Source organism: Aricia agestis, chromosome 9, assembly GCF_905147365.1.
Source record: "Aricia agestis chromosome 9, ilAriAges1.1, whole genome shotgun sequence".
Classification (NCBI taxonomy): domain Eukaryota; kingdom Metazoa; phylum Arthropoda; class Insecta; order Lepidoptera; family Lycaenidae; genus Aricia; species Aricia agestis.
The window spans coordinates 16,619,167-16,907,524 of record NC_056414.1 but is presented as its reverse complement, the minus strand read 5'-3'; the positions used below and the strand labels follow the sequence as shown (position 1 = coordinate 16,907,524).

The 288,358-nt window shown below is 37.4% G+C and overlaps 3 protein-coding genes and 2 long non-coding RNA genes across 5 annotated transcripts; 1 reads left to right on the top strand and 4 right to left on the bottom strand.

Moving 5' to 3' along the window:
- Positions 1-4,955: 4,955 nt before the first annotated feature.
- On the bottom strand, positions 4,956-7,241 carry LOC121730719. The gene is made up of 4 exons (XM_042119859.1): positions 7,158-7,241; positions 6,478-6,636; positions 5,268-5,838; positions 4,956-4,964 (listed from the first exon to the last, which is right to left on the bottom strand). Exons 1-4 carry the CDS (start codon positions 7,217-7,219, stop codon positions 4,956-4,958), a joined length of 801 nt encoding a protein of 266 aa, XP_041975793.1. The 5' UTR covers positions 7,220-7,241.
- Positions 7,242-30,286: 23,045 nt separating this feature from the next.
- On the bottom strand, positions 30,287-40,032 carry LOC121730168. Its single transcript, XR_006036074.1, has 3 exons — positions 39,962-40,032; positions 38,320-38,324; positions 30,287-30,297 (listed from the first exon to the last, which is right to left on the bottom strand). It is a non-coding gene; the product is annotated as an uncharacterized LOC121730168 (long non-coding RNA).
- A 15,665-nt stretch (positions 40,033-55,697) lies between these two features.
- On the bottom strand, positions 55,698-63,911 carry LOC121730165. Its single transcript, XM_042119081.1, has 5 exons — positions 63,810-63,911; positions 63,128-63,243; positions 58,291-58,386; positions 56,344-56,454; positions 55,698-55,885 (listed from the first exon to the last, which is right to left on the bottom strand). Exons 1-5 carry the CDS (start codon positions 63,835-63,837, stop codon positions 55,784-55,786), a joined length of 453 nt encoding a protein of 150 aa, XP_041975015.1. The 5' UTR covers positions 63,838-63,911; the 3' UTR covers positions 55,698-55,783.
- A 23,734-nt stretch (positions 63,912-87,645) lies between these two features.
- On the bottom strand, positions 87,646-281,444 carry LOC121730164 (probable G-protein coupled receptor 158). The gene is made up of 12 exons (XM_042119080.1): positions 281,273-281,444; positions 178,273-179,031; positions 168,834-169,017; positions 140,755-140,878; positions 120,740-120,883; positions 112,720-112,920; positions 109,159-109,337; positions 100,882-101,096; positions 98,829-98,967; positions 94,507-94,612; positions 90,807-90,950; positions 87,646-88,333 (listed from the first exon to the last, which is right to left on the bottom strand). The coding sequence occupies exons 1-12, from the start codon at positions 281,442-281,444 to the stop codon at positions 87,731-87,733; spliced, it is 2,970 nt and encodes a 989-aa protein (XP_041975014.1). The 3' UTR covers positions 87,646-87,730.
- Positions 221,758-233,210, top strand: LOC121730166. The gene is made up of 3 exons (XR_006036073.1): positions 221,758-221,770; positions 227,044-227,053; positions 233,065-233,210. It is a non-coding gene; the product is annotated as an uncharacterized LOC121730166 (long non-coding RNA).
- Positions 281,445-288,358: the final 6,914 nt, after the last annotated feature.

Below are 288,358 nucleotides of genomic sequence, written 5' to 3'. Positions count from 1 at the left end.
GGACACACTCACAGACAAACAGACATACAGACACGTCAAACTTATAATACCCCTCTTTTTTGTCGGGGTTTAAAAACAATGGAATGGAGGTATCAACCCATCATTCCATATCAATTGATACAATTTGGATACAATATATTATTTATTATTTACAAGAATTACAAGATCTCCGACTATTGTGGCTTATTTAAAGGGTTAAAGGACGGCCTAAAATATTCACAAACAATTTTGTGTCTAGGCTACCGTGACTAATAAATAAAGTGGATGCCTATGAACAATAAAATATCTGGATCGTTTCGGTTTCTAAAACTATGCCTCTTCTGTTTGTACAAGTTAAAAGTTTCTGGATGCCTTTAAGCAAAGGTTGAAACACTTTCAACCCTAAGATTTTCCACTATAAGGTACTAGCCGTTTGACCGAGCCTAGCTCGGTATTCGATAAAACACGAATAAAATGACATTTTCTAAAAATGATACCTAGCTAGATCGATTTATCGTCCCCGAAATCCCATATATACTAAGTTTCATGCAAATCGTTGGAGCCAATTCCGAGATTCCAATTATATATATACAAGAATTGCTCGTTTAAAGATATAAGATATATACCATTTTGAATGCGGTGTTTGTCTTTAAGAAATTGATATGCGTTTTTGCTGTAACCTAAAATTGTATTTCTTAAATGTATTACGAGTAATCAATTGTTGACAAACCAAATAAAAAAAAATACCATGTCCTCTCTGTCTAGTATCTCTTCATCCAAATCATTCTAGTAGTTTTAGTAATAGAGTTTCAATAAGACACTTTTGCCCGCTATAATTGTTGCTGTAAAAAATAGTTTATCACAAAGCAATTAAAACAATCCTTTGTTTTACAAGACACTAGATATCTTTTCAAATCCAAATACAACAAGCGGTCTAACTCATTTTTTTTCTTATAATTTGAACAATCCTTGTAACTTCATCCACAGTTTTTTTATTCACAATTTATCCGGCCCTAAAGCCTCCATTTTTCAAAAAAAGGCATTTTTTTTTACTTATTTGGTTGTTCCACTCACGTCTTTAATTATGAAAACAATTTTACTCTGCAAACAATAATAATATATAAATAGTATAAAGGCTAGGTAGCGTACATCACGTCGTCTAATCCCATGCTACGTAAAAACTCTTTATGGCCATTTGAACCACTTCAACACGTAATAAACAGACGATGATGATGCAATGGATGCCACACGATGTAGCTATAAATTCTGGCGTGGCGATGCGAGGCGGTGATTATACTACAGACTATCATAATCGTATGAGCGACTTGGGAGTTGGAACCGGCACTGTATCTAATTCCTAAGGGAATTATCAGAATAGTGGTGTACCCAAGGAAATGTATGGTTATTTTGCAGAGAATAGGCGCGTTGAAAGTGTTTTTGAGAATGAGGTGGCATAATATATTTTGCCGTTATGGGACGTTAATACTACATTTACACTCAGCCCTGTTGGACAGGGAAGTGGGGAGGGAAGTGGGCAGCGTGAATATGTAAATAGGTGACTCACGCTGCCACTGCTCATGCCGCTGCCATTGCCCGGCGCTCCCTCGAGTGTCGGTTTTTCGGGCGGAAGTGAATTCTAGCGGTCCCCACTTCCCTTCCCTTGCCCTACAGGGCTGAATCTAAACGGCCTATTCGAAAGAGAGGGGATAATAATCACTTCCCCTCCTACATCGCACTGATGGTCTACTTACTCTTCCCCCTTCACCCGAAAAAGTGTCACTAAGCGCCCAAATAAGTGCTGTCTAAAATAATGATTGTTACATTTGCTGCAAGAAAGGATTTTTCAGCCAGCATAGCTAGCATAAGCACGTAGACAAACGAAAGAAACTAAATTTTGACAGTTTTACCGGAAAAACATTGGAGTAAAAGTTTCTTTCGTATCTCGATATCTTTCGCTTTTGAAAATCTATATGTCAAGCATGACGATCCGCTTTTGACATTTAGTTTCTTGATTCTGTTTTTATTTTTATTATGGCACTTGGCTATAAAACCATGGCCAGTGTCGAGTAAATGGCGGCAAATTCAAAAAATCGATGTATAGCAACCCTGTCTATAGCCGGAATTATAGTTTTGATCTACAAACTACGAATAATAAAGTTCCTTAGTTTTTTTTATTCGTATTTCGTAGATCAAAACTATAATTCCGGCTATAGACAAGGTTGCTACACGTCGATTTTTTTAATTTGCCGCCATTTATTCGACACTGACCATGGTTTTATAGCCGAGGTGCTATAATAAAAAAAAAGAACCAAGAAACTAAATGTTAAAAAAAATAATTGCCGTTGCTTTAATGGTTGCTATGGAATGAGTTTCTTGTCTTTGTCCACTGAAACTCAAGTCGATGGGTGGTGCCATGCTCGGGAAAAAGATATGTAGACATGGGAAAGAAACTGCCATTACTTTCTTCCGAAGAATCGACTGGGAAACCCCGTGCTAGCTATGCAGGGGTTATGACTTATAGTATAAATTATTGCTCGTGTAGAAAGCCAAAGCCTTTCTGAAATATTGCTACAAATAAGCAAGACACCTTCTTTTCCCAGTCGGGTAATGAGGCGAAATTGCGATCCGGCGATTAAGTCAATCCTATTATCGGGTCAAGAAATCCCTGAATCATCCCGACCCGAGGGTCATCGACGAGGCGGTGCAAGGTATAGGCTTACAGCGATTTTGGTTAGAAAACTTTTGTTGAATTCACTTTAATTAAAATACGTGTGGCACCCGCAGTAAAACTATTGCAAATAAATTTTTTTCAACTTATGCACCTATATAATGATTTCTTAGGTTTACGCGAGTATCACTCATTATATTACAAGGTTTAAACACTTACGGATTTTGTCGCGGAGCACTTTTATTATGTCAAACACCGTAGGAACGCCGAGTCCGCAATTTGTGAACACACACTGGATCAACCTCGCCATTACATAAGATTTGATAAGCCACAAGTACTGGCAAAAGAAGTAAGATACCGCCCAAGAATGATACGCGAGGCCATTGAAATTAAAAAAAACCCTAATTTTAACCGCGAAGATGGTTGGGTGCTGCCATCTAGTTGGGATCCAGTGATAAATAAACTAAAGCACAAATCTAGGAAACCTCGGCTTCATGACACTGTAAGTTCGTTCTGCGTAGATCGGAACGCAAACAAAAATTGATGAATCTTCGGGTAGTTGAAGGACTTCAATAAATTGGACGCCTGTCACCTCAGTCCACCCATGACCACGGCCGCTGTAAAGTAGCCGAAACGTCGGGATTAATAAAAGTGCTCCGCGACAAAATCCGTAAGTGTTTGAACCTTGTAATATTATGCAACTATAATTCGAATACGTCTAGTCGCACCACCTTGCCGAAGTCTGGCAACGCTACACCGACCGACATGCTGTGCAGTACGGAGTGTGCACACACCCCGTGTTAGGTTTTTTTTCGTTACGAAATTTCTTGATTCGGTCACCACGTTTAAAGCTCGCGATAAAAGCTATACAAAAGCTTAAAAATAGATAGGTTAGGCTAAGTAACCCAAACGGCTTATCTAGATTCCGTCCTTTGTAAAAATTTAAATAGGTATCTGAATACGATTGCGAAGAAAATGTACTTCTCGGAATAAAAATGTGTGGCATTGGGTTCTCATTTTAGTGTTTTTATCACAAATTTATGATAGTCTAAGCTTTTAACTTGCGCCGTATATTTCTCAGCTCTCGCTTTGGGGCGATGAAACTTTCTTTCATTATTTTGCATTTCCGAACTCACGCTTATAACCGCAAAACGATAAAAAAATGAGAATCATCGTTCCTTGCATTTTATTTACATAAAAAATCTTTTATGTAAAATAAATGAAACGGTTAAAATAACTTTAACAAATTGAGGTGGAACTTTAACAAATGCAAAGCGGTAAAGTTAAGTCGTTATAACTCGTAAATTATTGTGAATACTTAAACTTTTTAATTATTACGCATTCTGTTTAATGGCGAGTATTTTGCCATGCAAATGCTTGCTATGAAAAGTGTTAACTATGCGCTAAATGATTTCGAAAAGGTCCAGGTACGCATATTATATTATGTGTATACTAAAATAGGAAAATAATTCACTAGTTGATCTGCCGGATCAACTAGTGAAGACTGCCACTCATCAAGGTGATGAGGATGGTATGTTTTTCGCGTTTGACGATGGCGAAAAGTTGCAGGTGGTATGATTCCGAACAATTCCTCGGAGCACTCCCCGTGATACAACCGATAGAGGATGCAGAGTGAAGCTACATCTCGGCGTAATTCCAAGGGGTCCAAGCTGTTTGAAACACTTTTACTTGTTATTGGTATTATATTGTTTTTGAAATTTTTTTTCCTTAGTTGGTATTGTATGAATAGAAATAAGGGTCACCGTACATTTGACCGGGTATCGGTGTCGGTATTATCTTGTTTGAAACACTTTTTAACCTCAGTAGGTATGAATGAGGAAAAATGAGAATAAGGTTTACCATACACTTGATGTACACACTTATCGGTTGATTGTACAAGAGAATACCGATACTTACCTCATTAGTTACCGATTCCAAATTGTCTCGAATGCTTCCGTACGCTCACAGATGCTCTTTAGTGCTGGGTCCAGACCCGTAGCCGTAGCCCATACCTATCCCTAATTCCCGACTCAAAGTCTATGCTAGTATGTATAGGCCACGCATTGAACGCGAGTAAACTAATCCCTGGCTAACTTCAGGCAGATTCTTTTTACAAACAAACAAACGTAAATAAATGAATGAATGATATTCAAAGTACAAGCCTACTTGACATACGTTATGAGATATGTCATATTTATTAGGTTATTGTGTCAGAGTATACAATAGTCAATTTATTTATAAAAATATATTTATTAATTTTTTACATTTTCGGCACCTCTGAGCGACATTCCACGTATTTGTCGCGAGTCTACCAATTCTGGAAGGATGTGGTTGTGATAAAAATCTACAATTTTTTGCTCCATTTTATCCTTCCAAAATTGGTCGTCTCTGTTTATGTATACAGTATATCACCTCCATGGGCTCTTTCCGCTCCCCATATCCCAAATAAGCATCTATTTTTATTGGTTACATGTAACTGTCCCTGGGCCTGGTAATACCAGTTACTATTCTTGTCAATTGATGTGTTCCCGTATTTTTTATTATGTTTTAATATTTGAACTTTGTTTTGTTTTATGGCAGTAGCCATGCCAAATTTAAAGGCAGCAACCGGGCATTTCACCTCTACAATCATATCATCTCCAACTCTGCCATCTGGCGCGGCGCCGATGTAGGGACAGTCAGGGTCGACATATAGTCCACATTCCTCTATCACCACATTTTCTTGAGAGGCCAGTTGTTGTAGAGCAAATGGTTCATTTTTGATTCCGTGAGCTACCGATGCTATTGAGGATAAGTTGGATTTGTAAAGAATGTCCTTCACCAGGGAATGGAAGTTTTTCTTTCTTTTAACTACTGCACCGAAGTTTGACGCTGTGAGTAATAGTTTTCTAATCTCCAGCCACTCCGAGCTTTCTTTCTGTCTTGTTGTTCTTTCTTGGATACCTTTTCTGTCTCTCACCAAAGAATTGCAAATCTCGCACTCGAATAGGAATGTAGACGCTAGACCCTTACGCATTTCCTGTTGTAAACGTAAATGACTGTTGTTGCATTTAAATAATGATTCATGATCCATTTCTTTCAATTGCTTGAAAAAATAACCGATGTCCACGATTCTCCTGCCACTGCATTCCTCAAATTTTTGTCCCTCCTCAGGAAGTATGACAAAATCATCGTCAAAATTATCCGTGGACCTGAAAGGTAAATTCACCATATTTATTTTAAATAAGTCAACAATAAAAGATTATTGACTTGTGCATTTATATCTAGCTATTTTAATAATTATTAGTAGGACTAAATTGAACATACAACACATACAATAAACTCCCACCTTCATCCCGTCGGGTTAGGCAAAGGATTCAAGGAATAACTACCGATATTTATAATATAAACAGGCTTTGACACTCACTCCAGAGGAGTTGCTGGACGTAAGGCATTTGAAATGGATGATAGTAGGTACTCAGGATCAGGATGAAGTTCCATTGGTGTTGTTTGGTCAGGTAATGTTTCATTTCTGCAATGTAAGTACATAATGTCATCATTAATGTCAGCATCATAATATAATACATAATACCATCATTTATTTTAGCCATTGAAGCCTAGATTCATGAATTTATTGTAGTTTGTTGTGTACAATTTTCCGACGTTTCGGGTTCTTTGCAGACCCCATGGTCGCGGTAGTTCTGCAAAGAACCCGAAACGTCGGAAAATTGTAAAATGTTAAAATAAACGAGTAAATATCCGTGTAAAATATAGTAATAAAACATAATATTATCTCACCATCGACACCTATACTCATGCATTCTATGTTTTGATAAATGAGTTATTCTTACCCTGTTGAATGTATGCTAGACGTGGATGGAACTTGAACATGGTCCTCTGAACTCATTTTTGTAATTTCTCTGTTCCGCTCGCAAGACGTGGATGGCATTAGGTTAGCATACTCGGGAGTAAGTTCCATTGGTGTTGGTTGGTCATGTACTATTCGAGTTCTGCAATGTATGTACATAATATAACTCATTTATACGTGGGAGAGCCATGCTTCGGCACGAATGGGCTGGCTCGACCGGATAAATACCACGTTCTCACAGAAAACCGGCGTGAAACAGCGCTTGCGCTGTGTTTCGCCGAGTGAGTGAGTTTACCGGAGGCCCAATCCCCTTACCCCTACCCTATTCCCTTCCCTACCCTCAACTATTCCCTTCCCTTCCCTTCCCTACCCTCCCCTATTACCCTATTCCCTCTTAAAAGGCCGGCAACGCACTTGCAGCTCTTCTGATGCTGCGAGTGTCCATGGGTGACGGAAGTTGCTTTCCATCAGGTGACCCGTTTGCTCGTTTGTCCCCTTATTTCATTTAAAAAAAAAATTATAAACGTTGTAATCAATGTTTTCTTTCTTTGTATATAATTATTATTATTTATTTATACACTATTTTTATTTGAATACTACGAATATATTTTATTCGCCGTCGACACCTATATTAATGCATAATAAATTATGTGTAAGTCTCACCCTTCTAAAACTTGAACAGAATTATCTGAACAATTTTTTTTTATATTTTGTTGCACAACCATAGCTCGATATCTGTAAGAAACATAATAACTTTCTTCTTCATTCTATCTCTTCGGTCTTCAACAGAAAAAGACAAAGCAAAATACACATTACCATCCTATTTGTTAGGAGTCCCTAAATACTCATTCATACCTACTAAGGAAACAACTGTGTCAAAAAAATATTATAAGTACCGATACCCAGTCACGTGTACGGTGACCTTTATTTCTACTCATTCATACCTACTGAGGAAAAAAATAGTCTAAAACAAGATAATACCGATACCGATACCAGATCAAGTGTGCGGACGCTTATTCTTATTTCTACTAATTCATGCCTACAGAGGAAAAGAATAGTCAAAACAAGATAATAACTTAAAATATAATACCGATTATACCTATAAGTACTCTGTTATTTTGAATTATTCTTCTTTTCCGCAAAAGGGATATTTTTTTTCCTCTGCAGTTTTTATTTCCCATTTTCACATCAAATTCTCGTAAAGAGCGGGCTGACGAGTAGTACGTGTCTGCACTCTGCTTGCGACGAGGCTCCGCGGCCGACTGAGCCGCCACCCCGCATCCCCGCCGCCCTCATACAGTGCGAGCGTTATAGGTATTATTTTATTTTGAATGACTAACTATCATTTTAGTGAAAACCATAAATACTAGCTTATGGGATTTGATGAAAGGTTTATGAAAACATAAACTTTTTACTAGAATTGTATCTAAATTCGCCGTAAAATCGAAAAATTGCAATAAAATGGCAATTTATGATGATTTTCACGATTTTTTTCTATCGAGGCAAATTACTATAATCGTATTGCGAAGAATATAACGTTATTAGGCATAATATCTTCACCCTTACGCCGGTATGAATAACATTGTATGAATTTTAGCGGTTGATATCTAAAAACAGGTTCAAAGATACCCTAGATCGCGATATTATACGCTTCTGGCCCTACCACTTTATCTTAATAGTAAAAACGGCCTTAGTGCTTAGGAACATTTCCTAAATTCCCTAGGTGCTAGAAATAATCCAAAGCAGTGTCATGACGCCAAATATGCCTAATGACACTGTCGAAAAATATCACAATTCTGTATTTCCGTCTGTCTGGATGACGCATGGTTATTATTCCTGCTACACGATAGAATAACAGAGTTGTACCCTATACTAACCTAACGGTAGACCTTCAGAAATAGATGCCTCCTAAAGTAACTTAGCTTTGCAAAGCCAAATAATATTATGCTCATTCATCACACTAGGTATACAGTTTGAAAAAATTACACAAAAATGTATTTCCGTCCGCCTGTCTGGATAATGCATGGTTATCATTCCCGCAACACGAGGTCGTGAGGCGATTTATATTTGAGTATTAATCCAATATCTGAGTCTCGAGAAGGCCATTTGCATCGCCCTCGGGCCTCGACTAATGTGCGGTGTGCATGCTGCCTTATAATATAAATGCCGGGCTAGGGTCGTTTCACACTAGCACAGGGAAATTATGAAGCAATAAAGCAAATACATACTTAAAAATATTACATAATATGTGCAGACGTGCAAATTTTAGTGAACGCGTATTTCGGATACGGTACCTATAAAAATTAATATATAAGGCGCAGCGCAGACGACAGACTATCCGTGACGCACTTTTTAGTCTGTGGAAATAGAACGTATGCAATTACGCACACGTCTGCGTTGCGCGTAGGGAATGCAAATCTCGCGAGATTGGGGCTCAAGCGAGATCCCGCGAGTTTATGAATACAATACCGCGAGATCTCGCCAATTTCGAGATCTCGCGAGATTAGCAGTTTGGTGGGTTTTTTTGCAAATAATCATAATATTTTAATAAATTACGAAAAAATAGTAATAAATATTATAAGATTAAATTCATTTTCACCAATTTTTTTCAATATAATTTTTAAGTAGTAAACTTTGACATAAGTACGTATCTACTATCTATCAAATAACAAATGAACGAAACAACCAGTCTTCTCTTCTAATGTGCGCTATGATATGAAGACGTTTTAAATTTCCGTCGACGATAACTTTTTAACGTGCACGTTAGAGGACATCACGACGTCTACACTTCGGAACCGCACAAAATGTCCGCGGTGCCTAAAATCAAAAGGGCATTGAACGTTCCCAACGTTTTATCGTGGAAACACAAATCTTTTAGTAATAAAACAGTTCTTTTGTAACTAACAAAACAACGAGAAGTCAAATTTCAGGACCTAGTTGAAAATCACAGTGCACAGTTGCTTAGGCCAGCTCCTCTTTGTTTTTACTCCGTGATCGCAACTCCGTCCGTGTCAGTCCACGCTTCGAATAAGACGTTTTTATGCTCAAGTGCAATCTCGTCAAACTCGCGAGATGTCGCCTTTTTTTCGTCCGAGATCAATCTCGCTAAAAAAGGCCGAGATCTCGCGAGAACGAGATTGCATTCCCTAGTTGCGCGTCGTTTGCGTTACTGCATATAATTGCAAAGGTTCTATTTCCACAGTCTACAAAAGTGCGTCACGGATAGTCTGTCGTCTGCGCTGCGCCTTACGTAGATTTTTTTGTGTGACATCAAAAATAATAATAATTACTTGTAGTAAAGAAAATGCATTTTTATTCTTTTACTGCCGCTAGACTTCTAGCAGCGGATTGAGTAATTAAACTTCCATTTTTCTTGCATTGGCGAAAGGTTTAGTACGGGAGCCCTAGAACATTTTTTTATTACCATCAAGCTATTTTTTTGTGAATGATTTTGATAAGACGAACAAAATTTTTATTTGCGAAAAATCTCGAAAGTGGGTAGCTAACAGAGATAGAAAGGATTTCATACTTTGAATTGTTTGTCCTAAAATATGGACTGTTTTATTTCTAGGACAATATTACTCTTAAATTATATGACTATTAATCTATTAACATACAAAAATCAGCTCGTTAGGGTTTCATTATAGGATTCTGTAATCAACAAAACTTGCTAGACTACTGAACCCTAAAACGGAACCCTAATAAGCAGATTTTTTGTATATTGATAGGTTAATAGTTATGTAATTTAAGAGTAACATTGTCAAATAGAACAATCAGATTGACAGCTGTCAATAACACTGTAAACATCGGCTCTAAGTTAAATTAAAATTAAAATAATTGCATAATTGGGATATAAAGTGCAACAAGAAGTACAATATAACCTTAAAATACCATAGAAGTGTTTGGAACAAAAAACTCCCATCTGGAACAAAACTGTGAGTACATATTGAATACCACTGCAACTGCTGCCTTTATTAACATCTTCAACACTCAAATCTCACTAGAAAACTGTAATAATAGAAGATCAAACCTGAATAAATAAAACATACAAAGAAACCTAAAAAGATTCACATATCACAGTAGTTTTGAATGCTGGATAAACATAAATAATACGTTTCTTTTGTTCGGACCTCTTCAATGAACCGTTTTTTCTTCCAAAATTCAAAATTCAAATCGGTCATTGGATTATATTTGGATAATAACAGCATATCTTTACGGTAATCTCAAAAACAAATGATATCAACTGACAAGTGACATCTTCTTTGACAAGTGACAACTTCAAAACTGACAAGTAATAATCATAGACACACATTGTACCATAGACAACAACCAAGTTGACAACTGGTTAAAACAAGGCTACCACACTATAGAATAAGATAAAAAAGAAGAAGAAGAAAAATTGTAATCAAAAGTAAACATATTGAGCAGAAAGTCCCAGTTGCAGTAATATTACCATTAGACCCAAAAAATTATTTAAATCTAAGTCATGCGAGTCACTCCAAAATGATTGCCTAAATATATCTAACTTGTCAAGTGATTCTGAGTACGGACATAGAAGTTTTGATTTATCTACACATGAACCTAATGAAAATATTTTAAAAATGAAAGAAAAACTTGAAAACATGTCAATACAGTTACAAAGCACACAAAATGAGCTAGAAAATGTAATATTGGAAAATAATACACTGAAAAAAGAAATTATTCACCTAAAACAGCAACTAAATACTTTAAAATTAGTATACACAAGTCCAAAACCTAAAACACCCAGAAACAATAGTACTAAAAAATCAGAGAAACAATCCAAACTTCAAAATGAATACAAAATCACACATTCGAACAATATGACTAGTAAATTTTGTGTAAAAGAGGTGCAAACTGATAGCACACAATCACAGTCTCAGCAAATTATTTTAAAAAAAAACAGTAAATTAAAATAGCACGAAAAAAAAAATTATATGTATTTGGAGGAACTCAATGTACTGGCCTAGCCAGTATACTTAGAAAAACCAGGAGTAAGAACAATATTTATGAAAAATTTGAAGTAGTGTCATTCATCAAATCAGGAGCATCTACTGAAGAAATCTTGAAGACCCCATATTTATATAGCATTGATACGGAAGATAAGATAATTTTAAGTTTAGGACAAAATGATAAAAACCCCATGAAAATTATAGCTGACTTGTGTGGCTTCCTCAAAGCTTCTAAAATAACTTGTCCCATATTACTTCTCAGTGTTTTAGAAAATAAGTATCTTAATGAAAGGAAACTAAATAATTTAATTAAGATGACCTGTAAAAATTATTCAAACTGCTACTTTGTTAATCTTAATGATATTCATGTTTTAAATAAGAATAATATTTGTAATAGAATTAACTTTCACGTTGATCAGGTGTATTATGAAAATATTTTTTTAAAACTTTACTCTAAAAATAAATACACACAAAAAGTAACAAAAACTTTTAAAAAACAACTAGGAATTAATAACACAAGAAATACTTTGACCCAAAAAAAATACTTACAATATAATATTAAGAATAAAAAAAATATTACAGAACTACGACAAAAAATCAAATACGAATACTGAAAATAATAACAACACATAATGGCAACAACAAAATACAAAAATACATAACTGACTATTTTAAACCACAACATCCATTTCGTAACAAAACACAAACAAATTAAAGTTTTACATCAGAACATTGCTAGCTTCCATACAAAAAGATGTCAACTTGAAATTGCTCTAGCAGAACTAAAATCCTATAATAAGGAACCAGATATCATTTGCCTAACCGAAACCTTTGTCGAAAAAGGGTCGGAACAAAATATAGCTCTGAATAACTATAATCTAGCGTCATTTTACAGCAGGTCTAAGAAACAAAAACGAGGTGGAGTATGCATTTTTATAAAAAATAATACCTATTCTTATAATAATATTCACTATTGTTCCTCAACTGAGAATAATTTTGAATGCTGTGACATAGAAATTCGTGATATAAATATGGTTATTATTTGCTTATATAGAACACCAAATTCTGCAATTAGTACATTTATCCAAAAGCTGGACTCACTTTTGTATAATATAATAAAAAATAAAATAAAAATATTAATATAGTTATTGCAGGAGACTTTAATATTAATTTACTTAAAATAAACAATGACTCAAATGCACTGCGTGATATCTCAAGTAACTATAATTTAACCTTTCATTTTGATAAGCCTACTAGACAATCCACATGCATAGACAATATTTTAAGTAATTTAACACAAGTCTATAGCGAACTACTTCACATGTGTCTCTCGGATCATAACACATCACAATTTATTTCAGCAACAATAGAAACACCTAATAACCTTACATTATTACTATGTCTAAAAGAGAGACTATAAAAAGGACAACATAAAGAAATTCAAAAACTATTTATCAAACATTTGCTTTGATACATAAATAAACAATTCAAAAACTTATAACGAAGCGTTTAATAACTTCTATGACCTATTTACTATGCTATATAAACTTTGCTTTCCCATAATACGCTTTAAAGTTACAAATAAACACAAATTACCTCACTGGATAACTAAGGGCTTAAGAATTAGCTGTAAAACAAAACGAAAATTACAATATAATTATTATAAAAAAAAAGATATTTCGATAAAAAATAAGTACAAGCAATATAGTAAATTACTTAGGAAGTGTTTTAGACTTGCAGAAATAAATGCACATAGTAAATATGTCGCAAGTACAAAAAATAAATGTAAAGCGTCATGGGATATTGTTAAACAATGCTCAAGCAAAGTTAACAACAACAAATTCATCACAGACATTAAAATCAGTAATAAAAAATTAAGACACCTACAGATATAGCAAACACATTTAATGAATATTTTATAAAAACAACAAACATAAATATAGCTCCAAATTCTAATTTTACAAGTAATATTCCTGACAATCCTATGAGCATCTTTTTAAAACCTTGCACCTGTGACGAAACAATACACATTATTAATTCCCTAAAAAACACGAATACAGTTGGTTACGATGAAATATCTACAAAGGTAATTAAAGAGTGTAAATATATAATAGCCCCCATCTTAACTGAGCTGATAAACAAGTCTTTCGTAGAAGGTTATTTTCCAGACAAATTAAAGGTATCAATAATAAAATAAATATTTAAAAAAGGTGACAGAAAGCAATTAAGTAATTATAGGCCAATTGCGCTAGTGCCAATACTATCAAAAATATTTGAAAAAGCAATGCATAAAAGATTAACATCATTCATAAATAAATTCAATATTTTGAAACATGAACAATTTGGCTTTCAAAAGAACAAATCTACTCAACAAGCATGTTTCAGCGTTACTAACCAAATCGTAAACTGCATTGATGAAAAGAACCACTGTATAACTGTTTTCATCGACATGACTAAAGCTTTTGATTTTGTTTCACATAAATTATTACTAAACAAATTAAGTAAAATGGGAATAAGAGGACCAGCGTTAAACTGGATTAAGACCTTTCTTGAAAATAGAACGCAATACACAATAATAGAAAACATTAACAGAGATAATGAACTAGTCAATACTAAATCTGAAGTCTTACTCAATGAATACGGAGTTCCACAAGGCTCTGTATTAGGTCCTCAGCTATTCTTGTTTTACATAAATGACATTCCCAATGAAATTAATAATCCAATAATTATGAATAATTATAAATTTACATTATTTGCAGATGACATATCTATAATATTTACATATAATAAATCAGACGTGAATAAAATCGAAAATGACATTAACTCTACACTTAGATATATAATTGAATAGCTGACATCTAATAACCTTAAAATTAATGTTAATAAAACTAGGTATATACAATTTACAACTTATAATAAAAAACCAATTGAATTAAAATTAACACATAATAATGAAATAATAGAGGAAGTTGAGGAAATCTTGTTTTTAGGCGTACAAATTGACAAACACTGTAACTGGCATGCACATATAGACAAAGTTTGTTCAAAATTAAACAAATTTGTGTTTGTCTTGAGCAGGTTAGCGTGGACAGTTAATATCCAAACCTCAATGACAGCCTATCACGGTTACGTGTCCTCAGTCCTTCGATATGGTCTGGTTGTCTGGGGAAACTCTACACACATAGACAAAGCAGTCATTGTGCAAAAGAAATGTATTCGTGCTATAGCTAAGATTCCACCGTATGAGTCATGTAAGCCTTTCTTTAAAAAATTCAAAATATTGACTTTACCTAGCATGTATATTTTAGAAATATTCAAATTCGTTATACACAATAAGGACATTTTTACACAATTGATTGACACACACCCAACTAAATATTTTAGAAATTCAAATAGATTGATCATAAATAAGAAACCAAAAACAACTCTTTTTTTAAATAATGCATATACAATGTGTGTAAAGATTTACAACAAAATACCAGATCACATAAAACAATTGTCTAAAAAACACTCTATTAGAGAACTAAAACAAATTCTAATAAATAAATCATATTATGATGTGAAGGAATTCCTAAACAGTTGACATAAGTACAATTATTTTATTGATAATAGACTAAAATTAATTGTCATTTTGTATTTTGTTAACTTCTTGACATCTTTCTCACTATTTTCTTGACAATGAAATTATTTTATTGATAATACTTTACTTAAAATTAATTGACATTTTGTTTTTTATTTAATTTCTTGACATTTAGAATATATATATATATATATATATATATATATATATATATATATATATATATATATATATATATATATATATATATATATATATATATATATATATATATATATATTCTAAATGTCAAGAAATATATATTTCTCACTATTTTCTTGACATGTTTAATTATTATTATTAGGAATGACTTTAATGTATAAATTTGATTTATTGCTAACGTGAAAGATATTTTGTATGAGGTATTTATAATTATATTATATATTTGCATGCTATTTTATATATAGCTAAAAGTGCTAATTCTTAAGAAAATGATCATTACCACCTATTGTATTCACCACTTTTATAGCAAATAAATGATTTGATTTTTTTTTATTTAAATCCATATTTTAGGACCGTCAAGTCAAAGTATGAAATCATTTCTATTTCTGTTAGCTACCACTTTCAAGATTTTTCGCAGATAAAAATGTTTCAACGATCATTTAAAAAAAATAATGTGAAATTGGTCCAGACGTTATTGAGTTATGCTCTCACCAAGAAATTTAGTGATTAATTTTAATACATAAGAATAGACTACAAAATATGTGTAAATAGTATAAGTCATATTCGTAGTATAAGTATTAACAATAGGTTGCTCGTCTGCACAGCACCTAACCTAACCTAACCTAAGCCGAAGTATTGTGGTTACCCGTTAGTCGTTACCGCCGATACGTCAGGAACAACGGAACATGATTAAGTTTACAACTTGTCGGGTTTAGACCGTGTCATTACAGGAATGTATCGCTCAAAACGCACAGATTTTAATGTTGTTAAATGTTATTGGAACGAAGTTCCTCATCGCGCGTTGCGAAAGGAGGCTAGACGGAAAAACGTCGTAAACTACATCCGCGAGAAGACCACCTACACCTTGAGGATGGAGCGTTTTCACTCTCGCCACAAAGTGAATTTCAGTTCCTTTGTGGTGAGAGTGCCGACTCAAGTTTAATCCATCTTCGAGGTGGAGGAGTTCTGGCCCGCCGGTGTAGTTTACCGGAGGTTCCAGGGGAGGCTCCCGAACGAAGCGCGCATCACGTCGCCGAAAGAGACTTTACGTGATAAAGTGTAGTATGATTGTGTGTGTGAATGTGTAAATAATATATATTAGGATACAATTGTTCGGCGTGCATCTGTTGTCTGATTGCCATAACACAAGTTTTTACTTAGCATGGGATTAGACGACGTGATGTACGCTACCTAGCTTTTGAAATATTGAATATTATTGTATGCTTAAAAAAGAATTTGTTTTCCATCATAGATTGACGTGGAACACATTCACATTGACCAATTCTGATTTTTGAACGCATAATTCACTACGTCCTTGATACAGCTACACATACAATATCAAATCTATTATACCAAGGACGTGGGAAACAGAATAATATATCAATTGTTAGGGTTATATCGGCCTCATGGCCTAATCTGTTAATCCATCAAAGTCAGCAGCACTAGTTCTTATATTGCTTACTGTATACGATTAGTATTGTGATGTCAAATTGAAGGAGATGTGATAATGACGACCTCTATGGCTCAGTAGTCGAACGCGTAGCTCGAGCGGGGGGTCGCGGGTTCGAATCCCGCCAACGTATAAAAATAATAAATATATTTCCGTCGTCTGGTACCTACGGGTACCAGACACAACGTGTGTGTAACGACACAAGTCCTTGAGGTGCTCAATACGGGGCCAGATTGACGTGGTGTGAAGCGTCCATAGATATTACTAATTATTATTAAAAATTAAAATTAAAGATTGCCGTTTCAACATGCCAATACTGACTAATCTTACTTTTGATTCTCTATCTATCCAAATAAAAATTAAATAGTTTGTAGCAAAATAGTTTTGTTATTTCATACTTTGCTTGGAAACTACGAATAATAAAAAAATATGTAATATTCGATGAATATTCGTAGCTTAAAGAAAGAACTGACAGATCACGACTTATTTAACAATATTGATTAATCTCTACTTTATATTATAAAGCTGCAGAGTTTGTTTCTTTGAACGCGATAATCTCAGGAACTACTGGACCGATTTCAAAAATTATCCCAACAATGTATAGCTAAGATGTAACTGAGTGCTATAGGCTATGTACGTACCACGGGCGGGGCCGGGGTGGACCACTAGTAATAATATTATAGATTATTTTGTCAAATTATATATAGTACTATCTGTCCTGGTGAACTTCGTGTCACTTTAAAACCTTCCCTGAACTTCTACGAATATTTTAAGACTAAAATTAGCCGAATCCGTTTAGCCGTTACCGAGTTTTAGCGTTACTAACACAATTGAAAATCCATTTATATATATAGACTAGCTGTCCCGGTGAACTTCGCGTCACTTTAAAACCTTCCCTGGACTTCTACGAATATTTTAAGGCTAAAATCAGCCCAATCCGTTCAGCCGTTTTCGAGTTTTAGCGTTACTAACACAATTGAAAATCCATTTATATATATATATATATATATATATATATATATATATATATATATATATATATATATATATATATATATATATATATATATATATATATACTAGCTGTCCCGGTGAACTTCGTGTCACTTTAAAACCTTCCTTAAAGGACTATAGACACGGGACTCAAACACACCCTAAAGTATTATCACTTATTTTTGTTACACCCTGTGTATGGTAAGAAATACCCGTAATTGATTTTGCCATGCCACGTATACAGCGTGTTTTATTTTGAGCCCATTTATAATATTGCGTGCCTAGGCTCGACGGAAATGTATTAAAAGTGTGCCGAAAAAGTGCGGATAAACAAAACGAACATGACACGACCATAACACAATTTGTAAGATGAGAGGGTTCCGCGCGGTTCCGCCCATTGTTTCCTGTTTACCGCAATATTTGTTACAGATTCGAGTAACTGAATATGTTAATATGTTAACGCAACTAAGATAAATTAACGAATGTTTTGTAGTCTACAAGCCCATGAAGAACTTTTAACGGGTGAAATGAACCAACGTGATTCATATCGCTTAGAAGGCTATTATTTCTGAAACTGACAGAGATTTTTTTTCTAGAATAAAAAGTAGTACTTATATTATGTCCTTTCTCGGGACCCAAAGTATCATTATGCCAAATATGAGCAAAATCGGTCACACAGACAGACAGTAAAATGTTGGACTCTTGATGACTTGTATAGAGCTTTCATGCTTGGCAAAACTTAAGTAAATTGAAATTCTATATAATTAAAAAATATTTGACTATTCAGTAAATTTCATTTCGAAAACGAACCCGAATATCGCGAGAGTTCCAAACTAATTTGAGTGAAATATAGCGAACTTGATATTTCGATTTGTATGGAACTGGTATAATAGTTGAATTTATCAATGTCTTGTATTGTCGGCCATCTTTTGACTGCAGTAGGATTGAGGTTAGGCTGGGACTATACGAACGAGAATTCCGTAGTAACGGAAAAATGTACAATATAGGGCGTGCGGGAGCGCGTTTAGGGCACTACACGGAATTTTACCGTCCGGCACGGCGCGGCGTCCCGATTTCTTACGTTCGCGTTTTGATATGGCTAACGTAAAAGTTATGAACGGACGGTAAAATTCCGTGTAGTGCAAACGCTCTAAGGGCGTTTGTGCAATACACGGAATTTTACCGTCCGGTGTTCATAACTTTCACGTTTGCCATATTATAAATAAGGTAGGAAATCGAGATGCCGCGCCGCGCCGGATGATAAAATTCCGTGTAATGCACAAACGCCCTAACGGGTTGCACCGGAAGTGCAGGGAGAAGTCAAAATGTAATAGCAGGACAGGCATACATTTTCGCCGTGTGAAAGAGAGGGGATACACTTGCTTTCCCACTTCGTGCTGGCGCGGGCGGCTTTCCATACGTCTTACGAATTTTCTATCAGCTGACTTGACTGCAACTACTGACACGAATTTTAAATTTTGTACACATACCAAACATATGCACAATGCCGCATAAGATGCTTTTACGAGTACTTTAAATAAACTATACCCCGATCCTACTACATAAGGGAGATTTTCCTGTTATGCGTGTCATCGCCGCATCACCGCATTATTTCATTTCATGGGTTACCTGTCATGCGGGCAACACGCGTGTGGCCAGGAGCATGTTGTCACCCGCATGCGGACCAGATCCGCGCGGTTGTCAATGTGCATCAAAATCGTCACACAGCATGCATTGGGTTCCAAAATCTCACAACCCGGAATTCCGACGCGTGTAATCCAGCCTTACACCATTCAGATTAATTTTGCCGCTGTCACGACCTCTATGCCATCGACATACGGATCACTTCAGAAGCTCGGAGGTAAATTAAACCTGAACGGACGGATGGAGCTGTCGCAGTCCTGACTCCTGAGGGAACGCTGATGTCGTTTTATTTTATTGTACTTCTTGTGGGTTTTGGGAATTGGATCGAGCGATCAATGGTAAGTGTTAACGATAGTGGTGGAAATAAAGTCCTGAGAGGAGTGGTTGATCGTATAGGTATTAAGCCTGTTGTACACATTGGGCCAACGTTTTTAAACCAGCGCATTGGGCCAACGCGTAGATTGTAAAGTACGTATTTTGCTCACCAATTATATTATATATTTATTCACGATTTTTTTTCAACTCGGATTCGAAAGCTGATTACACGTACCGAGTAGACAAGCGAAACAGTGCTCTCGTTCAAAACATTGGCCAGCACTGTCTCGCTACGGTACTCGATGGGTGAAATTAGGCCCTTACCGTGTGGTTAGTTACGATACGAATTCAGAGAAATCAATCAAGTGTCTTATGAAAGGAAATGAAATCGAGCAACTATAGTGACTAGAACTTTTTATATATACGTGGGAGAGCCATGCTTCGGCACGAGTGGGCCGGCTTGACCGGAGAAATACCACGTTCTCACAGAAAACCAGCGTGAAACAGCGCTTGCGCTGTGTTTCGCCGAGTGAGTGAGTTTACCGGAGGCCCAATCCCCTACCTTATTCCCTTCCCTACCCTCCCCTATTTCCTTCCCTTCCCTACCCTCCTCATTACCCTATTCCCTTTTAAAAGGCTGGCAACGCACTTGCAGCCCTTCTGATGCTGCGAGTGTCCATGGGCGACGGAAGTTGCTTTCCATCAGGTGACCCGTTTGCTCGTTTGCCCCCTTATTTCATTAAAAAAAATACTTTAACCGTCTCCGTTAATAATTTAGTCGGTTTCTAATTAGTATTCTCGATTAAATGTGGAATTAGAACTACATACATTGTTTACATAGTTTTACAAAATATGAAGATAATTCCCGCACGAATTAGTCATAAATATAAAACAGATAGCACGTTCTAATTGAAAACCACCTGTAATATACGTTAGTCGTTTCAGGAGTGAAAGATAAAAGCCAGCACAAAGACAGTAAAACGACAAAAACACTCCCAACGATATTTTACAGCGCTGCGCTCGGTTATAATTTTTAAAGCAACATTTTATTACTAGAATTTAAACACGTACGAGTTCTGACTCTAGCTTTATTGAAACGGATCTCGCTTTGTTAGTAAGCTTTAGGTTAGCTTTAGCGTTTGCAGTGAATTTACAGGATTAATGACGTAACACTATAATAATTGTTACCTATATATATAAAATAATTGTTATCTATATATATAAAAATGGATTTTCAAATGTGTTAGTCGCGCTAAAACTCGAAAAGGGCTGGACAGATTGGGCTGATTTGAGCCTTAAAATATTCGTAGAAGTCCAGGGAAGGTTTTAAAGTGACACGAAGTTCACCGGGACAGCTAGTATATATATATATATATATATATATATATATATATATACTATATATATATATATATATATATATATATACTATATATATATATATATATATATATATATATATATATATATATATATATATATATATATATATATATATATATATATATATATATACTATATATATATATATATATATATATATATATATATAACGCTAAAGCTAACCTAAAGCTTACTAACAAAGCGAGATCCGTTTCAATAAAGCTAGAGTCAGAACTCGTACGTGTTTAAATTCTAGTAATAAAATGTTGCTTTAAAAATTATAACCGAGCGCAGCGCTGTAAAATATCGTTGGGAGTGTTTTTGTCGTTTTACTGTCTTTGTGCTGGCTTTTATCTTTCACTCCTGAAACGACTAACGTATATTACAGGTGGTTTTCAATTAGAACGTGCTATCTGTTTTATATTTATGACTAATTCGTGCGGGAATTATCTTCATATTTTGTAAAACTATGTAAACAATGTATGTAGTTCTAATTCCACATTTAATCGAGAATACTAATTAGAAACCGACTAAATTATTAACGGAGACGGTTAAAGTATTTTTTTTAATGAAATAAGGGGGCAAACGAGCAAACGGGTCACCTGATGGAAAGCAACTTCCGTCGCCCATGGACACTCGCAGCATCAGAAGGGCTGCAAGTGCGTTGCCAGCCTTTTAAAAGGGAATAGGGTAATGAGGAGGGTAGGGAAGGGAAGGAAATAGGGGAGGGTAGGGAAGGGAATAAGGTAGGGGATTGGGCCTCCGGTAAACTCACTCACTCGGCGAAACACAGCGCAAGCGCTGTTTCACGCTGGTTTTCTGTGAGAACGTGGTATTTCTCCGGTCAAGCCGGCCCACTCGTGCCGAAGCATGGCTCTCCCACGTATATATAAAAAGTTCTAGTCACTATAGTTGCTCGATTTCATTTCCTTTCATAAGACACTTGATTGATTTCTCTGAATTCGTATCGTAACTAACCACACGGTAAGGGCCTAATTTCACCCATCGAGTACCGTAGCGAGACAGTGCTGGCCAATGTTTTGAACGAGAGCACTGTTTCGCTTGTCTACTCGGTACGTGTAATCAGCTTTCGAATCCGAGTTGAAAAAAAATCGTGAATAAATATATAATATAATTGGTGAGCAAAATACGTACTTTACAATCTACGCGTTGGCCCAATGCGCTGGTTTAAAAACGTTGGCCCAATGTGTACAACAGGCTTAATACCTATACGATCAACCACTCCTCTCAGGACTTTATTTCCACCACTATCGTTAACACTTACCATTGATCGCTCGATCCAATTCCCAAAACCCACAAGAAGTACAATAAAATAAAACGACATCAGCGTTCCCTCAGGAGTCAGGACTGCGACAGCTCCATCCGTCCGTTCAGGTTTAATTTACCTCCGAGCTTCTGAAGTGATCCGTATGTCGATGGCATAGAGGTCGTGACAGCGGCAAAATTAATCTGAATGGTGTAAGGCTGGATTACACGCGTCGGAATTCCGGGTTGTGAGATTTTGGAACCCAATGCATGCTGTGTGACGATTTTGATGCACATTGACAACCGCGCGGATCTGGTCCGCATGCGGGTGACAACATGCTCCTGGCCACACGCGTGTTGCCCGCATGACAGGTAACCCATGAAATGAAATAATGCGGTGATGCGGCGATGACACGCATAACAGGAAAATCTCCCTTATGTAGTAGGATCGGGGTATAGTTTATTTAAAGTACTCGTAAAAGCATCTTATGCGGCATTGTGCATATGTTTGGTATGTGTACAAAATTTAAAATTCGTGTCAGTAGTTGCAGTCAAGTCAGCTGATAGAAAATTCGTAAGACGTATGGAAAGCCGCCCGCGCCAGCACGAAGTGGGAAAGCAAGTGTATCCCCTCTCTTTCACACGGCGAAAATGTATGCCTGTCCTGCTATTACATTTTGACTTCTCCCTGCACTTCCGGTGCAACCCGTTAGGGCGTTTGTGCATTACACGGAATTTTATCATCCGGCGCGGCGCGGCATCTCGATTTCCTACCTTATTTATAATATGGCAAACGTGAAAGTTATGAACACCGGACGGTAAAATTCCGTGTATTGCACAAACGCCCTTAGAGCGTTTGCACTACACGGAATTTTACCGTCCGTTCATAACTTTTACGTTAGCCATATCAAAACGCGAACGTAAGAAATCGGGACGCCGCGCCGTGCCGGACGGTAAAATTCCGTGTAGTGCCCTAAACGCGCTCCCGCACGCCCTATATTGTACATTTTTCCGTTACTACGGAATTCTCGTTCGTATAGTCCCAGCCTAACCTCAATCCTACTGCAGTCAAAAGATGGCCGACAATACAAGACATTGATAAATTCAACTATTATACCAGTTCCATACAAATCGAAATATCAAGTTCGCTATATTTCACTCAAATTAGTTTGGAACTCTCGCGATATTCGGGTTCGTTTTCGAAATGAAATTTACTGAATAGTCAAATATTTTTTAATTATATAGAATTTCAATTTACTTAAGTTTTGCCAAGCATGAAAGCTCTATACAAGTCATCAAGAGTCCAACATTTTACTGTCTGTCTGTGTGACCGATTTTGCTCATATTTGGCATAATGATACTTTGGGTCCCGAGAAAGGACATAATATAAGTACTACTTTTTATTCTAGAAAAAAAATCTCTGTCAGTTTCAGAAATAATAGCCTTCTAAGCGATATGAATCACGTTGGTTCATTTCACCCGTTAAAAGTTCTTCATGGGCTTGTAGACTACAAAACATTCGTTAATTTATCTTAGTTGCGTTAACATATTAACATATTCAGTTACTCGAATCTGTAACAAATATTGCGGTAAACAGGAAACAATGGGCGGAACCGCGCGGAACCCTCTCATCTTACAAATTGTGTTATGGTCGTGTCATGTTCGTTTTGTTTATCCGCACTTTTTCGGCACACTTTTAATACATTTCCGTCGAGCCTAGGCACGCAATATTATAAATGGGCTCAAAATAAAACACGCTGTATACGTGGCATGGCAAAATCAATTACGGGTATTTCTTACCATACACAGGGTGTAACAAAAATAAGTGATAATACTTTAGGGTGTGTTTGAGTCCCGTGTCTATAGTCCACTGTAAAAGTAGCAAGGCTGAAAGAGCAATTTTTTTCTCACTATTGCCCAAATCACAAAAAAATATCTTTCAGGGCTGCTACTTTCACAGTGAACTCCCTACAAGGATCACATACACACCCTAAAATATTATCACTAAGTTTTGTTACATTCTGTATACAATATACATAATATAATATACAAGGTTTGCGAAAAAACAACGTGAAATACTTTTTGCTGTAACGTTCCACGAGAAAAATATACCATCCTCATCACCTTGATGAGTGGCAGTCTTCCACTGTGCGTTTAATTTCGCTTTCTGCTACGCGCAATAAAGATGGAACGAACTGTCGCCAGCAGTATTTCCGGACCAATACGACCTGTAAACCTTCAAGAAAAGAGCGTATTTCCTCTTTAAAGTATTAGAGAAAACTTAGCGGTGAAAAGTTTTGGGAAAATTGCAGGGAAAGTATTTAAGTTTTTTTAGTTATAACGAGATTACATAATTCACTATTCAAGTGATTGAATCCGACGCTACCGTAGATATAATTGCATTCCAGTGCATTCCAGTGGCCGTTTACATATTCCAGTAGCAATCCATCACTGGATTTGAATATTCAATTGGAACCGTAAACCGGCCATTTAGTCATTAAGTAATTGTTAGGTGCGATAAAATAACGCCGATTGGAAATATAAATAGGTGCATGAGAAATACTCAGGTTCAAAAAAACGAAACACTTCGAGAAAAATATGTAGGTAGTGCCCTTGCCCTTTGCGCTTCGCTTGGCTCGTCTCGGCGGGTGCACCATAGTGCAGATTAAATATCGTAAGGTACCGTATATTTCCTTATTAAAAAGTATAAAGTGCGACAAAGAAAACAAAAGCGAATTATAGTTTCCAATAGCTGTCGCCGGAGCATGCTGCTTACTATTATTTATGTTTATACACCTTACTTTGAAGTTTGAACCGGTCATTTTCACCCTCTTAAGGAGTGAGCACACTGAGACGGGCCGTGCCGGGGCTCATCGCAAAAATCCGTCTCCATACAATTTGTATGGAAGCGGATGCGCGTATCGGGGCGCAGCGGATTTCCGCTTCCATACAAATTGTATGGAGGCGGATTTTTGCGATGAGCTCCGGCACGCTGAGCCCCGGCACGGCCCGTCTCAGTATGCTCACTCCTTTAGGCTGCGTTTCCACAAGAGATGTGTTGCGAGAAATGTGTTTCTAAGATCCAATAGCAATTAGCATCGCCGCGCTGAGCGATGTCATGGCAAGCTCACGTCAATGAAGCGATTCTATTGGTTCTCAAAAACACATTCCTCGCAACACATCTCTGGCAGAAACGCAGGTTTAGGTCTCTTCACATTGCAACGCCTCCGTGTTCCAGTAACTTAGAGCGTGGCTATTGACACGGAGGTCGTGGGCCCTGATAAAACCGGCGTGAAACAGCTCTTGCCACAGCGCAAGAGTTTCGCCGAGAGTGAGTGAATTTACCGGAGGCCCAATCCCCTACCCTATTCCCTTCGCTACCCTCCCCTATTACCCTTTTCCCTCTAAAAGGCTGGCAACGCACCTGCAGCTCTTCTGAAATGCGAGTGTCAATGGGCGACGGAAGTTGCTTTCCATCAGGTGACCCGTTTGCTCGTTTGCCCCCTTGCAAAAAAAATAATAAAAAAAAGCAAAATAAAAGTCGATTTTGCTAAAATTTGATATGGAGATAGCTGTTTGAGTCCCGGGAAAGGACATAGGATACTTTTCATTCATCAAAATGTACAGTTCCTCTGCAACAAACGAATTTTGGCGCACCTGCACCAGGGTAATTGCGGGTGTCATTACTTTTTACATATTATAAAACAAAGTCGTTTTTTTCCCTCATGTCCCTTTGTTTCTTTTAATCTTTAAAACTACGCAACAGATTTTGATGACTCTTTTAGTGTTAGATAGCCCATTTATCGAGGAAGGCTATAGGCTATATTTTATCACGCTAAAACTAATAGGAGCGAAGAAGTAGAGGAAAATGTGGAAGAAACGAGGAAAATTATTTAAAAGGGCTAACTTGAACGCGCTAATCTCAGGAACTACTGGTCTGATTTGAAAAATTCTTTCAGTATTAGAGAGCCCATTTATTGAGGAAGGCTAAAGGCTATATTTTATCACACTACGACTAATAAGAGAATGTGGAAAAAACGGGGGAAATTATTTGAAGGGGCTTATCTCGTGAACTACTGGAGCAATTTTTATGTTATTTGGCACAGATAAGAAGTAGACCACGTGAAGGATCATAGGCTATCGATTTTAATCATTTTTTCAGTGGCTATATATTTTATACCCGTGCGACGCCGGGGCGGGTCGCTAGCATACAATAATTTAAGCTAGCTCCATGTTACCGTTTTCAATCCTTTGATGCGTACCTATTAATTAAATCCGTACCTAACTAGACTGATACAAACGATGTTGAAAGCTCTGCAATCTAGTTAATGACAACACCGAAACCGATTTATAAAATAGTAAAGTAATATTTTATGGAGCCTTTTAAATCTGTATACACTTCAAGTACCATCAGAGAAATTAATTCCTAAATATTTTGAAAATCGGTTCACAAACGGCGGAGTAATCGTTTAACATACCAAAAAACATCCACAGACGAACATAATTCCTCCTTTTTAAAAGTCGGTGAAAAAGATAGTAGGCGAACCCGTAATTTTACTAGGTTATGTCAAGCTCAGCCGACAGTTGATCACGACTCATTGACTTAAGGTAACCCAACCAAATAACATTGGTCTGCCATCTATATCTGAATCAATCACTTAATGGTACAAGACGTTGCAGCGCCCAGTCGTCCAAATATCGTCATGCAGCTCTAGTTTCTATTTTCACGTTAAATATTAAAGTTATTTCTCAATCTTAATCTGTCGTTTAAATTTAACGGCGCTGTTATAGTAAAGTTCAGCTAATGGTGTGTACAGGCGCAACCTGGTGTATTTTGTGCGACCCACTAAGGCTACGCCACGGCCCACGAACCACGCGACAGCGATAGCGCCAAGACGCGCGAATGGATGTTCAATTTAGGCTCAACCATTATTAAATAAATAAATAAATGAATAAATAAATAATAGAGCAATATAAATGAACAATATGCTTTGGCGAAAAACGTGACGCGTCGCTTCGACTCTGTTCCAGTGTGAGTTAAAAGCATAATAATAATAAAAATAATATCTATCGACGCTTCACACCACGTCAGTCTGGCCCCGTGGTAAGTACCTGAAGGACTTGTGTTACAGGTACCAGACAACGGATATATATTTAATACTTTTTATACTATACATATATTTAAGATTTTTTATTATATGATACACATATTTAATACACATCCATGACCCAGGAACTTTTGAAAAACTTTTTATTCCGTCGGCGGGATTCGAACCCGCGACCCCCGGCTTGAGCTACCAACGCGCTCACCACTAAGCCACAGAGGTCGTCGAAGCATGATTTCCGTGATAGTCCCGAGACGGTACAAAGTTACGACTGAGTTCAAATATTTGTTTAAAACTTTTTAAAGTAAAAAATCACTTCAAGTTCTTTTATCAGAAGTACAAATTATTATGCTTATATACTTTTAAGATGCGATGCGTATGTGCAGGTCCTATTCGCGCGACTATTCGCTGCTATAGTCGCTCATTCCGTAGCCACATCTTGTGTGATACAATAGTGAATAGAGGATAATATTACGCAAAAGTCAGACCAGAGGGCGCTTTTTGCACATGCATTAAATAATTCAATCAAAATCCGATATGTTGCAAAGTGCACACGTCTTATCAGAATATTGACAGAAACGTTGTCAAACGTCGACCAAAACTTTTTGTTTACTTTCTGCGCTGGTGCTGCCATCTAGCTTGATAAAATTGGGGTAATGGGTATATCACAATATTAAGATGCGACGACGTGGCATATTGCAGTGTTATGCTATTAATATAAGACTTAGTCATAAATAAATTACTTTTTATTTATTATCCTTATTAAGTCGCCATTCGCGGGACTATTCGCCGCTTCAGTCGCTCGTCCCGTGGCTGCGCGTTATAACTTTATAGAAATAGGTTTTGTTGAGGAATAACTCATACTAACGAGCTTCTCGACTTCAGCCGAGCCGGCACCTTGCACTGAAAAGATTTACTCTTTCATACATCCATCAACTATGGAAAAGATTATATAACGATTATCTAAAGCGAATTTAATTTTACTTCAAAATATTGTCTGGACTTAATAAATAATATCCATACTAATATTATAGACGACCTCTGTGGCTTAGTGGTGAGCGCGTTGGTAGCTCAAGCCGGGGGTCGCGGGTTCGAATTCCGCCGACGGAACAAAAAGTTTTTCAAAGTTCCTGGGTCATGGATGTGTATTAAATATGTGTATCATATAATAAAAAATCTTAAATATATGTATAGTATAAAAAGTATTAAATATATATCCGTTGTCTGGTACCTGTAACACAAGTCCTTCAGGTACTTACCACGGGGCCAGACTGACGTGGTGTGAAGCGTCGATAGATATTATTATTATTATTATTATTATTATAAATGCGAAACCGTGTCTGTCTGTTTATCTGTCTGCTTGTCTATTACCTCTTCTCGTTCAAGCCGCTGGACCGATTTTGGTGAAATTTGGTATGAGGATACTTTGACTTCCGAGAAAGGACACAAGATGCTATTTATCCCGGAAGAATGTACGGTTCCCGCGCGATAACGAATATTGGCACAACAAAGTTGCGGGCGTCATCTTAGTAACTGAATATTTGTGTGGCAAATGGCAATAGTAGATCTTAACGCGAGCGAGGCCGCGGGGAAAAGCTAGTTTCTAAAGTAGCGCGGATGGACCATTAAAGAGTCGTAATCCTGTAACTGTTCCAGATGTTACCAGAACAAATTCCAATACGAATGAAATTAAGACACAAACTGAGTGAGATTATTAAATAGTATAACAATAACATTAAAACGGGATTAAAGGGGAACACGTCACCCGGCTGTCTCCCAGACGCCGACGCAAGTCACACGCTGACGTGGTTTACACGAGCAGACAAATCACCTGATTGATGTTTGATGGGATCCATCACAATAGGTAACTGCATCCATCGTATGTCTTATTAGCTATGTCCACACTGTGCCTTTTTTGTTCATCAAGAGCATGTGTTATAGCGCAGTCAACAGCGCACGTGAGGCATGCTCGCGAGTCGCGACGGATACGTTCTGACCGTATCCAAAACTTTCGCTTGGTTCCTTTTTTTCTGGATTTTCTTTTGACCAAATGTTTTCGTCGCACATGTTACAATAATCTGACAGACACTGCAACTGAACAAAAATGACAATGTTGGCGTTGCGTTCGTTGACGCATACAATTATTGAATGCGCCAAAACGAAGGTTGAATGAAAGATGGTGACGAAAATTGAAGACGAAAGTGCATATAGTGTGGACAATGGACATAGCTTCAGGTTGGTTCACATTGCAATTTGACACATCGATGCATTTTTTAAATGAGTCGTTCAAAATTGGAATAGCCTGCCACTACGGGTTGAAAGTCTGTCAATGTGTATCTTCTTGTGTAGTTTATAAAGTTCAGTTTAAGCATTTAAAAATGTACACGTTACGTCACTAACGTCACAATATTTTGATCTGACCCTAACACAAACTTTACCCAAATCTCTTTTGGGTGAAGATCAAAATCATACTAAAACATCTACTATATGAATTACATTTTATTTAAAATCGGCTTTCATAATAAAAGTCTATAACAATTCTCCAATACCATAAAGTTCAATCTAACAAAAATAATATATTTTAACAATATAATACGACATTTTACGAGTATTTCTCTGTGTGTGACATTTAAACAGCACCGCGCCGGTTTCTTTGTAGCGACTTACGGCAACGGTAAAATTATATTTGAACTGAAAACAGGCACCGCGTCTCACGAAAGTTAATTAAACGGTTGTCTTGTCGTTATAGTGACAATATCTGCGGAGATATTGCAGATATTGTCATTTTACAAGAAATAAGGCTTGGTGTAGCACCTGACTTTCGCCGTTTCCGCTTGGCGGAGATAAGAACACTAGTAAATTTTGCAGATATTGTTCGTTGTAGCACGTTCTTATACTGTGTATTAACCTAATTTTTTAGCATGATTACAAATGACTCACAAATTACGCTCGTTTGGCTTAACCCTAAGTCTTAGGGTTTTACCTTGGGGCCCAAGGTGCTCCACTCCCCGCTTAGGTCGTCTGTCCACCGCCGCCAGGAACGAGATTTTTTTGGTCCCATTAAAAATGTCACTATGGCAAATTCTTCATTTTGCTACATTTCGCAGCGGCGGCATGGGTCGCTCACTAATGTCGGTAGAAAGTGAAACCTATACCTAGCCTGGGGGCGACTAACCCAAAATTTACGATTTTATAATTCATTTTTATACTTGAAATCCGCCTCGAATTGTTTCATTTTCTAAAATTATATTTCCAAGAATTCGATCTGAGTAAAAACACGATATCTTAAAATCTTCTCGATAGAAAAAATCACAAAGATGCATCTAATTTTCATGAATTTTTCATTTATTGCGATCACCGTGCATTGAACTAAGTTATTATTTTAACAAATGTATAAAATTCTATCATTGAGAAACCGACCTAGCGGATTTTTAAAATATTGTATATTTATCGAGTTATTGAGAAAAAACTAATTTGGCGATGAATCCGCGTCGTCCTTTTTCACCTGGCATATGAAAGACGGGCGTGAGTGTGAAGAGAGAAGGACGATATTTCATTTTTTGGGTTAGTCGCCCTCTTAAGTGACATTTTGTCGGCCCAAAATAATTTCGTTTTTGGTGGACGGCGGCGGTGAAAGACGGTCTAACCTATTTTCTAACCTAACCTTGACTTTTTAATCGCAAAATTTTCATTGCGTAAAGTTATTCGATACATTATATTCTATTAGTATGGATTAGTACAGCATAAAAATCTCAAGGAAACCGATAAGTGCGTTCTAAGTCCGAGATGATGTAAGCTCGCGGGACGGGGCGATATATCACTCGGGACGCACCCCATACATCACTGTATCAATATTGCTTTATTATTCTCCATAGCCGCAGAAACGCGGAAGAAAAACGACTGCGAAGTGCGTATACAAAGCTAGTTTTGATTTATAAAAAAATTTTTGTTGCGTAGGTTGTTAAAGTTCAATTTCTTTAAGCGCGATGACTGGTGATTGGTGAGTCAGTTATTTTAGAAATGATGGGAACGTGTGAACTATGAGTGTAGCGATTCTGGATTTGAAGGACGACCGAAGTGTCACTTCTGCCACAATGAATACTAATAATATTATTATAAATGCGAAAGTTTGTCTGTCTGTTACATCTTCACGCTCAAAACCGCTGAACACATTTCGCTGAAATTTTGTATAGAGATAAAGTGAGTCCCAGGAAAGTACATAAGATAATTTTTAGTTCTAAAAATGTACGGTTCCTCCGCGATTAATGAATTTTGGCGTAACGGAGTTGTGGGCGTCATCAAATTACCAAAGACATAATATTATTTTGTATACAAAATAATATAATATTGTTACGTGCTAGGGTTCGAAGATTTGGAGAGAAAGACCTGGTGACTCTCTTGAAGACTTTATTAACACTGCACTAAACACTAGGTCACAACACTTAGCACTAAGTCCAAACACAAATCACTAGGTCCAATCACTAAGCACTATCACTGTCCTAGGTCGTAGCCAAGTCGCAGGTTTCACTGGTTCACTCACTATTGATCACTTGATGTCGCCTCGAAGATCGCTTAGATTAAACTGACTTGCCGGGCCTGCCTGCGGCTCTTTTTATATGGCGAGACGAATTCCAGAAATTTCCCGATTCACGTAAACAAGTAAACAACCGTGGGAAATTTCTAGGAGGCTCGGGAATGTGCCACAATAAAACTGCCGTCCTGGCGATAAGTGCAGTAAGTTGAATTTAATTTAGACCTTATGGACTCAGTTATAAGGTCTAAATTCAAACACGCTAACAAATAAAGGGTAAGCACGTAAACAAACATTGGACCTTTTTAGAAGGTTCGAGTATGTACTTGCGCACCACGTGTCCGTATACCATGTACCGTAACAATATTAATTATAGGTCTACCTGAATTGGAAAAAAGTGAGAAAATAAATTGACTCTAGTAATACCGGGAGATCGTTCATCTTGGCGTTCATTGAGAGAGGCCTATGTCCAGGAGTGGACGACTATAGCACAATAGACATAACGACCAGTAGTTCGACTGCAAAGAGACGGACAGGTTTCAATATCTGTCAAATTCGTCGGGTTTCACTAGGATTATGAACGGAATGTGCCTCGCGCTGGCTAATATAATTTATTTTTAAATATTAAAAATAAAGTTTTCAAAATTGGATTCTGACAATTTTAATCGCATGTGCCAAAACACAAACAACAATACGACCAAAGAGGAACACGTCTATCGAATATGTCATAGTTTTAAATTGGTATGTAACAAGTTATCAACCCTAGCGACGATTTTCGTCACAATACGTCAAATTTAAAAATTTCAACATCAGTTCTAAGTCGGCATACTCTATCATTCTGTCTACTCTGACTATAGGCTGATATGATGATGATGATGAAGATGAATACCGGGGTAATAAAAATAAAACATTTTGATCCTTTCTTTCCTTATAGCGTTTTATTCTGTATGTGGAACATGCAAATATAAAATGCAAATATATTAATTAGTGTGGCACGAGAATTTCATATAATATTAGACTAGTTTGAACAGTGTAAGAGCAAGACAAGTATTGCTAATAATTATACTTAATTTAGCTAACCGCGATCGCTGCTAGTCAAAGTTTGCGTTTCCACTCTCATATTTCACCGATAGAATAAATAGAAATAGAATCTCTCAGGGCTATCTAAATATTTAAAGTATTTAGATAGCCCTGAGAGATTCTATTTAAGGTTAGCTTTGATAGTAAAATATGCAGAGAATTTTATTACTGACTGTAAATTAGTTAAATAGCACAATTTAATAGGGGATAGCTTAGATATTATGATTCGATATTGTTACGAGAACGTACTTACATAGTGAATCTGAGTGTGAAGGCGCCGTTTGTTATATTTCTATGAATTGTTGCCGCATATAATTTATAACGCCATCTGTTGTTGTGTTTGTGCACTGTTATGACATTGGACGAGGTCTTATCGATCCTGTCCTATGTATAATCCTCTCTTTCCCTCGATATCCGCTACGCGAGTTTGGCGCCACTTGCGCCAATAGTGAAGTTCGTCGCAAATCGTGGCCGCAGGACTGAAAGAGTGAAGTTTTTTCTGTTCCGCTTGAGCCGCGCTCCGCGCACCGCACCGCGCTACGCTAAAAGCAGCGAATTTTCTATAACCGCTAAAAAGGGGGCCCCCCTATACATGTGACGCTGAAAATCCGCTGTTCCCATCCAAGGTAAGATCTCTAATTTGTTATATTGGTGTATTCATGCAGCAGCAGATATTAACTTGTGGTGTGGTAACGATTCATAGTTTATAAATTTTAAACCTAATACAGTCCACTAAATTCGCATACAAACCAGAGTGTGTATATTGTGTTTCGTCATGACGCCTATACCGCTGAACCGATTTAGATGAAGGTGTGAAGGTACTTTGATGCCCGGGAAAATTATATGGGATTGTTTTTACCCTGGTAAAATTAACCATTATCATGCAATAAATATAAAAGACTTGAGAAGTGTCAAGGGACACCCGAATGTAACGAAGTTATTTCTTTTGTTCAAAAAACCTGTAATACTATACTATGATTCCCAAAAAAAATATGACGGAGTCAGAGATGGCGGATCCGTATTCTCGTCGTGGTCGACAGCAGGAAAATCAGGATTCATTTTGAAAATAACAAACTCCAACACTTGTTTTAACACTGATTTATTATTTAGTGCACAAATCACTATAATTTAATTAAACTATGCGAACCGACAGTTTCGGAGCAAAGTAGTGTTCACTTCTCGACGGTTACTATAATTCTGCTCAACCAAATGAGAAGTCTCACCACTCCCACTCCGACTCTGTCCACATGCCGCCACCACCACAAGATGTGACGTCACGGTGCTCGCTTAAACTTCCTTCCGGTGAATATTAAAATTAATTTAATTAACACCCGGAAGTCAAATCAAATAAGAATTAACATCCGCTAAAATTAATTAAAAATTCCTTCTGGTTCTTAAATTAAATCTAAAGACTAAATAAAACAAATTATCTACGACAAATATAAAAAAACGTCATATTCTATTGACGCCCAGGAATACTAACCACGCCCTAACGTAACCTAACCTAACCGTACTAATAAAAAAGTGTCGAGGTTAAATGAAGGTCAAATATTATATCGTTCTGTCTAGCCCCCTTTCCTTTACGCCAAACGCGCGATAAGGAACTCCGTTCCAAAATTTTCGATGAATGAAAGTTGCGTCTTACATCGAGTTAACCGATTCAGTGCGGTGTCATTTTTGGCAATTTATCCTCTGAGGCACCTACCACCAGGAACTTTGATATCTCCTCTCAGGCGCCACCCGCCAGGGATTTTAATTTATCGCTGTTTCGTCTGTTTCCAATAGTTTTTCTTTTAGTAGCGACCCAAAAGCGAACGTGAACGGAATTATAGTTCATTTCAAGTATTTAAAAGTGATTATTTACGTGTACAAAAAGAAGGTAAGTAATTTATTTTTATCAGGTGTTGTAAACCTTTGGCTATATTGATCAATTTATTTTCGTTTTATTGTAGAACGGGATATTACATGCTAGTCATGTATAACGCCAAAAAATGTATCTACTTTTTATAGCATTTTATAAACAAATAAACGTTGTTTAAGTGGTAGTTTTTGAATGAAATATCTGAATTCAACAAATCAAATCAAAAAAGGAAATGATGTATTCTACGAATAATAAAAACTAAGAAAGAGTAATTGCGTCAAAAAATTGTTCCGCTACAGCTACAAAAAAAAAACCAGAATACAAGCATACTTTATGCAAAAAGAGACCCGAATACATGCATAATTTTGTGTAATTATACAAGTGACAATAATTATTGTAAACGGCTTTTTTTCGTAAATTTAAGCGTTAGTGTTTCATAGCTATTGTCATATTTTAGTGTGCGAAAAGGAACCAAATTCAAAACGGTTGAAGTATAGGATTACGTTTCCTTAGTTTTTATTATTCGTGGATTATCCAAATACATCCATTTGAATAAAGGTTCATTTTGGCAGGGTATTTCGCATTGAAAACTCTTTTACTCGACAGTGGAGTGAAAGCGGAGCACCCACAATTTTTGATGTTGATGTGAGATTTTGCTGGTGTTGGCGTTATATATTTATAAAATGTTTAGGACTCCTGAAGTGTAAGTTTTTATGCAATATCCTAAAACTAACACTGTACACGTAAAATACGTGACAAATAAAGCCACTTTCATTGAGGGGAAACCTCTGAAAAATGAAATTTCATCATAGTTTTACAGGTAAACATTTTTCTCCTCTCGGGAGTCACCCGACATACAGAAAAGCTACCCATGATGCCTATCGGTGACATCCGCACGGAAACGGTTAATATATTACTTACCCCTTTCAATTCTTAAAAATGTGATTTCTACTTGCATCTGTCATGATGAAGATACTTTTTTTTTGTTTGGTGGCAAACAGACGGACACACGGACAAAAAGGTCTTACTAATAATGTAAGGGACATTATTAGTAAGACCTTTAGTGCGGAACGTTTAAAATAATTAAGTTTAGAATTTACAGTCATTGATTATGTAAATAACATTGTTATCTGTACATCTATTACCTAAAATGACCAATCTTAAGTTGAACTAGATATCTTGTAAAGCGAATTTTGAACCCTAATACCAAGTAATAAAGTAAAAATTGCTACAGCTTAACAGACTAAACATTTTAGATCTCCGATAAGTGTAATATCTTCCTAAGCTATATTTCAGCTGTAACACAATACGAGTATAATAATATAGTGGACAATCTTTATTATGCACAACGGATGGACGGACGGGCGGATGCACGAACATACTTATACGTGGTTTCAGAGACGTGCCCCGGAAGCACGAAGAATCGGAGCGAAGCAGGAAGACATGTGTAGTCCAATTTAGGAGTTTCCTGAAATCGAAATATTATGTAGGGAGGCCGTCTGACTCCATCGGGCCCATCGAATTGATCATAGTCCGGTCATTCATCAAAAGTCCGGTGAAGTCGACCTTAGTCCGGCAGTCCTCAGTCTGATCTCGTGTATGATTATAAAGCAATGCAGCATCTCGTCGCACGCGCGTCGTCCTAATTTTGGGCGAATTTCACTTGTTTAAGCCCGGGCGCGCACTAGCGGCCAGGCCGCGGCGGCCATCGAAAGTATGGTGTGGCCGCTGGTCGCGTTGCGGCCAGGTGCGCGTCGTCTATGGCGGTTTCATACGAAGGTATCTATCTCGATGGCCGCCACGGCCTGGCCGCTAGTGCGCGCCCGGGCTAATACTTACTATATGATATTGTGCTGGTGCTATACTTATAAAATTTTCCAGTGCGTAGGCGAATAGCAACTAAATACTAAATCATTCGCTCTGGGATTACGCGGCCGTCCGGTGCGATCGGTCGGAAACCACTTGATCTCAACTTAATCGGTCACCGGGGCCAACTTACCTCGCTCTACCCTATTCCTTTTAACATGGCGAGAATTTATTCTCAGAAAATTGCAAAATTTACGGTATTTCTAGAAGTTGAACAAAAGAGTCTAATTTCTATGACGTTATTAATTATTTATTTATTTATTTTTATTGAAAAAGCACAATACACAGTACAATCATAACAATACAAAGCTGTTGTTTACATTGTTATCTAAGCTGGATTGTAACGTAAAACTATTAGAGGGATGGGTTTTAGATTTATTAACTGTTAGTAATTATTAGAGGGAAGTTGCATATAACTCATAGGCATTCAGGCATTTTTGAAATTCCGATTGACGCCTGATTCCGATAGCATACTAAGGAACAGACTTTCGAAAGACGAGCATTGCTCGTCATTTGGGAACGCGATATGGCACGCGAAGTACATACACATGCGGTATCTATCTTGATCTATGTGTGTGATTCCACCCCTAAGGGAGTTCAACTGGGGTCGAAAATTTGCCAGAGATACTATTCGAAGCGAAGCCACGAGCAAGAGTTAGTTTATAATTACTATTTGGTTAAGCAATCCAGGACCAGTTTCTCCCGAGTCTTAGATACCTGAACGGCTTTTCAAATACGACACAAACAAAGCCCGTTGACGAAGGACAATGAAAGATTAATTACGTCGTACTAAGTAGCGGATTTGGGGCCGAATAAATGGTCCCACGATGAAAACCTTTACCTAAAATACATTAGTTACGAAACTTATTCTAGAATTAGTTTAGAGCTAATGAATTTTAGGCATCAAAAGCGTAGGTTTAAATGTTCGCATAATATTATGTTACGTAGCCCGTTAAGACATGTATAAAGCCTGATTACACCTACAGGGAAAAGTGCGAGATAATGCCCTCGGCTAAGTATTTGTCCTTATACATACCGAGTGCTGTCTCGTCACTCTACTCGGTAGGTGCAATCAGGCTTTTAGGCCGTGCAATGGTGTTGGACGGTAAGTCCATCCCATAAAGTTAATATACCTGGCGGAATAGAGCAACAATTTCGAGCTGTCAAACGTAACCGAAATTGGTTTCATCTGTGTGTAAAAATATGTGTACGTATATACACTGACACAAGCATGATTGAACATGATTTCTATGAGATTAAATTGTCAACGTGCGGCACGTGCCGACTGGACGTCAAAAATAGAGTGCTGCTGTCATGTATCACACGTCTCTTTTTACCACGCAGTATTACTAATACTGACATCTCTCTTGCTCAGGCCTTTGTTTCTCTATTTCGCTAGGTATATTAACTTTATGGTCCATCCATGCATTGACATTTCGACTATCATCTTTATAATTTTTAGATCTTTATAATTAAAAACGGGACCCTATTACTAAGACTTCGTTGTCTGTTCATCAACCGCTACAGCTGGATTTCTGAAATTTTCACAGATTGCGTATTTCTGTTGCCGCTGTAACAACAAATACTAAAAACAAAATAAAATTAATATTTTATTTTAAAATATAATCCAACAACAACAACAGACATTTTTTTTTTGGCCTTTTTCGATAATAGTAGCAACAGGTTGGCACTTTAAATTATCGTAAAATCCTCTTTATATTATGTGTATGTTATTAATAAAAAAATAGAATAAAATATATTTATGGATTCCATACAAATACCATAATTTTTTGCCTATTTTTGCTCTGTTATGCGGTACGGAACCCTTCGTGCGCGAGTCCAAATCGCACGTCAAGTCACGTCTCATTTTGTTTCGTTTCTGTAGGTAATTAGAATTTTAACTAGCGCCCGTGGCAAATTTTCTAAAACAGAACAAAACATAAGCTTTACCCTACACAACACAACTTTCTTAATTCGGTTCTTAGTAATATAAAATTGGAATTAAACTCAATAAAGCAAATTGAATTAATTGAAACTTTTGAGACTTTAAAACGAACGAAAGATTTTGTTAATTAATTGCAAGTTACATCGTTATTAAAACTTAATAAGAAGTTAAATAATAACGACTGACGACCTCTGTGGCGCAGTTGGTGGGCTGTTGGTAGCTCAAGCCGGGGGTCACGGGTTCGAAAAAGTTTTCAAAGTTCCTGGGTCATGGATGTGTATTAAATATGTGTATTATAATATAGTAAAAATCTTAAATATATGTATAGTATAAAAGTATTAAATATATTTCCGTTGTCTGGCACCCGTAACACAAGTCCTTCAGGTACTTAGCACGGGGCCAGACTGACGTGCGCGTGGTGTGAAGCGTCCATAGATATTATTATTGTTATTAATGTTAGAGTTGGATACAATTGCAGATATAACTCTAAGATTTAACTTTTGTGAGACTACACTAAGATTAACGGTCAGTTCACATTTGAAAAATGCACGGCATCGTGTCATCACGTTGCAAAGTGACCCATACTCCTAAGTATTAGTGATCTCGCTTGTTCCAATAGTTTAGACTCGAAGGTCGTGGCCTCGATTCCCGCATTGTAAACATGTTATACTTGTACTTTGTTTAGGACAATGCAGGTTGATCACCTGATCGTCTGATGAGTAACATCCATGCGTCAGATGAGCATGTAAAATGTTGGTCCGGTGCCTGAATTCTCGCCAGTCGTGTAGCTGGGAAGTTTTCTAAGAAACAGGCTACCGTCACCGAAAACGGTGTAGTAGTAGTAAGATTATAGATTGCTAAACAATGAATATAATTACTTAATCAAGGTAAGTTTGGACGCAGGGTAAGTTCAGATTATATATATTTTTTTTATGAAATAAGGGGCAAACGAGCAAACGGGTCACCTGATGGAAAGCAACTTCCGTCGCCCATGGACACTCGCAGCATCAGAAGAGCTGCAGGTGCGTGGCCGGCCTTTTAAGAGGGAATAGGGTAATAGGGGAGGGTAGGGAAGGAAAGGGAATAGGGGAGGGTAGGGAAGGAAAGGGAATAGGGGAGGGTAGGGAAGGGAATAGGGTAGGGGATTGGGCCTCCGGTAAACTCACTCACTCGGCGAAACACAGCGCAAGCGCTGTTTCACGCCGTTTTTCTGTCAGAACGTGGTATTTCTCCGGTCGAGCCGGCCCATTCGTGCCGAAGCATGTTAAACTTATCACTAAATTAGTCAGTGTTTTTTTTTGCCTGGCGCTACGGGCATATACGCCATACTGCACTGCAACCGCAAACTGTAGTATCAGGCGAAGAAAATATTTAATTTTGCGTTAACTTGAATTATCCGGTATTACACTGTGTCCGAATTTACCCTTAACGTGGGAGAGCTATGCTTAAAAGGCAACGCACCTGCAGCTCTTCTGATGCTGCGAGTGTCCATGGGCGACGGAAGTTGCTTTCCATCAGGTGACCCGTTTGCTCGTTTGCCCCTTATTTCATTAAAAAGAACACTGATTGAATAATTAAATAATTCGTTAATTTTCTTACAAATTTTAAAAGCTAGATAACATAATAGTGGAGAAGATATCCCACCTCTGCTCTGTATGTAAGAATTTCGTGTATTAAGCGTTAGGAAACTCTACATACTAAGAGCAGGAGTGGCTATGCACAAGCATATCCTTAGCTCCTCCCATTACATAACACTACTGAAACAACAGTCTTTTAGAGTTCCCGCAGTCGCCGTCAAAACTTCGTTCGCTCAAAAATTTGGCTTGTTTCTGCTGCCTTACATATACAATAACCTTATTAAATTATGCCAAATTGATCAGTTATCTTTTATGAAAACTAAGACTGTTCTTTCTGAAACTCTTCTTGGAATTTCTTACGAGGAAGCTGAAAATATGATCAAAATTACCGAATAAAGTCATACACACATAAACACACACACACACGCGCGCGCGCGCACACATACCAACGCACACACATACACACACACAACACGCACACACATACACACACACAACACACACGCACACGCACTCGCACATACACACACTCACACTAATAACATCAATAAAATAACTTTTAATTTTGTGTAATTATATTAGTAATTATTATAAAAAAAAAAAAAATTATGTACCTAATTCTTGTAACTTCGTTTCGTCCCCACAGGACAGGCATCGCCTAGTGTGGGGATCCATTATCGCATTATATTATGTTAAAAATTTTTGGCCAGTAAATATTTGTATTTGTATAATAATTTATGACATAATTCTGTAAATCGCCAGAAATCAGTCCCAAGAACTGTGATGTGTACATTACCAAGTGTGTGCTTAGAGTGAGCAGTTGGATTGCCAGGGATTAGGCGCGGTTATATTATGTTCAAATATCCTTATCGGTCCTTCACACTACAACTATGTCGAGCCCATAATTCTTCATTAAGTATATAACAGTTGCGTTTAATATTACAACTTTATGCAGAACGCCTCCGTGTGGTTCATGGATTAGAGCAGGGGTCAATAAATGGCAGACCGCGGTCCGCATCCGGACCGTCGACCTATCGTGAGCGGACCAAGCATGTTCGAAGATGAACTTCGTAAAAAAATAATTTTGGTCCCGACATACTTATGAATATATAGCAACAAAAATTGTAACTTTTTTCATTGACACAAATAAATACCTTATTAATTTCCGTAATAACATTTCTTTAAAAAAATGTTTTTTTAATGTGTGGACCGCGAAGGTCACTTTATTTCTTAAAACGGACCCCGAGCGAAGGTAATTGGTGACCCCTGGCTTAGAGCGTGACTCTTGACTCGGAGGTCCTGTGTTCGATTCCGTGTCAGGCTAGGACAATGCAGGCTGATCGCCTGATTATCTTCCAAGTAAGATAATTAATCCATGCGTCAGATGGGCATGTAAAAAGTCGGTCCTGCGCCTGATCTTTCGCCAGCCGCGTCGATCGTCCCTCCCACTGGGTTATGAGAGCATTAAAGGAAGAGAGAGTGCTCTAGTGTACTGCACACACACTTGGGCACTAAAATTACTCCTGCGTCTCTGGCTTGGTTTTTTTTTTAATGAAATAAGGGGGCAAACGAGCAAACGGGTCACCTGATGGAAAGCAACTTCCGTCGCCCATGGACACTCGCAGCATCAGAAGAGCTGCAGGTGCGTTGCCGGCCTTCTAAGGGGTAATAGGGGAGGGTAGGGAAGGGAATAGGGGAGGGTACGGAAGGAAATAGAGGAGGGTAGGGAAAGGAAAAGGGTACGGGATTGGGCCTCCGGTAAACTCACTTACTCGGCGAAACACAGCGGAAGCGCTGTTTCACGCCGGTTTTCTGTGAGGACGTGGTATCTCTCCGGTCGAGCCGGCCCATTCGTGCCGAAGCATGGCTCTCCCACGTCATAATTTCACGTTTCAATGAAACTGGCCACCGTCACGGAAACTGGTGCGGGAGTTATTATAATTATTAATTTTACAGAGTGATTGTAACCCCCCGGGGCCCAGTGGTTAATAGTTTAACTAGGAGATAGTTTCCCCGCATTGGAAGTGCAGTTGAAAACATTATTGACATTACTAGATCACACCCGCAACTCCGTTGCGCCAAAATGAACTTATCGCGCGGGAACCGTACATTTTTCCGGGATAAAAAGTATCCTATGCACTTTACCGGGACTCAAAGTATCTCCATGCCAAATTTCAGCAAAATCGGTTCAGCGGTTTGAGCGTGAAGAGGTAACAGACAGACAGACTTTCGCATTTATAATATTAGTATGGATATGGATTTTCAACTTGATGACGTTCGCGATTCCGTCGCGCCAAAGTTCTTCACGCTGAAACTGTATAATATTTTTTTTGCAATAAAAGTATCCTGTATCCTTTACCGGTTCTCAAAGTATCCGTTTATCAATATTTAATCAAAACAGACGAACAGACGCACTTTCCTTTTATAATATCAGTATGGATATTATTCTGTCGCATTCATTCTGCCACAATAATATGATGATGCGGTAACGCAACCTCATCGCATCCTCGCGTCGGCGATAATCATATCCCAAAAAACTGTTGGCCAGTTGGTGCGGGTTGGACTCGCCCATGAAGGGTTCCACATCAGCAATAAGGTTTATTTCTATGAAATCAAAAGGTTTTTGATTTATGTTTATATAGTTAATGGAATCAGGCGTTACTTTGCGGAAATCCATAGTTTAAATTTAGTTTGTTATTATTTTTAGCAATATTCCGCGAAAACAACTTCCACCTTTAAGTAAATGAGTGAGTGTACGCATAGGCATGCGTACAGCACCTCCCTCCTCCCACACTGCCTATGCGTACACTCGCATGCAAGAACTTGCAAACACCACCACCACACAAGCAATAATGTTGGCAAATCCATGCAAGGCCCCTCACCACCATGCAGGTTGAAAACCTCGACGCGCGTTTCGCCCCAACACCGGAGCATCCTCAGGATGTGGACTCTACGAACAACGTCCTTTCGTTGTTCGTAAATGCGCCTTGTTTATTTAGCATTATTGTCTTTTTGTTTTTTCTTTCTTTTTTGTTTTTTATTTTATTTTATTTTGTGAATTTGTTGTTCTTTTGTGCTTTTTGTCTTACCCAGTTACCTTCATAGTATTTGTCTGTATTCTGTATTATTGTTCTAAAAAAAATCTTGATTGTTTTTATTGAGTCGTAGTTTTCCTTTTATTTTAAATGTGGGTAGTTTGTGTAATGTTTAAATTGCCGTCGAATAAACGTTTATTTATTTATGACGTATAAAAAAAACTACTCGCTAGATCTCGTTGAAACCAATTTTCGTTGGTATTTTTTAAAGTAATGTACATCATATATTTTTTTAGAATCATCATGCCTCTACTTTAGAAGTTAGAGGGGGGGGGGGGGGGGGGCACACACATTTCACCACTTTGGAAGAGTCTCTCTAGCAAACTATTCAGTTCAGAAAAAAATGATATTAGGAACCTCGATATTATTTTTAAAGACCTATCCATAGATACTCGATACGCATAGGTTAGATGATTTTATTTTTGTTTCAGTTGTACCTATGGGGACCCCTAAAATTTTTAATATTTTTTCCATTTTTGTATCAAAATCTTAATGCGGTTCACAGACTACATCTACTAGCCAAGTTTCAATAGTATAGCTCTTATAGTTTCGGAGAAAAGTGGCTGTGAGCCTGTGACATACGGACAGACAGACAGACATGACGAATCTATAAGGATTCCGTTTTTTGCCATTTGCCTACAGAACCCTTAAAAGTGCACCATCAAAGAAATTTTTACTTTAAAAATATTGGTATACAAAATGAAATATTATGTAGTGTGCGTGCGAACTGGCGGGCCGGAGAGATTAGCTACAAGCCACCGCCACCGCGTCAACAACCATTCATTTTGTTCAATTCACACCTCGATAGCAAAGCTTTCATGCATTCCATTTTGATGGATATGTGAATGAAAAATATAAAAAATTGCGAATAGGATAAAAATAAATATAACTGCAATGTTTTCACGCTAGACAGTAAAAATAACCTAAAAACTTTAGATTTACAAAAATCGGCCTAGTGCAAGTCGGATTCGCGCACGGACGGTTCCGTACCATTATAGAAAAACTATACCAAAAGTTGTGTTTTTGTATGGGAGCCTCCCTTAAATTTTAATTTTATTTTAATTTTATTATTAATTATTAAAGTAAAGATAAAACTGAAGATTCCGTGAAAGTTTCAACTGCCTGCCTCTTGTCATTTTTGATATCGAGCAAAAAAGGCCAAAAATTCACGTTTGTTGTATGGGAGATAAATATTAATTTTATTTTGTTTCCGGTATTTGTTGTCATAGCGGCAACATATAATGTACACAATCTGTGAAATTTTCAGAACTCTAGCTATAGTGGTTCTTGAGATATAGCCTGGAGACAGACATATGGACAGACAGACGGACAGACAACGAAGTCTTAGTAATAGGGTCCCGTTTTTACCCCTTGGGTACGGAACCCTTAAAAGTATATGTAGCTATTCAGCTTCGCCTAGATAATAGCTATAGTCTGAACCAAGTTAAAAATTTCATACTAAATGGCTTTGAATTTTATTACTTCATTTACAGTTTGCATCACAGCATCATCTCAATTTCAGTACAAATCACAATCTAGCAGTAAAGTGCTCGTTCAGGGAAGTGGTTTCAGCGCGGCGCGCCGTCAAACTGAATTAACACTTTCTGATTTCAACTCGCCTTGGCCGTAAAGTGACGATACTAAGCGAATCGAAACCATAAAGTTAATATACCTAGCAGAATAGAGCAACAATCTCGAGCTGTCAAACGAAACCAAAATTGGATTTCATTTGTGTGAAAAATATGTGTACGTATACACTTACACAAGCATGATTATTCTATGAGATTAAATTGTCAACGTGTGGCACGTGCCGACTGGACTTCAAAAAAAAGAGTGCTGCTGTCATGTATCACACGTCCCTTTTTACCACGCAGTGTTATAACTGATAGTGCCATCTCTCTTGCTCAGACCTTTGTTTCTCTATTCCGCTAGGTACGAGTATATTAACTTTATGATCCAAAAAAACATTATTCTTTATGCAGTTTTCTAGTCTCGGAGCTATTTAAGGTTATCTTAACTTTTTTCGGTAGAAAATGTCAGAAATTAAAAATAAGTGTGTCAATATTATAAATTAAAGGTAAATAATCATACAATGATGCGGTCGTAAGTCAAAGAGTTACATTGCCGAATAAGGCCGGCCGCAAATTGTCCGAAATTTCAGATTAGAAACATATGAACTGCCATCCGATCGAGTACTCTGGTGTTTCGTCCCAACCAATGTTTTTGGGCCCAGAGGGCCCAATCACCAGATATGAATTTTTAACATTTTTTCATCTGGCGATTGGTCCCAAGTAATTATTTTTTATGACTTTTGGGCTTATGTCCGTAGGGCTAGCAAAAAAGTTGTAGATTTGAATAAAAAACAAAATAATTGCTTTGTATGAAAGCATTTATTATACACTGAATGAATATAATAATATGATATTTAAAGAAAAATAATACAATGGACATGTATATATTAAAATCTCTTATGACATAAATAATAACAAAAGTACTTATTTTCTAAATAATCTAATTATATTATTATTGTACTTATAGTTATTTCAGTTTAAAATATATTTATAATTATTATTTTTATATAAAGCTTATATATTTCTTTAATTGGCAAATTATAGGTATATATTTTTTTGTAAGTGAACGACTAATTAATTAATTAATTTTATATAAGTAAGTTTAATTCAATTACGCGCCATTGTTGTAGCAGAATGTTAAAACTATAAGTATTTAATAAAACCTTTATATCAACAACATTCTGGCAATAAAGACATTTGAATTTGAAAATGAAAAATATTTTGTATCACGTAGGTGCTATGGCAACTTTATGCCGATAGGCGCGAGCGGCTATAGCCCGGCTGAATTTTATTTCTGATTTGAATACAAAAAAAAACTTCCCAAGTCTATCGTACAACTAAGATCATTTTATTGGGAAAACAACCATTAAAATATCACGCAGTACCTATTAGAGCAGGTATTTTTTTTAAACTTGATTCGACGCAGTATGTTTAGGTATTAATAATAATAATATAAGTTTTAAGGTGTTAGATATTTTTTAGTGTTAGATAAGTTTCGGCGGTCCAGCCGACGTTCAAATGTTTCGTATCAGAAATTTCGGACAATGTGCGGCCGGGCTAAGAATAATATAAGGCTCACTGACTTAGGGTGCCGGTGGGTTGCACCAGAGGCAGAAATGCTATAGTTAAGGTTAAGGTTATCGTCAAATATGGCGTCTATTATGGACTTTTCCGAGGGATTTGACAGTTCATTTGACTTTTTGTTAGGGTTAAAGTAATAGTAAGTTGGTGCAACACACCCTTACTACCGCACACGGAGTGGAACATTAATTACTTAAAATATGTAATTAATTCAAAATTTTGACATAAACCCCATACATTATCTGTCAAACTCTTCATTTAATTGAAGGTTAACCATAACTTAATGTCTCTGAGTACGGTGGTTAGCTTCATAAGTCATAACAGTTAGATAAAAAGTATTTAAAATTAAATAAAAAGCAGCGGGGTCATCTTAAACACTGTTTTATCGATAAATTTAAAAAGATACGTCCAAATACTTATTTAAAATTTATCACCGTACAAATTGTTTCAAATAGGGGTCGTCGGTCACTCAATTTTTTCATCGGTTCGGGTGTTTATGAGAGTCCTTTCACCGAAGTTAATGGTCCGTAGTCCTTATCACGATTAATCTTACATAATGAAGTCGAGATAGATGCACGCGGCGGCCGGAAAAAAGATAAAACCTTTCAATCTTATTTTTAAGGTACGGCCGACGTTGTGGAAAAAAGGGTAGATGGATCGGTTGGATACAATAAGATTGTTGTATGGGGTTAGGGAAATCTGCTGGAATGTGGTTTATAATGTCCCCATATAATCTATCTTAATATTATACATATAATATGACTGGTGAGACGTCATATTCAATACTTAAGGAGAGTACTCTGTACTCGATTCTCATTATAATTATGTAATCAAATTAGGTTCTTAATTTTTGTTCGAATTTCCCGTTAAATAAATGAATCGTGGACACTAAGTAAATTACGCGCGCGCGGCTAGGCAAACAGGCATACTATGCGGCCGGCGCGGCGGCTATCAAAGAAACACCGCGCCGCTACCCTTCCCGCGCGCGGTGTCCATGCGTTGGGTAAATAATTATTGATCTTTAAGCTGCATTTACTCAGTGTCAATTGATAATATTATTTTATTATTTTTTTTCATCTAATTTAATTGCCAAATTCATTTAGGACGTGATCCTCGAGTATTGAACATGTCTCACCAGTCATGCAGTTTATTACTTATATGAAAATCTGTTTGTCTTTCTATTTATTTTTCTGACAGACAGACATATAATGTATCCGTTACCACACGCAATTGCTGAAACGATTTTGATGGATATAAAGATATTGTGAGTCTTATGAAAAGATACTGATTGGTTTTCATAGAAATAATGGCAGTGAAGTTGCGGGTAACTGGAATAACTTGATGGTTTCTTTGCTTAAAAAAACGAATTTGGAGTTCCAATTTTTATGAAATAACAATATAGAAGAAAACGAATAAGACTGTTTGTTATTCCAGCAAAAATTATGTTTCCCATCAGAATTTGCGTAAGGCAATGGCAACATCTAGTTTAAAATAAACTGAACCGAAACAATACATCCATCTCATTAAAATTGTATTTTTTACCACCGACTCGCATTCACTTCGCAATATACACTCGCTTTAAAATAATGTCTATTCTTTCATTTTCCACAATTTAATATTATTTTCTCCGTCATTCAACTCCATCGTAAAAGTAAGTGATGAAATTTTTATATCTTCATTTTTCACATGTTATGTGTCATATAACATCGCTGAGTTTATGAAAATAATATTAAAATAATCAAGCCGAGATTCAAGTTTTACTGTCGCTAAGGAGGCCGGAGGGAATAAATATTTTATACTATACATACTATAAAATTATACTAAACAGCCAACATTTATAGCACTTTATTTGTACTGGTAGGTAACCTTCAAATTAATAAGTTTATTTATTCTTCTTTATAAATGTAATTTTAAGAATTAACTATTTTATTAAATAATGTATTAAACAACTACGATGGTGCAGTATGATACTATTAAAAAAAATCGGCCAATTGCTTGTCGGGCCAGGCGCAATATTGGTTTCCGTAGTACCGCTAGTTTTGTAAAATGTTTGTATGGTCAATGTACATTTATAACGTGTTTTACACTACTAACAACATCATCTCAGACTTTCAAAGGAATTTGAACGAAAAGTTCCTTTATACTTCGCCGAATACATTTTTTTAGTTGATCGACTATTACTCAATAACTTATAAAGTCTTCTTAGCCATGATAGTTTCCCTTTTAAATTCAGCATATTTCCTGCTCCCGTGAATTTTTCACATTTCCAGAAGCAACCGTTTAGCTGGCAGAAGGGGCAGTCGTGGGGCAGACACTGGACTCTAACGATTTTTTCCACTTTAAAACTTAATATTTCACAAACGGATCCCTAAATCGGAAAATGATCTTTGAATACTCATAATATTTTTAGAAAACCTATCCAACGACAATCCACACCATGGGATGGACGCAAAAAAAATTCATCCCCGCTTGATGTTTAGGGAACGTACCATAAAAAATATACTTTTTAAGATTTCATGTACCTACCATTTTGTCGGCATCATTAATATGTACATTCATGCCAAATTACAGCTTTGTGGGTCCTATAGTCTCTGAGTAAACCCGCGGACAGATAAACGGACAGAAAAACGGACTGACAGACGGACAGACAGACGGACGGACAGACCGAAACTATAAGGGTTCCTTGTTGACTACGGAACCCTAAAACGGAACCCTAACCAGCAGATTTTTTGTATATTGATAGGTTAAGGGCCTGTTTCACCACTAGGGAACCTGTATTATAAGATACTTTAATAACAAGTACAATACAGTACAACCGTACAGTTTAACCGTACCATAATATTTAACAGGAAAAATGCTAGTCTTAAAATTCAATATTAACTTCACTTCAACCGAAGCGTTTTAATAGTGCCATAATAAAACCCGCCACAATCTGCCATGTTACATAAGTTGGCGGAACCTTTATCGCTCCCTGTGTCCTGTTTACCTCGGCGCTAATCTCGGCGAAGGGCGGGAGTACTTAGGGAATAAGGGCGCCGATCTTACACTTGTTTACGCGCGATGTATCACCAATAACAGGTCTATTTATTATTGACCTGTTATTGGCCTGTTATTGGCCCATTCATAAATTACGCAAGGGATTAAGTGGTGGGGGGCACCTAAATATAATCAAATATCACAACGGTCGAAAAGTCCTTAAAACTTATCTCTTGTGAACGCCCCCTGAGGATTTCATACTTTGAAAAGCGTTTTAAAGCAAACCGCTGTTCGTGTCCAGTCTGCACTGGTCCACGACGGTCGAGCAGGACGTGGACTACATCAGGAGCAAGACCCACTTCGTATGTATGTATGTTAGTCTTTAAGATATTTATAATAATATTATGGGCTAAGATGCCCGAAATAAAGAAATAAATAAAATATAAAAGCTCTTCTTTATTTTTATTCAAAAGCAAACAAGCTCATATTAATTCATTTTAAATAAAAGTTTTAATTTAAATACCACATATTAATCCTCGTCACAATTAATGAGGCATTAATTATAATTATTAAATGTTACCACAGAAATTAATTAAATTGAACACTACGGATTGCAGCGGGGCTAAAATGGTCACATTTAGCAATTCCTCTCAATCAATTCAGCAAATGAATTGTCAAAACTGTTAAACTGACGAATGTCAAATTAGTACGAATTACTAGACATGAATTGCAAGCAGAGTGACCATTTTGCGATTAAAAAAAAATCATATCATGATTTATAATACGATTCTCCAAAGCAACCATTTTAGTACCGCAGTTCGTTAAGTTTAGTATGAACCACAATAATCTAAAGTAAACAATGAATTGAAATAAAAACAACGTTAACAACGCGACGCCTCAATTTACCGTAGCGTATCCGTAGCTCTACGTCGCGTCGCTACGGCGTAGCTACGGTGCTACGTGCTCGTAGCTCGTAGCACATCACGTAGCACATGACGTCACATTCAGAGCTTTCGATGCCGGAGAAACGGGTAATCTAATACACTTCAAAACCCCTAACCGGATAACCTCTGTTTTTATATTTTTAGGGTTCCGTACCCAAGGGTAAAAACGGGACCCTATTACTTCGTTGTCTGTCCGTCTGTCCGTTTGTCTGTCTCCAGGCTGTAATTCGAGAACGGTAATAGCTAGATATTTAAAATTTTGACAGATTACAAATACTAAAATCAAAGTAAAGTTAATATGTATGGGGGCCTCCCATACAACAAACGTACTTTTTGGCCTTTTTTCCTCTATATCAATAATGGCAACAGGTAGGTACTTGAATTTTTCACATAATTCTTAGTTATACGTGTGTACTTTAATATTTAATAATACGATTAAAATAAATAAAATTAATAAGTGGGGCTTACATGACACACAAAAACCACAATTTATGGTTTAATTTTGCTCTATATCGGTGCGGAACCCTTCGTGCGCGAGTCCGACTGGCACTTGGCTGATTTTTATGTTTGTTTTGACCAGACACGTGTGGGATAATATTATTATAATTCTTTTGTTGTTTATTGTGTGCGACTTCTGTTTTTTCCTTAAATTTTGTGTACATTATTTATACATCATTTTGTATAAAATGGTGTAGGTATAGGCGATTCAGGCCTGTGATCTATTTGGTATGCTACAACATGTCAAGGAACGCAACGCCAATATTGTCATTTTGAAGTTTTGGATACGGTCATGCGTCACGGGCATGCCTCACGTTCGCTGTTGACAGCACTATAACGCATGCCCTTGACGAACAGAAAAAGGCACAGTGGACAAAGCTAATTCGTTCATATATTACTATGCGGGTGCTGACAAATGTGCGATCAGCTTTATAGAAAAGTAGAAATATAAATATTATTCACTTCTATCTTCACAAATGCGTTTCGTTCCCACAGAATTTACCCGCGTGGGGATGTAAGCAGTTTTTGGCTACAAAACTGAGGCACGTGCGGATATCGTGTCAAAAGTGGCTTTTTGTCCCGGCATTCAGGTCACGTCCGCTGGTACCCCCGGGCCACCGGGGCAAACTGCAACCACCATTTATGTGACATGTTTACTTCGCACTACGAAGTGATATTTTCAGATAGAAAATATTTGTTAAGGAGTACGGGGGACAGAGGAGATAAATCAGATAAAAAATCAGAAACTAACAAATATTTTCTTATCGTCATAGGCCATTAAGCAAAAGGTATCCTTGGACATACTAAAACCACCCACCGTAGTCTACGGTCAGATTTTTTTATAAACCGGAACCGTTCATTATTTTTGGATAAAACCCACCTTACGTCTTTTACAGTTTACCGGGAATCTAGGTATCTGAATACAGAACAACAAAATCAGTTTCCCGGCTTAATCGTGCGAAGGCAACAAACAAAATAAACTTTTGCATTTATTATATTAGTATGTTTATTGTTTATAATATTGGATACGGTCTTATTTTTTTATATTCAATTGTAATTTTAACGGATATACTATTACGTGGCGATTAAACTTCCAATTTAATCAACACCTGAATTATTACAAAATGGAGCTCAAAAACAGCTGTTTAAATATCTAGAATACCTGGTTTTAAAAGCCAAAACACCTGGTTTAAAAAGTGCAGCGAAACGCGCAATAAATTCAGTATAATGAGCGCGTTATAGTAGACCCGGGTTTAACGCTAGTTAACTGCACGATAAATAAACATTTATACTCGTACCAAGTTATAGCTGTGACAACGCTCATAATATTACCTGCACCCGATTCCGGTAACTCTGATATAATACAACACAATAGGACACGCAGACTATTGTGTTAGACTGTCTAAAGGCTTCTTTAGTGACATGAAATAATAATAATCCACACTAATATCACAATATTCTGTCTACTCTGCTAATATTGTAAATGCGACAATGTGTCTATCTGGCTTTCTGTCACCTCTTCACGCCAAACCGTTAAAGATATTTTACTGGGTATGAAGATATTTTGAGTTCCTGGAAATGACATAAGATATTTTATCCCCAAAAATGTACGGTTCCCATTATACGAATTTTTGCGCAACGGGGTAATCAGACAACCGATACACACCTTACAATTTGAATGTAAATATTTCATGATCCTTTTAAACTAAAATGTTTTGTAGAAAAAACGTTTCAGCAAACAAGGTAGTTTTAATAGATTAAAGCATGTTCAAACCATAGTTTACTTTTATATTTGGAAAAACATGTAAATTTTTAAACAAAGCGGAAAATAACCTCAAAATAAAAGCTTTGGTTTCTATACGACTAAAAATATTACAGGAAAGTATACTATTACATAAAGTGTTATTTCAACTTCCGTTGCCCATGAACACTCGCAACATCAAAGAGCTGCAGGTGCGTTGCCGGCCTTTTAAGAGCGGATAGGGCAATAGGATAGGGGAGGGTAGGGAAGAGAATAGGGTAGGGGATTGGGCCCCCGGTAAACTCACTCACTCGGCGAAACACAGTGCAAGCGCTGTTTCACGCCGGTTTTCTGTGAGCCCGTGGTATTTCTCCGATCAAGCCGGCCCATTCATGCCGAAGCATGCTATTTTATGACGTAGCCTATAGGCGTCATTTTGCTCTACGCTACGCCACTACAAAGCAGCAGCAGCATGGGTCGTTAGACCAATGTCGATAGAAAATGAAACCTATAGCCCAGATCATAAAGTGGCATTTTATCGAGGCGCCGAAGTTCTGGCCGATGGATGTGGTCTACCAGAGGTTCCGGAGGAGACTCCGGAACGAAGCGCGTCACGTAACCGTCAACACGTGACAAAGTGTAGTTTTTAAGTGTATAATTCACTAGAATAATAATTTAATATGGTTTTTCTCAAATATGCGGTAAACCGATAATATTTGATTTATAATAAATATATGAGCTAAAAATAATTTTTTTTAACCTTTAATTTGATTACATATTTGTCTATTTATTATGTAGTCAAAGTTATGTGGTTCTAAACGTTTTTTCGTCTTCCTGAAAAGTTGTCTTTTTTCGATTGCACGTTTATTCGTTAAGGCCATCGATATGAATATGTATGTTAGTCTGTAAGGTATATTATGGGCCTAGATGCCTGAAATAAATGGTAAAAAGAAAAATATTTAAATTATTGTCGGTGTCGTCCCGATGACGGCGGTGGACAAACGGCCTTACGCTGTAACGCTATTTCTTCCGTTACACCCTACATGCTAACGCTTGACGCCTTACGAGTTAACGATATAACGCCTTTAACGCCTTATAACACTAAAGCCTTCAGTCGATTTCCCCTGACACTCACACTTCCGCCCCATATATCGTCGGTTTTTGTGCATACGGCTCGAAGGACCAAAACATGGCCGCCTAATGTGTTAACTGTTTGATTAAGCGCACTTCCGAATTGTTGTAATTAACGACTTTGATTCTATTGGCTTCGGCAATAACATGACCTATTAGAATACATTTCCGGCACGTTTCCGGGATGAAACTATCCTACGTTATTTTTCGGACTCAAAGTATCGCGAGACCCAGAATAAAATTTGGTTTAAGGTTTTAAGCATGAATAATATAATAATAACTAATAAGGTAATGGAAAAATCGGATGCTTTTTTTATTTTACAACGAACTGTGAATAATTATTACTAGACTTAATAGTCATCTGCCAAAGCCCTGTAGCTGGTTACCTAATGGTTATATAAGCTTTGTCCACACTGTGCACTTTCATCTTCAATTTTCGTCATCAACTTTCATATTATTGGCGCATTCAATAATTGAATGCGCATGCATGAAAAGGAACGCAACGCCATTATTGTCATTTTTGAAGTTTTGGATACGGTCAGAGGGTATGCGTCACGTTCGCTGTTGACTGCGCTATAACGCATGCCCTTGACGAACAGACAAAGGCACAGTGTAGACAAAGCTATACGAGTATACGATGTTGAAATATTTTGTACAGACTATATTATAATTGTATGGTATATTTTATTTTAGTGGTAACGTTAATAATTATAAAAAGAAGTATTTTTAAGCCATATAAGCTGTAAAAAATGCGGCTTAAACTCGAGAGGGCTAGGCAGAATGAGGTGCATCATCAAAATCTCATCTGCGGCTCGGCGCGACTGTCACGGACGTGACTGAACTACGGCGGCTGATGGAAACAATATCTTCTTCTTATTATATTTTACGCCAGTGTCTCCCAACTTGTGGTCCGCGAACCCTGGGGCTCCACGAGTATATTATGGGTGTCCGCGGTGTCATCTCTGGACCTTATATACTATTATAGGTCTACCAGAATCTGATGGCAAAAAGTGAGACAATAAATTGACTCTAGCAATACAGGGGTAATTGGAATAAAACATTTTGATCCTATTTTTTCGTATAAGCGGCTGATTCTGTGTAATAAACATGCAAATATAAAAATTTATCCAATGATCAAGGATATTTTTTGGAAATCTGCTGTCAAAAATTGCCATCAGATTCTGTTAGACCTATACATGATCCGATTTTTTTGCTGTTTATTTTATGGGGTCCGTGAAAACTGTGCTTGATTTCCTAGGGGCCGTGGCGGGAAAAGGTTGGGAAACACTACGCCGTATAGTGTGCCGAGATAAAAAGATTTTAACAGAGATTTATGGGCCAAATAACTCGGGCGACGCAACTCTTACCATAACTCAAAACATTATGGAATTACACCGTACAATGTATCGAAGGGGAATTGATTAATGGGCAGGTGAAGGACCAATTTGGTTGGCTGACCTCAAGTTTAATGTTATACAATACTTTTCCCGTTTCTGATATTACGTTATAAAAGTGGCTTAGCAATAAATGAAAATAAAAGTTGTAACTCACTTTTCTGACGTGGGAGAGCCATGCTTCGGCACGAATGTGCCGGCTCGACCGGAGAAATACTACGTTCTCACAAAAAACCGGCGTGAAACAGCGCTTGCGCTGTGTTTCGCCGAGTGAGTGAGTTTACTGGAGGCCCAATCCCCTACCCTATTCCCTTCCTTACCCCCCCCCCCCCCCCCTATTCCCTTCCCTTCCTATCCCTACCGTCTACTATTAGTTGCTTTCCATCAGGTGACCCGTTTGCTCGTTTGCCCCCTTATTTTCATTTAAAAAAAAACTAATTTGTCAATTTTTACGTACAAAATATACAAAGTTTTTATTATTATGGGGGTAAATCTACATCTAGAGAGGTGCAGCAAATTAGAGGTAATGCAAAGAAATCAATTTTTCTCTTTATAGGTTTATTGTCTAAGTATCAAAAATCTATTTCAGTGTTATATACTGTCAGCTATCTTCATAAGGATGCCTCGTACGAAGTTGGCCACGGCGGGGTAGTTGTCGCCCAGTATCGGTTGGCGTAGAGGAGGTATACACAACTGAAAGCAAATTATCATCGTTATCGGTACAGCAGATTTTTTACATTTCAATTAGATGGATGATGGATGTAAAATAAAGAAAAGAAAGAAGAATCCACACTAAGTTTTATTTTGTTTTAAATATTTTTTATTTTATGGTTTAAACACCTTAAGTAAATTGCAAAATCTAAAATTAAAAAACAAATGTTAAAATAAAAGTTAATAATTTAAATTTAGTAATACATTAGATATTGTGTAAAAGATTCAATTAAAATAATTTTATGCTTGTCAAGTATTAATGATGTAATAATATAATTAAGTTTTACTCTAGTTTTACTAGTACAAAATAAGGAGTGAATATTGAAGATTGTTAAATGAACCTATTAATTTTTCAGACATCTTTTATGAAAAAAAAAATCTTCTTCTATTAAAGTGACATTATAATGGGTCTTATTTTGAGACATTTCTATTGCACTCACCACTCCTATAAGAAGTATCAGTAGAGGGCACACCAGGTTAAAAACGAGTGACAACATCGTCTTCACAGTCCAGAAGATAAAAAGAAGAACCATGATGCTGAAGATTGCTACCTAAAAATATATTATAAGAATAGATTACGCACCAAAAGTGCTTTTTAAACTAACAGTTTTTAAATAAAGATAAAAATAAAATAAAAACATCTTTATTAAACATACAAGGACAAAGCACAGCCAGGGCTTATAACACAGAAGGCGGGGTAGATCGAAGGAAATGACACATTTGACATATTTAATTCCATCGAGCCGGCTCGAAGCGAGCCTTCGAGCTGTCAGTTTTGCGGTCCACGCGGTGGTTATTGCTCGATTTGGAGTAAAACTATCGAGCAAAACCGTATGTGAGTGTGAGCTTTATCACGATTCCGTGATAATACTGATGGTGTAATAGGCCGAATCGGAGTATCACAGTACACTTTTGAATCGCGTGATACTAGAATCATGATAATATTGATACGTGTAATAACTGCCATTGAATTGATCTGAATTGATTCTTATGTTATTGTATTGGATGGTTTCTGCAATTTATTTAGCGCAGATGTTAGTTTATCACACTGTAAACTGTGCATTTTATTGAAGTACACAAACTTTTTTATCATGTACTTTCAGAAAACTCAAAGCGTCTTTGCGCCCCCCCAAAATCGGTTCAGCGGCTTATAAGCTTGAACAAGTAACCAAACTTTCTTATGAGAAAATAAAAATACAAGTAAAATCTATTATTATTATACTGAGAATAAAACAAAATCAGTTTATTACTTTGTCATTATCTAGCTTTTAAATTAATTAGGTATAAAAAATGTACTGGCTGTATTCGGGTAGGCAATCTGGTAATTACAAAAAACTTTCCCAGTATTTAAGTTTAAACCCAGATTTTAAGCAGTCTGAGGTGGTCTGAAAGGCAGCGAAATTTTTAATAACGGCATTCCTATTTTCGCGAAAATAGTTTATTACGAAATACCTCAATAAAGAAAGACATTGTAAATGTTTGTCATGCTTCCAACGACTTATGACTAAGAGATGAATCACAAAATAATAAGTTATTTAATTACTGAATTATTTTAAATCTAATCCAATCGTTAGCACCACAGCTGTTGATGTCTACTCTAGAATTTGTATCTTAACTAATGCTAAGCTGAGGCGATGGACTTGTTGTACCAGCAATTATTCGCAATAATAGACCAATCATAGCGCTGAGCATAAATATAGACTTTCTAGCTAGACTTTCCGCGCAGCTTCGCCCGCGTAAATTAGATATTTCACAGACAAATTAGTCCACAAAAAATATCCTATGATCTTTCACGTGGTCTACTTCTTATTTGTGCCAAATAACATAAAAATTGCTCCAGTAGTTCGTGAAAGCCCTTTCAAATAATTTCCCCTGTTTTTTTCCACATTTTCCTATATTTCTTCGCTGTTATTAGTCTCATCGTGATAAAATATATCCTATAACCTTCCTCGATAAATAGGCTATCTAACACATTTTTTTAAATCGGACCAGTAGTTCCTGAGATTAGCGTGTTCAAACAAACAAACTCTTCCACTTTATAATATTAACTAGCTGTCCCGGTGAACTTCGTGTCACTTTAAAACCTTCCCTGGACTTCTACGAATATTTGAAGACTAAAATCAGCCCAATCCGTTCAGCCGTTTTTGAGTTTTAGCGCGACTAACACATTTGAAAATCCATTTTTATATATTATAAGACTAGCTGTCTCGGTGAACTTCGTGTCACTTTAAAACCTTCCCTGGATTTCTACAAATATTTTAAGACTAAAATGAGCCCAATCTGTCCAGGCGTTTTCGAGTTATACGCGACTAACACATTTGAAAATCCATTTTTATATATAAGAAGATAATTATATATTAGTATTAGTAGTAAAAAATAAATAAAACCTTTGCATCTTCGTTGGTTTCCAAAAAGTTCTTGATGGAGTACAGAAGTGATGTGGCTGTTGTCTTCACTGGGGCACTGTCACGGGGCGTTGGGAACTAAAATTACATTTAATATATTACTTAAAAGATTGTCTAAATTGAAGCTTATCTCGATAATAATTTAACACTAAATATGAATCATAATATTATCAAAATTTCACAACATTTTATTTTGTTATAGCAAAATAATATGCGACCGCCTTTTGTGACATGAACTATGGAATGACTGTATAAATAATGAAGATAATAATGTATTGGTAATAAGGGCATACGTAAAATAAGATAATTGATAAGATACCTTATCTTATATTTAGAACTAAGGGTCAGTTTATACTGCAACATGACGAGTCGAACGAGTTGGTTATTATAATCTTATATCTTTAAACATATATATAATATACAATTGCTCGTTTAAAGATATAAGATTATAATAACCAACTCGTTCGACTCGTCATGTTGCAGTATAAACTGACCCTTAGTTCTAAATATAAGATAAGGTATCTTATCAATTATCTTATTTTACGTATGCCCTTATTACCAATACATTATTATCTTCATTGCATATGCATTTTTAAATAGTACTAGCTGTCCCGGCAACGTTGTTTTGCCATAAAATGATTTTCCCTGTTTCCCTGCATTTGTAGTTTTTTTCTGATATTTTTTTCTATAGACCTCACGGAGCCCGAGACCTTTCCAACGAATGCAAAACCGTGGAAATCGGTTCGTACTTATTTTTATATATTAGATATTAAAATTAAGCTTTCTTTACTACACAAGACGGTAAACGTTAAAAACATTTACCACCCGCAGTGTTGGGCTGCCTATTTCTTTGCATTCAAATAAATAGGCAGCCCATCATTAATAACATGATCCATTGCTCATGTTATTAATGCATGTCATCGCCTCTCGACGATGCAATGTGAATTTTCCCCAAAATGTTGCCAGCGATTTCGTGAATGAAAGAAAATATCCCGAGTCATCGTATAGTGCATTTTATTCTCATAAAACATTTATCATTCAATCCGGTATCATATTTTAGGGCGTTTATTAGTAACTTACATAGAATTTACTTTAAAAGCTGAAACAACAACATTTTTTTGTGTTTTGTATGGGCAAACGCACCAGCGTCAGAAATTTTCTCATACAAAAGTTGAAAAAAAAGTTTATCTTTCAGCGCTGCTACTGTTTTGACATTGCACTCAATATAGAACACTCATACACACCCATAACTATTATTATCGCTTAGTTTTGTTACACCTGTATACTTTTATTATATCATAACTCCCACACGTGGGAGAGTCGTGCTTCGGCACGAATGGGCCGGCTCGACCGGAGAAATACCACGTTCTCACAGAAAACCAGCGTGAAACAGCGCTTGCGCTGTGTTTCGCCGAGTGAGTGAGTTTACCGGAGGCCCAATCCCCTACCCTATTCCCTTCCCTACCCTCCCCTATTCCCTTCCCTTCCCGTCCCTACCCTCCCCTATTACCCTAAAAGAAAAAAAGCTATTCCCTCTTAAAAGGACGGCAACGTACCTGCAGCTCTTCTGATGCTGCGAGTGTCCATGGGCGACGGAAGTTGCTTTCCATCAGGTGACCCGTTTGCTCGTTTGCCCCTTTTTTCATTAAAAAAAAAACACCGATTTCGGAGACGGAAACCAGGCCAGTTACGCAGGAGTAATTATATAGTACCCAAGTGTGTGCGCTGTATACAAGAGCACTCTCTATTCCTTTACTCTCATAACCCAGTGGGACGTAAGACCGAGACGACTGGCAAGAGATCAGGCTCAGGACCGACTCAATACATGCCCATCCGACGCATCATCATCATCATCTTACTTGTCAGACAATTAGGTGATCAGCCTGCATTGTCCTAACCAAACTTGGAAATAACATGCTTGCAACGCGGGAATCGAACCCACGACCTCCGAGTCAAAAGCCACGTTCTAAACCACTGGACCAGTGAGGCGTTAGCCTGTATGATAAACATTAGGATATAATATTCTGTCCAGTGCATATTTTAAAAACATAATATTCAATATAAACAATTAATATGTAACTTCAACTTTTCTTGACAATTCTATTACAATGTTGGCAAGCGCACTTGAAAATAGCCCTATCCAAGAATATTGTTGAAGAATGAAGATCTATTATTGATATTCTATTATTAGTCACATCTCGAATCTATATTGGGGTTGGGAAGCCTATCAAGCACTCTCTTTAAGTTAAGGTTAAGTTGGCTTAAGCTGGAATTTAATCCCTTCTGACCAAATATATAGATACAATATAAATGCGTATAGTGTTGGTTGGAATGTGAAAATAGGGAACATTAAGGCGCTGTGGTTGTTGCAACTACGTAAAATGGGTTTTTCAAAACACGTTTTTAGTAAAGGAAATGTGGTTTTTGAACAACTGTCCCTTTACAGGGACAGCGGATCCAAATGGGTTAAGTATAAAATAAGTACCGTTTTAAAATTGAGAAAATTTCCTATACGCAAAGGTATATCAGTACACAATTTGAAAAATTCTGCTCGATAGAAAAAAATCTCAAAGATGACTCTTATAACGCTGTTTTTCATAATTAAATCATTTTATGGCTAAATTACACACTTCCTAGAAAAAAATGTAGTATATGTGTCGTAACCTAACGTAAACGATTTGATATATTATTTGATTTGTGTAATACTAAAAACAAAAGGATTTTACTCCTATTTTCTATTAGCAAAGGCAGCCACTGTATAAGGCGCGCTGATAATTGATATGAATGTTATTTTAATGTCCATAACGTCGATATTTGTACTGACAGACATCGACCTGCTCATTTTAGGGACTACTGGGCCTTAATAATAATAACACCGTTTTCGGTGACGGTGGCCAGTTTCGTTGAAACCAGGCCAGGTACGCAGGAGTAGTTTTATAGTGCCCAAGTGTGTGCACAACAGTACACAAGAACACTCTCTATTCCTCTAGAGCGCTTACAGACGAACGGCACGCGTCGGCGGCAGTCAACGGCAGTCGGCGGCACGTGTCGGCGGCAGTCGACGGCAGTCGGCGGCACGTGGCGGTGGCAGTCAGCGGCAGTCGACGGCAGCCGTCGACAGTTTATCACGCTTGCAGTTGTGACGTTACGCGTAAAGGTTAGCGTCCACAGGTCGGTATTGTACGCAACGGACATTTCGCATCAAACGAATATTTTTTTTATAGTACGTCCACTGTATCGGCAGCGTACGGATTACTAACTAGCCGGTATGTTTATCTTCAAATTAGTCCAAGCAAATTTACTAAGTCAAAATTTCTGCTTTCGACTTTTCCATCCACACCCCCCTTTAGAGCATTTATTTACTAGGCTAGTCGGTAATCCGTACGCTGCCAATCCAGAAGACGTACCGTACTGTGAAAAAATTTAACTAGACCACGGAGGCGCTGATTATTATTATTATTATGAGGGAATATTACGCATAGATCGAAACAGGGGGCGCTACTAGCACGTACACAGTAAATAATAATATTGACAGAAACATTGTCAAACGTCAAACAAAACTTTTGCTGTTTACAGTCTGTGTTGATGCTGCCGTCTAGCGTGGAAAAATAGCAAAACAAACACCGTTCAATGGCCATATTTCCTAAATGGGTAAAAATATTAAATTGATTACAAGGCGCAAAGTGTACTTATCGTAAAAATTAACAACTTTCAGAATGTTATATTTTTACAGTGTAATAGGCCACTTACAACTTCAAGACAGCCGGCGAAAAAGTTATTTTTAATGGGGATTTGTTGTGTGCGCTGAAACATTAGCTACATTATACATGTGAGTGTGTTGACTTTATTTATATGCGTCCGCGCGGACGAGCGGTTTGGCCAGTACACCAAGAGATCACTAGCATTTTTTTTATAAGCGGGCTTTGGCCCACCACACATTCCCACCACTGTATCTCCTGTGTCGCCAGGATCGACAGCGGTATCCAACCACGAAAACCCTTTGATATGATCTCAGGGAGCCCGAGGGACATGCTAAAGCTGTCTTGGGACCCGCAACGAAATTAATCAGAAGAAGATAGGAGGAGTAGAAAGTATACAGTTTTCCCTCCCCATAAAAAGCGGGAGACAGCACAAAGTTGCAATGACCGAAAGTCAAAGAACTAAAGGGGAAGCACCACGGGAAAGAAGAAGATCACTAGCATTTGTATATAAATAGCGGTGCGATCATATACATCTCTACTTTTATATCAGTCGTTACATGCAATTGCATGTGATCTCTTGGTGTACCGACCAAACCACTCGTACGCCCGGACGCATGTATAATTTTTTATTTTTTTTTTATTTTTTATGAAATAAGGGGGCAAACGAGCAAACGGGTCACCTGATGGAAAGCAACTTCCGTCGCCCATGGACACTCGCAACATCAGAAGAGCTGCAGGTGCGTTGCCGGCCTTTTACAAGGGAATAGGGGAGGGTAGGGAAGGAAATAGGGGAGGGTAGGGAAGGAAATAGGGAAGGGTAGGGAAGGGAAAAGGGTAGGGTAGGGGATTGGGCCTCCGGTAAACTCACTCACTCGGCGAAACACAGCGCAAGCGCTGTTTCACGCCGGTTTTCTGTGAGAACGTGGTATTTCTCCAGTTGAGCCGGCCCATTCGTGCCGAAGCATGGCTCTCCCACGTAAACGATATTTTATTATATAACTCGAGCCTTATCGATAAATCAGCGAGCAGACTGTGACATGTAGTTATGTTACCTCTACATCGGCTTCCCAGCGATCATAAAATTGCGCGCCGCCAAAACAAAATTTTAAAATACTCACAAGAGGTCCAAACAGGTTTTTCTGCCAATTGTATACAGTGGGGTCGTACATAGCAATGCTGTTCTCGGTATCCGTTGACGAGGTCACTGGAATATCTCGTTTGCCTTCTGTTTTACCTTGAAACCGATATACTTTTTATCAATCCAGATGGGCGATTCACGATATCCGTTCGATTTGGATTCGGAAACTTTGCCGTGCGGTACAAATTGTTCGAATTGTGAATCGGAGACCTGAAGGGTATTCACGAATTTGGATTCGGAATTATACCACACGGTTCTTAATCAACGCATAGTCAACCCCACCTGAAAACGGGATGGTATGATCGTGAGCAATTGCTGCCCATGGACATTAAAGGTGATTGTACATTTATCAGCAAGCACGCGCCTAACGCGCCGCGTTTTTAACCGACTTCTAGAATTTGTTGTATGAAATGATGTGACACCTCGCACATTAGTCCGCACCGTTCGCGCTGCATTTCGTGTACTATGCGGTGCGTTCGACGCGTACGGCGGTGCTGAGTTGCTGACAAAATATGTGCGATCAGCTAAAACTAAAGTAAAATTTATAAATTCTCTTTCACAGACAAAGTTGTTTCAAGTTATTTGTCTGACTATCATACTGCTATGGACAAAGTCTCGAAAGTTATTATTAGCTCATACTGCAATTGTACAAAAATACATACGTTTAGTTTTAGCGAATTTCTTGACCATGTTCTGTTAGTTACCATATTATGCAGGTCTCCATTATTCTGTATTTACTATGATTTTTTGTTTACTTTTTTACATTTATTTTATTTCAGTTTTGACAGTTCTAACAGTAATAATTGTCAGAATTTTTTTTGAGACCCAATTGGCAATAGAAAAATATTTTGTAATAAAATCAACTTTGAAAATCAAAGGAAAAGTATGTTATACGTTTGCTGTTATAGCTTTTCATTGAAATATATTATATTCTTTATTACAGAAAAATCTGCCAAGTGCGAGTTGGACTCGCGCACGTAGGGTTCCTTACTATTATAAAGCAAATGTCTTTTTTTTGTATGGGATCCCCCCTTAATTATTTATTTTATTTAAATTTTATTATTAATTTTTAAATTATAAATAAAACTGAGTATTTTGTGAACATTTCAAGTACCTTCCTATTTCCATTATTGATATCGAGCAAAAAATAGCAAAAAAATACGTTTCTTGTATGTAATGAATAAAATATTTAAGCCCCATTAAATATTTTATTTATTTTGTTTTTAGTATTACTAGAGATCGCCCAATGGCCGAAATTCAACGACATTAGGACTACTACCTATATTTTGTAGTAAAAAAGTTGTTAATTTTGACGGGTTCATTAATTGATGGTTTCAAGGCTAACGGTGTTTACACTAACACACTGTATAGATTTGTCCATAAACTTATAATATACTGATTTATCACAGCGGCAACAGATAATATACACAATCTGTGAAAATTTAAAAAATCTAGCTATAGTCGTTCTTGAGATACAGCCTGGAGACGGACAGACAGACATCAAAGTCTTAGAAATAGTTTTTACCCTTTGGGTACGGAACCAATGATATTCTATGTTATTGTACGGAACCCTAAAAAAGTAAACCGCGTTAAGCCCGCTTTAGTTTCGCAAGAAATATCACAGGTATGGCTTATTTAAAACATAAAACAAAAATATTCTTGTATTTTATAGAAGCTTACATCACAGCATGTGTGATGTGAGTAGGTAGTAAAATATTTGTAGTGATAATCGTAAGCTCCAACCAAGCTCCAACGGAGTTCAAAGTTATTATTCCTCTTTGTAGTCAAACAAGTGTCGCCGAGCACTTTAAGATTGTAAAAGCTTTGATGTTTACTTAGTTGAACGTTTTTCGGCGACTTCAACACTCAACAGTCTCGTTTTAAGCCATTCGTAACACGATACTCCATTATTACTATCCGTACTTAAGGATTAAAATGCATTTTATAAACACTTTTATAATTACTTTAATATAACATTATTATAATTGTTTTTTCTTGAATATTGAAGAAGATTTTGAAGTGAAAGCTTCTTATGCGGCGTGGTGTAGGTAAAAAATGTCACACCTCAAAAATTCGTAAGACAGAGGGAGAAAAGCCCACAGGCGCGGCGTAAGGTAAGTAATTACCCCGTCTCTTGCTACGCGGAGAAAACTCTTGCGCCTAAAGACATGGACACACACTACACAGCCCTGGCAGGCGGCCAGTGACTTACGCCTCATGGCGATTAATTGTGACCTTATAGCATCGATTCCATCTATTCCTGATTTATTATTTTATTATTCCATCTATTCCTATACTTTACCAATATTACTAATATTATAAATGCGAAAGTAAGTCTGTTTGTCTGTATGTCTGTTACCTCTTCACGCTTAAACCGCTGAACTGATTTTGCTAAAATTTAGCATGGAGATACTTTAAGTCCCGGGAAAGGACATAATATTCAATACTTTTGATCCCGGATAAATGCACGGTTTCCGCGCGATAACGAATTTTGGGGCACCGGAGTCAAGGGCGCCATCTAGTTGTCTATATTTTTCTTAAAACTACTCAACCGTTAACCGATTTTGACTTGTATATTTACTTAAAACTACTCTATGGTTCATTACCGTACTAAATGCCAAACTAACCATACATTCAGTGAGCTAGTCGAGGGCTACCCCGATTAATTCCCTTTATTAACGTGATGCTGTGAATCAGGGCATTAGAGTTAGTCATTAGCTGATCGCCGGTAAATCCGACAGAGGTGATTAAAGTCTCGTTCACATCTGATCAACGACTTATTACATATTAGAAGGCTTATGCCCAGGTAGCACAAATGCTATGTAAGATTTGGCTTATATTGTTTTTGGTCATATTGCAGTGATGTAGCGGTGATTTACATTAGAAAGAGCCAAATAGCACCATATTACATAGCCAACTATATTTTTTCATTAAAAGCTGTGTAAAATTACGCTGTAGACGTCTATATAGCGTTTTTACACAGCTGTCATATGGAAGCTCCCAATACAGTAATTTTTAGACAAGTAAGTTCCATCTATACAGCTTTTCGCCAATTAGAAGTTATTAATATAGCCTAGTAGCTATTAATATTTGCTGACCGCCATATAATTCACCTTTCATGGCTGTTTTTCCTATGAATGCTGAGTAATTTGCTTCAAAGCAAATTACTCAGCATTCATAAGAAAAACAGTCATGAAAGGTGAATTATATAGCATTCATAAGAAATATTTCTTATGAATGCTGAGTAATTTGCTTCAAAGCAAATTACTCAGCATTCATAAGAAAAACAGTCATGAAAGGTGAATTATATAGCATTCATAAGAAATATTAATATATTAATAACTTCTTTTCATATGAAAAGAAGTTTATTAATATAGCCTAGAAGCTATTAATATTTGCTGACCGCCATATTATAATTCACCTTTCATGACTGTTTTTCTTATGAATGCTGAGTAATTTGCTTTGAAGCAAATTACTCAGCATTCATAAGAAAAACAGTCATGAAAGGTGAATTATATAGCATTCATAAGAAATATTTCTTATGAATGCTGAGTAATTTGCTTCAAAGCAAATTACTCAGCATTCATAAGAAAAACAGTCATGAAAGGTGAATTATATAGCATTCATAAGAAATATTAATATATTAATAACTTCTTTTCATATGAAAAGAAGTTTATTAATATAGCCTAGAAGCTATTAATATTTGCTGACCGCCATATTATAATTCACCTTTCATGACTGTTTTTCTTATGAATGCTGAGTAATTTGCTTTGAAGCAAATTACTCAGCATTCATAAGAAAAACAGTCATGAAAGGTGAATTATATAGCATTCATAAGAAATATTTTTATGAATGCTGAGTAATTTGCTTCAAAGCAAATTACTCAGCATTCATAAGAAAAACAGTCATGAAAGGTGAATTATACGCTAGTGTAGAGATCTTTAATTGGTTTTGATGGAGTGCAATCTGTCAAAATTTTTGCAAATTTTATGAATTATCGATTTTAACGTTTAATTTCGGTTACGCCTAATAATAAGTTGTTTTTAACAGTGGTTTTTGTTAACCGAATAGGTATTTAGACTTTTAGGAAACTTAATTTCAGCTTTTAGTGACAAATAAAAAATAAAATATTTAAAAAATATGTTTTAATTATTAATACAATTTATGAAACCATCGAAAATTAGAAGCGCATTAAAAATTTACTTATAATTCATAGATACATTAACAGTAAAACTTAATTTGCATACAAAATTAGGCTCATATTATGGCGAGTAACAATAATTTTCATAAAATATATGTAATACGTCAATGTTTTAAAAATCATTTAATTCTGTAGTCGCCATATTATATTTATAGACTTGTGATATTTCAGATTTTTATTATCTATGTTTTTTGGTAACGTGAAAGCGACCTAAATGACAAAAACTTCTTAGCAAAGCTACTTACATCGTTTCTATATAGTAATAATTTGCTATATATAGTGTGCCCAATTTGGTCATATAGAGCTTGAGTAGAAGCTTATATATCAATTTTTCAGAGCAAATGGCGATGTAAAAAACGTGCCCACAGACGCTACTCAGCAATTTTGTGCTACCTGGGTGATCATACAAGTTTTATTTTAGAGAGATATGGCCCAAGAACAGTGCGACAGTGACAATCAGATCTTCATCAAAAATGAAGCTTTTACAAAAGTAAAAGCTTAAAAGTTTTTCTGTAGATTTTTATAAGATTAGGCCATTAAGTTAATATACGGTTACCTAGCGGAATAGAGCAACAATCTCGAGCTGTGAAACGAGACTAAAATTGGTTTACATCTGTGTGTAAAAATATGTGTAGGTACGTATTCACTTACACAACCATGATTGAACATGAATTCTATGAGATTAAACTGTCAACGTGCCGATAAATGCCGACCGGACGTCAAAAAAAGTGTTCTGCTGTCATGTCACACGTCTCTTTTTTGATAGTGACATCTCGCTTGCTCAGGCCTTTGTTTCTCTATTCCGCTATGTATATTAATAACTTTATGGGTTAGGTAGACATACACCACGTAACATCTCATTAATTTGTGTCACTTACACTTGATGAGATGTTACTCACTAACCTGCACTAACTAAGGGCCGGGACTAAGCCGGGACACAAAAACACGTAGTAGTCGTTAGTCGTACCACGACTAACGATGCGTCTTCTTTCTTCTTTGAATTTTGAATAACAACTGTCGTGAGTTTCTACGACGCGACGTCGTGCCGTGTACCGTGGCACGTTACGATGTCGTGTCGTAGTTTTTTGCGACGCGCGTCGTAGATTCCCGCGACACAATGTCGCATCGTGAAACGACGCCGCGTTATGGTACGACACGACGTCGTATCGTGTTTTTGTGTCCCGGCCCTAAGAAACGAGAGTGAAACTTGAGGATGGCATAAATAATCCGAAACGATTTACTGCAGCTTAAACTTGAGGGCCTCTTAAATTAAAAAGTGTTGAATATTAGCGGTTATTTATTTTTTATCAAATAAGTTGGCACGAGGCAAAAATAATTGAAAACGGCGCGGTGAGCTGGCGAGCTAATTTTAATAAGATGGCGGAAGACCCCCGAGAAATATAAAGCTGTAGTGGAGTTGTACCCAATTTGCGGATGGACTTAGGACATGTCATACTGAGATGCGTTTAATGATTGCGATTTAAAGTCGAACTTTATATCTATTTTAGAAAAGGGGTTTAATTTCAAGAGCTTTTAGGATTTCGCTGACTCTTGCAATCGTGTATTTTTCTTGTGTTTAATTGTTTATCTTAGTCAATTTGATCAGGCGTTACTAGGTGGACATTCGTAGCATTCCTGGCAACCCAAAGCCATACATTTGCGGCGTACAAACTTATTAGTTGTCGACACTGATCGTTTATTTTTGAACGCGGCACAAACCAAAACGACGAACGAACGAGGCAATCGACTGAGGCACCTTTGAGCAAATCAAAAAACCGACACCAGCCGGCTGGCCGCGCGCGCGCTCGCCCGAGCCTGAGCATGCGCCCGCCGCGGGCGAACAACGTCCACACTAAGCGAGCGGTACGGCACATGCTGCGCGCGACGGGCCTCGCCTTGTGTGTGTGTGTGGCCTTTTTACTATGCGGGTGAGTTCAACGCGTACTGCGAGTACGGTGCTGACAAATGTGCAATCAGCTTTAATACAGAATTCCGTGGCATTGCAGAAGTAACATAGTCACCACTCACCACTCACCGGTCGCTGTCAGTCGTCCGTCTGTACAGAACCTTATTTTTCCAGCAATACTGTGGCTAATTACCATGAACTTTGCTTTAGCTCGGATCTGCTTCCTGTGGACAACTCCAAAGATGACAAAGAGAACTGGACTTTTCAAACATTCCTTTTGATTATGCTTATAATATAAATATTCTTCTTTATAATAACAGAAAAACTCAGGGCTATGGTTGCTTAGGTTTAAATCTACGAGAATTTTTATAGCAAAATTCAAGGTTACAAAATAGTTAGCCTGTTTGTTATTATAAGGGTGGGTTGCACCAACTTACCTTAGAACTTTAACTCTAACCATAACAAAATGTCAAATGAACTGTCAAATTCCTAGTAAAAGCCACCCTAAGCCTTTTCCTTAACAGAAATTAATATTCTATTATATAATTCGAACCACAGGGCTAGTCAGAAATTCTGCACACAGGACGATAGTCTTTGCTTCATGTCTTGACTCAGAAATTGTACTCCTGATGATGCCTCTGTATATTACTTTGACTTACAAATCGTTTGTCTAACAACGCTGTTGCACAAAGATTAAGGCTTCATTTTTCGACTTTTATGTGTTAAGATTTAAAGTGATTCTACAAAGGACATAATTTTATTCGGCACCATTGTCAAAGTTTATTATTGTCTGAATTTCTTCGGCGAAACTTAAGTCATTTTGTAAAGCCGGCTCCACACTCGCGGCGCAAAAGCCCGCGAAGGCCGCGAACCGCGACTGTGGAGGGTTTCGTGGTTTCGTATTTGTTCTGGGGGCTCTACACTCGCGGCGCGAATAACGGCCGCGATTCACAGATGTTACGCGCCGTGAACACGACACGAACAATACGGCCCTCTACACTCGCAATCTTCGCATTTACGTTCGCGCATTTGATTAAAATGGACGTTGAAGTCACTGTTGCTGCTGCTCTGACATTGTGTGCGACAGCAAATAAAAGCGAGTGTGGATGATGTTCGCGTTCGCGCTTCGCGAGCCCTTTGTCGCGGGCCAAAAAACGCGAAGCCGCGAACCCCTCCATACTCTTGGTTCGCGACCTTCGCAGGCTTTCGCGCCGCGAGTGTAGAGCCCGCTTTAGGAATTTGGGACTAGATTAAATTTTTTGGATTCTTCGAAGTCGCTTTGTCTTCGTTAGTACTATTGTCAGTGTTTTTATTCGTTTTATCGAAAATGTCTTCATGTTTTTTAGCCCGAATAAGCTTACTTGTAAGGTTAGGTTCGCACGGCACAATCCTGCATGTTTCCTGCACGTTTTTTTTGCCGTATACGTCTTAACGAATAAACAGCAGCGCATACAATCTATATAGAACCATTCAGACGTCGATTGTACTGCACGATTTGCTGCAGTACAATCAATGTATACTTAAAATATGTTTGACTTTTGACGTGGGAGAGCCATACTTCGGCACGAATGGGCCGGCTCGACCGGAGAAATACCACGGGCTCACAGAAAACCGGCGTGAAACAGCGCTTGCGCTGTGTTTCGCCGAGTGAGTGAGTTTACCGGAGGCCCAATCCCCTACCCTTTTCCCTTCCCTACCCTCTCCTATTTCCTTCCTTACCCTCCCCTATTCCCTTGCCTACCATCCTCTATTACCCTATTCCCTCTTAAAAAGCCAGCAACGCACCTGCAGCTTTTCTGATGCTGCTAGTGTCCATGGGCGACGGAAGTTGCTTTCCATCAGGTGACCCGTTTACTACAAAAAACGTGCAGGATTTTGCCGTGTGAACCTAGTCTATGAACCTAGTCTAAGCGGTGTTCATGGTTCGTTGGGACCACAATATAAAACCGGTAGTGTTTTTGAAATAAAAGTCAACTCGGTGTTACACGTGGGCGACGTGATGCTATATTGCTTTGCTGCCTCTTATCCGTGCCTTGATTTTCTGTTCAATCGATTTTTAAATCCATCAAACAACAAAATTGTATTCTTATACTAGGTGACGCCCGCAGCAAATAATTCTATTTAACTTCAGTTTAAATAGAAGTCTTTGGCCCGCAGCCGTTCGGTCGTGAAGTAGTGACAGACAGAGACACACTTTCGCATTTATAATAATAGTAGAAGAAATAAAAATGTAATTTGTAACGCGTATTTGACATATTTCAGTAAAACGAAAATAATTATTACGGTGACAATATTCACACAGCAATGTAATGGTATGATGTGTACGTACCAATATATTCGCTATAAACCATCTTTGTAAAACCACATCAAGTGAATTTAAATAATAATAATTATTATTATAGTATATAGTATGGACACTTAATTAAACGTTTACCAATCGATTGGATCTGAAACGGTCAACGGTCAACGGTTAGCCAATCTGACATCTGATATTATCTAATTACATAGTCTGAAAATAACGTATCCCAGCGACTATGGGCCTGCCTTTAATATAATTATAGGTCTACCAGGATCTGATGGCAAAAAGTGAGAAAAGAAATTGACTCTAGCAATTCTGGGGTAATTGGAATAAAAAAATTCGATCCCTTTTTTGTCCTACTCATTTTGTGTATGATGCATACAAATATTAAAAATTTATCCAATGATCAAGGATATTTTTGAAAACCTGCCATCCACCATCAGATTCTGGTAGACCTATATTATCAATACCAAGTTGATACTTTAAAAAGGCGAATGGGAGAAAAAAAATCACACTTATGTAATTAATATGTATGCGCCTGATTCAGGCGGACCTGTATGATTATTACGATAATGGTCTACTGTTATAAAATATACTGTGGTGGCATCTTCCATACTGGCTTTTACACGTGTTTCCGATGTTTTACACCTTGATGACCTATCCCGATGCCTGTAAACATTTCCGAACAAAAGCTTTTCCATTTTGCATTTAAAGACGTTATATCGTATAAATTCCCCGCTCAATATTCCCGTAGAAAAAGGTGTTTGAATTTTAATTTCATGAAATTCATTAGAGTCGAGAATTCTCCTTTGTAATGTTATACTTTTTTATATAGTTACGCAAAATACAGTTCTCTACAATATTAGCTTAGGCCAGTGATGGTGAACCAATAGCACCCGTGGCACGTGACATAAAATTTGGAGCACGCTAATTCTGGTCACAAAACTCGATTAGATTAATTCGATTATCGAAATTATTTTACCGTCAATGAGAGCACCAAGTTAGCCTTCGAATTACGCACCGAATCATAAAAAAAAATTGAATGACACACTTATGACTTCTTCAGAAGTCTTCTTCTATTAAGATTCTTTCAGAAAAATGGCACGGTGGTACGAAAAAGTTCGCCATCCCTGGCATATTATTTTTTTTAAGGCTAAGGATGAATTTATGACATTATTATTAAGTATATATTTTTATCTTTATTTATGACATTAATATTATATATTTTTATCTTTTATTTTACCGATAATAGGACATTATAATTAGCATAGAATTAATCTATTGATATAGTATGAAATAATACCGACATATATGTGAATATGACTCTTGTGGGCCTGACATTAGTTTAATAATAATTATACCTCTGTACTATTTAATTGTTTTTGACATATTATACTGTAATTATATATATATATATATATATATATATATATATATATATATATATATATATATATATATATATATATATATATATATATATATATATAATTCACTCAGTTTGAGTCTCTCACTTGAAGTCAGTTGATTTCCTTCATCGGCCAGTAGAGAAGCTTCGGTGCAATGATTCACCTCTGCGATCGGCTCAGGACTGGTGAGGAAATAAGACTTAACGAAATCAAAAGTCTCCTCCGGTTTATCACTAAAATACCATACGTCGTGAGGGATATCGAGGATAATATTAGCCTTTTTAATAAATTTACGCCCTAACAGCGTCTTGGTTGAGGCTCCTGGTAAAACAAGCAAATCTTCAATAACTGCGTCGCGATTTCCAATAGAGACTTTTACATCAGCGGTAAGTACTCTTCTTATACTATGCGTTCCATCAGCCAATCCTATTGTACGCTCTGTCTCCTTAAATTGAACACCCTGCTCAACTAATACGGAGTACAGCTTAGTACTAGCTACAGAATGAGTCGCGCCGGTATCAATAATAGCCACTCCTTCGCAGTTTGCAACATTAATACATACGGTGGGAAGTGAAGTCGCATCAATATTTGTGAAGATACCACAAGCCACGGATTCTTTTACGTTGCCACCCTGTATACTCATCAAGTCTTGCTTGTATTGCAAATTGTCAAAATAATTTTCATTAGAATATTCAATACGATGTTCTTTTACACTTATGACATCATCAGTAATGCTATCACAACAATTTGAAATTTCATTAAAAACACCCTGTATGTCGCGTGCATACAGAAAGTTTTTATTTTTAGATTGTTCCGAGTATTGAATACTATCGACCTGAGAACTTGTGGCATCTTGATTTATGACACCCTGTATATGCGAAATTTCTCCGACGGCACCCTGTGTATCAAAATGTTCATAATATAAATCCTGTACATCGGAATTATTTATTATAGAAGCGGCTTTGTCGTTACAAACATTATAAGACAAGAAAATATCACGCTTAACTTGGCTAGGACACTGCCGTGCCCTCAGATTTCGTAAGTTTGAACTCACACTATTCTCGCTCGAGACCGTACTTAAAGAAGTATTTGACAAATCGATATCGCACGAAAATACATTGAAATCAGCTGATCTCGAACCAGTTCTGTGTGCGTTCGAACAGATTGTGCATCTCGACTTTACTACTCCTTGCTGGCCACATCCATAACACCTTAAAGTACCAGAGTTATTACCAGAATCTGACTTACCGATGTTCTCGCTTTTACCTTGCAGGTTACGGCAATTGTCAATAATATGGCCATACAATTTACAATATGCGCAACGTATCCGATTACGTTTCGATAATGGATTCGAGTTTGGCGTGAGAACCGAATTCGTAGTAGGGGCCGAACGTGTAGTAGGGCCTCTTTCGTGCGCGGGTAAATCTACGATTTTAGCCGGGGTCGTGGGCGCGGGCGAGAGGGAAGGGATTACAATAGATAACCTATTGGTTTCCGCGATCGCGTCCTCTACGGCTCGCAATTTCTCTATGAAGTTGTCCATAGAAGTTACATCGTCTCGCGACAGTCTTTTACGAATACGCCTATGCAATAACCCGTAAACCATATCGATCTGCATCGCATCCGGAACCTTATAGGGTAGCTTCACTACTAGGGCACGCAGTCTCGACACGAATACGTCGGCACGTTCAGTCTCACACTGTTCAGTTCGGAAAACCTCTCTGAAGATCTTGTACGGTGGCAGCTGGGTGCCGTACATGCCTCGCAGCCGCGCGACGGCGTCCGCCCATGTTGAGACGTTGTCCTTGATGCCGCGCCAGAAGAGAGCCGCGTCGTCCTCCAGCAGCATGCTCAGGCCACGTAGCGCGTGCTGTTCACTGACGTCTGCGCATTCCTTATATACCTCCACGGCGTCCAAGAAGGCCTCCAGTTTCTCGGCGTCGCGTGATTTCCCGTTGAACCGCGCGGTGCATCTAGTGAAATTGCCCGGCGGGGCGGCGACTGCAGCAGGGGCAGTCGAGCTTCTCTGCATTGAGGTCGCCGTGTTAGGGGTGAAAGCTCCGAAATTGCCGGATGGGTCATACCGTGGGAGGGCTCGGAGTGTTTCCAGGAGGGCTCTGTTGGTCTCCTCCTGCGTACGCTGCGATTGCATCATCATTTCTAACATCGCTGTCATCACTCGTTCTGTCGAGGTGGTGGTAGGTGCTCCAGCAGCCGCGGTGAATGTAGACGGGGTGGGCCGCGGGTCGGCGAAAATCATCGTCTCGTTCCCGGGCTCTCCGTCGTCGCTTGCTTGCTGTGTCTCCTCTTCGTCTTCACTCTCGTAACGGGGATGTTGTCTTGTGTTTCGTGGCATTTTCGATACCAGTCCGGCTAGCGGCTAGCTAAACAGTTCACGGAGCACTGGGATTGGGTCTGTTATTTCTTTGAAAAAAAAATATATAGCCACGGGTTGGGCGCCAGTGTGATGCAGTGCAATCGTTTATTGCCACAGAATCCACAAAGTGTAAATTAGAAATGGTTACAAAACATACAATATCGCCAAGAACCAAGTTCCGATCCCTCACAGTCCGTCGCCTAGCAACCGTCACCCGACTGTGTTGCCTACTCGCTACATCTACTCGCTACATATATATATATATATATATATATATATATATATATATATATATATATATATATATATATATATATATATATATATATATATATATATATATAATTACAGTATAATATGTCAAAAACAATTAAATAGTACAGAGGTATAATTATTATTAAACTAATGTCAGGCCCACAAGAGTCATATTCACATATATGTCGGTATTATTTCATACTATATCAATAGATTAATTCTATGCTAATTATAATGTCCTATTATCGGTAAAATAAAAGATAAAAATATATAATATTAATGTCATAAATAAAGATAAAAATATATACTTAATAATAATGTCATAAATTCATCCTTAGCCTTAAAAAAAATAATATGCCAGGGATGGCGAACTTTTTCGTACCACCGTGCCATTTTTCTGAAAGAATCTTAATAGAAGAAGACTTCTGAAGAAGTCATAAGTGTGTCATTCAATTTTTTTTTATGATTCGGTGCGTAATTCGAAGGCTAACTTGGTGCTCTCATTGACGGTAAAATAATTTCGATAATCGAATTAATCTAATCGAGTTTTGTGACCAGAATTAGCGTGCTCCAAATTTTATGTCACGTGCCACGGGTGCTATTGGTTCACCATCACTGGCCTAAGCTAATATTGTAGAGAACTGTATTTTGCGTAACTATATAAAAAAGTATAACATTACAAAGGAGAATTCTCGACTCTAATGAATTTCATGAAATTAAAATTCAAACACCTTTTTCTACGGGAATATTGAGCGGGGAATTTATACGATATAACGTCTTTAAATGCAAAATGGAAAAGCTTTTGTTCGGAAATGTTTACAGGCATCGGGATAGGTCATCAAGGTGTAAAACATCGGAAACACGTGTAAAAGCCAGTATGGAAGATGCCACCACAGTATATTTTATAACAGTAGACCATTATCGTAATAATCATACAGGTCCGCCTGAATCAGGCGCATACATATTAATTACATAAGTGTGATTTTTTTTCTCCCATTCGCCTTTTTAAAGTATCAACTTGGTATTGATAATATAGGTCTACCAGAATCTGATGGTGGATGGCAGGTTTTCAAAAATATCCTTGATCATTGGATAAATTTTTAATATTTGTATGCATCATACACAAAATGAGTAGGACAAAAAAGGGATCGAATTTTTTTATTCCAATTACCCCAGAATTGCTAGAGTCAATTTCTTTTCTCACTTTTTGCCATCAGATCCTGGTAGACCTATAATTATATTAAAGGCAGGCCCATAGTCGCTGGGATACGTTATTTTCAGACTATGTAATTAGATAATATCAGATGTCAGATTGGCTAACCGTTGACCGTTGACCGTTTCAGATCCAATCGATTGGTAAACGTTTAATTAAGTGTCCATACTATATACTATAATAATAATTATTATTATTTAAATTCACTTGATGTGGTTTTACAAAGATGGTTTATAGCGAATATATTGGTACGTACACATCATACCATTACATTGCTGTGTGAATATTGTCACCGTAATAATTATTTTCGTTTTACTGAAATATGTCAAATACGCGTTACAAATTACATTTTTATTTCTTCTACTATTATTATAAATGCGAAAGTGTGTCTCTGTCTGTCACTACTTCACGACCGAACGGCTGCGGGCCAAAGACTTCTATTTAAACTGAAGTTAAATAGAATTATTTGCTGCGGGCGTCACCTAGTATAAGAATACAATTTTGTTGTTTGATGGATTTAAAAATCGATTGAACAGAAAATCAAGGCACGGATAAGAGGCAGCAAAGCAATATAGCATCACGTCGCCCACGTGTAACACCGAGTTGACTTTTATTTCAAAAACACTACCGGTTTTATATTGTGGTCCCAACGAACCATGAACACCGCTTAGACTAGGTTCATAGACTAGGTTCACACGGCAAAATCCTGCACGTTTTTTGTAGTAAACGGGTCACCTGATGGAAAGCAACTTCCGTCGCCCATGGACACTAGCAGCATCAGAAAAGCTGCAGGTGCGTTGCTGGCTTTTTAAGAGGGAATAGGGTAATAGAGGATGGTAGGCAAGGGAATAGGGGAGCCCACAAGAGTCATATTCACATATATGTGAATATGACTCTTGTGGGCCTGACATTAGTTTAATAATAATTATACCTCTGTACTATTTAATTGTTTTTGACATATTATACTGTAATTATATATATATATATATATATATATATATATATATTTTTTTTTTTTATATAAATGGAATTTGAAAACTTGACCTTATCATCTGACATTATAATTTTATTTTATTACATTTTTAATCAATTAATAACAATTTTACACCTTTATCTCCCTATACTGTGTAGTTATGACATTATTATTTTAATCTGTAAAAGTGTGACTGTAATTTGAATTGAAGTGGACCTGTATACTGGATAGCTTTCCTTCTTTAACTTTCATTTTTAATAGGTATCTGGAGTGCTGAAAAGTAAAAAACTAAAATGAGATAAAACATTCAAAACAAAAAACACTAAATGAGGAATTATAATTATGGTAATTTAGGTTAAGTAGGTAGGTACCTGTGTTGTTTGCACCTCGTGTAAGAACCAAAATGTATTTTGATGAAGCTACAAGTATGTACTAAGCTTTATGATTTGAGAGCTGAAAATAGAACAAAACACTGATAAGTGAAAAACCTAGGACATATGTATAACCATGTATAACCCAGAACAATAAGTATAAATAATATGTTAAATACCTTAATTGTGTACACCTGATATAAGCAAAAAGATTATTTGCATTTGGAGAGAATAATATTGTTTCTGTTTCCAAATTCAATATACATATTGGGATATTATTAGGTTTTACGAATCACGTGTTTGTGATACAACACAATGCCACGTAATATGCCATCCGCCATATTATTTTATAACCACATAACCTCCATCATCCATGATTGTAAAGTTGACACGGAATTTTAGCTTCTCCTCCTTCGTCTTGTTATATTGTGTTTTTTATTTTACTTTTTTTTTATTTATTTTTAAATACTATGACGTAACTATCAAATGACTTTAATGTATGTTTTTGACTTTACTGTTATAATATTATGTTAAAATATGTAATAAGATCTTTTAAAATAAGACGTAGTTACTTAAGGCACGTTGCATGTTAATTAGAATAAGATCTAAAAAAAATGTTTTGAAATAATAATTAGACAATATTTCCACGCCAATGAGGCAGAAATTTTGATACCATACATAAATATTAAGAACCATTGTTAAACAAATTTCCTGGAAATAAATACTATTCTATTCTATTCTATTCTAGGCACTTTAGGCAGTAGGTAAGCGTCTGGCTGCAGTAAAATGCATAGTTACAGTGGTTGTGCCTAGGCCGTGACGTGGACGTGCTGGTGAAATTGTCGTTAGACGACACTTGACCATACGACATTTGACGACCTCCGTGGCTCAGTGATTGGGCGTGTTGGCAACGCTCATGCCGGGGGTCGCGGGTAAGAATCCCGCTGACAGAACTAAAAGTTTTCAATATTCCTGGGTCATGACTCATGGATGTGTATTAACCCATATAGACACGCCGTGCCCAAACGAGGACACTTTTAAAATTACTTAATTTTTTTCTCTTTCAAGTTTATACTTATTTTTATTGTAAGTGACAATTTGCTAAAAGTGTATTTTTTTATTCCTAGAAGGTACAAATAATACCTTCTAGGTAGTTAGTTAGTTAATAGTTCACAGTGTTTTATAATGATTTTTCTAAAGCTGTTTCTAACATCCGAAATGACGCCAAGTTAGTATTTTTTATTTTTAAGTTTTTCTTTTAGGCATTCATATTTTTTTTACTTGAAAGAGCTCATTACACTATAACCTATAAAAAATATACATATAAGTGTGAAAAACTTTAGTCTTTATAAGATTAGGTTTTATTTGGGGCCAACGGGCACATTAGATGTAAATTATTCCAATTTTGGTCCACCGATCAATTTCGTATAATCAATGAACTGAAGGGTATTCAATAGCTATGATTAATACTATGGACTTCAGGAAGTTGCTATGATTGAAGATGACAGTGAAAAGATATATTTAGTCGTATTTCCTTCGCAACCATGTGTCTCTTTACCAGTTTTTCACTACTCCAAGGGGTAGCTGGCTATTGTGTAACTGATACTGTTGGCCAAGGCAGTACATAAAAGTGTCCTCTCGTATCCGTCAAGGATATGAAAAAAAAAGAAAACGACGAGTTTGACTACCGTTTCGACCAACTGAATTAGAATTTGTTTTACATCGGCTGGATTATAATATCTATGTGATCGGGGGAAGCCATTACAGCGTTTTTCTTCTGGGAAAAATAAACAGATATATTAAAAGTTGTTGAAAGAATGTGGACTTTAGCTTTCTACATTTTTATCAAAGCTATAACAAGGATATGCGTGAGTTTAAGTCAACTGTTCAATCGATTTTCTCGCACTGTCATACGAAACAAAAATTGGCGGTAACTGGTAGATACTGTTTACGCACATGCTGGATGTAGAAGTGGCAAACGCATAGCGGCTGCATCGTCAAAGTAATAAAAACAAGAATTAAATCAGCTCTAATTTTGGCGGCATTTGGTCGTCATTACTTGAGACATACAAGCGGTAGAATCCTGCAACCAGCAATACATATCTGTACTGCCAAACCTGCTGCATGAAGGGTCATTTTCCCGAAAAACTGTTCCAACAATCGCGTTGTTCTGGTGAGCTAGCATAACGTCATGAAAAAGGTCAAAGACAATTTGACAAATGTGTGAAAACACGCTACATTCATAAAATATGTATCGAAAATTTTCACACCGTATGGTCCCATTGGCCCCATTTGAGGACGGCAATTTTTTTAATATAAGCATTTAAAAAAATATAAGTTTTTTTGTGTTTTCCTAATAATATTATTGGCTTCTATACATTAATAAAGAAATTTCATATTTTCCATGGCTCAGTTTCATTTGGGTCTAAATGGGCTAAATATGTGTATCATATACTTAATAAAAATCTTAAATATAATGTGTAAGTATACTTAGTATAAAGTATTAAATATATTTTCGTTGTCTGGTACCCGTAACACAAGTCCTTCAGGTACTTAGCACGGAGCCAGACTGACGTGGTGTGAAGCGTCCATAGATTTTATTATTATACATTTAGTGATCGTGAAAAAATCCAAACAGTAATAAATATACACGTGAATATTATACAATAAATTCAGTCCTTGTCTGTCAAGGTACTGTTCTAGCTTATCAGATAAGTACACAACATGTCTAACTATAACGTCTATATAATAATAATACTTTACCTAGTATTTATAGATCTTTGTGTGTCTTAGATAGATATTTTTAGTTTTTATTATAAAACATGATATATTTATGATAGAGGCATGAAGAAAAAACAAAACGCTTGGTAAAACTTTTTATTTCAGAGAACATTATTTTACTTAACAACCAAGTGTAGTTGCAGTCTATAAGTTTATTTACACAATTCCAAACAAACATAGCTGAGCGCAGCGTAACAGATCATAAAAATATGAAAATTGTTTGCGCTTTCAACGCAGAGAAACGTAACAATATATGCGATCTTGTAAATAATATTGTAAAGTTATATACATTGTATATTATACAAATACAAACTCATGTTAAAAAGGAATGTATTTTTAAGAAACACTAGATATCAACAGGCTTAGTAGGGCCACAATAAAACGCTAAAGAATATAAAAGGGACAAGCTGAGATTTCTGTTGTTAATCTGCTACTTTGTCCAATAAACAGTAAAAAAATAATTTCGCTGGCCATGCTAAGAGTAGAGAAAAACCTAAACATAATTTTATAGTAGGTACCTATTATGGCCGGCAATTATACTAGGTAGGTACCTTAAAATTTATGACTATAAGGGCCAGTTTCACCACTTCCTGATAAGTGCCGGATAGGCTATCCACCACTTAACTTGACAGATAGAGTATGAAGGTTGAAGAATCTGTCAAAAAAATTGTGGATAGTCTATCCGGCACTTTATCAGAAAGTGGTGAAACAGGCCCTATGGCTGAAATTATATTATGCATCCGCCCGAACGCGCGGTTTGGCAGCTACACCGCGAGATCATGAGCAATTGTATGGAAATAGGCGCATCCACGCGAGGCATTCGCCGCGAGAAGCAGCTGGTGTCGTTGCCGGCTGGCCATGCAGGCCTGCGACACCAATTCACTATCCTGCATAAGCCGGCGGACGGCAAGGCGGCCTGCCGTGAATGTGCCTCTTTAGACGGGCGCGCGGCAGGGCGCCGAGCCACCGAATGTCAGTGATTTTGATTTGTTCAGTCGTTTGCAGGCAGCATCGCAATGATTCCGAGGCTGTCGCGCTCGTTCGTGAGGCGCATCCACATAGCGAGAGTAGCCTCCCTCGAGGCTGCTCGCTCTGTGTGGACCTGCCTATAGACAACGCGACCGCGCCGCTATTTATATAAATTACTAGCTGTCCCGTTGTTTTTCCATATAAAGTATTTCGCCCATATTATTTTATTGAAGTCACTAAATAAGTATGTCACCATGGCAACGTCCATCGCTATCCCGTCGCACAAACAATGATCGCCGTCTGTCTCGAGTTGTAATAATTTACTATTATTTATTCAACAAATGCACTTATCAATATAATAAGTACCCAGTAGCCGATTCTCAGACCCACTGAATATGCATATAAAATTTGGTTAAAATCAGTAAAGCCGTTTCAGAGGAGTACGGTAACTAACCTTGTGACACGAGCATTTCATATATTATTATAAGAAGATTACAAAGAGGTACATTTGCTTCTGGTCTCGCGGTGCAGCGACCAAGCCAAGCGTTTGTGCGGGTTCATATAAATCTAGTCTTAAATATTATTGTGATTGGATACCACAGTAATGCTTTGAACTAGAAAGGAAATAGAAAATAAATAGCCCTGATAGTGTTAGGGGGACGAAATTATGTATAAAAAAAAAGAAATGCTTTGAAAATACAAAAGCTACATAAGAACCTACTTAGCTATTAGCAAAAGTAACCACATCGTATATTCTGTGTGCGCGTCACGGTGAAACAGAATCGAGAAATTCTAGCGTCATTCTTAATCTTATAGTGCTACGGCAAAAAGATCCCAGTTAATACAAAGATAATGGACAGAACGGTAGGGTGATTAACTATAATAATAATAATAATAATAAATATTTATTTTTCTCACCACAAAATTACACCAATATTAAAGATTCTACATAGATCACAGGTTTTGTGGGAGACTGGTGCCTAAACTAGGCGTTGCCTGTATTTCAGGACACCAGAGACTCCGGACCATCTTGCATATTACAATACAGTAGAACACTAGTTATTATTGCGACATTAATTATATTTTATAGTGAAGGTCATGTTAGTATTTTGAGTGTTTGTGAGGGTGTTAGTTGGTGTGTGTGTGTGTGTGTGTGTGTGTGTGTGTGTGTGTGTTTGTGTTTGTGTTTTTAATAATTATTTACCCAGGAACAAATAAGAGTTCTTCTGTCTCTGCAAGTTTGCAGCCATTCATTCCGTTTAAATATTTAATATTTTATTGACCTTTTTGTAGATGTAGCCTCCAATAAAACTAAAGAATCAAAACTTTTAAATTAGCAAAACAGGTGTGAAAAATATGACTAGATGTGTTGGGATTGATGCGTTTTTTGCACAGGATGGATGGTGGAGTGTAAGTAAGAGTTGCATGGTGTTTTAGGACTGCTTGGGATATAAATAATTGACGTACGGTCAGGAGTTTATGTTTTCTAAAGAGGTCTTGGGTTGGGAATCGAAATGGAAGGTTATTAGATATTTTTAATATAGCTCGTTGTGCACGCTCTAGTTGCAGCATAATGTTTTTGTAAGCGCCTCCCCACGTTGTAATACAGTAGCTGAGCACTGATTGACACAACGATAAATATACAGTTCTCCATAAAGCTTCACTGGCCACTTTTCTTAGATTCTTGAAGATGGGTATTAATTTCCTTATTCGTGCAGTAAGTGTTTCAATATGTGGGCGGAAACTGAGGGAAGAGTCTAAAATGACGTCTAAGTGTTTACTTTTCGTGATACGTTCCAGTGATTCACACGTACATGGGACATCGTAGGGGTTAGGACAAGTATGGGCGTAGATGTTGTACGTGGATATTGTATGGGGGGAATTTCGTATTGCGAAAGCAATATACTTAGTTTTCTGAGCATTTAGGGTCAGGATATTGGAGCGCAGCCATCCAGAAACCAAGTCAAGGCCATTTTGTGCAGATTTGTAAACCTTCGGCCATGAGTCCGATTGAAATACGAGAGCAGTATCGTCCGCAAAGGTAAATATTTTTCCATCTTGAAGATTGAGCGCACACAGATCGTTAATGTAGATGAGGAAGAGGGTTGGAGAGACTGAGCTTCCTTGAGGAATACCATGTATGGTGGGCAGTTCGGCACTTAGATACTCATCTACTTTAACGCTCTGAGTACGCCCACTGAGGAAATCCTTAAACAGATTAAGCTGGGTTCCCCTTATGCCCATTTGCTCCATCTTGTCTACAAGAATAGCAACAGAGACCGTATCAAAAGCTTTTGCCAAATCGAGGAATACATCTAGGACTTTTTTGCCTTTATCTAAATTTTTTATAATGTGGTCCGTGAGTTCATGCACTGCATCACCAGTAGATCTACCTGTACGGAATCCAAACTGATTCGTATTAGTATTTAGTAAATTATTTTTTTAATGGAAGACCTATTTTACCAAGTTTTGATGATCTAGAAACTAGATGCTAGAATAGGCACTAAATTAACAAGTAATACATACAAAATTAACAAGATAAGAATTTCAACCTTAAATTATTTTAAAGCTTTTATAATAACTCATAATTTAAAAGTTATAACAGAACGAAACAAGAAATAAAATTGCACGCTGTAAGCCTAGAGCGTTCGTGAAATAAAAAATCCTATAACTCGGTAAGAAATTGTACTGCAATTCTCGTAATTTTTGTTTTTGCAGTATTACAGTCGTAATTTGCAGTATGGCATCAGTGTTAACCGTTATCGCATTCAAACCCTACTATACACGATCATTATTTAAAAATGGTAAAATGTATGCTGGAATATAACCAATAACTGAATAAAAACAGAATGTTATATTAGGAATCATAATGATCAAATAATTGTAACAATCTTAGCCCTTAAAACAACTTTATAAATTTATACGAAGCGGTAAAAGACTATGCTCAATTTGGCTTACTTCCGTTGCCCATAGATTGCATACCGAATATTTAAATACAAATATAATCTACCTCCATCTCTTTATTTTTTAATGAATTTGTATTAAAATTAATTTTATATTTTAAAATCAAACAAAAGGCTTAAACCGATTGGTTTTTCTTGCGATTACAAGTAAGGCTGGACTCATACGCGCCCGCCCGAACGCGCGGCTTGCCGGCTATACCGCGAGATCACAAGCAATTAAGAGGAAACGCTAACACTGTTTTTCCATACAAACGCATTCCCCAATTTACTCCCTGGATAATGCGTCTAGACAAATGATCTTTTTATACAATAATGGGATCTGTTATAGTTCGCATAACGCAAATTTGAAAAATCTTTAAGATAAAATAAAAACGTAGAGGCATAGACTCACTCTTCCTGAAGATATTTTTAAAAATAATAATTAGATAGGCTCTATTTTGAAGAAGGAATCAGAAGACTACGTTACCTCGATTTACTGTATTTGTCTCTATCAATACACGTGCCGGCGCACGGTAAAGCGTGATGGCAATAGTTTCTGCATTTAAATTCTACTGCACCCCCGTTCCCTCTTAAATAAATCGTTACATATACACAGACATAGATCAAGATAGATACCGCATGTGTTTGTACTCCGCGTGCCATATCGCGTTCCCAAACGACGAGCGATGCTCGTCTTTCGAAAATCTGTTCTTTAGTCTGCTATCAGAATCGGACGTCAATCGGCATTTTAAAAATGCCTAAATGCCTAAAAGTGCCGTATTGAGCTGTAAAAATTGAAATATAAACGTTGGCCAAGACAATGGCCACGTTTCTTATCATCTGTACGTCACAGTAGGTAGGAAAAAAGTGACATGCTCGTTTTCCATACAAATGGAGCGACATGCTGTATCTATCTTGATCTAAGTCTGTGACCTACACTTACTTGTGATGTCATGACTCGCGGTGTAGCCGTCCGCCGCGCGTTCGAGCGGACGCATAATATCAATCCATCCAGCTTCAGAGTTAGTAGACTACAACTCGTTTAAATAAATAAGCTTATGGAAGGCTGTTTTAACAGTAGAGGAAATAATCTATATTTAGCAGTTCATGGAACAACGAACTGTCCCCTACGTGGCAGCCGGAGTAACAATATTTTAATATTAAAGCTAGAAGTATACACGTGAATATTATATACAAGAGTCTTGTGCGTAAGGGTTAATTCATGCTAGAGAAGTTGAAAAGCAAAATCACCTTTATATCCACAACGTAAAATACAAATTCCTTTTGAAACGCAAGTCGTACATGTGTTCTTTTGATTATTTTTGTAATTATGCTATCCAAGCTGTGGATATAAGAGTAAAGCTATTTTAAATCGCTCTGCTAGTATGAATTGAGCCTAACGTAATTCTTCAGCATAAACTATGTTATGAACAACGTTTTACTTATACAATATGCACAATGTCGTCACTAATTTGTCTTTCATTATGGCTCCCTTGGGGCGCTGTAGTCGACTATTTGAGATCCCAGAATAGGCATGCTACTGTAGAAAAGTTATTCTGTTTACTTTGCTTAGATCTATTTTTTTATAACACGGGTAAAATGAAATGGCTGTATCTTCTATCTTCTATCTATATATATTAAACTCAAAGGTGACTGACTGATTGACATAGTGATCTATCAACGCACAGCCCAAACCACTTGACGGATCGGGCTGAAATTTGGCATGCAGGTAGATGTTATGACGTAGGCATCCGCTAAGAAAGGATTTTGATAAATTCCAACCCCAAGAGGTTCAAATAGGGGATGAAAGTTTGTATATAATAATACTTCATAACGCAAGCGAAGCCGCGGGCAAAAGCTCGTCTTTAATAAAATAAATGTTAATGAATGTAATCTTACATTAAAGGCCAAAAATTGTTACAGCAATAATATTTGATTGCCATCATTATCATGGAACTGAAAATATCAATTAACTCTTGCTCATACTGAATCAAATATTAAAATTGCAAAAATGATTGAATTCACGAAATGTAAATACTCGTAACAACAGAAACAAGCTGGGAAATCAAATATTAATTTGAAATTATTTGTAGAGGTAATGTCATAGTTTTTTAATTCAAAGTTACATGTTCAAACGTGGCAACTGCATTTGATTTAAAAAGATTTATATCAAATGCAGTTGCCACAGAAATATGAGCCTGTCAGTAGCGTGATTGTCACTCCCAGTCGTGATCACGAAACTCTTTAATAGGCAATAACTTAATGAGGTAATCTGTGTCACTGAGTAATGACTACAGCGCCCGGCGTGTTGAACACGCGGCCAGCCAAATATTTACAATACGAAATAACATCATCAAGAACATGAATTTTTGATATAAACGAATTCAACTGCTTATATACAATTAACACATTCAGTTAACTTAGTTTCTTCTTCTTCTTCTTGCTAGTGAACAATGAAAGATTTGATATGCATTTTTACATCTACCTAACGTACTAGTTATAAATACGAATCACAGAGTAGACTAGGACTAAAACATGGAATGTAGCTTAAAAAATCACAATATTTAAAGGACTACTTAATATCTTTGGTATGCTATAGACGACTCAAGAACAAAAACAATCGTAACATTACGAGAATTGGCATTTAGAATGTGTAGTAACTTTAGTAAGTCTTTTGAAATATGATTAAATTTAACTGTGGTGATTATATTTAAAATGGCAGCACTTGAAAACACGTGTAGGCAATTCGGAGTTGTTTTACCTCGGAGCTCGTACGAGATCGATCTTAAAGTCATCGACATAAAAGTCAGGGGCAAAATTACTCCAAAGAGCACGTACTTTGAACGTGTTAAACGATTATGTTCACTAACGTTAAGTACTAGAGTATTTACACGGTGACCTCCTCTGTAAAGCGGCTCTTATCATCCAGGTTGATGACGATGGCGTGCGTGCGCGCATGCCCGGACCTCACACCCCGCACTGTCTCTACACTAGTCGGACTTGACTTAACATCTCTTTCGCTTCTGTACCCATTGTTGGCGACCTCCGGCGGCCTGATATCACCACAGTTAGCCTCACCTGATATTTTGAAAACACTTTTTTGTTTCTCCTCCTTTTCTACCTCGTCCTTCTCTGGTTTCCGCTTGGGCGAATCTGTAGTCACGTCTGTGCAGCTCTGCTCCGCGTTGCTGTTTTCAGCGCTTTTGGTGGCGGTGAATATTTTGTGTCTGTAGGCTGGAGGGGCTTCGAAGGGTAGTTCGCGACCGCTGCTGCTGGATTCTTCAGTAGGAGTCATGGTGCAGATGAGTCTATCGGCCACCGCGCTGAAGACGGTGTTGAGTTTGAGCGGCGCGGAATGTTCGGTCATCGGCGGTTTCTCGTGCGCTGACGCAGCGTCCTGCATTGCGATGATTCTCCGCGCTAAATGAGGGCAGGCCGTGGAACGTTCCCGAAGCTTCTTCAGCTGATTGCAGACTTTCTTGAACTCCTCCTAAACAGGAAAAAGTTATTACTGTAAGAGATCGAGTAGACACAAGTTGAACCAGTTGTTGTGAATTGTATTGTTGAGTTAAGTTTCCGAATGTTTTTGACAGATGACAGCTAATGTTTTCCCCGCTTTGAGCTGTCTAGAATTTTTCTCTCAAGAAGCATGTAACGCTAACGAATTAATAAACGTATAAAATGATTAACTGTTTAATTTGGACTTCTAAATAAGAAGAAATAACAACAGTTTCGTCACGTGTTTTGACGTATAACATTATTTCAACGATACGTACTTTCAAAATTGTCACGTAACGTTCATAATCGAAAACGAGTGGTAAGTTAGAATTAGTTTCATGCTTCAATAGGAATTGACGAATAGCTTCCGTTATTAATTATTGAAGATACAGAACCCTAAAAACCTCCCGCTTGCCGCTCGCCTCGTTAATAAAAATAAGCTCAGGATTACTAAGTAGTTAGTGGAAGTGATTAAATGTGGGTGCCCACTTAAAAACCACTCAAATTGTTCGCGAAAACGAGTATTTAAAAGATGATTATTTTTGTTGAACATTCGGTACTTAGTAAATTAAATTAATGCCGAACGTAATTATCTTCTTTTTATATTGTAAAGAAGAAAATCTTGATTAATTGTTATTTACGTTTAAATAATATGGACTTTGAGTTATAGTACATAAGATAGTTCTTAAATTAAAAATGTACGGTTTTATCAGCGCCGTAAATAGGGTGGTGCCACCGGTGCCCAGGCACAGGGCGTAGACTCTGGGGGGCGCAAGAATGGCCAGACCAGGCAGACTCTTATTCTTTCGAATTGCTCCCGATAAGTATTTCCCGCTGCGCCCCAGAGATGTTTTCCAATGTAGTAAAAAAATCTACAGCTGAACATATTACCTTCTCCTTTTTGGAAGCCAGTTAAAAAACAAGGGTGCAGTTATAAGCTCGCACAGGGCGCAAAAAATGCTATTTACGGCGCTGGATTTTATCACAGTAATTCAATGAAGTTGCGGTTAACAAGCATTCTCGTCTATAAAACATCAGACTAAGGAGGCAGTAAAAGCCGATCGGAGTATTATATGCCAAGAACATCGCTAATGAAGCCAATTATTTGAGCGTCATTTATTATGTGACTTCATCCTGTTTCAATTTCCGTTTATTCTCAATTTATTTTCGCTCAGATATAGTCCTCGTCTTTAAAATTATTTTTTATTTCGCTGGTATACATTCGTAATTGGGAGTATTTTATCATATGTTTTAAAAAGAGGTCTCATTAAAATTACTTGAACAATATATTGTTTTCTATTGCTACCTTGGGGCGATGGGACTCAGGCGAGTTTGTACTTACTGTTTGTACTTAGTTCTCTTTCTATATTTTCAGGAATCACTAAAACATTCACGTTATAAATTATTTCTCTTAATAATATGTTTTTCTCACGTATGTATAGTGTGAAATAAACTTTATTTTACGACCGAGTAGTTCTTTTAGCTCGTGCATTATGTTACAGTCTGGTGAATTTCTTTTGATATTACTTATTCATAATTCACTTCGCTGCGTTTCGACTCGCTATCATGATAAGCCTCAAATAATATGATTAAACCATTTTTCTCAAGCTGAAAAGTGACAAGCCGTTTAGTTTATAGGTTATTAGCCCTACTGTAATCGAAATTTTCAAGCTCAAAAGTTTATTAACCTCTAGCCTCTGAAAATGTCAAGAAGTACTATCAGAGAAATCATTTTATAGGCTGATGGCAGATCTTTTTTATGAAATACGGGGGCAAGCGAGCAAACAGGTCACCTGATGGAAAGCAACTTCCGTCGCCCATGGACACTCGCAGCATCAGAAGAGCGTACGTTGCCGGCCTTTTAAGAGCTAATAGGGGAGGGTAGGGATGGGAAGGGAACGGAATAGGGGAGGGTAGGGAAGGGAATAGGGTAGGGGATTGGGCCTCCGGTAAACTCACTCACTCGGCGAAACACAGCGCAAGCGCTGTTTCACGCCGGTTTTCCGTGAGAGCGTGGTATTTCTCCGGTCGAGCCGGCCCATTCGTGCCGAAGCATGGCTCTCCCACGTCTAAACCTACGGAATACGTAATTTGGTCAAGTTGTGTCAAACCCAGCCTGGTCACGACTAACATTGAATTGCTTATAAAAAGCGACCTAATGTCGTAGATCTGTCATCTGCGTATAAGCCCGGCCGCACATTGTCCGAAATTTCTGATCAGAAACAGTTGAACGTCCACGCTGTCTCTTACATTTTGTACTGAGCCGAGTGAGCTCGAACTCGCCGGAAGGATATTTCGGATAGTGTGCGGGGTGGCGGTCCGGCGAAATTCAACTGTTTCTGATCAGAATTCGGACAATGTGCGGCCGGGCTAAATCAATTTCTTCGGTGATACATTAACTTTTTTATCGTGTTTTTCATTTTAGGCTCAAAAACCTAACTTCTCTAGCAGAGTCCGGTACTAACCTCGAGGTCTCTCTCGGTCATGTTGTCACAGTACTTCCCGCTCCTGTTGGTGGTCATGGTGTAGGTGGACTCCGCCGGCCGCGACCTGAACTTGCCCGTCTTCTCTCTATCGTCCTTGCCGTGACCTTTGTATACCATGTACGCCTGCGAGACAGATGATACCTTTATTAAAATCTTTATTTCTTATAAAATAAGGGGGGCAAACGAGCAAACGGGTCTCCTAAAGGAAAGCAACAACCGTCGTCCATTGACAGTCGCAATATTAGAAGAACTGCAGGAGCGTTGCCGGCCTTATAAGAGGGAATACGCTCTCTTCTTGAAGGTTTGCAGGTCCGGAAATACTGCTGGCGACAGTTCGTTCCAGGGTTGTACAATGCGCGGCAGAAAGTTACGCGAAAAACGCACGGTGGAAGACTACCACTCATCAAGGTTTGACTTCATCATGATGTTATATCTTTATAGACTAGTGATGCGGCACTATTCACTTTTCACACAATTGTTGTTTGATTTAGATTTAGAAATTTTCTGTCGTTGTTACATCAGGTGACCCGTTTGCGCGTTTTGAACCTTATTTCATAAAAGAAATGTATGAACACGAGCGTATGGCGCTTCTATCTTGATCTATCTCTGTGATTTGTACGATAGTCGGCCAACTTTAAATTGTAAGTCTGCGGGGACACTTAATGTTTTGATTTGACGTTGACCGGTAAATCGAAGTGTTTAGTTGCAAAAGGCAGTTTTGTTTTCACACCATCCTGTAGTGTGAGAACAAAACTGCCTTTTGCCTTGGTGACTTACGACTATTTTGTAAGTAATAGTGATCTCTCTATCTTGCAAACACGTCTAGATTGTTATCAGATTTGACATAATAGTAGATGCTCTAGATTAACATTGGAAGTTTTCACAATTTTTTTAGTGAAAAGCTGCTCGACGCTCGTGTTTTACTAAAGCAGTATTTGTGATAATATAAAAAAACACATTTATAGATGAAAGCTAAAGTTTAAGAACAAAATAAGATGTATATTTGATACTACTGTAATAATAATAATAATACTCCCCACACCGGTTTCAGTGACGGTGGCCGGTTTCATTGAAACCAGGCCAGCTAAGCAGGAGTAATTTTATAGTGCCTAAGTGTGTGCGCAGTACACAAGAGCACTCTCTATTCCTTTTACTCTCATAACCCAGTGGGATGGAAGACCGACACGACTGGCGAGAGATCACGCGCAGGACCGACTTTTTTACATGCCCATCCGACGCATGGATCATCTTACTTGTCAGACAATCAGGTGATCAGCCTGCATTGTCCTAACCAAACTTGGAAATAACATGTTTCCAACGCGGGATTCGAACCCACGACCTCCGGAGTCGAGAGCGACGCTCTAACCACTAGACCACGGAGGCACCACCAGGTTACACCATCGGTTTCACTACTGTAATAAGCTATAATTAGCAAATGCACAAACATTATCAATTCCAAACTTTAGTGCGCAAACTACAAATGCACTGGATCTTTCAGAACTTTGCCATTATCTGGCGAATAAAACGAAATCTCTGTTGTTTTGCACCGAAGTTCCGCCATTATCGAGTTTCGTTATTGTGTCGTTATATTTAAATATTTCTGCAGCGATTAAAAAAAATACGCGCTATTCGAATCACAAGGCGTGAAATCTATTTGGCGTATTGTTTTTATTCCAAACACAACATTTTTGTAATTTTAATTACTTTTAATATCACTATGTATTCAAACCATACTTTTTAAATTTTTCATTGAGTTTTAAAGCATAGCTTTTTGCTTGATTATGATTAAGATATTGTATAGCCAAATTTTTTGCCCCTACTTTGTATTGAAATGTCATTGCAAATGTTATCAAAATAATTGCTAAATAATTAATATTACTTAATTAATAAACTATTTCAGCATTAGCACCAGTCATACACAGCAAATAGACTAAGGAGTAGTCTAGCTTATATGCATAATATAGTGTCTAATCTATTTCAATTAGAGCATTGTCGTTATGTGATCTCAAGAGAGCGGAGTTCGGAGAACTGACAAAGCAATCGCGATGCTGTTCACAATGCAGCATACCCAGAGACATTCAGGTGCTAATCTAATCCTACCAGGAATTAGGAATATGGTCTCAAAATCACACATTGCTGTCTCTACATTCACTTGATAATGTTTGAGTATTCGACAATGTGTCTAGAATTATACCGTAGCTTCTATTTAATGAAACTTATGTGCCTTGTTCGATTCAGTCGGTTTCTAGTCAAAATAAAAATGATATTCTCATAAAAAGCCAAATAAATAAATGCGTAATAGGAATATATTACAGAAAATCAGTCGTTTGACGTATACGAGAATACGATTTTAATGTAGGATAATATATATACTGTATGGAGCAAGAAACGACGAACTGCGCCTATCTTGTGTTCAAATAATACTGAATTTTACGAGAAGCCTTACACTTACTCTCAATATCGAAAATGTAAATTGAATTTACGCGAGTAAATATTAGACGCGGGCCTTCTGTTATTGTTTTGTTTCCAACCAAAATAAAACCCTAACCCTACTCGGCAAATTGTTACATAGTTTTATCCTGATACCAATATAAGTGGTCCTTTTCCCGAATAGTTATCTCGATGGTATTAAAATAATAATGTGCACAAATTAAATTAAATACTCCACAGAGATTCGATATCAAAGTTAGTAAAGTACCTTTAATATAAATTATATTAGGTTTAGTGGAAATTTTACTGACGTCGGTCTGGATTAAAGTTGAATGTGGAATTAATTGTCTCTTCAAATTTCAAGTATTTGCTTTGAGACCTAATCTTATAATTATTATTATTTATAGCGCGCTTTACTTACGCCTAACGTCTACGCAAGTGTTGAAGTCAGGACCCCATATTTGTGTTGAGCTACGCGCCTGTTTCTTCGCTCAATTTGTACCGGCTCGGAATGGAATGGAAGCGATTTTTTTGGTTCGAAACTGTACATAGCACAATAAATTTTATGTCAACAGTCACACAAATTATATTTAATTGGAGCCAAAAAATTGGACGCACGTCGCATTTAATTTATGTGTTATAATAAGTTATATTTGACATAAAATTCATTAGCTTTGTCCACACTGTGCCTTTTTCTGTTCGTCAAGGGCATGCGTTATAGCGCAGTCAACAGCGATCGTGAGGCATGCCCGCGACGCATGCCCTCTGACCGTATTCAAAACTTCAAAAATGACAATATTGGCGTTGCGTTCCTTGACGCATTCAATTATTGAATGCGCCAATATGAAAGTTGATGACGAAAATTGAAGATGAAAGTGCACAGTGTGGACATAGCTTTGTGCTATGTGGTTTCGTTGCAAAAAGTAGCATCTAACATACCACGCATGAATTTTAATATTGTTCTCATAGGAAAAGTTGTTCATTTGGACGGGCTCATTTGATGGTTTTAAGGATATACGGTGTTTTAACCTTAACACCCAGTATATTCCTAGGACAACGTGAATTTCCTGCTTTAGGATTAGCTGTTTGCTGTAGTCTAGTTTCTGTAAATGAATGCAGTTTATTTCAATTCAATTAAATAGAAATAGGGAATAATCCTGCGAGAAGAAAAGGTAGATATGTAAAGGACTTATATACAAAAATTGCCTCGTCTAATAATCCACGGTAAACTTTTCACTAAAATACTTACTTTGCTACCGAATATGAAGCACAGCAACAGTGTGACAGTGAGCTGGGTGTGACAGAAGAATATTATGTACAGGAGGTCGGGGTTGGCCGGCGACTGGAGAAATAACCTGCAACAAAGTATTCTTACTATAATCTTTATAACTTACTAAATTATTATAATCTTTTCAAACAAAATGTAAACAATTTAGAACAATACCATACTGTACTCGGCGAAACATGGCGGTAGCGGCCATTGACTCCCTGTCAAAAACTTGTCATTTTCTATACAAAGCCGCGATTGAAAACATCTGACACGTCATTGTCAATCGCGGTTTATATAGAAAGTGACAAGATTTTGACATGGAGTCAATCACCGCTGCCGCCATGTTTCGCCGAGTACAGTATAACAGCTATTATTTATGAAATAACTAGATGACGCATAATTCGTTTATCGCGCGGGAACCGTAAATTTTCCGGGTAAAAACGTATCCTGTCCTTTCCCAAGACTCAAAGTATCTTCGTGCCGAATTTCACCAAAATCGGTAGAGCTTGTCTAACTTTAAATGACGCGCCCCACCACTTAGTTGATATAAATTAGACTGTAAATACGAGAGAGTGGCGCGTCATTTATGTGTATGTCATGGTTGTTTTGGAGCAATAAAAAATTTTCATTCACTAATTCATTTTAATTTGGACGAGCAACAGTGGTTTGGACGTAAAGAGGTTTTTGGAGTGGAGGACAGACAGACAAATAGATAGACAGACAGACACACTTTCGCATTTATAATATTAGTATGGATTGTCAAATAACATGCTGATGATGTGACCTTAGAGTAAGAACTTATAGCATAAAGAGCGCAGAAAAGCTGCAGTGACAAGTCCTATTACAACGTGTCCAATAAGACGTTAGAGACTTTATAGCATTATCGGTAAGCTCCAAATTAGTAGCAATTGTAATTTTAGTCCCAAAAACTGAAACAAACTTATAAAAAAGTAGCCAAGATCTCTGTTTTAAAAGATTTGAAGTTATACACATATTTGATATTTTGTTTCACAAAGAATTAAATCCATCAAGAGATGGATATTTTAATTCTTTGTGAAACAAAATATAGCTTGTAACATTGCTTCGCCAAAGAAGTGTTTCACTTCAATTTGAAACACTTTGTTACGGATCGAGTTTCCGAAGCAGAATTGAACGATATTTGTGTATTTATCGGATTTCCAATCAACGTATAGCTGCGTATTTGCAAATATCTATACGAAATGGATTATTAATAGCATATTAGGCCCTCATATTTAGTACATATTTATGGCTAGATTCTAGATTATCATAAAAGGATACTTTCCAAAGGCTTCGGATATATTCATTGAATATGAAATGGACTTTATTTATTGCGACTAATACCACTAAAATATCAAAATATTAGTTGTGTGTTTGTTAAAAGGAAACGTAAATGCCACCATAAAGTAGCTTCAGAATGGTCTCTATTTTCGTGCCAAATAATATCAAAATTGGTTATGTAATCACAAGGAATATTAAATAAAACAATCAGCCTTTTTTTTAATTTTATTAACAAATCTTGCCTAGTATGAAAAAAATGCGCTTCTGTAATTAATATTTTCTTCCTTACTTCTTAGATTCTGAATTAAATATTAAAACCACGAACGAAATGGAATTGAAACTTATAAATCTGAAAATGCACATCAGATAAGTGTAAACTCATTGATATACAGCTGCATCCCTCCCGTGTAACTTTGCTGAAATTATGAGAGGACTTTCCAAGATGAATATCTATGCTAATCCACTTTGATACTTTAAGAATATTAAAACGTACATGATGTTTTGATCGTGGTTAAATTGATGATATGGATCTTGGATATGTAGTGGATGATTTTGATGATAATAATAAGAATAAGAATAAGAACGTTTATTTGCAAAAAACATGGTATTGACAATAAGATGGTACAATGTAAGATAGCGCTCATGTTTTGTTGGACACATCTCGACGTGCAAATATTTTAATAAACTAAAGATCGCCCAATGGTCGAAATTCGACCTTTGTTTCAACGACATTAGGCCTACTATAATTTGTAAAAAAATATTGACTATCATTTTTTTTTTTCTACTCTTGTCTCTCGGACTCAGGTGATCTCGGACTGGCCGTGTAAGCATTGTCTTATAGTCTTATAGATTCAATAAAAAAAACTATAATACATTTTCAATTTGTCACCTTGTTGTCAACAAACTTAAACCATAAACAAAAGAGTATAATTCGTATGTATAGGTTTGTCACTCAAAAATCTGTCATTTTTCCTAGTGTGTGTGTTGTAGTGTGTGTAATGTTTTATTTGTTAAAAAATTGTATGATAAAAGCATAATTTCAAAATAATATTAGCTCGATGCACACCGTTACCATAAAAACTATAACTGTGCAAAATTTCATTCACCTACGTATTCCCCATTTTTCGTCAAAAGGGGTGCAAAGTTTTTGGCTCACGTATTAATATATAGATTTGCACATCGAGGGAACTATTATGATTACTTGGCAGGGATCAGACATAGTCACTGAAAATGGCAGCATTGACCACAACAAAATAACAGCTGTTGGATTGCGTCAACAAAAGTTAATTGTGAAACAGCTGTCTCTCAAATAAGATTTTACAATATGGCGGCTTCCTGATAAAAGCGCACGGAAGTGCGCAGGCCGCGTTCCAGCAACAGGCCGCGTGCTTGCCGTGCACTTAAATACATTTTATTTACACGCCAAAACAACATTATCGAAAATGCCATTAGGTACTTATTTTCGTTTAAGTTCAATAAATTTAGGGACTATGGTAGCGTCGCGTTGGATCAAACTCACATGACTACTAAAATCATTAAGTTTACGTATTGTAAGTTGAAACTGGCAGTGGATTAAGCAGGAATATTTGACAGCTACGTAATCGTAACAGCTAAATATAAAGACAGTACAATAATTTTGTTAAGTATGTCTTTCTTTATCGCTAACATAATGGATGCTCAGCTGTAAAATATTGTTCCTGGTAATACCACTTTGCTCTGGTTTATATTGAGGTAGAGTGTACCTTGCATAGATAATGGTTATATTATTAAGGAAGAATAGTCGATTACTCACATGTATATAGGTACGTATGAATTTTGAGGAAGAATTATACTGACACGAATATATTGAAGTAGAATATACTCACATGAATAAGTATATTGAGGAAGAGTATACTCACATAAATATATTGGGGAAGAGTATACTCACATAAATATATTGGGGAAGAGTATACTCACATGAATATATTGGGGAAGAGTATACTCACATGGATATATTGGGGAAGAGTATACTCACATGAATATATTGGGGAAGAGTATACTCACATGGATATATTGGGGAAGAGTATACTCACATAAATATATTGGGGAAGAGTATACTCACATGAATATATTGGGGAAGAGTATACTCACATAAATATATTGGGGAAGAGTATACTCACATGGATATATTGGGGAAGAGTATACTCACATAAATATATTGGGGTAGAGTATACTCACATGAATATATTGGGGAAGAGTATACTCACATAAATATATTGGGGAAGAGTATACTCACATAAATATATTGAGGAAGAGTATACTCACATGAATATATTGGGGAAGAGTATACTCACATGGATATATTGGGGAAGAGTATACTCACATAAATATATTGGGGAAGAGTATACTCACATGAATATATTGGGGAAGAGTATACTCACATAAATATATTGGGGAAGAGTATACTCACATGAATATATTGGGGAAGAGTATACTCACATAAATATATTGGGGAAGAGTATACTCACATAAATATATTGGGGAAGAGTATACTCACATGAATATATTGGGGAAGAGTATACTCACATGAATATATTGGGGAAGAGTATACTCACATAAATATATTGGGGAAGAGTATACTCACATTAATATATTGGGGAAGAGTATACTCACATAAATATATTGGGGAAGAGTATACTCACATAAATATATTGGGGAAGAGTATACTCACATGGATATATTGGGGAAGAGTATACTCACATAAATATATTGGGGAAGAGTATACTCACATGAATATATTGGGGAAGAGTATACTCACATGAATATATTGGGGAAGAGTATACTCACATAAATATATTGGGGAAGAGTATACTCACATGAATATATTGGGGAAGAGTATACTCACATGAATATATTGGGGAAGAGTATACTCACATATGAATTTATTGGAGAAGAGTATACTCACATGGATATATCGAGAAGGAGTATACTCACATGGATATTTTGAGAAGAAGTATACTCACATGGATATATTGAGGAAGACGGAGAGCAGGAACTCGTTGTAGATGGCCATGGAGATGAAGCGGCTCTCGTTGAACTCGGAGGGCGCCTTCCGCACCATGATGCACAGACGGATGCCCCACATCAGGAATATCACCTCCACTGACAATAGAAACCATAATAAGTAGATTTTCGACACAATAAAAAAGTGAAATCAAGATTTTTCAAATCAATCAAGATAAAAAATAAGATAATGAAGGCCGCTTTCCGAACTTGGAATATTGCAAATGGTAAAATATCAAACACTTACGGCCATTCCCAATATTTGATCTATCTCTGGTTTTGCCCTACTAGAGATAGGAATAGCTCACATTAGACATAAATTATATGTCTCTAATGTCTAATGTGAGCTATTCCTATCTCTAGTAGGGCAAAACCAGAGATAGATCAAATATTGGGAACGGCCGTTAGTGTCAAATTACCTTTCGTACAAAGAACTAGATTGACAGAGGTGAGCTTAAATACGTACTTATGAATATATTATACCTTACCTAACTCAGGTTAGAAATTCGTATATTCTTCACCCATATCCTAAAGTTATAAGGGCGCATTTTCATTAGTCGTTAACTCGTACGGTATACAGCATACGGGGAGTCTATGACAACGAATGGCGCATGTCTATTGGTCATGGCATGATCTCCCGCACCCCGCATGCGGGCCCTATCGACCAGTGAAAATACGCCATAAGAGCAGGGGTTGAAAACACGTATTAAACTTTCATTGATATAAACGGTTGTATAACGATGACGCCAAAACCCAACATATTTTTAGAGTGATACCTATTTCTTATAAATTACAATAAAATGGTTTAATTTTGAGAGGCACTATATTCTATAATATCAGAAACATGATCATTATTTCGTATCTATCGGAAGGCTGCCTGCGTGCATAGTTTCATGTGCTCATCTTACTTAGAATAATTATAATAAGCTGCTGAAGCCTACATAAAGCCTTGTTTTTCTAGAAATCACTTAGTTTCAATATGGTAATACTATAAAATATTCGTGAATATTTGGCAAGCGCGTCCCGACATTCTGAGCCCGTCTGGCGCTCACATCAGTATGGAATACGACATGACAATTTATTTCACATTTCATTTGCCCGCCATTTCCCATTACGTCGTAATTTTCCCATATTTAGAATATTTCCAATTCCACTCGTATATTCGTTTCGATAATAAAAATCATTATCATTCTTTTGTCGTCATTTCATAGCCAATGATATATTTCATTACCGAATTGTTTTGTTATGTAATTTGTTTGGTTATTTATTTCGTGTTTAATTAATTTATTTTATAAATAGTACGAATGTGTCATAAATACACAAAATCGCAAGAGCAACATGAAATTTACACATAAAATCATATGAATGGTGACCAAGACGTACAATCGTTATATGTACAAATACACAAATTAACTGGCCTACAATTTTCATAGCAAGATCAACAATTGTCTACAAACTCCGTGAGGTGATCCGTGATGAATTCCGTGATGATTAAACCTCCATGACAGAATCCTCCGTACCCCGAACCCCCACTCTCCTAGTTAATGGAGCTTTGTGCCTCGTTCGTTAAGGATTCGCTTAAATACTATTTATATTGACCTAATGGACTGGTGCAAACGAGTATCAGGCTGCTTTACATTCAATAGTATTATCTAATAGCTCCGGGCACTGCAAGCTCAATAAGCACCTTAACAGAATAGGTGTTAGTAGGTTAACGAATTGCAGATTCTGCGAGGAGGAGGACGAGACACCTATATGCCTTCTCCTTGACTGTCCTGCTCTACTACTGAGCAGAAACAGGCACCTTGGTTGTTACGAATGAAATTCGTGATACCAACCCCAACCACATCGTTCAATTTGTGAGCAGCATTAGGTTGGGGATGGTACTCTAGTGCGAAGGAGTTACAATCAAGAAGAATCAAGGGTCGCAGTGACATCAGGGTCGCTTGACCTGCCTTCAGCACAAAAAATAATCTTATAGAACATATTTCAATCAACGATAAAAATACTCACGCGTAGTAAATGAGTGGTCCCACCAGTCGGTATTACACAGGTACGCTTTCAAATCGTCCTTCGTGCGTCCAACGATGACGGTGGGCGGGGCCACCAGCGTGCGGATGGCCAGCAGCACGCACGCTACCCCCACTATCACGCCGATCCGCCGCAGCAGGTACATGTCTGATATCTTCACCGCTTTCGCTGACCGCACTTGGAATATCACCGATATCCTGGGGGGAGATGCTGTTCAAATTAGAGTGCTGGTGATGAATCTCGTACCCTGCTCCGTTTTTCATGGGCAGAACAGGGACATGGGAGTCTACTCACTAAATCCCCATGGTGCTCCATTCCTCGATTGTGGAAATGTTGCAGGAACGATAAAAGCTACCGCGACAAGGCAGATGGCTGATCTACGTAAAGCTGCGCGTGTGTGAGATATTATCCGTTTTTGAACATATTTATGAAAATAAATGGCAATTATTTCAATAATAGTCTTAAAAGAAATAATTATTTATGGTAACAATGGTCCTTATTTAATAAATTAATGATATTTGGACGACAAAATATATAATATTATGACATTTTATCTTTAAACAGACAATATTAATTAAGGGTTCCGGTTATGATACTTTTGTTACAAAAAGTAAATGATTTAATTAAAAATCTAATAATTGAATACTTGATTTATGATGATTTTCAGGACGATTGTAACTATAAATCATTGTGTTTATGATATTAGATACAAGTCTTGGTAGTCAGACGCGGGACAGAGTGACACGTCATTGGGATTGTATATAAGGCGGGTTGTTTGATGGAGGGGGCTCACTATCTCTCTTGCCGTAAGCCTGGTCACTCTGCCTCCTGTCAATGTGAATTGGTTCTGAGTACTTCGAACAAAGATCGTTATAAGTTAAGTATTTAAAGTATTTTATTGGTTTAAACGCTTCTAGGCCTTTTGGCTAAAATGAAAGTGTTAATATCTGTTCTTTTCAGCTTAATAATTGGTTTTTCAGAAAAGGTATTTCGATTGCTTATGAAAATGAGGAAAAGCTAAGTGAATTGTACTTCTAAAGTATTAAAGTGTTTGTGTTGTAATTTACTAGTGTAATAAATCATGTCTGGTTACTGGTGTTTATGATTTATAGAATACTTTTATTTTGCAAGCCTAAGCCATTTCTGACACGTGCACTGGATCGGAATCGGAGCGTACGGAGCGTTGTATTGTTGCTTTGTATTGATTTGTATGGTACTGCGTGCACTGGATCGGCATTTCTGCGCCTGAGACCGGAATTTATGCCGATGACGTCATCCGCAGCCGCGTCTATGGGTCAATTTATATATTTAGTGCAGAGTCAAAGCGCATCGAAACAAAGTATCAAAACTGAACATAGCAAATCCAACCTTAACTCCAAAGCGTTAACGCACACATTTCATATATACATTAATAACTAAATTGCCGATGCGGAATCCGAATGCAGTGGACGCACGCCATCGGCATTTCGTAAATGACGACGCTCCGTACGCTCCGATTCCGATGCAGTGGACGCCCAGCTTTAATCGGTCGTTTTTTTGAGACTTTAACACTAATCGGTCGGGTTGTGTCGAGTCTAGGCCATAAAAGACTACGATTAATATTGACATAACCCAACAAAATAACGTATGTCCGCCATTTGCCTATGAATCTATTTCTCTAATCCTACTAATATTATAAAGGCGAAAGTTTGTTTGGATGTATGGATGTTTGTCTCTCTTTCACGCAAAAACTACTGAATGGATATTAATGAAACTTTACAATAATAAAGCTTATACATCAGAATAACACATATGCTACCATTTTAATCGACTTTCAAAATGGGGGAGGTGTGATGTTCGTTTTTTTATGTTCAACGATTACTCCGCCGTTTGTGAACCAATTTTCAAAATTTTTCTTTTGGTATATAGGGTATCATCCCAATTTGGTATTATATTCACAAAAGTGGTGACTTGATGAAGTGCTCCATAAGTAATCGAGGGAAGTTCTCAAAATTTATATGGAAACATGTGGTGACTTCGGTTTCGTAAGAAGTATTTTAAGCATAATATGCTACCAACAAGTAAGAATTTGCACCAAGGTATACCATGGTTTGGAAGGTGCTGAAAGTCTTACTGCTGCTGCGGGGTTAAAATGGTCGCTTTGGAGAATCATATTATTTATTCATTTCTTTAAAATCGCAAAATTGTCACTGCTTGCAATTCACGTTCAGTAATTCGTACTAATTTGACATTCATCAGTTTGATAGTTTTGACAATTCATTTGCTGAATTGATTGAGAGGAATTGCTAAATGTGACCATTTTAGCCCTGCTGCTCTCAGAGACGATTATTAATTACATAATAGGGATGATGATAAGGTCAAAGATTACCAAATTTTGTTAATAAAATAAAGAAAATCACGGTGAAAAAGAAGTGTTCCTAAAATTACAGCTGGATAGCATTTTTATTTTTTTTGTTATGCGCCTTCAAAGTTAGATAATCAAGTCGATTTTTTTTTCAATTAAATTTCTTAATATTTTTATACCAATCGAAAACTTATGTAATTAAAAGCAACTTTTGATATGAAACCACTTTCATAAACGCAATATTTAATATACCTATCGAACAAAGTTCTCTCCCGATGCGTACAAACTACGAAAGAGTGACGTCAGTCTTTCGTAGCACTTTGTATGGAGCGTTTCGGGCAGGTCTAATTTATGAGATATTTAAATTGTCATATCTTGGTGAATTTTTAAGCTATCAGAGTCATTCTTTCAGCGATGTTTCTTTTTTTAAGGTTTTTTCAATTACCAATAAGAAAAAAATTGTCATCAAGCCTATTGTAAATAACAATTTTGACATTAAGCCCCATACTGTAAATTAATGACAAATGTCTCTGAGTGTGGCTGTAACTCGTAAGTTATTCACGAATTAGATTTTAAGAACTCTTGTGCTTTTACCGAGAAAGCGAGATTACCAAATAAATTCCATGAAATACGCAAATACTTGACTTTTAATAACAAAATGGAGTTACGTAGGCTTACCTCTAAAAAAGTTTGCGACAAATTGAGCAGGGGACACAGATAAAACTTCGTTCATATTTCTCCCGTATCTATGGCAATGCCACGACCTTTTGTAATTCAACCCCTAATTATATTGGTGAAAGGGTTGGAAACTTTCTACAATGTAGCGTATGCGGTCGCGATGGAGTCCAACGTCTTACACCAGCTTGTAAAATTAGTATTTCGGTGCGATGCAACGACGATGAGAGTTTAAATGTCAAAAATTGATGGACGAACGCACTGTGAATGTCCACTGTAGCAGACCACATTATGGTCCACAATCATGAATCGCGCTGTCAACGTTTCTGAGCAGTGCCGTAAATAGCCTTTTTTGCGCCCTGTGCCACTGATATATTATATTCTGGGCCTGTGCGAGCTTATACTGCACCTTTGTTTTATAACCGACTTCCAAAAAGGAGAAGGTTATATGTTCGGCTGTTGATATTTTTTTACTACATTGGGAAACGTCTCTGGGGCGCAGCTAGAAGTACTTTATCGGGAGTAATTTCGAAAAAATAAGAGTCTGCCTGGTCTGGCCATTCTTGCGACCGGGTGTCTTGACCGAGTATACAATCTCGCTCGGTCGGAACATCTTTTCTTGCGACCTACACACATATTCCCACAACACTTTAATCTGTAGTTTATCTATATTTCACATAAACAAAGTTGTTAGCAACAATATCAGTATGATTCGCATATTAGTATGATTGAGCATAATTCGTTTAGGTTGTTCCAATGTTTTTAATGAGTGCGCCAGCTGCAGCGGTCGTTGGAATATTGTTCGAACTTAACACTTAATTAAAACTTTGCCTCTTGAATAAACCGGCGAAAATTAGCCAGATTCATTTCACTGCATCATCAACCGACCGATCCCATTCATCGACTTGAGGCCGCGGAACAAAAAAAAAAATAAGTAGCTGCGCTTGTACAGTTCGACAAGGCTTTATTTGAACGTGGCGAGAAAAGGAACTAAAAGCTTCTATCATAGAAAAAGAGTCACCATCATTTTTGACATAAGTTTGACAGTTCTCCTTTACCAGCAGCGCTCCCGTCAATGTCACCCACGTTCAAATAAAGCCTTGTCGAACTGTAACTTTATTTGAGTCATAAGTCACAGACTACAGACTACAGAGTAAATAAGTGTCATGAATCATAGTGCAAAAAGTTTAACCAATCAAATCACTGTTGTTTTTATCTTTTCGTCCTCAATTTTGTAAGCCCACATACATTTTACAAACAATAACATCACGACTGCAAAGGAACTTAATTTCACTACTACAAGCATGATTCCTACACTCCTTTGTAAATCATGCTGGTAGCAATGAAATCAAAGTTAGCTATGCAGTGTCCGTCTCTATTGGCGTATAAATCACAACATAATCGTACTTTCCCGAACATTCCGAAGTTCGAGACGCTCAGACATTTTTACAGCTCGTTTTCGCTTCAGTCTAGAATCGAGACTATCTGAGAGAAGCTCTAGCTTTATTCCTAATCGTCTTCGCCTTATTTCCGTCCGAGCAATTTATCCGCTGCAGTCGACACAATTTTCTACAAAATGAAATATTACAGCTCAATGAATAAACCTAGCGAGCGCTTTTATTGGTCAATTTTAACACTTAGCATTTTTAGGGTTCCGTACCCAAAGGGTAAAACGGGACCCTATTACTGAGACTTCATTATCTGTCCGCCTGTCTGTCCGTCTGTCTGTCTGTCTCCAGGCTGTAACTCAAGAACCGCTATAGCTAGACTTCTAAAATTTTCACAGATTATGTATTTCTGGTGCCGCCATAACAACAAATACTAAAAACCAAATAAAGTTAATATTTAAGGGGATGAAGGGGATTTGAAATTTTCACAAAATCCTTAATAATGTGTGTACTTTGAAATAGTAAAATTAAAATAAAATAAATAATTAAGAGCCCCCCAAACAAAAAACACAAATTTTCCATATTTTCACTCTATAACGGTATGGAACCCTTCGTGCGCGATTCCGACTCGCACTTGGCGATTATTCTTAGTACGTGTTTTGGATATTTTGTAATTACTTTAATTTTCGTCACTTTATTGTTTGTGTATTACTTATTAACAATTACTTATTAACAGTTCATTATCCTATCCATACCAATATACCGATCTGTCTGTACATGTGTTAAATGCTTCAGGTTTTAACCCTTGAACAGATTTGGATAAAAATTATTAATGAAGATACCTACCTATTTTGAATTCCTGGTACGGATATGAAATCGAAAGGATACGAATATCAGACATCCATACTAATCTTCTTATATACAGAAATGAATTTTCGAATCTGTTAGTCGCGCTAAAACTCGAAAACAGCTGAACGGATTGGGCTGATTTTAGTCTTAAAATATTCGTAGAAGTCCAGGGAAGGTTTTAAAGTGAGTAGTGACACGAAGTTCAACGGGACAGCTAGTAATATTATAATTGCGAAAATGTGTCTGTCTGTATGTCTGTTACCTCTTCACGCCCAAACACTACCACTGAACCGATTTTGCTGAAAATTAGTGCGGAGATACTTTGTGCCCGGGAAAGGACATAGGATACTTTATCTCGGAAAAATGTACAGTTCCCGCGCGATAAACGTGTTTGGCGCAACAGAGTTGCGGGCATCATCTATCACCCACAACACCCTTTGTCCCTAATTTTTATGAGCCTAATAAATTATATAATATAGTAATTTAAATTCCAGGTAATATCTGGTAATATTTTGTTTTAATTTCCATATTTGCAGATCGTGTGGAGGAGGTCGGATGTGTCCCACAAACACTCCTGCAAACACCATTAGGGATGCGTTTACTTGCCATATTTACCTACATAGTTTGCACAATCATCTGAATTGTCACCTTTCTTACTCACCGCATACACTATCTCGACGTTTGCATAAATATAAGGCTGGCCGCGTACACACTGTTTCCGTATTAGATTTCCGAAATCCGAATGCATGGAATCAGTTGAAAATACATTAACTGGCGCACACGGTCGCTTTTTTCCGAACGAAACGAATTCCGCATTTACGTTAAAACGTAAATGCGGAATTAGTTAAAACTAATGTGAAATTTCGAATCGGCATTCCGTGACGCTAACGCGCTAATGGCCGACTTACACGGGTGACTAAAGCCGCACGATTTACGCCGTACGGCGACAATCGGCCGGATCGCAAGCCCCAAAGTCGTGCGGCCAATGGCCGCATGCGGCTGGTGACTAAAATCGACCGTGCAAACGCTCAGTCGCAAGCGATCGCTTGCTGCGAATACTACTGTCGACTGGTGACTTGCCGGGTGACTAAAATCGCCCCGTTAGTCACCCGTGTAAATCGACCATAACATTCGATTTTTTTTACGCACAAACACGCCGGCTTGCACCTTACTTTAAATTAAATACGGAAAATGTATGTATGCGGCCAGCCTAAGCAACGGGTTGCGTTACGTCGAGAGTGCTGACAGTGAAAATTTAACAGGCCTGCTGCTTTGTTGTTTTTGTTAATTTATTTTTATTTTATTTTATTTAGGAAACCAAACAGTACAAATTTACTTTTTGTAAAATTTCTAGGAATATTACAATAGACCATTTACATGTTTTCACATTTATGATTGATTTATGATTCTAACTTAACTGCAGATATTTTCACCACGCGGTACAAGGAAAATGTGATTTTGTCTTTTACACAGTGGTCAATTCCCCCTCAGTAAACCAAATTTTTTTACAAATTTTCGACCAGATCATGTGTGCAGATGTAAGTTTAACATTTTTAACACACTCAAAAAAATGTCTACGAGTGACACGCGGAGACTGCCGCGGTAAATCTATTGCATAACATTTTTTATCAACATATGCAGTTATAATTCACATACAACTACTCGCACGCACACAAACACCGTGCCGAAGTCTGCCGAACTGAAACTATGTAAGCGGTTATAGTTTAGACATAACCGCTTAGAAATGGGGGGTGTTAGTAGTTTTATCGTTACGGAATTTCTTGATTCGGTCGCTGCACTCAAAAGCTATGCAATAACTTAAAAAATAACGAGACCCAATGGAATAAGAAGGATTATACATTGCTTGCTTGTGTAAATCTTAGTAAATAGTCAGTACTCAAGATGCATCTCGGTCTCAAGACTCGGTTCAGGCTCTGTGATTGGTTGGCTGTCAAAATTTGGACCAATCACAGAGCCGAACCGCGTCTTGAGACCGGGTCGCATCTTAAGTACCTACTGACTATTTATACGGGCCTTAGTCTCTAGTGTCGGATTAAAATAGCGGGATCGCGCTACAGGCTGATAAATAAGTCTGAATAATACGATAGCTGTAAGCTATTTGATCTTAGAATAGACTTGATTGCAGCTCTTAGCGGCACATAGAAATAGTTTATAATATAATGATAAAATTACTAAAGTCCCTATATGAAGTATAATACTTGTAGAAGTATAATGACAGTAAGAGTTTCTTGCTTCCATTTAGCAAAAAAAGTTCCTCGTTAATTATGTACAGCCGCCAAAAATACAGTCGTTATGTTTCGCACAATTTACGTCACTTACGAAATTTCGTAAAAGAAACAAAAAGTGAGCAAAAGTTCACGGCTGTCGGGAGATATTTTTGGACGATGAAATTTACATTTTACGATATATTTAAGGAATTTTATAACACGATAAGGGGGAAACGAGGGGCAATCTCGCCGCTCTAGTTGAGGATCAAAGACTTTCTGTACCCGCGCGCTAACGTTTTGTATAATCATTGATCTTTCCTAAAGGTTATGAGGTTACATTACAATTTAATCAGACAAGGGGGAAAAGTTAAATGTTAGATGCTTTATTTGGGTCGTTTTCCTCATTTAACTTCTGGTGAAAAAAGGAATTTGTGGTTGTATCAGTGTTTCTGTTCTGTGTGGAAAAGTAGCTCCAAATGAACCGATTTGATTCTAGTTTTTTAATGTTGACGTGCTTAAAGGTGCGATGGATGCGATTCATGATTTAAGGTCGGAAATACCTTATAGATAATTTAGAGAGATTTCTCAATATTCATATCCCTGTTATGACGTGCTACTCCAGCTTTACATAATTACAAATATTTACTTGTCGGGACTCGGGTTTCTATACTTTGTCTTTGACAGATAGTTAAAACTTCTTTGAGATGGTCGTTGGAGCAGCAAAATGCCATAATATACATTCTATGTTGACTCGTAAATTTGAAAGGAATTTTACCTCCATGTCTTCAGCATGAGCGCTCCGTACGTAAGGCAGAAGCCGACCTCCCGCAGCCAGACCCTGGCCGTGCAGGTCAGCCCTGAGGGTCTACCGTACATCACCAGCGTCGTGCAGTAGATCAGCAGCGCGCCAAGCACGATCACTCGCAGCAGAGCTGGACTAGCCGCCCGAACAACCTGGATGACGATATTCATGAAGTAGACCATTTAACATTATTTTGTAATGTCATCTCCTGTTGAGTCAAATAAATGAAGATGAGAGTGGATGAACTGGGTAACTCACATATTTTTACAATAAAAGAGCAATTACACGTCATGTTTTTCTTTATCATTTAAACAAACCTTTTAACTTACCACTTCATCATCTAGCTAATATTATATAATAGCTCCCACACCGGTTTCGGTGACGGTGGCCGGTTTCATTGAAACCAGGCCAGCTACGCAGGAGTAATTTTATAGTGCCCAAGTGTGTGCGCAGTACACAAGAGCACTCTCTATTCCTTTTACTCTCATAACACAGTGGGACGGAAGACCGACACCACTGGCGAGAGATCAGAGTCAGACAATCAGGTGATCAACCTGCATTGTCCTAACCAAACTTGGAAATAACATGTTTCCAATACGGGAATCGAACCCACGACCCCCCGAGTCAAGAGCCACGCTCTTAACCATTGCACCACAGAGGAGGTTTTACATAGATAACGCTAAATCTCACAGATACCTAAATTGCTTCCGAATTTCTCTGTTGTAATTATCGAATGCAAGTATCTATGTACCAACAAAACAATGGAAAGTGATTACTGTCACTTGTGCTCAAGCACTCTGAGCTATAACTGTTTGGTTCCTAGAATCTAATCTCCCCTTAGGCTTTCAACAATTGTCACTCACTTTGACACTGCTGTTATCCAACGAAAGCGAAACAGCACAATGGTACAGAACAAGGGTTTTCTGGTAAGGCGTATAATTTACTCAATCCAACACATTTGCCTTAGATATCTATATATGGCTAGCCTGGAACTAAAGTGGTCTATGTAACATTTTAGGCTAAATCCATCTAGGAGCATTTTTGAAGTCAAAAACAATAAATCATTCCCAGCAAAAGTGGTCTATGTGTCCATTCGTCACCAAAGTTAGGTTATCATTAAAATACCAGTTTAGAATTGATTGATTTTTTTAAAATAATAATTTCTAAAGTGGTCTAACTACCATTATGTAACATAGACCACTTTGTTCTTATAAGTTTGTAAATTCTAAAGTGGTGTTTAAGAATAATTTACATTAAAAATCTAAATAAGAGATTAAAATAAACGAAAACGTCAATAGGTATACTAATAACGTTAGAGCAATGATATTCTATGTTACTAACGTAACTAAATTGGAAGTTTACGGTAGCAACGCGATTCCACTTCGAAGATGGAGGCATATCTCACATACTGACATAATGACATAACGAATATATGACTTGACATTGTCTTTTGAACAAAAAAGTGGTAAATGAATTGATAAAAAACTGTAGAAAACATAATCCGTTTGGTGTTAATAACATGGTGGGAAAATTTGTATCATTTGATCAACTGCAGTCAATGTTTAAAGAGTATCAGAATTTAGTGGCTCAAGGTGCTATGATTTCAAGAGTGAGGAAAGCTAAGTTTGTAAAAAATCAATCTGAGATGTATTATAATGATGATTATTCTGAAATATATAAATCAGTGGACTTAAAGAAACCTACTGTAAACTTAGAAGAGTTCTTGGTATTTTTGCGGAATTTCGAACCAACTAATGACAGTGATATTCGTGCCTTGTCGTTTAAAAAATGCAGGATATTAAGAAAATGTTAAAATTTGTACCACTGGTTCATCACCCTTTTTACCTCAACCTTCCCCATAAAAATCGTAGAGGTGAAAATGAAAATGAATCACAAGATGCTTTGCCAGCACTTCGTGATGACAGGCAGAATGATAATAATAATTAACAATATCCTGCCTGTCATCACGAAGTGCATGTTTCATTTTCAGTTTCACCTCCACGATTTTATTAATAGAGGTTTTTTGATTAATATGACCAATTTCTTAATTTTAATCGTTATTTCCCCTTATGCAATTTGGGGTTTTCTTAATTGCCATAGTTCTAAAGTGGTCTAAAAGACAACTTTTCTTATTTTAATTTTTTTTTTTCGTTTATCACGAAAATTACATATGGATACCTAGCTAAGTTATGTATTTAACTACAGTATAAATGTTTAACATCAACAGAACATACATTCATAAGCACATTGTGACTTCAAACGCGTTTCGTTTGATTACAGAAAATAATTATTTTGTATCATAGATCACTTTAGTTCCAGGCTAGGCATATATAAAACTCAAAGGTGACTGACTGATTGACATAGTGATCTATCAACGCACAGCCCAAACCACTGGACGGATCGGGCTGAAATTTGGCATGCAGGTAGATGTTATGACGTAGGCATCCGCTAAGAAAGGATTTTGATAAATTCCAACCCCAAGGGGTTCAAATAAGGGATGAAAGTTTGTATATAATAATACTCCTTAACGCGAGCGAAGCCGCGGGCAAAAGCTCGTACCACATAAAGATGCAGCCAATTACTAATACGACACCTTGGTATAAACAGCTGCACGTTATTGCTACCATTTTGTATTTCAGTATCGACGCGACTTTCTTTAAGAGTACATTTATTTTTCAACTTTAAATATATTTCCACGCGGAGCAGCTGCTGCAGCCTAAGGTATTTTCAATTCCGTGATTTATGTGGAAAAGCATTTCAAGCCATTCATTATTGTCAAGCTGTCAAGAGTGAACAAGGCACAACATTTGAATCGGATTATGTCATGCTCACTGCTCAGCCAACAGATCACAACTGACTTTGACTTGATATAACCACGACATATAACGTATAATCAATCTTACAAGAATTTTGTGGTAAGTACTTGGATACTTCTATCAAGGCACACTTTACAAGGCGGCAGCAGTTCCAAAGCCACTGCCAGTTGCTCACTGCGCACCATAAGAACCTTGTTAGTCTATTGGTCATCCGCTTATAAATTAATTCCATTAATGATGCACGTTCCAATTTCTATATGTCAGCTGTATAGTCCGTGGGCAATATGTGCAAACCTCGTTATAATAAGCTTTCCCGCACGGCGAACCTAAGCCTGTTGATGCCATTAATAAGCCAGGTTCGCAGATATTTCCGACGGGTAGTATTAAAGTTAAATTTACAAAATAAGTAGAACAGAACTTGGTCTGACATCAGATTTTTTTATAGATGGGAAGATTGCACGGAGAAGCTTGGCATTTTTTACAATCCTACCAGACAAAGAGCAATCACGCGGTCAAGAGTTCAAGCAGTCAGTTTTATGTTCTTTGTGTCATAGATATTATACTCACACAGGGGGTTCTGACCGCTCGAACGTATAATGCGAGCGCAGTGACCGCTCTCTGTCGGAAAGGTCCCTAAGGGCCTGTTTCACCACTTCCTGATAAAATATGTCGGATAGGCTATCTGACACTTATTTGAGAGAAATTGGACGTTACTAACCCGGACGTGTCCGTACTTGATGGTGAAGTATATGATGAAGGGGAGGCAGCAGATGACGAGGCAGGCGAGGGCGAGGATGGTGGACCGCACCACCCAGTTCAGGGCGGCCACGCACGGCGAGCCGTCGACGCACGCCTCGCAGCCCTCCGCGCACGGCAGGCACTCGAAGGCGAAAGTCTCGCCGTACAGGCTGCGTTGATTCTGTGTACACAATACACATCATTATATTGATGCATTTCTAAAGTATCTAGGATTAGGGTCAATTCAGACCGCAACGTGACGAGGCGAGGCGCGACGCGACGCGACATAAATTTGTATGGATTTGACAGATGTCGTCAGCGTGAGACGTCTTGCGAATCTGTCAAATCCATACTAATTTAGAAATGCATCTACGCATCGTCGCGTTGCGGATGTTTTTTGACAGAAGTCTATTAACAAAACTAGTTGATATTACTTTAGGGTTTGTATGTGTCCTCTACATAAAGTTCACTGTGAAAGTAGCAGCGCTGAAATGAAATTGGTATGGCAAAGTCCCGGAGCGTCGTGAATTTTCCCATACAAAAGTTAAAGGGTGTCACACACAGAGCAGGTAATGTCAAGATGTATAATAAGTATAATAATAGCTCCCACACCGGTTTCGGTGACGGTGGCCGGTTTCATTGAAACCAGGCCAGCTACGCAGGAGTAATTTTATAGTGCCCAAGTGTGTGCGCAGTACACAAGAGCACTTTCTGTTCCTTTACTCTCATAACCCAGTGGGACGGAAGACCGACACGACTGGCGAGAGATCAGGCGCAGGACCGACTTTTTTACATGCCCATCCGACGCATGGATCATCTTACTTGTCAGACAATCAGGTGATCAGCCTGCATCGTCCTAACCAAACTTGGAAATAACATGTTTCCAACGCGGGAATCGAACCCACGACCTCCGAGTCAAGAGCCGCGCTCTATACCACTAGACCACGGAGGCGTTATATAATAAGTATGTATAATATATTGCCTATGAAAAATTCTACAGTTTACAAATCTCTTCTTGTGATCCCAACTCCACTACTACTCACTAGGGAGAACAGAAGATACTTTTAAAAACTTTTCAAATACAAGTAAGTTTAAAATAAGCTCGGAACAATTTTCAGTCTCACCGAGACACGGCTCGTATATTCCGAGAGTTTTGGCCGGTATATAAAAGTAATGGAGTGCTCAGAAATCTGTATTATGATTTAGAGATCGTTTTAGTGCCTCAACGTGACTAGATTTTCCAAACTAATATTATAAATGCGAAAGTGTGTCTGTCTGTCTGTTTGTTACATCTTCACGCCCAAACCGCTGGACTGATTTTGTTGAAATTTGGTATGGAGATACTTCTACTTTGAAGTCCCGGGAAAGGACATAGAATACTTTTTTAAAATGTACGGTTGCCGCGCGATATACTAATTTTGACGCAACGGAGTTGCGGGCGTCATCTAGTCTATATAAATAAAACTCAAAGGTGACTGACTGATTGACATAGTGATCTATCAACGCACAGCCCAAACCACTAAACGGATCGGGCTGAAATTTGGCATGCAGGTAAATGTTATGACGTAGGCATCCGCTAAGAAAGGATTTTGATAAATTCCAACCCCAAGGGGTTCAAACAGGGGATGAAAGTTTGTATATAATAATACTTCTTAACGCGAGCGAAGCCGCGGGCAAAAGCTCGTAATAAATATTATTGATCTACGTATAATTAATATAAGTCACTAGTAGTGTTGAAATCGATTAAAAAATTAAACCTTTTGGCCGATAATTGTCATCTTTTCATCGTTTATAATATAACTTTTAAATATCTATATATATAAAACTCAAAGGTGACTGATTGATTGACATAGTAATCTATCAACGCACAGGTCAAACCACTGGACGGATCAGGCTGAAATTTGGCATGCAGGTAGATGTTATAACGTAGGCATCCGCTAAGAAAGGATTTTGATAAATTCCAACCCCTAGGCACAGTATAGCAATATGACATATTGCTATACTGGGGGGTTCAAATAGGGGATGAAAGTTTGTATATAATAATACTTCTTAACGCGAGCGAAGCCGCGGGCAAAAGCTCGTTATGTATATGGGTAAAAATGGCATAGTTTTCAAAATTCATGGCCACTGATTAAACTTAGTTCAATTAATAAAATATATTTCGACATATTAATATTAATATTATCGAACTTCTAGCTATTTTTCTAACTAGATCTTACATGGATTTTTTTTAATTGGGAATCTTATTCTTAGATAGCGATAGCTGAAATCTGCTGCAGTCTACCTGACCGATCTTAGGCCGGTATAAATAGTCAGTACTCAAGATGCATCTCGGTCTCAAGACACGGTTCAGGCTCTGTGATTGGTTGGCTGTCAAAGTTTGGACCAATCATAGAGCGGAACCGCGTCTTGGGACCGGGTCGCATCTTGAGTACTGACTATTTATACCGGCCCTAGTCTACCTTTTCCTCGCCTGCATTGCACCTCACTTGCAAATCTGTGGCGCCGATACCCTTTTATAGCGCGGGACCGCATATTTTTCCGGGATAAAAAGTGTCTGATGTCCTTTCTCGGGACTTAAGTTTCCCCATACCAAATTTCAGCAAAATCGATTTAGCGGTTTTGTCGGGAAGACGTAACAGACAGACGCTTTATTTATATATAAATAGCATTTATAATATTGAAGTTTAGATTTTTTCGTACCATTTCAATGAATGAACGAAATGATTAATTAGCCGCTAATGAGTAATAAGCACTTGGGCTATATCAAAATCAAAATCAAAATCAAAATATTTTTATTCAGAGTAATTTTTTTACAAAAATATTTCTGAACGTCGATACTAAGGTGCCTACCACCGGTTCGGGAACTAACCCGGCGAGAAGAACCGGCGTAAGAAACTCGCACGGGGCCATCTTTTACTAAAAAGATGGAAAATTACAATTTGAACATATATAGTGCACCAAGGCTTTAAATGAATATGTCAATGGGCGCTGCTGGTAAAGAAGAACTGTCAAAAATGACGTTTTTGTATGAATATAATATTTCTCGCTCAGAAACAGTTGTGTAACAAATTGTACAGGAGTTGAGTGCTGTTTAACAGTTAACAGTTGTCAGCCATTTGTGTTGTAAATTGTATAACAAATTGTGTAAGGATTAGCAGAATTGCTCTTAAATGAGGCATGATTTAAAAAGATTATACCTACTCTTTCGCCGTGTAAAATGTATGTTTGCAAAGAATAAACTCCGAAACTACTAAGGCAATTTCGATAAATTTTGGCACAATTTGCTACTACGCGAAACATCTTGTTGTAATAATTAACAAGTGATTTTGTAATTAAAACTTTTTAATCAGGACTTAACGCGACTTATTCAAGTAGTAATGCTACTACGAAAACATACTTTTTCTCGACGTTTCGGCCGTGTTACAACGGCCGTGGTCACGAGGGGACGTTGTAACACGGCCGAAACGTCGAGAAAAAGTATGTATTCGTAGTAGCATTACTACTTGAATATGTCGCGTTAAGTCCCGATTAAAAAGTTTAATTATAATGCAACGCGAAAGTTTAAAAAGTGATTTTGTAGTTACATAATAAAAACATTTAGGTAAACTAAAAATATTTTACGTAAACTATAACACAGAATATATATTAGTAGACTATAATAAGTATTATTTTGAATGTTACGTTATCTAACCGAGATCAAAGCTCTGTCCAATGTATTTCAACGCCAAGGGACGAGATAATATTATTATTTTCAATCGGCCAGCCAGATGTTAGAAAAGCTATTTGCATAACAAAAGATTGCGCAAAATTATGTTTTCACTCTTTCGGTACATTTACAAAATACGTGCTCGACCAGTTGTATCCATGTTGTATCTAGTATATATTATTAATATGTACGTAATAGGTACTCGCAACTCATTTGACAGATTCTCTATATCTGTCAAGTTAAGTGGTGGATAGCCTATCCACTTATCAGGAAGTAGTGACGAAACGACGTGAGAAACAGACCCTTAACATTATAACAAAATTAAACAATTCACTAGCTGTTGTCCACAACTTCGTCCGCGTGAATGTATATTGTTATTATAATAGATATTTAGAAAATTGAACACCCATCTACGACTATTTTATTTGGATCTATATTACACACGAAATTTTTTATTTACATCAAAGAGCCAGGAAACTTGAACCACAGATACGTTTTGAAAAATCCTTTCTTCGAAGACCGCTTGGCGTGGACAGGGGACGGGATTTAATGTAGGCATCTATCCCTCTTTAACCTTCCTTTTACTCTCAGATTCCTAACCTACAATTAAACCAGAATAAAAAACGCTTTAATTTGTTTACTTACTTACCCAAAGGGTGATTTCTTTATGGGCGTTGGCCCACCGGCCACCACACATTCCCACCACTGTATCTCCTGTGTCACCAGGATTGACAGCGGTATCCAACCACGAAAACACTTTGATATGATCTCAAGGAGCCCGAAGGATATGCTCAAACTGGTTTGGGACCCGCAACGAAATTAATCAGAAGAAAATAGAACTATGAAGTATTGTAATTCCTCTTTCTATTTCAAGCGGAGACAGCAAAAAGTTGCAGTGACCGAATGTCAAATAAGTTAGGGGAAGCACCACTAAAATAAACTATAATAATAATAATAAGTGTGACTACAAATCTATAGCAAAATTATTAGTATTGGAATTTGTTGTGTTAGACTGTTGCCAATAATAATTGTTAATGGAATCAGGCGTTACTTTGCGGAAATCCATAGTTTAAATTTAGTTTGTTATTATTTTTAGCAATATTCCGCGAAAACAACTTCCACCTTTAAGTAAATGAGTGAGTGTACGCATAGGCATGCGTACAGCATTGGACTCTACGAACAACGTCCGTTGAGTCAACGGACGTTGTTCGTAGAGTCCACATCCTGAGGATGCTCCGGTGTTGGGGCGAAACGCGCGTCGAGGTTTTCAACCTGCATGGTGGTGAGGGGCCTTGCACGGATTTGCCAACATTATTGCTTGTGTGGTGGTGATGTTTGCAGGTTCTTGCATGCGAGTGTACGCATAGGCAGTGTGGGAGGAGGGAGGTGCTGTACGCATGCCTATGCGTACACTCACTCATTTACTTAAAGGTGTAAGTTATTTTCGCGGAATATTGCTAAAAATAATAACAAACTAAATTTAAATAATAATTGTGACAAAAACGCTTGAAGGCACGGAAGTTCCTATAGCGCTGTCCACGATATCACCGTAGTATGCGACATTAGATTTACAATGTAGGTTGTGTAATGTCTAGCATTGTAGTTCTTTCGTCTTGACAAAAAAACTCTCCCAGAGAACATGATGAGTGGCTTATTCAAACATACTGCCTTCGGTCGAGCACATATTCTACCTATGTGCGCGACCGATGCCAGTAATTTAGATCCGTAAAGTTTGACTTTAAAGTTTACATGGCCGGTAACGAATTGAGTTACGCAGTGGTCAATATCCATCCAGTGTTTGGATAATCGTTTACGAATATTAGGGAAAAGTTTTAAAGATCGACCTTTGCTAGAATTGGTAATCACTTTGTGTATCGTTGTAAATTGAGGAGTTGCTTCAATTCCATTATTCATAGTTCCCATAATGAAATTTCCACCATCGCAATCATAACTGTGAAAGTCACACTTTCTAAAATTCGAGAAGTATCTTCAATACCTCATGGATCCCATTATAAAAGTTTCTACTTTAGCAACCAAAGCATCAAATACAAATTATAGCCCTTAAATTAATGAAAGATTAATTTGACATAGAAATCGCACAGAGACGGCGAAATAATTATTATCAATTTCGATTCTGACCCTTTTAATGCAAAAATGTGGTTATGGATGGTGTAATGATGGTGGTGACCATGATGATTAATCTAATTGACATAGTGGCATGTGCTTCCAGTATTTTAAATAACGCTAAACCCCCTTCATAAAATATTATCTTCTTATAAGGAATCAGGAGTTCCGTTCAGTAACGGAACCTTCGGAAGCCCTATACCCTGGGATATGCCTTGGTGCAAATCTTACTTTTTGGTGGCATGTTATGTTAATTTTACTTAAAAAAAGTAAGAATTACTGTAATGTTTTTGTTGTAAAGGACTTCCGTCGATAGTCGATAACTCCCGATTCCGAGAAAACCATTGTCAAGTCATAGTTTTTGTAAACATGGTATCAAATTCGGGTTAACAATCTATACAACAAAAAATAACTTTGAAAATCTTACCACAAACAGCAAAGTTAACATTAACTCCTCCTTTTTTTGGAAGTCGGTTAAAAAAAGTATCTAAGATGTTGACCAGGGATGTAAGGTATCACCATGCCAAATTTCATTGCAATCGGTCTAGTGGATTCTGAGATTAGCCTGTTCAAACAGACAGAGAAACAAAAATTTCAAAAACAGTTAAAATGTGTTCTACTTCTCTTCTAACATGCCTCTGACTTGTTGTTGTTTTTTCAAGTTTATTTTCAATGTACAAAAATTTTACCTCTTCAATTTTATTTTAAGTAGGTATATGTATAGATAGATCGAAGATAGATAGATAGATAGATTATATATTTTGTGCGTAAACCAAAAACATTGTGAAAGGTCGTCCTAAGTTAATTATGAGGTGTAAAACGACAAAATGTGATTCTTGGAAAGCATAAATTGTAAGCGCGAAAGAGCGGATAGACGGGAAAATTTCATAATACATATTCCTCTGAAATGTTCTCAGAAATCTTACACGAATTTTTGAGAGCTTGCACAGTAATAAAATAATATTATTCCCTTAGATTTATACCGTGAATATAACACAAATATATTTTCAGATGTCTGAAGACTAGCAGGGATAATTGACAACTACGTATACGTAAATCGAAAGTCATACACGGTGCGTCACAGTAATGTGACACATGAAAGGATGTTTTGGCACGTGGTTGGCATTTTCATGGGATGGGAAGCGAAATAAAATAAAATAGATTGTTTCAACCTAACACCAGCTATAGTAATAATTATACTCGGCCACATGTAAAATAGTACTGGGATAACATAAGAAAAGAGTGCTGTGATTGAATATTTTCCCAAGTGACATGTTAGGGCCAGGCCACAACATTGCGTTGCAGCGTCGTAATGCAAAAAAAACATCGCACAGAAATGCGATGCGATGTCGGAGCGCATCATTGGAAATAGTCACTGTCGCATCGGAAATTTACACGATGCGTTCTGCGGCGTCGTAGATTTTTACGATGCGACACCGCAACGCAGTGTTGTGGCCTGGTCCGTTGTTACAATATAGCGACGTTATTTTTGTGAAAAACCTATCCTGCACGTCTGTATCTTTTAATAATGTTATAAACACCGATCACTTTCAACACAGTACAGTGACACAGGGTGTAACAAAACTAACTGATAATAATAAGGATAAGTAAGGGTTGCCTATACTGTGTGTAACAAAAATAAGTTTAGTGATAATACTTTAGAGTTTAGGGTATGTACGTGTTCCTTGTAGAAAGTTCACTGTGAAAGTAGCAGCTCTGAAAAACAAAATTTATTTTTCACTTTTGTATGGGCAAGGGTCCGAGCGTCACGAGTTTCCCCATACAAAAGAGAAAAAAAATTGGTCTTTCAGCGCTGCTACTTTCCCAGTGAACTCTCTACAAGGAACACTACACACCCTAAAATATTATCACTTATTTTTGTTACACCCTGTATAGCTGTATAGAGTTCACTGTGAAAGTAGAGCGCTGAAGAGTAACTTTTTTTTTCACCTTTGTATGAAAAAATTAATGACGCTCAGGTCCTTACCCATGCAAATAAAAGAAGCTATATAATATATAAGGGGCACATATACACCCTAAAGTATTATCACTTAGTTCTGTTACACTCTGTACAGAAATAACCAAAGAGGAAGTTTAGAAGAACTAAACTTCCTCAGAGGCGTTTATAAATCATTACCCTCCTTTCTCTATAGTCGGTACAACTCACCAGCAGATGTTTCTCGTACTCCTCCTCAATGTCGCTGCCGTTGTAGAAGCGGTTCTCGGCTGTGGTGTTGGGGAAGTAGAACCCTCGCCGACACACGCACCGGTACGAGCCCCGCCGAAACCCCAGACCGGGGACTGGTACGCACTGCAACAAATATTCAATCAATCAATCAAATCAGCCTGTACTTGTCCACTGCTGGACATAGGCCTCTCTCAATGAACGCCAACATGGCCGATCTCCTGCTACTCGCATCCAATATGGGCCCGCAACTAAACGGAGATAGTCGTCCCACCTGGTTGGAGGTCGACCTATACCCTGTTTACCCAGCCTTAGTTTCATCATACATACATTCCAGAGTAGGTAAGTTTACTCCAGCGATCAAATTCAACAAATATGAGGAACTCTTATTATAATATTTATATGAGACTAACTCAGCCGAAAAACGTCGCTTTGGGTTAGTTGTTTGGAACGGTGTGGGAATATTCTTGACAGCCTTAAAGGAAGATTTTCCGACCGCCTCAGACCGATAAATCAGAGCTATTTCAGTAATTTCGATAGGAGTAAATCAGGATTTTATTTTTGTCATTTCGAGTACGACAAATAGATAATATATAAATTAAAATCTACAGGATAAAGGTACAAGTTGGAACTGAGCGACAAGTCGCTACTGCAGACGACGACGTGTCCGCTGCTAGCGACACGAAGCTAGCGACATTTATTCATAGAAATACATAGAAACCAGTAGTTTCGCGACGACACGTCGTCTGCAGTTGCGACGTACCTCCAGAAGCGTCTGGACTCTGGAGTCGAAGGAGTTTGACAACAAAAACCGTGACAGGAGGTATAATAATATTAGATAGTTTTGAGGAAAAGGGACCAACAAGATGCACGAATATCTGCATGATCTCTCTGCTATTGCTTGGCCCCTGTGTGCGCCCACTTCACACAAAGGAACGGCTTGGCCTTGTATGAACGATATATTATATAGCAAGACATTTAATTAAGATCTGTGCACAAAGCATTGTACTAATTATTATTATCCTGACCCAATTAATTAAGACTTGTGAGCTGCAAATAGTACTAATATGTTATTCACCAAGATTTGATTCGTTACCATCCATATAGTGATATCTTATAGTCAGGGAGCCCCGGAATATTTTTTTTTTTATAACTAACAAGCTAATTTTTGTGAGTAGCTTCATTTTGATAAGACAAACAATATTGTTATCTGCGAAAAATCTTGAAAGTGGTAGCTAACAGAGATAGAAAGGACTTCATACTTTGACCTACCAATATACAAAAAATCTGCGGGTTAGGGTTCCGTTTTAGGGTACCGTAGTCAACCAAGCAACATTAACCAGCTGATTTTTTGTATATTGGTAGGTTAATAGTTACATAATTTAAGAGTAACGTTATCCTACAAAATATAGATTAAACAATATTTTAGGACCAATCAAATCAAAGTATTAAATCCTTTCTATCTCTGTTAGCTACCACTTTCAAGAATTTTTCGCTTGTTGTTTGTCTTATCAAAATGAAGCTACTCACAAAAAATTAGCTTTATAGTATTCAAAAAAGATTGTTCTAGGGCTCCCTGACTATTATACGTTCCACACAATTTAAAGTTTTTAGCCTTCAATGCAAATTTTATTACACTCCTAAACTCTGTAAAACAATACTAAGTACTTCAGAACTTAATACGGCTGCGGGCTGAGTATAATTAATCATTTGCAAGTGTCTATATTTTGCGGCGGTGAGATTAAAGCATTTTTCATAATTAAATCTCGCTATCCCCCGGCCGGATTACTCCTCCCCCTTCCCTTACTCCTCTCTATCTCTCTCTTTCTCTCTTTCCCCTTTTACCCTGTTTCCCCCCTGCGGGCAGACGCAGCTGTCATATCAATTACCCACGGCTCTTTAACACGAATCTACCGACCTCTCGCGGTCCGATCGCTGGTATTATGGTATATGATATTCAAGGCAATAATAATTCTGACAAAATTCGCGTATGGCTGTAATTTGATGAAGGTTATCTACGTTGTAGATTTATTCGTCTTTAGTTGCCTATGATCGTCCTCGATTGTGTTAGAGACAACTGCTGCAGTAACAACGGTCGCAAACATGTCTATTGCTGAGTACTCACATACGGTTTTGTTCGATAGTTTTACTCCAAATCGAGTAATAATTACTGTGTGGACCGCAAAACTCACAGCTCGAAGACTCGCATCGAGCCAGCTCGAAGGCTTGCATTGAGCCAGCTCGATGGAATTGAATATATTAGAGTATAACTATCGAGCAATGCTGAATGTGTGGACGGAAGCCCGAGCCGTGGGTTCTACTCTACGTGATTGTTCGATCGAGCAATACCGTACCTATGTGAGTACCTAGCATATCATCACAACTCGACATTGCAACGCTTTTATGGTTGCAATAGATCCCAAATTTGAGATACAAGAATTTGGATTGAAAACTTAAAAAAAACGACTCTATCTATATATACAGGGTGTAACAAAAATAAGTGATAATACTTTAGGGTGTGTACGTGTTCCTTGTAGAGAGTTCACTGTGAAAGTAGCAGCTCTGAAAGACGAATTTTTTTTTCACTTTTGTATGGGCAAGCGCCCGAACGTCACGAGTTTTCCCATACAAAAGTGAAAAAAAAATTTGGTCTTTCAGCGCTGCTACTTTCACAGTGTACTCTCTATAAGGAACACATACACACCCTAAAGTATTATCACTTATTTTTGTTACACCTTGTATAAAACTCAAAGGTGACTGACTGATTGACATAGTGATCTATCAACGCACAGCCCAAACCACTGGACGGATCGGGCTGAAATTTGGCATGCAGGTAGATGTTATGACGTAGGCATCCGCTAAGAAAGGATTTTGATAAATTCCAGCCCTCAGGGATTCAAATAGGGAATGAAAGTTTGTATATAATAATACTTCTTAACGCGAGCGAAGCCGCGGGCAAAAGCTCGTCCCCCTATAAATTTCACAACATTCCCATTTTAAAACTCGCTAGCCTGGATGCACTCAACCCTTTACTCAATCGGCATATCGATATCAAACAGCCTATGAGGGGTCCATAAATTTGCAAGTCGTCCGTATGGAAATTATTCGATCATAAAACACTCGCATTACGAAATCCCGTCATAACTGCGGTCCTAAACTGGGAACCGATGGGCCGATAGCTGACGACAGAAGTAAGGGAGCAATATAAAATAAACGAATGCGAACACGACCTCTCTAGGGTTGCTACTCGAAGGCTCGCAAAAATAGCGGTAGCGTAGACTTAAAAAATGGATAGAGCGTTTTGTATCTTACTGTAAAGTAAAGATGGGCTGGAGAAATTAAATTATACGTGGAAGAGCCATGTTTCGGCACGAATGGGCCGGCTCGACCGGAGAAATACCACGTTCTCACAGAAAACCGGCGTGAAACAGCGCTTGCGCTGTGTTTCGCCGAGTGATTGAGTTTACCGGAGGCCCAATCCCCTAACCTATTCCCTTCCCTACCCTCCCCTATTACCTCTTAAAAGGCTGGTAACGCATCTGCAGCTCTTCTGATGCTGCGAGTGTCCATGGGCGACGGAAGTTGCTTTCCATCAGGTGACCCGTTTGCACGTTTGCCCCCTTATTTCATTAAAAAAAATGAGAGTAAGAGAAATAATTAATCGAATATTAAATTAAACATGCGTGCAGTTTTTTTTTTGGGTAGAATTCTAATTGACTTGCCTACAAGCCTACATAGGGATGAGTGTCAGGTCACAGGTACACGGTCGCTCCTTCTCTTTCTAGCGAGTGACCTACCGGTATTGCTTAGTCCGTTCAATAATAACTTTTCTATACGAAGACTTTATTGATTGGTACGAAATTTTTAACGATAGCCTATCAAAGGCGTTAGCAAATAGATAAACTACTGCCAAAAATCCTCAGACACATAAAACAAGTATAATAGTAATTTATTAAATTTATCCTTGAGTGTGAGAAAGCCTATGATTGATAGCAAAAAAATGGATATGGGGAACAGCCAATAGACGGCCCAAAATTGTCTAAAATAAAAAAACGTAAGTCTATGAGGGATACCGAGAAATCTCGTACAAACAATATCAAAGTTTAACGGCAAATAGGGTTGTCTATATCTCGGCGAGAACAGACGTGTATCTCCATAAATTTAGCTCCGATCGGCAACCCTGAAACATCAACGCCAATTTGGTTTTGGCGAAATAAAGTTTATGGACGGGACGGGATAAACAAATCTGTACTGATACGCTTCGAATAGCCGATTTTATAAATTGCTTTTTTGATGTAAAGTTATGGAATTGTTTTGAATCATTGGATGCCAGTAATCCCTTGTGGTGGCTATCGATAAAGGGTAGATATTAAAGTATAAATTGGTACTACTAATATATATTCTGTGGTATAAATACAAAATAAGTAATGCTAACAAATAGGAATCTACAAGATGACTGGTGAGACATGTTCAATACTTAAGGAGAGTACTCTGTACTCGATTCTCATTATAATTATGTAATAAAATTAGGTTGTTAATTTTTGTCCGAATTTTCCTTTCAATAACTGAATCATTGACACTAAGTAAATAACGCGGGTAGGCAAGTACGCATACTATGCGGCCAGCGCGGAGACGTGCGCCATCAAAGAAAATTTTGTAGTTGGGTAAATTTATTTAACTTGAAGCTACATTTACTCAATTGATATATTTTTATCTTATATAATATAACGCCAAATATATATAAACGTCCTCAAGTATTGAACATAGTATTATCTCACCAGTCACGCAGTATTTAAAGCTTAATTAGTATAATAATAATAATAATAATAGCTCCCACACCGGTTTCGGTGACGGTGGCCGGTTTCATTGAAACCAGGCCAGCTACGCAGGAGTAATTTTATAGTGCCCAAGTGTGTGCGCAGTACACAAGAGCACTCTCTATTCCTTTACTCTCATAACCCAGTGGGACGGAAGACCGACACGACCGGTGAGAGATCAGACGCAGGACCGACTTTTTACATGCCCATCCGACGCATGGATCATCTTACTTGGCAGACAATCAGGTGATCAGCCTGCATTGTCCTAACCAAACTTGGAAATAACATGTTTCCAACGCGGGAATCGAACCCACGACCTCCGAGTCAAGAGCCGCGCTCTATACCACTAGACCACGGAGGCGTTAATTAGTATATTATTCTGATAAAAATTGTTTTGCCTATAATATAAGTTAGGGAAATATGCTTGAGAGCATCAAAGGAAGATCCTTCGACCGAATGGTAAATTGTCATTTATCACGTTGTGTGTCAAATATCACGCCGATTAAAAAAAAACGATAAGTGCGGCTGATTGTAAGCTATTTGGTTCACTTCATCGTTATTTCAAGTATAAAAAATGTTATCCGATTTATGTTCTTATACAAGACATGTACAAAGAACAAAATCGATCTAGCCGTTTTGAAGGAGATTTGCAACAAACACCGCGACACGAGAATTTTAATTAGATTCTATCAACACAAAGCCCTTTACAAATCACAAAGCAGGAAAATGAGCTTAATTACCAGGAAATTAGAGTCTATGTTGCGAGCGTAACAATTGAATTTTCAATTTCAATATTTTGGCCTCTTTGACACATCTTTGATGTCTTTTCGGTTTAAATTTTATGGCTTCGCTTGTGGAAATAATGAAATATAAAATGTTTAATCCGGCCTTTGTGTCGCCTGAGTGACAGTTCATTAGCCAGTTATTTCGGCCACTTTTTCCCGACTGTTCAGATAACAATCTTTTTCATTTTCGAGCCGAGTCCTCCCGTACTAAATTAAGAATGGCGGCCAATACGATTCCGAAATATGTATACTACTGGACCTAATTACATGCCTACAAGGATCTTAAGGCAGTTGGGTGACAGTGATCAGAGCGTGGGTGTGGAGTTCTGTTTATAGCTAGATAATTATATATTATCTTATTATCAACGCCTCCGTGGTCTAGTGGTATACTCGTAGGCTCTTGACTCGGAGGTCGTGGGTTCGATTCGTTGGAAACATGTTATTTCCAAGTTTGGTTAGGACAATGCAGGCTGATCACTTGATTGTCTGACAAGTATTAGATGATCCATGCGTCGGATGGGCATGTAAAAAGTCGGTCCTGCGCCTGATCTCTCGCCGGTCGTGTCGGTCTTCCGTCCCACTGGGTTGAGAGAGTAAAGGAATAAAGAGTGCTCCTGTGTACTGCGCACACTTGGGTACTATAAAATTACTCCTGCGTAGCTGGCCTGGTTTCAATGAAACCGGCCACCGTCACCAAAACCGGTGTGGGAGCTATTATATAATATTAGCTAGATGATGAAGTGGTAAGTTAAAAGGTTTGTTTAAATGATTAAGACAAATATGACGTGTAATTGCTCTTTTATTGTAAAAATATGTGAGTTACCCAGTTCATCCACTCTCATCTTCATTTATTTGACTCAACAGGAGATGACATTACAAAATAATATTATGACATAAACTGAAAATTGTAATTTAGTATCTTCATGATACAATCTTTAGTTAGATCTTAAGTACAGCCCTACAAGTTCTTTATAACTAGGCTTCCTAGACTGACTTTACAAGACCTAACTTCTTGAACTTTACACCCTAGTCAAAACATGGCTTCGTTCCTCGAATAACTAGTAGTATAATTTACGGGTTCCTTAAGTTTAAGACAACGGAACATTACACACCAGTATTTTTCTATAACCTTAGTTTTTCGCCTTATAATAAGGGGTCCATCATTGAACTATTATTACGTAATAATAATAGTTCAATGGTGTCCATGGACTTTCACAGTCTTGAGTATGTCATATCATCGCGTATTGGTGTGATTTGTAGCATGGTAAGTATAATATTAGCTGTACACTTTGTTCCATTAAAATTTCAAAATCCTATGTCCTTTTCTGGAACTCAAAGAAAAGGGTTTTACAATGAGACTAGAGCTCTAGAGCTATGTTTACAACAGATGTATCGCAGAAGGTATATTTCCAAAAATTTGGCGTTCCGGTTGCATAAACTTAATACCTAAAGCGGGAAACAAACCTCCTGACGACCCAAAATGTTACCGTCCGATAACGTTACTGCCTTGCTTAGGTAAATTACTAGAACGTCTCATCGTACCTCGCCTGCTACCCGGTGGCCCTACATTCCATAGCCATCAGTTCGGTTTCACCGCCGGGAAATCGACTGTTGACGCGGCGTTAGAATTAAGAAAAATAGTTAATTTGTCGGAAACTAAATACGTGGTCGCTATTTCATTAGATATTTCCGGGGCCTTCGACCATGCCTGGTGGCCGATGGTGCTAATAAAACTAAAAAATCGAGGGTGTTACTGCAATATTTATTCTATAATACATTCTTACTTTTCTAACGGTCAAACTAAGCTTCGTCTAGGACATTGTACACATGTCAAAGACTTAACGTGCGGCTGCCCTCAAGGATCGGTAATTTCGCCTAAATTATGGAACATCGGATTCGACGATTTGTTTGTATACTAGTTGGTTACGCCGATGACGGGTTTCTTATCGTTCAAGCAAACTCGCGTTCCGAAATTGAGTCTAAAGCCAACAGTAGTCTTAATTTAATATCTGACTGGGGTAAGCGTAATCGTCTGAAATTCGCCGCGCAAAAAACTTACCAAATTCTTTTAAAAGGTTCCCTTATATCTTCCCCTAGCATTAAACTTGACAATATTAACGTTAAACGCAAACAGTCGCTCTGTTATCTTGTTTTTTACTTAGAAAATAAATTTACATTTTTAGAACATATAATTCAAACCGGTGAGAAAGCGAAACGCAACTTTTACTCCTTTACCAAAATATCTACGTCAACATGGGGCCTCTCATTCAAAACCCTAAAATTAATTTACACTGCTACTTACCTTGGTAGCATTTGCTACGGGGCCCTCGTGTGGGCCGATAGAGCAACTATCGGCGCGGCTCGTCGCAAGTTGCTACAAAGCCAACGTCTTGCTCTTATATTCTTGTGCAAAGTTTACAGAACCACAAGCACCGAAGCCTTGCCCGTGTTAGCCGGAGTTTTACCCGTTGACCTTGAGATTCAGCGTCGTGCGACAATGTACTATCATAACAAAAAATTGACAACCCGTTCTTTTTAAGCGCTCGCGATAGAAATAAAATAGCAAGATTGTTTGAACCTTTAGAAAACTCTTTGCAAAGCCTAATCTCCGAATGGCAGTCGCGTTGGGACTGTTGCACCAAAGGGCGACATCTTTATATTTTTTCCCTAATATTCGTGAACGACTATCCAAACATTGGATGGATATTGATCACTGCGTTTCTCAATTCCTGACTGGTCATGGAAATTTTAAGGCCAAACTCTACGGATTTAATCTGGTAGCATCACCCATGTGCGAGTGCTCGACCGAAGGCAACATGTTTTAACAACAACAACAGCTCATCATGTTCTCTGGGAGTGCAGTCTCTGGCAGGACGAAAGAACTACAATGCTAAACAACCTACTCTGCACATCTGGTGTCGCATACTACGGTGATCTCGTGGACAGCGCTAGGAACTTCCGTGCCTTCAAGCGTTTTTGTCACAATTACTATTGGCAACAGTCTAACACAATAAATTAATTTAGCTCTAGCGTAGTAGTCACTATTATTATTAACGTTTATTCCCGTGGTGCTTCTCCCCTTCAGTTCTTTGACTTTCGGTCACTGCAACTTTGTGCTGTATCCCGTTTTTTATTGGGGAGGGAATCTGGAATTCTACTACTATTTATCCTACTCCTATTTTCTTCTGATTAATTTCGTTGCGGGTCCCAAGACAGCTTTAGCATGTCCCTCGGGCTCCCTGAGATCATATCAAAGGGTTTTCGTGGTTGGATGCCGCTGTCGATCCTGGCGACACAGGAGATACAGTGGTGGGAATGTGTGGTGGGCCAAAGCCCGTTTAAAAAAAAAAAGAGACTAGAGCTGTTGCTTACAGCACATAAAGATAAAATCGATAAAATGAGAAAACTTAAAAGTCTGTCATTTAAGGGTCAATTCAGACCGCAACGCGACGCGTAGATGTATTTCTTAATTTTTATTGAATGGGCATTGTCTAAAAAAATAATATAAATTAAATAATTTTTAAATTCATTGGCTAGTTTTTTTTCAATCATTTTTTAAAGTTTCGCTCTGACGTCATCATCGGCGGCCAATTGACCTCTGCAGTATGTTTTAAATTTCCTTTCAATCTTATTTATAATGGCTGGTTCGTCAAATTCGTCTAATGCAAGTTTTCATTATGTGAAAGCTGATACGAGAAGCTTACCAAAAGTTCGAAACGTAATGTTGGTCGAATTTATTGCTAATTTAACGCCATTGAAGGTCAAACTAAGGTTAAACATATTTGTTCAAAAATATAAGTAACTAATGGGTATTTTTTTCGTTTATATACAGAAAAACGATCACTGACCTTATTGCTCGAAATGTTTTTGTAATGAGCAAAATTAAAAAAAAATGACAATCCCCATTGACAGATTTGCATGACGTTTCACGCAATTGAAGTCTGTCAATTCAATAGAAAAGATATGTATCTATGCGTCACGTTGCAGTCTGAATTGACCCTTATATCGAGAAAGCGTCGAAACCAAATCGAAATTTATTATAAGATTATTTAGCGTTGTTTAGTATCGCGATAAAATCGCCAAAGTCCATACCCCAGTGACGAGGTAAGTCCGTTATTTACGTCAGTCGAGGGACGTGTTATTAGTATTTTATGCGGGAAATTCGGCACTTTATGCCGACTTGATGCCGTTTGTTATGCCGGGCCAATATATAGCGGGAAGACGAGTAGACGAATAAATTGCGGCGAAAACGCGCGTCGTAAAAGCTACGTAATAACGCAATCTGTAACATGTTTATGTTGTACTTGTATTACCAATTTATTAGCTACTTCGCTAATAAACTACAAAATTCTTCTTTCGTTTAGAAGCTATAATAGTAAAAGAGCTATTTTAAGGGCTATATTTCATCAGACACCTTGGCGGCGACACAGTCGCTGCCAATAAAATTGTACACAGAACTTGAACTAGTAACAGATTGCAAATCATTATTCTAAATCAGTCTTTTCCAAAGTGGGCGGTAACGCCCCCCTGTGGCCGCTGAAGGTCTAAAGAGGAGCGGTGTCGAACCAAGAAAAAAATGGGGGTGTTGTGCTTGGGGGTGATGTATTTAATAGGGATGCATTTTAAATTGAAACAAAGGGGGCGCTAAAATATAATTTTCTCTCAAAGTGGGCAGTAGACAAAATGTTTGGAAACCCCTGTTCTAAATGATGTCGAAAGATATAACCATCGGTTAACAACAATATGCTGAGTCTTTATAACCTTATCAAAACTCAAAACAACACAATACATCGCGATTTTGCTCCTATACTAAGGTCAATACCGCTAGCGCCACGTTTTGACTATAGTTTAATATAATCTCAGTTAATTCCTGTTTAAACACGACTCTCATGACAAACAATTAGCAATAACGAAGACAGAAAGCAAACATGCAAATGCCAGGGCTGCAAAATCAAGCACGATAGTTTAATTAACCGGCGCACAATGTACAACAAATTGATACCGGGCTCCCGCGAGGGTAGCGGTGTTCCAACCTCAAACTATGGTACGATATTAATTAGAATTGCAAAAATAATAATAATATCTATGGACGCTTCACATCACGTCAGTCTGGCCCCGTGCTAAGTACCTGAAGGACTTGTGTTACGGGTACCAGACAACGGAAATATATTTAATACTTTTATTCTATCCATAATATATTTAAGATTTTTGTTATATCATCATTATACATATTTAATACACATTCATGACCCAGTACGAGTAACACTGAAAACTTTTTGTTCCGTCAGCTGGACTCGAACCCGCGACCCCCGGCTTGAGCTGCCATGTTGCCACACTCTCAACTATTGAGCCACAGAGGTCTTCATTGCTAAAACCACGCTACTCTGCCATCTTTGGGTTTCTGTGCAGTTGAAAGGTTAATAAAAAACAGCGGTTTGCTCTCTAGAGTATTATTTAACAGCAAAGCAGCAAACAAGAGCAAGGCAGAAATTAAATGAAACAGCAACAGCAGGCACACATTTTCAGCGGATGAATGAGACTATATTACTATCTATTCAGGCTTCATTCGGGCAGAAATTAATTTATCGGGCAGGGCCCAATTTTTCAAAATAACCTTTGCCATATCAAAATCTTATCTCCCTACCTGCGCCTAGAGACAAGTGTCAAGCGATTATTCAAATCGCATACATTTTGTTGGCGTTTACGATAATCGCTTGCCACTTGTCTAGTAGGGCTGGTACTATTACCAAACCCATCTTAATAATTCTAGAGGTTTTCAAAGCTTAAAGTCTTAACATTTATTTATAAAATTATAAATTAATTTAAATATTTAGTCCTGCTAAAATATGAACTAATATAAATTATACACTATACAGGTAATATTCCTAGTAATCGCTATTTTACCCGAACTGCCTCTTAATAGTTTTCGCGTGGAGTAAACCGCTTAATTATAGTTTGAAATTTTAATTGGATTTTGTAGTTCTAAAAGTAGCACCTGGTTCATAAATACCACTTTAGTAAACTTGTACGGTCTTATCACAAAAAACTAAACATAATATTATTTTGAACAATTGTTTTGAGACCATTATGTACTGAATTTTTCTCTAATCAATTGTTCAACAGGTGTTTAAATCTTTTGTAGTAAGACCGGTAGTTTATAAAATTGATATCCAACTATGTAGCTGTTTCTTCTTTACTTATTAGTTATCACTTTGGCGTGGCTGGTCACGCGACTCAATCGCTTTTTGAAGTGACAACTTCTTTGGTGGTGCTGTGCACTTTTTGGGATGGGTAAAAAAATTAAATACCACATGGGCCATGGCACATGACGTGTTCGAAAATTCGTAAGACGAAGAGAAAGACCGCCAGCGCAAAGTCGGAGAGGAAGAAACATCTCCTCTATTTCTACAACGCAGCGAAAACGCATACCTACGTCGCTGTTTCGTTTTCACTTCTACTAGAACTCCTAACCCGATCAAACTAAGAAATATACCGCATTCGCGCGACAGCGTTAGTACTCGTAGCGCGTTTCGGCCGCTATCATCATCTATATATACTAAAACTTTGGACCCCTTTTGACGAAAAATGCGGAAGCGTAGGTGAATGAAATTTTGCACAGTTATAGTTTATATGGTGAAGGAGTGCATCAAGCTTATATTATTTTGAATGCTTTTATCATACATTTTTTTTATTAACAAATAAAACATTACACACACTACAATGTGCACACTACCATCTTTTTGAATGACAAGCTTATGACAAGCCAACAATACATGATACGAATTATACTCTTTTGTTTATGATTGAAAATTGAAATCTGTTGTCAAATTAAAAATGGATTAATGTTTTTTTAATTAAATCTGAAATAGTCAAGACTTTAAACGGGGAGCCAAAAGAAGAAGATAATTAAAAGGTCGAATTTCGACCATTGGGCGATCTTTAGTTATCTGAATACTGTGTTGTTATTGCTAATAGAAAATAATATTATTAATAGAAAATATTCAAGACGTTCTCGTACCTAAAATACCAGTAGCAGCAAATTATTAAACTGTTTCACGCCATCTTAAACGTAATTCTATTGTCCAGCAAGAATAGATATTAAGAACTCGGTTTCTATTGTAACAAGTTATTTCATTAGATAATAATAAACTCAATTTAGTTATTGTAATTGACATCCACATAGCTAGCACAAGCACGTAGACAAACAAAAGAAACTAAATTTTGACAGTTTTACCGGAAAAACATTGGAGTATAAGTTTCTTTCCTATCTCGATATCTTTCGCTTTTGAAAATCTATAAGTCAAGCATGACGATCCGCTTTTAACATTTAGTTTCTTGATTCTGTTTTTATTTTTATTATGGCACTTGGCTATAAAACCATGGCCAGTGTCGAGTAAATGGCGGCAAATTCAAAAAATCGATGTATAGCAACCCTGTCTATAGCCGGAATTATAGTTTTGATCTACAAACTACGAATAATAAAGTTCCTTAGTTTTTATTATTCGTATTTCGTAGATCAAAACTATAATTCTGGTTATAGACAAGGTTGCTATACGTCGATTTTTTTTATTTTCCGCCATTTACTCGACACTGGCCATGGTTTTATAGCCGAGGTGCCATAATTAAAAAAAAGAACCAAGAAACTAAATGACAAAAAAAAAATTGCCGTTGCTATGGAAAGAGTTTCTTGTCTTTGTCCACTGAAACTCAAGTCGATGGGTGGTGCCATGCTCGGGAATAAGATATTATGTAGACATGGGAAAGAAACTGCCATTACTTTCTTCCGAAGAATCGACTGGGAAACCCCGTAGCACGGGGTTACGCTGTTGTTACTTTAATCAAGGGAACTCCACTCCATCAACTTTTGATTGCTAACTAAACACTTTGATAACTCAAACGCAAAGAAAAATTTATTATGAAGACCATCTAACTGTACATTTCACTCTGGCAAATAAATGATTATTATTATTATTAAAAACTTTCAGGAAAATATTATACGGTACATTTTGTAATGAAAACTTATCTAAATGTTTGCCATAGTCTTAAAATTTAACTTTTGGTATAAAGGCTAAACATCAAAATCGTTGACTTAGTAATTTCTGAGCCTGTGATGTCTTGAGGACTGGCCAGTATATAATGGGTTTTATTTTGGAACCTACCTTTTGTACTATCAGAGAAGTTGATTCCTATGCAAATCGGGGACCTAAGTAGTTTGGTTGCGTTACGTCAAACCCAGCTGACAGATCACAATTAACATTGAATTGACATATTCGACCAAATAACGTTGGTCTGTCAATTGCATCAACTTCCTCGATGTGTAGCGTAGCTACTTAAAAATTATTAATATCTCCTTCTCCTATAATTTGTCAGCTGTTCTTGTAATCAAGAAGCTAAATCAATACTCTGTGCGCCATCTCTTGATATAGTGCGGAACTAAAACGGCCCTTACTGTTTGTTTTGTTTACTTAAGTACCTTTTTTAGCTTTATGTAGTTTTTTAAAATTTAATATGAAAAATATTAATGAAGTAGCTTTTTTTTTTACTTAACGAACCCTCCGGATATATTCCTTAGCCCTGACAACGTGACTGTAAAAAAAATAAGTCCGACGGCAGTATAAAAAGCCGCGGATTTCCTCGCTCGTCCTTTTTTTTTACTCCATCAAAATGTAGGAGTCTTTGACCCCCGTTATAGGTGAGTGAGTGTTTTGTGTGTGTCCGTGGAATTTTCCAAGGCATTTGTCTTTTAATTCCTTTATTCTTGTAATCCAGCTTTATTCTGTATTTCGTTTTAATTGTTGGCGAAAAGCATATTGTATTTTGTCTAAATTGTAAAATCTTTTCTTGTGACTGACCACGTGTTCGTCAACTTTCTTTGTTTCAACTTTTTTGTAATCAGTTCAATTCTTAAACCTTGTAAAAATAGATTTTATTTGAAATATTAACTGTATTAAGCTCTTTACCGTGGTCATACTATTTTATATTTTATTTGTCATAACAAAATTGGCCATGACCTAGTTATGGCAGTCATTGTCAAAAGTTCCATAACCTTTTGTTGTTGTAGCTTTTTCTAAATTTTACTGTTTCTTTTGATAGTTTTTTTTGTGAAATTAATGTTTGTGATGGACTCCGCAACCACGAGTTCGAAGTCTTCGGGTGGAGAATACGTGCTTGCGGGGGGTCATCAACAGCGTGAACACCTGTCCTAAGACTCTTGTTCGGAACATTCCAGGGGTGCTCTGTCCCGGACAACTCTACTCTGCCCTGCTCTGTCCCGGACAACTCTACTCTGCCCTGCTCTGTCCCGGACAACTCTACTTTGCCCTGCTCTGTCCCGGACAACTCTACTCTGCTCTGCTCTGTCCCGGTCAACTTTGCCCTGCTCTGTCCCGGACAACTCTACTCTGCCCTGCTCTGTCCCGGACAACTCTACTCTGCCCTGCTCTGTCCCGGTCAACTTTGCCCTGCTCTGTCCCGGACAACTCTACTCTGCCCTGATCTGTCCCGGACAACTCTACTCTGCCCTGCTCTGTCTCGGTCAACTTTGCCCTGCTCTGTCCCGGACAACTGAGCTACTTTACGGCTGGACATCTGCTCTATCCTGGCTGCTCTATTCCGGCTGCTATTTCCCTGTCCGGACCACTGCTATCTTGCAGCAGAGTTTGGTCGCCTGGAGCCGACCACGTGCTGCTCATGCCGTCTGATTGACGCACCTACCACACACTGAACTAACTGCCACCGACGGGGTCCCGAACATCTCGGCATCAACAGCTGGCCGTCGACCCTACGCCTGTCTGGAGGCTCACGGAGACCTGAGGAGCTGGAGTCCCCCACGTCGCTGTCTGATCTTAATATAAGTGTAGTGTCTCTGTGAACTAAAAAAACTGCGAAATAGACTGAGGCTAGGCTTCGTACCCGCGTTACCCGCTCTCCGACTAGCTAGGTTTCTTTCTTTTTAATAAACTTCTTAAATTGTTATTTCTTTTTTATTTATCTCTTGTCTTCTCTTTCTATTGTCCCTGCTCCGGACCAGGTGACAGATGGTACTTGATAACAAATGCCATTCATTAGGGAATGTATTGAATTGAATGAAGTAACCCGTCGATCGTGGAAAAACGAGATACAATTGAATTTCTATTGTCTCGGTCACTGATGACAGTTACATGGGGCTTGATGAATTTATAATTCTACTTTTTTTTTACTAAAATTATTTATTCTACTAGAAACCGATCAAAACTGTACAGTAAGATTATTAAGCCGAATCAGAAATTCAGTACTCATGTTCCACGTGAATGAATATTCAGGACCAAATAACTGTAACAGTTCATAAATAATGCCGTAGCTGGGATGTCGGAATCGTTGCGGATCGGAATAACAGCATTTATCTAACTCGGCATTTTGCAGCTTCGAAATATGCCGCCGTGGCGAAACACGTTGCCGACTTCAGCTAGATATTACGCTTAGGCCGCGATTGCACGCTCCGGAATTTTCCCGGACGGAGGAATTTCGAATGAAACTTTGGGCCAATTTACAGGTTATGACTCCGTTATGATTTAGCCTCCTGGAATTAATAATATACGTTTACGGTTTATCTGATATATCCACTTTTCCGTTATCATATTATTATATTCATTGTACCATATTTGGTACAATGAATTTACTACAATAGCTATCAGGCTAGTCAGGGCCCCTCTAAGGGCTACTGGCGCCTGTGCGAAAAAAAGAATTTTGATGCCCCTTTAGGCAAGTTTTTTGGGTCCTTGGTTTTGGCGACCCTAAAGATGGCGATTTGGCGCCCCTAGGGGATGGCACCCGTGTGCATTGCACACATTGCACTTATGGTAGCGTCTATACTTTAAATGACTAACGTGATGCTTTACTGGTTTTTCAACTGTATTGATTTAGTTAAGATTTCTAGTGCTACAAATATTAATTTTTCCGACCGGGCTAAGGACAGTGTAGTCTCAGCTTTACACATCACTTCAAAGAACATCAAGAATTTATATTTGAAATTCTAGAAACAGTTATTTTGCTAATAAAATTTTATTACCTTTTCGAAAAAACTATTGTAAAAGTTTTCCTCGATTTTTTATGCCTCTAGCTCTACAATTTGCAACATGAAAAAGTTTCGTAAGGTGTGAATGTGATTCTACTGTGCCTAGTAAGTATGCAGTATGTGTTCGTCTGTGTAGCATGTGTGCAATGTGATTCTACTGTGTCTAGTAAGTATGCAGTATGTACTCTTCTGTGTAGCAACTAGAATATGTGCAATAAGATTCTACTGTGTCTAGTAAGTATGCAGTATGTGCTCGTCTGTGTAGCATGTGTGCAATGTGATTCTACTGTGTCTAGTAAGTATGCAGTATGTGCTCGTCTGTGTAGCATGTGTGCAATGTAATTCTACTGTGTCTAGTAAGTATGCAGTATGTGCTCGTCTGTGTAGCATGTGTGCAATGTAATTCTACTGTGTCTAGTAAGTATGCAGTATGTGCTCGTCTGTGTAGCATGTGTGCAATGTAATTCTACTGTGTCTAGTAAGTATGCAGTATGTGCTCGTCTGTGTAGCATGTGTGCAATAAGATTCTACTGTGTCTAGTAAGTATGCAGTATGTGCTCGTCTGTGTAGCATGTGTGCAATGTGATTCTACTGTGTCTAGTAAGTATGCAGTATGTGCTCGTCTGTGTAGCATGTGTGCAATGTGATTCTACTGTGTCTAGTAAGTATGCAGTATGTGCTCGTCTGTGTAGCATGTGTGCAATGTGATTCTACTGTGCCTAGTAAGTATGCAGTATGTGCTCGTCTGTGTAGCATGTGTGCAATGTGATTCTACTGTGTCTAGTAAGTATGCAGTATGTGCTCGTCTGTGTAGCATGTGTGCAATGTGATTCTACTGTGTCTAGTAAGTATGCAGTATGTGCTCGTCTGTGTAGCATGTGTGCAATGTGATTCTACTGTGTCTAGTAAGTATGCAGTATGTGCTCGTCTGTGTAGCATGTGTGCAATGTGATTCTACTGTGTCTAGTAAGTATGCAGTATGTAGTACTATATTCTGTGTAGCTTGCCATCCATACAATAAATAAATGCGAAAGTTAATATTATAAATGTGAAAGTTTGTTTGTCTGTCTGTCACTTCTTCAGGTTTAAACCGCTGAACCCATTTTGCTGAAATTTGGTATGGAGATACTTTTAGTCCCGGGAAAAACATAGGAAAAAAGGACGGTTCCCGCGCGATAAATATATTTTTGGCGAAACGGAGTTGAGGACGTCATATAGTGTCTTTTAAAATCAGTCAAAAATTACGTCTTTGTTATTTGCGAAGGTAATTACTGTACGTACATAATACAAAAGTACGTACGTAACAAAATATTGTGCCTAAGTACGAATTAAGCGAGAAATATGAGAAACATGTGGCATAAATTGTAATCCTTGGAAGATAGAGTTACATTAAAAGCCAAGACGAAGCCACGATTAAAAGCCACGGAGACAGAACGCTTGAAACATAAAGAATCGGCTCCGGTGAACCAACTTAACTTACGTCAATTTCGAACATTTATCATTCGTTCTTCCCGTGAGACAAATGGCTTTTGAATGAACAAAAATATTTAAATATTTCCGGTGTTTTCAAGATAATATACTTTTTCATGACTTTACTTTTTCAAAAATAAATGACTAACGGCTACCGTGTGTATTAACTGAATTTAATCTGAATATTCAATGTTCTAATATTATTATAAGTACATATACGGCCCCACCACATATTATGGGCCTATATTATAATATTAGCTATTTGACCGAGCTTTGCTCGGTATTCGATAAACCACGAATTAAATGAATTTTCTAAAAATGATTCCTAGCTAGATCGATTTATTGCCCCCGAAACCCCCGAAACTAAGGGGGCCGACCCGAAAATAAGGGGACAAACGAGCAAACGGATCACCTGAAGCAACTACTGTCGCACATAGATACTCGCAACATTAGAATAGTTGCAGATGCGTTGCCGGCCTTTTAATAGGGTATACGCTCTCTTCTTGAAGGTTTGCAGGTCGTATTGATCCGATCGTGGTAAAAGGTCTTGAGACCTTTCACCACGATCGGATCAATACGACCTGTTTTCCAATGAAATGAAACTTTACAATCGGAACATTATTTTAAATGGGAGTCAAGATTTAAAATGAACCTATTTAAATTTGGGTTCAAGTTAAATTGAAAAGTGTCAGACGGAACAATAACAGTGAGGATTAAAGATGTTCTGTATCCGGATATTTTACCCCTGACATGACCTCAATGCTGACTGGATAAGGACCAGTTTCACAAACTCCGAGGTGAAATATATCCGAACGGTCGCTAGACACCGCAATTTCCTCACGCAGTTATAAATTAATTTATAATTGAATCTCGGTCTAATTTACTTATCCCGGGATTCGTAAAAACATTTTAATAAGCAATGAAATCCTTCCGAAATGTTTATTTGCGCTCCAAATACGAATTTAATTTAAGAGCCGAGCAAACCTACCAAAGGTTAAAGAGTTTTAAATGTTAATTCATACAATAATAATAACTGTATTTTAAAAATATAAAATCGACTTCAAAATTGTACGTAATTGAGAATTAAAATTTCCTATCTCAAAAACTACTGAACCGATTTTGATGAAACTTGCAGCATTCCCTAAGTTGAACAATAGCCAATAACCTAGTACAACAGAAAAAGAATTACTGAAATCGGAATGGTAGTTCCAGAGAAATGCGAACACAAACATAAAAACATACATACATACATACATACATACAATTTTGAAATTTGGCACATTTGTTCAGACGCTGATATAGATTAAGGCTCAAAGCACACCGGAATGGCAGAGGCGAGGCGAGCAGTTTCAGTGTCATATGATTTTAAACTTTATCTTCATTATTGTAATACATAGTATCGCTTGAGAAATCGCCGCCGCCGGCGGCCGCCATAGGCCACGAGCGGCCACACATACAAGCCGCGCGTGGTGCCTTTATATGAAGATAACTTACTTCCCCTGCTTTTACTATGGTTATACAATACCATACAATATATTGTAGTTTGTAGTATACAAGGTGTAACAAAACTAAGTGATAATATTTTAGGATGTGTATGTGTCCCTTTTAAAGAGTTCACTGTGAAAGTAATAGCCCTGAACGAGCAATATTTTTTGTGATTTGTATAGGCAAGCGCCCCCGCGTCGTGGATTTTTCAATACAAAGGTGAAAAAAGCTACTCTTTGAGCGCTGCTACTTTCACAGTGACCTCTACATCGGGGACACATTTAAAATACCTTTACGTATTATCACTTAATTTTGTTACACCCTGTACATACAATTCCATACCTAGATAGAAAAAAAGTTTGCCTAGCGCAGAATGGCTCAACTAACCTCAGTGGTAGTCTTCTTGCACTTGTCGGTGGCAGCGAAGATGTTAAGTTGAGTGGAGCCGGCTCGCAGCGGGCATTGGTCGATGTCGACGCGCCGCAGGTCAATGTCGATACCGCTGGTTCCCCTGGTGAAGAGATAGATGGTGAAAGAGCTGTTGATGATTGTGTCCCTAATAGTACACATTTTGATGATAAAAAGTAATTGATAACTAAGTTAAAATATGACAAGGGAAAGAGAGAGATCTTCTCTTGTCTTGTCTGGGACAGAGGTCCCAGCAGGCTTAGCATGAAAACATTAGAAACGGAAAAGAATGGATATACTGACAGATTTTAATGGCGGATTTCCTTTGTCTATTTGTCACTTTTCTTCCGTAGAAATAAATTTCTATTTCTATGCTGACCACGCAAAGCCTGCTGGTATAGACGATGATCTTACGTAGAAAGAGTAGTTGGCAACCTTTACCCTAGAGCAAGAGGTAATTAATGAGAGATAAAGTCTTTTGTAAATAGATAAAGAGGAAATATTATGCTTAGCAATGAGTTAAGTGACGAGTTAGTAGATTAACATTGTGCCTTTGGCACAAAGTAAGATGATGATGACCAAGTTGTTGGTATGAGTTAGCGGACGAGGATGAGGATGGACTCGGACCTGAGGGCTAAAGACTATAATTCCCTGAACACAAAGTGAGATAATAAAGACGATGAATGAATAAAAACACTTTATTGCGCCAAATTAACAAACAGGACATACAAAACATAGTAACTCAGTGTAAAAAGTACAGAAGGCTGTCTTATCGCTACAAGCATTTTTTTCCAGACAACCTTTATAACCAAATTATAAAATAACAAAAGTAATAGATGATAGGTGACTACATAGACAACAAAGATGTTTTAGATACTTACTAATAAATACGTACAAAAATTATTATTATAAATAGTAACATAATAATTGTAAGTACTATTTTATAACATAAATAAATCTAAATAATACAGTTATTCAGTTATGTGTAAATGGATCGTGGCAAAAAATATTAAAAACGTATAAGGATATTAATATTATGGTAGTAACTAATGAGTATGTAATGAGGGTGCCCCTTTTTTTTTTTTTTTTTTTGAGACGGGGAATGGCTTTTGCGCATGCCGGAGGGTTTGGACACAACTCCTCCGGGTATGTAGGACTCGCTGCGGCCGTAAAGATGGTGAATTGCGTGCGTGTGCCTGCTTATCACCAGCAGGCCCTCCTCGAGCCCATACAGGCTCCGTGGCCGAACAAAGGCCCTTCCACTTTGGTGTCGCGATGCGCGAAGAGTACGCAGCGCATCGCGACCCTCTCGGGGACTCGGTGCAATGGGCGACGGCATCCCCATAATGATGATGAAATGAGGGTGCCCCTAGCATAGAGTTCGATGAATAGAGATTACGTAAAAGATAATGAAATAGTATTAATATGGAGGTGGTTGGTGCACTTAATTTTGTTATAATTTAATATATTATATTTCCTTAATTTCCTTAATAATTAAATAATAAGTTCTCAAATTACACTCTGGATTTATGTTGTGTTTGATTTCGACTGTTGGGATGTATTTGGGAGTTTCTGTTCATCAACCGTTGGATGAACCTTTAACATAATATGGCAATTCACCACTGTCGGAAGAAGACGAAGAAGACATATATTTGACACTTGACAGATGACAAGTGTTTTCTGATGCTTTTTGCCGCGGACCGGGCTTGACGGCTTACGAGAAAATTTTGTTCTGATAATTTTCCTTGAAAAGGCTTAATCCAGCTGGAATTTTTCTGGCATGTTTCTTTCTCTTTTGGTTTTTCAATATAATCGCTGTGAACTTTTTGTGTGGTCGGCCGACCAAAGTGCATCAAAATTCAAGAGTACTTCAGCTACGCTCCGGAGCGGACCACGGGCTACAGAAGACAATCATCTTGCTCCTACAAGATCCAACGGGCTTGCTGCTACTGCAATTGCCTGATGAGCACCCCTGCTGACTATGGAACAGGTTAGTCGGGCATGATACGGATTACGGAGTTTTTTTTTTTTTGAGAACTTTGTATTATCCCGCAGGCAATTTAGCTATTTACACGCTATTGCCTTTCCAGGAGGTATTTTATTATTTATTATAATTAAATTTATATTATACATATATTATATATATAAGTAATTGTTTTATTCATTATTTATAATTTATACATATATATAAATCTCTTTAATTTTGTGGCGGTACCCACAATTCGCCTAACATTCCTGCATCGCGCTATCGAAGTTTCGTAGAACGGCAAGATATATACAACGTCTGAAATGACGTCAGTGGGCTTCGGCCTGACCGAGCATGCTATCTCGCTCGGTCGGAAGATCTTCCTTTTCGGCCGCCACTAACAACGTTAAATTGGTGACCACCGACAAGAACACGCATCCTTCTGGACATCAATCATCATCAACACTCCCCGCCACACGTCAGCAGACATCAAGCATAACCGGGTCGCCTCGACCATAAGCCGCGTTGGAGGTCCGCGCCGGTCGAACCCGCGTCTGGCTTGAACGGGGCAGCCATAGGCTACAACGACCGGTCAGCAAGCAGAGCACGGGGTCCCTCTCCTGGTCATTGCACGCGTAGCTTCGGCCCACACCTGACAACACAAGCGCATCGAAGAATACCACAGGTCTTCGGGGGGGAGTGATGTGGCGGTACCCACAATTCGCCTAACATTCCTGCATCGCGCTATCGAAGTTTCGTAGAACGGCAAGATATATACAACGTCTGAAATGACGTCAGTGGGCTTCGGCCTGACCGAGCATGCTATCTCGCTCGGTCGGAAGATCTTCCTTTTCGGACGCCACTAACAACGTTAAAATTTTATCGTCATATCCTACGAATAAGGGCGCCCTGGTCACCATGGCTTTTTATTTTTATTGCAAAATCGAAATCGGCAGCTCATTATCTATAACCTTCAGTGTAAAAATAGTAAAATGTTAATTTTAATAACCAGTAAATTAAATTTAAAAAAATGCCACATTTCTTAGGTCTTAAATTCCCCGGCGATAAAAGCAACAAAGGCTTCAGGGACCGTTTTCTTGGAGTGCGTGAAAGGGCGCACGGGGCTGGGACGAGGCGCACGCGCCACCACGCCCTTACTCTGCGAACTGGCGTACGCGTCATTACACTGTTTTTTGTGTAAATTACTTTGTGTTAACCGTAAAAGGGAACAAATAGTAAGTATAAAAAATGTTTTACATTCTTAAAAGTAACTGGAAAAAAGACACTATTGCGTCTGTGGACTTTTTCCACGGAATCGTCTCTTAGTACTAGTAATAGGGAATCGTTTGCGAAATTTATTTCTTTAATTTTTCTTTAGTTGTACAGTTATTATTGGAAAAATGATAACATGAATTTGCCTTTTACATACTAACCATTTCGAAAAGTTATATAATTGAAAGTTTATTATGTTTTGTTTTAATTTTGTTATAAAGCCGCAGTGAACTTTGTGGCTTTTTCCGCCGTATAGAAAAATAGTTAAAGGTGTGCTACAAGAATATTTAAATATAAAATAATATTCCACAATATAATTTGAGTTTTTTTTTTGTATTTTTAGGTTCTAAAAAACGAAAACATTCCCCGTTGCCTGAAAGAATTGAAAAAAAAAAGATTCTAAAAAGATTCTTTTTTATTAAAAATTTAGGAAAAGAGCTTTTGGTGTATCGAGAGTGAGTGTAACGAAACTTTTATTTGTTACTATTGATTTTTGGTTAATTGGACGAACTGTGAGTAACTGAACGTACCCAAAATTTTGAGTACATCTCTTGAGCTGTGCTGATGATGTATCATCGGTCATCACACTCTTTCAAAAGGACACGAGGGATGTCGTATATCGTCTCATAAAATAATTTGATTTAGAATCCATACTAATATTATTAATGCGAAAGCGTGTCTGTCTGTCTGTTACCTCATCATGCCTAAACCGCTGAACTGATTTTGCTGAAATTTGGTACGGAGGTAGTTTCAGTCCCGGGAAAGGACATAGGATTTTTTTTTAAAAGTACGGTTCCCGCGCGAAAAATGAATTTTGGCGCAACAGAGTTGCGGCCTGCGGGCGTCATCTAGCACAAAATATTAGCGTTATTATGCTAAGCTGATGTTAAACCAAGAGCCAGAAACAGACAGAGTTTTCTTTTACCTATAATAATTATGCTATACTCGTACTTTCCCATTTATATGTTTGTTTGTCCTTCCTTTACGCCCTAGCGAAGCAACTAATCGACATGATTTTTAGCACATACTAAGTCGAAAGAATGAAGAGTAACAAAGGCTACTTTTGGTTTTGGAAAAACATAATGTTCCTAAAATTGTTTTACGCGATTTTTTAATTTCACGCGATCGAAGCCGGGGGCAAAAGCTAGTACTCATATAGAGGTAAGAACGGCAACCAACTATTATAGAGCTTCGGTCGCAGATACTTTAGGAGGTATCCAGTTTTGAAAGTCTACCGCAACTTCGAAACTGGATACCTCCTAAACGCAATCGAAATTCTATAGTGCTTGTTTGTTCATACAGGAAAACTTTCAGCTTTTATAAAATGACAAAAATCTGTCTATCGCTGGCTCTTGGATAATCTAATTGTCATAAAAGATAACCAATATTATAATAGTCAGAGTAACTAGTCGTTAGTTATAATGTTATATGGTAATTTAAAATAACTGGCATTAAACTGTAAAGACTTATCACGTTATATATTTTATTTTTACAAGTTGAAGGAAACCAATAGTTATTGTGATTGCTTTCAGGGTTGAGAATTAATATTATAAAACGTTCCATATTATTAATTTTAATGTATTTTTTATTCCATATGCCTATTTATATTGTTTTTTTTTTCTTACGTACCCAAAGGGTGAAGACAGGACCCTATTAATAACACTTCAATGTCTGTCTGTCCGTCCGTCTGTCTCCAGGCTCTATCTCAAGAACTTTTCACAGATTATCTTCTGCCACTATAACAATAAATACTGAAAAAAAATTGAATTAAATATTTAAGTGGGCTCCCATACAACAAACGTGATTTTTTGCCATTTTTTGCTCCATTTATTTATTATTTATTTATTTATTAAAGTTAATTACCACGGGTCACCCCAGTTACAATAATTAACTACAATCTTGATCCATGTCAATAATAGCAACAGGTGAGCTTTTGAAATGTTCCGTTGTACTTAAGTATTCTTTAATAATAATTGACGACAAAATTAAAATAAATTAAAAAATATGGGGGGCCCTCATGCAAAAAACACACATTTTTGGCTATTTTTACTGTATAATGGTACGGAACCCTTCGTGCGCGAGTACAACTCGCACTTGGCCGATTTTCCAATGTGGTTTTAAAAAGGAAATTCTTTGATAATGATCTCTAAAAAGACACAAATGCTCTTAAGACCCCGTTGAATCCGCACAAAAAAGGCATAACGTTACTTGTGTCTGATGAGACTTATTTTACTCCGCCGAAAAAAGAAATAAGGGACAAATCTACCCGAATATATCAAATTACGAGGGCTGCTATTTATGTATCCGGAATTAAAAAAAGAAACAAACATATATCATTTAATATGGTTTTATTGCTTTTCAAAATATTCGCCGCGATGATCGACACACTTTTGCATACGCTGGAACCAATTTTCATAGCACTTTTTCCATTCTGATTGAGGTATCTCCAAAACGTGCATTTTGAACGCATCAACAGCCTCTTCGCGGCTCGAAAAACGTTGACCACGTAATTTGTTCTTCGCGTATCGAAATAAAAAGAAATCGTTAGGTGCCAAATCAGGGCTGTACGGCGGATGACCAGTCAATTCGATCTTTTGACCCTCCAAAAACTGAGTTGTTTCAGCTGAGGTGTGACAGCTAGCATTGTCATGATGTAATATGATTCTGCGTTGTCGGTTGTCCTTTCTTATTTCTTCAAAGACTTCTGGTAAACAAATGGTCGTATACCATTCAGAATTAACCGTTTTACGATTCTCTAATGGCACTGTAGCCACATGTCCATTAATTCCAAAAAAACAGGCGACCATTTGCTTCAAAGTACTTTTTGCACGAGTAACTTTTGTTGGTTTCGGCTCATCTTGGAACACCCACACCGTTGACTGTTGTTTAGTTTCGGGGTCATATGCATAGATCCAAGATTCATAGACATCACCTGTGTAGATATTATAAACGGCTTTTGACGTACCACGGTTGTATTTTTTTATCATTTTTTTGCACCAATCGACACGAGCCCGTTTTTGATCGATTGTCAAGTTGTGCGGAATCCAACGCGAACATATTTTTTTTACAGCCAATGCCGTGTAATATCTTATGTATGCTCGTCATACTTATGCCTAAGGACGCCTCTATCTCGCGATATGTAACATGACGATCACGCATTATTAGTTCCCGCACAGCATCTATATTTTGTGGGACAACAGCTGTTTTTGGGCGACCTTCTTTATTTTCATCCGTGAGCATAGACCGCCCACGATTAAACTCACTGTACCAGTGATAAACAGTGGTTTTTGATGGTGCTTCATCTCCAAAAGTTGCGGTGAGTTGAATAAAGCACTGTTGTTGATTTAGCCCACGCCGAAAATCGTAGTAAATCATTGCACGAAAATGTTCACGCGTTAAATCCATGGCAAATGAAGACACGCAATTTTCAAAATGACGCCACAATGGAAAAATAATTGACAGTCACATGAAACAAAATGTATTCTTCAACCAAAGAGTTCTATTTTTAAATGTTGTAATTACTTTTTAATTGTTCTTGTAAGTGGCCAGTTCCGGATACATAAATAGCAGCCCTCGTAAACGTCTCATTCAAAATTTCATAGCAACCGCTACGTAGTTATGCGATAACTTCATAATTAATTTCTAAAAGTTGTCTAACAATATTTTGAAATAAACACAAAAAGCCTTCTCCTGTAAAGTAGGGTTTTTGCAACAGCGCCCTTATTCGTAGGATACGACGCTATGTGTCTCATTACCACGAATGCGCCTGTATTATACATTCTCAGTATAACCCTAAGGTTGGCTGGTAGAGAATGCCACAAGGCATTAAGCCCGCCTAGGTAAGTAAATTAGCATAAAGTGTTAATAAATAAATAGAAATGCGTCGGATGAAATTAATAATTCAGTTGTAAATTTAAAGATGATAAAGAAAAGAGCATTGTAAAAACACCATACCATAGCTTCAGGCAAAATTGTTATTGGGATTTTCAATCACTGTATTTCTAACAAAACAAAATATTATATACTATAATTATTATGACGTTATAAGTTTAAATTGCTATTATTGCGTTGAAAGTTTAAATTACAAGGGAAGCTCGACTGGCAAAAGCTGACTATTAAAATGAATTGAATGGAGCTAACATTTTAGTACACAAAAGAGCATTTATTATCATTGTTGTTTATCCTTTGTGCCTGATAAATAGCGTTACACTGGAGGTAAATGGTTGTACTTTATATACTTAGCTTAAACATGAGGTTATAAATATAATTTATGTTTCAGTGGTGCTGTTTTCCGACGTTTATATATTGCGAGCCGCGGATGCCTGCATCCACCTCCAGTAAGCCACATAATTCCTCATAAACTTCTTCATAAATATAAATACACAGAACAATTTAACGTAAGGTACAGTTTAAAACTATGGCCTCTGCGTAGCCCCTGCGTAATGACTTATGGTTTTTTAAAGTATTCTCCGATTTAAAGTATCTTCGCCTTATGGGGCAGAATATTATTTTCTACATCTGCATAATATAACATTTTTAACTTTCGCGTTGCATTATAATTAAACTTTTTAATCGGGACTTAACGCGACTTATTTAAGTGGTAATGCTACTACGAGTACATACTTTTTCTCGACGTTTCGGCCGTGTTGCAACGGCCGTGGTCACGAGGGGACACTGCATAATATATAATCATATTAACGCATATAAAATAATATTATTATAGTTAATTACCACAATATTTAAGTATGCTTTAACTATTATATTTTAATATGCATTATGCATAGTATTACAATAATGGTGAGTAAAGTTAATCCTATTTATTGTAAACTTTCTAGACCAGGTTTTATCTGCCAGGCATTCAGGCGTGTATAAATACAAGTTACAACAATGTTAGCATCTAAAGTTTTGGAGGGTAAAAGTTCTCTCCGCTCGTTTTTGTAGGTTCGAATTTCGATACTAGTCGAGCCAATCATTCCATTCCAAATTCTGTGATAAATTATTTAATCGTTAATTCAGGGGCGATTATCGCAACTTTTTGTTCTGACTTCGGGCAATCCGTTCCATGTCACAGTTTTTGCGCGTTTTTGCTTCCAAAACCCGATCAATGAATTGGAAAATAGAGCGTTTTTTGCCGATCATATTTTGAGCACTTTGTTGTTGAAGTGCATAGCATAAGGTATGTATACTAAAGTCTATACACAAACTTGCAGCCGAGAATAGGGCTATCCACTCTGAAAATATATCCCTGAAATTGTAAAAAATGGCGATTTCCTAAAATGTCGCGTAGTGCAGTTCGTGACCGAAGGAGTCTCGTTAAATTTCAAAAGCCGCAGTTATGAACTTCGGTTTTACAGTTCGAAAGTCCGAACCGTGTGGAACGTTCGCGCGTTCACGTCCGCGTGGATTTGACACGAAAAGTTTCAGAATTTTTCAATTGCGTTTAGAATCGTGCTATTTAATTTGGCCCATTTTATATTAATAAGCTCGGGGCATTTTATAATTTAGAAATAAGTTTCAAGTATTTTTCTGGAAAAGGTTCACACCATAGATTATAAATTCATACGTGGGACGTATGAATTTATAATCTCCGACGTATGCATAGCCATGCATACGTGGGAGAGCCATGCTTCGGCACGAATGGGCCGGCTCGACCGGAGAAATAGCACGTTCTCACAGAAAACCGGCGTGAAACAGCGCTTACGCTGTGTTTCGCCGAGTGAGTGAGTTTACCAGAGGCCCAATCCCCTACCCTATACCCTTCCCTACCCTCCCCTATTCCCTTCCCTTCTTATCCCTACCTATTACCCTTATTCCCTCTTAAAAGGCCGGCAACGCAGCTGCAGCTCTGATGATGCGAGTGTCCATGGGCGACGGAAGTTGCTTTCCATCAGGTGACCCGTTAGCTCGTTTGCCCCCTTATTTCATTAAAAAAAAAAAACAATAAAGTGGTGCATGCTACACGTTTTAAAACTCGTTTACGATCTTGCCAACTTTTCCGTATTCCTAATTCTTATATTATTTAAAATATTATTCTAATAGATGACCATGCCATGACCATGATCGTGATGAATACGCACCCGCAAGGCTGCACTATGCTATGGGTGCTGGGACTTAAAGTATATCCAATATCCATACTCAGCAAAATCTGTTCAGTAGTTTGGGCGCCAAGAGGTTACAGACAGACAGATGCACTTTCGCATTCAAATACTAATATGGATAAATCTTACATTGTACGATACTTTTTCGATATAACCATTAAATTTTACGAGTAACTATCTTGAAGTTGTTTCGCTGGGGATCCGCAATCAATAAGTAACGACTAAGGAGGTGCACTTAAATAAACTACGGCAGTAAAAATCCAATTTGTACAAGGTAAAGAACAAACGTAAAGTGTAGAAAATAGTTGACTGAGCAATGAAGTTTGTTCCGCAAATGTACCTCTAGATTCTAGATGGTACAACTGACCAATGAAAAGTGTTACTAAAATGTAGCGCGAGTGGCAGGAACAATAAAGTGGTTGATGATTTTCAAGTTACATTTTCCTTGAAACAGAGCAAGTATAGTTTGATACAGTGTGTGTTTAAAGTGCCGTGTAGTATCGATTTTGATCTAGTCTTTGATCCAGTCTCGAATAATAATTTGGGAATAAATTCCCAAATTATATTTTATTGTGTTAAAACACAATATAGTAACAATATTGTGTTACATTCCCAAATTATTATTAGAGACTGACTGTTTAATTAGTGTCCCAGCATCAAATGTCTCTGAATATAGATAGGTAAGGCCGGCAGGATTAGACATATAATTTAAACAGTCTCAGAGAAATTTAATGATTACATAAGTAGTTATTTAATGAAGACTTTGACACTAAACAACTCTGTCAGTAACAGTTAGTTATGTTTTTAACTGCTACACTCACCGCCGTACTCAGAGACATTTAATTACGATTAACCTTCAATTTAATGAAGACTTTGACAGATAATGTATGGGGCTTATGTCAAAATTTGGAATTAATTACAATTAAGTTATTAATGTTCCACTCTGAGTGCGGCAGTTAGAGAAAAACTTAGTGACAAGTTCGACAAAAACTCTGTACATTTTCTGTCAAAATCTTTATTAAATAATAGTTCTCTGAGTACGACGTAGCATCATGTAGACTTGACAAAATATGCATGTTCTTTATGTCAGAACCTTAAACACATGTCAAGTATGTATGTAAATGCGACTGAAAGTTAGAATGATATCATTAATATCAGTACAATTTATGTAAATGTAACCCCGAGCTGCACTATCAATGACCTGATCTAAACTATTGTTGGACCCGGGGGCGGGGTGAACCCAAATTGGATGGGGATCATCCAGATTTATGGAGTATTCATCCATGAATACGTCACAATACTGTAAGTTGGGTTTATAGAAAGAATTTTAATGTTATACTAGATCGGTTTTCCCCTCCCTCCGCGAACTCGGTACGGTTAACATCGTCTGACGTGCGCTCCGGGAATTAAAATCGTTTTCGGTGGTTAAAATCGTTAACTGCGTGCTGAGTGTGTGTAAAAAGCTAGGTAACGGTGTAATCTACGTTTACTGTAAGTTTTTGAACACATTTGCCCGTATTTTATTGGATTTAAACTCGGTAAGTAATTTCCTTTGTTCATTTTTAACAGTAAGGAATTGTAGGTAGGTAAAAATATTGTATCGTCGGTACCGCGCGCGCTGCGCCGGGCGCCCGGCCTTGCGATCAGCTGGTCATAAATAGTGTTATTGTTGTTGTTAACTTTGAAAACAAGACATAATGTCTAGCCATAATAACATGCCGCCAGATAAAAATACCAACCCATTTGAAAGAAGGGACGGCATACCTCGTTCCCCGCCAACTTCAACCGGCAAACGTTTGCTGTCCCACCTATCGCCTTCATCCGTGTCACCAGTCGAAAAACGTCACCAACCCATAAGGGACGAACCGCAGTCCCCGGTAATTTCATTATTAGACACTAGCAGCGCAGTCGATGATTCGTTTAATTACTGCGAGTTAGTCCGCGAAGCGTCCTCCTACTTGGGAAAAATTAACGAATTCGCTAACGACACTGTCTCGAGGCGCAATAACTTTGCCAATAAATCCGATATAATGAACTTAACACAAAAACTGACAACCATAGTTTCTCTTCTTGCCATTAAAAACTCGTCACTTGAAACCAAAGTCGCGAATTTGGAGCGAGATTTACTATCCGTTAAACTCAATCAGGTCGTGAAACCGGCCCCCGCGGCGACTCCGGTCTCTTATTCCGAGGCCCTCAAACTGAAACTCGCGAAATCGGTTCCCCCCGTCGAGACACGTAAACCACTCCCATGTGTTATAGCCTACCCCACGCAAGAAAAATCGGCGGAATTAAAATCGGCAACTGAGACCAAGCAGGCTTTGATGAAGGTCATAAACCCGGCCGACGGTTTTCAATTTCACGGCGTTAAGAAAACAGCTAATTCGGGCGTGCTTCTGCGCCTCACGAGTGAGTCGCAAGTTAAAAAATTAAAGTCAGTCGAAGCGCTAAAATCTGCCGCCTCCGTCTCGAGACACCCAAGGGGCGTAGCCCGCGCATCCTCATCAAAGATGTTCCACAACACATTACAGACGATAATTTTCTATTATCCCTGTACAACCAAAACGTAAACGGCGAAATTAATGTGACACAAGATCAATTCATGAGTTCGACAAAAATAGTAAGACGTCGTATTTTAAACAAAGAATACAATAACCGTAAATGGATAGGCATCGAACTAGACCCTAAAGTGCGTCAACACCTCATCAAAACAAAAGAAAAACTTTTTATCGACTGGGCGATGTGTCGCTTTGTAGATGACGTCGAACTCGTGCGCTGCGCTAACTGTCAACAGTATGGGCACACCGCTAAATTTTGTCGTGACACAAAGCCATGCTGTAAACATTGCGCTGAAGGTCATAGCTCGGATAGCTGCCCAAAAAAAGATAAAGACGACTTTAAGCCGGTTTGCGGTAGTTGTTTGCGATATAAAAAACCGACCGACCACCCCACAGGCTCCCCAGATTGTCCTACGTATAAGTCTAAAATGGAGCAACTTATTTTAACGACTCGGTATGGATAGTTTAAATATAGGACAGTTAAACCTCCACAATAATAAGCACGCAACGATAGAATTAGAAAAGTTGGTTTCCGATTACAATTTAGACTTGGTGCTCGTACAGGAGCAATATCAACTCGCGTCGCTACGGTCGAAGATAGTACAAATTAATAACCTAGCTCGCGCGGGTATTTACACTCAGTCTAGATTTTCAGTCACGGCCTTAACTAACCTTTCGACGTCGCACTGTGCGGTAGCCGAGGTCTCGTCTTCTCAGTTTAGATTTTACGTTGTAAGCTGCTATTTTCAGTACTCGGACTCCGTAAGTCCACATTTACATCAACTTCGCCGCGTATTACAATCTCTCGCGGGTAATAAAATTATTATTGGCGCCGACGTCAATGCATCCTCGCCCTTATGGCACGGCCAGCTTAGGTACACTGACCGCGACCGACGTACCGCTGTAGAAGACTTTATTGCGGAGTTTAACCTCCATATTCACAACACCCCCGATGCACCACCTACCTATAGTAGCCCAACGGGCGAATCGTCGATTGACGTCACGCTATCTAGCGCGTACGTCCAGATTAGGAATTGGCGTGTCCTTCCCGATGCGTCATGTAGTGATCACCGCTTACTGGTGTACGAGTTTTCTCGTGCGGTCCCGAGTGATACCGTAGTCAATTCTAATGACTATAAATACAATGTTAAGAACGGCGATTGGAAATTATTCCGCTCCCTCATTACCGCTCATGCCGGAGACTTCACTCGGCCGGATTTAAACGTCAATGAGTGCGCGGAAATTATGTCAAACACATTTGTTTACTGTGCCGATGTAGCCTTGGGTCGTAGACCTCTTAAAAAAGTTCACAACTGTAAATGGTGGAACAGTAATCTTCTTAATCTTCGTCGGGAATTTAGAAGGGCCAGGCGCAAAATTAATAATCTTCGTAAATCTGGCCACGACCGTTCGGATGATAATTACATAATTAGTTTAAATAACCTACGCATTTCAAGGTCACGTTATCGCGCTGCCGTTACATTAGCGAAAAATAATATGCTGAAGAATGCCGCGAATAGACTGGATAAAGAGGGTCCCTGGTCCTCTTTATATCACGAGCTTAAACCCAGTAGTAGTAATGAGCCAAACTTTTTCTCAAATATTAAAATTAACAATTCTTACACTTGTAGTTTAGAGGAAACGGCGAAGGCATATCTAAACGTTCTCATCCCAGACGACGAGCCCTCCTTGGATGATGAACACCATCGCGACATTAGGAGTAGAATGTTAGACCCCATTCATACACCGGTCTCAGATGTACCAACCCCGGAGGAGTTTATTAAAATAGTAAACCTTTTGCCTATAAAAAAATCTGCGGGCGAGGATAAAATATCGAATATTATGATAAAGCAAGCGTGTTTAGCGGCCAATTCATCGATTCTATATGTTTACAACAGATGTATCGCAGAAGGTATATTTCCAAAAATTTGGCGTTCCGGTTGCATAAAATTAATACCTAAAGCGGGAAACAAACCTCCTGACGACCCAAAATCTTACCGTCCGATAACGTTACTGCCTTGCTTAGGTAAATTACTAGAACGTCTCATCGTACCTCGCCTGCTACCCGGTGGCCCTAAATTCCATAGCCACCAGTTCGGTTTCACCGCCGGGAAATCGACTGTGGACGCGGCGTTAGAAGTAAGAAAAATAGTTAATTTGTCGGAAACTAAATACGTGGTCGCTATTTCATTAGATATTTCCGGGGCCTTCGACCATGCCTGGTGGCCGATGGTGCTATTAAAACTAAAAAATCGAGGGTGTTACTGCAATATTTATTCTATAATACATTCTTACTTTTCTAACGGTCAAACTAAGCTTCGTCTAGGACATTGTACACATGTCAAAGATTTAACGTGCGGCTGCCCTCAAGGATCGGTAATTTCGCCTAAATTATGGAACATCGGATTCGACGATTTGTTAAGTCTTCCACTTCCACCGCTTTGTATACTAGTTGGTTACGCCGATGACGGGTTTCTTATCGTTCAAGCAAACTCGCGTTCCGAAATTGAGTCTAAAGCCAACAGTAGTCTTAATTTAATATCTGACTGGGGTAAGCGTAATCGTCTGAAATTCGCCGCGCAAAAAACTTACCAAATTCTTTTAAAAGGTTCCCTTATATCTTCCCCTAGCATTAAACTTGACAATATTAACGTTAAACGCAAACAGTCGCTCTGTTATCTTGGTTTTTACTTAGAAAATAAATTTTCATTTTTAGAACATATAATTCAAACCGGTGAGAAAGCGAAACGCAACTTTTACTCCTTTACCAAAATATCTACTTCGACATGGGGCCTTTCATTCAAAACCCTAAAATTAATTTACACTGCTACTTACCTTGGTAGCATTTGCTAAGGGGCCCCCGTGTGGGCCGACAGAGCAACTATCGGCGCGGCTCGTCGCAAGTTGCTACAAAGCCAACGTCTTGCTCTTATATTCTTGTGCAAAGCTTACAGAACCACAAGCACCGAAGCCTTGCCCGTGTTAGCCGGAGTTTTACCCGTTGACCTTGAGATTCAGCGTCGTGCGACAATGTACTATCATAACAAAAACATTGACAACCCGTTCTTTTTAAGCGCTCGCGATAAAAATAAAATAGCAAGATTGTTTGAACCTTTAGAAAACTCTTTGCAAAGCCTAATCTCCGAATGGCAGACGCGTTGGGACTGTTCCACCAAAGGGCGACATCTTTATAATTTTTTCCCTAATATTCGTGAACGACTATCCAAACATTGGATGGATATTGATCACTGCGTTTCTCAATTCCTGACCGGTCATGGAAATTTTAAGGCCAAACTCTACGGATTTAATCTGGTAGCATCACCCATGTGCGAGTGCTCGACCGAAGGCAACATGTTTGAACAAACAGCTCATCATGTTCTCTGGGAGTGCAGTCTCTGGCAGGACGAAAGAACTACAATGCTAAACAACCTACTCTGCACATCTGGTGTCGCATACTACGGTGATCTCGTGGACAGCGCTAGGAACTTCCGTGCCTTCAAGCGTTTTTGTCACAATTACTATTGGCAACAGTCTAACACAATAAATTAATTTAGCTGTAGCATAGTAGTCACTATTATTATTAACGTTAAATTCCCGTGGTGCTTCTCCCCTTCAGTTCTTTGACTTTCGGTCACTGCAACTTTGTGCTGTCTCCCGCTTTATATTGGGGAGGGAATCTGGAATTCTTCCTACTCCTCCTATTTTCTTCTGATTAATTTCGTTGCGGGTCCCAAGACAGCTTTAGCATGTCCCTCGGGCTCCCTGAGATCATATCAAAGGGTTTTCGTGGTTGGATGCCGCTGTCGATCCTGGCGACACAGGAGATACAGTGGTGGGAATGTGTGGTGGGCCAAAGCCCGTTTGTTTTAGATCGGTTTTCCGCTACATTTCGCTTTAGATCGACGTGGAATTGTTTGTGAAGAAGCCTGTTAATAATAAAACGGGCTTTTTTTTTTTTTTATTATAAAATTGTGGCCGTCTATGGACTGTTCGTCCATATCCTTTTTTTGTTATTTTATTATTAAAATTTTTCGCACCAAGGATAATTGAAATAATATTATGAATTTTAATTAATTGTGGTCCATCACGCCATGGACACTTTTTTTTTTTTTTAACATAAGTAATCTATATTTATATATACAGGGTGTAAAAAGACCACTTCCGATAACTTTGGGGTATTATTATACTACATTTTCTGATTACAAAAATGTATTTTTTTTTAATTTTTTTTTTCAAAAAAAAAAATTTTTTTTAATATATTTTTTATGATTAATAACCTTTACACATAAGGATAAACCATTTACAAAAAATTTTTTTTTTTTTTTTTTACTTTTATTTTTTTATTCCGATGCGCAATGTAAAGGCGCGAGTCATTGATATCAACTGTAGCGCGCTTAATAACATAAGGTCGTAAACGACCATACTGTACGGCTGCGGCAGTTTTGAACCTTATGGACTATGGTCTTTCCAACCTATCAAGAACTATGACATTCAACTCTCTCAAGTAACTCAGAACTTTGACCTCTGATCTCTTACCTAGAGGCTACTTGCAGTGTTAAAATTTTAATTCCTAAATCCATGTACAAAACTGTAAGTAAAGTTTCTGAGCATGAGGAACAACTTAATTACCTATCGATTAGTTAAAAAGTTCTTCGTAAGGAACAAAACCGTGTTTTTCCGTGGGAGAGCCATGCTTCGGCAGGAATGGGCCGGCTCGACCGGATAAATACTACGGGCTCACAAAAAACCGGCCTGAAACAGCGCTTGCGCTGTGTTTCGTCGAGTGAGTGAGTTTACCGATGGCCCAATCCCCTACCCTTTTCCCTTCCCTACCCTCCCCTATGCCCTTCCCTACGTTCCCCTATTACCCTATTCCCTCTTAAAAGGCCGGCCACGCACCTGCAGCTCTTCTGATGCTGCGGGTGTCCATGGGCGACGGAATTTACTTTCCATCAGGTGACCCGTTTGCTCGTTTGCCCCCTTATTTCATTTAAAAAAAAACAATATTGTGTGATATGCGGATGAACCGTCTTCCGCAATCTCAGGCTTTCTATCGAAATTACAGACGATGCATGAAAACTTCCGTAGGTACGTAAAACTATGGTAATAAACTTACGTGTAAAATGTTAAGATCTTAAAGTGTTCTTATTTCTCTAGACTCTATGCATTTTGTAAGTATTCCTTAGCACTAAGCAATAATTCCACCAACAAAAACACGTATCTTACACGAAATCTAACACAGTACAAAGTTTTTTGAACGCAACTTAGAAAATAATAATTAATTACACATTTTCCGTGTTATGCGGAACGACGATTGTAGATGGACAGAACCTAGATCTGCAACTTTCGCTTTTTATCTACTACAGACGATGTATGAAAAAACTAGCAATTAACTTACGTGAAAAATGTTGAATTCTGATTTCTGAATGTGCTCTCTATGCATTTTGAAAATAGTCCATATTATCACCAATCAATAACACCACCAATAACTCTTTTTACACGATATCTTACACAACACGTCTTAGTTTTTTACCGCAAACTAATAAGAAATAATAGTCAATTAATTTACATTTTACTCATTTAGTTAACACAAAAATTCAATGCTTTAAAAAGATCGTAATAAGAAACGCTTATTAATTTAACTTAACTCAACCGACAACCTTCAACCTCAAGATGCAAATTGGAACTAATGTCTAAATATGCGAAAATCGTCTTTAAAAACAATGTACATTGTACGGTATCGACTTTCGGTAAGTTCAAAGGTACCGACGCGACGGCCAGACCGCTTGGCGGGAACATCAAAGGCACCGCCGCACGCGCCGCGCCGGGCGCATCTCTTTGAGCTCACCGCTCGCGCCGCCATCGACAATTATACCGACAAAATTTGCCGACATTAAGGCTTGTTTCCACTTTGATTAGTGCAAGTGCGAGTGTTTAGTATTAGAATTAAGTGATTTGCACAAAACACGCGTGGAAAGCAACTGATTTGTGCCAGTAATTAGTAAACAGCCAACCCGCACCAAGCAAAGCGAATAGACATTGTCGGCCATATGTCGGTATGCGAAAGATTTAAGCATTTATGTAACACGCTTAGCAAACAATGCTATTGTTCGGTTTCGATTGAATGATGATGATGATCGAAACACCAACATTTGCCACTGTTCGGTTTCGATGTCGTTTTTATTCAAGCTTTTGTTTGCCAAGCATATGGACGGACCATAATGATGCTTGGCAACCAATGGCAAACAGCAAACTACAATGAATAGCGTTTGCTATTCATTGTAGCATGTTTATGCTTCATATGGATGGGTGGTCGTATGTGTTTGCTTGTTCCTGTTTGTGTTCGGCACTGTTTGGCGTTGGTGTCGGATATCTTTCACAAAGCAAAGGCCGTTTGGCAAACAGTTCCCGGGGTTTCCATACAATTGGTAAACATAAAGTGTTGCGCGTGAGCTTACGAGTGATGGACGTCAAGTTGTTGGCAGCAGTTTTGGCGCATTATCACATTCGATTTGTCAATCGATTTTTAATAATTAATATTCACCATCGCACGCCACGTTTCGCAAAGTACTGTAAAGGTATTGTTTCTATCGACGCGCCAAGCGACCCCAGCTGACGAAAATTAAAATGAAACGGCACTTTATGAACAAAGCTATACACTTTTATGTATTTTCTACCGACATTGGTCTGGTGACCAATGCTGCAGCTGCTTTACACTGGCGTATAGAAAAAAATTTAATAGCCTAATAAAGTGGTATTTTATTTGAATTTTGGCGGCCGCGGGTCGCTTGCAGCAAGGATCGGAAAGCCACCTTATCGTTCGCCAAGCCTGTTTGATAGCAATGTTGGGACTTTGTCAGTGTTGTTTGATATGTGTAGCGAACACAAAGCATACTCCAAGCGAATGGAGACTTCTCGACTGTTTTCGAAACAGCCTATACTTAAGTAATAAAAAAATGACACCAACAACGAACAGTGGCAAACACGAACAGGCAAATACATAATAACAGGGCTTTAAGCCCCGTCCATATGCTTGGCAAACAGCAAACACCCACATGTAATTGGGTGTTCGTATGTGTTTGTCTTCTTGTTTGTGTTCGCCACTGTTCGGCGTTGGTTTCAATTGACCTTCACAACTCAATGACTGTTGATCAATTTTTCCATACGCTTGGTGTTGTGCACTGTTTGGTGTTTGTGGCATGCACCAATCGTGTGGACGGGGCTTTAGAGTTTAGAGTTTTTAGACCATCGTGCTCTGGCGCGGCCTGCAGACTACACGGCGCACTATGACGGCGCGGCGCCACTACCAACTAACTATTATTATGTCTAAAAAATGTACCGATATGCAGTGTCGGCCAAAAGTGACGGCAAAGTGTCGACATCGCGACAGATTTGCGCGGCAAAACATCAAAGAGATGTTTTGCCGTGTGCGGGCGGCGGCATGGTCGCAAAGACAATAATAATAATAATTAGTGTTGTGACCTATAAAAAATAAAATTAGTTTTGTTCTAGGTAGTCAATATTACAATAACCTACATTAATAATTTTTAATGTACATTAAATAATAATAATGTACTACTACCCAATAGTACAATAAAATTACGATTGTAGTTTGTAGACTATGTAACTTTTTTCTTATTGAAACCCAAATAAGAGAAATACGTAAGGAAAGTTCTACATTTATAACTTAACTTTAAGTTTCATTTCAAAAATGCGCAGTAAAGTAGAAAATTACTAGAAAAGGTACTTTTATGATTTCACTTATTACGACACCTAATAGCAGTCAAAATTATTTTCTTTCGTCTACTCATTGGGCGAGGATCTTAATATTATGTAAAATTTTACAAGAAGAGATTTGAATGTTAGGATGTTTTTTTTAATAAGTACAATAATGTTTTTAGTTTTTTTTAAGGAAATTTTTAATTCAAATAACAATGAATATTTGTGGTAATAAAATTATATCGAGTTATTTTTAAGTACATACAATTAAATACAATATGCAAAACAAATAGCGATTTGTCGATAAAAAATATCGATACTTCAAATGCACAGGAAGACGTCCTTATTGTTTTACATGAATTTTTAATATTTTTTTCAATTTTGTTCAGTTGCCTGTAAACCTGCGTTTTCGAGTGACGTTTCGCCAATTTGGAAAATTTCATAATTTTAATTACTTCTCAGTTTTTCTTAATCTTAGTTTATTTTGACTTTTTCGTTAGTTTAATAAGTGATTTTCGTTTTTTTTTTTGTAATTAGTGCTAAGTAAATGTTTCGTTTATTATTGACTATTTTTCTTTGTGTTTTGTGTCTTTTTTAATTTTAATAAAATGCCTTCTCCGTATGTGTCTACTGCGCGCGAATACGGTATGATGCTTATGTGTTTGGGAGAAGCATCAGGAAATGCCGCAGAGGCTTTGAGGATTTACCGAAGGCGATATCCTCATGCCTGACATCCTTCCGACTCTCGTATTATCACACAGGCATACCAACGTGTGTTGGAAAATAGGCCTATTGCGCCTTCTACTTCTGGCAGTGGGCGGCAGCTGGACGTGCGTGTCGAGGAGCAGGTTTTGGATGTTTTACACCGTGACCCACGATTGGGAACTCGTAGTGCAGCCAAAAGATTGAGACGTCGTTACGGTCGGCCAGTTGCATCGCATGCAACCATACATAAAATTCTAAGGCGGAACAGAATGCGTCCCTACAAAGTCCACCGAGTGCAAGCGCTACTTCCGGTGGACCGTGTCCGACGCACGGATTATTGCAGATGGCTGCTCCAACGGGAGGAAGCGTTCCCCGGGTTCATCCAAAATGTCCTTTGGACGGATGAGTCCACGTTCACGAGGAACGGAATGTGGAACAGGAGGAATGCTCACATTTGGTCTGTCGAAAACCCTCGGGCATGCCAAGAAACTGGCCACCAAACACGTTGGTCAGTTAACGTATGGAGTGGCATCTTTAAAAATTTGATATTGGGGCCAGTATTTTTGCCTGCACGGATGACTGGTGCGTCATATTTAGATTTTTTAAACTGCCAGTTCATTGACGAACTGGATGAGCACATTACCGTCACTGACCTTCGGCGAATGTGGTTCCAACACGATGGCGCACCTCCCACACGTAACACGGCCTGTCCGTCAATGGCTGAGGGAAAATTTTGGAGATCGTTGGATTGGACGTTTGGGTTCCCAAGCCTGGCCACCGAGATCCCCGGACTTAACTCCATTGGACTTTTTTCTCTGGGGTTACGTAAAGGAGCGAGTTTACAACCGGGCGTGCGACAGTGCCGAGGAAATGAAGCGGCGAATTAGGGAAGTGTTTAGTGACCTTAGGGAACTTTGTAGTGCCGACAGAACATTCAGTTTTCGTTTGCACGAAGACACGAAGAGGCGTGCAGAACTGTGTCTCGAGATGCAAGGGGCGCAGTTTGAACCGCATCTCGTAAGACCGCGAGTGCAAAGAAACTGATAAGGTCAGTGACAAACTTTCTATTCTACAAAATTATCATTTTGCTGTTTAGCTTAACTGTCATGTCTAGGTACATTTGAACAAAGTGATATTGTAATTTTTTTAGTCGGGATAAAACATTAAACGTTGTTAACTGTATGAATTCAACAAATGTTAGTAGAAGTTCATAAAATGTAACTTTGTAATAGTCACACAGAAGGTGCGTACAGCCATTGAGTTATAAGTACGTACGTATTTATAATGAATTGCGTACAGTTGAATCAATTCATTCATAAATGGCGCAGGCGAGGGGCGCGGAGCTCACCTGCCTGCCGAGTGCCGATGAATGTGCCACGAAATGTGTATGAACTTTTCATACATTTACGACATTAAGAAAAGGGTGAAACAGTGCAGTAGAAAAAGTGTTAGAAGAATAGGAATGTCTGCCGTAATTATTTTTGTTTACTGTGGGCATGAATAACTCTGCATCGAGTTAGATGGAGCTCAGTTCGAACTGCATTTCAAAAAACAGACAGCTGACAGGTCAGTGAACTGACAGTACAGTTTATCAAGTCTTTTTTCCATAGATCGGTGTAATTACTGTGTATGAATAATTTGTAGAACCTGAACTCGATGTGAATTTTGATTTGCTTTTTCTTTTTTTACCCGAAAATAAAAACTGAATATTGTTGAATAAAAACCTACGAAATGTTACTTACTTAAATCTAATAGTTTTTTAAATCGTGAAAATAATTTTAATTTAATAATCATTACAATATTGGTGGTTTTTTCACTACCTACGGGCTAGGGACCACGATCAGCTGTTTTGTCTTAACTCATGACTAGCGGGACGCGCGCGGGGCGGCCGGCTCGGCCCGGGGCGGGCGGGGCTTCACTGGCACGCGATATTATCGCTCATTGACTGCACGCATTATACATTGCGTGTTGAAAATTTTGACTATTTTAAAAACTGGCAATTACAAGAAAATTACTTGCACCAATGGATATATCTCATGCCCTATAATAACCCCACGAAGTTATCGGAAGCGGTCTTTTGACACCCTGTATATATATACTTAGTAGAAAAGACTATAATATATTATACATATAATAAATAAATATATATTTATTGTTTTATAAATTACTAATAATAATAATATGTTTTGAACGGTGAGGTCCCAGTCGGTGTGGCGGCCAGTAGGTCCGACATTTTCCGATTTCCTTAGATTTTATGCTGCTCCACCCTTTGCCTTTAGATGTTGTGACATTGGCTTGGTGGAGAGGGGTCACTCAAGCTGGGTGGAGTTTCTAGGGTGTTAAAGAGATATCGTTCTGTGTCGAATCTACCCGCCATGTGGCTTAGGACTTTATCGTTCCTGTCTTTTATAGCCATTTTTATGTTATAATCTCTTATGTGTTCGGTTGACACCTCCGTGGCTCTTTTTATGAAGCTTGCCACAGCGTCTCCATCAGTGTCAGTGTAATAGACACAGGTGTTAGTGTGCCGGGATATGGCTACAACTGCATGAGGAACGCTGTCATGGATTGCCAGCTTTCGGGACTTGGTCTGTATGATGATCACCGAGGGACTCGTTAATCCCTGAGCTTCATGGATTGTGAGGACGCGAGAGTCCGTTCCCGATCCATAGCCTGTATTAGTGAGGGCTGCTTTCTCCTCTTGTGTGTGGACAAGATACAGGGTATTTAGATTGGTTTTAGGTATTCTCGCTCCTGTATACTTCATTAGCTTTAGGGACCGCACAATTTCCTTCGATGAATAGATGTTATTATAGACCATGCTTAAGGCGTATGCCACATCCATAGGGCTCCTGTGTGTGCAAGACAACTCCTGGGTGATGCTGGTTACCAGGTTTGGACGAGTGTAATTAAGTTTAAAGAGGTTTTCACGCTCTATAAACGGGAGTTGGTTAATATCTCCAATGAGGATGACATCGTTGGCGCCTGTTAACTGATTCGCCATGACGATTGAGCCGAAATGGTTCATGAGGGCCTCGTCAACTATCAACCTTTTGTAGGTTTCTTTTGTCCCATTTACCAGCAAAGAGGCCATGGTACGAACTTTATCTTTAACTTTGTTGCCAGTTCGTAGCGATAGCCTTTGCTTTAGATCCTCGGCTGCTTCGATTGTCGTTGTTATTATAACGTCTGTTTCCTCATTGAAGTTATTAATGATCCAAGTTGTCTTCCCACATCCAGGAACCCCATTGACCCACGAGTAGTTGATAGGTTTCGCGAATATATCCCAGTCCATGCTGGATTCGGGGTCCCCAGATAGGACTTCTGCCATTTCTAGTATCCTGTCTTCCAGCATTATTCTGGTACATTCCGCTATTACCACTATTGGATCCTCAGATTTTGTGATAAATTTGAGAGTTCCCGTGCGTTTTGTCTCATCCTCGTCCAGAACCACGAATCCGCAGTCGGCACTTAACGCCGCCATATACTGCCCTGTCATCGCCCCGGCAATTATTGTGGAGGTGACATTGTCGTATATGGCAGCTTTTGCATCCTCGAGTCTCACTTCTAACAGCTTTTGATTTTTCCGCTGATAGGCCTGCATGATCTTATTGCAGGTCAAGAGCTTTATGGTCTTATTTGCTCTTATTATCGCCTGGAACTCGAGGAAGGCATTTATTATATGATCTTCGGGGCTCTGGGCCAGTCTGAGTTTTGGCGGGAGCACTTGCCCGAGATCGGCCCTATATCTTTTGTTTTTATTTGCCGGTGTTTGTGTAGATGGTTCCCTCAAAAAAGCCTCCATTGCTAAAGCCTGCCGATTTGTTTGTGACGAAGCCTTGATCCGAGAAAGGGTGTTTTTATCCTCGATCATTCTTTCACGATGAAGTACTTTTTTGATGGAGCCCACAAACGCTTTTAATTTGGCCGTTGAGTTTAGAGACTTCTTAATTTCATTTTTATTTCTCTCTTTCTCATCCTCTTTTTTGGTCTCCCGTGATGCTTGGAGTCGTTCACTTGCGGAGGATGAGTTCGCCTTATTGCTGGGTTGGGACGTTGCTGGCTGATCATCACGATTCTTTTTGAGGAAGCTTAGGTCATCCCCTCTGTTCTCGTAGACGATTATCTCATGATGTTCTGAGGCTTTTACTATTCCATAGTAATTTGCAGCCCTGCCTTTGTCCTGTCCCAGTGACATGGCGTCTACGCTGATTATGCGTGGGGTGGTACTGTGTCTTATCCCCATTGCTCCCAACTCCTTCAAAGACGAACATGCCCGTTCAAAGGCTGTTTGCGCATCCCATTCGAATACTATTATCGTTTTGGTGTCTGATTTCAGTATTCTGCATGGTTGGCCAGCGAAGGTAGTTGTTGGGAGAGCTAAATATTTGCTCATTTTCATGTTCGTCTTTGATGTACTTCCGTTTAGGATTGCTGCTAGTCCCGGTGAGATGTTGACGTGGTTGGGAGTGCTAAGACGGCTGTATGTTATACCCAATGTTTCGGTTGGAATAGACATAAAGAGAGGGATCGGCCTTAGTTTAATTTTCGGTTCCCCGTTTTGTCCGCGGGCTAGTAATTGTTGGGTTTGCTCTAGGGTCGGCTGTGTTACAATTTCGGTTGAAACTGCCCGTTGTATTTCTGTGTGTGCCTGTGATTGTGTTGGCGCATGTATTTCTCCTGGCCTGTGGGTTGATGTGAAGTGTGTCTGTGTGGACGTTGGGGTTTGTGATCGTGTGCGTTGTGTTTGATTTCGTGTGTGTTGTGTTGATGTGTTTGTTATTACTCGCCTTGGTGTATAGTTTAATTTGTTGTGGCCTGTGTATAACGTTGAGCCATTTGCTGTGGCTGCACTGGAGACAACTTTGCTAATGAATACCATCAACGGTTCTCTGGTGGCTTTTTCCTCCATGATGGTAGGGAGGGTTGCCTGACTTAGCTCCATTCAATTTCATTCAAACGGGCAATTTTTAAAAATTTATTATGATAAAACATTTATTAATATGTACAAAGCATGTTATTGCCCAGTTTTGACATTGCTCTATAAATAACGACAACGATGTTTGTATGGCGCTATGTAGCCGTTAGGTCTATCGTGTCAATTGTCGTGTTATATTATGTTACGAAATAGTTTCCGCATATCACGATATAGCTGTCTCAATATATGTCTGTCTGACACGACATTTGACACGATAGACCTGACGGTTACATAGCGCCGTACAACCCTCATTCATGTCGAATAGACTTGAGTGCTAGAATAGCTCAAAACGCATGCTGTAAGAGGAGTGTCTTATCAGATTAGCATGATCGCCTTGATGGTGTCAATCCTTTACGGTGATCAAGAACAGTGTAGCCAAAATAAAGGATAATGATTTGTTTTTTACACCGTGTCATAGTTGGTTAATTTAACATCTGATAACAATGTGTCTAAGCCAGTGTTTCCCAAACTTGTCGGGACCGCGACCCATCTAGAAGAAAGTTTAAAGTTCGCGGCCCACCTTGTGTCATGAAGACAAAAAAGCAGCGGTATGTTGCTGCCTCAGCATTTACCTGTTAATTCTTATCGTAGTTCACCACCATATTATCATCATCGTCAGCCTTACTTATAATTACGTTTGCGTTCGAATGCCCCGCCCCCGTCCCGCATGCACCCACAATGACGAACGAAGAAGTATAAAATGACAATCGAACGAGTACGACAATCGTCCTAAAGTTTCAGGGCCCACCCAAAATCTACCCGCGACCCACACTTTGGGAAATACTGGTCTAAGCTAGCATAGCTTTTATCAAAAACTTTGAGCAAGGCGAATAAAACCTAGCACCTACGGACACAGCGACGCGACGCAATGTGACTAGTTGTATGCGAATTACTACAATTGAAAAAGTTGATAAAAAATGCTATGCAATAGCTTTACCACGGCAGTCCTTGAGTGTCACAGTATAAATTGTCCCATAGGCTGGGATGCAAGTATACATAATATTATATAATATAATAATAATTAATAAAACGTAAAAGATACTTTACATTGACGTGGGAGAGCCATGCTTCGGCACGAATGGGCCGGCTCGACCGGAGAAATACCACATCCTCACAGAAAACCGGCGTGAAACAGCGCTTCCGCTGTATTTCGCCGAGTGAGTGAGTTTACCGGAGGCCCAATCCCCTACTATTTTCCTTTCCCTACCCTCCCCTATTTCCTTCCGTACCCTCCCCTATTCCCTTCCGTACCCTCCCCTATTCCCTTCCCTACCCTCCCCTATTACCCCTTAAAAGGCCGGCAACGCACCTGCAGCTCTTCTGACGCTGCGAGTGTCCATGGGCGACGGAAGTTGCTTTCCATCAGGTGACCCGTTTGCTCGTTTGCCCCCTTATGTCATAAAAAAAAAGCATGAGACTACGGTGTAGCCCGTAGCAGTACCGTAGACCGTATGTACGTAAGTGCGCGATTCCACCGCGACGCACGCTGTGCACGGCGGCCACGTGGTGCACGGATTTATATTGTTTGACTTGTTTAGTCAAACAATATAAATCCGTGCACAGCGTGCGCCGCGGTGGAATCGCGCCTTAAGAGGAGTCCACACCACCCTTTTTTCCATACAAACGTTGTCCCCTGTTTCCTCCCTGGATGATGCAGGTAGAGTTATAATTTTTTTCCTGAATATCTACGGCCACTAATACAATGTCCCTATGTTTTCTTTTTTTTCATAATTTAGTTATTGTTTAAGATATAAACGTTCAAAAACCCAAGAAAATGGCCAGATTTTCCGCTGTGTTCAAACATCCAGAAAACAGATTTGGCTAGATTATATAACATAGGAACACAGCTCAAGCCTTTCTTTAATATTTAATGAAAAAAGTACTTAAATCGGTTAAGTTTTGGAGAAGGAATCAGGGGACAACGAATCGTTGATTTTCTGCAGTTGTCTCTATCGCGTTCTGCGGTATAGGCTTGAGGTAAGGGAGACAGCTATAGATATTACACGTACTTTTTTTTCATTTCTCTAGCCTCTGGTGTATCCTCTTAAGGTTAAAAATGATGCTGTCTTAGTGCCTAAACACACCATGCCGAAGTTCCGCGGCGGAAGTTCAGCATGATTCCGCCTGCAATGTACCTATTTTAAATCACCGATGACACACCATGCCGAAATTCCGTCGCGTTATATTGTATGCGTTTGACATTGATGACGTAATCATGCTGAAGTTTTTTTTTTTTTATGAAATAAGGGGGCAAACGAGCAAACGGGTCACCTGATGGAAAGCAACTTCCGTCGCCCATGGACACTCGCAGCATCAGAAGAGCTGCAAGTGCGTTGCCGGCCTTTTAAGAGGGAATAGGGTAATAGGGGAGGGCAGGGAAGGGAAGGGAAGGGAATAGTTGAGGGTAGGGAAGGGAATAGGGTAGGGGATTGGGCCTCCGGTAAACTCACTCACTCGGTGAAACACAGCGCAAGCGCTGTTTCACGCCGGTTTTCTGTGAGAACGTGGTATTTATCCGGTCGAGCCGGCCCATTCGCGCCGAAGCATGGCTCTCCCACGTATAAAACGTTCCGCCGCGGAACTTCAGCTTGTGTTTAGACGCTTACGGAAGTTGAGTACAATGCTCATATTGGTTATAGCCGGAATAGTAAGAGTAAAAATAAGTATTTTCATGGATATTCATTAGATATTTGTAATGAGTTAAATGATTATTATAGAGCCACAAAATATAACACGTATTTTGAATATACTTATGTACTTACTTGAAGAAGTACGTGCCGTTGTTGTATCCGAAGAACGGCACGGTGTAGGTCAGCATCCAGATGTTGCCGCCGCCGCAGTCGTAGTACGGCTTCGACCACTTGCCGTCCTCGTACGTCACGGACAAAATCTCGTCCGGCTCCCGTGCCGTGTGCGCCGTGTCGTTGTACGTGTACGTGTGGAAACCTGCATGTTACATAAGTTAAATTATATGCAATATGCATATTTAAGAGGTGTAACAAAACTAAGTGATAATACGTTAGGGCAGTGGTTCCCAATATTTTTCAGCCTGTGGTGCTGTTACACGTAAAATATTTTATTACGGCGCCCTACTAGAAACTAGCTATTAGAAAAAGATATATAAATAAATACATTTAATGATTATAGTTAGATTAAGCAGGTAAATAGTAAGTAATAAACATAAATAAAGTAAATAATAAATAATTAAATTATAATATTCATCAAATATTATAATTTAATTTTATTATATTTGTGGTTTCGGATAATGATGGTGGATGACTCACGGCGCCCCTCTTGCCTTTTCACGGCGCACCAGGGCGCCGCGGCGCACACTTTGGGAACCCTTGCTTTAGGGTATGTATGTGTTCCTTATGTATAGAACTGTGAAAGTTGCAGCGCTGAAAAAGCATTTTTTTGTGATTGGCAAGCGGCCACGCGTCATGAATTTTTCCGTAAAAGGTGAAAAAAAGGTACTCTTTCCGCGTGGCTACTTTCTCTAAAGTATTATTACTAATTGGTTTGTTACGCCATGATTATGTCGCAGTCATCTGGTTGAATCTGCTATTTCATTGAATGAAACCATTTAATTGAATGACTATAGAGCAACTCTTTAACGTTTGGAACATTTATCGTCAAAATTAAAAACTCGTCAAGTCTTTCACTGTAAATTAAATGGTCTCATTCTATGAATTCGCTAGTCATTCAATCAAATAGCTGATTCAACCAGATGACTGCGACGTATACATATTACATACTGCATAGACACGGGCCTATCTTTCTACTTCCTAATTTTCCACATTTAAATATTCGCGACATCGCGATGCCTCACGTGTTTGTCTCTGATAATTCAAAACTCTTTACCTACCTAATTTAATTGTGTTCAATTTTACTTTAAGTACGTGAATATTTTTAACCGACTTCAAAAAAGAAGGTTATCCATTCGACGCGTATGTATGTAATATTCCCAGAACTGCCCAATTTTCATATATTATGTTAATTGTTAGTCTATATCAGCATCTGAGCAAATGTGCCAAATTTCAAAAGTGTATGTATGTATGTATGTTTTTATGTTTGTGCAAGTATATTTCCGGAACCACAAGTCCGATTTAAGTGATTCTTTTTTGTTCTACTAGGTATTGTTTAACTTAGGTAATAGTGCAAGTTTTATCAAAATAATAAAAATAAAAATAAAATAAAAAATGTTTTATTTCTCAGTAGATTTTAAGAAAATACTTTCAGAATGTTAATATTAGCTACGGTGCCTACCACGGGTTCGGGAACTATCCCGGCGAGAAGAACCGGCGTAAGAAACTCGCACGGGGCCCACTTTTTTTACCAAAAAAAAGTGAGGTAAAAAAATTAATCTAAATCGGTGCAGTAGTTTTTGAGATACAGAATTTAAAATACTATAATGGTAAAAGTTGTTGTGCCACCACTGTACTTCGAAGAGTTTTGCTAGTCGGCCGCCACGATGTGATATTCCCTCACTTTCCATCTCACCATGTGAGTCTACTTTTATACCACTAGGGAGACTTTCTAGGTTTTCTCTGGGTTTTATGGAAATGCTGTTGCCACTCCACACTCAAAAATAATATACTTACTATAATGGCGAAAATAATAATTATATATTCACTACCACGTTGCGTGTTAATGAATTAATCAGAACCGTTATTTATACTAAAATTATTTACGGGCTGAGTCGGACACTAATATATTATTATAATTTCACTCATTAAGGTAAACAATAAATGTTCTGCATCAGATTAACTCACACCGCAGGCACACACGTAATATATATCTTTGATTACTCGCACGCCATTTAAATTAAAACTATTACTCTTACAACAATATTTTTATGGAATAAATAATATTATTTTAAGTTCTTATTATTTAAATATAAGGTAATGGGTTAATCTTAGTTTTTCAGAAGATGATAAGAATTGGTAGGTCAAATGAAGGAATCAAAAATTTCATTGATTGTTAAAATAAGAATTTCTGACCTGTAATTAGGTCCAATTTCACCAACGTCTTTTTGTTAAAAGCTTGTTAAAATGTCTCCTTCATTCATATAAAAACGAAAGAGGTAACGTGATACTTATTCGAGCATTAACTTTAACAGTCGTGAAATTGGGCCTTCACCTAATAGCTAAATGGACGATTTTAAAATAGTGGCGTTATGAAAGCCATTCAAGTCATTATTAAAGCTAAAACAATTTAAAAAAATATATAAATTTTTGAAAATCCAGAATTTTAAAAATAACCTATTTAAAATTTAATTCTTCACACATTCTCAACTAGCTTATTGTTTTAAAACTGTTTTAATACAATTGTTTTAATAAAATGAAGATTAACATAATATTAATTTAACATTAAATTTATTGTATACAAAATAACACAAGACACTTATTCTAAAAAAAATGAGATGGTAAGACGCCACAAATATTCATATTAAAACAAATTACAAATTAATGAATTTCTAAGGTAATGTTCAAAAATAATTGAAAATTATACCAGCCTTTTTTGTATATTTTTTTAATAAGCATTAAACACTCAACGACAAAAGAGTCAAGACGGCAGATGACAGACAATTATTATTCTTCACGTCGAGCTAAATGATTTACGGTGTGTTGTTCTCACCACCCTTGACACTATATCAAAATTTATCTGAGCCCCAAAACAATCCTAATACCCTTTTTTACATTCACGATGGGTAACCATAAACGAGTACCAGTAGCACAAGCCGCACAGGGAAAATTATGCAAAAATTGTAGCATAGTAAAAGGAGGGGAAGAACCACCGCGCGCGGCTTGTATGTGTGCGCCATAGTATCAATGCGTCGCCACGTACGGCACACAACAAAATCTCGGCCAGTTTTATAAGGCTGGTACCGCCGAGATTTTGTTGTGTGCCGTACGTGGCGACGCGCGACGCATTGATACTATGGCGCACACATACAAGCCGCGCGCGGTGCCTTTATATGAAGATAGCTTACTTCCCCTCCTTTTACTATGGTTGTAGCAGAGGGCGCTACCAGGGCCCCCACTACCATATTATGTGCAAAGTGTGCAATGCACACGGGCGCCATCCTCTAATGGCGCTCAATCGCCATCTTTAGGGGCGCCAAAACCAAGGACCCAAAAAATTTGCCTAAAGGGGCGCCAAAATCCTTTTTTTTTTGCACACAGGCGCCAGTAGCCCTTACGGGGGCCCTGGGCGCTACTTGCTCAAACAGTAGATATAATCTGACACAAAGACATGATGCACACATCATATTAGGGTGGGTTGCACCGACTTACTTTAACCGTAACTTTAACTATAACAAAATGTCAAATGAACTGTCGAATTTCTAGTAAAAGTCGCAATATTTGACGATAACCTTAACCTTTATAACAATGCCTCTGGTGCAACCCATCCTTAGAATATTGTCAGAAGCTTTGTCAAAAGTCAAACGAAACTCTGTGCCCCTGACCTCCATTATACAAGTACGCTGGACTTATGATACCCACCTGCTTTTTGTACCTATTTGAAGCGGAATCAGCGCCCCCAATGCGGGGAAAGAGAACTAAATTTGTCGTAACCACAACCAATAACAACAGTTTGCATCACTAGTATTAGTTCCAAGTACTCCCACTACTGCTATCAGCGCCAATATGGCGACTTTCAAACGTCATTTTTACATCAAATTTAATTATCTTCCCCCGCATCGGGGGCGCTGATTCCGCTTCAAATAGACACAAAAAATAGCTGTTACTTCAAAGGGTATCATAAGTCCAGCGTACTTGTATAATGGAGGTCAGCGGGGCTAAAATGGTCACATTTCAGCAACTCCTCTCAGTTAATGGAATCAGGCGTTACTTTGCGGAAATCCATAGTTTAAAATATTTAGTATATTTTTTTTTTACCAATATTCCGCGAAAACAACTTCCACCTTTAAGTAAATGAGTGAGTGTACGAATAGGTATGCGTACAGCACCTCCCTCCTCCCACACTGCCTATGCGTACACTCGCATGCAAGAACCTGCAAACACTACCACCACACAAGCAATAATGTTGGCAAATCCGTGCAAGGCCCCTCACCACCATGCAAGTTGAAAATCTCCGGAAAAGTTGAAAACACCGGAGCATCCTCAGGATGTGGACTCTACGACTTGACGGACGTTGTTCGTCCCATAACAGATAGACATAACCATCACGGAGTTTTCTGTAGACCTTTTCAATGTGTACAATACTTGGTACATTATTTTGATAAATCTCGTAGGTAAATGTGAAAGTATCATCTACATACCACTTGTAGAAGGTGGGTTGTACAGGTGAGGACTCAAGGGCTAACTTCTCAAAGTCTTCCATAAAAATATCAGCCACAACAGGTAAAACAGGTAATCCCATCGCTATACCATCTACTTGCATGTAGAAGTCATAATTTCACAACATATAGCCAGATGTAAGGTAGTGTTCTAACAAGTCGGCATATTCAACCGGTAAGTCATTCTCTCTAAGCCTTTTTGTAGCAATTTCGATACACTGCTGTATTGGTAGGCAAGTCAACAGGGACTGTATATCGAAACTGACCAGTTGCTCATTGTCTCTGAGTCGTACTGAACTGAACACACACTGGATCAACCTCGCCATTACATAAGATTTGATAAGGCACAAGTACTGGCAAAAGAACCAAGATACTGCCCGAAAATGATACGCGAGGCCATAGAAATTAAAAAACACCCTAATTTTAACCGCGATGATGGTTGGGTGCTACCATCTTGGGATCCAGTGATAAACAAACTAAAGCACAAATCTAGGACACCTCGGCTTCAAGACACTGTGAGTTCGTTCTGTGTAGATCGGAACGCAAACAAAAATTGATGAATCTTCGGGTAGTTGAAGAACTTCAATGAATTGGACGCCTGTCACTCACTGGACTGTCCTCAGTCCACCCGTGACCACGGCCGCTGTAAAGCAGGCGAAATGTCGGGATTAATAAAAGTGCTCCGCGACAAAATCCGTAAGTGTTTCAATCTTATAATATCATGATTGATATTCGCGTAAATTTAAGAAATCATAAAGCATTTTTGTTTGAATACAACACTTAACTTCACAGTCATTTATAGAAAATCGGCGCGTTGTACTTGTACCACGTGGTACCGCTGCAAGCATACCATAAAGGGCTCAGCAACGCACAAACGGCCGATATGATATACTTCGTCATACTTATAAATTTTGAGAACACTTCTAAGTCGGCCTACTGGTTCATTATGTTTATTGTGCTATAACCATCAATACACTAATTACTTTGTCTTGTGATTTTCGTGGTACCAATAAACTCGTAAGCAATATATATATGGGACAACACATAGATTACTTACACGTTACACGGATACCCTTATTACGCCCAGCCAGGATTAATTAACCTGTCAGACACATCGTCAGCTATTTACACACGTACGTCATTACCACCCCATGCTCAAAGTGAGGAATCGTTAAGGAAACGGGACGCTTATAAGCACGCGAAGTTACAGCTTGATTCAATGCACCATGGGAGAAACCGATTTATACGCATATTATGCTGGACCATAAAGTTAATATACCTAGTGGAATAGAGGAACAAAGGGCTGAGCAAGCGAGATGTCAGTAACACTGCGTGGTAAAAAGAAACGAAGTGATACAAGACTTTCATCTCTTTGACAGTCCAGTCGGTACCATAAAGTTAATATACCTAGCGGAATAGAGAAACAAAGGCCTGAGCAAGAGAGATGTCACTATCAGTAACACTAAAGAGACGTGTGATACAATATGACAGCAGCACTATTTTTTGACGTCCAGTCTGCACGTGCCGCACGTTGACAATTTAATCTCATAGAAATCATATTCTGATTTCGTTTAAAATAGTGCATCTATCTATGGCGCTAAGAAGCTTTGTCGAATATCTAATGAACGTAAAAGCATCGCGCATAATAAGGCACCTACAGGCTTTTGATGGATCTTACAGGTCAATAGGAAATAATTCGCTATCATTTTGATGAAGAAATTGTTGCAAAATTTTGCTTTAAGTCTCTAAACAGTAATTTACCAAAATTGTGTATTGTTATATTATAGTTATTATATTATGTATATTAATATTTTGTGTACAATATCATTATCCATACTAATATTATAAATGCGAAAGTATCTCTGTCTGTCTGTCTGTCTCGCTTTCACGCCAAAACTACTGAACCGATTGCAATGAAATTTTGTACACAGTTATTCTAGAGTCTGAGAAAGGACATAGGCTACATTTTGATGTGGGAAAATATTTTCATGAAAATATCGATGAAAATTAATTCGCATTGCGCGTGGCCAGCGCTCATCCCGGGGGTCCTGGGTTCGAGTCCCGCAGGCGGAACAAAAAGTTTTCAATGTTCCTGGGTCTTGGATGTGTATTAAAATAATATTTCAAAAATCTTAAATATATTTTATGTATAATATTATAAAAAATCCAGAAATATATCGATGCAATGAACATTTTAGTTCTAATACGATTCAACAGATGGCGTTTTATTTTTTACTTCATTGTAACATAGAACTAATCATACTTATTAGTTACTAGCTGTTGCCCGCGACTTCGTCCGCGTGGACTTTAGTTTATAGCGCGCGGTGTCAACAAAATTTGTGTCAAATTTAAAAACTTTTTAAAACCCTGGTAAGTGGTACCCCTCTTAGGGCCGCGCTACACCGAAATGGCAGCGCTGAAAGTGCTCGCCTCGCTGCCGCCATTCCGGTGTAGCGCGGCCCTTAATTAATCCATATACCCAAAAACAGCTGTGCAGTGTGCACATAATCTATACTAATATTATAAATGCGAAAGTATCTCTGTCTGTCTGTCTGTCAGTCAGTCTCGCTTTCACGCCAAACGCCAAAACTACCGAACCGATTGTAATGAAATTTTGTATACAGATAGTCTAAAGCCTGAGAAAGGACATAGGCTACTTTTTTACTGGAAAAAAGGGTTGTCAGGGGGTGAAAATGCGTAAATTTGTTCAAATTAAGTTAGTTCCAAAAATTTATAATAAATGGCGCCGTGCGTCTTCTACATCGCGCTGACGCTTGCTCAAAAGTCTTTCTATAAGAGGTGGTATCATCTTACATTTAAGTTTCGATTTTTTTCGATTGTTATATCTATAATTCTACGGTATAAAATAACTCAGTACTTTATCTGTGCAGTGACATAACCTTAAACCTATCAATGATAAATAGTTTATGGGTAAAGTTGTGTAATTGGGGGCTAAAATATAAGCTTTAAAATTTGGCATGAAATATAAAGTTTAATATAAAAAAATGAAATACTTATTGTGTGCACACTGCACAGCTGTATTGATTTAAGGGGTACCAGGGTTTTTTATAAAAGCTTTTGACTCCAATTTTGTTGACGTCGAGCTATATACTGAAGTCCACGCGGACGAAGTCGCGGGCAACAGCTAGTCAATTTATATAAAACTGGACATCCTAGACAAGATTCCTATGTTCCTTTCCTGCGACCCAAAGTATCTCCACACCAAATTTCAGCAAAATTTGTTCAGTTGTTTGGGCGTGAAGAGATAACAATCAGACAGACAGACACACTTTCGCATTTATAATATTAAGTATGGTTTAATAAGGGATAGCAAGGTGGTGCTGGGTTAGAGGCACTTGCAATATATATAGTTATAATTTTGTATATAATATTTTAACAAAATATCAGTTCATTATATTATAAGCAAGCATATTTATTTGTTTAAGCATATCAATTTTTCACATACCACCTACTTCGAATGATATTACTTTTCTAAATTTTTATATAGGGTGTAACAAAAACAAGTGATAATACTTTAGGGTGTATGGGGAAACTCATGACGCTTGCCCATACAAAAGTGAAAAAAATCGTTCCTCTTTTAGAGCTGCTACTTTCACAGTGAACTCTCTACAAGGAACATGTACACACCCTTAAGTATTATCACTAGTTTTTGTTACACACTGTGTAACGCTCAAATTTTGCAGCCGAATAACCATAAAAATAATTTCGGCATTTCATTTTATATGAAGCTTAGCGCGTAGGAATATTAAAATAAGTGGAGGTAGAAATAAAATGTTGTTCAGATAAAACAGAGTCAAACGTTTGATACTCCATAAACAAATACAAACAAAACCGGTTACAGATTATTATGTGAAATTGTGAAATACTGAAATGACATTTTATTACTTCGAATACGAATGCGCGGTAACTTTCTATTTATTCGCAGTCGATTGAATGAAATATTAAATATTCTGATATTAAAAACTTTTTAGTGAAATACAAATGAGAGATCTAGCACCTTGTTTGATAACGTACACTTTTGCATTTTAATATCTAACGTAATCTAATATATACAAAATAAGTCGGGTTTTCTTTCCTGACGCTATAACTTCAGAACGCACGAACCGATTTCCACGGTTTTGCATTCGTTGGAAAGGTCTCGGACTCCGTGGGGTCTACAGAAAAAAAATCAGAAAAAACTTCAAGAGAAAAGCAGGAAAACAGGGAAAATCATTTTATGGCAAAACAACGTCTGCCGGGACAGCTAGTCGTTATTAAAAATTGTAAAAATGTATGTCTGACTTAAACTTCAGCAATTTAGATGAGAAGAACTTTGACCCGGAAAGCCAAATAGGATAATTTTATCATTGCGGAAACACTTAGGGTTCGCCTCTACCGACGCTGAGAAACGCGAAATCTCTGCGAAACAGGAATAGATCGAGATGCAATATAACGCACTGTCACTGGTGAGACAATAAATAACCGCGTGCGGCTTGTATGTGTGCGCCATAGTATCAATGCGCCGCCACGTACGGCACACAATAAAATCTTGGCGGTACCAGCCTCTAAAACTGGCCGAGATTTTGTTGTCTGCCGTACGTGGCGACACACATACAAGCCGCGCGCGGTGCCTTTGTATGAAGATAACTTACTTCCCCTCCTTTTACTATGCTAGAGGCGTTAGTTTATTGACTGATTATAATTTCCACGCAAACTAAATAGCGTGAAAATGTTAAAATAATCATAAAAGGAAGCTCTCGCAAAGCATATAAATAGGTAGTAAAAAGCATTTTATCCCCATATAATAAGGTTAAAAAGAAATACATAGGACGGCATTATCGTTTTACGATAAAGTCATTTACTTAATTAGAAGAAAAAAAATACATAAAACCTGTTACCTCGTCTAAATTGATTGTGGTTCCGTATAACCCGCTCGGCGTTTTTTCTTGCGATGTAGAACCACTCGGACGTGTTGCTCAAGTACTTGTACTCGACCGCCAGATCCTTCGCCAAGATCGGTCCCTCGGGGAGGCGGTACGCGAACGGGCAGAACAGCTGGTAGTCCTTATACTGGTATTGGTCGTAGCAGTTGCCGGCCGCGAAGACGTCGTCGTCAAACTCGACCATGGAGAAGACGCTCGCATGGAGCAAGTACTCGTTGTGCATAACAGAAGGACCCGCGTACTTCCAAAGCCGCGTCAGCATATTCGCTCTGTTCACTGCCACGTCCGCTTCCACCCTGAACCTCTCCTGCGCATACCTATCTACCACACCCTCGCCTAAGTTGAGATGGGTGCCGGCTGTACAATTTTCACCCAGCAAATGCTGGGTCTCTATTAACCTAAGGAACTTAGTGACTACGTCCTCGTGAACGCTGTGCCGCACTGTCACGTTCTCCAAGTCGGTTTCGTTTATCACAATTTCTTTGACACTCACTTCGACTTCGTCTGAAGTTCGTTGGGTTTCGTTATCGTAGCTACGTTCTAAATTTATAAAGTGTTCTAGCAGCGAGACGTCATCCGTGTCCCTGCTCCCTGTATAGTTTCCAAAGTACTTTTGGAAGGTGTCCGGCGCTTCTCTGTAGCCATCCTCGTCCGGCGCGCCGTACGGCCGAAGCGCCGACACCACCGGATCCTCTCCGGATTTGTCGATGCTTTCTGAAACAAAGAAACAACATGTTACGGAGGTCTTTCAAGCGAATTTATCACACTCTGCAAAATCTTGCCAATAATTAAAAAAAAAGCGTGTGTGCCGAGCACACGTCTCAAAAATCGTCGCCTTACTTCGTGACGATATCGCCATGACGCGACCTTGAAATTTTACTCTCAACGCACCTAAAGAAGTTTCACTTCAAAAAATCATAATTAGATAGTCATATTATCCATGAACAACGCATAATGGCTTCGTTGTAAGTTTTCGATGAACTTGTGTTATCGGTATCAGACAACAGAATTCAAACCCGCGACCTCCGGTTTTAGCGTCGAGGCTCTAACCAAATCTTCCACAGAGTAAAATCTTATAAGCATCAGTTATAATCTGTATATCCTCCTTCCTTTTGAAGTTGTAATGGCAAGCCCGAGGCGACGAACTACACCTGTTAAACACATCGATACCCGACTATTATTAACCCGGGCTTATCCGCGCGATATGTACGCCGTAAACGCGGCTCAGAGCAGAGCTTGTAAAATTCGCTATCTCGCCCCATAAAAGAGGATTTTGTTTATGAGCAAAACAAATCGCGACTTTCATTACGAGACGGAGGCAATTGATGACTGGGATTTATTTATCGACACCAATTTCGTTGGACCGTCGCGTCTACGCAAATTGATAAACTATTTTCTATTGCTAGAATTTACGTTTGATTCTACTGTATTTGTTGTGATAAAGTGAATGTGTATTAGTCAGGGAGGCCAGTTAGGGTACCGTAGTCAACCAAGTTTTGTTGATTACAGAACCCTAAAACGGAACCCTAACCAGTAGATTTTTTGTTTATTGGTAGGTTAATAGTTGTATAATTTAAGAGTAACTTTGTCATACTTTAGGACCACCAAATCAAATTATGAAATCCTTTCTATCTCTGTTAGCTACCACTTTCAAGATTTTTCGGAGATAAAAATGTTGTTTGCTTTTCAACATGAAGCTACTAACAAAAAATTTGCTTGATAGTAATAAAAAAAATATTCTAGGGCTCCCTGACTATATTATAAGGTGTTTCTTGAAATTACTTTTTTATGATTTTTGGCATTAAGAATGTGAGTCATTAAGCCATAGTATCGAGTGACTCTTCAAGACTTGGCTCGATAACTTATTGAAAAGGCAATCAATACGCCTATAGCTGGCGCATAATTTACTGTGGACAACGCAACAATTTATTTTAAATCATCGTCATGCGTTTCCAACACTTATTTTTAATCACCGCTAAATATTTCTAAGTAACAAATTAAGGAATTCAATTGAAATATATAAAATAAATACTCCAGTTAGTCACTAAAATCAACAAACCTCTACCCAGAGATATAAATAGAGCAGCTGGCAGCAACCGCGAAACGGAAGGGCCGTGTTAGAACCTTCGCAAACTAATTCTCTTGGAGTACGGAATTAATTATTACGTTTTACACGTGGGAGAGCCATGCTTCGGCACGAATGGGCCGGCTCGACCGGAGAAATACCACGTTCTCACAGAAAACCGGCGTGAAACAGTGCTTGCGCTGTGTTTCGCTGAGTGAGTGAGTTTACCGGAGGCCCAATCCCCTACCCTATTCCTTTCCCTACCCTCCCCTATTCCTTTCCCTTCCCTAATCTCCCCTATTACCCTATTCCCTATTTAAAGGCCGGCAACGCACCTGCAGCTCTCTGATGCTGCGAGTGTCCATGGGCGACGGAAGTTGCTTTCCATCAGGTGACCCGTTTGTTGAACGAACAAACGGTTTTTTTTTATGAAATAAGGATTTCATAAAAAAAACTGTTAATAATTGCAAAGTAAAATTTTACGATTTCGATTCATCGCAATATACGAACTGGTTTTTATGAAGATAATTGCTTGGTAAAGATCCAGTGGGCACCAGGATCTAAATATGGTAGTGTAGATGACGTCCGCTACTCCGTTGCGCCATAATTCGTTTATCGTGCAGGAACCGTTCATTTTTCCAAGATCCCATACCCAGCAAAATCGGTTCGGCCGTCAGCGGTTTGGGAGCGAAGAGGTAACAGTTAGACTGCGCCTGTTTAGTTTACAGTTCAGCCGGCACTCTCTGAATGTAACCTGTTGTTATTTTAATAATATAATAATAAATAATAATATCTATGGACGCTTTACACTACGTCAGTCTGGCCCCGTGGTAAATACCTGAAGGACTTGTTTTACGGGTACCAGACAACGGAAATATATTTAATACTTTTATACAATACATATAACTATTTAAGATTTTTATTATAATATGATACACATATTTAACACACATCCATGACCCAGGAACTTTGAAAACTTTTTGTTCCGTCGGCGCAAGCCAACCAACCAACAGCCCACCAACTGAGCCACAGACAAATTTATATATTTTGTCGTCTATACGTACCTTGATACGAGACACTGCTAAAGCATGTAAAGAATTCAATAATTTCTTTGAATCCACATTGATGTAAGAGCTGAATATCTAGAATTATATGATCCTAGATAATATTATCGCACTCTGCAGTTTGTTATTTTCGGTCGTTGTAAAAGTCTGTTTTACAACTATTCGGATGTAGTGCCAAACAACTGTATCAAGTTTATCCAAGTGCCAAATAATAGGAAACAACAGACCATAAAATTGCTTTATACCTACGAAGAATACACATACTCAGGGTTGTTATAGGCGTGCCATTGTCTGTCTCTTTCTATCATTTCTTGACTTCAAGAGAAAATTCAATTTTATTTAATTTATTTATTTAAGTCAGGCATCTTGGCCCATATTATAAATACCTTATAGACTAACATACATACTAAAACTAACACTAACACTAAAAACGTATTGTCTGCGACGTGACGTGGGGCGCGACGTGTTCGGAAGTCATCCTCGGAACCTCTCGGACCTCGGAATTTAATATTTATTTTCATTTAATATTTTAATATTATTTACCTATTTTCATATAATAATTTCAATTAAGGTATTGTACAAAAAATGATTTTTATATTTTATACTAGTTGATGAACTTCGTTACGCAGACGGTTATCGCACGGAAACCGTACATTTTTTGCGGGATAAAAGGTATCATAATATAACATAAATTATTATATCCTTTCTAGGGTCTCAAAGTATCTCCGTTCTGGTTTAAGCATGAAGAGGTAACAGATAGACAGATACATTCTCGCATTTATAATATTAGGATATAGGTTGTTGCAATGTGCATTGACCTTAATTTGGACCGCAACACGACGCGAAGCGTAGATGCATTTCTAAAGTACTGAATTGACAGATTTCAATTGCGTGAGACGTCTTACAAATCTATCAAAAAGCGGTACGAACCTTTGCGGCACAGGCCATCTTGATTTTTTTTCACAATTTCAGAGCACGATAAAAGTGGTATATTTAGATAGAATACACTTATACAACCAAAAAATGTTATATAACATGGTATCCTAAAGTGTCACGTTTCCGAGATATTTAGAAGTAAAGATCGCTATATGAGTCCAAAGGACACAAATGGCGATCTTTACTTCCAAATATCTCGGAAACGTGACACTTTAGGATACCATGTTACTTAACATTTTTTGTTTGTCTAAGTGTACTCTCCAAATATACCACTTTTATCGTGCTCGCAAATTTTGAAAAAAAAATCAAAATGGACGGCGGCTAGATATGCCAGGCTCCATACAAAAATGTTCAAACCCCTTTAGAAATGCATCTACGCGTCGCGTTGCGGTCTGAATGGACCCTACACCGTATAAACGCCATTCAAACTAACATGCTAACACTGCACCGTTGCACACAGTATTTCGCTTTAAGAGGCGTTAGGCTGGTTTTACAGTCACGCGTTTCGGCAGCGCCGTCGGAGCGCCGCGCGTTCGAAGATGTATGGGGGTAGTAGTAGCGTTTTAAAGTCGCGCGCTTGAGCAGCGCCGTTCGTCCATACGTTTGTTAGGCTGGTTTTATAGTTAAGCGTTTCGGCAGCGCCGTTGGAGCGCCGCGCGTTCGAAGATGTATGGGGGTAGTAGTTGCGTTTCTAAGTCGCGCGCTTGAGCAGCGCCGTTCGCCCGTACATCTTAGAACGCGCGCGCTCCAACGGCGCTGCCGAAACGCCGAAACGCTTAACTATAAAACCAGCCTTAGTCGTTACCGACTGAGGAGCGCTTGAGATTAATAAAACCATGAAACCAAAGCTGCGGCGCTTTCATTAAACTACTTTTTGCTTTTGAGAGACCCATTGACTCAAATCCGCGCTCTGACCCGTTCCATTTAACGTTTAAAATTAATTCTTATTTAAAAATTAAATAAGGCAATCGTTGAAATTCGACGCATGTTGAAATTTTATAGTTACTTTTTTGTATACTTAGCTCGTGCACTAATGCGAATGCAAATTATAACAAAAAATTCAACAAAACTCTACAAAAAGCAGAAACAATTTGAAAGTATATTTAAATTAAGATACTAGTTAACACCCGCAACTCCGTTTGCGCCAATATTAGTTTATCGTAAGGGCAGCGGGAACCGTACATTTTTCCGGGATAAAAAGTATCCTATGTCCTTTCCCGGGACTCAAAATATCTCTATACCAAAACAGATAAAGACAGACAACCAGACAAACTTTCGCATTTATAATATTAGTATGGATATGGAATGTCTTTTAAGCGCTCGAGATAGCCAGTGATCGAAATTCGATGTAAGAGAGTCGAGCCCTGTAAAATGGGATAACGAAATTGAAACACATGTCACACAATTCACTGAAAGGCTGCTCGGGATTCAGAAATATATTAAGGTAAGGGATTTGTCACTAAAATATATTCGTCCGGGATTTGTATGAAGAATCCAAGTTAAATTAAGTATAGCTTTAGGAATTGGGCCTTTATTTAGTTATTGGAAAACAAACAGCTTTTTAACACATAACATTTACGATGGCCACTTGCCATTGGCTTCAAGATTGTATTGGGAACGTAGATACTAGATAATCGACTTTGCCCATGATTGACGTTGTGCAGGATGTAGATCGCGCAATCACCTTAACAATCATAGTCCAACGTGAAGGGTCCTTAAACATTTTTATTCATTCCGTTACGTACATACAGCCCAAGCTTAATATAAAAGTGTGTTAATAATAAAAATGCATCGCATCGCCTCGTCACGTTGCAATGTGAACGGACCCTAACACTATTGAACGAATGCAATAGAAGTCTCGCCCACTTTCCCGCCAATTGCGCGCTGACAGCCAATTCCCCCCATGAAGAAAGATTCCAATTTTAAAATTTAAATGGATTCTATTAATGCACCCGCGCATGCGCTAAGTTGAATGGATGGAATCACAATGGTATTAAGGTAATAGCCTATTATGATGCCTTTCAATATCTAAGGAAAGTTATAAATACGTTGCCAGCGCGTCCATAGGAAAAACAGTTACAAAATAGAGAATATTATGCAAAGGTCGGAGCAGAGGGCGTTACTGAACATACAGTAAACTTTCCGTTCGAAATCTGACATGTTGCACACATACCAGAATATTTACAGAAGTAATACCAAGCTCCCACACAGGTTTCGGTGACGGTGGCCGGTTTTATTAAAATCTTTTCGTTTTCTCTTCGTTATAGAATCGCCGATGATAATAGAATTGACATAAGCGTTCGTTAATATAACGTTGACGTTCGAATCGTCGTATGTCAATACTCAATTCCATCCATTTCGATCGGCGATTCTATAGCGAAGCGAAAACGAAAAAGTTTCGGCTAAATGCCCAGGCCAGCTACGCAGGAGTAATTTTATAGTGCCCAAGTGTGTGCGCAGTACACAATAGCACTCTCTATTCCTTTACTCTCATAACCCAGTGGGACGGAAGACCGACACGACCGGCGAGGGATCAGGCACAGGACCAACTTTTAACATGCCCATCTGACGCATGGATCATCTTGCTTGTCAGACAATCAGGTGATCAGCCTGCATTGTCCTAAACAAACTTGGAAATAACATGTTTCCAACGCGGGAATCGAGCCCACGACCTCCGACTTCCGAGTCAAGAGCCGCGCTCTATACCACTAGACCACGGAGGCGTTTTTGAGACAATTTACAGAAGTAGAGTTTTGCCGGGAATGTGAAAGAGTGACGTTGTGTTTTTGTATTATTTTCGTAAAATTGTGTTAAGTGTGTTTTTAATGTCTAATATTGGTAGAATATTGACCATTAGATATTTTTTATTCTGTTTTAATCGTTTAAAATCCTTACGAAATTAATATTAACAAATTAATCAATCTAACTTAGTCTAACACAATGAATGTTGCCTATTTTTCTGCTTGATGATGTGCAAGATGCAATCCGGATTCAATTTTAAGACGTGAAAAAATAGAACGCAAAACGCAGTTCAAGTAATGAATAATTGGTTTCTAATTTTAATACAAATAGTGCATTATAGATTTTATTTGGATGGATAACACTTTTCATTTTATTAAAAAATGCTCTACAAGTTAACTGGCACTGAACATTTTCTCATAATATAATCTTTCTTATGTATAAAATTCTCGTGTCACTATGTTAGGCCGCGTACTCCTCCGAAACGGCTTTACTGATTTTAACCAAATTTTATATGCATATTCAGTGGGTCTGAGAATCGGCTACTGGGTACTTTTTATATTGATAATTGCATTTGTTGAATAAATAATAGTAAATTATTACAACTCGAGACTGACGGCGACCATTGTTTGTGCGACGAGATAGCGATGGACGTTGCCATGGTGACATACTTATTTAGTCACTTCAATAAAATAATACAGGCGAAATACTTTATACGGTATGGCAAAGAAACGTTTGCCGGGACAGCTAGTAATTTAAATTTAGTTTGTTATTATTTTTAGCAATATTCCGCGAAAACAACTTCCACCTTTAAGTAAATGAGTGAGTGTACGCATAGGCATGCGATGCGTACACTCACTCATTTACTTAAAGGTGGAAGTTGTTTTCGCGGAATATTGCTAAAAATAATAACAAACTAAATTTAAACTATGGATTTCCGCAAAGTAACACCTGATTCCATTAACTAGCTAGTAATTTATGAAAATAAACTATGAAAATTAAAATGAATTTTCTTAGTCTGGCTAAAACTTGAGCACGGCTCATTTAAGTCTTGAAATATTCGTGGTAGTCCAGGGAAAGTTTAAATATTAGGGGGGAAGTGATACAAATTTCAAGATTCACGTAGTATTAAATATTTCCTTAAATTATACTTTAAGTGGAGTGGTTGAGGTTTTTTACTAAAGTCTTTAATTTAGTAAAAAAATTAAACTGAGGTTTTTTATTAGAGCTTTAGATTGGTCAAATACCAGATAACCAATAACAACCAATCAAATGCATAACCAATAACCAATCAGCAGCGCTGATAAGACAATCAATCTCCTTTTAGAAAGCCTGAGAAACGTCAGGAACTCAAAAGTGAGGCCTTCTATGTGATTTTCCTCGACATGCCACGTCATGTTACAGGGTGTAACAAAACTAAGTGACAATATTTTTTTTCATGTTACGAACCACAGGTTTTTTCTTTTATTTCATAACTTTTTTCTTTTATTTAAAATTAAAAAAAACTGATTCGTAACATGAAAGAAAAAAAAGTGATAATACTTTAGGATGTAATAAGTACCCTATATCGAGTTCGCTGTGAAAGTATCAGCGCTGAAAGAAAAACTTTTTTTACTTTTGTTTATGGGAAAATTTATGACGTTCGGGCACCCATACTATAATCATAAATAAAAATATTACATCTTGTATAAGTCTTTTGTAAAAATAAAAATCAAATCAAATTCATTAATCATGAATAAATCTATTTCTGTAATTATTTCTCTTATTTTATTTGTTTCTAACAATGAAATTAGTTTTCATTGTGGTTTCTTAATATTTCTCGGTTTGGTAAATCCTTCGGGGATAGAATAATTTTCCAACTTTGTTTCTATTGTTCAGTTGTTGTAAATTTTAAGACTGTGAGATTTACCGTCTCAGATTTGGTTGCCTTGACGCCTACTGTATTTTTGCTCTGCTGATTAGATTTAAGTTAATCGATCTCTTTTTGACCAAAATTAGAATAAAACCCCTCTATTGTTAAGGGCAGGAAGGCCGCCAAAAGTAGGTATTATTTAGCGCCAGGGCTGCGTTTGGAACACTCCGTTCGATCCAGGCGGAGCGGCGGGGAACATACTTAAGTGTATGTCACTCGAGGAAAAGATGTACCTTACCATCAAGGAAATTGATTCCTGGGCAGTTGACAGACCAACGTCATTTGGTCGGATCGTGACAATTCAATGAATAATTGTGATCTGTCGGCTGGGTTTGACGTAACGCGACCAAACTACGTAGGTACCCTATCTGCCTATCAACTTCTCATTTTTGCATGTGGACGAAGCAACTGCACAATACCGTACGAGCATAATATTTATACGTTTTATCACAACAGCTTTAATAAGGTAAATGATCGCTGCCCGCTGGTTCCTCGTCTGCACATTTTGACTAAACATAAACGTAAATAGCCGCGTACTGACCAAGTGACTAAAATATATTCTTATATATAAAATTCTCGTGTCACAAGTCACAACTCACAATGTTAGGCCGCGTCCTCCTCCGAAACGGCTTTACTGATTTTAACCAAATTTTATATACATATTCAGTAGGTCTGAGAATCGGATACTGGGTATTTTTTATATTGATAAGTGCATTTGTTAAATAAATAATAGTAAATTATTACAACTCGAGACTGACGGCGACCATTGTTTGTGCGACGGGATAGCGATGGACGTTGCCATGGTGACATACTTATTTAGTCACTTCAATAAAATAATACGGGCGAAATACTTTATACGGTATGGCAAAGAAACGTTTGCCGGGACAGCTAGTAATTTATGAAAATAAACTATGAAAATTAAAATGAATTTTCTTAGTCTGGCTAAAACTTGAGCACGGCTCATTTAAGTCTTGCAATATTCGTGGTAGTCCAGGGAAAGTTTAAATATTAGGGGGGAAGTGATACAAATTTCAAGATTCACGTAGTATTAAATATTTCCTTAAATTATACTTTAAGTAGAGTGGTTAAGGTTTTTTACTAAAGTCTTTAATTTAGTAAAAAAATTAAACTGAGGTTTTTTATTAGAGCTTTAGATTGGTCAAATACCAGATAACCAATAACAACCAATCAAATGCATAACCACAATAACCAATCAGCAGCGCTGATAAGACAATCAATCTCCTTTTAGAAAGCCTGAGAAACGTCAGGAACTCAAAAGTGAGGCCTTCTATGTGTTTTTCCTCGACATGCCACGTCATGTTACAGGGTGTAACAAAACTAAGTGACAATATTTTTTTTCATGTTACGAACCACAGGTTTTTTCTTTTATTTCATAACTTTTTTCTTTTATTTAAAATTAAAAAAACTGATTCGTAACATGAAAGAAAAAAAAAGTGATAATACTTTAGGATATAATAAGTAACCTATATCGAGTTCGCTGTGAAAGTATCAGCGCTGAAAGAAAAACTTTTTTTACTTTTGTTTATGGGAAAATTTATGACGTTCGGGCGCCCATACTATAATCATAAATAAAAATATTACATCTTGTATAAGTCTTTTCTAAAAATAAAAAATCAAATCAAATTCATTAATTATGAATAAATCTATTTCTGTAATTATTTCTCTTATTTTATTTGTTTCTAACAATGAAATTAGTTTTCATTGTGGTTTCTTAATATTTCTCGGTTTGGTAAATCCTTCGGGGATAGAATAATTTTCCAACTTTGTTTCTATTGTTCAGTTGTAAATTTTAAGACTGTGAGATTTACCGTCTCAGATTTGGTTGGCTTGACGCCTACTGTATTTTTGCTCTGCTGATTAAAGTTAATCGATCTCTTTTTGACCAAAATTAAACCCCTCTATTGTTAAGGGCAGGAAGGCCGCCAAAAGCAGCGCCAGGGCTGCGTTTGGAACACTCCGTTCGATCCAGGCGGGGCGGCGGGGAACATACTTAAGTGTATGTCACTCGAGGAAAAGATGTACCTTACCATCAAGGAAATTGATTCCTAGGCAGTTGACAGACCAACGTCATTTGAATGAATAATTGTGATCTGAAGTGTGGCTGGGTTTGACGTAACGCGACCAAACTACGTAGGTATCTATCCCATCAACTTCTCATTTTTGCACGTGGACGAAGCAACTGCACAATACCGTACGAGCATAATATTTATACGTTTTATCACAACAGATTCAATAAGGTAAATGATCGCTGCCCGCTGGTTCCTCGTCTGCACATTTTGACTAAACATAAACGTAAATAGCCGCGTACTGACCAAGTGACTAAAATATATTCTTATAAAATTCTCGTGTCACAACTCACAATGTTAGTCCGCGTCCTCCTCCGAAACGGCTTTACTGATTTTAACCAAATTTTATATGCATATTCAGTGGGTCTGAGAATCGGCTCCTGGGTACTTAATATATTGATAAGTGCATTCGTTGAATAAATAATAGTAAATTATTACAACTCGAGACTGACGGCGACCATTGTTTGTGCGACGGGATAGCGATGGACGTTGCCATGGTGATACTTATTTAGTCACTTCAATAAAATAATACGGGCGAAATACTTTATATAATATGGCAAAGAAACGTTTGCCGGGACAGCTAGTTTAAATATAAACGAATATAATTTTTGTTTCGATAGAATCCGGACTGATTCAAATCATTAACATAGTAGAATAGGTTTCTATTTACTGCACAAATCTTTAGATTCACAAACAATTGAATTTCAATTGTGTGAAATGATTGTTTAGCATCATCAATCTTAGAATACCTGATCCGGACGGTTTTGTCTGAAGATTAATGTTGAAAGTTGCGATGCTGAAGATAATAAGGGTTTTGAGGTTGCGTTTTCATCGTACATTTGCACTGATTGAAAAGATTGTTATAGAACTGTCACTCTTTTATACTTTGTGTTCCAACCATAAAGTTAATATACCTAGCGGAATAAAGCAACAACAAAGCGCTGTCAAACGAAACCGAAATTGATTTACGTCTGTGTGTAAAACTTTATTTACGTTACACAAGCATCTTTCTAAGAGATTAAATTGGCAACGTGCCGATAAGTGCCGACTGGACGTCAAACAGATGAAAAAAATTGGTTCTGCTGTCATGTATCCAGTATCACGCGTCTCTTATTACCACGCAGTGTTACTGATAGTGACATCTCGCTTGCTCAGGCTTTGTTTCTCTCTTCCGCTAGGTATATTAACTTTATGGCTCCAACGATCCTACTAAAATGTGGCGAAATATAAAGAAGAATAAAACATTAAGTATATCAGTACTAGCAGATCCGACAAATACTGTTTTGCTGTATGGAATTATAATTGACCAGATGACGCCGGCAACTCCGATGCGCCTAAATTAGTTTATCGCGCGGGAACCGTACATATTTCCAGGATAAAAAGTATTCTATGTCTTGTCCCGGGACTCAAAGTATCTCCATACCAAATTCCAGCAAAATCGGTTCAGCTGTTCGGGCGTGAAAAGGTAACAGACAGACAGACACACTTCCACATATTTTATAATATTATATTAGTATGGATTTTACTTCAGCCGTTTTCATTTCAGACGTTGTCCTGCAGACGTTGTTTATGAGAAGCGTATCTCTATACTTTGATTGCATCTCATCTAATTTCGATTAAGATTGCCGTTTTAGTTGTTTTTGGGTGTTTTTTTTTATGAAATAAGGGGGCAAACGAGCAAACGGGTCACCTGATGGAAAGCAACTTTTTTTTTATGAAAGAAGGGGGCAAACGAGCAAACGGGTCAACTTCCGTCGCCAATGGACACTCGAAGCATCAGAAGAGCTACAGGTGCGTTGCTGGCCTTTTAAGAGGGAATAGGGTAATAGGGGAGGGTAGGGAAGGGAATAGGGTAGGGGATTGGACCTCCGGTAAACTTTTTTGAATGCACTGCCACTTCTTGGTGGAAATTCATGTTCAATGAAATAATTATACACTTTCCTTGCACTTATTCCACTTTATTCTATTTTAACAATTTTGTAATATCTATTAAAGTAAAGTGGAATAAGTGCAAGGAAAGTGTATAATTATTTCATTGATGTGACGTGTAAAATTTTCGATCAGGGAACAGGCAAACTACTGAAAAGGCGGTAAATTTCTACCATAGCCATAACAGTGATGCTTAAAGCTAAGCTTTATTATATCGTTATATGAATATTACATGGACGGGGTAAAGGAGTGGCCCGATAAAATACATTTATCAAACCCCAACACTCTTTTATGGACCTAGATTTTCCGAACATTTTCTTAGAAAATAACCAAGTTCGCAGTCAGTTACATCGCACCTACTGGCAATAAGGCAGTTATCTAACGCAGGGTCTTTTACGCCGGTTTTTAACAGGAGTTTTTCTATTGTGATTGGCTTTCGTCAACACAAATAAAAAAAATCAACAGCACAATAAAAAAACTTCCGTCCAAAACAAACAAAAACTAGGAAATTGTTAATTAATAAAATGTTGATCAGGTCTCCTTCCTTTCTTTGTTTTGCAAGTATTTTATGTTGATAAAAAATAATGGGTGTAAAGATTTTATTTAGTTACAAGCAAAGAAACAAACTCTTCCGCTTTATAATATTAATATAGATATGATGACAATATTATTATTTTTAGTTATAAAACATCTATTTGGTTACAAATTAAAATCTATATATTAATACGCAAGCGAAAATCTTTATATCCCTTTTGACGAAAAATGCGGAAACGTAGGTGAATGAAATTTTGCACAGTTATAGTTTATAATATAGTGAAGGAGTGCATCGAGCTAATATTAATTTGAAATTATGCTTTTATCATATTATATTTTTTTAACAAATAAAACATTACACACACTACAATACGCACACTCAAGAAGATGACAGATTTTTGAGTGACAAACCTATACATACGAATTATACTCTTTTATTAATGGTTGAAGTCTATTGACAACAAGTTGACAAATTTAAAATCATAGATTAAGGATATAGGTAGATGGCTTCTTAGCTCGCCAGCGCGTGGCCATTTTATGCTTGTGTGTAATTGCCGTAGTGTGCGTGTAGGGATGGGCGTATATCGATAAAAATATAAAATTAGACTACAGCAGCTATCGACCAATAGTCGACCATAATTTTATGTTATAGATTTTTATCACGTTATAGATTTTTACAACATCAAAAAAATGAGGTTATCAATTCGACCCGTATGTTCAAAAGTATATGAAAATACTTTTATATAAATAAAATATTTAAGTATATAATTACATAAAAAGTTTAAAATATACATAATAATTATGTATACTCTATAAGCCACGAAGGCTTGTCCGGAGTGTGATAAATAAAATCAACAGTTTTTATAAAAAAAAACAACAGAAGAACAAAAATACTTTATTATACTTAATTACTATTAAACAACAATTTTGTAAAATAACAATTATTATGTAATAACGAAGAAATAAAGACGTTAAAGCATTGGATACTGGTAACGGGACACATAATAATGTAATGTGTCCACTGTCCCAACACCAGTGTCCGATCCTTCAATCAATAAAATATGCCATACATCATAATTCATAACAGGCATGTAAGGATCGGGCACCGGTGTTAGGACACATTGTATAATATTACACAGTACAAACATATTAAAAATTAGAAATTAAATGAAAATGAAAAATATTCAAACATAAGGTTTTATTGAATATTATGTTCTTAGTCGCAGCTTATGAAGTAAATATTATAATATTAACTTCCATATAGGTTCTCAATTGTCTTCATCATCACATTGACCTCATCTCTAGGAGCATTTCTTTAACCTAAAAAATATTTTGTTTAGTATCAATACTCAAAAAGTATTTATTCCATTTTTTGCACATTACAAAATTTGGACATGTCAAGATTTAAATGAAAAAATATTAAATTAGCAATTTTTATATATGGTTTACGGGGAAGGTTGTCTGCTTTGTAATTATTGGACTGTGTTTAATGACTGCATTTGTGGATCATGCTACAAAAAATTACGTATTGAGATATGAATGCAGTCATCATTTAAAATGGCATCCATAACTTTAAAAAATGTGGGTTGATCCACAATTAATGCTTAACTGCGAGTATACGAGTATTGAATACTTAAATTCATATTATAAAAATATAAACTTTAGCTAACCTTAATTAACCTCGAAAATTGTCTTCACTTAAACCATCCCTCCTCACTCCATCTGACCATCAGAATACTCGGTTATAATCTGAACTTAAAAATAATATTATCTTCATTATAGGTCTCTCCTTCATCCCCATCATATTGAACTCTTCTTTAGAAACATTCCAAAAACCTAAAAAAATAGTTGGTTTAGTGTCATTAAATGTACTTAATACTATAAAAGATATACTGTATATATAATATTGTTTACGGGGCAATATGCTTTATGTATGTTTTCCATACTTAAGGGATTATTAAACTTATAAATTTTCTTTTTAGCTTACAAAAATACCGATTGATAAGCCCATAAAACGTTGTTGAAAACTTACGTATGACAAGTTAAATCCACGTGTTTGAGGCATTCCTTGGCCGTTTTTATGGTTTATTATTTAGCGGAACCACAAAACCCAACAAGATATTGCATTTAACGTTCACTAAACACTTTTATTAGCACTTTTCAAACATGAAATATGCATTCGATTCCTTTGTAATGTTCTACTGGGTCGGACATAACATTACAGGCTTTTAACGTTTACACACCGATATGAGCTTTCTCTTTCACTCAACTTACTGCATCGTTAGTTAGAAAGAGTAGCATTATCAACTGTCAAAATATAAGGTAATTCAATAGTATAATACCTCCATGTTTAAAATGGATTATAGTTTTTTTATTGAATCTTAGATACTATAGACAATGCTTACACGGCCAGTCTGAGATCAGCTGAGTCCCAGAGACGACAGTTTGATAAAGTCAATATTTTTTTACAAATTAAACGTAGTAGTCCTAAATGTCGTTGAAACTAAGGTCGAATTTCGACCATTGGGCGTTCTCTTGTTATAATTATACGATGTCATAGCTTTACTAACAAATTAATTTTCCCCCGAAAAGATTACTGTTAATAATTTTCTGAAACTCTTAGGGTTGATTCAGACCGCAACGCGACGCGTAGATGCATTTGTAAATTAGTATGGATTTGACAGAATCACAAGACGTCTCACGCAATTGAAATCTGTCAAATCCATACAAATTTAGAAATGCATCTACGCGTCGCGTTGCGGTCTGAATCAACCCTTAGAGCCAGTCTACACGGCGCGTTGCGTCAGCGTTACGTCGACGCAGCGCTGCCGTCATACAAATAACCAAGGTGTTCACACAGTGCGCTGCGTCGTCGCAACGCACACATAACGGACAGCAACCCCCGAGACGAAGCGGGAGGGGGTGTTGACGTTAAGACTGCATCGTAAAGCGGGCTCCACACTTGCGTCGCGAAAACACGCGAAGGCCGCGAACCGCGAGTGTGGAGGGTTTCGCGGCTTCGCGTTCGCGCTTCGCGGCTTTCCCCGTCCGGTGTCGGTTTTTTGGCCCGCGACAAAGGGCTCGCGAAGCGCGAACGTGAACATCGTCCACACTCGCTTTTATTCGCTGTCACAGACAATGTCAGAACAGCAGCAACAGTGACTTTAACGTCCATTTTACTCAAATGCGCGAACGTAAATGTGAAGATTGCGAGTGTAGAGGGACGTATTTGTTCGCGTCGTGTTCACGGCGCGTAGCATCCGTGAATCGAGGCCGCAAATCGCGCCGCGAGTGTGGAGCCCGCATAATAATGTGGCAATAACACTGCAATGACGCAGCGCCTGTGTGGCCTGCTAGGCGTCAAACGGTAGCGCTGCGTCGACGCAACGATGATGCAACGCGCCGTGTGGACTGGCTCTTAGGGAGATCGCAGACGGCACACTTTTTGTGTGATCGAGTCTGCGGCGCACATACAGTCGGCATGGCGCGGCCATGCAGAATGTCCCTTAGGGTAGCTAATTATAATATGAAAAAGTACTTTAAAATACAAATGTCAAAAGGCTCAGAAAAGATTGGAGAGATTCTCTACATTAAAGCGATACAAAAGATGAAAAGCTTTAATTTGATTAAAATAGAAATTTGGTTTAATTTGGTGGATCAACAAATTTAATTTGTTAACATCTTCAATTCAAATGTTTTTATTTACCTCTAGAATAAATTAACAACAGCTTAAAAACATTTAGGTGTTAAAAACATAAAAACTCTATAATAATTTGAATCGTAAACGGTGTCTCCTTAGTACGGACGCATATTATATTATTACAATATTATAGCTTAAAGGCATAATACTCGTATTATGGCGAACTATACGTAATTTGATCGCGTTATGTTAAATCCAACCGACGCGACGGATCATCATCCAACCAATAGTCGGTTAAGGGGGCGACTAACCCTAAAGCAGAGTAGACAGAATGATAGAGTATACCGACTTAGAACTGATATTGAAATTTTTAAATTTGACGTACTCGTATTATGACAAAAATCGTCGCTAGGGTTGTTAACTTGATACCTACGAATTTAAAACTATGACATATTCGCTGGACGTATTCCTCTTTGGTCGTATTGTTGTTTGTGTTTTGGCACATGCGATTAAAATTGACAGAATCCAATTTTGAAATCTTTATTTTAAATGTTTAAAAACAAATTATATCAGCCAGCGCGAGGCACAATCCGTTCATAATCCTAGTGAAACCCGACGAATTTGACAGATATTGAAACCTGTCCGTCTCTTTGCAGTCGAACTACTGGTAGTTATGTCTATTGTGCCTAAAGTGTCGATTTTATAATTCATTTTTATACTTGAAAATAAGCCCCGAATTGTTTCATTTTCTAAAATTAGATAGGTACTACATTATATTTCCGAGAATTCGATCTGAGCAAAAACACGATATCTTAAAATTTTCTCGATAGAAAAAAATCACAAAGATGCATCTAATTTTCACGAGTTTTTCATTTAGTGCCATAACCGTGTATTGAAATAAGTTAATATGTTAACACATTGTATAAAATTCTATCATTGAGAGATTGACCTAGCGGATTTTTAAAATGTTGTATATTTATCGAGTTATTGAGAAAAAACTAATTTGGCGATGAATCCACGTCGTTCTTTTTCACCTGGCATATGAAAGACGGGCGTGAGTGTAAAGAGAGAAGGACGATGTTTGATTTTTGGGGTTAGTCGCCCTCTTAAAGCGGATAGATCACGACAAATATTGACTTGACATAACCCTACCAAATAAAATATTGAATCCGCCATCGCCTATTAATTAATTCTCTGATGGTACATAACACAAAGAGTAAAGACTGAACAGAGCACTTACGCCTCTATTACGTGTGATCATAAAAGAATTTTCATCTTAAACTTCTCAAGCGCTATTGAAGTTACAAGGTACACTTTAAACATGCAAAGCAGCTGAAAAGTTGCAAAGTAATTATCGAGCTGAACCGAAAGTAGGAATAGTATGTTGTTGCAGGTTAATTTACTTAGTAGTCTTGTAGGTACTAAGTACTCTAAGTAGACATGATGCAAAACAGAATAAGCATTATTAGGAAAAGTTATGTCGATGGAATTGAAAAAAAAAACGGAACAAAAAAGAGACTATAAAAATAATTTTATATGTACTTTCTCTAGTGTCCGTCTGAGAGTAGGAATGGTAGACTGCCCAAAGTTGAGATTTAAGCCCTTGATGGCCTACACCAATTTTTTACTTCCATGACATGAAAACTTTGATATTCAGTGTCTTTAATGGTAAAATATTTTAATGTAAAAATAATATATCAGAGTTAAGCCCTCTCTCTGTCATCTCTGTCATCTTTATAATATATCCAATTATTATGTACATTTAATTTAGTCAACCCCTACAGCACAAGACTCTTAGTGTAGGGGTTGTGCACCTTATTATTGTAACACTGTATCTATCTTTTGTCTTGTATCATTTCCTTATTATGTATTTACTGAGACAATAAACTATTATTATTATTATAGTTTCGATTGCAAAGTAAGATGTCAAAATTCAAAAATGTATAGGATTTGACATAACGCTTGGATAAACCGTATCTCGGCGCTTGAGATGCATGTCAAATCCATATACATTTTTGACATCTTGCTTCGCTATCGAAACTTGCCAATAATATAAATATTTCAAGTCTTCGTACGATTTCGACGTTGGTATTCAACTCAAATAGAACTTCGATTTCGAACGATTGAAGTAAACACAGACACAAATACTTTTAAACGGTCGCTGTAAAGTATTTGTGTACTAACCCACACATTGATATAAAGAACATGACTGCATTCATAACTTAGTACGTAATTAATTAATTATGCATGCTTGTATATTTATTTTTTTTGTATTCTTTTGTTTGCACATGCACGTTCTTCTTTACTGCAATTTTACCTTTGCCCGTGGTTGCCTGGAAGAGATTGTAAGATACCTAGTAATAAGGCCGCCATTGTGACACCTGAATATTTTGTATTTTTCTTATACTCCTTTTGTATAATATATAAGTGTATTATTCATTCAGTCATTTTTTGTGGTATGATATACAAATGCTTAACAGCGTCCAAATATGGGTCATGATCTAGTTGAGCTAAGCTGTCTTATTACACTTATTGTGATAGCTCCGTAACAAAGAAATTCATTTCGAGCTGGCTGCTTCGCACATATGCTGTTTTCCTGCATCCGTATTTTCCGTAATATACGATTTTAATATAAGAAAGAAATCGCTTATTGTCGCTTTGCTTATATTTGCGATTGTTATGCTTGGCTTACTACTTTTGTGAGCATTCAGATAAATAAAGAGGTTTCATAATATTAAAGTTAGTGTGTATCATTTAGGGCTGTTTCACCACTTCCTGATAAGGTGCCGGATAGGGTATCCACAACTTACTGTATCTATCAAGTTAAGTTGTGGATAGCCTATCCGGCACATCAAGTAGTGGTGAAACAGACCTTAAACGGGTGGGACAGTCCTTAAAACTACGGAGGCACTTTTGATGTTCGGCACACATAGAAATCCTTTTGTCGCGGATATCATATTCTGTTTACTATAATAAAGATGTTGCCCACGACTTAGTTCGCGCCGAAATTTATTGTGTGGGAACTGGGAACTGTACATTTAAGATAAATAATATTATATAAAAAGATAGGATGATAAAATCATAATTTCAAAATAATATTAGCTCGATGCACTCCTTCAGCATATAAACTATAACTGTGCAAAATTTCATTCACCTACGTTTCCGCATTTTTTGCCAAAAGGGGTCCAAAGTTTTTTGCTCATGTATTAATATATAGATTACTAGCTGACCCGGCAAACGTTGTTTTGCCATATATATTTTTTTTGTATGAAAAACAGATGTTGGCCGATTCTCAGACCTACTCAACATGCTAACAAAATTTCATGAGAATCGGTCAAGCCGTTTCGGAGGAGTATGGCAACGAAAACTGTGACACGAGAATTTTATACAGTGTGTAACAAAAATAAGTGATAATACTTTAGGGTTTGTACGTGTTCCTTGTAGAGAGTTCACTGTGAAAGTAGCAGCTCTGAAAGACGAATAATTTTTTTCACTTTTGTATGGGCAAGGGCCCGAGCGTCACGAGTTTCCCCATACAAAGGTGAAAAAAAATTTTGGTCTTTCAGCGCTGCTTCTTTTACAATGAACTCTCTACAAGGAACACGTACACACCCTAAAGTATTATCACTTATTTTTGTTACACCCTGTATATTAGATTGCGTACCGCGGCCGGTGACGCGACGTCAAAGCGATTTTAATCTAAATATTTGATTCACTTATTTCACTAATAGCAAAACCACAATAGACATAACGACCAGTAGTTCGACTGCAAAGAAACGGACAGGTTTCAATATCTGTCAAATTCGTCGGGTTTCACTAGGATTATGAACGGAATGTGCCTCGCGCTGGCTGATATAATTTATATTTAAATATTTAAAATAAAGATTTCAAAATTGGATTCTGACAATTTTAATCGCATGTGCCAAAACACAAACAACAATACGACCAAAGAGGAACACGTCCAGCGAATATGTCATATTTTTAAATTTCGTAGGTAACAAGCTAACAACCCTAGCGATGATTTTCGTCATAATACGTCAAATTTAAAAATTTCAACATCAGTTCTAAGTCGGCATACTCTATCATTCTGTCTACTCTGGCAAAACTTTCAAAGGCTACTTGGAGCAGAAATCGTAATTTCATTTCACACACAGTTATTGTGTGTGAAATAAAATTACGATCTCTGCTCCAATTATTTATGTGTGGATGATTGTTTTATGTAAAATACTGTTAAAGGAATCTTTGTTGATAGGTATATTCTTAACAGGATGAATAACAATTCTTCCTGTTTAAGAATATGCTTCAAGATATTTTGAGGATGCCGTTTCAATGTATTCAATGATAACGTATTTTAGTATCTAATATCTACCCATTGCTTACGTGTAGTGACTACGTTATTAGTGTCAACCATCATGTTCTGTTGAAAGTTGAGGAAGTAAAATATTTCCTCTGTTGATGAGTGTAGTCTAAGGTTAGCTTAAGCGCTACATGTAAAACTAATAATCTAATATATAAAAACAAGTTGGGTTTTCCTTCCTGACGCTATAACTCCAGAACGCACGAACCGATTTCCACGGTTTTGCATTCGTTGGAAAGGTCTTGGGCTCCGTGAGGTCTATAGAAAAAAATCAGAAAAAAACTTCAAGAGAAAAGCAGGAAAACAGGGATAATCATTTTATGGCAAAACAACGTCGCCGGGACAGCTAGTTAAAGATAATTTTAAGTTGAACACGGCTGAGTTTTTAGTTTAGCTTTAAGTTGAATACTATTGAAATCAAGCAAGAGTTTCAAGAACACGGCTAAGCTCTATACAGGGTGTAACAAAAATAATACTTTAGGGTGTGTGCGTGTTCCTTGTAGAGAGTTCACTGTGAAAGTAGCAGCGCTGAAAGACCAAATTTTTTTTTACTTTTGTATGGGGAAACTCGTGACGCTCGGGGCCTTGCCCATACAAAAGTGAAATTTTTGCTGTTAATTTCACAGTGAACTCTCTACAAGGAACACGTACACACCCTAAAGTATTATCACTTATTTTTGTTACACACTGTATACCTGCAGTATAGCTCTGGAGGGGCCCCAATTGTGCCGAATGACCGGACAGGCGGACACTCAAGCAAATTACCATTAGCCCGCCGTGATTACAGCTGCCGGATAGGGCCGGGAAACTCATTGCATTAACGGATTTACGTGGCATTTTACTTGAGTTTAATGGATTTTTAATAAGCTTTAGAGACCGAAGATTCACGTTAATTATTATTAGCCTGTAAGGTTTGCTAAGCAGGGTACCCTAATTTAATAATTTAATGCAGCATTGTTTCTCGTTTGATCCAGTCCGTTTAGAAACTGGTATTGCAATAAAATGTAGAACTTTTTCTTATAAAATTGTCAATACCACAAGGGTATTGGTATGTTCCAAAATTTTACCCATTATTATACAGGTCAATGCATATGACGTCTACGATCATCGCCATACTGTTGATTCGTTCCGAAAAATATACAGCAGTGCATTGACGTCTATTACTTTATTGGGGTGTCATTAAATGACACCCCAACAAAGTGGGTGTCGTTCATCAAATGAGTGTCATTTTTGTCCTTATCTGGACTCACTAGAAGTCACCAGTAATAATGACATAGTAGTGGGTGTCATTCATCAAATGAGTGTCATTTTTGTCCTAATCTGGACTCACTAGAAGTCACCAGTAAAAATGACATAGTAGTGGGTGTCATTCATCAAATGAGTGTCATTTTTGTCCTTATCTGGACTCACTAGAAGTCGCCAGTAAAAATAACATTGGATACATAAAGTCCTGAGCATGACTGAGCAATACTGGGTTTTATTTTCGAATCTACACTCAGTCCTTTCTATAAGTGCATAGATCATGACATCGTGTATAATTACGGTAATAATCTTCAACAGGGTTCTAACTCTAATGAGAAGGGTGTTAATGAGCTGTATTGAATTATATTATCTAATTAAAAATGTGATATTATCATAATGATCTTAATGTGAGATGTACTATCAGAGAAGTTGATTCCATTTCCTAGGCATGGAGTACCTAAGTAATTTGGTCGCGTTACATCAAACCTTCAGAACAGGGAAATAAGGAGAAGTGTTATGTAGCGCCGTTTATATGGAAACCTATGTCGCCGACTTCAATGACATTATATTGTCAGAATAGTGTCAACGGTACACGGTCTAGTGATGTCCGGTCTATCTACGGTGTCGATTAATTTTTATTACGACGATATCGATGTATTTTGGTAGGTATTTAAATACTATTAAAAGAATGAAAGTAATAAATAATTAATATTACAGTCTAACAAAAATAACTTAAAGGCCGAAAGGGGTTGAAATCATTCATGATTACGAAAAACTTTTACTATGGGACCAACTCAATTCGGCAAACTAATCAACTGTTTGGCAAAATCGTAACTAAGCAATAGATAAACATTCATAATATTATATAACCAGATGATAAGTTGGAAAAAGACAAATATGTCTGCGAAAACCGCATTCAAATCGAATCAGTAGTTTTCGTGTGATGCTGGAACAAACATACAAACAGACAGACAGACACAAAAAACTAGCCACAGTTTTGGCTTCTATAGCGACGTAGTAACATCCCCCGCTTATTATTTTTGAAGGAAAAAAAGGGACCCTATTCCTAAGACTTCGATGTCTTATTGTCTGTCTCGGCTGTATATCTCAATAACCGCTACTCTTCTGAAATTTTTACAGATTGTGTAAGTATGTCCGTTACCGATAAAATAACAGATACTAAAACAAATTAAATTTAATATTTAAGGGGGGCTCCCACATAACAAACGTGATTTTTTTGCTATTTTTTGCTCGATATCAATAATGGCAACAGGTACTAGGTAGGCACTTGAAAAGTACAAAATACTCCATTGTATTTATACTTTAACAATTAATAGTAAAATTAAAATAAACTAAATAATTAAGGATTCGTACAAAAACATTATTTGCCTAATTTTGCTCTATTATGATAAGGAACCTTTCGTGCGCGAGACCAACTCGCACTTGGCCGATTTTTTTCATACATTTCTCTTAGAATAATTTTGCGTCTTTGGGAAAACTGAAACAGGACTAAAAGCGATGAAGGACTCTTCAAAGATGCACTAATTATTGTAAGTTATTATATGAGTAAGTATTAAGCACCGCTTCTTTCGACTATAAAATAAAACTTCCGCATATTTATAATAAATTTAGACCTTCCGCGCGGCTTCACCCCCGTAAATAAGGAATTTCAAAGACAAATGAGCCCACAAAAATAGCCTATGACATCATGTGGTCTACTTTTTATTTATGCCAAACAACATAAAAATTGTTGGATGGTGCATGAAATAAGTCCTTTCAAATAATTTTCCCCGTTTATTCCACACTAGCTGTTGCCCGCGACTTCGTCCGCGTGGACTTCAGTTTATAGCGCGCGGTGTCAAAAGCTTTTTAAAACCCTGGTACCCCTTAAATCAAAATACCCAAAACAGCCGTGTAGTGTGCACATAATATTATTATTTTTTAAATTAAACTTTTTTATACCAAATTTTAAAGCTTATTATAGCTTTACACAACTTAGCTGCATTACACAACTTTAGCTTTACCCATAAACTATTTAGTATTTATTATTGGTATGCTGTTGTTTCTACTTTCTGATATCTATGTTGGTAGGTGAGTTATTAATTAATAACGTGTATAACACTCGAAAGAATCGAAAAACTTAACTCAACATGGTAACACTTCTTATAGAAATACATATGAGCAAGCGATAGCGCGATCTAGGTGACTCTTGGCGCCATCTGTTATGAGTTTTGGAACTAACTTAATTTGAACAAATTTACGCATTTTCATCCGATTACAACCCCTTTTTCCAGTTAAAAAGTAGCCTATGTCCTTTCTCAGGCTTTAGGCTATCTGTGTACAAAATTTCATTACAATTGGTTCAGTAGTTTTGGCGTGAAAGCGAGACAGACAGACAGACAGAGATACTTTCGCATTTATAATATTAGTATAGATTTTCCTCTGTTTCTTGGCTATGAGCTATCTAACTCTGAAAGAATACTTCAAAATTTCAAATCGGACTAGTAGTTCCTGAGATTAGCGCGTTCAAACAAACAAACTCTTCAGCTTTATAATATTAATGTAGATAATAACGCAACCGCATAAAAAATATCGATAAAAATATCCATACCAAAATCTGCATCACACCACATCACTAGTGCCTTAGTTTGATAGTTCACGGAACATTTTTCGTGAAAAATATTTTTCGTGAAGAATAATTGATTTTTAAATTAAAAAGTCGTATAAATTACAGTTGGCTGTGATAGGTGATCCCGCTATTTTTGAAATTCACAGTATCGCTGCAATTTTTGTAGGTAGTTATAGCACAAGTCAGCATTTTGTTCTCAATTTACGGCGTAGTGAAAACGTGTTTGCCGTGGAGTGATTGACATACGACTGACAATTTGTGCCCATATGGGCAGGATTTGGCGACATGTGACAAGCTCTATAACATATCTCTTACTTCTAAAATCTGTGGTCAAACCCATCTGACCGATCACAGCTAACATTGAATTAACATAAGCCGACCAAATGACGTAGTCAACTGCCTAGGAATTAATTTCCTCGATGGCACAATTAATACAAGGTGAACATTTATTCAGTTTCGAAACTATGCAAAATACCCTACTGAATATCAATAACGTTTTCTATGGCAACAACTTTCCTACTTAAAAAAAAAATGTTTTTTTACCAGCTTTTTCAGTTGAAACAATATGTTTTATTCGTGCAGCACGCCTACATTATAGATATCAGATTTTTTCCTGGTCTCTGGATAAACAGGACATATCAACGTCGTCGTCGTCGTCGTCGTCGTCGTCGTCGTCGTCGTCTAAGGTCGTGTTATTTAATCACTCGCACTGGCTTATTCGTTTCGAAGCATGACTCTTTCACATCGTATGTTAGATTTTTAGCTCCTTTCTTTCAACCTTTTTATTGTTACTGGATCTTCAAAATTTCGTACAATAAACCAACCTCACCCATAATAATTTACCACAAAAGTCCTTACAAAATATATCGTACTAAGGCTATTTTTAGGCGAACAAAACCGCTCTGGGAGTGTCTAAACCTGAAAAAGCTTTTCATTGACGCTATGAAAAATAATTGAAGTGCTCAATCTTGTGACACGACTCACTACTCACAGTGCTCGAGCAAAGTGCGACCACGATTGCTAAAAATACTTTCCATGGAGTGCACTAAAGTGTATGATTATACATAATTTAGTTTACTTTATCTAAATATTTATATTATATAACTCAAAGGTGGCTGATCTATCAACGCACAGCCCAAACCACTGGACGGATCGGGCTTTGGCAGGCAGGTAGATGCTATAACGGCATCCGCTAAGAAAGGATTTTGATCAATTCTTCTCCCGAGGGGATAAAATAGGGGATGAAAGTTTGTATTAAGCTTTGCCAATTTTAAACCGATCAGAGACTTTGATACCTAATTATTAATTAATAATAAATAATAATACTTCTTAACGCGAGCGAAGCCGCGGGCAAAAGCTAGTGTGCGTAAATTATAGTTTACTTCAGTACAAAAGTGTGTCTGTCTGTCTGTCTGTTTGTCTGTCTGTCTTTTTTTTTGAAACTTATTTCATAAAAAAAATTGCTTGTTTGCCCCCTTAGGGGCAAACAAGCAAACGCGTCACCTGATGGAAAGCAACATCCGTCGCCCATGGACACTCGCAGCATCAGAAGAGCTGCAAGTGCGTTGCCGACCTTTTAAGAGGGAATAGGGTAATAGGAGAGGGAAGGGAAGGGAATAGGGGAGGACGGAGAAGGGAATAGGGTAGGGTATTGGGCCTCCGGTAAACTCACTCACTCGGCGAAACACAGCGCAAGCGCTGTTTCACGTCGGTTTTCTGTGAGAACGTGGTATTTCTCCGGTCGAGCCGGCCCATTCGTGCCGAAGCATGGCTCTCCCACGTATGAACTGCACATAAAACTACCACAGAACATCAGCAGAAAGTTCGATATAATATTATACGGGGTTGTTAAACAGTACCACATAGGGTAATTATTTTTATAGGGAACTTAATTGCTGAGTGTAACTCACGCGGGTGATAATTATAAGTTCCCTCCCCCCTCTCTCCCTCCTCCTTCCCTCCCTGGCGCACGCACAAATTATTCACGGCAAACTTCAACCAATTACCAAAATTGCGAGTTATTGCTAAGGGCGTGCGTACACTCGCATAAACTTTTTATTATGCCACTAAATCGCGAACGGTGTAGGTTTATGCCTTTCGTTCTGGCGAGATTTAATACGAATTGAGAACTTTCTTCTTATTATTTCCATTTCCATAACTTCTAGACGAACAAAATTGAAAAATTGATTTTTTTAAACAAAATAATACGGTCGCACTTAGAAACATTTCATGATTTTTCTATATTATATTTTGTATTATACGAAGATTTTGACTCGTAAACTCCATACTTTTTTTGTGAAGGCCTTAATTAAATAATCCACTATAATTTATTAATTATATATTAATTAATAATCTACTATTAATAATTATTTAAATACAATATTATTAATAGTAAACATATTAATATTATTAGTCTTTAAAAATGGGATCGTTATAGTTAAATATTTAGATTCTAGGGCACAGTATTTAAAATCTCGTTCTGAATCGATCTGATCGATTAAAGCTATTAATAATGCTTAAACAATTTCAGTCCTCACATACTTCGTTGTGCCCATACACATACCTGCAGTATGAAATATGTCAAAAAGTGTATAAATTGTAAACGGAAAATCGAGGCGTAGCGGCCATTGACACCTGTAAAAAATCATATATTTTCATCGTTTTCTAATTCAACCGCGATTGACTGCAATGAAGTGACATAATATTATGTTCCTAGCTTAAGGGCGATACCGTATTTTGCATACTCGAATAGAACTGAGTATGGCGTAAGTAAATGGCTTTTAACTCAGAAAAAGTTGGGGATTATCATTGTAATAGTTACCAAGAGGTTTTCTGATTAATCTGTTACAGTCTGTGTCTTTATAAGAATTCAATTTTTTGGCTAAATCTAACAGAATGCAGCATACGAGCATTTCACTCATCGCTCCTAGACTCGAAAGGTCAGTGACTGCTGGTGCCATCTCATTTCAACTTTAGAAAATTACAAGTACCTATGATTAAATTACTTACATAAGCGAAATTATAAGCTGTCGCCATTTCTATAGTATTCAACTAATATTATATTGCGTAAAAATATTCGTATTTTGTAAAAAAGACCACCACAGTTTGAAACGAATTTAAAAGTTCAAACTCTTTTATAAACGCGTTGTAAAATGAATTCTAAATGTTTTGATTCTTTTTCAACTTCACCGAGACCTCCATAACTTTTATCGTTTTATTATTTGATTATGTTGCCCAAAAATAACTTTCTTGATAAAAGAGGATTTATATGGGCTTAGGGGAAATAGGTTGTCAAATTACTTGTAATTTTATTATAAAGAAATAACATACACATCATCTTAAATAACTGGAAAGAAAAATAATATAACATGTTGTTCTCTCGAACATCGCGCACAGAAACTTAGCGAACGTACAGAAAGTACGTGACCTCTTAAACAAAAATTACCCTCCTCTTCCCCTTATTCGTTCGACACACTTTTAAAATAAATGGTATCACGTGAGACAATCACGTTTTACTGCTAAAAATACTGAAGGCTTATACATTCTGCTAAATCAGGGGTCACTTACGAGTATTACTTCACTTATTTTGACTCGATTGTTTTATTTTTCGAAATTATGAATCTTTCTGGGCTTTTCAACAAATATCTGTTACACTTATCGAGTTACTATCATTAAATAACTTGCACTACTACAATCACACACTTTATAAAATAATAGCTAAAGGAAATATTAGTATTGTATTTAGTTTTTAAGTAATCATCTTTCTCTTCGGGATAGTTCCCGAACCGGTGGTAGGCACCGTAGCTAATATTAACATTCTGAAAGTATTTTCTTAAAATCTACTCAGAAATAAAACATTTTTTATTTTATTTATTTTTATTTATCAAAAAACAGTTTTGGGACTTACGACCTTTACTTTTGTTACGCGATATTGTTCACTATTAGCTGGATCGTAAAGCACTTTGGCCGGGAGCACGATTCATGTAATCATTGTATCACGATTGGAGGCGGTGTGTGTAGGTGGGTCTAGCGTTTTGACAGTATTCTCTTAACAGATTTCAATTGCGTGAGACGTCTTACGAATCTGTCAAATCCATATAAATTTAGAAATGCATCTACGCGTCGCGCTGCGGTCCGAATCAACCCATAGGATATTTAACTACGACGTTTCGATATATTTTGTAATTCCGTTTTGTGACGCGTTCGGTATTACGAAGTCGAAACAATTTCCGGGCGTTACATTATTTTTATTTTAATTCATGAAGCAATTATTAGCAAGCAAAGTAAAGCAAGCAACAATAGATAAGCTATTGTGTCTCGTTATTCCACGATCGATGGGTGATGTCAGCGCTGAACTTTTATTAATAAATGATGTTTATAATTTGAAAACATAATATTATTATAAACATATTATTATAAACATATTTGACGTGCTATGCTTCGGCACGAATGGGCCGGCTCGATCGGAGAAATACCACGGGCTCACAGAAAACCGGCGTGAAACAGCGCTTGCGCTGTGTTTCGCCGAGTGACTGAGTTTACCGGAGTGAGTTTTCTATTCCTGAAAAAAATTCTCCGTGAAAGTTGTTCAGTTTCGTTGACTGAGCAACCCCTTACAGTTTATCGGAAACCTGTCCCTTACACCCGGTATAAATACAAACACTGCGTTAAATACAAGCTTTTAAAATCTGTCTGTTGAACCGATATTGATGAAATTTAGTCATTTGGGACTGACAAACTACTTTTAACCGCGAGAAAAAATCTCATTCCCACGCGAAAACCCTTGAAATTGCAAGTGAAAACGCGGTGCGCGGTGCTACTATGGACCGAGTACGGTGATAAATATGCCATCTATTGCGATACAAACGTAATTTTAGCAATATTCAATCCTATGCGTGGAGTTAGTTCCTCTTGTTAGTGCTGGCGCTGTATTAGTGAGAGGAAGGGTTCCAAATGAAGTATGGCGATTGTGTCTCTGTTACGCCAGTATTATAGTACTCTGTGGTAATATGATAACGACATCATGTTTCAAAATGTTTTCATCAGTAACTTTAATAAAATTTTCAAATTAGGTAGGTATGCACTGCATACTGTGCAGTGATAGTGATAAAAAATAACTGTAATCTAAACAACCTTTGGAGGAAAGTTTGCAGAGGTGCAATTCGGTAGAGGTCGCTCCAAATAAAACTCCTAGATAACTAAACACACAGAGTATATTCCAGTAACACGTATATGCACTTCGTACACGGATTTATCCGTACAGGGATAACAGCAACTAACTGTTTTTATCTTGGATTCGCAGGTTGCGCCCTGATTGACAGTCTCGCGAGCGAGAGACCAGAAGAGCGTGGGAAAGCCGGCTGTCACTTATAACAGGCCGTCTTCTCCTCCTTCTTTCTTTGTCGTGCATAGCACGCCACAAACCTTATACCCATGAATTGCAACAACATATTTGGTCAGTTTCGGTGTCACTAAGCTTTACACTACATACTGATACTTTACTACGTTGTTTTCAGCCATTTAACTGATCGTTTTTTTTTTACGATAAATCACGTTTGAACGCTCGTTGCTTCATAACGCAACCGAATATTTGATCAGGTTTTACGCTACTGATATGAGAACAACTAGTACTTACCTAATATAACTTACTCAGCCATTTACCTTATCATTTTTTTTGGTCATGATAACTGGGTTTTCAGGCGCTCTATACAGAGGACGCAACTACTTTACGCAGGCAGACCGACATATTTGGCATCAGAGAGTTGCTCTTTATCTTGTCAATCTAAAATAAGTCATTTTGGATATCGTTACCAAAAATGTCGTGACCTCCTAATCTACAGTAGGACGATGTTACTTTTCAATTATGTGACTGTTAACCTATATACAAAAAAAAATCAGCTCGTTAGGGTTCCGTTTAAGAGTTCTGTAATCAAAAATTCTTGGTTGACAATTTGAGCCACGTTGCGGCACCGCGCCGCAAAAATCGGCAGTGGTGCCACTGCCGATTTCAGCGGCGCGATGTGTTTCGGCCCTAAGGGCGATATCGTAATTTTCATATTCGGTGAGAAACTGAAAACTGAGAATGGAGTGTATAACTTCGAACTCGCGAAAAGTTGGAGATTATCATTGTAAGAGTTACCAAGTGGTTTTCCGATGAAACTTTAATGGTAATATGTCTTTATAAGAGTTCAATTTTTCTTAAGAGGGTGACTAACAAAAAAATCAAATATCGCCCCTCTCTCTTCAAACTCACGGGCGTGAAGAGAAAAGGGCGATGTCCTTTCATATGCCAATTGCCAGGTGAAAAAAGACGACACGGAATCATCGCAAAGTAAGTTTTTTCTTAATTACTCGATAAATATACAACATTTTAAAATCCGCTAGGTCAGTTTCTCAATGATATAATTTTATACAATGTGTTAAAATATTTAACTTAGTGTGATGCACGGTTATGGAAATATATATGCAGCAGAATTCTGCCGAACCGAAATTCTGCGACTCACAACTCACAAATTACGCTCGTTTGGTCGGCTAAGCCAAACGAGCGTAATTTGGCGTTCGGAACACCTTATTTCATATGGCGTTCGGAACACCTTATTTCATTTGGCGTTCGGAACACCTTATTTCATTTGGCGTTCGGAACACCTTATTTCATTTGGCGTTGGGAACACCTTATTTCATTCAGAGTTCAGACTATATTTTGAGATAAAATATTTCTAACTAGCTGTTGCCCGCAAATTCGTCCGCGTGAATGTATGTTATTAAAATCGAGATTTACAAAATTTAACACCCGTCTACGACTATTTTATTTGGATCTATATAATACACGACATTTTTAATGCACCACGAAAATAAACTATAATAATAAAAATTGTAACTGAGCTAGGTATATCTAAATTAATATTGGAATTTGTTGTGTTAGACTGTTGCCAATAATAATGATTATGACAAAAACGCTTGAAGGCACGGATTAAGTTCCTATAGCGCTGTCCACGATATCACCGTTGTATGCGACATCAGATTTACACTGTAGTAATTTATCTAGTATTTTAGTTCTTTCGTCTTGGCAGAAAAAACTCTCCCAGAGAACATAATGAGAGGTTTATTCAAATATACTGCCTTCGGTCGTATATAATACATATTCTACCATTTCTACCTATGTGCTCGACCGATGCTAGTAACTTAGATCCGTAAAGTTTTACTTTAAAGTTTCCATGGCCTGTAACGAATTGAGATACGCAGTGGTCAATATTCATCCAGGGTTTGGATAATCGTTTACGAATATTAAGAAAAGTTTTAAAGATCGACCTTTGCGAGAATTGGTAATCACTTTGGTTGTCGTTGTAAATTTCGAGGAGTTTCTTCAATTACATTATTTATCAAGTCACCGTTTTTACCGTAGTTAACCAAAGGGTACGGAACCCTAAAAACGGGACTGGGAATTTAAGGGGAGCTCCCATACAAAAACACAACTTTTGGCCTATTTTTTCTCTATAACGGTACGGAACCCATCGTGCGCGAGTCCGACTCGCACTTGACCGATTTTATTGTAAACATGGTATCAAATTCGGGCAATCTATACAACAAAAAAAGAATTTTGAAAATCTGACCACAAACAGCAAAGTAAACAAAGTAACTCCCCCTTTTTTGAAAGTCGGTTAAAAAAAGTATCTAAGATGTTGACCAGGGATGTAAGGTATCATCATGCCAAATTTCATTGAAATCGGTCCAGCGGATTCAGAGATTAGCCTGTCCAAACAGACAAACAGACAGAGAAACAAAAATTTCAAAAACAGTTAAAATGTGTTCTATTGCTTTTCTAACATGCCCCTGACTCGTTTTTTCAAGTTTATTTTCAATGTACAAAATATTTTTGCAAAAGTGCTAAAAGGCGTGAGTATAATATAATGTTTTATTTTCGCATTTCATATATTATAATTTGACTAATTTTTCTCCAGCGGTAGCCGGCTGGCGATAACAATTGAAAATCTATTGTGCCTGCGATACCCACGATGGAGGTGCTACTCAGCCTAATTTAAAGTTGGTATCAGCCTAACTGGTAAAGTTACTACATAACGACCTACTACTGGTGTTTAATATTTTTGTCCCCCGCGCTGGGGGAAAAATATGGGTAAAAAGTAAAAACTCTCACGGGATAGTCATATTCTGTTCTGACCGACCATATGTAAGGAATATGACGAGAACTCCCAAAACAATAATCTAATGGCTCTCCTGACTTCTCCATTATTCATGCTCCAAAAAGTCAATTCTACCCCATCGCGATACACAAAAAAAATAATTTATCACACTCCAACATTCTAGTGGTGTCATCTAAAACAATGTCTTGCGCTTACGTTCAGACTACGACATAAATTCAGATCGAAATTATTAAATTCTGTGTTGTTTTTTTTTTTTATGAAAGAAGGGGGCAAACGGGCAAACTGGTCACCTGATGGAAAGCAACTTCCGTCGCCCATGGACACTCGCAGCATCAGAAGAGCTGCAGGTGCGTTGCCGGCCTTTTAAGAGGGATTAGGGTAATAGGGAAGGGTAGGGTTGGGAAGGGAAGGGAATTGGGCCTCCGGTAAACTCACTCACTCGGCGAAACACAGCGCAAGCACTGTTTCACGCCGGTTTTCTGTGAGAACGTGGTATTTCTCCGGTCAAGCCGGCCCATTCGTGCCGAAGCATGGCTCTCCCACGTATATGATTTATAATTTACAAGTTTAATATACTTGTACTAGCTGTCCCGGTGAACTTCGTGTCACTTTAAAACTTTCCCTGGACTTCTACGAATATTTTAAGACTAAAATTAGCCCAATCCGTTCAGCCGTTTTCGAGTTTTAGCGTTACTAACTCAATAATTGAAAATCCATTTTTATATATATTAGATTATAAAGCTTATAATGTGCCTCAAAAGAAATTCTCGTTTTATTATATAAAAAACTTACACAGTAACCTACGACTTCGAGTATATAAGAGGGTTTGTTGACTTCTGATAGATATCTGATACAATGAAAATGTTATATTTTAGGTACTAAAACACCTGTATCGTGTATAGTATTTAAGTTTGAACGCACCATAATCAGAGTCACTAATTTGTATACAGATTACAGAAACTCGGAGCCTAGTTAAATAAGGTAATGTTTTGTAGCTCCGTGATTGATCACTGATCAACTGGCCTACCGTGGTTTGACTAACAAAGCGAAAACCCGCACCTTGTTGTTTGTAGATATCTAGGCCTATACCTTGTTTATTCGCTATTCGGTGTGTGTGATGTGGCTCCTGGTCTATACGGTGGCTCGTTCTATATAGTTCCCGAACAATTAGTCTTTGTTAAATGTTAGTACAGTATAGAACTCGCTTAACACGATCGGGCGCTCCTATACAAAAACACAATTTTCGCCTATTTTTCCTCTATAACGTTACGAAACCCTTCTTACGCGAGTTCAACTCACACTCGGGCAATTTTTTTTTAATATTTATTAATTTATAAGTAAGGTCATACGTAACTTATACAACCGTAGTATTTTAGTGTGAACTCGCACAACCAAGGAAGCCCGCGCGAAGATTGGAGATGTTATTGGCATGTTGATTGATCGAGGACATGAAAAATTATGGGGAAAGTGTATTAATAGTTGGGGTATGTGGGGCAGGAAAATATGTAGTGGCCACTCGCAATAAGCAATCTGTGTCGTCGAGCCGAATGGACGAAAATTGATTTTCTTAAGACATGGCTGATTTAGTATTTGTCGATCAGATGTGTTTTTAAGTAAATAAGGAAAGAAGTAAAAAGGAAAAAAAATCATACTGATATCTATATATTAATACGTGAGCCAAAAACTTTGTATCCCTTTTGACGAAAAATGGGGAAACGTAGGTGAATGAAATTTTGCACAGTTATAGTTTATATGGTGAAGGAGTGCATCGAGATAATATTACTATGAAATTGTACTTCTATCATACATTTTTTTAACAAATAAAACATTACACACACTACAACACACATACTAGGAAATTTTTGAGTGACAAGCCTACATACGAATTATACTCTTTTATTTATGGTTGAAGTCTGTTGACAAGAAGGTGACAAATTGAAAATGGATCATAGTTTTTTTTTATTGAATCTGAGATACTAAATAAACAATGCTTATACGGCCAGTCTGAGATCAGCTGAGTCCCAGAGACAAGAGTTGAAAAAAATAAATGATAAAGTCAATATTTTTTTTACAAAATATAGGTAGTAGTCCTAAATGAGTCCTAATGTCGTTGAAACTAAGGTCGAATTTCGACCATTGGGCGATCTCTAGTTATTACAAATGCGAAAGTGTGTCTGTACTCTGTCTATCTGTCTGTCTGTTTACCTACGACTCTCGAGACGTTGATATATACTAATATATTATACTAAAACTAGGCAGTTCTGAAAATATTACATACATACGGGTCGAATTGATAACCTCCTTTTTGAAGTGAGTCAAAAATACAATTTAAGTACCTAGCACGTAAAAAGTTTTATGAAATTGCATTAACCCTACCTCAGAAAAAGTTAATAATTTACCTTACCTTTCATTCACTTTATGAATCTGTTATAAAAGTCAAACTATTAACTTAAGCAAGTAACATTATGCGTTGAAACTTGGCTTTGCGCACATCGTGAAGGGTCGCAATGGGGTGAGCCGCATTTGAGGCACTTTTTATGACCCATCATCGCACACTCAGTCATAAAACTTGTATAGAAAAATGCGGCCCTGTCCGCAACGACTCATCACAATGTGTCATTGGGTATAAATAATATTATGATAAAGCTGCCGCATAAGGTTATACAAACCTTGAACTGACGTCACATGTATATCTTCCGATAAAAGTTAATCCTAACATAATGTTGCCGTAATAGAATTTTATATTAGTTTCATACTTTGTAGGAAATTGTCTTTTCTATATTTTATAGTGCTAAGCTAAATAGTGTTTTAAAATGTGATAAAGGATCGTCCATAAAATGTGTGAGAACTTTTTGAAGATTTTTTGTACTAAATTTTACGTACATAATATATATCTCAGAATCGGCTCCAACGATTTTCATGAAATTTGGTATATAGGGGGTTTCGGGGGCGATAAATCGATCTAGCTAAGAATCATTTTCAGAAAATGTCTTTTTATTCGTGTTTTATCGATAATCGATAAACTGAAAAATATGACTCTTCCAGACATCTATTGTCGAATAATAATACTATTTTGTATGGCAACTACTTGTTTTAACGACCACTAGATGGCGTTATTAAGTAACACGAAGTCAATGAGTGTTTGCTATACCGAGCAAAGCTCGGTCATCCAGGTACCTACTTATCTTTAAACGAGCAATTCTTGTATACCTACATAATAAATATATAATTGGAATCTCGGAATCGGCTCTAACGATTTTCATGAAATTTAGTATATAGGGGGTTTCGGGGGCGATATATCGATCTAGCTAGGAATGATTTTTAGGAAATATCATTTTATTCGTGTTCTATCGAATACCGAGCGAAGCTCGGTCAAATAGCTAGTAATATTTTATATCCCATCAAAACAGGTAACAGTAGTTTCAATGCAACAAAATTAATCTTAACAATATGATATCTAACATCTCTTGCGAAACCGCTGGGTTTCCAGTAGATTAATTTAATACAAGCAATACAATATGAATATGTATCAGATATCTGTGATGTACAGTCCATAGCCAAATAATAATACCCTACCATGCGATATCTATGCGGTACTGTTAAGGGCATAACAGACGTGTCTTGAAGTGAAAATATCTTTAGTGGCGTTTTGAGTTCTATACAACGAAAACATATGTTAGACTATCGAATCAATGATTAATTATCATACTAATAATATTATAAGGGCGAAAGTTTGTGAGTTAAACAAAATTTGGCAAGGACATAGCTGACATCCTGGATTAACACATAGGCTACATTTTACTTCGGAAAAAAGTCTGATACCTTTGGGAAAGCCTTCTTTTTAGCGGAAAAGAATTAGCGAAAATCATCTACTGTTAATTTACACAATTTACTTATACTAAACACCCGTAGGTAACACCGCAGAGCACAAGTAGTAATATTATAATCTTATATGTATATAAAAATGGATTTTCAAATGTGTTAACGCGCTAAAACTCGAAAACGTCTGGACGGATTGGGCTGATTTTAGTCTTAAAATATTCGTAGAAGTCCAGGGAAGGTTTTAAAGTGACACGAAGTTCACCGGGACAGCTAGTATTATTTAAAAAAAGCGATTTTACCTAATAGGTACTACAAGTATTGACTCAACATTCACCCGAGTGAACCCTTGATGAAAACCGTCTGTGCCCGCCTTAACACCTTACACAGAACAATATTGTCTTACACAGTTTGCACAAACACGTAAACTACTGACGTAACATAACGTGGAGTTACGGTGTGCCAAGGAAACGGGCAATAGAAGTGATGGAGAGTTCCGTAGTTTCACCACAACATAGAGTGGCTTCACAGATAATACAGAATCTACGGGGTATAACAAAACGAAGCGAAAACTCATTAGGGTGTGTGTGCCCCTTGTATAGAGTTCACTGTGAAAGTAGCAGCGCTGAGAGAGTTACTTTTGACTTTATATTTCTATAAGAAACAGCCCAACGTCATGAATTTGCACGTACATTAATTAAGATAGATAGATAGATACTTTATTGCTCACATTAAATTATAGTACCTGGATGACCGAGCTTTGCTCGGTATAGCAAACACTCATTGACTTCGTGTTACTTAATAACGCCATCTGCTGGTCGTTAAAACAATTAGTTGCTCACAAAATAGTATTATTATTCGCCAATAGATGTCAGGAAGAGTCACATTTTTCAGTTTATCGATTATCGATAAAACACAAATAAAAAGACATTGTCTGAAAATGATTCCTAGCTAGATTTATCGCCCCCGAAACCCCCTATATACTAAATTTCATATATATATATATATATACCTATATATATATATATATATACAAGAAGATATAAGATACAATTTTTACATTGATTTAGTGAACTAATCTCTGCAAAAACTTTCGACTGATTTCTGAGATGTGGTAAGTTGATACGAGTACATTGTTAAACGTAACAAATAGTAGGCAGAGTATCATAATTAGGCCGGTTAATTTGTTTTGAACTACCAATAACAATAACTTGAGTCTTATTGGGATTGATTATCAAGCCATGGCCTTGGCTCCAACGTAATATGGTTATTATTCAGCCACTATCGCAGACTTTAAGACATTGGCTTCTTTCACACACACACATATTATATTATCTAGTTTCATTCTTGGAAAAACGTTGTGTGAAGTGAAGCGTCCAAAAAGCTCAGGCTATAATGCTTGCATTACCAAGGTAACAATCATAGTTCTCCATAGCCCAATAAACCCTACTATTCCATCAAAACTTCCTACGGTACCCTAAACATATTTCACGATAAAAAACAAAATATGTAAGTCATCTTTCATGTACAGACAAGCTGAAGTCAGGAAGCGTTTAGCCTACTTCAAAAGACTGTATGACGTATGTAGAGCTGTACAATAATTTAGTTAAAGGCCTTTGCCTGTTGTGTAATAAGTATTCTTCATCTATGTTTATCATTTTTAAGAACATTTACATGATGTTATGGATTCATGCGAAATATTTGCAAAAATTAAGTTAAGAACAGTTTTCTGAAAATTTTACTAATATCAATGTAAAGTTTTTCTGCCCGTTATATTTTAATGCTCAAACTGCTGAAGCAATACTACTACATATTTCTAACACTGCAACTACAGTCAAATTAGTCGAAATAAAAGTTCTTCAACCTTTCTTTCGACTTAGTATTTTCGAGTTAATTTCCTAAATTAAAATTGACTAGGTAGCCCATAACTTCGCAAAACGGAATTCATTTAGGGCCTGTTTCACCACATCCTGATAAGTGCCGGAAAGGCTATTCACTACTTAACTTGACAGATAGAGTGTATGGAAAATCTGTCAAATAAAATGTGCAAGCTATCCGGCACCTTAACAGGAAGCGGTAAAACAGGCCCTTAGGGTCAATTTATAATAGCGCAGAGTCGAGGAGTCAAATTCGCAACAAGTCGAACGAATGCGCGCGGATTCGCCGGAGTGCCTACAGTGATGACGTGCTTGTGTGCGCTTGGATGCGCGAGAGAGTATTCTCGCGCATCCAAGCGCACCAAAAAGCGGTGGTCAAGCGAATTCGTGGAAGTGCGAAGTGCCTTTTTAGATTCTCAGAAGTAATAATATGTGCGTTAACGCTTTGGACTTAAGGTTGAATAATTAGTTATGTTCAGTTTTAATAATTCGCTTCCATGCGTTTCGACTCTGCGCTAGTATAAATTGACCCTTAATGTTTAAAATTTATCACGCGGACTCGCAAATTATAAAGTTAATATATCATCTAAATCAATTTAGCGTTTTAAGCGTGAAGAGGTAACACACAGACACACTTTGACTTCTATATTAATATCAGTATGGTTGGCCAAACTTCTTCCTCATCACCTGTCCATGCGCTCTTGATGACAAATTACAGATTATTCGACAGTAATTAATTATTAATGTATGATAATTTACACTGTAATAATTACTATTAATTATTACACTTGACTATCACCGCGTTAAATGGCGACTGCGTCATACATTATCATAATATCATTATTATGTATCGTAATACAATTTGCTAATGTAATTATTCAGTTCTAATATTATGTAATAATCTGTTTCAGCCGGGATTCAAACCTGCGAGTTGCGTCCTAGGTTTCTGGTAATCACTAAGCTACAGTATTCGTTATTTAAGCAAAATGAAAGTTATTTTTATCTTGTGAAATTTAATTAAAATAATTATTTTTTTATTTATTTATTGGTAACTACCTAACCTATACCTTTGTTTAGCGCGCGGAAAGATATCTCCCTTTTTTGTACCGCCGCGCCCATGGAAAGTGTATACCATTTCCTGTGGCATTCCCGGTGTGCAATCCGTTTTTTTTTTATTTGGGATTATACGTTTCGGTCAAGTAAAGTTTTCAAATTCCTCTTCCTCCTCCTTCTCCTCCTCTTTCCTTCCTCTCCAGTTTCCACGAGCTACGATAAAGTTGTGTGCGGAATATATTTGGTAGGTATACTTAGTAAAGTATTTGTATAAGTATATATCAATTAATAAATTTAAAAAAGTAATTAAAGAACGTTTGTATACTATACTGTCAAAGATTTCCTAAACGATAGCACATCTTGGGAGTAGGATGGCTGCTTGCAAGGCTGCTTCTACATTTATTATAATGTGACTTACAATTGTGTATTCATATTGTACAGATTAAGTTATTTACATTGTAAATTTTATTTTTTTAAAAGACAAATTTTCCACTTTTTTACTAAAAAGTGGCCCCGTGCGAGTTTCTTACGCCGGTTCTTCTCGCCGGGTTAGTTCCCGAACCGGTGGTAGGCAACATGTAGTTCAACGTTCTGAAAATATTTGATTCAAATTTATTCAGAAATAAAACAATTTTATTTATTTATTTATTTATACGTCTTATGAAAAATTAAAAGACTGTTTGTATACACACAGTGAAAGCCTTTTAAAGTAAGGTAATACGATATAGTTTACTCGAATATTGTTACTAATTTGATAGGATAGTAGTGTTGGATAAGGCTGGGTTTTTTCAATTACAGCGAAAACTAAAAGTTCTATTGAAAAGTTTTGCCTAAAGCAATCACAAATTGCAAACGCGGCTGTTTGAACTACAATTTCAATTGAAAAGTCTACCGTTCTATATATTCATCATCAATCCTACTTAGTCAAGTTGCATTCGATAACGACAGAAAAGATAAAAATAATGGTATAGGAGTAGGCATCGCAAGCGCGGCTAGATTTTTCACAAAAACCAATAATTAAAAATTACACAAAGTAACTTAAACTTTTTCCTTTAACTTTTGCTTTTATATGTTTTATTCCAGGAAAATTAAACATTATGTCTGCTTAAGTGTAGTCTACGTGTTTAGCTATCAAATGCGGTATTTTTTTATGTTCATAGGATATTTATCTACATGAGAAGTACAGGTCAAATTAGTAAAATAGCCCTATATAATAAAATGGCTGCTATTTTGCAACCGTGAGAGAGAGAGAAAAAATAAGAGCCATTTCGTTGATAAAAATGCCATAATTCGTAACTAGTGTCTAGAACAGTGTTTCCCAAACTTGTCGGAATCGCGACCCATCTACAAGAAAGTTTAAAGTTCGCGGCCCATCTTGTGTCATGAAGACAAAAAAGCAGCGGTATGTTGCTATCGCAGCATTTACCTGTTAAGGCGGGGATCAATCTCAATCAAAAACGATAACCTTGCACACAACCAAAGACCAAGCGTATACGCATCGCAATAAGATTCATTTTAGCTTAGCATAAAATTGTAACAACAAGGGCGGGTCTTCTCTATTTTTCATGTTTTTTTTAAATATCTTTGGAAATAAATATTATGAAACAAAATTGTTCGGTTAAAGAAATTTTAATATACATTTACTAACAATTTATTCAAATAAAATGTATAATTATCCTAGTTAATACTTATATTTCGATGAAATAGAGTTTTTTCGGAGGTGAGTTTGTAAATTAATTACAGCCAAAGTATTACGTTTTATTAAAATGTTTACGGTTTAAGGTATTTTGAATATTGTGCTTTATATCTCATATTTTTTAACACTTCGTTATTATATTGGAACTAGGTAAACCGGGAGTCACGGAATAACAAATTGGGGTTTATCCTCGCCTTAACTCTTATCGTAGTTCACCACCATATTATATCATCATCGTCAGCCTTACTTATAATTACGTTAAATTACGTTTGCGTTCGAATGCCCCGCCCCCGTCCCGCACGCACCCACGAGTCACGACGACGAACGAATGAGTAAAATGACAATGGAACGAGTACGACAATCGTCCATAATCAAAATCTACCCGCGACCCACCAGTGGGTCGCGACCCACACTTTGGGAAATACTGGTCTAGACATAATATTGTATAAAATTCTTTCACACCACATTGTCCGAATTCTGATCAGAAACAGTTGAATTTCGCAAGACCGCCACCCCGCACACTATCCGAAATATAGTTCGAGCTCACTCGGCTCAGTACAAAATGTAAGAGACATAGCGGACGTTCAACTGCTTCGTATCAGAAATTTCGGACAATGTGCGGCCGGGCTAAGATGTTCACATTAAGCCCGGCCGCGCATTGTGCGAATTCTGATCAGAAACAGTTGAATTTCGCCGGACCGCCACCCCGCACACTATCCGAAATATCCTTCCGGCGAGTTCGAGCTCACTCGGCTCAGTACAAAATGTAAGAGACAGTCCGCACATTTTCTGATCAGAAATTTCGGACAATGTGCGGCCGGGCTTAGCAATTCCTCTCAATCAATTCAGCAATTAATGGATTGTCAAAATTGTCAAAGTAAGTCAAATACTTAAGTACGAATTACTAGACATGAATTGCAAGCATAGTGACCATTTTGCGATTTAAAAAAAAAGCATATTGTGATTCATTTTATGATTCACCAAAGAGACCATTTTAGCCCCACAGTTATCTATTAAAATGCTTCAGAAAGTGTAACTTTGAGCCTTAACTCCTATTGATTGTATCCATTCCTGTGAACATGAATTTTGAATGAACTCAGACTGTCTGAAACTTGTTTACGCGGTGGAAATATTTGTGTTAATATATCGTTTAGAAATATATTTCCAGTAGGTATATAATAATAATAATAATACTCCCCACACCGGTTTCGGTGACGGTGGCCGGTTTCATTGAAACCAGGCCAGGTACGCAGGAGTAATTTTATAGTGCCCAAGTGTGTGCGCAGTACTTGTGTACTGCGCACACACTTGGCACTCTCTATTCCTTTTACTCTCATAATCCAGTGGGACGGAAGACCGACACGACTGGCGAGAGATCAGGCGCAGGACCGACTTTTTTACATGCCCATCCGACGCATGGATCATCTTACTTGTCAGACAATCAGGTGATCAGTCTGCATTGTCCTAACCAAACTTGGAAATAACATGTTTCCAACGCGGGATTCGAACCCACGACCTCCGGAGTCGAGAGCGACGCTCTAACCACTAGACCACGGAGGCGTTCGCCCAGTAGGTATATACGGTATTGCGGTAGGTTCTATCGCACCCGGGACTCTGCCGTTTTAGTGGGCAGACTACGCAGGAGTCCCACATACCCCGGCCGATATCCCAATTTGCCGGGGATGCGTAAAGAATTTCCCCATGTTAAAAAAAAGGTATATACGTTAATACTTAAGGTAGGTAAAACTTAATTTAAGGCCTAATCAGTTTAGTCTTTTTTTTTTTTTCGTTGGGGAAATGCGTTTACGCATCCCCGGCAGTCTGGGGAGGGCTACCGGGGTATGTGGGACTCCCTGGGGGCGGAGGGCCGCGCCCGGGCATACCCACTAAAACCCCAACGGTGTTCCTACTCTTCCGCTTAAGGCAGAGCCACGGGATACGCGGAATACACAACCGCGACCCTGCCAGCGGATGCCTCTAAAGGCTTCAGTGCATGGCTGTTAGGCCTACACTTTCACTACAACGCGATGCGCGGAACACTTAGCGCATCTAATCAGTTTAGTCTAGGAATAGTTTTACATAATATTCTGAGTCTGACAGATGCGGATAAGACAGAACCACTGCAGCACTCGCAAATCCGCTGCGCTATAATTCGTATATCGTGCGGGGAACCTTGGGCCTCAAAGTATCTCCATACATACCAATTTTCAGCAAAATCCGATCAACGATTTGGGAGCGAAGAGGTAACAGACACACATTTCCGGATTTATAATAATAGAACGGATGATTTGTGACTCGAATCCTTTTGAACTTTATTAAAAATGTAATTAAAAATATGTTTTTTTAATAAAATAATGGGGCAAACGATCAAACGGGTCACATGATGGAAAGCAACTACCGGTGCTCATGGACACTCGCAACATTAGAAGAGCTGCAGCCCCCTTAGACAAAGTATCTTTCGTTAAAAACGATGACAAAATTCGTTCGACAACTAATTTCATCATCATTTTTTACGAAAGGGACTTTGTCCACGTGCCAATGATCCTTGTACGGCTGTAGGCGAGTAATTAAAACTCCTCCGTGGGCTGTTTGCCAAAACTTTTCACAAGTTCCGAACACGTGTCGTAATACCAATATAACTTCTTTAATATTAGTAATGTTACTATTATGCATTAACTATTATATTATTTTTTGGTAAAAACTGGGCTCCGTGCGTTTCTTACGTCGCCGGTTCTTCTCGCCGGGTAACTAACCCGGCGAGAAGAACCGGCCCAAACCGCTGGTAGGCACCATGTAGACTTTCTGAAAATTTCAAAACCACCCATTTCCTTTAAGGCAGATATAATAGGGAGGGTTCTTAGCAACAAAATAACAATTCATCATCCTCTGAACTGTCAGCGCATCGGTCATCCGTCCTTCCAAGTTCCAACCACAGTATAACAGATAATATTATACAGTATACCATCTGCATACTAGCCCGTTCGAATCGACCGCACCCACACATAAACACGATTTCAGATAATTTGAAGAAGAAAAATAAGCAATATCACCACACGCGCACGTTTAACTGTCTCATGCCCGATTTTTTACAGTTTTTCTATTCACTTGCGCTTTTTATTGACTAATACAAAAACGGTAACTTATCAGCAGCTCTGTTAAAAATATAAACTGCTGTTGAAAACTTTCAGAAATCGGTCATCAGTGTTGAATGTTGACTGACTGAGTTACTGCATAACATAATACAGTGTAACGGCCGTTTAGAGTTATTTTACCCGGGCTGGTTTGAAAGTGATCCTTCTGCCATTGGAATAAAGGTCATGGCAGAGGTGAGCTGAACGATACTTAGTAGTATCGGACTCCTTAATCGCTCTCTTCCGGGACGTGTAGTCAATTGTTTTATTATTGAAGCTACTTGGAAGATTCCAATACCTCTACATTCGTTTGAGAGAGACAGTAGGTTGGGCAAAGGCCCATCTAAAGAGATTGGGCATTCCTATTATAATTCAAACCGCAACGCGACGCGTAGATGCATTTCTAAATTTATATGGATTTGACAGATTCGCAAGACGTCTCACGCAATTGAAATCTGTCAACACATAAGCTGAGGTTTGGTCGAGTATCGATTCGTCCTGAACATAGTGTAATATCTTTCTTTAAATAACTTCAGATAAAGAAAAAAAATTAAAAAAATACGCAAATATGTCACAAATCGAGATGACGAACTCTGTGGCTCAATAATTGGTTGAGTGTGTGGCAGCTCAAGCCGGGGGTCGCGGGTTCGAATCCCGCCGACGCGACGGAACAAAAAATTTTCAATGTTCCTGGGTCTGGATGCGTATTAAATATGTGTATGATATAATAAAAATCTTAAATAAATGTATAGTATAAAATATTAAATATATTTCCGTTGTCTGGTACCTGTAACACAAGTCCTTCAGGTACTTAGCACGGGGCCGGACTGACGTGGTGTGAAGCGTCCATAGATATTATTATATTATTTATATTATTAATTATTAATTTTTACAAAAAGCACAATTTTTTGCTTATTTAAGCTCTATAACGGTACGGATCCCTTCGTATGCGAGTCCGACTCGCACTTGGCCAATTTTTTGTATCAAAATCAAAATCTTACTGCGGTTCACAGACTACATCTACTTACCAAGTTTCAATAGTAAAGCTCTTAATATAGTTTCGGAGAAAAGTGGCTGTGACATACGGACGGACAGACAGACAGACGTCATGACGAATCTGTAAGGGTTCCGTTTTTTGCCAATTGGCTACGCAACCCTAAAAAGGGGCGAAATATATTTTTAAGTTCATAATTACCACTTAAATTACACAGTATAAAATTAAGGCGTCATCCCCCTCATATGACGGGCTCACTGACATATTATAAACCTCAGACCCTCCCCGGTAAAGTATAACTTAACTTAATTAGATGCCGCGGCCGGCTTCAAATACCTTGTGAATATAAAGTAGTAGACTAAGGCCCGTATTTTTGGTCAGTACTTAAGAAGCGCCTCGGCCTCAAGGAATGTTTCAGGCTCTGTGATTGGTTGGCTGTCAAAATTTGGACCAATCACAGAGGCGAACCGCGCCTTGAGGCCGAGGCGCTTCTTAAGTACTGACCAAAAATACGGGCCTTTGTATAATAAATATTTTACGTTTGTTGCGTTTTCAGGCGAATACTGCAACCGACTATCATTATCCTAGATAGTCATGTTTTTAAGGTATTAGAAGTTTAGAATCTAAAGACACTTTTTATTTAAAAATAATGCACTAGAAAATGATTGCCAAAAATATCAATATAATATTATTATGTAAGCACTAAGAAAAGGTTTTTCAAAATTACACCCTCAAAGGAATCAACTCTTTCTTTTCCTCTTTTTTCTTTCGAAGAGTCCTTTTTCCCGTAGGCGAAGTCGCAGGATAAATAAATATAAACAGGAAAGTTTGCAATGATTAAACTCAAAAATTATATGCCGATTCCAAAAATTGTTCACTATTGGAAAGCTACATTCACCCTGAGAAATATTTTTTTTTATGAAATAAGGGGGCAAACAAGCAAACGGGTCACCTGATGGAAAGCAACTTCCGTCGCCCATGGACACTCGCAGCATCAGAAGAGCTGCAGGTGCGTTGTCGGCCTTTTGAGAGGGAATAGAGTAATAGGGCAGGGTAGGAATGGGAAGGGAAGAGAATAGGGGGTAGGGAAGGGATTAGGGTAGGGGATTGGGCCTCCGGTAAACTCACTCACTCGGCGAAACACAGCGCAAGCGCTGTTTCACGCCGGTTTTCTGTGAGAACGTGGTATTTCTCCGGTCGAGCCGGCCCATTCGTGCCGAAGCATGGCTCTCCCACGTATATAGGTTATAATTATGGCTAGAAAAATTAGGGATCCTTACTAAAACTTAGCTAACGTTATTCAGGGTGTAACAAGACGAGTCCTAAAACGTTTTTCGTCGATAGAACAAAAGTAATATTATGTTCTACAATATTAAAGAACTTATCAACATCTATAAAAAAATCTTATGTATATCCTTGCAAAGCTGGGACGGGCCGCTAGTAACTTATAAATATACGAATGTAATATAATAATATTCTATTGTTACGAAGCGCGTTGGAAGTTTGGCTTTAAGGAGGAAAGTCATGAAAAACTAATATTCGTATGGAAAGTCTTATCGACATAATCATAAAGATAGCCAAAAGTCGGACAGCGAGTATTAAACTCTATTCTTTTCTGTGTCATCAAAAAGTGCCGGGGTCTGATTCTCAAAACTTGGATTTCGCTTCGATTACAGGCTACGCGCGAGCGAAACAACAATATATTGTGTGCTCAGTTGCCCACGAGTGAGCCAGTAACGCCTCTGTGGTCCAACGGCTTGGAGCGTGTTTCTTTAATTGGAGATCATAGATATTTTGTTCCCAGCGTTGGTAAATACAGCCTTGGATTGGCCCTAAAGACTACGTATGGGGAGACGGAAATAAAGTGGCCCACTCTCATAAAAAATACAATTTGGGCACTGGGTAAATGTTGTTTCTTAGTTTTTGAAAGTCCCACTGGCCACTGGGCTATGATAATAAAGATAGAGATAGTGCTCTTGTGAAATTAATGCGCTTACACTTGATAAAAACGCTTCTGCGTAAATGGCCTGCTATCAACAAATTGGCCCCCATCATTGAAACCAGGCATTATTGTGCGCGGGAGTGATCCAGCTTGTGATATTCGAGGCCTGAGAATCGGACCTGTGCAAGGCGAGTGTTTTTTACGAGGGTACTTTATGGAGGTCAGATGGAGGACTGATCCTAGATTATGAGACATCAGCGTGAGATGTCACTGTAAAGACACACTTTAACAGCCCAATCCGGCTCTACTAATATGTATTTTTATTGCTTAAGGGTCATTTCACATTGCAACGTAACGAGGTAATGTGATTTTTTTAATGCAACTTAAAAAATTAACGTTTTATTTACAAAAAACTATATATATTATCACTAGATGACGCCCGCAACTCCGTTGCGCCAAAATTCGTTTATTGCATGGATACCGTAAATTTTTCCGAGATGAAAGTGTCCTGTATCCTTTCAAGGGACCCAAAGTATATCTACAGCAAATTCCAGCAAAAAAACCTCTTGAATTTTCTTGAATTTCGGCGCAAGCGAGCGGGCGTCCTCTAGCACTAGTAGTACTTCATTGTTATTTCATTTCGAATCCGTCTATTTTCCACAGAGCATTTTCTACCCCTCTATCGCGAGGGAGCAAAATATTTATTCACGCGGCGAACCGCACCGCAATTACTTAAATTAAAGAATGTTTCGCTTTCGATCAGACAAGAGAAACCTTTTAGCGATCTCTCAAAAGCCGATGCCGTAAAGAAAATTAGTCCGACGAATTTCATACAAAAATAACAACGTTAACTTGAAAATATTGTGGTAGATTTTCTTGAGTATTATGTAAATTTATTGCTAATAACGCTGTCCACTTTAGGTGGAATTAGGTTACCTAGTGCTACTTGATTTTCTCGAGAATATTGTGGGCAAAACTGTTTTCCTGCTCAATAGTTACTTAGAGGAAACCTTCTTGGAAAGAAAATTACTTCGTAGCTATTATTAGTTACAACTTACAGTTCTTCGTAAAATTGTTAATTTATTTTTATTTCCTTTTAAATGTGCTTTTAAATTTGCTTTTAGCAGCCTTAGCAGATGGTTACATGTTTTATTCATATTGCATCGACAAGACGACGCGATGCGTTTTCAAACGAGCCTTTCAAAAATAGAATTCTAAATTAAATCTTCTCGTGTATTGAGTAAAAATTAGTTTTAAATTATTATAAATAGTAGTTTAAAACGCGCCATGTGGCATCGCTCTAAAGTTATCATGTAATTAAAACTTGAATATTTTGATAGTAAAGTATTTCTTCTTTCGGGTCGAAAAATCACATATTTGATAAGAAACTACATAAAAACAAAGTAAAGAAGTATTACTCGTAGATTGATACTAAAAGTTTACGTACAAATGTTCATTCCACCTAAGTCCTAACAATCTGTTTCGTAACTACATTATGACAAGAAATCTTTGTTTTTGATTACTTACTGAAATACATAAAGTTTGTTGAGGCTAAACGACATTTGTTTTCTATTTCGTTCGTCCGACGATCATGTTAATTTTACACGACAATAGATAGACAATTTCATTAACTATATCCCTGTTTGAATTTTTTAGATCAATTTTCAACTAAGATATGTAAAAAATAGGATTTTTGTGCGATCTCGGCGACGCGTCAAAATGTATGGACAAGGTCGTTTGCTCGGGGGATGGAATTAAGTCCTGATGCCAAAGTAATGCACGCACGTCTGGACTTCAGTTTAGTTGTTCTAACACTAATCCTAGATACAATATTTTACCTGCTACATACACACTACAACCGATTTAACTTTTGCTCCTATGTTAACCTCGAATTTAATACATGAAGTAAATATTTACATATTTTCAAAAGGAGCATCACATGCCCATGAATCAAGATTCAAGTCCCACAAATACGTAGTCCCATGTTAAACTTTTCATAACTTTAGTTATGTAAGATTGCAGCCTTTCTATAACTTGTCGGACACTGAACAAAGCCGCGAACCCCAGATTGTTGTGATTTATGAGAAGAGGTCCAGGGAAAGAAATACGAATACAGATGATATCTAAAACCACTGCCCCGATGTACGCGGCACGCAGACGAGCGGCTAAGGGTCAATTCACATTGCACAATACAAAATTGAACTTTATTTAGAAGTATATTTACAAGATAAATGCCTATTCATCAACTCAACGGTTCACTATGAAAGACTTTACAAATATTTTTGAATTATTTTGTGGCGTTCAGGGATAAGACTAAACGTTGGCCATGAAATATCGAAATATGTAGGCAATCACTAAGAAAGGGATTTACAGCGGGGCTAAAATGGTCACATTTAGCAATTCCTCTTAATCAATTCAGCAAATGAATTGTCAAAACTGTCAAACTGACAAATGTCAAAACTGTCAAATGTCAAATCAGCACAAAAATACAGAAGTGAATTGCAAGCGGTGTTGCATTTTGCGATTTTAGAAAAATGAACCATATTATGATTCATATCATGATTCTTCAAAGCGACCATTTTAGCCCCACAGAACTACCTCACTGAAAGGTGAAAACAAAAGAGGAATTAACTTTTGTTTCCTTGGTTATCTAGAACTGGAATAGAGCTATAAATGGAAATAAAATAATCTCTAAAATAATAAGACTCCACTACATAGTACTAGTATTATTAACACTGCCGACTCCTGGCAGCGCTGCCGCTGCTATTCGCCATATTGGAGGTATCGGTCTTAAGCCCCTATACACGATCCGCGCCTGTCCGCATTCGTCTCTGTCAGCGTCTAAACATGTTACGTATTGAGATGGATGTGTCAGTTTCATAACTAACTTTGTCCATTTGTATGTGTTTGTCACATGTCTTGGGTGTATTTTTGTATTCGTATTGAGTCTAAGAGTCTAAACACACTAGGCCGAAGTTACGCGGCGGAAATTCTGCATTGTGCCTTACGCCCGCAATGTATTTTCGATTACCGATGACACATTCTGTCGCGTATAATGTTTGTATGCGTTTGATATTGCGGGCGTAATTATGCGGAATTTCCGCCGCGTAACTTCAGCCTAGTGTGTTTAGACTTAAGACACAAAGGACCTTACTTGAGAAACGGTAGTACTAAGACGGATTGCAATACAGAATATTTGTTTGTGTGTGAATCATTAAGTGAATTGTATAGTATAATATTATGTTTTTGAAGATAGTCGTTTCCCAAATGAACGAGGATCCTAAAGTTTACCGCTCAACAATCAAGCGGCTATTGCAATATAAAGTACATACTTAAATAGACTGATTCGTAGAACAAAAACTGTACGGCGGTCGCCGGACAAGACTGACTTAATAATATGCTTGTTGACAGTAATTATAAGCTATTTAGACTGACTCAAGACTCTGTCGACTGTCGTGTCTAGGGTCAAAGCCTGAAGCCTAAGCTCCAATCTAAAAAACGTAATGGCGGTTACACACGTAACACGATCACACGTAATACAATAAACCAGAAAGTTTACATGCATTTAAATCGAAATTTTAAATAGAGCATACATCACCTACGCTTATATTCTAAGGGTATTCGTGCCTTTTTGTGTCCAACTGAATTCCACTAGAACCCCCGGGACCGGGGGTTCGAGTTTAGTAATTGTCAAGTAAAAATTTAATTTCAAATGGAAAATGAGTTTCGGCCGCTAATGTTCAGGCCAACCTTCATTACCCTCCGATTAAAGTTCCAATCAAGTTTCAGGTAAAACGGACCAATTAGAACAGTTAAGTGACTGTGAAAGACAAATATTAATACTAGATGACGCCCGCAACTCCGTCGCAACAAAACTCGTTCATCGCGCGGGAACCGTACATTTTTCCGGAATAAAAAGTATCATATACTAAAATATGTACTGACATTTAGTATACAGATACTTTGAGATCCGGGAAAGGAAAATCGGTTTAGCTGTTACAATAACAGACAGACAGACTTTCGCATTTATAATATGAGTAGTATGGATAAGGATTTTAGGATAGGCTGTAGCCTAAAATTTTCATGTATTTTTTAACAAAATTGTCGTAATTAAAAAAGTATAAACAGACAAACGAAGTCGTTTAAAAATGGTCACGAGATTTAGTCACATGAAAACCTAAACTGTCAAAATGGCCCCAAAATAACCATATGATGCTCTTCATTTGACTCAGCCTTTGCCTCCACATACTATCTCTAGTATGTCTAGGGCTATGATGAAGAACCATGCCACCAGTTAATGTTATCTGGATGCACAATGAACGTACCTATAATAATAGGTAATCATAGACGAATGCCGTCTGTTCATATTCGTTTGTATTTACTATTTGCCCATATTGGCCATCATGTGGAGACCGCATTTGGGCCTTGTCCTGCGAATAATAAAATATACTATAGAAGAGGTAGTATGTAAAAAAATGGTTCCTCAAATTGCACCTTTAGTTGGTTGTGAAACTCGGGTTGCCTGCGGGTCTAAAATGGTATTCTCAATCAATTCACAAAATGAATTGTCAAAACTGTCAAACTCACAAATTTCAAATAAGTACATATTTAGCTATCTGAATTGCCAGTACAGTGTCACTTTTGCGATTTTTAAAAAATGAATTCATAGTATTATGAATCTCCAAAGCGACCATTTTAGCCCCGCTGGTGTTTGGAACTGGCATCATATTTGAGCGGCTTTTATGTGAGGTATCGTTCTATTACATTATATTTCGATGGTCTTGTCAATGTTCTCAGACAAGTTCCCTAATGATGTTATTTTTTATGTTAATGAGGCTGCTTATCCCGAGGGAGGAGCACAATGAATTAATTCGGAATTCTCCCGACTTATAAGTTTATTTGAGACTTTTATAATTAGACACCAACAAAAGTTGAAGCGTGGGCGTCGCTAAGGGAAAGGTCAATTTTTGTTAAGTTTTTTGCGAGACATCACGAATACAGAAAGAAGGGCAAAAGTTAGGTTCATTTTAAATAATTTACAGGTGAAATAATTGCACAATAGACAGATCACAGAACGAACCAGTAGGCTGAATAAGAGACAATTTAGACCGCAACGTGACGAGGCGAGGCGCGGCGCGGCGCGGCATAAAGTATAGATTTGACAGATTTCAATTGCGTGAGACGTCTTGCGAATCTGTCAAATCCATATTAATAAATTAGAAATGTATCTACGCGTCACGTTGCCAGTGCCAGAGTAGACAGAATTATAGAGTATACCATAGACTTAATATATACTGTCGTATAGACCACCTGACAACCCGAAAATGCGTGACCATTTTCGATCTGTCAATGTGTGCGTGTGCTAGTGATGTATATTTTACTATCGATAGTATAGTATTTTGCTATCGATAGTATAGTCCGTTCGAGTTATTTTACCTGAGTTTCTAGAAATAAATAATATGCAACTTTGACAGATTTGTATTTCAAATTAGGTGTCATAATTCGCTTCCATGCTGCAAAATAAACGGCTTCTGTCCCCCCTAAAGGTGGCTATAGTATCAGACTTTGAGGTGGTCTGGCAGTGAAAAGCAACTGTATAAGAAGAGTGGTACAGAGAAACGAGATTCCTACAGTTATATCGAAGGAAATGAGATAAAAAATCGGCCAAGTGCGAGTCGGGCTCGCGCACGAAGGTTTCCGTACCATTACTTGAGCCCCCTCCCCCTAAATATTAATTTTATTTTATTTTTAGTATTTGTTGTTATAGCGGCAACAGATATACACAATCTGGGAAAATTTCAACTCTCTAGCTATTACCGTTCTCGAGTTACAGCCTGGACTCTGGAGACAGACAGACAAACGGACATATTACGGACAGACGGAAAACGAAGTCTCAGTAATAGGGTCCCGTTTTTACCCTTTGGGTACGGAACCCTAAAAATCAGCTCTATATTTTAGCCAAGTTTAGGTAGACCTTAAAATTGGATACCTCGTAAAGTAACCGCGATCGAATCTCCATATTATCTGCTGGTCGTCTGCTGGTCGAGGTAAGTACCTCTGGTTGTTGTCTTAGAACAATACTAGGTGTTTACATAATAAACAATTAAAAGGTGTCAAGGGACACCCGAATGGAACGAAGTTATTTCTAATGTCCAAAAAACGTGTATACATAATTATACATTATACACTCAAAAACATCTATTGACGCCCAGGAATACTAGCAACGCCCTCTGCTACTACTATGCAGGTACAAATAAAAAAGTGTCTCGAGCTCAAATATCATTCTGTCTGGCCTCCTTTACGCCGAACGCGCCATACGGAACTTCGTTCCAATAATATGTCCTTTCCCAGAACTCTCATTATTACCATGCTAAATTTTCATAAATATCGCTATAGCAGCTTAACCATGACGACATAACATACACACATACTCATTCGTATTATTAGTTTGTATATATTGTTTGTATATATATATATTTTTATATATTATTAGTTTGTATATATATATATTGAACATGCATAATAAAATATGCATGTTCAATAATGCATATTTTAAATATAATAAAATATGCATGTTCAATAATGCCTATTTTAAATATACAAACTAATAATACGAATGAGTATGTGTGTATGTTATGTCGTCATGGTTAAGCTGCTATAGCGATATTTATGAAAATTTAGCATGGTAATAATGAGAGTTCTGGGAAAGGAATACATTTCCCTGGAAAATTGTTGCTGCTAGCAACAGGTAAGTTCTAGGAAATAGATTTGAATGTCAACGAATTTCTAAAAAAGTTTTTCGCTAAAAACTGTTAAAATCACAGCTATATAAAGCCTCGAAACAAAGTCACGGATAATCTGCGAAGGCTTTATTATAATCCAACGCTTTTAAGATTAAGCGCCGAGGTGCTTAAAATCGGTACACAAAATTAATAATTTAAGGCCGTGTTCAAACCAAACTGACTGTAAGCGGCCGAATGTGAGCAGGCTCACTGTGAGCCCCAGTGTGAACGTGATAATAAACGGTACCGAATGTCCGCGCCTACGCCTAGCGTAGTAACGTATTGTCGGTTAGATGCGAACAAAAAAGTGAATATGCATGGAAATACAATAAGCTGCTGGTTTGAGCACGGCCTTAGAATTTAGATATACTTTTTGTAAGCTTACAAAAATTATATCTAAACTAGATGTCCCACGCGGCTTCGCCCGCGTAAATTAGGAATTTTACAGAAACCGTACATTTTCCCATAAAAAATAGCTTATGTCCCTAGTCCCTTGGTGTACTCTATATATGTGCCAAATATTGCCATAAAATTGCTCCAGTAGTTCGTAATTTCTAATATTTCCCGAGCTTTTCCCACATTTTCCTGAGTTTCTTCGGTCGTATTAGTCTTAGCGTGATAATATATTAATAAAGCCTATAGTCTTACTCGATAAATGATCTATCTAACACTGAGATAAGTTTTTAAATCGGACCTGTAGTTCCTGAGATTGACGCGTTCAAGCAAACATACCCTTCAAGTTTATAATATTAGGTAGATATAGATTTTTTTAATTATTGCTTGACAAACTCGAGTCTCGATCTAAAAGACTATGAAATGGTATAATATGGTAGTGATGATGATGATGATGAATGTAATTTGCATAGTAGCATATGCTTTCCGTTCTTAAAACAACGCCGAAACTCCCAAACTTGTATCTATAAAGAATCAGGAGTTCTCTCAGCACCTTCCGAAACACGGTATATCAGGTATACCTCGATGCAAAATCTTACTTGTTGGTAGCATATGCTTAGAATACTTCTCACGAAACCGAAGTCACCACATGTTTCCCTATAAATTTTGAGGAGTTCCCTCGATTACGGATCCTTCATCAGATCACCACTTTTGTGAATATAAAACCAAATTGGGATGATACCCTATATACCAAAAGAAAAATTTTGAAAATTGGTTAACAAACGGCGGAGTAATCGTCGAATATAAGAAAACGAATATAACACCTCCCCATTTTGAAAGTCGGTTAAATTTGTAGCCTATGTGTTATTCTGATGTATAAGCTATATTATTCTAAAGTTTCATTAAAATCCGTTCAGTAGTTTTTGCGTTAAAGAGTAACAAACATCCATACATCCACACATCCACACATCCACACATCCACACATCCACACATCCATACATCGAAACAAACTTTCGCCTTTATAATATTAGTAGGAAGTAGGATAATTCCAAAAGACATAAATAATAGAGCAGGTGGTGGTTTTACGTAAAGTGACATAGACAAAGAGACGAACACTTCCTCTTCCCTCTCATAGCTGTTGACTTTTCAATTTGTATGCCATAAGTTTGTTCTTCGAGTACTAAAACCATAAATTTAATATACCTAGCGGAATATAGAAACCAAGGTCTGAGCAAGAGAGATGTCACTATCAGTAACACTGCGTGGTAAAAAGAGACGTGTGATACACAGCAGCACACTTTTTCGACGTCCAGTCGGCACGTGCCGCACGTTGACAATTTAATCTCATAGAAATCATGTTCAATCATGCTTGTGTAAGTGTATACGTACACATATTTTTACACACAGATGAAACCAATTTCGGTTTCGTGTGACAGCTCGAGATTGTTGCTCTATTCCGCTAGGTATAATTACTTTTTGACTAAAACGCATTAAAGCACGTTGATAATTGATATGCTATTATGTGAAAGATTTTTTTAATTAGGAAAGTAGCAGTCGTAGCAAAAGTTGCTTGTATTCAGCAGTGTATTCTAGGAAATCTCAAAAAGGAATTAATATTTCACCCTCTACAAGCAATAGATTTCCAAAATATCTATACTAATATAATTATAAAGCGAAAGAGTTTGTTTGTTTGAACGCGCTAATCTCAGAAACTACTCGTCCGACTTGAAAAATCCTTCAATGTTAAATAGCCCAGAAAAAAGGCTATAAATAATCACTCTAAGACCAATAGAAGCGAAGAAACAGAGGAAAAGGTGGAGAAAACCGAGAAAATTACTTGAAGCCGCTTAACTCGTGAACTACTGGATGATTGGCACAGGTGTAGAGTAGACCAAGTGAAGGGACATAGGCTATTTTTTGCGGGAAAATGTACGGTTTCCGTAAATTCCTAATTTATGAGGGCGACGCTGCGTTACCAAAACTTATTTTACAGACAGACCAACAGAGAGAGTATGCATTTACAATATCAATATTTAAGTAACATAATATTTTGTTCCATAGTAAAATAAAGTTACGTAAGTCAACGTGTGTCTGAGACGATTTCTCCTAAAGAGATATTTTGAGAGCCCCTCCGTGAATTCGATTATCAGGTTCGTCACATCCTGCTCAATATTCCACATTGACGTATGTCTTAAGTCTTTCCCCCTCCCTGGGAAACCCTACCCCCTTTATATGGGGGTCATCCTATATCTCCATACTCGGAGGTTACATATTTATATTATTATATACCCCCTCTATGAAATATTTCGCCCTTACTGACATAATTTAACAAACGAATAAATATTTTTTTCAAGTGAAATAAATATTTTTTACTTGTGGATATAGTGGTTGTGCGATATAACGAACCACATAACTTCATAGATATGAAAAAATTTGGCTACTATTTTGAAAAACCATCGTCAGAAACTCCCATGGAGTCACATATCAGACAAAACATGAAATATTAAAATATTTAACGTTATTATAATAATATTATTAACAGTGGAAAATTTTTGAACGATTTTCATTGTCATAATTCATGATTACCTTAATTATTGAATAGATATTTTGATTTGACGTTAATAGTACCTAATTTGTACCTAATAATTAATTAATATTCACGGAGATATTGGAAATAATAACGCACAATGGCCGTTTTCACACTATACGATACGATATCGTGGTACCGATAAAATGGTAACATGGGTAGGACCGAGGACGTATAAAACGTGTCCACGTTTACAAGGGTCAATTTAGACCGCAACGAGACGCGTAGCATTTCTAAATTTGTACTGAATTGACGACGTCTTGCTTTGTCAAATCCATGCAAAGGGGTATGAGGATTTTTATATGGAGCCTGGCCGGCCGATTGTGTTTTTTTCGCGTTTACGAATATTTAAAAAAAAATGGATAGCTAACATCAATACAAACAAAAAACAATCTTGGACAAAACCGCGTAAAGTGTCACATTTCGAAGATTTGGGCTGCTTGATGTTAGCTATCCATTTTTGAAAAAAACATTCGTGAACGCGAAAAAACACAATAGCGGACAGTAGGTCGGCCAAAATCTTCATACCTTTTAGTAATAATGTGGATACGCGTCGCGATGCGGTCTCAATTGATCCTAGAAACAGATAATTTGACGGATACAAGTGCGGTGCGTACTAACTTTCTTTATAATATTATAAGAAACATAATATTATATCATAATATAACAGATAAGTTTAAACTTACCGTTCACATTAAAATACGTGTGACACTCATTTTGTACACTATCGAATATATAATATTATACTAGCTGTTGCCCGCGACTTCGTCCGCGTGGACTTCAGTTTATAGCGCGCGATGTCAACAAAATTTGTGTCAAAAGCTTTTATAAAAAAAAACCCTGGTACCCCTTAAATCAAAACAGCTGTGCAGTGTGCACATAATATTTCATTTTTTTTAAATTAAACTTTATATATTATGCCAAATTTTAAAGCTTATTTAGCCCCCTTAACTTTACCCATAAACTATTTATCATTGATAGGTTTAAGGTTACGTCACTGTATAATGTATATTATAATATTAAGTACTGACTTATTAAATAACGTAGAAAAGAAATAACAATCGAAAAAAAATCGGGACTCCAAGGTATGATGATACCACCTCTTATAGAAAGATGTTAGTCAAGCGTTAGCGCGATGTAAAAGACGCACGGCGCCATCTAGTATGAATTTTTGGAACTAACTTAATTTGAACAAATTTTCGTATTTTCACCCCCTTACAACCTTTTTTTCCAGTAAAAAAGTAGCCTATGTCCTTTCTCAGGCTTTAGACTATCTGTATACAAAATTTCATTACAATCGGTTCGGTAGTTTTGGCGTGAAAGCGAGACAGACAGACAGACAGACAGACAGACAGAGATACTTTCGCATTTATAATATTAGTATGGATTATTAAATCTGGTAAGTACTAATACCTGCTGATAAGTAGTTTGGCATGGTTTGTACCAGCGCAACGTTACTATTGCATATTTTTAGATTAAAAAGTAGTTATTGTAAGATAATAATAATTGTAGTAGTCAGACATACGATATCGCGGACTTTTACGTTGATATTAATGTCCTCTATAAGACTATAGTACATCACTTTGCGATAAGTAAGTATAGTCTATAATTTATAAAGCATAAGCAAGAAGGAATATTTTGGTAGATTTTTCACACAATTATTAACACTTAATACGGTTCCCTTTTTTCTCTCATTAAATATAGCCTATATTCAGCAGAAATAGTGTGGATTAAAAAATATGCATTAATACTTCCATCGTGCATCGGCATCGTGGGTATCGCAGACACAATAGATCTTCAATTGTTATGCTGGCAGCCGGCTGCCGCTATTGGAGATTTATAGTTAAAGAAATTAATTAATTATAATAGCAATCAAAAATAATAGTCATTCAAAACTTATTTTAAAAAGTTCTAAAAATATTACTTTCGTAGTCATAACTTTTAAAGCTTTTTTGAAATTAGGATTATAATAATGAAGCACGATAGTCTATATCAAATCAATAAAGCAGCACCCGGCTGTCGCATAACTATTGAAAATCTATTGTGTCTGCGATTCCCACGATCGAGGTAATATTTACGTGGACTCTCCGGGCGAGTCTGTGGCACTGATAATTAAATCTCTCCCCTACCGCACGCACACCCGCGCATCGCGCCTTGACGCCCAATTCGCAACGTGCAGCAGAAATCGTAATATTTTAATTTCGCCATAACATTAAAACCAAACGTCCAATTTTAATCATTCAAAGACCAAATATTATCTACATTAACTGTACTTAGTGATGAAATAATTTATTTTGATAAGGGTCAATAGCATGATTTAAATAAACGCATTTAAATATAGTCCAAAAAAAAATCTAGATTTTTTAATAAAAAAATGGTTATTGTGCCTCACTCAACATAGATAGGTATAGTGTGTCGCGGACTTTTTTGTAGATATTTAAAAGATCTATAATTACTTAGAACATTTTATGCCTCTATCTTTTATAGTTTAGGCAGCGTACGCAAAATAAGTAACTTTTATGGTTGATTTTTTAAACCTTGCGTCCGAAAATCCCAAATATCTTACGGAACCTTATATTTTTCCAAAATAAAAATTAGCCTATGTTCAGCAGAAATAATGCAGGATTCCAATGGTAAAAGAATTTTTCAAATCGGTCCAGTAGTTTCGGAGCCTATTCGACTCAAACAAACAAACAAACAAAAAATCAAATCTTTCCTCTTTATAATAGTAGTGTAGATATCGTGTCGAAATCTGGCAACGCCGTACCGACCGGCACAGCGATGTGCCGATCGGATTGGGGTGTGTTAGTTTTTTTTCGTTACGGAATTTATTGATACGGTCGCCGCGCTCAAAGCCCATATTTACAAAAATAAAAAGCTACACTTACAATAGTTAAAAAAATTATTATAATCATTAAATGTTATTTATGTTTAAATACTGTAATCTCCATCAAATTGTTATACAGTTACTTAGTAAACTAATTAACTGACTTGAAAATAGATTTTATAGAATAGTTTACTGTAATGTTAAGTATTGGATTTTGGACAATAGTTTTGTTAAATATAATAAAGTTATTGACTAGTTTCATTATTTGAAGTAAACCTAATGTGGCACTAGGGGACTGCCGTGGTTAAAGCTGTTGCATTACATTTTTTATCAACTTATGCAATCATAATTCGCGTTACATGTCTAGTAGCACGCACACAAATACTGTACCGAAGTCTGGCAACGCCGCACCGCTGTGCGGTGTGCCGGTCGGAGTGGGGGTGTTAGGTTTTTTTCGTTACGGAATTTATTGATTTCCGTAATAAATAGCGCATCACCAGCTACAAAATCCTCCTAAGGATCCCCCTATACAGGTGATAATACAACAAAGTGATAATACATTATTGTTTGTAAGTCTTTGGTTCACTTAAAAAACAGCGCAGAAAGAATAACTTTTTTTCATTTTTGTATGGGCAAGTTTATGTCGCTGGTGCGCTTGCCCATACAAATCACAAAAAAGTTTGCTCTTTCAGCACTGCTACTATCACAGTGAACTCTATATATGGGACACGCACAACTTAAAGTATCATCACTTCGGTTTGTTACACTCATGGAAATAGTTGGCCGCAGCGACCCTATCTCAGCCGCAGCCTCGCCGTCAACCGCAGCCGAGACATCGTCGACGAGCTAATAGAGAGAGAATACGAATTCTAACGCCGCGGCTACAGCGAAATATGTGACGGCTGTGACATCCTTGATCACAGCGATGAACACAGCTTTAAGAGGATACACCAGGGGCGAGAGAAATTGAAAATAGGTATTTGAAAATGTATTGCTGTCTCACCAATCTCAAAACTCCCACCGCAGAGCGCGATAGAGACAATACGACAAAAATTCTAATAAAAGAACAGAAAATCTTCGATTCGTTGTCCGCTAATTCCTTCTCCAAAACTTAACCGATTTAAGTACTTTTTTCATTAGGAATTAAAGCAAGGCTTGAGCTGTGTTCCTATGTTTTATTTTTTTTGTATATTTTAGCCAGTTTTGTTTTCTGGGTGTTTAAACACAGAGGAAAATCTTGCCATTTTTTTGGGTTTTGGGACGTTCTTATCTTTTTTAATAATAAAATTATGAAAAAAAGAAAACATAGGGACATGCTAATAGTGGCCATAAATATTCAGGAAAAAAATTATAACTCTACCGGCATTATCCAGGGAGGAAACAGGGGACAGCGTTTGTATGGAAAAACGGCGGTGTGAAATCCTCTTAACGTGTTCCTGAGAATAGCCAAGCTGGCCGCTCGGCCTGGCAGCCTAATGCGCGGTGGGCCATACGGAGAACGAGTCCGACTAGTTCGCCTTGCGATCAGTCCGACAGCATAAATCGATCTCCTCGTATAAGAAGGACTTTAGATTGTTATTTACGAGTAGGTCGTATATTATTTTCATTATTTTTATAAAATAAAGGGGCAAACAAGCAAATGTGTCACCTGATGGAAAGCAACTACCGTCGCCTATGCTCATGCCTCAACATCAAAGGAGTTGCAGGTGTGTTAGTTGGTTTTCAGAAGGAATACGTTCTCTGCTTACCACCAAGCTTGTATACTGCTGGCGACAGTTCATTCTAGAGTTCATAGACATAGAAACAATACAACAGAGTGCAGCCGCGAATGTGTACTATAGATGTGTCGGTGGCTATACATTTCAAACCCAAATACTGCCATAAATTGCTTCAGATAACGACAATAAGTCATCGCCTGTTCGATAGAGTGTGTAGAGTCGTTGACAGATCAGAGATACTTATTTTGAACCTTATCACCGAGTAGTAAGGTCGAAAAGGTAATCTAAAGGCAAACGTTGCATATTTAATGTCACATCTTATCTCTATTAACATAAATCGAAAATAGTGCCGTTACTATCAGTAAACAAACGCCTAGAAAACATTCTGGTTTTATAGTAGAAAGAAGAACTGTTTTTCATACGTACCACCTCGGTTCCATCCCGGTTTCGGTAATGGTGGCCGGTTTCATTGAAGCTACTAGCCCTAGAACATTTTTTTTTAATTACTAACAAGCTATTTTTTTGTGAGTAGCTTCATTTTGATTAGACAAACAACTTTTTTATCTGCGAAAAATCTTGAAAGTGGTAGATAACAGAGATAGAAAGTCATATTTTAGGACCATCAAATCAAAGTATGAAATCCTTTCTATCTCTGTTAGCTACCACCTTTAAGATTTTTCACAGATAAAAAGTTGTTTGTCTTATCAAAATGAAGCTACGTAGGAAGCTACTCACAAAAAATTAGCTTGTTAGTATTTAAAAAATATTTGTTCTAGTTTAAGTAAATGTTTAATTAGTGATTAATTTTGTGTTAAGAGTGCTAGTTGTTATCAAAAAAATATTTATGTTGGTCGAATTGTTACAGACTCAGGAATCGCAAATATTTGGCTCCAGCGCTCGACCCATTATAGAAGTCAAAACGTATACTCGTACGAAAAGGTAGGAAATAATAATCTAATGGGTGTTCAGAAAGTAAAAAACATCTTCGAATTGAATTACGAACAGTAGAAATGGAGCGTTATTTTAACATCAAAACTTTTTTACCGTAAAGTTACAAAGTACTGAATAGTCCAAGTCAAATTGGACGTAAAATAATTTTCGCATCAGAATTCCTTTCAACAAGTAAATGTAATCACGCAAATGATTCAATTCTCTTTAATAACATTTTTGTTCACAATGTAATAATCAGTCGGAGTTTACAGTAAAAAAGTAAAACTCCATTATGTATTTTTTTATGAAATAAGGGGGCAAACGAGCAAACGGGTCACCTGATGGAAAGCAACTTCCGTCGCCCATGGACACTCGCAGCATCAGAAGAACTGCAAGTGCGTTGCCGGCCTTTTAAGAGGGAATAGGGTAATGGGGGAGGGTAGGGAAGGGGATAGGAGAGGGTAGGGAAGGGAATAGGGTAGGGGATTGGGCCTCCGGTAAACTCACTCACTCGGCGAAACACAGCGCAAGCGCTGTTTCACGCCGGGTTTCTGTGGGAACGTGGTATTTCTCCGGTCGAGCCGGCCCATTCGTGCCGAAGCATGGCTCTCCCACGTAAAAATGAACTTCGTATGGACTTCGTGTGATTTCGGCACGAAAGTTTACAATTATTTTAGAAAATTTTATTCAATTGGGCTTAGTATTTTGATTTTAATGCTAATTTAGAGCTTGTTTGCAAAATATTATTATTAAGGCACGCTTAAAAAGCAGCCGAGTGCAAGTTTAGCGTACTAAGGATTCCGTACAAAATGGCTAAAATATCTTCTTCGCTATAATATACATATGGCCGGAAACTCTACAGACATAATTTTATTCTCAAGAATGCCAGTTTTTAATGTTACGTAGTAGTTTATATCCTCTTTGGTTTTGAATGGTGTCAGTAAATAGACACGACATCCGACATGAGTCGAACGTCAACTTTGTATTATTATTATTTATTATCAAAATTCAAATTCAAAATTCAAAATTCAAATATTTTTATTTCAGACTACAGTGTGGATTATCGAACGCCTAAAATTCCATACATTTTGATAGGCGATTCTAAGAAAAGAAGCGATTAAGAAAACGTCTTGGCTAAAGGGCTTGCTGCAGACATTAACCGATTCCGTGCGGATGTCGCCGCAGAGGCACCATGGGTATCTTTTCTGTCTGGCGTGTGACGCCGGAGAGGAGATAAAATGTTTACCTGTAGAACTATGATGAAATTACATTTTTCAGAGGTTTTCCCTGAATGAAAGTGGCTTTATTTGTCACGTATTTTACGTGTACAGTGTTAGTTTTAGGATATTGCATAAAAACTTACACTTCAGGAGTCCTAAACATTTTCAATTGGTGATTCATATGAATCACCAATTGAAAATTGCTGACCGAGGCCGACGAATTATTTTATAAATATATAACGCCAACACCAGCAAAATCTCACATTCCGCCCCTACTTCACACCGGTATGAAAGAAACATATTTCATTCAAAAACTACAACTTATACAATGTTTGTATTTAAAATGCTTTAAAAAGTAGATATACATTTTTTGGCGTTATACATGACTAGCAAGTAGCATGTAATATCCCGTTCTACAATAAAACTGAAATATAATGATCAATATAGCCAAATGTTACAACACCTGATAAAATAAGTCACTTATCTTCTATTACTGTTTGTACACGTAAATAATCACTTATAAATACGTGAAACGAACTATTAATCCGTTTACGTTTGCTGTTGGGTCGCTACTAAAAGAAAAACAATTGGAAACAGACAAAACAACGATAAAGTACAATACATGGCGGGTCGGGCTCGATAGGAGTCATCAAAGTTCCTGGCGCTAGGCGCCTCAGAGGATCCATGAAATATTTTTTAGCAGCCAGGCGCAAAATATTGCAAAAAATGACACCGCACTGAATCAGTTAATAACGTGCAAAACATTAAGTAAATCACGTTTGTTGCATGAGGTTAAGTATTATTATATTTTAATAATTTAATTTTACTGTCTGGTCATAATATAAGGTCCCGTCCGCACTTCGTATTTTTACCGCGCGATATATTTTATTCGTGCGAATTTATCTACTGATAATTATATTTTTTCATCGGCAGTGCGGACATTAAAATCTTATATATTTAAACGAGCAATTCTTGTATATAAATATATATTATAATTGGAATCTCGGAATCGGCTCCAACGATTTTCATGAAATCTATACTTATTATTATAATTTTGCAGAGTTTGTTAGTTTGTTTGTTTGTTTGTTTGAACGCGCTAATCTCAGGAACTACTGGTCCGATTTCAAAAATTCTTTCAGTGTTAGATAGCCCATTTATCGAAGAAGGCCATAGGCTATATTTTATTATTCTACAACTAATAGGAGCGAAGAAATAGAGGAAAATGTGGAAAAAACGGGGGAAATTATATGAAATTATGTTATTTGGCAAACATGAAGAATAGACCACGTTAAGGGACATAGGCTATTTATTTGCGGAAGCCGAGCGGAACATCTATATAATATAATAAAATCGTAGGAAAGTCAATGCTGTACATTGAATATTTTTGTACAATAAATAATACTTGGGACGTGATCTACTATACTAACGCGGACGAAGTCGCGGGCAACAGCTAGTTTAGTATACAGGGGGTTTCGGGGGCGATAAATCGATCTAGCTATACTCCACTCGGGCTAACTTGTCGCTAGCGGTCGTTGACTCCCTGTCAAAAACTTGTCATTTTCCATATAAACCGCGATTGACAATGAAGTGTCAGATATTGTCAATCGTGGTTTTATATGGAAAATGACAAGTTTTTGACAGGGATTCAATGACCGCTCGCGACAAGTTAGCCTGAGTGGAGTATAGGAATCATTTTTATAAAATGACATTTTATTCGTGTTTTATTGAATACCGAGCAAGGATCGGTCATACAGCTAGTATTTAATTATGAGACATATAAAAGATAACAAACAGAATTGCGAGAAAAATCCGCGCGGTTAAAATTCGTTGTGCAGACTGCATTCCCATATGCTAAGTACTCACATAGGTACGGTTTTGCTCGATCGAGCAATCACGTAGAGTAGAACCCACGGCTCGGGCTTTCGTCCACACATTCAGCATTGCTCGATAATTTTACTCCAAATCAAAGGAAATTAGATACATTTAGTTCCATCGAGCCGGCTCGATGCGAGCCTTCGAGCTGGCTCGATGCGAACCTTCGAGCTGTGAGTTTTGCGGTCCACACTGTGGGTTTTGCTCGATTTGGAGTAAAACTATAGAGTAAAACCGTATGTGAGTACTTAGCATTAAAGCCGTTTTATACGGAGTAAGTAACTGACGTTAGTGCACAGGCAAGACAGCGCTGACCTGCCACTGCCGGGGGTTTTCACACTGCGACGATAATGACACGACACGATAGACGATACCACAGATTGTGCCACAGAATAGATACCTAAGAGCCACCGCACATATACAATTTCAAGTTGGCCGACTATCGTACAAACTAAATTGCGCAGTGTCACAATTGGACAACTTCATCGTGTACGCTGCCAGCCGCAGACTTTTAGATTTAGTTGGTAACGGTGTTGCTAGTCTAACGACGTGCGTGTTAAAATGCGTAAAAAGCACGATTTTATTGTGGCACTAATAAAACGAAGGCGGAATTATAAATGCGAAAGTGTGTCTGTCTGTCTGTTACCCCTTTACACCCAAGCCGCTGAACCGTTTTTACTGAAATTTGGCATGAAGATACTTTGAGTCCCGGGTTTTTTTCCCAGAAAAAAAAATGGTTTCCACGCGATAAACAAGAATACGTGAAACAAATTTAAATTTATTTTAACTTATTGATCATAACTGTTTGAGTTTTTATGTGAGTAGTGCACCTGCCGAGACGAGCCATGCGGAATAGAGCAACAATCTCTAGCTGTGAAACAAAACCGAATTTGGTCTCATCTGTGGACTGTGTGTAAAAATACGTGTACGTAGTACGTACACACTGACTCAAGCATTTTTTTCTTATTTTTTTTATGATATAAGGGGGCAAACGAGCAAACGGGTCACCTGATGGAAAGCAACTTCCGTCACCCATGGACACTCGCAGCATCAGAGAGCTGCAGGTGCGTTGCCGGCCTTTTAATAGGGAATAGGGTAATAGGGGAGGGTAGGGAAGGGAAGGGAATAGGGGAGAGTATGAAAGGGAATAGGGTAGGGGATTGGGCCTCCGGTAAGCATGATTGAACATAAATTCTATGAGATCAAATTGTCAACGTGCCGATACGTGCCGACTGGACGTCAAAAAAGAGTTCTGCTGTCATGTATCACACGTCTCTTTTTACCAAGCAGTGTTACTGATAGTGACATCTCGCTTGCTCTTGCACAACTTGAAATTGTATATGTGCGGTGGCCCTTATCTATTCTGTGGTATCGTCTATCGTGTCGTCTCGTTATCGTCGCAGTGTAAAACGCCCGTGTAAACCGACTTCGAAGACAGTTCAGTATTGTCGGACCGCGCTGTCTTCACTACTGACCTCCTGTAAACGGTACCTACCTAGGCGACAGTTTTTGGCGTCAGCATTGCACAGTTTTTGGCACTGGCGTCAGTTACTTACTACGTACCTATAAACGGCCATTAGAATTTAGAAAGTCGGACAGACAAAAACACTTTTTGACAATAGGATCCTATTTGAACAAGGAACCCAAAAAACTTAACGCGTTAACGATGTTTCAGTCGTTTTTGTAGTACATGAGACAATAGTGCACTTCTAAAGTAAGTCAATTACGAGCTAAAACTTCAGTTCTCGAGTGTTGGGAAGTTCGCAGCACTTAGTAACTTAAGTTTTTAATAATGTTTTGTTCAACAAAAATTACGGGATGTTTCCGTCAGGTGGTTCAGGGCTTCCTAAACTTTATTTTACTACTTTTCTATATAATATATATGTATATATATATATATATATATATATATATATATATATATATATATATATATATATATATATATATATATATATATATATATATATATATATATATTTTTTTTTTTTTTTTTCTTTTACATTTACTGCAAAACGCAAACGAGCAAACAGGTTACTTGACGGAATGCAACTACCGTTGCACATGGACACTCGCAACATCAGAAGAGTTGTAGTTGTGTTGCCGGCCGTGCGCCCATTGCGACTTTATGCGATACAGTCGCGATACTGTCGCATATTTGCATCGATACAGTCGCGATGCAGTCGCTAGCTGTGTGTTTTGTTTGGAGTTGCAAATGTGACTAATATAAATATAACGCGCGTCAGTAGTGATGCAGTCGTGCGCTTCATAGTCGCGCGACTGCATCACTACTAAGAGCTGGCGCGCACTATTTTAGTCGCGCGATTATTTTATCGACCTACACAAATTCAAATAAAATGCCACTTTATGACATAAGCTATAGATTTCATTTTCTACCAAAAATAATTATTGTCTATATACGTGGGAGAGCCATGCTTCGGCACAAATGGGCCGGCTCGACCGGATAAATACCACGTTCTCACAGAAAACCGGCGTGAAACAGCGCTTGCGCTGTGTTTCGCCGAGTGAGTGAGTTTACCGGAGGCCCAATCCCCTAACCCCTACCATATTCCCTTCCCTACCCTCAACTATTCCCTTCCCTACCCTCCCCTATTACCCTATTCCCTCTTAAAAGGCCGGCAACGCACTTGCAGCTCTTCTGATGCTGCGAGTGTCCATGGGCGACGGAAGTTGCTTTCCATCAGGTGACCCGTTTGCTCGTTTGCCCCCTCATTTCATAAAAAAAAAAAAAAAAAAAAAAAAATGTCTATCGACCCATGCTACCGCTGCTTTTCAATGGCATAGACGCCTCCGTGGTCTAGTGGTATAGAGCGCGGCTCTTGACTCGGAGGTCGTGGGTTCGATTCCTGCGTTGGAAACATGTTATTTCCAAGTTTGGTTAGGACAATGCAGGCTGATCACCTGATTGTCTGACAAGTAAGATGATCCATGCGTCGGATGGGCATGTAAAAAGTCGGTCCTTGCGCCTGATCTCTCGCCGGTCGTGTCGGTCTTCCGTCCCACTTGGTTATGAGAGTGAAAGGAATATAGAGTGCTCTTGTGTACTGCGCACACACTTGGGCACTATAAAATTACTCCTGCGTAGCTGGCCTGGTTTCAATGAAACCGGCCACCGTTACCGAAACCGGTGTGGGAGCTATTATTATTATTATGTAGCCTTAGGGTCTGTTGTGTCAAACTACCAAATCATCGTGTAACATTGACACTTCAACAAAATCTTTATGAAGATCTCCTACCGTTGTCCCTGAATAGAGCAGTACTTCTCAACAGCCCCCCTAGACAAGCGGCAAGCGATCTTCGTAAACGCTACAAAATGTATGCGATTTGACATAAGTCATCGCTTCGCTAGCGAATACTAATGTCAAATCCCATACATTTTGTAGTGTTAGCGTTAACCATGATCGCTTGCCACTTGTCTAGGGGGGCTGGTCACTTTAGGGGACGTAAAAAGTAACATCTTTCGAAGTGTAGAAGAAAGGAAATCGTGATACGTAGTTTATTTTTGTTTTAACCCAACCTTATCGTGTCGAGTTTGGAAATATATAAACAAAAGCGCCTTTTACTATATTTCGTATAGTGGCATTAAAAACAAGTTAGAAAACATTGCCTAAAATATTGTAACGCACAGTTTTACAAGCCTTCGATTCGTGGGTAACGATGTATTGTCTCAACTTTTATAATTATACAAGCTTTTGCCCGCGGCTTCGCTCGCGTTAAGAGGAATTATTATATACAAACTTTGATCCCCTATTGAACCCCTTGGGGTTGGAATTTATCAAAATCCTTTCTTAGCGGATGCCTACGTTATAACATCTACCTGCATGCCAAATTTCAGCCCGATCCGTCCAGTGGTTTGGGCCGTGCGTTGAAAGATCACTATGTCAATATATATAAATTATATTAGGAAAGTAATAAAAAAACTTGCGAGTTTTAGGGTACCCTAAGAGTAAAAACGGGACCCTATACTAGGGATACGAGGATACCAAAACTTCCATTTCTTTCCGTCTGTCTGTCTCCAGGCTGTAGCTCAAGAACGGTATAATAACTAATAAGTATTTAGTATACAACGGCTCACATACAACAAACGCGATTAGTTTTGTAATTTTTTGCTTGATATCAATAATAATGAGAACAGGAAGGCACTAGAAATATTTACAAAATACTACTTGTATTTATACTTTAATTATTAATAATTAAAAAAAAAGTGGAGCTCCCATACAAAAACATATTTTTTACCAATTTTGCACTATAATGGTACGGGTCCCTTAGTGCACTAGTCCAACTAGCACTTGGCCATTTTTACTTTGCGTTTAACGCCCAGGGACTGAAAGCCGAAGTAATATAATAATAAATCCCACATCGGTTTTAGTGATGGTGGCCAGGTTCATTAAAACTTGGCCAGTTTCGCAGGAGTAATTTCATAATGCCCAAGTGTGTGCGCAGTACACAAGAGCACTCTCTGTTCCTTTACTTTCGTTACCCAGTGGGGCGGAAGCCCGTCACGACTCCGACTTTTTATATGCCCATCCGACGCATGGATCATCTTACTCGTCAGACAATCAGATGATCAGCCTGCATTGTCCTGACCAAACTTGCAAATGACAATATTATTATGTTTCCAATGCGGGAAATCGAACCCACGATCCTTGTTAAGAGCCACGCTCTAAACCACTAGACCACGGAGCCGAAGTAATATTGGTTTGAGTGTAAGTGTTTTCCACAGTTTCCACTCGAGCTCGCCGTTACAGCCTTAAGGCTATATTAAAAGTTTTATTCAATTCGTCTAATCCTTTAAGTCTCGCCTAAGCCGACGAACAAAGCCAATAAAACTCGCACTGGCTGAGATCTTTGTTGCGTGTTTTTTCAAGCGAACTTAACCGACTGATAACGTTACATGTAAAATGTTTTGAGGCGTCCTTAGGGCCAAGGGCCATACCACGAAACCGTTTTGAGACTCAAACAATCGTACGAAAATACCGCGTCCCACTTTAACAAACGTGAAATGACGTTGTTTGCGGCAAATGCGGCATTCTCGTCCGATTGTGTGAGTCTCAAAATTGTTTCGTAGTATGTCTACGAACCATAACACTGCGTTGCAGCGTCGTATCGCAAAAACAACCTTTGAAAAGCAATGTAGTTTTTTGCGATGCGACGCCGCAACGCAGCAACCCCAAGTTAAGGATGACATTATTTTTTGAAGTTAATTAATTTAACAAACAAAAAAAAGTCTCTCAACACCGTTTTCACAAGTTTTTTTTTTTTTAGTAGGGTTCGATCCTTCGACTCCGTGAGCTTGTGCTCGTATCCTACGCGCTACATGAGCATGTTGGTGGTGTTGGTTAGACTATTTGTGAAAATACAAAGTTGCCATATCCATTTACGCTAGCGCACGAACGATTGGCCCTTAGGGCGTTTTTCCTCTTCGCATGAAAGGTGCCCGCATCCTATCACGTCATAGATGTTTTTCCTGTCATGCGGGCAACACGGTCCGGACCATGTTGTCGCCCACATGCGCACCAGATCAGGGCGGGGGTAATAAAATACAACACGCATGACAGAAAAAGCGCCCTTAGTAAACGCAACCGGGGCCATATTTTACCAAAAAGATGGAAAATTTTTATTTTCAAAAAATATAGATAAGAATATATAAAATATAATATGCTGATCACGACGACGACGATTGACGACTTCTGTGGCTCAATTAGTTAAGTGTGTGGCAGCTCAAGCCGGGGGTCGCGGGTGCGAATCCCGCCGACGGAACAAAAAGTTTTCAATGTTCCCGGGTCTGGATGTGTATTAATTAAGTGGGCCAAACTGACGTAATGTGAAGCGTCCATAGATATGATAAAAAAAGGTACAGATAGGAACTATGTACTATTTCATCACGGAAGACCAGGGACAGCGGCGCATGTCGCTGTCAAACCTGAGTGGTCCCCTTTTCTCCATTTTTGGCATTGCACTGCCATACTTTCAAAAATATTTTACTTTAAGTTTTAGTTCATAAGTTTCTTTTGTTTGTGTATGACTTTTATTTCTGTATCTGTTCAAAATCTGTTTTTATTTTATATTTTATTAAGCTTTTATTTCATTTGCTTTAAATATTATGGTTGTATAATGTTTTAAAATGAGAATAAAGTTTATTATTATTATTATTTCCAAGTTTTTCTAAGCACTGTTATCAAAAACTAGGAGCTTTTTCACTACAAAGTCACAAATTACAATCCGTATTGTATCAGCAAATGAAAAAGTTAAATAAAAGCATGTAAAGGCGTGTTTACACGCATGCCCAAACCGGCCGCCGATTTCCCCGCACCGCTACATGCCAAAGAGATTTTCCCCTCCGTTCTGCTTCGGTTTTTTCTTTGAACGTTCACGCCTAAATAACTCGAAGAAATATTTCGTAGTCGAATTGTAGCAGACGTCCATCAAAACTGAGATCAAAACAATGTTCAAAGTTTTAGCAAATTGATCTTTAAGGTGAGGATAAACCCCAATTTGTTATTTCGTGACTCCCGGTTTACCTAGTTCCAATATAATAACGAAGTGTTAAAAAATATGAGATATAAAGCACAATATTTAAAATACCTTAAACCATAAACATTTTATTAAAACGTAATACTTTGGCTGTAATTAATTTACAAACTCACCTCCGATAAAAATCTATTTCATCGAAATATAAGTATTAACTAGGATAATTATACATTTTATTTGAATAAATTGTTAGTAAATCTATATTAAAATGTCCTTAACCGAACAATTTTGTTTCTTAATGTTTATTTCCAAAGATATTAAAAAAAAAAACACGAAAAATAGAGAACTACAGTTAACAGCCCGAGTAACTACAGTTTTATGCTAAGCTAAAATGTATCTTATTACGATGCGTATACGCTTGGTCTTTGGTTGTGTGCAAGGTAATCGTTTTGGATTGAAATTAATCCCCGCCTTAGTATAGCTTAGACTTAACTTAGGGCCTATTTTACCACTTCCTGATAAGTGACGAATAGGCTATCCACCAATTAACTCGACAGATCAAGTATGGACAATCTGTCAAATAGGTGTGAATAGCCTATTCGGCGCTTTATCAGAAAGTGGTGTAACAGGCCCTTAGACAGGTTGTAACAAAACTAAGTGATAATACTTTAGGGCAGCGGTTCCCAAATGTGCGCCGCGGCGCCCTGGTGCGCCGTGGAAAGGCAAGAGGGGCGCCGTGAGTCGATCCTCCATCATAATCCGAAACCGCAAATATTATAAAATAAAATTACAATATTAATTAGACAAAGCAGTCAGATGATTAAATATTTGTTTTTTATTATAATTAACCTAACTATAATAATAATTCAAGGTGTTTATTTATGTATCTTTTTGTAAAAGCTAGGTAAATTTGGGCGCCGTGGCGAAATATTGAACTCGTAACTGCGCCGTAGGCTGGAAAAGATTGGGAACCCCTGCCTTAGGGTGTTTATGTGTAAGAGAGGTGTACTCTTTACAAGGGTGTAAAGAGTTCACCTCGAAAGTAGCAGCGCTAAAGGAGAAACCTTTAGTATGGGATAATACATGACGTTGGGGCGCTTGCCAAATCACAAAAAATAGCTCTTTCAGCAATGCTACCTTCAAAGTGAAATCTATATTATATAAGGAATACATACACAACCTTAAGTTAGAGACCGCTAGAAGACTGTCATGATTTCTACTTTCGTCGAAGGAATTGTAAGGATTTATTTCAGTATAGAATAGTCATTCATTCATTTCAGATTTTGCGGTCAAAGTTAAGTTCACTACCTCGATAAATAACAATAATTTCTTTACGGCATCACGAATGGGTGAGGATTTTGATGAAATTTAACGCAGATATATAGACGGGCTACAAAAAAATTGCCTGTCATTTTGTACTAACCTAGTATTTGTACAAGGTGACATGCCACTATTCTACATTTAAGTCTCAACCGAAATAATAATAAATAATAATAATAAAAATTCGTTTATTATCTCACCACATTAAGATCAAATGCAATGTTATGTAGTACATACTCAACAAACTTGGCACTGGTTATGTGGGAGACTGGTGCCTAAACTAGGCGTAGCCTGTATTTCAGGACACCAGGATCTCCAAGCAAGGTAAAAGTCCAACTACATATTTACAACAAAGCAGTGAAACAATTAGCAATGTGTTGCCTATAGGGATTAAAATACCTAGGCATTAAAATGAAAACATTCCCAATATGACTTGTCTGAAACCGCCGCGACAGTTCCCAACTCCCTGGGGCAGGCGCTGTCACAACACAATAGTCCGCAATCTTTTTTATTAACTTTAATAAAATCGTGCCTTTTATAATTTACGTGGGAGAGCCATGCTTCGGCACAAATGGGCCGGCTCGACCGGAGAATTACCACGTTCTCACAGAAAACCGGCGTGAAACAGCGCTTGCGCCGTGTTTAGCCGTGTGAATGAGATTACCGGAGGCCCGATCCCCTACCCTATTCCCTTCCCTACCCTCCCCTATTATCCTATTCCCTCTTAAAAGGCCGGCAACGCACCTGCAGCTCTTCTGATGCTGCGAGTGTCCATGGGCGACGGAAGTTGCTTTCCATCAGGTGACCCGTTTGCTCGTTTGCCCCCTTGTTTCATTTTAAAAAAATCAGTGACACTATCGCGCCAAATAGTACTTACTTCATTACATTAATAAAATTAAGGCGAAAGTTTGTATGTATTTATGTTACTTCTTATGGCGAGAGTTTGTGTGTATGTTTGTTACTTCTTTGCGCACAATATATCCCACCAAAAACAATTCATGTAAAATGTTGACAAGACGACCACATAAGGTTTGCCCTGTGAAAAATATATCAGGTCTAAATCAAGTAGAGCTCAGCATTAAATAAAGGCCCATTTTGAATTTGAGGTTAAACTTCTTATCAAAAAAATATTGAAAGTAAAAAAAAGTGATTGCTATTATTTAATACTCGATAAGTTTTGAGGTCTGTAATTCATTTGAACTTTTCTCGTTCAGTCGAGCGTTCGACCCCGGTTGATCCCTCGCGAGTACACATCGCGTGCAATATATGTACGTACGAGCCCGTAGTTGGAGCTATAAGTGTTATACAAGGTACTCCACTAAAGGTCAAGAGGTAAATGAAAAATATATAGTAATAAATTGCAGTGTATGGAATTTGCTACCGTTTTAACATGGCATGGGTATCAACTTTTGCCCACGCATCTTGTTGTGTAACCATTATTGCCATGATTGCGAAACTGTAATAATATGTAGCATGTACAATCAACAATAATTGGAAATCATAGATGACTATGGTTGCTATCATACTGTGGACTGTGGAGAAACCATAAAGTTAATATACCTAGCGGAATAGAGAAACAAAGGCCTGAGCAAGAGAGATGTCACTATCAGTAACACTACGTGGTAAAAAGAGACATATTGTGATACATGACCGCAGCACTCTTTTTTTGGCGTCCAGTCGGCCCGTGCCGCATGTTGACAATTTAATCTCATAGAATTCAGTTCAATCATGCTTGTGTAAGTGTATACGTACACATATTTTTTACACAGATGAAAACCAATTATGGTTTCGTTTGACAGCTCGAGATTGTTGCTCTATTCCGCTAGGCATATTAACTTTATGGGAGAAACCGTACTTTTTTTTAATTATTCTATGGCAATATAGGATAACAAATTATCGTAAAAAAGTTTTTGTGAAGAAGGGAAGGGAAGGGAATAGGGCAGGGTAGGGGATTGGGCCTCCGGTAAACTCACTCACTCGGCGAAACACAGCGCAAGCGCTGTTTCATGCCGGTTTTCTATGAGAACGTGGTATTTCTCCGGTCGAGCCGGCCCATTCGTGCCGAAGCATGGCTCTCCCACGTCTAAAGTACTTTCAAGATTTTTGAATCATTTCTATTTCTGTTAGCTACCACTTTCAAGATTTTTCGCAGATAAATATTATGTTGTTCATCATATCAAAATGAAGCTACTCACAAAAAATTTGTTTGATAATAATAAAAAAAATGTTCTAGGGCTCCCGTTCTTTAGGGCAAACACAGCCTTAAACTTCAGACTCCATAACAATTTCCATTTAGAAAATCATGTAAAAGTCACGTCCGCTTACTAAGCCAATTTCATCCACTTTATTGCTGGAGATAAAATATTAAACAAGGCCCGTGAACGCTCATCACTTTACCCATTCACCGAATGGATTCCATTTCATTCCACTAGTTCATTTCCATTCATCCTTCGGAGTGGGGCGTGACAAAAATATGTATCAGTACTCAATTGTATTAATCTGTTTTGTCTGTCTGTGTGTTAATTCTACGCGATGTGCAACACTGATTTTAAAGAAATTTTAAATTGCTTACTTTAATTCACGGAAAAAATATTATATAAGGATTGTTTTATTACGGGAAACGAACGAATTCCGTCGCTACTTAGAAATGTAGTATCAATACTAATATTGTAAAAGTGTGTCTGTCTGTCTGTTGTCCTTCACGCCTAAACTTTGGTCCCGGGAAAGGACATAGGATACTTTTTATCCGGGGAAATGTACGGTTCCCGCGCGAACGAATTTTGGCGCAACGGAGTTGCGTTCGTCATCTAGTTTTTATGAACTAGATGGTTTTTATAATACAGAAACATATTATTATTAATATGTTTCTGTAATTATGTAATTTTAGTCAAAGTAACCTCACAGTCCAAAAGTTTATCCATTTAAATTGACAGTACAAATTAATTTGACGACCTCTGTGGCTCAGCGGGTGGGCTGTCGGTAGCTCAAGCCGGGGGTCGCGGGTTCGAATCCCGCCTTCGGAACAAAAAGTTTTCAAAGTTCCTGGGTCATGGATGTGTATTAAATATGTGTATCAAATAATAAAAATCTTAAATATATGTATTCTTCGCGATGATCGAATTTAATACTTTTTATACTATACATGTAAAATATATGTATAGTATAAAAAGTATTAAATATATTTCCGTTGTCTGGTACCCGTAACACAAGTCCTTCAGGTTCTTAGCACGGGGCCAGACTGACGTGGTGTGAAGCGTCCATAGATATTATATTATAATATTATTAAACTCATAAATCAAAGAACAACGAACCTTATTGGCATACCTACATATAAAATGTCGTATATTGGTGTACACATATTATGAAACATACGCCAATCGATAGAGAAAATGTTTAAAAATAATAAATAACCTTTGACAAAATGTAGTAAATTGTATACTTTCTGAGTTATTTCACTTTGAAAATGTAAGATAAATAACATTTTAGATATTATTTATTAATTATTACAATCTGAAATATTTCAAAAAGTATAGCATTTGCGACATTCTGTCAAAGAATATTTGTAGTTTATAATTATTTTCTCTGTCTATTGACGTATGTTTCATAGGTGTACACGAAAATAACTTTAGGTATGCCACGCTCCATACAAAAAGGCGTTAAAATCCCACTAAAAGAGTCGAACTCTTTTAGTGGGATTTTAACGCCTTCATAAACCCCATGTTAGTTAGCAACGCGTTATGACAAATCCCCATAACATTTACTTTTACTTTTTCATGGAATTCAAGTTATTGAAGTACCCTTAATTCATAAAAATTCATAAAAAACTATCGAAACAGTTCTGAGAATAGGTCACGAGCAGCGACTATTTCACAAAGTTTCCGATAGAATGCCGATTTCTTCAGAATACTTTGCTGCAGTTGGTTTCGCTGAGTCCGTTCCAAAAATTCCTATAATGTCTTTCAGACAAGCGGGGCTCCAACTCACGCCTAACTATTTCTGCTCGCTTATTGCTTGGAATTCTTTTGGGTTCTCAAACTCGCGATCGGTTCAATTTTCAGAAATTTAATTCGAACTCAATTTGCTGCGTGAATAGTTTTGATGTGCAACATCTTTGATCTTAAATCGAAAATGTTCGACTTTGACGAAAAAGTTTCTTATTTCACATCACGGCCACACTCAGAGAGATTTACGAGGGCGAATAAAACAAAAAATAAAACATCGTTTCTTCTTTCTTGACGCTCACGCCCGTCTTTCATTTTCAGGTGAAAAAGTACGACGTGGAATCAGCGCTAAATTAGTTTTTTCTTAATAACTCGATAAATATGCAACATTTTATGAATCCGCTAGTAAGTACAGTCCCTCAGTAATAAATTTTTATATTATTTAAAATATCGACTCAGGCGAAGGCACTATTTTGAAAAGGAATAAAATATTCGTGAAGTTTTGATGCATCTTTGTAATTTTTTTCTATCGAGAAAATTTTAAGGTTGGGTTTCACCAGAGGCGTGGTCTTAAGTTAAAGTTATGGTTATAGTTAAGGCTAAATTTAGCTTAAACTATAACCTTAACTTTGACCGGAGAAATTGACAGATGACAGCTGCTGGTCCAACAAGGTTATAAATGAACGTGGGCAGGGGCGCTGCTGGTAAAGGAGAACTGTAAAAAAAGGCGTTTTTGTATGATAACAGCGTTAGTTCCTTTTTTCGCCACGTGCATTTAAAACCTTGTCGAGCTCTATGGTTATGGTTAAATATGGCGTCTTGATGGCATTCATTTTAAACTTTAACCAAAGATTTGACATTTTGCATTGTAGTTAAAGTTATAGTTAAAGTTACAGTTATAGTTAAAGTTAGTTGGTGCAACCCAACCTTAGATAATATAATCGTGTATTCGCTAGTGCAGACCCTTGGAAATATAAGGTTAAAGAATGAAACAATTTGTTGCTTATTATCAAGTATAAAATGAATTATACGATATCTTCTATCTATAATATAAAAATGAGTCGCTGAATGTGTTGCTAAGCGCAAAACTCGAAAACGGCTGAACGGAATGGGCTAATTTTAGTCTTAAAATATTCGTAGAAGTCCAGGGAAGGTTTTAAAGTGACACGAAGTTCATCTGGACATCTAGTTATCAATAATTTTATGCTTTAGTCGCCCTCTTAATGAATAATTAAATAACTTGAATTTCATGAAGATTTTGATTAAAAAAAATCATACATTTTCTGTCAAACTCTTCATGAAAATGAAGTTAAGTAATCATTAAAAATGATATCTATCACCACCGTACTCAGAGATATTTAATAATGATTAACCATCATTTTAATCAAGATTTTGACAGATAATCTATAAAACTCAAAGGACTGACTGATTGACATAGTGATCTATCAACGCAAAGCCCAAACCACTGGACGGATCGGGCTGAAATTTGGCATGCAGGTAGATGTTATAACGTAGGCATCCGCTAAGAAAGGATTTTGATAAATTCCAACCCCAAGGGGTTCAAATAGGGGATGAAAGTTTGTGTATAATAATACTTCTTAACGCGAGCGAAGCCGCGGGCAAAAGCTCGTATATATATAAAACTCAAAGGTGACTGACTGATTGACATAGTGATCTATCAACGCACAGCCCAAACCACTGGACGGATCGGGCTGAAATTTGGCATTCAGGTAGATGTTATAACGTAGGCATCCGCTAAGAAAGGATTTTAAAAAATCCCAACCCCAAGGGGTCCAATAGGGGTTGAAAGTTTGTATATAATAATACTTCTTAACGCGAGCGAAGCCGCGGGCAAAAGCTCGTTTAGGTATAAGGCTTGTGTCAACATTTCAAAATAATTACATTTAAGTAAGTACTAAATTAATGTTCGACTCGGAGTGCAGCAGTCAGTGAGGCTGCGGCCATCTGTGTCGGACTGCCTGTTCCAAATTTGAACGGCTCATTTAAAATTGACAGTTTTCCTCAAATTCAGCTGTGTCTGATAACTATGAACCATTTATCATATTTTTAGTATTGGCACAACAGACATAACGACCAGTAGTTCGACTGCAAAGAAACGGACAGGTTTCAATATCTGTCAAATTCGTCGGGTTTCACTAGGATTATGAACGGAATGTGCCTCGCGCTGGCTGATATAATTTATTTTTAAATATTTAAAATAAAGATTTCAAAATTGGATTCTGACAATTTTAATCGCATGCGCCAAAACACAAACAATAATACGACCAAAGAGGAACACGTCCAGCGAATATGTCATAGTTTTAAATTCGTAGGTAACAAGTTAACAACCCTAGCGACGATTTTCGTCATAATACGTCAAATTTAAAAAATTTCAACATCAGTTCTAAGTCGGCATACTCTATCATTCTGTCTACTCTGGTATTGGCTATAAATAGCATTCCTATTACAGATTGATTACCATAACTTTTTGACTAGTTGTGCGCCAGTAGAACGCAATTTTCTGATTAAAATCTCAGCAATTGGAACTTTGATGGTCGATTAAATATTATTTCCTCCATAAACGACATGGCGCTTTCATGATCACTTTGACGATCAATATCGTCTACGGCAATATTGTTCGGTTATTATTTTCGTTCAATTAGCAGAGAAAATGTCCTAGGCTTCAATTTATATTAAGAAAAAAAATCTTAAATTTTTTAATATATTATTATTATTATTTTATGAAAGAAGGGGGCAAACGAGCAAACGGGTCACCTGATGGAAAGCAACTTCCGTCGCCCATGGACACTCGCAGCATCAGAAGAGCTGCAGGTACGTTGCCGGCCTTTAAGAGGGAATAGGGCAATAGGGGAGGGTAGGGATGGGAAGGGAATAGGGGAGGATAGGGAAGGGAATTGGGCCTCCGGTAAACTCACTCACTCGGCGAAACACAGCGCAAGCGCTGTTTCACGCCGGTTTTCTGTGAGAACGTGGTATTTCTCCGGTCGATCCGGCCCATTCGTGCCGAAGCATGGCTCTCAAACGTATAAATTATTGCAATATTTTGACGTTAGAGGCAGCACCAGCGTTGAAAGCAATCAAAAAGTTTCAACGTTTCTGTCAATGTTCTGATATCATTTTTATGAGTATGTAGCATAACATGCATTAGCATGGAAAATTGTTATAACTCATCTAACCGTCGTCGATCCATTTGCAAACATCGAAAAACTCGAAGCAGGGGCCGTACCACGAAACCGTTTCGACACTTAAACAATCGTACGAGAATGCCGCCTCCCACTCTAACAAACGTGAAATGATGTTGTTAGAGCAGGACGCGGCATTCGTGGTAGGCCTACAGGCGCGATCGCAGGCTGCAATTTCGCAAATACAGCATCGAAATAGTGATTACTGAGTAGTAATGACACAGATTTTAGAGGATTTTAGGAGAGCGAATTTTATTGGGGCATGCCGCATATCCCCTAGTCCCTGGGCAACGGGCATGGTTGGAATCTCACTCTTATTCAGATTGTATTTATTTATATTTTTTCATAAATATCTTTAATTGCCATCCGATTGAAAGCGCCGATAACAAATGTCATGGCGAAGGCAATTTACAATCAATAGGGAACAAAACCTTTTGTGTCCGCCTCCGGAAAAATATATCTGTTTGATTCATCACTTGTTTCGTTCAAAATGACAACTGAAAAGGTCTGACGTGTTGATTTGATGAAAGTTTTTTGTTCGCAAAGTTAAGGTGCCGTTCAGATTGACGACAACCGATACGATCTGCAAACCTTCAAAAAGAGAACGTAGTCCCTCTTAAAAGGCCCGCAACGCACCTGCAGCTCTTCGAATGTTGCGAATGTTCATGGGCGACGGTAGTTGCTTTCCATCAGGTGACCCGTTTGTTCGTTTGCCCCCTTATTTTATAAAAAAGCAAACGACCGCGACGGGCAAAATTCGAATAAAATGTCACGTCTGGATGATAGGTCGCATTGTCGCGCGCGCCGTCTCAATACGCAAATGTGTATAATACGATCGTAGTGTGCGTGCGCGTAGTAATTAGTGTTATCGCTCGGTACAAGCCCTCCCGCTGTGCGGTGTACAGAGTAGTTACGCATCAGAGGCAACACAAGGATGGCTTCTTCTAATAGCACTTTTAATTATGAAGACGGATCCGAGCAGAGAAATATGAGCGTAGATGGATCACTCATTGACAAGGAATCTCCTCCTCAATATGTCACAATGCGGAAAGATACGGCCTCAGAAGTCCGGCGTGACCTCAAGTTATTTCAAGATCATATGTTATCAATGATGGAAACATGGTTCACTAAACAAGATGCAAATTTCGCTAAGATGCTAGATGAATTTACAGACATGAAAAAGTCTATCAACTTTCTTAGCGATAAATACGATGTCCTTGAGAAAGATACTCAAAAACTCAGTAGCCGTGTCCATGTAGTAGAGCAAAACTCCTTAAAATTCGAACCCCAGCTTACTGCCTTACAAGCTAAAATTGATGCCATGGAACAAAGGGCGCCTAACTGTAATCTCGAAATAAGTAATCTGCCTGAAAAAAGGGGGGAGAATTTAATAACTATATTAGAGTGTATAGCAAAAATCATAAAACAGCCACTTTCTGCTGGCGATGTCTCAGCAATCCATAGGGTGCCTCATTCTAATCCCACTAACTCTCGGCCAAGGAACGTCATAGTAAAATTCTCTTCTCAAATACTCAGAGATAATTTTATATCAGCTGTTCGCCTAAATAAAGGCATTATCTCTGATCAAATCAATATAGTACAAGGATCACCGCAGAGGATTTATCTCAATGAGCATTTAACTCTGCAAAACAAGATGTTGTTTCGCCGAGCCCGGGATATTGCCAGGGACAATGGCGTCAAATTTGTATGGATCAAATATGGCGTTATTCTCACCAGCATAGCTAGCACAAGCACATAGACAAACGAAAGAAACTAAACTTTGACAGTTTTATCGGAAAAACATTGGAGAAAAAGTTTCTTTCGTATCTCGATTTTTTCCGCTTTTGAAAATCTATAAGTCAAGCATGACGATCCGCTTTTGACATTTAGTTTCTTGATTCTGTTTTTATTTTTATTATGGCACTTGGCTATAAAACCTTGGCCAGTGTCAAGTAAATGGCGGCAAATTAAAAAAATCGATGTATAGCAACCCTGTCTATAGCCGGAATTATAGTTTTGATCTACAAACTACGAATAATAAAGTTCCTTAGTTTTCATTATTCGTCTTTCGTAGATCAAAACTATAATTCCGGCTATAGACAGGGTTGCTACACGTCGATTTTTTTAATTTGCCGCCATTTACTCGACACTGGCCATGGTTTCATAGCCGAGGTGCCATAATTAAAAATAAAAGAACCAAGAAACTTAATATCAAAAAAAATAATTGCCGTTGCTATAATGGTTGCTATGGAAAGAGTTTCTTGACTTTGTCCACTGAAACTCAAGTCGATGGGTGGCGCCATGCTCAGGAAAAAGATATATAGACATGGGAAAGAAACTGCCATTACTTTCTTCCGAAGAATCGACTGGGAAACCCCGTGCTAGCTATGCTAGGCTGATGTCTCCTCACCTGTCATCGCGATTCGTGGAGAAAAAGACTTGTCCAGACTTACGGCGCACAAAAACAAAAATTAAATATTATGTTATAGCTGTTCTTAGTGTGTCTTCTCATTTGTACTATTATAACAAAGATATTTTCGAGTGTGATGTGTGTCGTTGTTTTGTGCATACTATAGTTTATTTCATAATGTTTAGTGTGTGTTCTCTGAATCATAATATTAGTAAGCTACTCTGTGCAGCGACAAGGTATGCGACATCTTTGTTTTTACCTTCAATCAAACTATGTTATTTGTTTGTTGTTTTGTGACCTATTCTTTGGAACACCTGTTAGTTTTTCGACTGGTTTCATACATAACATTTTGTAAATTATATTATAATAGCAAACATTACACAGTAACTACTCCTAATGTACCTTTATTTACAATAATTAAATACGGTATCCAGTTATCTTTTTCTTCGATTTTTTACGTGTTGCGATTAAGGACGAGTTTCTCCCATGATAATGTAGTGGTAGGTAACAGATATTTGATTTTGTTTTGAAAAATGAGTAATAATAATCTATCCTTCTACTACCAAAATTGTCGCGGGTTACGAACAAAGTTAAATACTTTGTACAATAACATAATGGCAGATTCTCACGATATTATCATTCTATCGGAGACATGGCTGATACCCGAAATCGAAGATCGCGAGTTTATTGACACGAGGTACACCGTGTATCGTTGTGATAGGAATCGTGTACTCAGTGGCAAATCTGACGGTGGCGGCGTGTTAATAGCGGTGCGCCGAGGTTTACAGGCGTCGCGAATACTCATAAACAGTACACTATTTCCTGATGGTTGTTGCATGCCAACCAACATTGAATAAGTCATTTTAAAGTTTTACTCTAAATCATTAAACAGATATCACATATTGTGCGGTTTATACGTGCCCCCCAAACAATCCCTTATCACTTATCAAGCTTTATTTGATGCGCTTGAGCAAGAATTCTGTTGTTCTACTGTAGCTGACATATATATATTTGGAGATTTTAATCTACCACATGTTGACTGGGTAGGACACAATATGCCTGCACTTATGCCCAATTTACATAATAATACCAGCTCACTGAACATGATTTTAACAAATTTTTTATCAACAATTAACTGTAAACAGTATAATAATATTAAAAATAACTTAAACTGTACTTTAGACTTGTTGTTTTCAAATAAATTATGTGAATGTCTGCCTGCGCCACTGCCTTTAATATCAATTGACATATTACATCCTCCCTTTGTGATTATTAACTCCTTCGAATTATCTTATCTGCCCATGGCTACGTTGCCGGTACCAAAATATCGTTTTATAGAAGCTGACTACTCTGCTGTTAATAGGGACATTGGTGAGGTTGATTGGTCTGTGCTTCAGAGTTTTAGCTCACTCGATTCTGCAGTGGATTACTTCTATGAAACTCTCTATAATATAATTAAAACTCATGTTCCAATTAGACCTGTTAAGTGTAACGAATATCCTATCTGGTTTTCTCGCCCACTGATACACATCTTTAAAAATAAAGAAAAGGCATGGGTTAAGTGGAAAAAATATAAAAATTGTTCTGATTATGAACAATTTTCCTTATATCGAAAGAGATTTAAGTCAATGTCTGCAGAATGTTTCAACAAATATATACAATCAATAGAAAACAGTCTAAAAAAGGATGTTAAATATTTCTGGTCATTCATAAAAAGTCGTTCTGCTACTCCCGGTATACCTAATACTATGCATTACAATGAAGAGGATTGTAGTGGCCCAGTAGACATATGTAGGCTGTTCTCCAAATTTTTCAGCTCAGTTTATGAACCAAATACCAATAATACCGACGTACGCGTCGATACACCAATTATTAATAGTCACCTATTATTATTGAATGATTTAACATTTTCCAGCGATAAAGTGGCTTCAACGCTGAAAAGCCTGGATATAAGTAAGGGATGTGGTCCGGATGGGATTTCTCCTCTTTTTCTTAAACATACCGCCGATGCTTTGAGTATTCCATTATCAGTGCTATTTAACCGTAGCCTCGAAGAAAGTATTGTGCCTCGGGTATGGAAAACTGCTAATGTCACTCCTGTATTTAAAGCTGGCAATAAAAATCAAATTACTAATTATCGGCCAATTTCATTACTGTCAGCCTTGTCTAAGGTCTTGGAGAGGTTGGTACATGATGCGATTTATCCTTCATTGCATAGTATACTGATACCTGAGCAACATGGTTTTGTTCGAAATCGGTCAACAGTAAGTAATCTAGTCTTGTACTCAAATTTTTTGTTTGAATGTATGGATATGAAAATACAGGTTGATTCAATCTATACCGACTTCTGCAAGGCCTTTGACAAGGTTGATCATAAGATGCTTTTAAAAAAGATAGAATATAACGGTATACGTGGTAATTTACTTCGCTGGTTTGCATCTTATGTTACAAATAGGACTCAAAAAGTGGTGATTCAGGGGTTTTCTTCAGATACGATCGCCGTTACATCCGGCGTGCCTCAGGGCTCTATTTTGGGGCCTCTGCTTTTCGTTCTCTTCATTAACGACATTGGCAAATGTTTTCTAAACAGTTATTTCCTCCTGTATGCTGACGACTTAAAAATATTTAGAAAAATAAGATCCCTTGAAGATAGTGTAAAATTACAGGAGGATCTGGATAGACTATCCGAATATTGTGCTGCTCATAAGCTAAATTTAAGCCTGACTAAGTGTAAATCAATCACATTTACAAAAGAAATCAATGTCATAAATTTTTCATACTCTCTTTGTTGTACTGCATTAGAAAAAGTCTCGTTGATTAGAGATCTTGGCATTCACTTTGACTCTAAACTACACTTTGATGCTCATGTAGCCCATATCACTGCCTTCAAACTCTCTGGTTTCGTGAGACGTACATGTACTTTGTTCAAAAAACCTGCAACAATGTTAATGTTATACAAGACGCTCATCCGATCGCAACTGGAGTACGCCACATGCATTTGGAGTCCTTTATACGATAAATATAATGATCAAATAGAATCAGTGCAACGTAAATATCTAAAATATTTAATTCATAAAGTCGAACGAAAACGATTATCATACAACACACTTCTGGATAAATTTTCTCTTCAAACTCTTACACAAAGACGAATATACTTTGATCAAATGTTTCTCTATAAGATTTGTCACAATCTAATAGACTGTAATGATTTGATAAACCAAATCTACCTTCGCATACCTAGTCGCTCACAACGAATCCGTGACAACTACACTCATAAGCTGTTTGCTCCTACACCGAGCAGGACGAATGCTGGTGATAGGGCACCATTAAAGCGAATTATGAAAAGCTACAACGATAATTTCGCAAACATCGATATATTTGTATTATCTTTGTTTCAGTTCAAAGAACAGCTAATAAAAAACATTCATTGAAAATTGTTAAAGATTCTTTTATATAGGTACCACAAAATTTATATTATGTTTGTGAGTTGATCGACTACTACAATATGTAAACGTTACCGGTATTTGCTTGTAATCGGTATTGTTATATTGTTCATAAAATAAGTTATATTGTGGATAATGGTGTTGGTTGCGTAATTACCTTAATTTCATTATTTACTTATGTCGTGTTAGTATTAAGCATGTACGCAATTGTTTGTTGTCCCAAATAAAATAAAATAAAAATAAAAAAAAGGTCTTCAAGTGGCATTTTATTTGAATAGCCTAGGGGCTAGGATGACCTAGACCTATGTTTGCATTTTGCTCCACACAATTACGGTCGCTTACCAACGTCGGTAGGATATGAAACCTAAACCTAAGGGTCAATTTAGACCGCAACGGGACGAGGCGAGGTGAGCATAGATTTCAATAATTGCGTGAGAAGTCTAGGGAATCTGTCAAATCCATATAAATTTAGAAATGCATCTATAGTCTGTCAAAAAGTGAAGGAATTAAAAAGTGGCAACATTGTAGTGTCATCCCCTTTTTCTTAGATTGATTTGAAAGGGATAACACTACGATGTTGCCACTTTTTAATTTCTTCACTTTTTTGACAGGATAAACGCATCGCGTTGCGGCAGGTTGCGGTCTGAACCAACCCAGACCAACTCGTCATAAAGTGACATTTTATTTGAATTTTTGTCGGTCGTGGTCGCCTGCGGTAAAGATCGTAAAGTTACCTTTTCCGCACACGAAGGTCTTTTTTACTGTGCGGAATTTTGATCGAAAGCAATTATAATTATTTTTATCGAAAGCAATTATATTTTTCAATGCTCAAAATATTAGAAAATATTTTGAGCATTGAAAAAGTATACAATATAATACGATTTCATTGCTTTCATGATAGCTCTCTGTTTTGTGTAAGCGCAGAGTTATTTTCGCTCTAAGTATTTAACACACCATGCCGAAGTTGCGCGGCCGAAGTTCGGCATGATTACGCCTGCAATATATTTTAAATTGCTGATGAAACACCATGCCGAAATTACTTCGCGTTATATTGTATAGGGTAGCGCATTGCAAGCGTAATTATGCCGAACTTCGGCCACGTATTTTCGGAGGGCGGTTTTCCTGCCATGCGTATCATCCGCCCGCAGATCCGTGGTCCGCATCCTATCATTTCATAGATGTTTTTCCTGTCGCAAAATATGCTGGCAACAAGCGTGCGGACCGTAGCATGTTTTCACCAGCAGGCGTAGCATGGTCACCATAGAAACGGTTTCTTTCTACGGAAGAGCTGACAAAGTGACAGTTAGACAATGGAAATCCGCCATTTTGTCGATAAAACCTGTATATTATGTCGATTCTTCCGTAGAAAGAAACCGTTTCTATGGTGACCATGCTACGCCTGCTGATCCACGCTCGGATGACAACAGAAAAAACGACATTTACCTAATTGTTCAATGCCGGACAATATTATATTATTATTATGTATGTAAGAGGCTTATAGTGTACTTAGTCAGCGACTTGGCAGCCAAAAAGCGCGGTCAACTAAACAGCCCACTTTGGTGTCGCAAATGGGGCATTTTAACACTTGAGGTTTGAAATTTATATAATATGACATGATAATTCTACACAAAAATCTTCATACAAAAGTTTTAATATGGAGAAAAACTTTTGTATGAAGATTTTTATGTAGAATTATCACGTCATATTATATTTCAACATGCCTTTATTATTACTGTTACAGCCCACTACACAGAAAATACAAAAAAAGCGAAAAAATATAGCCTATATATATATATATATATGTATATATATATATATATATATATATATATATATATATATATATACAACATATTATATATAATATAATATGTTACGAGCACATCATCACCACTCTATACTTCATTTGTTAAAATTGAACAAGTAGTTTAGCTGCTTCGAGGGCATATACATACTTACATAATATAATATTACTATGTCTGTATGTACGGTCCCGGCAAACGTTTCTTTGCCATATATCTATAAAGTATTTCGCCCGTATTATTTTATTGAAGTGACTAAATAAGTATGTCACCATGGCAACGTCCATCGCTATCCCGTCGCACAAACAATGGTCGCCGTCAGTCCCGAGCTGTAATAATTTACTATTATTTACTCAACAAATGCACTTATCAATAAAAAAGTACCCAGTAGCCGATTCTCAGACCCACTGAATATGCATATAAAATTTGGTTAAAATCAGTAAAGCCGTTTCGGAGGAGTACGGTGACTAACATTGTGACACGAGAATTTTATATATAAGATGTATCAAAGACTGCTAAAATCATATTATTACCCATCATATCGGCTTCGTCTTAGCCGGATAAAAAATAGATCTTCATCGTTGATAAATATTTGTGTATTTATCAACAATGAACAACACTTAAAGGAAACGTAAACACTTGTCTACGTTAAATCCTATTTAGTTATTATAAAGGTCGACACACGCGTATTGTGAAGGACGGTTCTGGGAAGGAACCCTAATACTCCTTGCCTGTTTTTGTAGCTAAGGGCCCTTTACCTTCAGATAAATTTATTCATAGGCAGATGGCGGAGCTACTTTGGTAGGGTAAAGGACTTGACGTAACCCGACCAAATAACGTGGTCCACCATCTGACAATGAACCAGTTTATCTGAAGGTACTTATAGGACCCTAATCTACAAAATGTTTGGTCAAAAGTTCTTCCAGGTAGCACAAACGCTATGTACGATTTAACTTATATTGCTTGAAGTTATATTAAAGTTATATAGCCACAATTTATAAAGCAAGTAGTCTAATATGACTCTTTTCAGATAACATGTGCGTCGAGGTTGACGTAACTACGGTACTTACTATATTTTATTAGCATCTCCGTGCTCTCGTAATGTTGGATGATCTTGGATTGAGGGTCAAACATAGTTGAGAGCTCTGCCTTGGATTCGAACACCAAAAATGTTGTTGCTGTTCGGTTAGGATAATGCAGGCTGATTATCTGATTTTTTGACTAAGAAAAGTCGATAAAATATTATGTGCATGCTGGTTCAAAATTGAGTATAATAATATTGAATTTGTCTAACATCTCAATTATATAGTTATGCTAAAATAATAATATTAGGTGAGGCATACTACATGAACAAAATCAAGATTCATGCATCAGATGTCATGGGTCTGTAAACGTCGATCCTGCGTCTCTCGCTACTTTCTCCACTCATCCTTCATTTATTTTTGCCGAAGCAATTTATTAAAGAAAAGAATTTATTTATTAAGAATGCGACTAGGTCTTTCATATGCCGGGTGAAAAAGAACGACACGGATTCATCGCTAAATTAGTTTTTTCTTAATAACTCGATGAATATACAACATTTTAAAAATCCGCCAGGTCAGTGTCTCGATGATAGAATTTTATACAATGTGTAAAATATTTACTTAGTTGAATGCAGGGTTATGGAAATATATGAAAAATTCGTGAAAATCAGATGTATTTTTATGATTTTTTTTTTCTATCGAGAATATTTTAAAATATCGTATTTTCGCTCAGATCAAAATTTTGGAAATATAATGTAGTATTTCTGTTTAGAAAATGAAACAATTCAGGGCTTACTTTCAAGTATAAAAATTAAATATAAAATCGTCAATTTTGGGTTAGTCGGCCCCAAAACCAGGGATCGGAAACCGGTTTATGTTTCAAACCGGTTTGGGGTCAATGACCGAAACCGATTGAATTCCGGTTTTAGGTTTAGGTTACCGGTTAAAACCGTTTCAATCGAATGAAACCGGTTTTCTGTAAAACCGGTTTGGTAGAACGAAATTAACCGGTTAATTAGAAAGGTAAGTGTCATATTATTATCTATTTTGTAATTCGCATCGTAATTTTTGTCCACGCTCTGTGTCTAAGCTTTGTCTACATAATTATCTTTACTAGAGATCGCCCTATGGTCGAAATTCGACCTAAGTTTCAACGACATTAGGACCTACTTATATTTTGTAAAAAATATTAACTTTATCATTTTTTTTCAACTCTTGTCTCCGGGACTTAGCTGATCTCAGACTGGCCGTGTAAGCATTGTCTAATAGTATCTTAGATTCAATATAAAAATTATAATCCATTTTCAATTTGTCAAGTTATTGTCAACAGAATTCAACCATAAATAAAAGATTATAATTCGAATGTATAGGCTTGTCACTCAAAAATCTGTTATTTCTCATCTGTGTGTGTTGTAGTGTGTGTAATGTTTTATTTGTTAAAAAAATTTATGATAAGAGCATAATTTCAAAATAATATTAGCTTGGTGCATTCCTTCACCATATAAACTATAACTGTGCAAAATTTCATGCTAGGTGCATGAAATTTTGTTTCCCCATTTTTCGTAAAAAGGGTTACAAAGTTTTTCGTTCGCGTATTAATATTATGATATTATTATTATCTTTAGGGTGTATATCTTTACCTGTAAGTACCTTAAAAAAAGTAAAACTCAACCCTTATAAGATCAGTTTATCACGGTACTTAATGGTGCCTGATCTAAATAAATAAATAATTAAATGAGTCGTTCCCGATTCGTCCTACGTGATTACGCCGCATTTAGAACAAGCCGGGAATTTTTTAAATGTCGATGCCGTTTCGTCCCATTTGGGTCAATTCAGACCGCAACGCGACGCGTAGATGCATTTCTTAATTTGTATGGATTTGACAGATTTAAATTGCGTGAGGCGTCATGCAAATCTGTCAATTGACAAATAGAATCCTAGATTTGTTTTTGTTGTGTTGACTCCTAATCAATAATGTGTGTTGTTGTGTTCTTCAATTTCACGCAATAATAACTCATGTGTATCGGAGGTAAGTGATCATTTTTAGGGTTCCGTACCCAAATGTAAAATGTTAAATTATAGTATGCACCAGCTGGCAAGTTCTTTCTGCAGAGAAAAAGCCATAAGAGGTGGTTCACTCATACTAATTAACAAGAATTTAAAATATAAAGAACGTAAGGACTTAGTGAGCCTCTCTACAGAACGAACAACTGAAATAGCCTGCGTAGAGGTGGGAAACTTTATTATTATATGTGTATACAGGCCTCCACTAGGATTATATGATATATTTGAAAAGGACATGGAGATTTTATTAACAAAAATAAGTGCATCTAACAAACACATTTTACTTTGTGGTGATTTTAATATAAATGTTTTAGACAATAATTCAACCACTGTTAGATTCACTTCTTTGTTAAGATCATATAATTTGACAAATTTGTTTTATGAACCCACAAGGATCAGTGGCAACTCTGCTACATGCATTGATTTTTTTTTTAAACGGGCTTTGGCCCACCACACATTCCCACCACTGTATCTCCTGTGTCGCCAGGATCGGCAGCGGCATCCAACCACGAAAACCCTTTGATATGATCTCAGGGAGCCCGAGGGACATGCTAAAGCTGTCTTGGGACCCGCAACGAAATTAATCAGAAGAAAATAGGAGGAGTAGGAAGAATTCCAGATTCCCTCCCCAATATAAAGCGGGAGACAGCACAAAGTTGCAGTGACCGAAAGTCAAAGAACTGAAGGGGAGAAGCACCACGGGAATTAACGTTAATAATAATAGTGACTACTATGCTAGAGCTAAACTAATTTATTGTGTTAGACTGTTGCCAATAGTAATTGTGACAAAAACGCTTGAAGGCACGGAAGTTCCTAGCGCTGTCCACGAGATCACCGTAGTATGCGACACCAGATGTGCAGAGTAGGTTGTTTAGCATTGTAGTTCTTTCGTCCTGCCAGAGACTGCACTCCCAGAGAACATGATGAGCTGTTTGTTCAAACATGTTGCCTTCGGTCGAGCACTCGCACATGGGTGATGCTACCAGATTAAATCCGTAGAGTTTGGCCTTAAAATTTCCATGCATTGATAATATTTTTACCAATATAGACTCCTTAAAGAAAGAAGTCTTAAACATACTAAGCTCTGATCACTGTGGACAACGAGCTATTTTCCCCATGAACAAGAATTTCAAAAAAGTATGTAAAAACAAAAGTACTTGTATTCCAATTAATGATAAACGTATTGAGAAGTTTAGGGGTGAAATTATATCTAAGATTGGAAATTTAGAATATCATAGTAGTCCAGATATGACATTTGGTAATCTTTTCAAATTAATTAAAAACCATTTTGTTACTACCTTCACCTCTAAGACAGTTGGAAAAAACAATAAGAGTAAATTTAGTGAATGGGCTACACCAGGTATTATGAAAAGCAGATTAAAACTGTATGACCTTTATAATGAAAGAACTATAAATCAAAGTGAACACTTTATAAACTATGTAAGATTATATTCAAAAATATTTAAGCAAGTCTGCAGGGCTGCTTAAGTATTTTCACATTAGAAATCTATTCACATTAGAAATAAAATTAAGAATTCAAAAAATAAAGTAAAGACAACGTGGCAAATAATAGCAAGTGAAACTGGAAGAGTCGCCAGTCACAACTCAGATTTCAAATTAAATATAGATAACAAAAATATAACTTCCGACAATGATGTTGCGACTGCTTTTGAGAAATTTTTCGCTGACATTCCAGTTTCAATTTCAATTACAAGTAACCTGAAGGACTCTCCTGATGATGCTATATTGTTACTTAAAGAAAATGTAAATGAATGTGATATCGACTTCAGATTTAAAGAAGTAGGTCCTGAAGACATTTTAAAAATTTACTAAATATTAAGAACACTACTGATTTGTGGGGCCTATCAATGAAAGTTATTAAATCTATAATCGATGTTATCGCGCCCTACTTAACGACTATATTTAATGATTGTATAAAAAGTGGCGTATTTCCTGATCTAATGAAACACAGTAAAGTTTTACCTCTTTTTAAATCTGGTAGTAAGTTGGACCCGTCTAATTTCCGACCTATATCTATTTTACCGACATTGAGTAAAATTTATGAAAAGATAATACTGAATCAATTACTAACGCACTTTAATATAAATAATATTTTACACAATAAACAATTTGGATTTACAAAGGGACGGTCTACTACAGACGCAGGCGTTGAATTGATCAGTAGTATTTTTAATGCCTGGGAGACGTCGCAGGATGCTCTAGGAGTTTTTTGCGATCTCTCAAAGGCCTTTGATTGCGTGCAACACAAAACATTGGTCAGGAAACTCTGTCACTATGGCATAAAAGGCACAGCACTCGCCCTCCTAAAATCGTACTTGTCAAATAGAACTCAGAGGGTTGAGATAAATGGTAAAAAATCTGATGGTGCAAAAATTGAAATGGGGGTCCCACAGGGGTCTATATTAGGACCCTTCCTGTTTCTTATTTATATAAATGACCTGCCATTCTTAATTAAAGATAAACATGGGATAGTATTATTTGCTGATGATACATCTCTTACATTCAATATCAAACGCCTTAATGCGTGTTATGACGAAGTAAATAATGCTCTCTCAAAGATTGTACATTGGTTTAGTGTTAATAATCTTTTACTTAATAGTAAAAAAACAAAATGTATTAAATTCAAATTGCCCAATGTAAGGCAAACGGAAACCAATGTGCTTTTAAATGGTGATGTTATGGAGCTAGTGGATACAGCTGTATTTTTAGGTATTACACTAGACTCCAAGCTTCAGTGGGGCCCTCATATTGCTGGGTTGGCCGACAGACTCAGTTCAGCAGCATATGCAGTAAGTAAGATTAGACAATTTTCAGATGAAACAACAGCACGTCTAGTGTATTTTAGTTACTTTCATAGTATTATGTCCTACGGCATTTTGCTGTGGGGCAATGCTGCAGATATAAATACAATTTTTGTGCTGCAGAAGCGAGCTGTGCGGGCAATCTACAAGTTGGCCCGTAATACTTCACTTAGAGAAAAATTTAAGGAAACTGGAATCTTAACTGTTGCTTCTCAATATGTCCTATCAAATGTATTATATGTTAAAAAGAATATATATCAATTCACGAAAAAGTGTGATACCCATGGGAGAAATACTCGTAATAAACATAAGCTTGAAATTCCGGTGACTAGACTTACTAAAGCCAAAAATTCTTTTAAAGGTCAATGTATACGCCTTTATAATAAGATCCCAGAAATCGTTCAAAATCTCTCAATTAATAGATTTAAAAAAGTTGTTAAAGAACGTTTGTGTACCAAAGCGTACTATAAAGTTACTGATTTCATGAATGATAGTACACCATGGGAATAAGGTCGCCCCCTGCAGAGCTGTTTCATTATAATATGTATAATAATTGTACACTCGTTGTATTTTATTTAGTCATAATGACACTGTTATTTTATAATATATTTTTTGTAATTTTCCATCTTTTTAGAAAAAGATGGCCCCGTGCGAGTTTCTTACGCCGGTTCTTCTCGCCGGGTTAGTTCCCGAACCGGTGGTAGGCATCTGTGTAGCCCCGACGTTCAGAGAATATTTGAAAAAATTTATTCTGAATAAAAAATTTTGAGTTTGAGTTTGAGTTTAAAGGGTAAAAACGGGAGTCGGGACCCTATTACTAAGACTTCATTGTCTGTCCGTCTGTCCGTCTGTATGTCATCAGGCTGTATCTCAAGAACCGCTATAGCTAGACTTCTGAAATTTTCACAGATTGTGTATTTCTATTGCCGCTATAACAACAAATACTAAAAACAAAAAAATAATATTTAAGGAGGGCCCCCATACAACAAACGTTATTTTTTTTGCATTTTTTGCTCGTAATCAATAATGGTAACAGCTAGTAACTTGAAATTTACATAAATGCCTTAATTATATTATGTGTACTTCAATAATTAATAATAATATTTAAATAAAATAAAAAATTAAGGGGGTCTCTCATATAAAAAAAATTGGCATTTTTTTCCTCGTTAACGGTACGGAACCCTACGTGCGCGAGTCCGACTCGCACTTGGCCGATTATTTCTATAAAATAAATTCACAGGTTTTATTATAAAACATCTTAGGTGTACCTTGTAATTGTGAACTTATAGTTCATAATACAGTTTGAAAATATTAGAATTGCCAGTAGGTAACTCAAATAATATTATTATAATTATTGAAGTATGAGTAATACTCTTCATACATTATTTTTTCTTATTTTCAATAATATTACAATTTTTAACAAAAATAATCCTATGTTACATTAAGTAATTGCTGTGGTTATAATTTATATCAAAATATATTATTTTACATTTTTTATATAATAAATCAAATATTAAAATTTAAAAATGCCTGAAATCAGTGTAGTTACATTCGTTAAAACTATTTATAAAATTATAACCTTATGTAATGTTTTACGAGACTTTAACAGTTATTAACGTTAGTTTAAATACTTTAATTATCTCAGGTCATTCGTCCCATTGGGACCAAAATTTTTGGGGACTAATAGCCCAACTACTCGTTATTAAATGGCAACAATGATCCGACTGGGGCATAAATTTAAGGAAATTATTTGGAATACAAACAATTATTTCTAACAATAATTACATCATCTATTATGGAGTCTTGCAAACGCATTCTTAAATTGTTGAGTACAAATTTTAATGAGAAAAAAAGCCTCTCGACGCTGACACTTGTTGGTGGAATAGCTAAACCAACTTTTGTCAGATTATATAAATATGGTTAAATATGGACTACACCCTTCCACTAAACATTTGGACTTTTTTGTGTTTTCGTCAAATGCAAACATCGAATATATTTTGTTTTCCTTTTTTCTTCCCATAATTATTGATAATTTACAAAAAGAAGAAACCAACACTCGCAGCGAAGGACGAACGAAGTAATAGTAAACAAACCCCGCGCATGCGAGAATCGAGATAGAGAAGAAAGGTGCGCGTGCGACGAGATGAGAGATAGCGCGGAGCGGCAACAGCGCGGCGATGCAAAGGTGCGAGCCGCACGCCGCTCAAACCGGTTTATTTCGGTTTGTGAGAGCTTAAAAATTTTGTTCTATCAATTTACCGGTTTTATGGAGGAACGAAATTATATCGGTTTATCGAACGAAATTAACAGGTTTTGCAAAACCGGTTCCGATCCCTGCCCAAAACCCCCGTTGGCTTACGAGAGTCATTAAAGTTACTCTACTTACTAAAACACTCTTAGCATTTCAAACAACCGAAAAGATATCCTAAACTTCAGCTACATTTCGATTCATATTTTACTTTCGTTATGTTTTTCCGAACAGGGTTGCCAGGCGTCCGGATAAAGCCGGACACTGTCAGATTTTAGCCTTCATAGGTTGTCTGGTTTTTGTAGAGCTTTGCATATGTAATATCCTACTAATATACACCCTGTAAAACAGAAAATTTTAGGTGCGAACCTGCTATACCGGAAGTTGCGGTGTTAGCAAGTTCACAAAAGCAGACCGGCCTTTATACGTCCGGATGGGGCTGGTTTGTCCAGTTTGTTGGTTCCGACCTGGCAACCCTAATCCCGAACTACCCCGAACTCCGCCCGCGGGAGAACACACATACAACGGTTTTACATTACACGTCTACAAGTTTTAGCGAAAACCTTAAGGGAATAAGAAGCGTGTTTGATTTTAAACATTCCTTTTAAGAAGTTGTTAATATCGTATTAGGAGATATTATACTTTATTTTTGTTTTGATGTGGGAACGAACGAACACGTCCACTAATCGGAAAATGTTTGGTTTTGTTTTTAACACTTACAACACATGGCATCATGATTCACGATTCATGATTCATGCATAATTTATTAATTAGTGTCTAAACCACGGTCTAAGCACACTATTCCGAAGTTACGCGACTAAAGTTCGGCATGATTACACCTGCAAAGAATAAAGATCTTTGAATTGTTGACGATGCACAGTGTGATAAAAACCTCGATTTTGTTTCACCGCGTTTTTCTTTCAAAATACTATAGTTGATAGCTATATAAACATTAGAGTAAAACTCCGAGATCGATATTCTTTGTAGTTATTTTTTTAAAGAGTGTCAAAGTTGGCGTTTTCCCGGGTCAAAAATTTGCATAAAAATTAATTTAAAAAAAACTAATCAAGTAACATTAATTTTGTATATACCAATTGAACAATCACTTAATACTTTACTTTTTCTCCGAATTTGGTTAACCTACTGTGATCAAGTAGGGAGATATTTATTTATTTAGTAATTTTAGTTTTTTATTTTAAATTTCGCGATTAGATCGAATTAGAAAAAGTTTTAAGCATGAAACGATAGTGTGAGTAATCCTTTATCAATGTTATCAAAAATCACACTCTAATAACCTCTGTGTCAGAAGTTATATCGTATTTAAATTTTTTTTAATAAAAATTCGGATTTTTTGTACCTAGAGGTTGTCACTAAAGGTCTCTTGTTTGATTTATCCGGATGATACGCAAATTCGCAATCGATATCCTATACAAAAAATATCAGGATCACGTTTAGGTAGGTCTAATAATAAAAAATCTAAAAAGTGAAAAAATATGACGTAAATTAATGATTTTATATGCTCAAACAGTATTTAATCAGTAATCACCTTCTGATGTAGTCGGGGAAAATAAAATATCAACTTTAGTGACAACCCTAGGTATAAAAAATCCGAATTTTTATAAAAAAAAATTTGAATTGGATATTACTTCTGACACAGAGGTTATTAGAGTGTGATTTTTGATAACATTGATAAAGGATTACTCACACTATCATTTCATGCTTAAAACTTTTTCTAATTCGATCTAATCGCGAAATAAAAAATAAAAAACTAAAATTACTAAATAAATAAATATCTGCCTACTTGATCACAGTAGGTTAACCAAATTCGGAGAAAAAGTCAAGTATTAAGTGCTTGTTTAATTGGTATAAACAAAATTAATGTTACTTGATTAGTTTTTTTTTTATTAATTTTTATGCAAATTTTTTACCCGGAAAAACGCCAACTTTGACACTCTTTAAAAAAATAACTACAAAGAATATCGATCTCGGAGTTTTACTCTAATATTTATATAGCTATTAACTATAGTATTTTGAAAGAAAAACGTTGTGAAACAAAATCGAGGTTTTTATCACACTGTGCGATGCCGATATTGCTTTGCGTTATTTTGGCAACCTTATATCACAATAGACATAAGGACCAGTAGTTCGACTGCAAAGAGACGGACAGGTTTCAATATCTGTCAAATTCGTCGGGTTTCACTAGGATTATAAGCGGAATGTGCCTCGCGCTGGCTGATATAATTTATTTTTAAGTATTTAAAATAAAAATTTCAAAATTGGATTCTGACAATTTTAATCGCATGTGTCCAAACACAAACAACAATACGACCAAAGAGGAACACGTCCAGCGAATATGTCATAGTTTTTAATTCGTAGGTAACAAGTTAACAACCCTAGCGACGATTTTAGTCATAATACGTCAAATTTAAAAATTTCAACATCAGTTCTAAGTCGACATACTCTATCGTTCTGTCTACTCTGCTTATATTATATCGTTCAAGTAAGTGTAAGTTCGGTACTTACCTGTGTCTATGTGTGTTCCAAACGTAAAATCGTAATTCCATTGCGTTGCTCCGTCAAAGTGTGTTTACTGTTTAGTAACTTAGAAACAAAACTCAGGAACTTAATGTAGTTTAAAAATATTAACTTACTTAATGCCGAAGATGTATATTATTACTATTTTTGTCTTTTCTTTATTGGCATTTCTAACGCAACAGACAAAGACAAGACTAGATTGGATTCATATATGGTCGCTATTAATCATTTGTGTATTATCTGGTCGTTGAAAAAAAAAAGTTATGAATGCAGTCATGTTCCATAGATTATTTAGAACAAGACTGCACTAATAACTCAACAATTTTTTTGTGGGTTAACAAAAATGCTTACAGCGACCAAATAACCTATAAATACAGTGTGTAACAAAATTAAGTGATAATACTTTAGGGTGTGTACGTGTTCCTTTTAGAGAGTTCACTGTGAAAGTAGCAGTTCTGAAGGACGAACATTTTTTTTCACTTTTGTATGGGCAAGGGCCCGAGCGTCACGAGTTTCCCCATACAAAAGTGCAAAAAAATGTTGGTCTTTCAGCGCTGCTACTTTCACAGTGAACTCTCTACAAGGAACACGTACACACCCTAAAGTATTATCCCTTATTTTTGTTACACCCTGTATATACGTCATATTATTATAAGATATTTTTACTCCAACTGATTATAAGTTGAAACTGTTCTAGTATTATACGAAAATCGACGTGTGTAAATATAACATTACAAAATTAATATAATATCTGGAATAACATGAAATATGCTGTTTATCCCAGTTCAAAGTGAGTATATTAGCTAATACAATATTTAATACGAATTTCGTATCAAATGATTATTACTTTACATTGTTTATATTGAATCTGTTTTGATTTTTGTTAAATATTTCAGTAATTTAATCTTAGACGTGCTTGGAATAAGTACATTATATACCTAAATGGATTTGAACATTGACACTAAATATATTGCAAATACATAGGTACTAATTATACATTTGTATAAACTGCTTAAATTATTTTGATGTTCATAATATAATATACTGGTGTTAATATAACTATATTAATTAGTATTATGGACTTAATGGATACTTCTGTGTCCCAGAAAAGGACATAAGTAGGTATAGTTTTTATCTCAGAAAATTAAATAAATCACGGGCAACGATTGATGTAATACTTTAACTTGCATTTATTGTTTTCTGCTATTGTGCTAAACATTAAATTTTCATTGTGTTAAAAAATTAACAGTAAGTATACGAAATGTAGAGTTCCCAGCGCTGATGACCTTATTAGTTATTACGCACGTTATTAATAATTACTATAATAATATTACTGTGGTGGTACCCACAATTCGCCTAACATTCCTGCATCGCGCTATCGAAGTTTCGTAGAACGGCAAGATATATACAACGTCTGAAATGACGTCAGTGGGCTTCGGCCTGACCGAGCATGCTATCTCGCTCGGTCGGAAGATCTTCCTTTTCGGCCGCCACTAACAACGTTAAATTACTAAATATAGTAACTCAAGTAATTATTGCTCTTATAGAAGTCAATCGATTTCGCCAAAACTTTTTGAAATCTAATTTAACTTTTAATTACTTAATAGTTAATACTAACCAAAAATTTCTAAGAAGTAATATCTAACTTGTAATGTGCTATCGAACTAAACTATTAGGAGACCCTAATATTTTTCCATGGATATTGTCAAGAAGTAAATAGCTAAACTAGCTAACTCCATTTCTTGCTAGGTCTTGACTGTAATAAAAAGAAAATTACCAGATTTAAAAAAAGACGACCTCTGTGGCTCAGTGAGCTCGCGGGTTTGAATCCCGCCGACGAAACAAAAAGTTTGAAAAAGTTCCTGTATTAAATATTATGTGTATCATATACTTAATAAAAATCTTAAATAATTATATTATGTATAGTATAAAAGTATTAAATATATTTCCGTTGTCTGGTACCCGTAACACAAGTCCTTCAGGTACTTAGCACGGGGCCAGACTGGCGTGGTGTGAAGCGTCCATAGACACAGAATATATTATATTAGTAGTACCAACCATAGATAAAAAAATATATATACTTGTTTTTTAATAAAAATGAACGCCTCAAAATGCCTTATTATTTACATTTAAGCTTCGAATATTCTTTGCCCGGTATCGACCGGGAAATTTTAATTGCCTCAGAATAACTAAGTCCCAAAAACTCCTCATGAGTTACGAACTCGTTCAAACATCTGTAATTAGACCCATAAGAGCTTAAACCATACCGGAAAAATTTAATTTCCTAACCTTGCCTTAGAGTAGAGCAGTAATTATTATATTAATAAGCGTTCTTCTTAATATTATTCTTAAAATATATCCTAAAAAAACAAATACTAACTCTACTTGTATACTCCTTATAAACTTATAAAAAAAACTGTATTTCTTATTCTAAATCTGCTTGTCGCGTGTACCGGAAAATTTTAATAATCTCAGAGGGACAGTAGCAATAGTAGTAATAGCAACTTATGCTAAAAACTCAACTCCAGTTACGTACTCGTACAAAAATTGCCTGATTATAATTAACTTTGGTCTCTTCAAAACAAGCGAATCAATTGCAGAAAAAATCTTAAAGTAACAGTATATAATGTAATAATAAGTATGTAATGATAAACTTTTCTTAAGTTACGTGCCTCCAAAAAACACACGCATAAGAGCTGGGTGTGTACTTAATTTTATCCTCTAGCAGTCTAGCTTTTGAAACACGCGTACCAAAACATGTACGGTCTTACTACAAAAGAATTAAACACCTGTTGAACAGTTGATTAGAAAAAAAATCAGTACAAAATGGTCTCAAAACAACTGTTCAATAGATGTTTAAATCTTTTGTGGTAAGACCGTTAAATTTTAATTACAACAAAAAAATAATCACTTAAATTGGACTCTTAGTTTCGGGAATATGCGAACACAAACATAAAAACATACAAACATGTATATGCATATGCACTTTTAAAATTTGGCACATTTGTTCAGACGCTATTATAGACTAAAATATATACGAAAACTGGGCGGTTCTGGAAATATTATTATACATATAGATACTGGTATAGGTTCGAATTGATAACCTCCTTTTTTGAAGTCGGTTAAAAACTACTCATGAGAGCTCGGTATGTACTAATCCTAGTTAGCCTCTAGGTCTTCAAAACACGCGTACCGAACTTCTGATACCTAATCCCAGCTGGCCTCCACTTCTTCAAAAAACTCAAGCTATTTTTTTTAATTTAGAGTAAATTTTTTGCAAATGTTTTCTAAACGTCGGTACTACTGGTGCCTACCACCGGTTCGGGAACTAACCCGGCGGGAAGAACCGGCGTAAGAAACGTTTATAATTAATTACTACTTATCTCGCTGTTCGTATCCGCCTTGATGCGTGCGAACTCCAAATGCGACTGTAAGGCGACCATGCCTATATAGTATATACTCATAAAAAATGTTCCTCACTAGTTTATCGAAACACAAGTCCAAAAAAAAATTACTACCTAACTCGCTGTTCGTCTCCGCCTCAATCCTCGCGAACTCCCTCGCCCGGTGCGGCCTGGCGAAGTGGACTCTGGAGCGGCCGTGGCGGATGAGGGTCCTGGAGTGCCGCAGCCTCACTTCACTGTCACACCGCACCAACGTCGCGAAGTATAGGAGCAGGAGCGGCCGCATCGTGCGTCCCGCGCGCCGCCCGACACTAAACTGAGCCCAGCTACGCGAGGGAAACGTACTTTTACGGGAAACGTACGGTTTTCGGGAAACTTATTTTGGGAATCTACGATTAATGTGAAAGTGTTTTGCCCGATAAGTGTAAATAAATATGATTGTAATCGAAGAAAAACTTTAGTGGCAACCAACACAAGCCGCAGTTTTAGACACTTTTAGGTGACTGGCTTTCCCGCTAGTTTACTTTCGGGGAACGTAAGTTTTCCTGGAAAATGTTCTGCCTGAAAAGTTTAAACAATATATTAATTTAATCAAATAAAAAAAATCAGGAGCTATTTTGTTTATTGTTGGCATTAACACGAGCTCAGCTTTCCCGCGAGTTCACGGCGAAACGTACTTTTACGGGAAACGTATGGTTTTACGGGAAAGTATTATATCTGAAAAGTATAAATACTATATTAATGTAATAAAAAAACAGGCGCTATTTTGTTTATCGTTATCATTTACAAGTCTCTATATTATAGTAATCGAAAAAGAACAACAACATAACATTTTTTAAAATAAATGAATACTTGAGTTATATTGCCCGTTTTCACCAACAACACCTAAAATTTAGGTGTCCCTTAAGCCAATATAAGAGGCACCTAACGTAAGTTTTGTTTCAATAATTTAGGGGATGAATTGACAACCCCGTAACTCTTAGGTGACGTATATCATACATAGAATAACACGAAGTCGCTTTTTCTGTCCACATGTCCCTTTGTTTCCATTAATTGTGGATTTCTTTAATAGATAGAGTGATTAAAGAGGAAGGTTTGTGATAAATATGAAGATATTTATGGGAGTTCGCTATTTTACAAGTAAAATATCAGACGGCCATTCGATAACAGATTCATTGTCAAGGCAACCGTCATCTAACGTCGTCGTCGTTGCCACATACGTCACCTAAGTGTTACGGGGTCGTCAATCCATCCCTTAAATTATAAGGGTCACCTAATGGTTTGACGGATGAATCGCATAATAGGTTGTTTTAATCAAAATATACGTCACCTAAGTTTTACGGGGTTGTCAATTCATCCCCTAAATTATAATGGTTTAGGTGTCACTTAAACGTCGGTGAAAATAAAACTTGCGTTAGGTGCCCCTTATATTCGCTTAAGGGACACCTAAATTTTAGGTATCGTTGGTGAAAACGGGCGCCGAATCAAAATCTGTAATAAAAATCTTTAAAATTTTCAAAACTCTTGTTGTGGAATCTCTCTTCGATGCAGCCATATTACTATAAAAAGAATTACTACGAAGAAGAATCTCGACATGCAAGACGTACTATTATATCAGAGGTTCCCAAACTTACTTTGTCTACCGCCCACTTTAAGAACAAATTATATTTTAGCGCCCCCATTGTTTCAATTTAAAATGCATCCTGATGAAATAAATCACCCCCCAAGCCTCTATACAATGCCCCCATTTTTTTCTGGGTCCCACACGTCCCTTCAGACCTTCAGCGCCCACAGGGGGCGTTATCGCCCGCTTTGGGAAAGGCTGTATTATATTATAAAGAGCTAACACGTTTGATAGTTTATGAAGTTGTTGTACTACGGTTAAATACTGAACCTAACGTACAATAACCGATCCCTCATACTAATTTTTAATAGTCAATAACAATAGTAGTAGTTTGACGACCTCTGTGGCTCAGTGGTGAGCGCGTTGGTAGCTCAAGCCGGGGGTCGCGGGTTCGAATCCCGCCGACGGAACAAAAAGTTGTCGAAGTTCCTGGGTCATGGATGTGTATTATAAATATGTGTATCATATAATAAAAATCTTAAATAGTATAAAAGTATTAAATATATTTCCGTTGTCTGGTACCCGTAACACAAGTCCTTCAGGTACTTACCACGGGGCCAGACTGACGTGGTGTGAAGCGCCTATAGATATTATTAGATATTATTATAATATTAATTACAACATTTTTATGTAAATATAGACGTATTTTATGTAAATGTAGACGTATTTTATGTAAATGTTTTTCTATATGTTCTATGTCCATTGTAAACTATAAATAATTACGCTCATTAATTTACAACAGGTAATCATTTATATAAGATCGTTCGTAAATAACATGTATATTGTATACTGTATTCGGCGAAACATGGCGGTAGCGGTCATTGACTCCCTGTCAAAAACTTATAATTTTCTATACAAAGCCACGATTAACAATATCTGACACTTCATTGTCAATCGCGGTTTATAGAGTTTACCGGAGGCCCAATCCCCTACCCTATTCCCTTCCCTACCCTCCTCTATTCCCTTCCCTTCCCATCCCTACCCTCCCCCATTACCCTATTCCCTCTTAAAAGGCCGGCAACGCACCTGCAGCTCTTCTGATGCTGCGAGTGTCCATGGGCGACGGAGGTTGCTTTCCACCAGGTGACCCGTTTGCTCGTTTGCCCCCTTCTTTCATAAAAAAAAAAATATATGGAAAATGATAAGTTTTTGACAGGGAGTCAATGACCGCTACCGTCATGTTTCGCCGAGTACAGTATAGATAATAATAATATACTGTTCGTCTTCATTATTTTGTCCGTTTAAGCCATTTAAAGCAATGTGGTTTGTGGTTGGACAAGACAAACGCCTGATCCTCTTAACTTTAAACCAAACTTTAGCGCCTAGTTGTAAACAAACTTACGACTAACTAGATTAGGTTAGCCGTTTTCTGAATCTTATAATATGGCTCTATTTTACACCTAAAAGCTGTAATTATGAATTTGATTAGGTTAGATTCATCTACGCTATAATAAAAAATGTCTTTATGTTTGAAGGTGTAAAGTGAGCCTAAAACATTCCAAATATTAACAAAAGTTCCATTCAAGTTTCCCCGAATAGAGGGTGAAAATTATTAAAATGTTTGATGCCTCGGGAACAGTCTCGACTGGCGACCCAATTTTATTAACAGTCCTAATAATAGAATTCCAGGTAAAAAATCAGAAAATCTTTGCTTCGAAATTAATGAAAAACTTTTTATTTTTTTTAATGAAATAAGGGGGCAAACGAGCAAACGGGTCACCTGATGGAATTGCCTTCCGTCGCCCATGGACACTCGCAGCATCAGAAGAGTTGCAAGTTCGTTGCCGGCCTTTTAAGATGGAATAGGGTAATAGGGGAGGGTAGGGAAGGGAATAGGGGAGGGTAGGGAAAAGAATAGGGTAGGGGATTGGGCCTCCGGTAAACTCACTCACTCGGCGAAACACAGCGCAAGCGCTGTTTCACGCCCGCTTTCTGTGAGGACGTGGTATTTCTCCGGTCGAGCCGGCCCATTCGTGCCGAAGCATGGCTCTCCCACGTATAAAATTATTTTCCTAAAGAATTTGATAACAATTCCCCGTTGGAATGTTTTCGTAACAAAAATGTAGCGAACAGAGTAATATGTTTCAAAGCCTCCAAACAAATATGTGCCTGAAGTTCCGAACGTTCAAGTGAACGAATTAGCTACAAAACAAAAACAACTTATCTTGTGTATCAAAATATAATATGCATCATAGTGAGATAAGGGGACACTTTTAGAGGGTGCAAATGTTATTTCTAACTCAAAAAATAGTCACCCCTAAAACCCACCCTTATAATTCCAAGTCGATTTTCTTCCACCCCACAGTGATTGAAAATTCTAAAAAAAATCATGCTAGTATATTTATAGATCCTACATACGATGGTAATATTTTCAACTTGCGGACTCACCCCTAAAACTTACCCTTAAAATTCAAAGTCGATTTTCTCCCACACCACAGTGATTGAAAATTCTAAAAAAATTCATGCTAGTATACTTATAGATCCTACATACGATGGTAATATTTTCAACTTGCGGACTCACCCCTAAAACTTACCCTTAAAATTCAAAGTCGATTTTCTCCCACACCACAGTGATTGAAAATTCAAAAAAAAATCATGCTAGTATATTTTAAGATCCTACATACGATGGTAATATTTTCAACTTGCGGACTCACCCCTAAAACTTACCCTTAAAATTCAAAGTCGATTTTCTACCATACCACAGTGATTGAAAATTCTAAAAAAATTCATGCTAGTATACTTATAGATCCTACATACGATGGTAATATTTTCAACTTGCGGACTCACCCCTAAAACTTACCCTTAAAATTCAAAGTCGATTTTCTACCATACCACAGTGATTGAAAATTCTAAAAAAATTCATGCTAGTATACTTATAGATCCTACATACGATGGTAATATTTTCAACTTGCGGACTCACCCCTAAAACTTACCCTTAAAATTCAAAGTCGATTTTCTCCCACACCACAGTGATTGAAAATTCTAAAAAAATTCATGCTAGTATACTTATAGATCCTACATACGATGGTAATATTTTCAACTTGCGGACTCACCCCTAAAACTTACCCTTAAAATTCAAAGTCAATTTTCTCCCACACCACAGTGATTGAAAATTCTAAAAAAATTCATGCTAGTAAACTTATAGATTCTACATACCATGGTCATATTTTCAACTTGCGGACTCACCCCTAAAACTTACCCTTAAAATTCAAAGTCGATTTTCTCCCACAACACAGTGATTGAAAATTCTAAAAAAATTCATGCTAGTATACTTATAGATCCTAAGTAAGGGTAAGTATTTTTAATACCAAAATTGGGTATTAATTTTTTAGTTTATGGTAGACTTTTACATGGAACTGCCCTGTTATCTATTATTGACAAATATTTTTAACTATAAGGCATCTATTATTTAAACTTATATTATTACTTCCAATGAAATAAAATACGAAAAAGATGACTGATAAATGTATACTTACCGAATGACACAGAGATCGATGAAAACGACACACCGTCGATGTTTTCTATATCTTTAATTAGTGTAGGTATTACTTCTGCGAGAGAAACTTTTTTTGCTGTGGGTTATTTTAAATAAATTAAACCAAGTAAAAAACCACAATGTCTCGAAATATCTCAAAGCGTTACGTCACAGATGGTCGAGCTTGAATGTAGTCGTGGAAAGTTCCATAAATTTTGAATTTTAAGGGTAAGTTTTAGGGGTGAATCCGCAAGTTGAAAATATTACCATGGTATGTGGAATCTATAAGTCTACTAGCATGAATTTTTTTAGAATTTTCAATCACTGTGTTGTGGGAGAAAATCGACTTTGAATTTTAAGGGTGGGTTTTAGGGGTGAGTCCGCAAGTTGAAAATATTACCATCGTATGTAGGATCTATAAGTATACTAGCATGAATTTTTTTAGAATTTTCAATCACTGTGGTGTGGGAGAAAATCGACTTTGAATTTTAAGGGTAATTTTTAGGGGTGAGTCCGCAAGTTGAAAATATTACCATCGTATGTAGGATCTATAAGTCTACTAGCATGAATTTTTTTAGAATTTTCAATCACTGTGGTATGGTAGAAAATCGACTTTGAATTTTAAGGGTAAGTTTTAGGGGTGAGTCCGCAAGTTGAAAATATTACCATCGTATGTAGGATCTATAAGTATACTAGCATGAATTTTTTTAGAATTTTCAATCACTGTGGTATGGTAGAAAATCGACTTTGAATTTTAAGGGTAAGTTTTAGGGGTGAGTCCGCAAGTTGAAAATATTACCATCGTATGTAGGATCTATAAGTATACTAGCATGAATTTTTTTAGAATTTTCAATCACTGTGGTGTGGGAGAAAATCGACTTTGAATTTTAAGGGTAAGTTTTAGGGGTGAGTCCGCAAGTTGAAAATATTACCATCGTATGTAGGATCTATAAATATACTAGCATGATTTTTTTTAGAATTTTCAATCACTGTGGTGTGGGAGAAAATCGACTTTGAATTTTAAGGGTAATTTTTAGGGGTGAGTCCGCAAGTTGAAAATATTACCATCGTATGTAGGATCTATAAGTCTACTAGCGTGAATTTTTTTAGAATTTTCAATCACTGTGGTATGGTAGAAAATCGACTTTGAATTTTAAGGGTAAGTTTTAGGGGTGAGTCCGCAAGTTGAAAATATTACCATCGTATGTAGGATCTATAAGTATACTAGCATGAATTTTTTTAGAATTTTCAATCACTGTGGTATGGTAGAAAATCGACTTTGAATTTTAAGGGTAAGTTTTAGGGGTGAGTCCGCAAGTTGAAAATATTACCATCGTATGTAGGATCTATAAGTATACTAGCATGAATTTTTTTAGAATTTTCAATCACTGTGGTGTGGGAGAAAATCGACTTTGAATTTTAAGGGTAATTTTTAGGAGTGAGTCCGCAAGTTGAAAATATTACCATCGTATGTAGGATCTATAAGTATACTAGCATGAATTTTTTTAGAATTTTCAATCACTGTGGTATGGTAGAAAATCGACTTTGAATTTTAAGGGTAAGTTTTAGGGGTGAGTCCGCAAGTTGAAAATATTACCATCGTATGTAGGATCTATAAGTATACTAGCATGAATTTTTTTAGAATTTTCAATCACTGTGGTGTGGGAGAAAATCGACTTTGAATTTTAAGGGTAAGTTTTAGGGGTGAGTCCGCAAGTTGAAAATATTACCATCGTATGTAGGATCTATAAATATACTAGCATGATTTTTTTTAGAATTTTCAATCACTGTGGGGTGGAAGAAAATCGACTTGGAATTATAAGGGTGGGTTTTAGGGGTGACTATTTTTTGAGTTAGAAATAACATTTGCACCCTCTAAAAGTGTCCCCTTACCTCACTATGATGCATATTATATTTTGATACACAAGATAAGTTGTTTTTGTTTTGTAGCTAATTCGTTCACTTGAACGTTCGGAACTTCAGGCACATAAACAAATAAGGAAAAATGTGAATAAGTATCAGATTAGACGAATAGGGAAATATTACCTGTTTGGAAAACAAACATGGCTGCCACTTGCTAAAAAGTCTTCATTTTTTCAAG

Excerpts from the sequence above, each read along its gene's own strand:
- LOC121730165 (XM_042119081.1), bottom strand. The coding sequence starts at position 63,837 with ATGGTCAAGAAATTCGCTAAAACTAAAC. Across the intron at positions 63,244-63,809 it reads GAAATTCGCTAAAACTAAAC|GTAAAACAGAAGGCAAACGA; the intron begins GTATGTATTTTT and ends ATCGGTTTCAAG. Across the intron at positions 55,886-56,343 it reads TGATACTTCTTATAGGAGTG|TTGTGTATACCTCCTCTACG; the intron begins GTGAGTGCAATA and ends ATTTGCTTTCAG.
- LOC121730164 (XM_042119080.1), bottom strand. The coding sequence starts at position 281,444 with ATGCGGCCGCTCCTGCTCCTATACTTCGCGACGTTGGTGCGGTGTGAC. Across the intron at positions 112,921-120,739 it reads AGTACGAGAAACATCTGCTG|AATCAACGCAGCCTGTACGG; the intron begins GTGAGTTGTACC and ends TTGTGTACACAG. Across the intron at positions 101,097-109,158 it reads CTCATGCTGAAGACATGGAG|GATATCGGTGATATTCCAAG; the intron begins GTAAAATTCCTT and ends ATCTCCCCCCAG.
- LOC121730719 (XM_042119859.1), bottom strand. The coding sequence starts at position 7,219 with ATGGTTGTGCAACAAAATATAAAAAAAAATTGTTCAGATAATTCTGTT. Across the intron at positions 6,637-7,157 it reads TCTGTTCAAGTTTTAGAAGG|AACTCGAATAGTACATGACC; the intron begins GTGAGACTTACA and ends CATACATTGCAG. Across the intron at positions 5,839-6,477 it reads TCTAGCATACATTCAACAGG|GTCCACGGATAATTTTGACG; the intron begins GTAAGAATAACT and ends TTTACCTTTCAG.